This window comes from Coloeus monedula, assembly GCF_965178545.1.
Source record: "Coloeus monedula genome assembly, chromosome: 2".
Lineage (NCBI taxonomy): Eukaryota > Metazoa > Chordata > Aves > Passeriformes > Corvidae > Coloeus > Coloeus monedula.
Window position 1 is genome coordinate 70398837 of NC_138782.1, and position 288358 is coordinate 70687194.

The 288358-nt window shown below is 40.1% G+C and overlaps 11 protein-coding genes across 11 annotated transcripts in view; 4 read left to right on the forward strand and 7 right to left on the reverse strand.

The window, feature by feature from the left end:
- Positions 1-38214: 38214 nt before the first annotated feature.
- On the reverse strand, positions 38215-71858 carry RFX6 (regulatory factor X6; the record flags this gene model as incomplete). Its single annotated transcript, XM_082303430.1, has 19 exons — positions 38215-38381; positions 39728-39946; positions 40910-41419; positions 41942-42151; positions 43397-43519; positions 44622-44739; positions 47143-47252; positions 48468-48612; positions 50022-50181; positions 50605-50654; positions 52695-52808; positions 52902-52979; positions 55328-55435; positions 58923-58950; positions 61553-61630; positions 68314-68375; positions 69588-69711; positions 71311-71467; positions 71690-71858. The coding sequence occupies 19 exons, from the start codon at positions 71856-71858 to the stop codon at positions 38215-38217; spliced, it is 2730 nt and encodes a 909-aa protein (XP_082159556.1).
- Positions 71859-88069: 16211 nt separating this feature from the next.
- On the forward strand, positions 88070-101140 carry GPRC6A (G protein-coupled receptor class C group 6 member A; the record flags this gene model as incomplete). Its single annotated transcript, XM_082276804.1, has 7 exons — positions 88070-88263; positions 91587-91890; positions 92762-92800; positions 93706-94533; positions 96829-97041; positions 98454-98577; positions 100020-101140. 7 exons carry the CDS (start codon positions 88070-88072, stop codon positions 101138-101140), a joined length of 2823 nt encoding a protein of 940 aa, XP_082132930.1.
- Positions 101141-105712: 4572 nt separating this feature from the next.
- On the forward strand, positions 105713-109760 carry FAM162B (family with sequence similarity 162 member B; the record flags this gene model as incomplete). Its single annotated transcript, XM_082276754.1, has 4 exons — positions 105713-105830; positions 106265-106376; positions 109321-109429; positions 109644-109760. 4 exons carry the CDS (start codon positions 105713-105715, stop codon positions 109758-109760), a joined length of 456 nt encoding a protein of 151 aa, XP_082132880.1.
- Positions 109761-111391: 1631 nt separating this feature from the next.
- On the reverse strand, positions 111392-131131 carry KPNA5 (karyopherin subunit alpha 5). Its single transcript, XM_082302960.1, has 14 exons — positions 130997-131131; positions 128762-128895; positions 125846-125947; positions 125664-125763; positions 124801-124895; positions 123861-123992; positions 123504-123592; positions 122244-122343; positions 120492-120655; positions 119357-119435; positions 118253-118378; positions 117283-117410; positions 115464-115642; positions 111392-113880 (listed from the first exon to the last, which is right to left on the reverse strand). Exons 1-14 carry the CDS (start codon positions 130998-131000, stop codon positions 113693-113695), a joined length of 1620 nt encoding a protein of 539 aa, XP_082159086.1. The 5' UTR covers positions 131001-131131; the 3' UTR covers positions 111392-113692.
- Positions 131132-131256: 125 nt separating this feature from the next.
- ZUP1 (zinc finger containing ubiquitin peptidase 1) lies at positions 131257-140418 on the forward strand. Its single transcript, XM_082302662.1, has 9 exons — positions 131257-131587; positions 133101-133217; positions 134151-134260; positions 134996-135164; positions 136655-136843; positions 137153-137321; positions 137972-138123; positions 138457-138677; positions 139701-140418. The coding sequence occupies exons 1-9, from the start codon at positions 131290-131292 to the stop codon at positions 139746-139748; spliced, it is 1473 nt and encodes a 490-aa protein (XP_082158788.1). The 5' UTR covers positions 131257-131289; the 3' UTR covers positions 139749-140418.
- A 1199-nt stretch (positions 140419-141617) lies between these two features.
- On the reverse strand, positions 141618-152477 carry RWDD1 (RWD domain containing 1). Its single transcript, XM_082302704.1, has 7 exons — positions 152315-152477; positions 150574-150639; positions 149228-149358; positions 148067-148210; positions 146953-147085; positions 145760-145822; positions 141618-144020 (listed from the first exon to the last, which is right to left on the reverse strand). Exons 1-7 carry the CDS (start codon positions 152385-152387, stop codon positions 143908-143910), a joined length of 723 nt encoding a protein of 240 aa, XP_082158830.1. The 5' UTR covers positions 152388-152477; the 3' UTR covers positions 141618-143907.
- A 3939-nt stretch (positions 152478-156416) lies between these two features.
- Positions 156417-158164, reverse strand: CALHM4 (calcium homeostasis modulator family member 4; the record flags this gene model as incomplete). The annotated part of the gene is made up of 2 exons (XM_082276709.1): positions 156417-156821; positions 157607-158164. 2 exons carry the CDS (start codon positions 158162-158164, stop codon positions 156417-156419), a joined length of 963 nt encoding a protein of 320 aa, XP_082132835.1.
- Positions 158165-164415: 6251 nt separating this feature from the next.
- Positions 164416-179818, forward strand: TRAPPC3L (trafficking protein particle complex subunit 3L; the record flags this gene model as incomplete). Its single annotated transcript, XM_082276711.1, has 5 exons — positions 164416-164457; positions 166302-166399; positions 167843-167942; positions 178118-178303; positions 179360-179818. The coding sequence occupies 5 exons, from the start codon at positions 164416-164418 to the stop codon at positions 179477-179479; spliced, it is 546 nt and encodes a 181-aa protein (XP_082132837.1). The 3' UTR covers positions 179480-179818.
- CALHM5 (calcium homeostasis modulator family member 5) lies at positions 172571-177391 on the reverse strand. The gene is made up of 2 exons (XM_082276710.1): positions 176831-177391; positions 172571-174455 (listed from the first exon to the last, which is right to left on the reverse strand). Exons 1-2 carry the CDS (start codon positions 177368-177370, stop codon positions 174066-174068), a joined length of 930 nt encoding a protein of 309 aa, XP_082132836.1. The 5' UTR covers positions 177371-177391; the 3' UTR covers positions 172571-174065.
- Positions 179819-184000: 4182 nt separating the features above from the next.
- Positions 184001-186819, reverse strand: LOC309586128 (calcium homeostasis modulator protein 6-like; the record flags this gene model as incomplete). The annotated part of the gene is given in 3 exon segments (XM_082302698.1): positions 184001-184057; positions 184061-184417; positions 186292-186819. Coding segments are annotated over 3 exon segments (942 nt in total).
- An 11633-nt stretch (positions 186820-198452) lies between these two features.
- LOC309586292 (dermatan-sulfate epimerase-like) overlaps positions 198453-288358 on the reverse strand; it is a gene marked incomplete at both ends in the record, with an annotated part of 176223 nt that continues 86317 nt past the window's right edge. Inside the window, 10 exons of the mRNA XM_082303007.1 lie at positions 198453-200217; positions 201938-202145; positions 203120-203359; positions 207094-207347; positions 218824-219292; positions 244163-244258; positions 255496-255664; positions 261765-261923; positions 262747-262865; positions 285212-285309. Coding sequence (XP_082159133.1) covers positions 198453-200217; positions 201938-202145; positions 203120-203359; positions 207094-207347; positions 218824-219292; positions 244163-244258; positions 255496-255664; positions 261765-261923; positions 262747-262865; positions 285212-285309 — 3577 coding nt within the window. The remainder of the gene's footprint in view (positions 200218-201937; positions 202146-203119; positions 203360-207093; positions 207348-218823; positions 219293-244162; positions 244259-255495; positions 255665-261764; positions 261924-262746; positions 262866-285211; positions 285310-288358) is intronic.

Sequence of the window (288358 nt, forward strand, 5' to 3'; positions counted from 1 at the left end):
AATTATAAAATTCCTGTGGAGAGTAAGATCCCAAAGATTTTTTTCTGAGGAGAAGGTTCAGTGTTCTGGGTTTAAAAACAGAATCACAGTCACAGAAAACTGGGGGAAATGCCAGTCTGCTTCTTGTTGTCCCCTTTCTCCTGGCATCTGAGTCTCCCTGTGTCTGTTTTTCTCACAGAGGCTAAAGTGCCACCATGGAGCTTCTCCTGGGGTCCACAGAGATGTCAGGGTGGACACTAAGGCTCCCTGCACCAATAACCTGCATCCATGGGACCATCCGTCCCTCACAGAGCCTCTGTGTGGTAGGATGGATGTATCACCAGGGCATAAGAGTGGGGAAACACTTCCTAAAGCAAGATGGGCTGGGAGAAGGGCTGGTCTGCTGGGATGGAGAGGAACAGCAGCTGATCATTACCAGGGCCCATTCAAAGTCACTTTTTACCTCCCAGTATGGGGTACACTGAGGAGATGCAAGGTACATAGAATCATCATAGAATGGTTTGGGTTGGAAAGGACCTTAAATATCTTTTAATTCCAACCCCCTGCCATGGGCAGGGACACCTTGCACTAAACCAGGTCGTTCAAAGGCCTGTCTAACCCGGCCTTGAACACTGCCAGGGACGAGGAAGCCACAGCCTTTCTGGGCAATCTGGTGCCTCACCACTCTCACAAAGAAGAATTTCTTTCTAATACCTAGTCTAAATCTACCTCTTTCAGAATGAGGTCATTTGCCCTTGTCCTATCACTACACACCCTTGCAAAAAGATAATGATACATGGTTTTTAGAGAAGTATGCTTCTAAGAATTTTGCTCGAACCTCAGCAACCAATAATGTCATAAACCTGAAGACAGAGCTTCAAGAAGCTTTTTCCATATTAAAATACACTGCAGAAACTTTAGGTCAGCAGGGTTTAGGTATTTAATTGCCCAGTGGGGCCTACACACTGAACTCCTACTCACTGGGTGTGTTGGGTTCTCTGAAGTTCTGAATATAAGTGTTCCTGAGAGCTGACAAGAGCTGTATTCCTGAAAACTTTCAGAAAAAAGACTTTGGCACTTAAGCATAAAATTTTTCTCACTAAATTCAATATGATAATTGTTTAATTTGCTATTTTAAGTAAAGCATAACATGTTTTTAAAGTTATATCCATTCTTCTTGTATTTCAAAAGATCCATTTAATAAGTAAAAGTAAATTTCATTACTCTTTTCCTTCTATACCTTCTTTTAATTATCATTTTTTCTCTGTTGTCTTGTGACAGAGACCTGGTTTGCTCGTTCATTCTGTTCTCACAGTGCAATTTGAGCTGTGTTCAGTGTTATGTTACTTCCTTCCTGCATCAAGAAATCTCTATCATGCCCAATTTACACTCTTTGCTTTCACTACACATCGTCTCAGCATTCCAGGCTGCAGTTAATGGTGGTTAAATAAGACAGAAATGCCTGAAATCCACTAGTGATTCTGCCTGAAACACAGGAGCTGACAACTTCTCTGCTACTTCTCTTCTGTACAAGTTCAACTTGCTTTCACTCTTTGCTCAAATGCAAAGGTTATATTTTTTTTAAATAAAAGAAAAACCCCAAACAATTTATAATCTGGAAAATATCTCTTCATTTTGTTTAACAATTTGTAAAACTTCTTTGACATATCACCACAGCGTTTTCCCTTCCACTGACATAATATTACAATTAAGGTATACAATTGAGTTAAATTGCCTCGAGGTAAAAGCTCAATTAAAAAAAAAAAAAAAAGCTAAATCAATATGAAAATAAGTAGTGAAAATTTAGGGTTGAGTGAGACCTTTCCCCAAAGCTATATTCCAGCCTTTCATGAAACTTGATAGATTACAAGTGCGACCTGTTTTGCTAAAAAGCAGGATTTCTGTAAGCAAACTCTGCCTAGTCAGTATGTGTGGCTCTTTACATGCTACTGTTCATTTCAAAAACATCTGAATGAAGAATGGATGCTGCCATGATATAGGACTCCTGTCTTAAGATGGGTCCATTCTACAGTACTCCTAAATCTTGAGAAAGCTATCAGATAAATGTAGGAATCACACCAACATTAGTACTCTCCCCAAAGGCAAATGCTGTAATTTGAGCATAAAATCAACCAGATTACTAGGGAGCAGAAAATCCATGCAAGGCAGCCACAGAAAACCTCTCTGCATGGCTTCTGCTGTTCATGGCATTATCCACTTAAACTCCTGTTCCTCCTCTGCTCCTGATGGTGAGGTTGGGTTGGCCATCTCCTCCAGTCTCTACTCCCACTGCAGGTGTTGGTTTCTAACAAACTCTTTCCCTTCCTCTCCCCCCAGTCCCTCGGACTCACACAGAGGGGTTCCTCTGGCTGCAGTTATGAATGCAGCAGCTGATCAGAAAGCGAGGACTTGATAACCTATGGGCTGATGGTCCCCAACATGTCTGTTTGGACTACCTAGTCTATGGTACCATTCTAATTAATTTATTTCATCTTTATGAAAGCCCTCCTTTAACTTCTATTCCCCTGCCTTACTGAAGTGCATCACCCATTAGCCAGTGCAAGTGTAAGGTTCCTCCCCTTAAGAGTATGGCTTCAAACCCAGAAATTGTCCTATGCTGGCTGGGATAGCGTTTGGAACAAGGCTCTGCTGCAGCAAATCTGGATTTCAGCTTGTTTGCTGCAAGCTGACTACTCCCAAGGGAGCAAACATGGAGATCAAGCAGATAGATAATCAGTGCTTGCTTTAGCAGGGTCTTTGGATGCCACAGGGGTGTGGAGAGGAGGATGGGTGTTCTCCTGCAGAGCGTGATGCCGGTGCAAGGCTTCAAGGCAGGATCTCTGTAACAGGACTTCCTCCTCTGATCAGAAACAGAGATAAGAGTGAAACTCTAACTAGAGGACTTCTTCTCAGAAGTAAGATTTAATGGCTTCTAAATGACTGTGTATCCATCTAACGGATTTGGCCTGTGACAGGAAAAGAGGAAAAAGAAAAGGGTTAGGAAATCCAGGACTGATGTTAAAGCTACTATGAAGCAAATCTCAGCAAAATAACTGAGTACAGGTTCATTCTCTCAAAAAACATTCAGGGAAAACAATAGAATTGGAAAGCAATTAACGTTTAGCACATTAACAAAATAACTGGAAAACCCACCTATTTCAGGAAGAACTGAATAAAGATCAGGACTAGGGCTTTTATTTTTGCTTACCCTTCAGGTATTTTCTCAAGACAATACTAAATTACAGATAGGCACAGAGTATGTAATGCCTGATAACAGCACATAGTTTAGTCAAGTGAAATGTGTGTCTTGTCACAATATTGATGTGCTCTATTAAGGAATGTTTAGACACTGCCTTTGCAACAGTGTAAACATGACCATTAACCAGAGTGAAGAGGACAGGCATGAACAGACAGACCATCTGCATCACCTGACAAAAAATACACCCTTCCAGCATTGAAAAACATCAGTGGTGTAAACAGAGAAGTTAAGTGGACAGAAAACAAAGCAAATATGACCAGTGGTATTTTCTAGCTGTAAGTTTGTATCTCTGCACTTTGGGGTAGTTGGTGACATTGGCATGTGTCTTGTGAGGCGCTTCATTATCATCTGCCTGCAGTCTTCATGAAATGTATTTATTTTCATTGATTCTTAAATACGAATTCTGTCAGGCACCCAGGCTCTAAGAAAGAGAGATGTGAGGCATATGCTAAAGTGGGCTCATGTGTATTTGCCCTGTCTCAAGTGCAATCCCCTTTTTCTTTCCACTTCAATGACAACAGTCAGTGTCTGAACAATCAGTCCCAGACAGGACAGATCCTATACAAACCCTCTTCCTCAACTCAATCTTCTGACCAGCCCCCACTGAAAATGCTGTGAATGAGGGGCTCCTGTGCTGTCTTGTATAGGGTTGGAGCAAGGTGTTTGTTTACATGCCTCCCAAAACTGGGAGCAGGAAAGAGGGAAGTGCAGATAAATACATATGAACCTTAAAGACATGTGAGCACTTCTTTCCTCTCTCCTCTCCGAGACCTGCTCAGCAAACATGTGAGCACACTTTCAGAGACTGGCCTTCCAGATCCATTCTGAGCAAATGGAGAACAACTGGTACCACTTAGAACAATATTATTAGCTCAAGAGCTTGTACCACAAGATTGTAGCTCACATGCTGCAGAAAACTAAAGGCCAAACCTGCCAGGAGGTGCTGATCTCACACTGTCCCCTCAGTTCATCCCTCCCCCCTCTTTTCAGTTTCTCGGAGGCTTCAAATAATGATTCTGTCATTGCTGCAGTTTAGTGAGCACAGTTCCCCTTCTCCTCTTCCCATTAGGGTCTTTCATGTCTTATTATCGAGGTGTCTAATCTTCCTGCCCTTTGTTGAGCATTGCAAGCCTTGTTGCAGCTGTTCTGTATGAGTTTAATGTAACTCACTAGATAGAGGTGTGGATGAGACTCTCCAAATGCTTGTGTTCTGCTTAGACGTTATCATGAAAACATAGCAGCCTTGACCTTTCACATAACTCAGCAAGCCCTGTCCCCCAGCCACATAAATTTCATGCCTGTTCATCTGCTGCTGTTATGCAGAAGAGCATTTTATCTCCCTTACTTTTGACATCTTTATTTTGTTGCAGGGCTTACCTAGAAGCTATTCTTTGTATATTTTCACCCCCAGCTTTTGCCTGCTGGCAGGTATTAGACAGCAAAGTGCTGTCTGGACACTTTCATTTGTAGAACATGAGCTAATTAGCACTTTTAATGGGTTTAATGGATTGCACCAGAGTCTTATAGAAACAGTGCTTCTTATCTAACTAGCAATAATTGGGAACACAAATGAGTGGATCCCATTATTCCTTGTAATTGCATTAAATCAGCTGATGTCTGAGCTGGAGCAGTACCAATGTGAATCCATCTATGAAAGCTGCTACACCTTCCACTTTATTTTGTCTCTGTGTCCATATATGTTCATACTTGTTTCAGTGAAACTGCCTACATGTGCTGTTTCCACTAGTGTGCAGTTCCCATTACATTTTGGTACCATTTATTCTTCGTAATGAGATCCTAAGGGATGACACAGCTTTTTGATGAAGAGCTACCTTCTATTTCTTAATCCCTTGTTATGCAGTGTTACATGTATTAGATGGTTTACATATTAGATGTTAATTAAAGGGGAGCAGATGGAATCTGTCAGCATCAGAGAGGCTGTGTGTTCAAGTCTGTGAGCCAGCAGAAGCAATCTACTGGTTTGTTAGGAAGCAGCCCGCTGAATAAAACTGTCATGCGTGAATGGACAATCAGAACTGCAATTTCTTTGACATTTAACTGCAATGTGATTGATTAATAATCAAGCAATTATAAAGTGGTTAAGGAAAACAGACTTGCTGAGCAGCAGCTGCTGCTTATGTAAGTATATCCTTGATGGCAAAATAGCTTTGGTGCCGAACATGAGGTGTTGTGCAAAAACGCAGCACTTTTGCTTTTATTCACTACTCTCCTCCCACCTTCCTGCAAACAGATTTATTTCTGTGTAGTAAAAAACATCTGTGTGATTTTTTTCTACTGCTGGTGCTTCAAAATTTCTCTGTATCTCTCCCAGGCAAATGAACCTCTCAATTTTCCAAGTGTGGGGAGTAAATTGAAGGGTGGGCTCTGAAATTGCTAGTATACACAACAGCTTCTGGTGGGAAGACAGCGAGTGGCTATGCTTCCAAGCTCAGCCTTTTGGTCACTGAGCCCCATCTTTACTCAGAAACGTCCGCAAGCATGGAAGCAGAGAATCTGGTCCCTGTGATGGTGATTGTCACTGGCCAGTGAGCTGAAATATTATTTATTTTCTGTCTTTGAGTCTTTTCTCAGTGGTGCACATGATGATACAGCTGCAACAGGGATGCTCTGTGACAGTTGTGGTGGTACATATAGTGAAACAACATTTAGCCCCTTAAAAATTAGATTATGAATCAACTTTTTTTACAGAAAGCCTGAAGTAATCTTCAGAGAATTCTGTGTGGAGATGAGCTGAGGAAAGATCAGAAGCAAATGGAAATAATGACTGGGTAAAGTATGGGAGAGAAGGAAGCAGAAGTAGAGGCAACTGTAATTAATATTTTTGAATATTTTTGGGTATTTATCAAGCTCCCAGTTTTGACTTTCAACATGTCCTAGTGCTGTTTCTTCTCCCAGGTGTGGAACCTTGGTTCACCTAAACCATATTTTTATATCAGCTTAGGACCTGACAGAGGGACATGAAGTGAATCTGCAGTGTGAGCGAATGAAAGGAGGGAAAGGGAAAAGGAGGCTGTCAAATGGGGGATATGGCATGCTTGTGTACAGAGGCCTTTGGTGGTTTTGGCTTTTCACATCCTCATGCAAAGCAGCAGTCTTCTGATGGCGGGATGCCACTGTGGGATTGAGTGTGGGCATGTGTTTGGTGAATGCCTGCAGGGAACGAGGCAAACTCTCAGCTGCCACGACACTCGAGTGCATGACTAGGCTTCACCTCTCCAAAATCAAGAGGTGCAGAAACACCATCACAGCTGGTCAGAAGAGCCTGACAGGCATGCCCAGTAAATGTGTTTATGTTGGTAGGACTCATATCTGGAAAGCAATTGTCTCAGCTGAAGTAGAGATAATTAGTTATGAAATAAATGAAAATATATTTTCTGTGATCTCATGATGTCACAGAATTGCAATATTCTACACTGTGTGAAATGCCTTTTTGTGCTAAAAGGAAGGACCAGATCTTGATTCTTCTGGAAAATCCTTTTAAAAAAAGACGGTACCTTCTCAGGGGTGAGTGAGCAAGGTGGCATGTAAGCAGCTTCCAAGGCCACATGTTATATATTATATATAGGTATAATGCACCCATTTTGCATTATGGTGGTGGCCAGGCTTCCCAGCCCATTAAACCAGGCACTGGCAAACAGAGTATGTCCCTGGTTCTGAGTGAACTGGGAGGTAAAAATCAGTGTGGCATTTGGTGCTATATCAGATGCTTGGGAGAAATCTGAGTTATACTATCAGAAAAAAAGGTTGCATTTATTGACCAAGTTAGTGTAACATTAGTGCTTTTTATGCTCAAGAAAACCAACATTACAGAAAACAGGCTGATTACCTTTAACCATATTTTTGTAGCTTGTAGTGTCTTAGTCTCGGTCATGTTGAACATAATTATTTCTTGGTAGTCTTGAGTAGACTTTCATTATTTTTGCTCAGGATAGGCACCAGGTAACTGGCACAAATTTCCCTTTAGTCACTTCCCTTCCTTCAAAAAAAATAGAAAGTCAGTTTTCTACCCTTTGTTATCTTCTTAGTTTGTTAGTGTGTGGCTAAAAACAAACTCTCCTAAGGGCTCCTTAGCTTACTCTTCAGGACTTCGGATGCAAGTTTGAACCTGTTGGTTTTGAAAATAAGTAATTTTAACAACTGTTTTCATAGTGTTCTTTTTTCCCCAAAGAATTCACTTTCTCTTCCATTTATAACTACTATAAAATCATCTGTTTTAAAGGTGGCACAGCAGTTTCTCCTAAATCTCTTAATTTTTACTCAATTCCATTTGTAATTATAACATCCATTTCCATGTTAACCTGATGCCTGACATGGATTTATCTATTGTATATGGTTTTTTAATGCCTTATATTTAGCTTTAATTAAGTGGCTACTGATATTTTAGATATTCCTTTAACTTCTCTGAATGAAAATGGTATAGTTTTTTTAATAGCTGAAAGCTTTCCTTTTCTTCGCTCCTTATAATCATTGTAATTAAAAAAAATACATCAAATGTTCATATGTATTTTGTAACTAGGAAAACATTTTCTAACAATTATTTCTTTCATATCTGAGGACTTGTATCTATTGGTCACCCATTCCTCAAACAATTCATACTTAAAAGTGATTTTGACTTTTGTTAGGAACTGCTAAAAGCTTTTTGAAGATTCAAGTTTCAGGTATGCCAGTCTCTGCTGTAGTCTGTTCCCACCACACAGAACATTAGATCACAATATTCTCACTGTACCAAACGTGTTTTCTTTATTTTTGAGTCAGTGATTTTTATGCCATCAGACAGAGGCCAAATACTGTAAGATGTAAGGAATAGTGTGGCAAGAAAACCACTTCCATGTTTCATGTAATCACTTAAAACCTTTAATCATAAAGCGCCCTGCATTTACGATGTCATTGTAAGAGGCTGAAATGTCCTCTTGCGGTACACCCTTCCCCAGTTCTAACAGACAAAATTAGTTTTTTCTCTTAATTTCAACATTCAGGATGCAATCTGTGCTACCAGTATCCATTACTTTTCTTCTGTGAGCTTAGGCTTACCCAGTTCACAGAGGGATTTTATGTCAAGCGCCCTTTAAGTTTCAGTGTGGTGCGTGAGTGAGACACAGTAAAGCTGGATCCGATATTGGGCAGATGAAGAACAGGAGAAGCTTACTGAGCATGAGAGGGCTCACTGAAGAGGGTCTGTCCATCTACTGACTGCATGGTCACGGTTCTGAACCACATGGGCTGAAGTTGGAGGAGGTTGTTCCATTGACTTGATCTCAGAACATGCACCCAGAGCTGTTGCTGAGGATGTGACACTGGCTAGAATCTTCTCGTTGAAATATTTTACCTTAATTTCTTAGCAAGAGTTTCACATCAATTTTCATGTGCTGCACAGCTACATTAGAAAAATATATTTTCCTCCTGAGATTAAAGTATAATGACATCTATCCAAAGAATGCTTAAGTATTCACACTTCAGAGAAACTGACCTTTAAGCCACACTTAGTGAAAGTAAGCTAAAATCAGTATTGCGTTCTTGTTACCAAGGACACTTATAATAATCTTCTTAATTGTCCTTGACAATCTTATCATTAAAGATCTTGGCATTAATTAACTATATAATGTCTCTTGGTTGATAAAATCAGCCTTGCTGTCATAATAGGCATTGTACTTCCAGGCATTCTTTGCAGGACTGTATCTATAGCAGGGATCATTCATGCTACTAATGTTGCCTGGATGGCACACAAACATTTGGAGCACTTAATTGTCTGAGAAGTGAGCTGAACGAAGGCAGTGGTGTCGCTGTAAAATATGTTCCAACTCAGTGTTTCTTAAGGGAGCTTTTATGCCAAGATTAGTATCAGTGTTTAATTGACAGCCTCTTCACTTAGTTAATTACTTGGGCTATTGTAGCAGAAAAAGAGAAATGGACAAAGGCATTTGTGATATGAATCACTACCAATACAGAAACAAATATGTGAGTCCTGTGAAGGAAAAATACTGAGTCTCATCTTTCTCCTGCTGGAGTATGATCTTTTAGCATTTTCAAAGGAAATCCTGAATTACTACAATAGCATCGGTGGTTCAAAGGTGGCCAGGTTCAATGCTTTTATAATTTTCATATGACTATTAGGGAAGATTGCAAGTTGAAGGCTGAAAGTTCAACCTGTGGGCTCTATATCAAAACACAATCAGACAGAAATTGCATGTAATTCCATATTTGCTCACACACCACAAAAATTTTTACTTTTTTTTTTTTAGTGTAGGTTTTTCAAGAAATGAGCTGCCTAGAATTTCAAGTGTGGTCTGTAAATCTCTCACACATTAATGCACTGACTGTGGTTATGCTTAAAATGTGGGTGTGCACAAGGTCTTTCAACTGCAAACGTGGGAACACAGCAGTCTTGTTGAGAGTGCTTTCCAGACGGCACAGTCAGTCAGCTCAGTGCCTCAGCCTGGCCTCTCGGGTGTGCACGCAGTACCCACCTCCAGCTGTGCCACCAGCAGGCACCAGCCAAAAGCACACAGCTGCTGAACGAAAGCAGCTTCTATCGTGGTCCTGTGTTAATTTTGCTGGGAACAGCAAATTTTCCTTCTGTCCAAATTTATCCTCCTGCCCATAAACAGAGGGAGACAACATCTTCTCAGTTTTGGCAGTAGGATCTTGGAGGGCTGTGTAACTTCCTACCAATGGCCATGGCAGAAATCTTAGTAACTGCCAGTGAAAAAATCCCTGTCCTCCCCTCTAAGCAGAGCTATAGGAGGCAAGAGGCAAGACTAGAAATACTCCTTACGTAGCAGGATGACAGTATCCTTTCTTTTTTTGTTCTGTGGTGTTTCATAACCCATTTGCTGCCCAGTTGTTGTCTATCAGTACAAAACCCCATAGGACTTAAGCAGTGAAGCAGGAAGGACTATGAAACTTCTTCCGTTTGCTAGTGCTAGTCCCTCCACAGTGAACAGTCAGGGCATGATGAAACTGAGGGTGAACTCTAAAATCACTATGGACTATCCTCAAAAGACTGGGGATCCAGGGCAGGTCCTCCAAAGTAAAAAAGATTTTTAGCTAAGATATTTAGCACTAGCAATCCTCAAATTCAGACCAAAAACAATGATCAATTGCAATTTTAGAAGACCTTGGCATGACCACCACTGCTGTGAGCAACAGCTCAACCCCATTAAGTCTTCTGTTTCCAAACACAAACTCATCAGCTCACCATACCACTTTACAACAGGCTTTTCTGGGGTGCAACTTCACTACCAACTAACACTGTGAGCCACTCATAAAGAAAGAGTCCAGCTCTCCTCCTCTCTGGTCCAGGTTATGCGTCCTCTCCCAGGTTCCTTGTACCCAGCTGCTGCACAGCCAGGCTGAGCCACCTCTGCTGGCTGCTCTGGCTGAAAGCTGCCAGTGAAGAAGAGCAAAGCAGTCGATGGATGAAGTGTCCTTCTAGGGGAGAGCCAGAATCTAGACTGGCCTCAGTATATCATGAATCCATGTATTTATGATGTATGTGATGTGTCTGAAGGCAGCCAGAAGTCCACACAATGGTTCAATTACAAGAATTGTTAATTTTAGTGGAGGTCTTCTGACTCAATCTGCCAATCAGAGTGTATTTGTCTTTTAGCTCTTTTCCCATCAAGCCTCCTTTGACTCAGCTTTTAGTATAGAAATTATATTGCTTAGGAAAAGGAGCAGACCTCTATTGCATACTGTCTCTCTTGGTGATTCTTCCAGAAAGTCATTCTCCACTAAGGAAACTGGTAGCAGGTGCTAGGCAAAGGGAGACTAATGCCCATTACTACTGCCATTGGGTCTGAGCTGGATGCAGAAATCTGCAGGTATGTCCTGTGAATCTCTGCAATACTCATGCCCCAAAAACAATCAGGGCATAGAATTTTTCCATACAAAGCAGTCATTTTCTTTTTCCTTCTCTGATGGAATAAATCAGATTCCCAAGTTCAAGTAAATTTTTTTCTTATATCACTCTGCTTTTACTTCACACCTTTTTTTTTCCATGTGATTGTATTTCACCTTTTGCTAGCCATTTTGCGGAACAGATTTCACAAAACCTTGCATATTCTAAGGCAAAGATAAAAGAATTGCCAAAGTTTGGATTCTTGAGCACTTTCTTCCAGACTACCAGGAGAAGGCTAAAGTTAATGCAAGAGTTTACTCTCTCATTTACATTTTCCACAAGGGAAATATGAACACTAATGACTGTGTTGGGGAAAGCCCACAGCTGAACAGATGGGAAGACATAAGTGCCAGTGAAATTTAACAGTAGAGTAAAAAGATCACTCCAAAGCTTCTGCATTTGGATCTGAGCAAGGTCTGAACAGAGGTTCCGAAGGCCACTGATGCTTGAACTCTGACTTACTGTAAACTAAAATATGTCTTCCAGTTCATTCAGGGGCAGGGCTATATTTCATGGCTTTGGATACAGCTCACAAGCTTCCATCACCATCACCCTCAGCTCCTGCCAGATTTATAAGCGAGGCCAGCTTCCTGTTATTTCAGGTCGCTGTCATTTCATCTGCCATTAGACACTATGTTTTCATAGCTTTGAGGAATGAATGCTACATTCACTATCTCAACAGCTAGGTTTTCATCCTGACTGCTCGTTTTGGAAGTCATCATGTGTCATAAAAGTGTATCAAACAGATGGGGTTTGGTGCATGGGCTAAAATCAAAGACTGGGCCTGTAAAGATGTGCTTTTAAATGACCTGGAGGAGTAAGAACATCTTGTTCTGCATCAAGTTCATTCAGGTGGTTTGTGATATTGTAGTATAAAAACCAACCCTTTTCGTGACTTTCCTTGTACTATTGTTTTAGTCTTGTAAAATGACTCAAAAGTGAGCAAAGTATTTTGAAATTACATGCACCCAGGGAAGATACAAACCTTGAAAGAATGAGTTGGAGATGATAATAATCTGGTTTCTGGGGCTTGTGTTCAGACAAACAAGTCACAGCGAGGTCCAATTCTTGGCTACTTGTCCCTGTAGAGACAACCACTGGTAGGGCAGAGTGGTGATTTCTGTCCAAAAACTTGAGTTGGCAGCTAACTGCATCTGGGCGTTGATCTCCTTGATGCCCACTGACACAGGGAAACCCTTGCATGAAACCATCTCATTGCTCTGTGAGTCAAACTATCCTAGGCCTTCTGCTTGTTCTCACTGTTGAAGTAAATGAAGTGAAGCTCTAGAAAGAAAACAACTTGGGTCTCACAGAGAAAAGGTGACAGAATGATAAGAAGGGCACACTTGACTGCTGCTTTCACCAAAAAATCTTTCCTTTACTTAGTTCTGCTACAAGCAGTAGCTCTTCCTATGTCTTTTTCTCTAGTTCTCCATACTCCATCTTGCAGAACTTCTGCTGTTATTTTCTCTGGCAGCTTACTAGAACCTTGAAGCAACCAAAAAAATTAATACAGGGGAAAGCCTAGAATGGAAAAAATAAACTGTATGGAAAAGTGCATCTGTTAGTCTCTGGAACAGTCTTCACAGACAGACTCTGCAACTGGTGTATTTCAGACAGAACCAGTCACTGGTCAAGAACAAAAATGGCTGGAAGAAGATAGATCATTTTAAAACATTTTGTTTTCATCTTGTCTAGCCCTGCTTATAGGCTGTGCCACCTGAGGCAGTTGCAGTGGCAGTCACCATTGCACTGCTACCACTCGGATCTCAGAGTTAGTTTCCCATCAAAGTAGTCACTTGGAACTTGTAGTTTTGGCTTGCTGGCTGTCATTTTAAATAAAGCAAAACTGATACGTGCTTAGAAAATTTATTCTGAACCCATAAAACCTAGACTTTTTATGAATAAATTGTTTAATATGATCAAATCTCCAAAAGAGTACTGGGATTATCTTCTCTGTATTATTTAAATGCCCTTCCATAAAATGCTGAAGACATTAGCTTAAATTGTCTATCTTTACCAGGTAAAACATACATAACATCCTTATTTTAGTTTTGGATTTTGTGTGTCATAATATTGAACAGTTTGATGCATGACAGCTCTTTGGGTAGTGACTGCTACAAGATGAGGCCTGGCTACAATAATAAATGTTAAAAAATATTTTGGATTAAGAAGTTAAACAATAATTTATCATTAGTACATTGAAAGTCACAGCAGGTACCCACAAGGCCCTGTATGCTGTCTCATATGAAAAGCAGTATCAGTGTAAGCACCAACATAACATGGCACCAGCATAAAGTGGGACACAGATCAGGGAGCAGGAAGGGAGAAAGTGGTTAAAGCGCAGTTTTCATTCAATTGACTTCTGGTAGCTGAATGGTATGACTGCTCCTCTGTGTGAGAGATCTCCTGATGCCCAGTGCACACGCTCAGTCCAGTGTGAGTGCATCTGTGCAACAGCAACAGCCCATCTGCAGTACAAATAAATGGTCTGCTGTGCAGAGAGCCACAGCATAGGGTGTGCTAGTCAAGGGGGAGACTTTTGCAAAGTGCAAAGGACAGAGCTTTCAGGTCACCCTGATGCTTTAAAAAGTCTTCCACAAACCCAGAGTCCTGGAGTGTAGACGTGTCTGCCAGGTCTTTTGCCTGCTCCTTTGCCTTTGCAACGAGCTAAGCTGTTGCAGGCTGAAAGCTGGGACACCATCTAACTATGTCAACATGCTGTTGAGCATGGTCTAATAAGCTCTGTTGAGAGGTAGCATCTGTTGCCTCAGTCTCAGCTTAGCACTAACAGGGATATGTCTGCAGACTTTTATCTGGCTGGCTTGGTCTCTGAGATGAATTATTCTCAATGTCTGATTGTTCACACCTTGAAGGAGGATCTTTTCCAGCACAAATCAGCATTGTTAATTCTTTTCTAAGATATAAGGTTGTCTCTCTCATTTTTAGGAAAATAAAGAAGTAATTTAGAAAACTCTTATAATGGGAAAAAGGTTTCCATTCAATCCAGTGCTCTGCATAACCGATAGACATCCCCATTTTTCCCATGATACTCTCTGTAAAGATGGAAAGTGCTCAGGCCTCAAACCTAGCAGCTTCAAACAGGATCAATATAAATTAGCAGAGACCACTCACTACCTTCTGAAGGGTGGATATTTGCAAAGGATTGCTGTAAGTGAATGTCATCTACTCCAAGGCAAGCTGAAAGCTTGAACAATTGCCAAAGATGAGCCAAGCCAAGGGACATGACTTGGCTCTCCCTGCCAGAGTCTTGACAGGGCCAAGGGAACTTGCTGCATGCATATGGCAAAGCATATAAATTAAATGGTTTTTGACAGTGGCCACCAGAAAGCAGTGTCAGCATCCTGTCACTTGGCTCTGCTCTAGCCCTGTCTCACAGGCTGCAGAGAGCAGCTCAGGGTCAAGGGCACAAAGAGCCGGATTACGCCTGAATCCACCCGTGCATGCTGCAGGTCATGAGCTCCCTTTGGTATGGCAAGGAATAAGAACGGCAAAAGCCCTCAGTTCTCAGTCCAGGCTTTTATTTTGCCAGCTACTGGCATCTAACCATGGAAGAAAACTCCGTGGCTTTTTTTACTTGTTTTGTTTCCAGCACATTTTTTTTCAGTTTCCAGTGCAATGGGGAGTGTGCGAGGGCAAGAAAAATGAGGTACCAGCATTGGCCTTTGTGAAAAATTAGTCACCAGCAGCACTGTTTAGCATTTCACACCACAAATCTGTTTGAATCAGATACAAGCCTAAATCCCATGGAACAGGAGGCATGATCTTCCTGGGATTAGTGAGCACACTCTGTTAATATATATCGTAACTTTTGGAATCTGTAGCTTTAATGATATTTATACAAAAAGAAAAAAGAGAAATATAAATGGCACTGCTAATTCAAAATTAATGGCAGCTGAATGTACCATAATTTATCTCTAAGTTATGGCTAAGCATAAGATTTACAGTGCCAAAAATGCAGAAAGATTTTCCAGATATTTCCCACCAATGAGAGAAATGCCTGTAATGCCTGATGGTGGAGTTGGCTTACACCACTCCAGCAGCACCCACAGCCCTGCTCAGGTTGGGAGGCATGTGCTGGACACAAGGGTTTATGACACACCAGCCAACATATAGATAAGAATATACTTTCACTGCTGAATCACCTGCTGCTTCTCCACAGTTTTTAGCTCATGTTGCTTGATAAATAGATAGGTGAAGGATTAGTATGTGAAATAAAGTGATGCTATTTACTTCTGTGTGTAAAAGATAAATGAGTGAAATGGCAAAACATTGCACAAACATTTTAATGCCAGTACTAACAGACAATGTCGATAACTCTGTATAATGCAAAACCAACACATACTATAACACAGATGTATGAAGAACAGACCTGTTATACATGCAAAGAATAAATCTGACAGTAAGAGAAAGTCTTTGTAACTGTGAACTTCCAGGCTAACTGGAAGGCTAGGATCCATACTCATATTGGCACGTGGGCAGCTGAGTCATGCACAGTTTGAGAGGGGTATCCTAGAAAGGGCAGTCAGTCTGCTGCAGGCTGGGCTAAACCTTGGGGACCAGTCTGTTGGCTGAAAGAACTGAGCAGTTTTTACTGAAGAAGAAAGCTATGGCAAGTGATCCCGGTTTGAAAATGACAGCAAGAACAAATGTTCAGAAGACCTCACTGCATCATTTCATCAGCTCTCTTGTTAAAGCCTGATATCTTCTTTACACCCACCTACCTTTTTCGCCGAACCTAATGACTTCATAGGTTGCCCTAAAGTCTCACTAATTTTCTGGAGACTTTGTTTCTTAAGACAAGGAATTTGGAAAATTTTGAAAAAAAATATTTTATCATGTTAGTGTTTGATCTGAAGCTGAGGGTTCAACCATCTCACATGAAATACGACTGTCTAAATCAAGAGACACATCCCACCCTGAGTGGTTGTCTAAAGTAGGTCAGATGAATCACCCTCTGGAGAAAGGAGTACACAATGCCTACAGAGGCTAAATAATTAGGGCTTATGACTTTTAAAGTTAATGAGATGAATCCTGTGCTGGAGAACTGTATTTTGCAGTGTACTATGTAAAAGGACATGCATTGAAGGCTATGTACAAAACTGAGTATTTTAAATGCCCCTTCATCATCCCATCAGAATCAGCTGGAAACCCTGCTGGGGTGGGGTTGAAGCAGCACACGGGGATATACTTCAAGGCTATGCCACAATGTGTATGCACAATAAAGCAGAGTTAAGATTGTTCAGGCAATTTTATGGTTTAATTGATAACATGAAGTCATTGGCTTACCTTGGATTTCCCCCAGTACAGCTCAGACTGAAGAAGAACTTAAATTATCTTTTGATGAACTCCATCTTAGCTGGTGACCCATGGAATGGTTTGCAGGGTGTTACTAACAGGCTCAGCAAAGCTGCTATTTCCACCAGCTTTTCATGAAGGCACTGTAAAAGAAAAGGTCACCTCAGAGGAACAATTCACTTACAAAAAATTTCCTCAAACAATTAATCTACAAAATACATTTTTCTTTTTGCAAGATTTTGCACACTGAGTCATATAATTCAAAAAAACTGTCTCTGGTTTCCCTCTTCCCACCTTTCAGTTCCACTAGAAAGCTCTCCCTAAATTGCTGGTGAAGTTGTCCCAGATGTCCCATTTCCTTCACGGGTGATAATGTTCTTCTGGAAGTGACAAGTAGCCCCAGCTGCTGAAACATTATGAGGATTGGATGTACAGATGAAGAGTTACTTCACGTGATGAAACTCTGGTCAGTACTCCAAACACAGGATTACTTCTTCCCCATTTGTTTTGAGACCTGCTTCACATATTACCACATGGCCTTAAGAACTAGTGGGATTTTCCCCTCAGGGGCGTCAGTTTGGTAAATCATTTGCAGGATTGAGAGTTTTGTAAGCTCAAAGCAGTGGTGAAGCCTGAAGGGGTCAGTGGTAGTCTAGCTGCATGAAAAAGATCCAAAACATTAAAGCATTACGCAGAAAAAGTAGTCTGTAATTAAGTCTTCATTGGCAGATAAAAAGGAAAGGAGAAACCAAAATCTGGCATTTCCCTCTTGAAGGTTCCTGATGTGATCTTTGACTTCTCTGTCTTCTCTGACTTACAGCACAAAGAGGAAATTTTTTGGGGGGAGCTGCAAAATCCTTCATACAAGTAAAATTCTTAGAAACATTATAAATACTACATATGTCTATTGGTGATTTTTTTTTTTTTAATATGCAACACTATGTTATTCACCATATTTGTAATAAAATAATATTGGAGGATAGTGTGCTTAGAAACTTAATGTAAAGGTAGACTGCATAACGCATAAAGCAGACAATTTTTTTTCCTGTATTACCCCAATTCTTAACAAGACCTTAAGGCTCTATAGTCAAGCAAAATAGTGACCCAAGAGCATATTAACATTTCCTCTGCCTCTTATTTTCATGGAAAAAAATACATCCACTGAGGTCTCAGCCCTGGGAGCTTGTTGCTACCCAGAACTGAGCATTTTGCAATGGCCAATATATTTAAAATAAATTACAATTATATAGCATCAAAGTTTTGACACAGAAACATTTTTTTAGGTAAACCAGCACTTTGATAACAATTTCTGTGTGAAAGAAGGGCGCTCAAACATCACAGTATGCACATATGTATAGCCTCTCATAATATAAAGATTAATTCTCAGGCATTAGCCAGCATGGCCTGAGAGCAGCTTGATCTGTGGCCCCAGCTACCTGCTGCCATCCCTGGATTGTCCTCACAGGTAGCAGTCAATCCTTTGCAATCCAGCAGGCCTTGAGGGCAAAATGGGAATCTGGGCCATGGCAGAGGACGCAAGGGTGGAAGGGGAGGCCCTGCTGCTTCTCAGGGATGCTCAGTGCCAAGAGCCGTGTGGGATGTGCGTTAGAGGACAAGAGGAGTGTCCTTGTGCAGAGAGAGACGGAGCGAGCAGGGCAGCTGGGAGGTGGTAGGGCTCCGAGTGGGGGGAGATGAAAGGAGGAGACACTGAACACAAGTATGCACGCCTCCAGGTCTCCAAAGGCTAAAGCTGTTAAACTTTGGAACCACACTAGCTCCAGGAAATAGCTGAAGTTCACATCCTATCCTCACAGTCTGCATTTAGCTGCACATTTACTCTTAAGTTTATTTTTAATTTTATGGCTGGTTCACATGCCACTTGTTGGCCTATGCTCCTGGCCCTGCCATATTACTTGAGAGTTTCAAAGAACACTTCTCTTTTTCTTTCTGGTAGTACAATGCTAAATGATATTCATAAGCTTGCATGTTCTCCAACTTTCCTTAGTTGTTTATGGCACTTTTTTTCACATTTCTATAGTAACTTTTATTTCAGGAATACACAAGAAGACAAAGTAAGGAAGGTAGTTAAGAAGTTAATTAAAGTTATTAAATTATAATAACTCAGAATTTTTTTGCTTTATTAACAAGATTAAGTGCTTTAAATCATAATGAATCCAGGAATGGAGGAAATAAACCCTTGACTAAGTCCCAGCAGTTCCTAAAACTGGGAACCTCAATTGGCACATCTGAATCCTGCACAGAGTGGGACCTGGTCTGAGGAGGCTGGCACTGATTCTTTATTATCTGCCCCTGTAGGGGCAGAGGGAGGAAGAAGATGGGGAAGAATGTGTCCAAGATCTCCAACCTCTTAGCATTGCACTGCAGAAGAAGGACGAGAAGCAAAGGGAATCCCATCAGGGGGTGTTCCTTTAGGTTTTCCTGACCCATTATGGGACTAGAGGAGAAAATCCATCATCCAAGGGAACATCTGTAGCAGATGGATTTTCCCCACAAACACCAGAAGAATCTGAAAACCCACAGTAGCTGCAATGATGGCAGTTTTGACAATAATATTCATCTTGGCTGAGGTCAGGAACACACTTCTCTGAATGTGGAACATTCACAGGGAGTTACTCATAAAAACCCAGACAGCAAAGCCAGCCGCAGAATGGAAGATTTTACTGTGTATCAGGGCTGGAGCTATGGTGAACTCATAGCACAGTGAAAAGAAAATGTCCTTAGAGCATCTCAGATAGCACTGCTCAAAGCAGTACTCACATACTTCACACAGTTATCAGAGGCTTTTTTTAAAAAACTACGCTTTGTTTGCAGTAAGACTTTTAAATTGTTAAGTCCCATTGCCATTGTGCAGAAAATTTTATCATAGTGGGATGTGGTTTCAGAGGCAATTTTCAAAGAAATGTCCTAGTTCAACTCCTTAAAGAATCCTATATTATGTGTATAGGAAACTCATGCATTCACCTCTGCTGTTAGTGTTAACACCTCCCACCAAACTCCTGCAAACAGTGCCCTTGTTCGTGTGAAATCAGCAGTGACAATTTTTGCTGGATTTTTTTAAGTTCCTAAGTATGTGGTAGAAACCTGGCAGACACTGGGAAAAAATGAAGGTTTAACTGGCACCACAATGGTGTTAAAATGGGGATTAGTATTAGCATGTGCTTTGAATTCAGAGTAATAGAAGTAAAACCAGACGCGTTTTGTTTGGCATCTAATTCATGTCCCAGTGAAACTGGCATACCACCATTTGATCAGGCATGAAGCCATCCCAACAGATGGTCCCCAGCAGCAGCAGCCAAAAGACCATGTATGAACATCAAATGTGATTGAGAAGGGCAGGACTCCAGGCTGCCAATGTCAAAATTGTTTTCCATTCCCAGCTTCTGTGCCGATGGCTAGTGGTGCTACGCAGTCCCTCTGCTGTACTGGGGACAAAACCAGCATCCTGGGGAGGATTTGTGGTCAGGAGCGTTGTCAGACCTTTTGTGCCCACCTTCATCTGGCCTCTTGCAGCAAGCCTTCATCATGTCAGTTTAAAAATACTCCTGGACACACCATTTGTGTTCAAATAAAAAAATGGAGAAAGAGCAGGCTTCTGCTGCATGATATTCTCATGGCCTGTGTAGGCATAAGGGCACCAAGAGTGCTCATAGAATTTGTGCACCTGGGAGGCAGAGACACATTTCTTTCAGGGCCAAATGAAACGAGCACAGACAAGCACTTTCTGTGCCAGTGCCAGCCACTACACATTGTAAGGAGAGGTTTTGTTCAGTTCACAATTAGATGGCTCCTGAGCAAATCTGCTGCTCATGTTCCTGGGCTGTAGGTTGCGAGTTTGGTTTGCAGAGGTTTAATTAATCCAGTGTGGATCTGAATGAGCCCCAGCTCTTGACTGTCCCAGTCATCACATCTTTATGTACAGCAGTGCCATTCAGGCCCTGTTGAGCCCTCTGCTTTCCCATGTTGTACCTGTGCAGGGATGTGCCTTCATTACCAAAAAAGACTGGTGCACTGAGATTACAGCCCAAATCTCTGCTTTTCCCTCCCTTTTAAAATCTTACTCCAAAGCAGAAGGTGTTTATACTGCCAAACACTCCCCCTCTATCACATGACAGGAGAAAGGAGGAGGCGAGTCTAAAACCTGTGAAGAATGCCTGTAACACCAGTTGGGCATGATGCCCCCTGTGTCCACGAGCACCCAGCCCTGCCTGGGCACAGCCAGGGGCACGGAGCAAGAGTGGCAGCAGGAGCTGCCTCCATCCAGCTCCTTGTGGTCACATCTCTTGCTGGTGCTCTGTGCAAAGACAGGAGCACCCTAAGGCCACCGGGCTCCAAGGCTTGATCCCCACACCACACAGCACACAAGGAGTCACTGGCTGTGAAGAGGGTTTTTTACCTCTTCTGCTTCATCTTCTACATGATTTTCCACTCTACGGGAGATTTTAGCCTTTTGAATTACAAAAGTATCCTAAAGTTCCTTTGGAGTTCACAGTGCTGAGGATCAGCTTCTTTTTGCTCGGGTTCATGGCCTAATTGCCATCCATTGCATATTGTGGTGTTGTCCATCAGGGAGCTTCCTGCAGCTTAACAACCCAGACATGTAAGCTTCACAAGCATGCAAACATAGACATATGTATTCCAAATAACTTCTCTCATTGCTGAAGCGCAGCCATCCCGCCATGAATTGTGGCAATTTTTCAACAATGTGCAGCTGCATTACCAAACCGTGCAGGATAGGAAGCAAAGGATACCTCATTTCAAGGAAACCCAGGAGGAATCTGAGGTTGGCTCCATAGAATTAATCCCATGTGAATTTGTCTCCTGACCAGGTTAAATAGTTGGCAAGTAGAAAGGAAAGGAGAATATTTTTCGTTAATACTGGGGCTTTAATTTGCTTATATTTGAACCCTTTTGTGTGTATGAACCTTGAAAATAGCTTGTGATTCAACATTAAATGCTTTTGTGCAATTGTCCTGCCAAGTGAAACTTGTTTGAGCTTCACTGATGTTCCAATACCAACAGTTGATACAATCTGGCTAAACCTTAAATTTCCATTTGTTACGTTCCTTGAATGTTTCCAATACTAAATAAAGTGTCAAAAATGAAATGGATCTATGACTATGTTGGAGTGCAGAAAGAGGGGTTACATGCACTGATTTGTATATTCAGTGAATACCTGAAGGTCTTGAATCTGGCTAGGGTGCCAGAGATGGTGCCAAACTCCAAACAGCTTTTGCAATAGCATCTCCCCTCATAAGGCCTCAGGTAGACCAGCTCTAGAAAATGCTGACATGGTCAACATGATGGCGCTTCCAGCAAAGACTTTCAGCACCACCTAATGAATTACAATTTTTTTTCCTGGCAACACCTGCAGGTCTGTGGGAATTCCTCCATCACAGATGGAGCAACCCTAGAGTCTGGGGCAAGAGAGAAGCAAAATATTTTTGCCTTTGCCTGCACTTTTGGAATGAAAGCTCATCTAGGAATAAGTCAGAAACAGTTCACTTGCAGTGATTTTAGTTTTGCTCAGGTTTGTTTGACTTTACAGGTACTTTATATTTTCTACAGCTTTGGTTCTGGGTTTGCATCAAGCAGCAGATTCTTTGTGGGTCTGACATAAAGCCCTGCTTATCAAGCTAGCAAATTTTCAAATCATCTTTTTTACTCATTTAAAGCTTATGCTGGAAAACAGGAAAGAGGCATTTCACAGTTTTATCTTTCTGTTGGTGTTGGTGATATGTGGACACTTCCATATAAACTCTTAAAAGGATTGAAACAATGAAGTCTCCAGTGGTATCTTTGCCATTTCATCTCTTGAGGGATTTTTTTTTTCCTCTTGTGAAAGTTTGCAACATTTTGGAGTGAGATGTGTGCCGTCACCACGCTTAAGGACTGATGCACAGAAGCAATTTCAGTTTATATCTCTTTAACTGGGTTCTTAGCAGTTCAGTTCAAATACTTACTGGGCATATGCATGGGTTTTCCTTTTAAATTCTTCTTCCAGTGGGCAGAAGGGTGCTTTGCTTCCCCGAGCGTTCTCGTCCTGAGGTTTTGATAACCGGCTGAGAGGGTGGGAGAGTTATTCGAGCTTTCCAGAACTGTGCTGCCATCTCCCGATCAAACTTGAGGCTTCCCCTAATGAAAGCCTACTGGGACAAAGGCTAGCAACCTTTTCCCTTCTCTTTCCAGAAAGGACAGTAGAATTATAGAATCATTTAGGTTGGAAAAGACTTCTAAGATCTTTGAGTTCAGCTCTGAACGCAGCACCACCAGGTTCACCACTAAAGCACTAAACTTGTTCTGTTGCTTGCTACTTGGGAGAAGAGACCAACACCTACCTTGCTACAACCTCATTTCAGGGAGTTGTAGAGAGACATAAGGTCACCCCAGGTTTTCTTTTCTCCAGGGTAGAGAACCCCAGCTCCCTCAGTCGCTCTGTGTAGGACTTGTGCTCTGCAAGGAACTCCATCCCTTTCCTCACACCTGCTCTGTTTGCCATGGATGCTTGTGCAGAGGTCACCCATGGGCAGTGGCACTGAGGCTGGGTTCAGAGGAGGACCAGAGCTGCTGGGAGCTGCTTTTGCTAAGGGTTCTCCCCAGTCTGCCTGGCAGGCAGCGGAGAGGCTGGGCAAAGGCCTATTCTTTGAGTAGATGGTGAGTAGCATTTTCTAAATGTTAGTTTTTGGGAAATTCAACCTCGATTTTTAGGAAAGCTTTTTTTGTTTTTCTGAAATGTCCTATACCACCTTTTCTGATGCACTCACTATTTGCCCACGTCCATGACACAACTTTGAGACTTATATGTCTTTGTCTACTTTCTTTTCCTCTCCCCACCCCAGTACTGAGACTTGTATAGTTCTCTTTTCCCTGAGGCTGCGTGAGGCTGCACCAGCCTCCGTGCCACTCGTGCTCCTCTTTTCCTTCCTTGTGGGGTGACTGCCTCGCTGCGTCCCTTTTAACCATGAGGCAAAGGGCACTTTTGGGGTTTCCCCCGCAGCACAAACACAGGGTGGTCCCCTCGGGAAGACGGCAGGCACGGGCACCCGGGGGCAATTGACGCTCCCCGGCTTTGCGAGGCACTGTTCTTACCACGGGTTTAGAAGCAGTGCTGCCGGCCGTGAGCCGCACTCCGAACCTCCTCAAGAATGACGGCCTTGCGCGCTCCGCGGCCCTCCTGCACCGCGCCCACTCCGCACCGTGTCTGCCCCGTGCGCACGCCTCCCCCGCGCCCGCACCGCGCCCGCTCCGCGCCATCTCTCACTGAGCACCGCATCCCGCCCCGCATCCCGCCCCGCGCCATCTCTCACTGAGCACCGCATCCCGCCCCGCATCCCGCCCCGCGCTATCTCTCACTGAGCACCGCATCCCGCCCCGCATCCCGCCCCGCGCCATCTCTCACTGAGCACCGCATCCCGCCCCGCATCCCGCCCCGCGCCATCTCTCACTGAGCACCGCATCCCGCCCCGCATCCCGCCCCGCGCTATCTCTCACTGAGCACCGCATCCCGCCCCGCATCCCGCCCCGCGCTATCTCTCACTGAGCACCGCATCCCGCCCCGCGCCATCTCTCACTGAGCACCGCATCCCGCCCCGCGCCATCTCTCACTGAGCACCGCATCCCGCCCCGCGCCATCTCTCACTCCTCACCGCGTCCTGCACCACGCCCCGCGCTGTGCTCTGCGCCGCGCCCGCCCCGCCCCAGCCGCCGCCCCGCATCCCGCCCCAAGCAGGCGCCGCGCTCAGGACCGCGCCCGCACCGTGCGCACGCCGCACTCGCCGCACGCTCCGCTCCGCGCCCGCGCTGCCCCAGCCCGGCTCGGCAGCGCTGCCCCCGCGCCCCGCTCCGCGCCCGCTCCGCGCCCGCCAGGGGGCACGCCAGGGCCGAGGCGGTGCCGCCCGCGATGTCAGCGCCCATTTACCTTCACTTACTGTATTTCATTCATTGTACTTTATTTTATGGTATTTTTAATTATTTGGCTTGGGGGGGTTGGGGCGGGTTTTTTTCGTGTCTTTTTAATAACTTCCTTTTTCTGTTTTGCCCGAAGGCAATAAACCCTACCTATAACAGGTCCAAGAGTTCCCTTCGCAGTGATGCTCTTAAGGTCACCCTTGCTGGTTTAAAAGGAACAAGTAAAGCATTAAGTGCCCCGCGGAACATTTATAATGGCAAAGGGTTTCCCTCTCAGATATTCAGACTCTTTTGCATCCAAACCCAGAGTGATATTTATTCTTTAGCCCCTGCTCCACTCATTTATTCAGGTTTATTTATAAATAAAAGTATATGGCTCAATAAGTGAACCATTATTGGAAATGCCTTTCAGCAATAAGGCATGAATTTGCTGCTATGTTCCTTCTAACACAGGAGTAAAGATTTAATGGTAGCACACCACCTCTCTTACAGTATGATTTCTGTCACTAAAGTAATGGCAAGTGGAGTCAGAGACAGGTGGTGGTATCTATAAAGTCTGCTAATGGCCCCATCAACATATGTTTAATGTATTTTAAACTATACTTCACATCCTACTGTTACCAGTACATTTCCTCTGGCACCTCTTCTCAACAAAGAAATTTGGAGAGGAAAGGAAACATTAATAAATCCGAAGTGTTTAATTTGAAAGTAGATATAAAGCTTAACACTCTCATAAGAAGGCTTATTTGACAAGAGATCAGCTCATTACAGACCTCAATAATTTTGTTGCTAGCATTAGTGAAAAGCTTTGACAAAGCAAAGGCTTTTTAGATATAGTTATGGCCTTTCTGCTGTGTTTGGTGTTTGATCATGTCATGCAACAGCATCACCTTCTAATGGATTAGAAAAGTCGACCAGTCATGAGACAACCCTGGGTAAATGTTTGTTGGAAGGCAAAAAGGTCAGTCTACAACAACAGGATTCCTCCTGCTTAGTTTTTTAAAATGTATCTTCCTCTGTATACTGCACAGATAGATTTCAGGCTTCAGATCCCCTGCTTTTTGATGAGGGCTTGAGGAAGCCTGCACTGCCATTTCACCTCCAGACTTTCAGAGGGCGAGCTTTGGGTGGTGACAACTTGCCTTTCTCCTCCTCCTCCTCCCTGTGCCCGAGGTGCTGCCAGAGCAGCAGGGCCATAATCCCCAGCAGCATCACCAAGTGCTGTGAGAGCACTGATAGCAGCGATGACAGCACTGATAGTCCTTGTGCCAGCACTTTGCTGATGAATTTGGAGTGAAATCAGCTGTCTTCAGAGTGCAGAGATCCCATAAAGAATGGAAACCTGCAGGAGTAGTCTCCTGTGAGTGTGTGAAGTTAAGACTCCGTTCACTAGGACTGAATTCTGCCTGATCTGCTCATGAAATTCCTACTGAAACCAACACTTAATGTGGCATAGTAAGGAAGAATTTGAGTGCTGTGGTTTCTAGCCAGCCCATGGAGGTCATCCTCAATGTGCATTGTGTCAAACAGCTACTGTTGGACAGCTCGGTTTAGTAGCACTGTTTTAATCCATCACCAGGCACACTTTCTCCCAAAGGGTTGTATTTCTTGAAACACATCATAACTGTGATGTTGGCATGCTTTTCCTGGGACTGTGCTTGTCTAGCAATGATGACAGCCAAAATTCCCAGCTGAACTGCAGTATTCACAGCAGTACCTAAGCTGAAATCTCTCAAAATTACCTATTTACTTGTGCCCTCCTCAGGATACAAGGCCCCGTCCAAAAAGTGGATACTTGATGTGGTGTTGGGCAAAGAAAGAGTGTCTGCTGTAAAGTGCTGGTGCAGGAGACATGGGGAGCTCTTAGTACCAAACTCCAGCTGGACTTTTGGTATCCAAACTCCTATGTATTTTTATCTATGGAGTCTACATAATGTATACCTGTAGGAAGACAGTCTCCATCCTTAGCTCCTCTGGAGGTTCAGGAGGAGACAGAGCAGATGCTTTCACTTCACAGCTTTTCCGTCAAGGAAGCTGTTCAGGCAAGGGATGCCCAGGTTTACTTTATGTTCTGGCAGAGAAGAGTCCTGCTCTCAGAACTGGGCACTGAGCATCAGTCCCTCTGGTTGTGGGTGAGGGCAGTCACTAAAGAGCTACTGGATAAAAAAACAGAATTATCCTGAGAGCAGACATGGCAATTGTGTCCAACATGCACTATGGGGAGAGGCTGAGATCCGATATAAACTCATGAGTTCTGCCCCAAGCCAAGATTTTTTCAAATCTTTAAAATAAGGCTGTGGCCATGCCTTATTTATTTGGATTGATTTCCTAGTTACAAGTACCTGCTTAGGGTAAAAAAAGCAGGCAAGCCTGAGAATTAAATTACTAGACATTTGCAAGTCCTCTACAATATGCTTTAAAGGGCTATTTGCTATTATAGGTAGTAAAAAAACCATTTGTTATCATATTCTAGGAAAAAATACAAGTATTTTCTATTCACACATAAAAATAATTCAAACTGTTTTTGTGTTGTCAGTGTTATGCCAGTCATGCTGGAAACCAGTCTGGTTTCCTCCAGAACATTAGTTTATGGGGTTCTTTTCTGTTATTAAAGAGGATTGTTTCCACTCTAATGAAATGAAGCACTTCAACATGCACTCAGTCTTAATCGAAAGTCAATGAATCTACTCATATATGTAAAGTTAACTTACTAAGAGCTGGACTGGAATATATAGCAACCTGAAGGATCAAGCCCTAGGAATGTTTCCTCTTTCCTCTTAATCACTAAAGAGGATTTTCTCTTGGATACAGCAGAGTGTCCCTTCCCCTCATTTTAGCCAGTGCAGCTCTCTGCCCCAAATGCTGTTACTTATGAAGAACCCCAGAGAAACAAATCAACTACTAGAAACTCTTATTTGACTTTTCAATTATGATCTCAAACACCCAAAGTTAGTCTGCATCTCTCAAACCCTGCAGTAAAAATTATAAAGGTGAAACACAGTTATGAGATCTCCTCCATGTTGTAGTGTCACTTTTGGAGCCCATTTTCCCCCTTGCTTTACTTTTTGATTTTGCTCACGGGTCAATGGTAAGAAAAAGTGTTGAAGACGATCTCCCATTTTTCTGTTTTGGCTTTTACATTCCTGGGTCCGTATCTCTTGTCACCAGCTTGCCCAGTGCCTGATTTACCCACCCAGGCAGGAGAGTGAGCAGTGCCTCACAGTGCTTCATGTGCAGCAGGGATGGTGGACATCTCCTGCTGTGTCATGATGGAGGCAGATGAGACTGGATTTTAGCATATTGCTAGTAAAGTAGAGCCAGACTTGCTCTTCCAGCTCCATGTTTGCCCATGTGTTTATAAGGGACACAGCCCAACAGAGGGAGGGTTTGTCACTGTTAAAGAATATGCAGCATATGTACACACTCGGCTAAGACCTCTCAGCTGCAAGAGCACAGCTTAGTGGGATTTCCCTACTACTTGCTCTGTAGAGCTACTGCTTTCCCTGCATGTGAAAGATCAAGTCTGGGCTATTTGGCATCATCCCCACCTTTTTCTTTCCCCATGACTTTCCATGTTCTGTTATTTTTTTTTCTATAAAATCTAGCGTATGAAATAAAACATCACTTATTTCACTGAATTTTATTTTCATTTTATATGTAAGTACCTCAACCTGCTCATCTTTTTTACCTCTGTAGTCATTCCTGACAAGGTGCTAATAACTCCCTCAGGTGCCCTTGAAATCTTGGACTTTACATACAACCCTGCTGAGCCTGTGCGTGCAGTATAGTATTACAGTTTATTTCCTTCGGGTTGTTTGTGGCTCTCTCAGAGCTGCCCATTGATACTGAGGCAGAGATGGTTAACAAATACAGGCTGGGAAAATCAGTTGATCTTCCGTTTGCTGAAGGCCTGATGGAGAGCTGTACTGCAGTAGCTAATGCAAAGTTCTGGTTAAATATTGTCCTACCGTTTGCACTATACCGTCTGTTGTTTTTACACTAGGGGCTTAGCAGAGGTTGGAGGCAGTATTGACTTTGTAATTAAACTATTTTAACTTCAGGATTTTGTAATCACCGCACTTAAACCATCTGTTATGGTACATGGGCAATTTCCCCACCCCCCCGCTCCACCCCTCCTCTCTGGGAACAAAACGCCGTCATGTTTTTAATTGCAAAGCCCCCCTTAGGATGGGGATAGAAAGGGAAAATGAGGATAATTTCCTTTTTCTAAGACAATGTGCAAAAGTGCATGGAACTTGCACTCCTTGGAAGAGGAGAGGCACATAGGACTTGCACTCCTGGATCCTCCTGTCCCAGGAGCAAAGTAGAGGGCTTCAGAGTGGGCACCTCCCTTTTCTGACTGACTACTCAGCCCTCACCAGGAACTTCCACTGGGAGAAATAAGAAAAATGGATGGAGCTCCAGGTCTACCAGGGAAGAGCCTGGCAAGAAAGGTTGCTCCTGTGGAGAACCACTGAGCTCTTTGTGCTTAGGGAAAGAAAAAAGAAGATGGGTTAAGGCAGAAGTGAGAGAAGCAGCTTTAGTGAAGCCATTTGTGTCTGTTGACCTACCTGTGTATGTCCCCTGCAAGGTGTCCCACTCCAACACCTTGTAGCTGAAGTTCTCAATGCTGCTCAAACACTAGCACATCTGCCTGGATAATCTTGAACAAATCTCTCAGGATTTGTCTACTCCTGCAAGTTGCACTAAATCAGTATAGAGCAAGTCATAACAAATTGTTCCAGGGGTAAAAAGATCTGGCAATTCACATCAAAACGAGCATCAGCACTCGGCAACCCCAAATTCTGGGCCTTCACCAGTGTAACTAAGTCAACACAAAGAAGATTATCTTAGTTGAAACAGTTATGACACAAATATGTATGAATCTGTAATACTGACAGGTATTAAAACCTGGGCTATCTTTCTCTGCCTTGGTAAAACAATTTCTTTTCTCACAGCTGTGTGGGATTCTTTTGTTTTGTTTTGTTCCCATGAGTTGTTTTGGTTTGCAGTTTCAGCAGACCGAAATGCTTGCTGAATGTGTGTTGAGATGAAGTAGGGGTTTTGCTGGATTCCTGCTTCCTGATTTGCTGCTCTGGATTTAAATCAGTAGGTCAGGCATTTTTGTGCACCCCTTGGGTAAATAAGTCTTTTAGTTTTGATTCATCTTGCCTCAGTTTTGTGTATTCACCTGCATTCTGTTACTGGCAGTCAGATTGGCAAAGCTCCTTTGACAAACACGTGAGAGAGACAAATGCACTCTCACATCTTGTAACATAGACCTGAGTTATTGAAAAAAGGAGAGAGAGAGAATTGCCAGGGAATCTTCCTGGTTGTATTCATCAAAATTCACTTTTTTTTTTTTCATGTTCTAGTTTGCCAAAGAAGAATTTTCTTTCAGGGCAGAGCAAAGTGCTAAATCAGGCAGCAAATGTTCAATATACCTAAATCTCGGATCCAAATGTTCTCCCACATATCATGTCTGTCACACAGGTTGTGTAGACCTGTGCCTTGATCTCAGTCTGATTTTGTTTGGCATTACAGCTTTTGAAGCTCTTCTTGAGGGACAGTAAATAAAACAGAGCTTGAGAGGGGCAGATTTTTGCTCTTTAAGTAGTGTCAGCACTCCAGGACCCCTGAAGCTGATAAGGGCTGGCCACCCTTTGGTGTGTCTCAAACTGCCTGCCCCAGTGGCTCGCTTCATGAACCTCTCACAGGGAAATTACAAATCTTCAGAATTCCTGAAGGCTGACAGAAAACTGGTCAATGCAGTGTGATTGTAGGTTGCTGAAAAGTTCCATTTAATTCAATCCCATCTGACAACAATAACTATTGTTATTAGTTACACTGGCTTTCACTAATTTCAATCCCACTCTAGCTCTTTATTTCTTTTCCTAAACCAGGACCATTGTACCATGCTGTAGTTGTGGAAAAGTGTAGCATTTGACCCAGTGCTGCTGTAGGCCAGTGACGTGAAGTGAGAGCCATGCCCACACCCACCCACCCCCACTCTGTGAGTTTTCTTTTTATCTCCGTGGCTCTCCAGCATGCACTTTCCTGGTAAAGCCATTTCATTAATGCCAGCCAGCAGGAACTGCTGAGTGTGCAACACTTCAGAAGAACTGTTTGCTTACTTGAGAAACTAAATGCAGATGTGGAAGCCTTGCCTTACCTTTAGAATTGTCAATAAGATGAAAGAACAAAGGATAGCATTTTCAAATGTGGGAACAGCAGTCTCAGGGGGGCTTTACATGTTTCCATGTGTTGTTCTGCTCAGCACTGCAAGGATGAAGATCAGTTTCTTTAAAGATAGATAAGTTTTGCTACAGAAGCAAGATATCTATAAATTAGATGTCGGGATATTTTTACAAGATATTTTCTATTACTTACAGGATTAAGGGCTGGATTCCTCATATGTATCAACAGCTCTCTGCACCCATCAGTGTTAACAAAGCTGAACTCTAAATGCCACTCAAAAATGCCCAGGCACTTGTTAGCTTATCTCTCTGCTCACCTCTCAGCTTAGCCACAAGGACATACAGCACATAGCCAGGTGTTAACTAAACACATCTCTTCCACTGCACACTCTCTGGACATCATCCGGTTTTGTCTTAGAGTCAGTGTGATGTCCAGTTCAATCTGGTCTGCCATGTGGCCAGCATTTCTTGGAGGTCAGAGTTAGCTCTTATGATTAGCACTGTTGCAGGGCTGCAGCCAGCCTGGGCTGGGGCTCACAGAGTAGTCCAAGCAGGTGGAGAAACATCTCACCCTGACATTGCAGACTCCAACGAGACTTCCCAGGGTCGTGGAAAGCCAGCCATGAAGGGGCTTAAAGCTTGTCATGTACTAACTGCATGACTATTACATGACCTCTTGCCAACCAGACATCTCAGTCTGAGATGATCTCTGTCTTGTTTGCAACAGCTGAGGCATCTAGGATTCCCACATCTAGGATACATGGAGAGGCTCATGGAAATCATGTGAGACACAATTCTAAGAATCTCTAAGAGCAGCAAGGGCTAAGGAAAGGGATTTGCTGAGCTAACGCGTTTCTTAGGGACAGCCACCTGCCAAACTCTATCTTGTCTGGAGAAGGATGAGAAAGGGACAAAGTTCCAGGCCTATATAGTCCAGTTTTGCTTGTGAATGAGTTGTCCAGGACTCAGAGGCATATCACTTCTTGACTACTGACAGAAGTAGTGTGAACCTCATTCCCAGCTCTTTGGACACAGCAGGAGATTTGGGAGGCTCCTCTTGGAAGACTGTGAAGGAATGGAGATCACATTGATGATCTAGAGTAGATGTGGACCCTGCAGTGGACAAAATACTGATTTTATTTCACTCTTTTTTTGCACAGGAAATTGCTTGGCTACAGGCTGAAGCCTAAGTATACTCTATAGGGTTGAATGTCAGAAGATAAAGACCACTCTGCAAACAGAGTAACAAACCAAGCTGACTATATAGATATGTTTTTAGTTTCTTCTGATAGCACCATTCTACTACATGTAAATTTTGGAGCAGGATCAGAGATCTGACTTTCCTCCAAATGAGCAAACACCATGATTAGCTGGAATAGCTCAATATCAAATTTAGTCTACGGCTTAGTTAGTATTTATTTATTTAAGTGAAGTGTTACCTCCCCACTACAATGGACTGAGTCCATTTCAGCTTAATCCTCAATGTTTCACTCTTTAAAAAATTAATTTCCCTAGATTTTTCCACATACCTTTTATTCAGAGTGAAACTCACTTTTCAGTTCTAGAAGGAACTTAGTTGTGTAGGAAACCTTTTATATTCTTTTCTAAAATTCCTTAAACATTGCCCATCCTATCAATCATACAATGAGAAGTATTTTGGTAGTTTCAGAAGTGGAACTGAAAGAGAACTGTTACATCTAGGACACTGGAGGTGTTTCATCAGATCCTTCTCAGGAGCTGGAAGCTGGGTAACTGCTATCTTAAGCATGCCTGAAGATTGGCCATGTGACCTCTAAAATGCAAGTGCTCAGAAAAACTGAAAGTTGGGGACTGTAAGAAACTCACAGCTGTTGTGGATTGGGCGTAGAGGAGCACAGATCCAGTAGGTCAGTCATTGGATGGCACACCTACATGGGAAAACGCATTTAGAGTCAAGAGAATTATGCTGTTAGAGGATTCAGTACATCTAGCATAGTGTTTGAAGGCTGATCATACTTTGAAGATGAAGCTTGGTAAAAACCATAATAGAAAGAGAGGAAGGCCTGTTACTGTATTACACACAGTTGCTATTTTTACTGTGATGGAGATTATTTCTAAAAAATAATTGTAGTTGAATTTAGAGTGATCTCTCTGTATTTTGATGCAAAACAGGTGACTAATCAATAAAGTTTGAACAAAACTGAATTATATGGGAAAATTAAACTTGACAGAAATCAAAAAGGCATGTAGTACTCTAAATGTACAATTTCACTGTATGTCTCTTTTTACTGTAGCAACCAGGGCACAAGGGCAGTATGAACATGTGGTCCTTTATTTGATCAGGGATAATAATCAACTAAGCCAAAAGGAAGGGAAGTAGGTTTTCCTAGTTCAGCTGCTAATATAATCTTTTACGTGTTCCCAGTTGTGTAACCATTGCTCCATGCAGCATTGTAACATGCAGCCATTGTTGAATGGGAGAAAACTGTGCAAATAGCAAAGAACCCAAATGTAGAGAAATGGTATTTGATGTCACTCTCATTATGCAGTGGGCACAATATTTCAGATTGCAGCCCTACTTTTCTCCTGTTTTGCCTGCTTATGCCTTGTTTGGCATAAGGCCTCAGGTCCTTTTAAGAAGGGATTCTGCTGAGACTTGTAGTTGCTGCAAATGTCTGGTGACCATGGCAGCATAGTTTGTGGTAGGATCTCCTGCTTTCCTGATCTTTCACCATCCCCATGGTGTTGGTTACTTGAGGTCTAACTGTTAGTAATGTTGCAGCATCTCTCTTGAGGCTACAGGTCCTACAGTCCTTCCACTAAAGATATCATTCTCATCTGAGGCTGTGAAAGATGCATCTCCTTTCCACCAAAGAAGTTTCAGCTAACTACTTAGACATGCATTGATCCTGTATTACCCTGTATTACACAATTACTGACCTAGTCCTAACCTTTTACTTCAACTCTTATCTGAAGATAGTGATTCTTATTAATTTCAGTAATAAGCATAAATCCTTGAAGGTCTTAAACCCAGAACTAATTCAGGTTCATTGCTTCATGTTGGCCTGAACCCCAACCACAACTTCAGATTTCACAATGCCAGCCTCAGAAGTATGACCAGTAATGTGATCTCCGTCACCTAAAACTCCAAATTGTTGTTCCAAAAACAACTCGCTTGTTTCTTCTAGACCTGGCTTTATCCTAAATGGCTCATCGTCTTTTGTTTCCAAATGTAAATTTCAAACCAGTTCTAAGTCTAGTCTTAAGGCTAGACCTTGAAGGAATCATAACTAGATCATCTGGTCTGACAGTAAGCTTTGTGTAAGCTCAACAGGTTCACAGCTGCAGAAACATCCCGCTTTTACCTGTTCCTGCCCAAGTAAATAATAATTACAGTTCTGAGTACAACAGTAATCTATATCGTTCTGTCTACATTCTGTTTTTTCTAGAACTGAGAATAGTTCGTGGGTCCCTCTAAGTAGCAGCATTAAGTCATGCTTGATGGCCACTTCTAAATCAAACATTCTCTTGTGGTCTCAGCTTCATGTTGACCCAACCTCTGAAGTTAACCCTCATGTAAAAGATAACTCAGATTTAAGCTCCACCCTAAGTACATCGCTAGGAAGAGAGCATCAATTGTTCATGAATTAACTATATTGAGTTAAACACATCATGCAAACCTTTATGGCAAGAATCATAAGCCAAGCTCAGGTATTGTGCAGCCTGATCCAACATGGTAGCCTGAATCCAAGCCCATAAGCCCAGTCATAGCTATTCCCAAATCCTACAAACAGATTTCATCATAAAAACTAGACCTATGACCTGTTGCAGACAGGAAATTTAGCATAGCTTTACCAGCCCTTATTTGCAACAGTTCCTAGGCCCACACCAACCAGCCCATCCTTGCCCGGACTACATCCCTTGGCTAATATCAAATTTACTCCAAACTTTAAAGTTAGGTTAGTGATTCCAATTAAACCGTAGCCCAAAACTATTCATACAAAAGTCTGTTACTTACAACCTGGAGTGTATCAAACCTAAAACTAATTCTAATCCATCCTCCGTTTTCAAAAGCAGGTCAGGCCTCCTGAATTATGCTGATCTAATCACTAGCAGGCAGCCTCAACCCGTTTAAGTTTAGCTTGATGGCCAATTTTACTTTTAGCACAGTAACTGTTGCTGTGGGATGCCCAGTCTGTAGCAGTACACCTCTGTCCAGACACCTCCATTGTTTCTTTAGTCCAAATACCTGCTTTTCTAAGACTGAGAACATCTCTACAGGTTTTCTCCAAGTGCTCTAAGTGTGGGGGTTTTTTTGTTCCACTGTTTCTTACCCCATAAGCCTAAAGTCCACTCAGTCCTGACCCCATATCGAGGGAAAGAGTACTGTGCTGCATCATATGAGACATCTGTTCCTATTCCAGTGTACCTGTGACCTTCTAGTAGTCGGCACTAGGTATGAGATTCTGCTAAATGGCTCTGCACTGCAGACTTCCTTCCTCTCTGTCACCACCAATCACTTACATGAAGATGGAGAGAGGTGGCAGGATATTGATCTGACTATTTGGCATGTGGGATGACAGAACAATACACAGGTTTATGTTTTACAAGTTATTTCACTGTGTCTTCACTACATATTTAAAGGTAAAGGCCAACTTTCTTGCTAATTTTGAGTTTGGAGCAATATTCCCATGGTCCTAATTACCTTCAGGGTCAAAGAACTGCACCTCTTTTCCAGCACAGCTAGGCATGGGCTCATGGTGCACAGGACAAATGGTTCTTCTCCAATACTGCTTCATCTTGGTTGATATAATTTGTATTAGAATTCATTTTACTTTAGAAGTGGAAGCAAATTTGACCTGCTCACCCACCTCTTTTGCCTTTCCTAGCACTAGTTCAAAGTGATTGATACTGTCAAGTAGATCAAAAGGATTTAATTTTTCATCTTTCTTTCTCAGAAAAAGCAAAGCGCTTTTTTTTCTCCTTTAGGCAATATTCATTTGACACTGATTGTGCTCAATATGTGCAATTTTTAACACAGATTTTCAGGCATGCATATATTAAAACCAAAGTATTAATGCATCCACAAAAATGTAGCTGAACTAAGCAATACAAAACCACCAAATAGCTACTCCATTAATTCTTCATATAATTTACTGTAATGCTGGTACACAACAAAAGGTAAAAATCTTCCCATGGGCTATTCACAAAAGCTATGAGTTATTTCATTTCATACAGACAAAACCTACTGAATTCATCAAACCATATATTTGCATGAATTAATGGGTCCTAAAATGGAAATTTCTCATTTGGTTTTGCTAGTTACAGTTATGATAGGTTTGTTTTGTTCTGCAGGACTATGAGAAACTTCTCTCAACTGGCTATTTGAATATTAGAATATTTTTATTGTCCTTTGCTATTGACAAGGAACTGCAATTTACAACAGTGTGATACTTCATGCTACTTTGTGTTCTGCAGCCTTGTGGAGAATCTGCACATTTAATGACATATGATTGTATCTTATCTCAGATAATGAGCAGATACAGTAATTTATGGGAGAAAAAAACCACAAAAAACCCCCAACAAACCCCAGTGCAAAGTGGTTCACATGAAAACAAGAAAATTACTGGAAATGGTGCATATAAATCCTATATCCCATATGAGAAATTACATACACAAGGAGTTATTTTTATGTAGAGCCTAACAGACTAAGACCCTGTCTGCTAGTGATTGCCTACTTTCTCTAAATTCAACATATTGCCCTCACATACATTCAACAGTCTGGAAGTTTTGACCATAAATTAATTTTTTGTGCCATGCCATCTGTCAGCAGAGGGAGCCAAGGATTTCAGGATAGTGACATATCCCTTGCTCTGGTGGTATATCCCTTACCTTCATACTCCGCTTCCCCATCCTTGAAACAGGAGGTATCTCCTCTCCTGTCACTGACTACAGAGGTGACCAGCATACGTAGGAAGGGAGCATGACTTTTATAGGACTAATTTTAGGACAAAATTTATCCTGCTCTGAACAGTCATGAAGAAAGAACTCTTTTGCAGTACTTACTTCATTTGCTACAAAGCTTTGTTCAATAAATATTTGTTCGAACAATCTGTGTTACCACTACACATCCTTGTGAATTTTTATAGAAACCAAAGCTTTCTTGCACCATTTTGCTCACAGCATAAGTCCTCATCCTGAATTAGGAAGCAACTGGGCTGAAGTCTTCTTAACATCTCAATTACTGAATTATGGTGTCTTGTTCCTACATGAAGTGTTTCATATCCAGAATTATTCATGACCTAATCCAGTCAATGCCTTTGATTACTTTTCTGCAAGTCAGACTTCTCATGATAGAGAGATACTAAAGGAAGTTATGCAAAATTAGAAAGCTTCATCATGGTGTCACCCATTTTCTTCCACCAAAAATGCACTTTTCTTCAATTTCACAATATTCAGCATATATTCAATGGACTAAATGGGAATATGAAAATCAAATATCCTTAGAAGTCTGGATTTAAGTCCCAACTTGAATCTGATGTTGGGACAATCTGACTATCAAATAACACCTGCCATTTCGTGAAGAAGTTTGTTTCACAAGTGTGTTCCCTTTTCTGTCCTCTGTCATACCATTAGTGAATATTCTTGGCTTCTCCAGAAACATAAATAAATGTGTGTTTGTGCACAGATTATCACGGCACTTGTAAAACACTTTTTAAAATTAAAATAGCTATCTGAAGGGTTGCAATATTTTAAAATATTTTTTATTACTTTTGGTCTCAGTTTACACAGTTGCCCTAAACCAACGAAAACTGATGAACATATTTTTGTGGATTTCCATCAGAAGAAACTTTGGGCTCATACCACAGGTAATTCTGAAATCCCATGATATTTAGTGGCATAGTTTCATTTCCTTCAGTTATCCAGCTACAGTAGCAGGCTACTGCAGTTAGTTAGCTTATGGTATTTGCATGTTTTGTTGGTTTTATTTTAAGAGGAAAAGAAATAAAATCTCTACAATATGTTTTATTTATTCCTGAGGACTTTCACTTATACAAGTAGGCACTAAACATTTGAAATTGACTTTCCAGAGCACAACAGTAAAAAACTTAAGAATTTGACTTAGTTTCATTTAAAACAGTAAAAATTGACCCTGTAAACATTTCCATAGGAGGTAGGATACATACATTTGACAATCTGTCAAATATGAGAAAGTAAACAGTTACTCTGTAGTCCTAATAAATAATGAGCAACACAGGCATTAAATAAAAATTTTTATATATAAAAAAAAAGATATAAGTGAAAGACTAAAATAGCATTTTTAATAAATTAGGAATAGATGCAATAATTTCTTTACAACTTATTCTGGCGTGCAAGAATCACTGGCTCTTTCTGCTTACCCTGAATTTCTGACTGAAAAGCTGTAATGGTGAGAACAATCCTGAGAGATTCACAAGCTGGACCCAATCTAAATATGGCTATTTTTTTGTGTGTGGAGGGCTGATAACATCTCTAAAATGGCTCCTTTAACATGTCTATGTAATAATTTTATCTTCCACCAACTTGAAGGGGATTGTCATCATAGCCTTAATGTCTGGGGTTGGAAAGTAAGCTTAGGGCACAGACACGTCTCCCAGTTAGGTTCCTCCAGCAGCTGCTCCCATGAAGACAGTGTTGATTGGTGGTAAAGATGACACCATATCTCTGCTTGGTGGGGCATGGACCTCCAGATTTTCCTGAGAAGGGAACTGACCAGATGTTCCATACATACACTGTGAAGAAGATGTGGTTTGCAAGTTTGAAGCTGTGGGGAAAAAAGGTTACTATCATTGCAAGTTTCCAATTTATTGAATTTAACAGAAATCACAATCCAATTTCATTTGATGGAAACTCCTATCTACCAGGCACATCATCTGAAGGACAGAAATGTCTAATCTTCTGTGCAAGATTAACAGGTAAGCAGTAGGAAGATGTAATCTTAGGGAAAAATAAATGGTGCCCTAGTTTATATCTTCCATGCAACCCTTTTTGGAATGTGAGACCAAACTCAGTTGCCATTTGTTTAAGGCATATACCAAAATAAACCCTTTGGTGTTGAGTATTTGTGCCTAAAATTCACTGTCAGTGGGAGCTTTGCTAATACACACAGTTGTTGAAGCATAGGATGAGGGACCACACCACACCAAGTATATACTGAGACACCCCTGCCCCAGGGTTCGTTTGCTCTGTTTGACAGTGAGGATCTCTAAGAGACCCTAATAAAGCCCAGCCTTATATTAGTTTACTTAATAGTTAGAAAGTGCTTCCTAATGCATATTTTTATTCAACTCAGGCCAATCATTCCAGTCCTCACAGACAACGGATCACAGACCTCCTTGTGGAAGCCAATTTCTTAAATTCAATTTTAAGGAAAACACATCTTATGATACATCCTAAGTACTGAGCTGTCCTGGGGTGATGTTATAAGGGGTTTTTTTATTCCTTAACCATCTGCTTAATGCCCAAGGACACTGTGTCTTTAAGATGGACCCAGGGGTTGGAGCCACGGGACCTGGGTGCGGGACGGTTGAACGGCTGGGGCACAAAGGCTCGGGGCTCCAAGGGTCTCGGCAGGGCTCAGGAGGGAGTGCACCAGGAGCGCTGTGCTGCTCTTTGGGTTTTTTTGTTCCAGCTAGCTGCAAAAAAGTTGTGTTGGTCTTCCTTGGTTTTTTCTCCTCCCTCCCTCCCTCTTGCCTCACTGCCTTCCTTCCCTTCCCTCTGGTCTGGGGAGCCTGCGGGGTGGTCCTGGCTGGTCCAAGCCTCTGTGCCTGTTCCCTCTCTGGGCATTTGTTGTATTTTGAGGTTTGTTTTTTCCTGTTCTACCCTGTTTTGTTTTGTGTTAATAAACAGTCAGTTTTTTCTTCCCACTTTCACTTGCTGCTACCAATTTGTCTCATTGGCAAAGGAAAAGGGGAGGCCCTTTTTCCTTTGGAGGAGGCGCTCATTCCAGAGTGCTTCCGCCTAAAATTTTGTCCCCAAAGCCAAGACATGAGCTATTTCATCTCTATGTTGCATTTCATATATTGTATATGTGAGCTACAGTTTAATACTCAGCATTTGTTAGGATGCTAAAAAGTTCATAGCTGCTCCTCAGTTGTTGGCTATACTTACACATAGGGGTCCGGCAGACAATTGAAGGGGAGGACTCTGTGTAGTATGAGCCTGTTTGTTTTCTTCCACTGTCATCCAAGATATTCAGTGGATCATGTATATCACTGTATGATGGCAGGGACCGAATGCTGCTGACACTGCTGATTACAGAAACATGTTGGTCCACCATTGTTCCAAGTCGGTGAGATTCTGAATAATTTATGCTGTTTCCATAATATCCTAATTGAAGATTGAAAAAAAAAAGATGAATGAAACTCCTGGGCAGCGCATGAGCCTGTGATAAACTTCAGAAAAAAGTACTTGTTACCGGCTGAAGCCCTTGAGAATAAGACTCTTTACGTACACATACAGCCTAGGAACATAAGCAACATATGCAATGACTGACCCAAAAAAGAGGTGGTAACAAGGAATCCAAAAGATTGTAAGGGTTCAGTCACGCCTTTGGTACAGAAAATTGCTCTTTCCTTCTAAGTTCAGAATCAAACATAGCCTGCAATCAGTGGCCATAAGAGACACCATGGGGAGTCCTATCCATAGTTCAGTGCTTCCTTCTGAAGCTTACAACCAAGGAAAGCATTCATGGAAAGAAAATCTGCAAGATAGTAGGTACTCACTGCATAGACAATTCCATATAAAAGTAACATTTCCACTGTGTCTTTCCTCCAGAAGAGGGAGGTGTTATGCTGATTATACCTCTGAAGCAGTAATTTTACATTTGAAGTATAAGAAATGAGAGGGCCAAAGTCTCAAACTATTGGTAATGCACATTTTTATACTTCTTTTCACCCTGTGACTGGAATGGTCCATTATGCTGATCCCAGAGGCAAGCTATCTTGTGTCTCCTCTATTTCATAGCAAAGGTTTTGGGGGCTTTTCAAGAGATTGTTAAGCTCATCCTGGTTTTGCCTCCTTTGTGCAAGACAGGGTGATGATACCAAAGGAAGATTACCATAGGGCAGCAGATGCATTTGAGGTCAACTGAGGATTCGCCAGAGGAAAATAAACCCTTGAGTAGCTTATTAAACTGCTTTACAATCTCTGTGTTATCAGAGAAGTGGAAAACAAGAATGTATAAATAAAAGCTGAAATACATCTTCCAGAGGAAAAAAAAACCCAGAGAAAAAGAGTTTTACTTCAGCAATGAAAGAGAAACAAAAGGAAAAAGAAAGTATGTATTAATACCGTTGGAAGCATTAGCAGGATAAGCTGCTCCTGGACATGTAGATACTGAGTTGTTCACGAAATTGAAACTCCCGGTATTCAGAAACTGCATATTGTGTGTGTCCTGAGACATGCTGGAGGGACCATAGCTGGAAGGGGATCTGGCATTGTAGGGAGACACGGCACAACTGTTGCTGAAGTAGTCTCTGGAGAACTGCTGTTCACTCAAGGCATTGAATCGGCTGGGCTCTGCTCTGTGGTCATAAACTCCTGAAGTGGAATGGGCCTGTGTTCTGAACATAGCCTGGTAATTGGAATTGTTTCCATAATAATTCTGATTAGTCTGTGACAAAGTCTGATAAAGGGGTTCTGAGTAGGAAGAGCACTGTGAATGTGTCGATAACATGGGACCTACACTGGGAGGTCTCACAGCCATTGGCCCCTGGTTGATGACACTTCCTCGGCTGACCACTGCTGGTGAAATGGGTGGAGTCATGAGGTGACCAGTGCTTTGAGACAGCTCCATTTGATCTGGAATAAATAAACATTAGCCGTGATTAGTGTCCATACCTCAGTACTGCTGTTAAGACACAAAGGCTCTAGGGAAGTGGAGATTACCATGTGAAACCTTTACAAAAGATATGCACTCGCCCCCACCTATTTAATTCACAGCTTTTATTTCATGGCTTCAGGCTGTAAAGTTTCTCCTTTCATTCTCCGGCTTGGAGGTGCCACATTCAGTTGGAAACTTCCAGCAGTTACAACCCTCATGTGCTCCAGGTGTTACTGTTCCTTCTCTCCTCACAAGAAACTCACCAAGCCAAAAGTTATAAGATAGTTCTACCATTTTTCCAAGACAAACTATTACTGGCAAGGTAATTACAATTGCTGACTTCTGTAAATCATCACAGAAGGTGACCTCATGAAATGTTGTTTACTAGAGGTCTTCATAAATGCATGTGGTCATCGCCCCTCCTACAGCAACATGTTACCATGAACGGAAAGCCTAACAGGCAAATTAGGGAAGGAGACACTGGAAGAGTTGATACACACCTGTCAGCTGCATACTCTCCCTGTCTCCTGTGGTGAAGGGGTTCAGACCAGAAGGTGCACTGCTGGGCTGGCCAGCTGACAAGGACACGTAGGTTTGCTCTCCTAGGCATTCGTTTTTGACTGAAGTGTCACTGGGCAGAGGAGCGGCTTTGTTGCGATTTGCTAGGAAGCAAGAGCTTGGTGACGCAGTGAAGGTGGCTTTGCTTGCATCTGGAAGGGTAAATGAAAGCTCTTGTTGGCTGTTATGTATCCTCACTGCACATAAATTCTCTTTGTATCATTTCCCCTGACCACAGATCTACATCACACAGTATCAGCTCCTTACTCAAGCCATCACAGTGAAGGTATGAATCAGATTTATTCCCTTGAATAAAATGTCAACAATGAAGTCAAAGTAAAGTGCATTAAGAGTGAATCGGGATCGACACTTCACCCTAAAGAATTAACAATGGCAACTTTAGAATGCTTGGACTCTCTTTTCATATTAGTATCTAGAGAAAAGCATTTGTTATACTCAAGAGTTCTGCTTTTTGCAGACTATTGATAAAGTCAGTTTTGCTATTCTTCAATGGAAACCATGATTTTACTTTATGGTTTCAAGTTCTTTACCTAAACACACAAGGATAAGGCAACTGTCAAAAAGGCCAAGTTTTACTCCTGGAGGCTGAATTAAAAGAAGTGCTGCATCTACTGTCAGACAAATTCTATGCAAGTTTCTTGCAGCAAATTGCAGATTTAGAGTAACAACAACCAAAAAGTTAAGGACTGACTGCCAGTGCTAATGCTAATAAAAAATAATTCTGCAAGTTTCTGAAGTTCCACCGGATTTTTAAGGATTAACTTGGACCAGAACTTGATCCAAATCAATCTTCATTCTTTTGACAGAAAAGGACCTGGAACATATAACGTCAAACTGTCTAACTCTGAAGAAGCCTGGTAGATGGAAAATGTTAAGGGTACTGTTTTCAAATAATTTTATTTCTCTTCCACATAGTAATACTTCAGCCACATGCTACATAGGGCTCCAAACTTGTGTTCCAATGTTGAAGGGATATTTGCATTTTGGTAATATTTAATAAATTCCTAGTTCAAGTTGTAATTACATACTTAAGCTTTGGAGAAAAATGGGATTAGGAATTAAGTAGCCCTGTCTGCTAGCTATACCTCTTTTCACACTTCAGTTCATGGCCCTTCAGATGTACCTACAAGCCTTTGTTGAATCCAAGATAATTTCAGTGATCCTTAGTACTGACATTCCAACAGAACTGTTATGAACTGTGGTAGGTATGTGGGAATGAATTGCTGAGTGAATGGTCACAAACTTTTCAGGTGAATTTGATAATATTGTACATAACTACACCTTCAGGAGAACACAGTAAACTTGCTTCTGCTTAAACAAATACATGAATTTCTAAACATACCAGAGTACACGCAAAAGAACCAAGCTCTAGTTACCTAAATTCTTCATGTATTTGTCCAGTAGATTCTGGAGTTCTTGTTCTTTGTCATTGTTGAACTGTGTCTCCATGGCAAGCAGGATGTACTCATCCAGTAACATGCGGATCAAATGAAAAGAACCTTTTGGAGAAGGAAGAGAGAGAGTAGCTGAGTTATCTTTGTGACCATCTCTCACCACTCCACAAGAAGCCAGTGAAACAAACAAATAATTGTGGACTTTAAATGACCTGGCAAGACCAACAAGAAATAGTGCCTAACTTCTAGCTCTAATCTCTCTTTGCACTGGCCCACCTAGCTCAATTGTTTACTGTCCTGTAGGCTATTTGACCACTAATTACATCAAAGAAAAATACTGATGAAAGTGAGACATGCTTTATACTTGAGGAGAGCACACAGTGGAACTAGATAAGGCTGAAGTCTGCTAGAATGCCTCTGCTCTATTTCTGTTTGCCTTGTGCTAAATAACCGGACAATAACTGGTGAAGTCTTTGACCTTATTTCAAGTATATATCACATTAAAAAATGTATGTGTCCCTACAGTCTTTTCAATTATCCTCTGAATTTTAGGTAACAATGTACCTATGGCTAAACATATGAAATTACACACTAGAGTTTGTTTCGCTTGTTCTACCATCTTCTCTCTTATAAAAGGTTCTTTCTGAGTGTTCCCAAAAACATAAACACTCCTAAAGATGGATTTGTGAACTTTAATTTTTAAAAGCCACAAACACTGTTAAATTGATTATCTGCTGATTCCAGAATTAAGTATGTGGTGACTGCCAAATTCCTTTTGCTTTTATTGAAACATGCCATGCACAAGAACTTATATACAACAGTCATTTTATACCAAACTGATCCACAGGTAAAACTAGTAATTTAAATCTTCTGTCTCTTATACTGAGATAGTTACATATCTATGCAGTTACATTTCCACTGTCATATCAAAACAAAGTTTCTAGCACTTAAATGTCAAAGCAGTATCAAACCAGCCATTTAAAGGAACAATACCTTTTAAAAATAAGCCTGTGACACAGGTCACCAGCAAAATATCGCTAGCATTTACTGTGAAATGTTAGTTTGAAAAACACATTACACAGTATTTGTGGCTTTAATCAAATAATCTTTAAATTAGGATAGGTTCCTCAGCACAGGAAACGGTGGAAAGCTGCTAAGTGCTAACAAATATGTACAAAATATGAGTGTTTTTATAAAGCTCGGGTACCAAAACTTGATGCGTTGTTTAGAGTTAGGTTATGCATCACTCGAGCACCGAAAAAGCTCCATTTCAGAAGGAAGTCCTGAGCTCTCTTCTTTAAAGACCTCCCATTTTGCTTGCTTGCCTGAAAGAGAATAGTAAAATGCTGTTAAGTATGCTCACTTGCTTTCTGCAAATAGAAGACCTGAGTATCCTTGAGAGTTCAAGGAGTCCTTGACTCAGGCTGATGTGGCAGAGTGAATCAAGCTGCCTGATTCAAGCTATCTTCCTGCTGTGTGACCTAACTTGGTAAAACAGAGCAGCCTTCACTCTTTCCAGTGCAAACATAGAATGGCTGTCTGTCAATGCTGGATGAAGCAAACTGCTCACTGCTTGGGCCCTGGTGTACCCTGAAGGTACATAAATTACCTCCTATTCTAGTACTAAAGGTGCCAAGTTGTTCTATACAGGGACAGAAGGAAGGGCAGCAGGATGGACAGACAGATGGACAGATGGAAGGAAAGAAAAGAAAAGAAAAGAAAAGAAAAGAAAAGAGAAAAGAAAGAAAAGAAAAGAAAAGAAAAGAAAAGAAAAGAAAAGAAAAGAAAAGAAAAGAAAAGAAAAGAAAAGAAAAGAAAAGAAAAGAAAAGAAAAGAAAAGAAAAGAAAAGAAAAGAAAAGAAAAGAAAAGAAAAGAAAAGAAAAGAAAAGAAAAGAAAAGAGAAAGAAAGAAAGAAAAAGAAAGAAAGAAAGAAAGAAAGAAAGAAAGAAAGAAAGAAAGAAAGAAAGAAAGAAAGAAAGAAAGAAAGAAAGAAAGAAAGAAAGAAAAAGAAAGAAAGAGAAGGAGAGAGAGAAAGAGAGGAAGCTCCCACCCTCTGACACTATGTTATTCCACAAAAACACGGAGTAGAAATTAGTTTTTGTACTTTAATTTAATCTGTATAATACTGGTCAGAATTTCTCTAACAGAGTGGTATGTTACTATCGTGATGATCAAAGTGATGCTTTTTATACTGTTCATTTCATGCAGTCACTTTGCTCTGGAGTGATTTGTTAATGTGGTAACATATGCCTTGTTACTTTCTCAAACAGCAAGCAGAAAGAAGCTGTTGTGTTGAGTTTAGCTGTGTGCTAAAGTAGCCACACTTTAGCATGAACAGAAGGCAGACAGCAGTGGAAGGATTACATGTTCTGTAAATTATTAGCTTCTGCTCTAGTCAACCTAACTTCGTATCAGAACTTGTTGGTACTCTTCCCTTAACTACAGGAAAACAATGCCAGGAACCATACCTGTTAGCTTTAAAAATACAGTATCACATAGTAGATGATGAATGGAAAATTGCTTCATCTTTCCTGCCTGACTTGTTTATGAGGAATTGTCTTCTGAAATTGTGGAATGAATGGAATTAAATTTACATCATAATCATTCCAGCCTAAAATAAGTTGAGATTGCTCAGCTTCAATGGGGTTTTTTTTTGCCTAGGGAGTTTTCTGTGTATGTGAGGACTTGCTTTGGCTCTGCTGCCCTGAGTCATCCAAAGCTCTTCACTGTGCTGCTCACATATGTCAGCAATTTTTAGGAAACTCAGAGTACTTTAAAAAGAAAGAAATTATCACTGTCTCCATTGAAATTTGGGGAAACAGGCAAGTAAAGGAAAAAGGGCATGCCTCTGGTTTTCCTGTAAGTGGCAGTCTCTCTTCTGCCAGCCAGTTGATGCTAACTGTACTGTCTCATCCTTTTGTATCCATTCATATCAAGATCCTACCTAAAATGATGAGTAAGATATTGCATTTTCAGATAGAAAAAGCCTGATGAGAAGACCAGTGTTCAGCTATTAGCCAACAATATGTAACATCTTATTCTGATAGTTTACAGTAATTAGAGTCACAAATTGGGTACATATTTCTTACTTAGCTGTAAGCCAAAAATCCTTTCTTTTGTTCTGAGCTGTAGTTTATTAACCCCTACATAACTATATGCATATAAAATACTTGTGATGAAAATGCATCTTGTAAATTGGAGGCAGGCAGGAGAATCCCATCAAAACCATCAATTACTGTGTTAAGCACCTTACAAAGCTACAAAACTGTATCTTCCATCCTGGAAGGTAAAAATCCTTCAGGAGGCTAGCTTCTTTTGAATCCACCCGCTGCAGTAACTTATACCACATACAGTACCCCCTAAATGCCATGGAAAAGAGAATTGCTTCCCTTTTGCTCACCTTACTCAGAGCAATTCCCCTGTGATTCTGCAGGCACACATAAAGTGGGAGAGTTTCTTTCATGTAGTTTGCGAAAGTGCTGACTTTAGTGTTTTAGTTACAATGCTTCTTAGTTTGTCACACACATAAGATTGCTCAGCATGATTAATTAGAACTAATGTCACTGGAATCTTTGATACCAAATGACAAACTTCTGTGTTACAGTAAGGAGACAGGAACAGAGATAAAAATTCCTTGTGGAAAATCAGTGAGACTGCATAAGGATTTATGTAAGGAGTAAGGGGAGTAGGATTTGGTCTGGAGTCAGGCAGGACATTTGAAAGGTACCTTGATAACCCTTTGCTCAACCACAGTATCCAACCATTCAATAAATGATTCCACAGTGGCATTCTTCTTTAGAAGGTCCTTCAGTTCTTGGAACACTGTAATAGAGTCATCTACCATGTAAAAAGGAGAACATATCATCGCACACTATTCTGAACGTGAGAAAAAGCCACTCACCAGCCATATGACAATATTGTAGCATGGAAAGGAAAAGCAAAGAATTAGAGCAGTGAAGAAATACATAACTCCCCAGCAAAGCAAGCAGACACACATCCATCACACACATGTATTTTAATTACTTAAGCATTACAGTGACACAGGTTGTAAGACAATGAAGTTTTATAAGAAAAAAAAGCGAAAGGAGATTATTATATTTTCCATTCCTTTGTAGATTTAACCTTGAAAACCTTTTTAATACTAAGTTTAGTAGCAAAGCTTTCTCTGTAATATGGCAGATTTGCAGTATCTTATGTTTCCTTTATATTTTACAAGTTTCTCACAACAGGATATAAAGTTAACTTCCTCAATTCCCATTTTCAAAAAAGTGTCTGAATGAACAGTTATCTCTCTTCTCCTTTTCTTTTTTAACCAGTGTGAAAGAAGACAAAGAATAAAATAAAAAATAACTACACAAAAAAAGCAGGAAATGGGCAACTCAAATGAAAATGTGAATAGGATTTTGAACCATTAAAGAGAACAAACTTTCATAATTGAAGTAATAATATTTACAGGACAACACACTGCTATTCTTTTCAGCTCTTGAAACTCTGATCAACATGACTCCTATGACAAAGTTATCTTTTTAATACAGAAAATGGCTATATCTATTTTCCAACAATGTATATGAAAATTAACTACCTCAAAATTTATACTTTATTCTGTGTATGAAAAAAGCTGCTACACTAAATAGAAAATTACACATATTCTTAAAGCTCAACTTTCAGAAAAAAATCCGATTAATTAAAAAAAAGTAAACTAGTTCAAATACCCATTACATTAAGCCGTAATTTTTGACAAATCTTTCAAGAACTGATATGTGCCCATATAATTAGGACCAAGTTTCAAAAGAGGTTTGAAGCTGACATGTAAATTTTTCAGCAACCATTTAAAGTCATCTGGCTGGGATGACTTCCCAGCACAAGCTTCTGTTCTTGGACATGCTAGGGCAACCAATTGGTTTTCTTAACCTACTGAAGGTTATGGTGAACTAGATTAGAGAATGCAGAGTCTATGGGTGCCTTGTCTCAATCAGTCCAAGCAGACTGGTGTGGCATGGAATGAAAGAATGAATTATTTTTAATGGTACAAATATGTCACCATGGACTTACATTCACTGTAGACTTCCCCATCAGAGTCTGTGCTCCCTGAAGCTGCAAGGAGGGCCTGAGAGCCAATACTATTCAAATCAACTTTTTCAATATCCGACACCATGGAATTCACCACATGCTGATCAAAAAGAGCTGGCCGAGCAATCTGCAAGAGAAAGCAAGATAAAATGCTGAGACCCTGTTGTGGTTTAGCCCCAGCTGGCAGCTAAGCACCACACAGCCACTCCCTACCCTGCCATGGGATGGGGGAGAGAATTAAAAGAATGAAAGTAAGAAAACTTGTTGGTTGAGTTAAAACCAGTTTAATAAATTTTTAAAAGAAGTAATAAAAATAATAACAAAAATAATTTAAAAGTTTAAAAGAAACCCCAAAAACAACAGAGAAAAATACAGTCCAACAAAGACCAGTGAGGCTAATGAAAACAATTGCTCACCACCAACTGACCAATGCCCAACTGACCAAGGCCCTGAGCAGTGGTCCCCAGTTTTATTGCTGATCTGTGGTATGGAATATTCCTGTGATCATTTGGGATCAGCTGTCCCAGATATGCCCCCTGCCAAATTTTCATGCACCTCCAACCTATTTGCTGGCACATATGGGAAGCAGAAAAGACTTTAACTGTGTGTAAACACTGCTCAGCAGTAACTAAAATAGACCTGAATTATCAATAGTTTCCAGTACGAATCCAAAATATAGACCCATAATATGAGGAACAAAATTAACTCTACCCCAGCCAAAACCAGTACAGGCCCACAGCCGGGGATCGCCCAAAAAACTCCTCAGAGAAGAATCTTATTATGTTTAATTTTATTGTCATGGCTGGGTTTATCACAGATCAGATGAGAGAATGTTTCCCTTTCATTAGACTCCTGATGCTCTTCTAATGTGCCTTCCTATCAGATTATCTTCACAATTTCATGCATATGCTGCTTTTGTATTAATATTTATGAAAGAGAAAACCAAGTCAAGATGAATAGGTGCTGTGTCTACAGTTATTCATGAGGACTACCACCTCAAAACCCAAGATGCTAGCATGGAAGGAAGTTCCACAAAAGGCATTGTATCCTTTTGTATAAAACCATCACATGGAGGTGACTCCTAATTGCAGATACCTGTATCCTGACAGCACAGCCTCGGAGTCTCCAACTACCTGTCACTCCTGTTTTTTCTTTTCACTCAAAACTCAAAAAAGAAATAGAATATCATGGACAAAGCAGCGAATCTTTGCTAGGCAAGAAGGATCATCTGATATTTTCCCATTTGGTACTAAACAAAATACACATATATTCCACTTCATCATTTCATTGAAAAAAGTTCCTGTGATGGCAGTTCATTATAACCATGGCCTTTGCTCCCTTTTCTGGTACAAAAGTTTGAAGTCCTAATCAGATCTATCTATGGTCACTTTCTAATTTCACAGTTAAAACAACAAGATATATGTCTTTCATGGACAAAGGTCAATCTTGAAAAAATAATCCATTGTATTTCATAGACAGAAAGGTACACTGAATACAGCTGACAAAATTTTGAATGTATCATCTTACTCTGTTTACCTGTGCTAGGTGTAGGAATGACGTCTGTCGTTTCAGGGAGGAAACAAATCTTCGTGCAATAGGCAATTTCTTATCTATCAGGCTTTCTGGTAGATTTTCCAAAGAGGAAGCAACCCACTGCTCCCAGTTTTTTGCAAAGCTTCTTATATCTGCCAGTAAACTGTAAGGGAAACAAAAAGTGATTTAGAGAATCACCAATAAAAATTGTCTGGCATTAGTTTAAATAACTGGGTTTCAATCTATGGCTAACAGACTTCTGAAGATATCTGGAAATTACTCCTCAGGTGTTACCAGAAGAAACGGGAAATGACCAATCATTGTTCTATATATTGACTGCATATTGATATGTACCTCCTCTGGGAAAAAACTGTAAGCCAATTGGGACATTAAAATGCTATCTAATACTTTAAGGCTGTTCTATAGCTGCCCTCAGAGCTGACAACTATTTTGCCATACATACTCTACTGTTCTAAAAATGAGCATAAATGCTGTAAGTAAATTTCTCTAGAATATAGAATTACTGGTATTTATCTGGAATATGTCTAAAAATCGGAACACACCAAGATTAATGTCAAATACCTACCTTTCTGGCATTTCTTGCATTGTTGCAGGGATGAGTACATCTGTAAGAACCTTCAAAAAGTTAACAGAAAATGACATCATGCTTCCACTGGCCATTTATTCATTCATTCATGTCTGTCTTGTCTACTTAGATCGCAAAGTGATAAGTACAGAAAATTTACACAGAATAAAGCCATTCAACCTACTGTCCAGCTATTTATATGCCTGGATTTTTCCAATCACTATTAGATAGGAACAGATGAGATATTTATATACTTAGATAGCACCCATTCTTAATGTATAACTTCATACCAGTAAACTGAGAAAAAAAACAAACAAGACATGCTATCCCCCATGTCTTCGAGTAGGGAAATCAGTAGAAGCGAGATGGATAAGCACTTTGTCTTTTCTAGCATCACCAAGTCTCTGTAAAGCAGATACTCAAGCATCTCCCATGTCCTTGAGTGCTGTTGACTCTTCTTCCTGCCAAACTGGACACGGCACTGCAGGTATTCAGAGTTTAGCCATAGAGTTCCCTGTAGCTAAGCATGGCGTGGAACAGTTTTGGCAAAAAACTGTGCCATCTGGCATGCTCCCTAGGGAATGTTATTGTGGAGGACAAAGTTGTTAGACTATATTCCAGAAATCTCCTTTCACTTTTAATGTAAATAGTTTGATAACAATCCAATGTAATTCCTTCTTCCTTCTGTCAGCTGGGATCTCAGGAATATCTAACATGATTATAGGTAAGAAATAGTGAGAGACAAAGAAGAAGCACAATAGTAAATTTATGAACTTTTGAGAAATTCAGTCTTATTCAATTTATAATTTATAGCTCCTCTAGTATTTCTTCTTCTGTCACATTAAATCTATCATAAATAAAGTTAATATTAAATCTATTGAGACAGCACATTTAGAGCAGGAAAAACCTCATAAACTCAAGGTACATTATAACCTCTACAAGTAAATGAGGCTTAATGACCCATCTCCTGGGTAGTAATTATGATTCTTGATGCTAATTGCCTTTGCTTTGCTATGCTAACTAAAACACTTCTTACTTTACAGCTTTATATGCTTCTAAGAAAAAAACATTTTCATCTTCTCTGGATTTTTCCCCCATATTTTTGTACAGTAAAGAATAACAGATTACAATAAGGCATCAGAGCTAAAAAGCCTCAAGTCTTTTGCTTTGATTGGTTGGTGTTTACTGTTAAGCCAATAGTTATTTCTTCTCATCAATATGTGATGTGAAATCTGTTAGAGAGACACCTATATGACAATCCTTTTCTATTTCTATGGCACATCCTATCAGAGGAACTTTAAGTACTTTGCATCTACTAAATAATCATCTGATCTGACTTTCCAAGTGAAAAACTCAGGAAACTGTGGTGGCATTATTTTTTTTTCCCCCAATGCTCTATAACTTATTCCTGACCTTGCAACACTCCTAAGGGTCACTTTGTTTCAACTTTTTATGTGATCATGCCATGAGCTAGACCAAAGAACTCATATGGTACAAAAGCTCTGCAAAACAAGTATTGCTTAAATTTTTTTTAAACCCAGAGCAGTTTAGAGTGCAGCAGTTTTCCTGGTACCTCTAGCAGCACAGGAACAGAAATGAAAGGCAGCAGGCAGGAGACGAAAGACTATCTTAACCCAGTATTGTTCCAGCTTGGTAACATGAAACCATGGCCTGACATAACCTGTGAGTAGAAGATTGGCATGTGGAATCACCTTACCGATGTGCCACAGACTCTCTTCCCTGGCAGAAATTGCAATAATCTTTTCAGTGAAAAAAAGGCTTCAGTTTTCATCCAGGATTACCTTAGTCAGCCTTGTCAGTGAGCACATGAGCATTTCTTTTAGCTACATTCAAGCAAGTAGGTTGGGGTCTCACTGTTAGTGTGCTGGCTGTGGTCACATATCAGGTGTTCAGCAGAGCTGAGACTGGAGTTCAGCTCTTATAGGCACCCATTTTATTTCTTGATTTCAATGATTTCCTTGGTGATTTACATCAGAAAGCAGTCATGGCATCCTTTCACTCTATCTTTTTACAGATACAAAAGCTGTACTGCGGGCAAAATTATTCATGTAGTTAAATGCTTAACTTACCTTATACAGTATTGAGTCACAGACACAGAAAATGTCAATGATAATGGGATTTTCAAGCAGGGGAAGAAGATGGTCAGGCATTCCTTGCCAAAAATGTAATAGGAAATGCTGGATCTAAAGGAATAGGAACCAGATTCATAGACATAAATCATGCTGTCTTGGCTTCCCCTGCATATGTACCCAGAGTGCATGCTCAAACAACCTTACCTCTTCAAAGTTCCCATTAATTGCATTGTCAAGGACACACTGACAGTGTGTTTTGTACATCATGATAAGAGTATCTACCTGTTTTGGAAGAAAGAAATATTATACAGAGTTTCTTGACTCCTTCCTTTACTGCTATGGTGATATAAGTTTCTGCTTTCTGCAGCTAGTATGTAAACACATAATATAAACTGTATTGCAATGCATATTTACAAATAGGCAGCCTGTATATCCAGAAGTGATGAGGACGTCACTCATCGCCAGTTTTAGCAACAGCTTTATGTCATTATTATTCAAGCATTATTTAAGTCATTATTTAAGTCAAGCACTGATGCTGTTGTCAGAAATGTAGCATCTGAACCTGTATACACTGTGAAAATGTGGATAATAGAGTAAGGCAATAACTAGATTAGTCAGTCAGATGGCAAATTCGCCTCTCTGAAGCTAAGATTAATCCCAAAGAGCAGTGCAAGTTAATCATTAGGCTACTATAGGCGTCTATGAGTGTTCTGAAACATCATCTAGTTCGACAAATGAGAAAATAGCTGCCAGTCATTTGGTCAAAGTTTAATCACTGCCTCACATGAACTGAACTTTAGAAAGCAGAACTCCCTTTCATCTCATCAGGCTACTTTATCTGAGTGGAGTGTTCCCTTATTTAAAAAAAAAGAAAAAAAGAAAGTAAGTAGTAAGTTTTAAAAATTGTAGCAAATTATAACACAAGAAACATGCAAACTATTTTAAGGAAGGAAAAGTGCTAGCAAAACCATTCTTATGGTCCTGAATCACAGGTTTGCCACAGCTTGGGAACTTCTCCAGCAAACCAGTCTCAGATTTCGATTGAAACTGGTGCCATCTTATTGCAGTAGGTTCAGGATGCAGATTTCTTTGAAAACGGACCTTTCTGACTCTCAGAGCTGCTTCTCTAACTACGTATCTTTGAGAAGTACTAGCACGGTGTGAGACTCAAGAACACTTTAAAGAACTGTTTTTGAAAGGAGTCGATGGAAGTTTAAAGTTTGGGTAAATTCTGTCCAGAAACATTAAATGCAGGAATTACCCATCTATTTTAGTGCAGACTGCTGATTTATGGACTCTCCAGAGATTTGAATTGCAAGCAATTCCTTAAGAGTTTAATGCAGGAGTCAAACTTCACGTATGGGCTGTCTTCAACAGAGTACCTAAATATCTTAGGTTCAATAACCTTTAGTCAGATAAGCTGAAGGATGGAAAAGGCAGTATGAAAAGAAAACAGGAAATAAAAGAACAAGAAATGAGGAAAGAGCAGCAAGGAAATAGAATGCAGGAGACACACAGAAATTCATCTTTCCCACAGTCTCCTCATAACTCAGTAAGTCTGTCCCCAGACGGTCATGCACAATGCTGTTGCCCCAAAAATGAAGACAGAATTAATTGCAGGTTTTTCTCCATTGTTGGAGCAGTATAAATCAGTTTATACTGCTGTGTTGGATATTCAAGGAACCTCAAACATTTGCCAGATTTAAATTTAATGAGAATGCTGTCTATATGAGAGATGTCACTTCACTGATGGAGACTATAGCAGCAGGTGGTGCACACTGCTGAGTATACCAGTTCTTGGGCTTTCTTTACAAATGGTAAGATTTCCAGCTAAGATTTCCAGCTAAAATGGCTCCTTTTGTTTAGTTTCTCCCTACAGGAATCCTAGGCTTCACTACTTTCTCAGAACAAGCTTAGGAGGAGGAGGTCATAAAACAAAAAGTTTTAAAGCAATGTGTCTCAAACCAGTCACCATCACCACCTGCACTGGAGGTTAAATTGAAAAGTTCAAAATGTCTGTCAAAGGATTTCTAGCACAGTGCAGGGATGTAGCAGCCTGTAATGTGACCAGAAACAACACAGACGTAACACATAAGCAAAGAGACAAGGACATAAAACATGAGAGAGATACTTCCAACTGAAGAGCTATCCTTAGGATAAGCAATACCAAGTATTGATTTGAGGAATGATTTAAGTAATTTAAAAAAAACCCCAAACATGTTCAAATTTACAGTCTCTTTTCAAACAATTAATGAAGGAGAATAAAATTCATCCAACTATTTGTTGTGCATTATTTGTTCTGTTCTAATCAGAACAAAATTTACCTTAAATACAAAGGCATTTGTAAAGAACACAACTCTCAGTTATTTGTTTTGCTCTCCCCGTCTTACATACCATCAGTTTGTAAAATACTGGGTCAGTTAATAGGTAAATAATTCAACCACCTTTCCATTGGAAAGCCAGTTAATCGGTGTTAGTAAAGGTTTGCCCCCCTCTATAAATCAGTCACCTCTGTTTGATTATGGACATTTCTGGCTCTTTCATGTCAATACCTCAAAGGCTAAGATATGAAGAAACATTCTATGGCAAATTTTTGATCTCTTAAGACAGAAGAGGAGTTCACATTTTACCTTGTCTTTAGAAATGCACCCTTGAAGCAAAAGGTGTTGAGCACTTGGAAACTCTGGGAGGAGTGTTCCAGTTTTGGAACTCAGAGAATATTTACGAGTAAAACCACCCTGAAAGGGAAGGGAAAAAACAGGAACATTGAAATAGCTAATGTTGTTACATCTGAAACCAACAATTCATGCTAAACTTGTATTTTATCTCATGAGCCTCTCAGTGTTCCAGAATACTTGCATTCAGATAATCCTTCAAAAATATTGATGCTTATCCAGATCTGGACACCAGCTCAAGAAGGTTATTGAATATGTGTCTAGGTCTAAATTCCACCAAACACTCTTAAGGTCTCAAATGATACAATTAAGGTGAAACCCTCATCCTCAAGAAATACAATCTGTGTTATGGTTCTGTCCTTACTGGCTGAACTGTACTTATTCTCATAGGATTGCACTCAAACCTAAAGACCATTTGGCTGAAACCCTTCATTCTATTTTAGCCTAACCAGTCCTTATGTCAAGTCAGTCTGCAGAGCCACGAGCTGGCCTTCTGTGTATTCCTGTGGAAAATCGGTTACCTCTGTGCAGGTTCCCTCTGTACTAAGGGAAGAAATTTATGATCATGCACAAGGCATTTGAATGGAACTTGAAGTGACCTCTTCCTAGCCCTTTGCCTACAGGTAGATTTCACTGAAGTGGGAATGGTAGGTATATAGCGCAACTTACAGTGTAAAAGTGTGCAAATGAGACTATTTTTCTGTAAATGTTGACTCATTACTTGGACACCAGCTTCAAGTGAAATTCTCTCAAATACTGATTTCAGAAAACCACAGCTGTAACTGACTTATTCAACATATAGCCTTATTTTTATAAGGGGATATGTCTGACAAAACAGACAGCAAAACACCAAAAGCATACATCATGTAAACTAATTTTGCCAGTGCTATCTACTATTCAAACATGTATAAAGCTCTAAGTAAAAGAAATTGTAGAAATTTAGAAACATTAGTACTTCTTCATGTAAATACTTTTGTAGTGTTATAATGGCCTATCAGTACAAGGAGGGTATTTTTTTTAAACAGGAGTAATCTTAATGATTTTATTATGCAATTACCCATGAAATATATTAAAAGCTCTGATTAAAAGGGATTTGTTCATTTAAAAGAAGGCAGTGATGGTGGTGGGAGGTTTAAGAGAAGATAATCTGCAATGTTTTTTACCTTGCTAATGGACTTATATGACTGTGCCTCAGTTCTAGGCTTAATATTTTAACCTGCTGCCACTTGCCCTTTCAATTTAATGCCATCTGTTTCTAATGGCCATTTAACATTAAGATAATGACAGTAATATTATCTGCCTAATTAACCATGCAGACTCTAATGGTGCACTAACTGGTTTAGATAAAAGAATTTGCTGATATCTCCCCCTACAGAGAGAATACTAGAAAATGTGATAAAACATACCAGAAGTAAACAGTGTCCCTGGCACTCAATAAGTGTTCATTCAAATGCCATTTACTCAGTATATTTAGACAATCAGTGCTTTAACATCTTTTCAATGTCTTTATGTTCCTACTGAGAATTACACCTTATGCAATCATTGTAAATCTTTTTGGAATACCTAATTACATGTACTTTCAAGCAAATGAAAAAAATGTATCTATCACTCATTCACACTAATGAAAATATAATGCCAAATTTTCAGTACAATGAGATTATTCTAATTCAGTTCTTGACCATGAAAGTATTTTTTTTCTCTTAAAACCTGTCTGAATAATTTCAGACAATACAGAGCCAGACAAAAAACTCACAAGGATGTGCCCTTTCTCATTTATTTCCATTGACTTATCTGTGAACATTTTTTTCTGGGAGGACAAAGGAACTTTGGGGCAGAAACAAGACAGATTTGTGGAATTGTCAATTCCAAGGCAGACTGGGAATGCCACATCAGAGATATAAGAAAATATACCTCCATTTATGCCAAAGGAACCAGATATATTCAATCCCAAAACTCTGAACAAATGAATGCCACAGTAGTGCTCATGAGTAATGCTGGGGATATCCCATGGCATAGCACTATCTTTTTTTGATAAGATAGCTGATTATCTGAACAGGAAAAATGCAGCAGATGTAATCTATCTGAACCTCACTAAAATACTTGACATGGTGCCACCATGGGAAATGATCAGTTATGCTGGTGAGAGTGGGGATTAGTAAAAGAATGTAAAAATGTTTAAGAAACTGACTCCAGCTGAAATGCTAACAAGCTATGTTGACAGGGAAACTACTGGGTTGAAAAGGGATTGAAGTGAAGATTCCTGAAGATCAGACTTGGGGCTGAATAGATTAAACTGGTTGACATGAGCTAATGAACTCACCAACAGAGGAAGACCAAGAGGTCATGTAGAAAGACGTGGATGGCTTTGAGATAATGGTAATAAGGGGGATGAAAATCAATAGAGCAAAGCTACACTCTCAGGGACCAATAAAAATGCCTGCTATCAGCTAGGAGTTGCTTATCTGGAAATGAAAAAGGTGAAAGGCTTCCTGTGTATCAGTTGATCGCAGAAGGTGTATTTAGTCTAGTAAATTAAATGGTGTCAGGAAACATTCCCAGGCAATACTGGAACAGTATTACTCAGAACAGCCTCTGGCATTCTTTTGGCCCATGCCAATTAGCAGTATCCCAAACACCTTCTAGTCATATTTCAACAGGTACTGCACATTAGGGACATTTCTTCATGGCAATGTGGCAGAGATGTCCCTGTGTTGTCCTTTTGCAGGTTCAGGAGTTTAGTAATACGGATGCAAGATATTCCATGCTAGCTGAACTCAGTGTCAAATAAAAATACTGTGAGCAACCCTTAATCCTTAATGTACAATAAACCATAATTTTCTACTATAAATATGACCAGAATGACAATGACTATACTGTAGTATACAGTAGTAAAAATGTAGACTACTTGTGGGGGGCTGGAGAGCAAAAACCAACAAAACCAGATCCAGTTCTAGGGTTCATCAGAAGGGTATTTCCAATAGGAATTGGAAATATGTAATTTACAAGACTTTATGATTTATTTTACTCTAAAGATATCAGAACAAGTACAGTGGAAGGCTATAAGGCTGAAAAGACGTTACTAAAAGCTGCTTTTTCCCATCCAGCAAGCAAAAGCAGCAAAAAGGCATAGCACAACAAAATGTCATGAAGAGCAAAAAATAGAGAAAGGCAATCCTGACTAGGAGGCACCAATTTCAGTTTATTTTAAAAAAATTTCTTTTCAACTTCCAGTCAGACAAATGAGATTCTGAAAAAGCTCTCCTGCAAAAGTAACATGTAAAAAAGAATAAAGCTAGAGCTCGATCCTTTGCTTAAATATGGTGATGGGTAACTGGATTGCAATGGGAACCCTAGAAGGTGTTTTTGAATCTTATTTTTCTTTGAATATTTAGAGGAGCAAATACTCAGCTTTGTTAAAAAAGGTTATGCACTCAAACATATAATGAAAAATAATGTTCCAATTTTCAAAGAAATTAATGTGAAGGAAACCACAGGTCACATAATATTTGGACTGTAACAGAAGTAAAAGGAAACAGACTACAGCACTTACCTCATTCTTTAGCTTGCTTCCAGAGAACCTTTGAAAGTGAACACATTTGATTATTTTTTTCCTAAGCAGAGTATTTGTAGAGATTATATATCTATATACATGTCTGATCTATTAGAAAAATGATCACATTTTTCCAAATGCAATTACAGGTTTTAATAGGGTTTTAATGGTTTTTTTTCTTAACTTCCACTGATTTTCAGATACCTGGGGATAACAGAAAACCTACTGATGTCTTATAAAACATGAAGATAAAGACCACTGACTAAACAGTAAAGTATAAAATCCAGTTTCAGGTTTTTGGTTGGATCTTTGCCACTTCACATATAGCAAAAGGGTAGCATAGGTGCAAGTCCATAACATCTTTATAAGGAAACACCTAGTTTTTGATAGAGATAGTAAATTCAGAGTAGAAAAAGTATATATATATATATATATATATATATATATATATATATATAAAACTTACATTTCTAGGAAAAATTAAGAAATCATAGTGATTTCCCATTCTTTTTCACTACAGTACTAGTTTGATGCAATGAAATATATTTCTGAGATAAAAGATTCCTTAACTGGCAAAAATGTGTTGCAGTACAGTGAATGACCTATTAAGAGTTCAATTGAGAGATTCCCAGTGAAGCCATTGGACTATCAGACAACCTTCAGTGCAGAAATAAGAAAGAACATTTTAAATTGTAACTATTAACGTAGAGAATGTGTAATAATAGCGATTCTAATGGATCAGTATAATGATAAATGTTGTTTGACTATTGTTATTTCCTGTACCACTAGCTGCCAACTGATAAGATACTGTGTGCAATATGAAGTCTCATAATTATTAGTGGCAATATCATGGTTTCCTGCTGTTGAGATGCTCTCTGGCTGTTTCCTTCTCTCTGAGATGCTCTCAGAAGTCCAGAGGCTGAGCAGTTGTGGAATTCCTCCTGCCCAGGCCTGGCACAGGTGCCTGACAGTTCCCATCACATGATAACCCAGCATATGTTACCTAGCCAGTTCCCTTGCCTGTTGATAGATGAAGGCATCACTCAGCTGATTACAACGTGGATCTAATTAACTTCAAGGCTAGATGTATTTGTTTTGGACTCTGGATTTCCACATGTTCAGCAAAATGTACATGGAATGTACAGCAAGAATGTGAGGCAGCATCTGCTAGCACTGCTCTTCCAGAGCCTCACCTACTAGAAGAAACATAAGGACAGATTCCATGGATCACTATAAGCAGCAGCCAGGAACTGGGAGATTCATTTTTGAATCCCTACACTGCCTGATTCTTTCCTTATCCAGAAGCTTATTCTTAACCCCAGGCTACTGCATCATTCTCTTCACACAGAAAAATCTAATCACCATGACAGGCCAGGCTGTGCAAAATGAGTATCTGAGCTTCTGTTTTAATTCAGCTAGGGAGGCAATTGAACTGCTGGACCCTGAAAATTCAACATCTCATACAGGACAGCACAGGTCCTAACACAGAGAAAAGGTTCCTAATTAGTGAATCTAGTCAGTAGCCCTGAAAATCTTAGAGAGTATCTGTGCCATCTTTACGTGAGTGTATGCTGTCAGAAATCCAGCTGCAGGGAACTTTGCAGAACCTCCACTTTCTTTGCACTCATTGCTGCTACACTGTGACTGCCTGACATAAAGCTGAGGAGTAAGAATTATTATATTCCCTTATATGAAAACAACTGTCTTTTAGTCAACAAAATGAACAATTTGTTCAAGGTAGTTCTGTATTATGAAAGAAAAATACACTGGGTACCAGCAACACCTCCACAGCTCCGGATAAATACCAGACAAAGAAATAGAATATTCCAATCTATTACACCCTAAGTATTGCTGTGGAGAGAACTCTCTCTTTTTAAGCATCATTGGCAGCATTACCCTCAATTTTTACACTTGTCCTATTGTTTGGAAAAGGTCTCTTTGGATATAACCGAAATCTGTCACCAGTCAAATTTTCTATCTGTGATTATAAACTCATTTATTCCTTTCTTTTCTCAGAGTCCTACTTATCCAGGTATACTGCCACAGACAATGAAAGCCGTCATTCAAGCCATATGTGAACAGAGACATTTGCTTTACGAACTATTAATCTTCGGCAAACCAACAGGCAGCTATCGTAACATATTGATCCTGCTAGCTGTCCCTTAAATAAATATAATTAGAGCTTCCTGGGTTAGGTTTAAACTGATATTAGCCAGTCAAAGGACCTGTAAATATTAATCTACACTGACCGCTCCCTCCTGCCCCACAGGTGCCAGCTTCACACCATTCTCCAGACGTTTCATAATGGAAAGCTGTCCTGGGGAAAAAACTCACAGGGTGACACACAAGCAAACAAAATTAGACAAGTGTTCTGGAAATGGGATTTTGCTCCCTCATACAAACTTGAACAAATGGTCTGCTGTTAAAAGTTGATGCAGCTCTACACTGACTGTGATGAGGTCAAACTGGAAGACACTAGCAAAATATATAGATCAACCTCTTAAAACACTGAGATAAGCAACAATACTAGTTCTTGTAGAACCAAAAATTAGAGTCTTACAAATATCTTCCCAAAGGAAGGTTATAGTTAGACTTTCACTGCTAAAGTCTCAAAAGTTATGTTATTTTACCTGGTTAAGCCCTTTCCAGAATACACAGAGTGGTAATATGCACTGCTTTCTTTAATGCCAATTCCATAATAGTGATACCTGCGGAAAAAAAAAAAAGAGGAGTGTTTATGAGTGACACGTGAAGTAAACAAAGCTGTCAAATTGATTTTAAATGCTTTCTGAAAACTTTTCTATACAGTGTCTAATTATTCCTTTCACTGACACGGAACAAAATCTGGTGTCATAGAAAAGAGTATTGTCATGATTTGATCCAAAATTCAAGGGTTAAACTTAGAATACTTTCTCTCTTACAAGAATGTAGCTGGAAAAGAAAATCCAGAAACATATTACTTCTCTTTTCCCTAATATGCATTCTGTTTCATTTTACTTCATTTGTTTGAAAGGGTTTGATCCACCAGATTCATTTTATCTTGCTTGCCACTATTACATTTAGATGGTCCCTCAGAGCCATTCTCAGTTGAAAATAGCTTGCCAATGCACCTTATAACTTAGTGTTCTGTCTCCTATGACTAATAATGATAATATGTCATTCATTCATTCATTCTTCTGTCAGGTTGTAGGCTGACTAACGCTAAATTATTAAGCCATTTACACACATCTCATCCACATTTGTCTCCCCTGTTGCTCTCCTGGAGATTACTCCTCCCAAATAGAGCTTGAAAAAGGAAAGATTGCTTGGCCTTTGCAGTGCTCACACCCAACACTTTAACCAAAGACACCAAAGATGCTAAAGAGGATGGGTTGGTGCTAAGAAAACTGGCTGTGAAGTAGCTACTTACTGCTTTCCACTAATTTTGCTACAAAATAAGTGACCTCTGAGAGAAGGGCAGGAGAGCAAGCTGGGAGCAGCTCTTTCCTTACTGGTCATAGCAAAGTTTGCTTGAGTTCATCTATCAAAGGTAATAGGCCCTGTCTTATAAATTCCACTCAACAGATTTAAAAACTGATTGTGTTAAATAAAATTTGTCTAAGACTGTTATGGATAGAATACGAAGGTTAATCTGTTTTTTACTAAAATTAGTTTGAAAATACCATGGCAGCTGGTTTAACTGAGCTACTTCAAAGTAGCACTTTGCAACACACTATTGATTTCACTGATACTCCCCAAAAGCTTGAAGAAACGCATTCTTGAGACACAAAGCCCCAGCAAATAGTTCATAGAACACATCAACAAAAGTGTTAATCTCATCTCATCTCTGCTGATCCTGGTAATGACCATTAAAAAAAAAAATCACAATATTTTGTTTATTCTTGTATGGAACTGTCACAGGTAAGAACAAAACCCTCACGTGCTTTATATTTACAAAGCTGGTTAAAGGCATTAGATACAAATTATGCCTAAGAAAATGTTCATTTGGATGATATATTTGCCTAGCCTAGGTAGCTTTGACAATCTCAGCTGAAATGGTTTTTCTGTTTCTGGACAGTCTTTTGTGTGCCTTCAGGATTTTACAGCAAAAAAATGCGACAGAAAGTGGCACCATCACTTTTACTGCTTTCCTGAAACTGATGAGTCTACGTAACACTGCTAGGTCACTGTGGCACTTGCCAACCCCTAGGAAAGCCAAAATTTTCTCCCCTCTTTCCTTACTGTGATACAAGAGGTATTGAAAATATACATGTATGGATTCTTTGAAATAACAGCATTTACTTAGTCTTTACATTGCAAAGGGAGTCCACTGAACAGGATGTAAAACATAATAGAGCTGTGACTGCTTCTTTAACAATGTTATTGGCACATTTGTCATTGGCCATGTAAGCAAGCACTTGCCCACATCTCATTCCAACAATTTAAATCTCCCAGCTTCAATCGCATGCGATTTTTTAATTCTAAGAAAAATACTTTTACACTTTCACCATAAATTTGGCATCCCCTCTTGCTAAGGTTGGACTGGACCAGAGGCAAGAAAAAGCATTATTGCTTTACAAAGTTAGGATTCAATATCTAGATTATTCAACATCTAATTCAACATTCATACATTTGGGCTAGGAACAGGAACTGTTGTATGATTCAGATCCAGTGGTAGACAGTATACTTGCTCCTGCTGGAATGCCCCAAGATATCAGAATTTATCACTGAGACATCTTGTTATGTAGAGAATAGATATTTTTCAGTACATATTCTGTGTGTATTAAAGGCACAGCTGGTATCATTCTGTTTTTCTTCAGTAATGTATAGCTGAATTTTTAGTGCTAAAAAATACAGCTTTCCATTCACGACACAGAAACAATTAAAAATAATGTAATCTTACTTTTCAAGATCTGTCTAGTATATTCCATAGAGTAATAAGGTATGAAGATTATTATTCTCTTATTAGCCAAAGTCCTTAGTTGAATAGCTTATTTTAGGCTCCCTGTTGAAACCCATCCCAGACACATTGATAACGTCTTTAACCTACATCTTCAAATGCCTTCCTTGTGTCTCTTTACATGCATATTTTTATGTGTATGTACAGTATGTATTTTACTATCTATTATTCCTATTGTGCAATTAATAAAAGGTAATCAGTCACTACAAGGAATTTATTCTCAATTTTTGAAACAAACATTTTATAAAACAAGCTGAACTAATTTTCTCTTTTAATTTCAGTGGTTTCTTGTAACATATGTTCCTACACAACTTGTAGCTCTGATTTTAGCATACACTGACACAAATGATAGCTGATAAGGAAATGACAGGCTTAAGCTGTTCAGGGACTTGCAATAACTTCTTATCACAGGGCCAGCTGCCATATCAGTTTTATTAACCCACTAAATCACTCCTAATAAATAAGATAATAGTTTTCAGACATGATGGATAAAAGCTAAGATTCATCATTGATCAAAGTCTACAAAGAAATTAAATTGCAACTTGAGCTCAAACAGTCTTCCATGTGTATGGACTGAGCAGTTTGAATGTTTTCCCAAATAGCTGCTTCAGGTGGTTCGTGTACTGTGAAAGTTACACCTGAGTTCTAGTACTGACCACAGTATGTTCAACATTACCAATCAAAAAGGTGGATTCAGAACAGAGAACTGTTGCTTACGAAATGCTAATCTAAGACAGCAGTTTGCAGTATTTCTGGTGCTGCATCTTCTTTCACTCGCAGTAATATAGAAAATTTCCCTTACTTTCAGCTATGTAGAGTGATTAGCATGGGCATGAGAGATTAATGTATTTTGTTTACAAAATTGTGTCCAATGTGTTGGACCTTCTTGGTCAAATGTTTGCAGGAGTTTTAGTATTGACACTTTTGTATAAACGGGCTGTTGGATGTAAACACAGAGAAAGAAAGATTCTGACTTGAATTCTAGGAATCATTAGACTCAGTTTTAAGTTTGTCCTTTGCCCAGAACTAAAGATGACAGATGCTGTTTGGGAACAGAGGAGGAACTAACATTTGTGTATCACACACCTTCGAACAGCAACTGTATTCCATATGTTAGTGCAGGAGCTTTTCCTTAAATCCAATTTGTGCTCATGTGGATGTTAGAAAGAGCTTGAATCAGTGCGGGAGAAAAACAATTTCCATCACCTTGAAGATGATGGAAAAAGGAAATTATTTTCTTTGCTTTCTTCTGATCACGGCCAGGCTCTACCAATAGATTGCTGTGCATGCTTGCAGTGTCCAGGAAGGCACTTTTATCCCAGGGCATTAACTTTTCTCTACAATATAAGAACAATTATTCCATTGGAGAAGAATTGTCTTCTTCCTTTTCATGCTTTTGCAGCATCTGACTCAGTAAAGTCCTGGACAGTGATGAGAGCTCCTAGGCAATATTGCCATATAAAACATCACTGTCAGGAATAGTTAGTACTAATACTGCTCCTACTAGCACTATATTGTAATAATGATAGCAGCAATAAAAATAATACAATGTCACTACACTATCATGCTTTAAAAAATATGATTTAATTGCTAGTAAGAGCTCTCTTAGTAGTTCCAGTAACCCAGAAACAGCTTGTAACATTTAAGGTCCATGCTGACATAAAAAAAGCATAACTAGTAATTTACTGAAACTAATTACAGTCCTTGAACTTTCTTATTAATTTAATGGAAACAGTTCTGTAAATGACATTTGTGTGACTAACTGCTACCTGGTGAAATCAGAAATTCAACTGCTCCTCAGTGAGTCTGTAGTTCTGAGGGGCCCGCAACACCAGAGACAGAAGAATAGATTATCAGAGATCATTAAACTGAGAAAGGGTAGATTTAGATTAGATACTAGGAAAAAAATTCTTTACTGCGGGGGTGTTGAGGCACTGGCACAGATGGCTCAGAGCAGCTGTGGATGTCCCATCCCTGAAAATGTTCAAGGCCAGACTGGATGGGGCTTTGAGCAACCTGGCCTAGTTGAAAATGTCTCTGCCTGTGGCACAGGGGTTGAAACTAGATGATCTTTAAGGTCCCTTCCGACCCCAACCCTTCTATCATTCTATTCCTCTATGATTCCATGATTCTGTGATTTATACTGACACTTCTCTATGACTACTTGCTGCTAAATTTGGTCTCTGAACTGGAAATATTGTCATCTATGCCTTTTGTGAGGTCCTTTTTAGCACAGCAAGATCAAGGTATATGAATCTTAGCAGAAATGAGAATTGCAGAGAAAAAGCCTCTGAGGAAAACTGATGAAAAAATATGGAGAAACAAGTGCCAGATGTTCAAATAAAAGCTGCTGATACCTTATTCCTTTGAGGAAATTGTTCAAGAACAGTTAATCCATATGAAAATATGGCACATAATACCAACAAGGTCAGTAGGGATATAGAAACTGCCAAAGAAATGTTGGGCATGAGTTATTTCTATATTAATATTGTTTAATGTCGTTGAGAAAAGGGGAATATAGTCACACATGTTCCAACACAATTAATTTTGTAGATATATACATATTTGAAACATATTCATTTGCTTAATAAAGGTTGACTTACTGTGTTTAAATCATGCAGACACATGATATGTTTTGGAAGTTTGGATCCTCATTGGATCCTATTTATGAATCTGTTAGATATGTCAGAACAAATATATAATGAGCATGTGGGAGACTTCTCCCTTGTATTATCTTGTTCATTGTAACTAAATGGTTCACCAAATATGTTGGGTTATGAACCCAACTAGGAATTCACCAAGGCACTGATGAATTATGAGGTTGTCAAATATTCCTGCACAAATTGTGAATGCCAGATCTCTTAAAATATTAAACACAACACCAGCAGCAAAGCTATGTCTACATCATCTTATGCCTGTAATCACATCTTAAGTTCACCACAGCAGACAATACAAAAATTCCTTCTTTTCCCTAATAAATAACCTTTCCAATAATTGCTCTCCTCAAAAACCAGCATCTATAGGTCACCTACAAAAATAGAAATGAACTTCAGTTCCAGTTTTCCTCTATACATTGCACACTGAGTACTATCTCCTAAAAGGGATTAATGGATTACAAATTTGTAAGACTGTGATAGACACTATGGAAGAACTATCCTCTGTTGAAACCAACAAAAAACCCCCAAAAAAACAAAAAAAGGAATAACATTCCATAAAGACTATATTTCCTTTGGATTTTATTTTTATTAATGGTTATTTAAAATAAATGCTTGAGACATGCTTAAGAAACAGAATGTCTTGGCAAAAATTTGGAATTTAAATTCTTCCCCAACTTCATTTTTTCTGCAACAAAACCTAAAATTCACAAATAACATTCATTCTTCAACAAAACTAAGGTGGACTCAACTATCTATTTCTTGTATTTCTAAGGCAGGAAGAAAACCAAGTATAACAACATTTAACAACCTCCCAAAACTATGAGTGTAAAAGTTTATCTTTCAGACATTTCTAGTATTACTTAGGAAAACGAATCTTGTAGGGTTTTTTTTTCCTTTTCAGTCTCCTTTTGTTTTGAGTTTTGCTTATAAACTACTGAAAGACAGGAGTGACTTTGTCTTTCAAGGCTAAGTAGCTCAAAATTTAGAGTTTTCCAAAAAAAAGAGAATGTTTGAGTTTCTTCTGTTACTATCATTATTCCGGTTTTCTATCTTATTCATTAGCAAAATGGATGTGAGGGAATATGTGTGTTACCACTCTTCATATCAGTTTTACATTAAATTACTCATGGCCAAAAGCATAAGGCCAGAACCAGAACTAATAAAAATTTTACCACCAGGTGATATAGAATTGTCTATGATCTATTCCTACAACCTAATATTTCACAGATCAAATATACAAATTAATAGGACACACTATTTATTAAATGACTGCACTATAAATTGTGTACTTTTCAGAATTTTTTAAGATACCTACAACAATGAGCAGAAGTATACCTTATTCCCAATTTAAAACAATGCTTTTTTTGGTGGTGTATTTAAGTGAATCCATATTGTTATGTAGAGAACACAATGAAAGTTGTTAGGCTTGCAAAAGGGAAATAAAATCACTAATTATAGAAAGATGGGCAGCTATAAAAAGATGTAGGTATTATAAATGCTTTTTAGATCTAATATTTTGACACATAATTGCAACATATGCATAGGTCTATAACTGCAATGACAAAGATTTAGAAGCTTTATCGGTTTAATTTTAGAAATTATTCCTGCAGCAATGTTTTCAAACTTAAACTCTTGAATATGAGCATCAGTTTCATCATGTACATGAAAGTTATCACTTGTAGAGTATCATCCGAATAAAGCCCCCAGACAGGTAGCACATATTAAGGAGACATGGAAATACTCATCATTCCTAAAATTAGCTCTATAAGCAGATACACACGTAATTGTGCCTTACTTTGAATGGCCCCTTGTTCCAAGCCGCCTTGTGGTAAGGAGAGGGAACTTCTGGCGAATGGTCTAAAGAGAAAATAACTGCATTAATTTCTAACACCGGTAAAATTTCGTAGCAATCTGTTTATAGAAAAATTGTAGTGTAAATACATGGTCTAAGATAGGTCAGTAAAAAACCTTTTTGATACTTATGGCACAACATAAATGATTAGGTCATGTTTCACACTGCAGGCTTTCTTCCATCCTTGTCTATCCTGCTGTGTATCTCCAGCCTTCCCACCTATTCTCCCTTTCTGTTTCCACTTTTACACTTTAAAATCTAGTTTTCTTCACCAGAATTCTATTATTTTCAAGTTCCTAAAGTACAACTGTATCTCTTGCTTCAGAGATCTAAACAAAACCAGGGGAAACTCTGTCGTCTAGCTATTCGGTTTTCAAAAACAACAAGAGATAAATTTTTTTTTTTATTTGAAAGTGTGATCTAAAAAATTAATTCAGTAATAGAGATAGATCTAATAGATATGTCTAAAAGACAGATCACTGTAAAAACAATGTTTAAATGGAACCTATTGTCTTTTTCATTTATACTGAAACTGTATATGAAAATTAGATATCCACTTTTTTGGTGTATCCAATTTAATTAGAATAAAATAGGAAACAAACATTTTATGAACCAGATTTTAAATCCATTATTATTATTTAATTAATGCATTTTGCTATGTATGAACCATTACTAAATCAGCAGTGTTTAAAAATTTAAAGATGATCCTTGATGCATTTTTGGTTTCCTGTTTCACTAAATATTCAGGATTTAATTTGGTGAGTTCAATTCTTCCTTTCATTAAGTTGCTTCAGGATTAATTGTAGGGAAGGGCAGAAAAGAAAATGAATCGACAATTTTTCATTCGGGAGCTCTTTGTGTTATTAATTTCTTTTCCCTTCTAGTATTGTTTGTGTCACATCTCACTTTACATTGCCTTTAGTATAAGTGTCTTCCATGTCAGATCTGGTTTTGTGGAAAGAACCTATTAATGTCATCAACAAAAAGGAAAAGAAAAATAAAAACAACAATAAATCAAAGGGAATTTCAGCTTCAATCTCCTAAAGGTGATGTTAAGAAATTCCCCCATAGGAGACAGTGTAGTTATAGTTAGCCTGATTCCATGTACATTTGCAATAGAAAACGTGAATTTCAAAAGATTTTTTTACACAGGTGGACTAAACTGTGATTCTATCAAACAATCGATCTAAGAAATGATGAAGGCATTTACTTATTACCTTCCCAAAAGTTGCAGCACAGGCAGGTTCCAGCTTCTCTTTTCTGCAGAAGTCTAAATAATGTGCATAAAGGATGCATCTTGGTAAACAAACTCCTTCACATACAATGTAGTTTTCTTCCAGCCTGTGTAGAGAAAGAAACTGCCAGAGTAAGAAGCAATATGCCATTTCTCCTGATTGCATTTTCCAGTTTTTGGTACTGCTCTTTTTTTCAGTTCTTCTTCTTTTATTTATTTCACTGAAGAATTCCATCAGATCACACGGATGAGTTTCTCCTGAACATGACAGACACTACAGATTGACTCCACACTTGGTGCTTAGGCTAGCTGCAGAATATGGAAAAACTGGAGCCAGATTCCTTTTCTTAATGAGTCTTTTTCAATGTCTGGACTTTTTTGCTTTACTTAAATAACTAAATTATCATCACCTAAGAGCCAGCATTAGTCCAAAAATAAGCGCACTAACTAAACTATGAAAGACCTGGATTTAAGTCAGTCCTTTGGAAGGATTTAAGAACAGGGACTTGGACTTGCATCTTCTGTCCCACTGTATCCTCAACACCTGAGCTAATGTCTCTTTTCTTCCTCCTTCTGCTTTTTAATTTCCACTCTGGACCTGCAAATGCTTCAAACCACAGTGAAAAAACAAAGAAGAGCGATTTTTGAAGGAGGTGAATTTCTGTGTAGCTTCCCAATCAGTTTACAGAATACAAGTGCTGAGTGATGGTCATTAAAGTAAAATTTTTAACACCGAAGCAAAAACCTGACTGTCTTCACTTGAACAGAACCCTTGGTAACAGCTGAGTATTTCACTGCTGTCCTGTTGGTTTTTTTTCTTTATCATTTTACATTGTTCACTACTCCTGGGATGAAGTGCAATAAATTTGTTTCTCAAATTACACAAATCTGTAAGAAAATACTGTGTAGTAAGCGCTGCATATTGAATAATTTTGCACTGACTCACCAGACTTAAATCCTTAACTATTTACACTCAGATGTAAACTAGAAAAATAAACTGAATAATTTGGATTAGTCTAATTTTTCAGTTAGAAGGAAAACCAAAATCTCTATTGACAGTCTGCATTTGGTAGTTAAGTTCCCATTTAATTCAACAGCACTCCTTCCTAATTTCAAGTGTACTTTAATAGAAACATTTATCAATTAAGGTCTGCAGAATTTGACCTCTTAATTGGTTAACTTTTTTCCCCAGATAAAATAAACCAAAGTTAGGGCCTCAGCAGGTGGGAGAACACAATGTAAAAGAAATGTATTATAAGACTGTGAAAATCTGTCACAGCCTTAAAGAATAATAAAAGGAGCAGCCATTCACAGACGCAATTCTTAAATGTTTCATTTCTACATATTGATGATACATTTCATTAATAGCCACATAGTGTGAGAATCTGACCGAGACTTCTGTTAAGTGACAAACTTCTGATAATTTCAAAACGCAGAAATTTGGGGATGGGTGTCCTTATTTGTAGATAAGACTCATAAAACAAACAAAATAAAAAAAAAAACCCCAACCCTCGAAACAAAAACAAAAAACCAAAAAACAACTAACGAAAAACCCCAAAAATGACAAATTCTTTCTAAAACAACTGTGAGATGTCGTCCTCCTTGCCGGCTCAGCTATTAGAGAAAGGTCCCTTTGAGTGTGACGGACAAGCTGGCTCAGGCCTGGAGCCCACAGGGCGGGCAGCGGGGGCTCTCCGAAGCCCTACCATTGCAGGGTGAGCTGCGTCTGCTTCTTCTTGTCCTTCATGATCCGCGAGATGGTCTTCTTCGAAGACGGGCTTTGGTCGGCGGCTATCAGCGCGCCGTCGCCAGCATCCGCATCCTCTTCGTCCGAGGAGAGGGCTTCGCTGCCGAAGTGTGTTTCTGAGCGCCGCGGGGGACAAGAAGAGACACCCAAGGGCATCGTTATGGTCCTGCAACACGCCGCTTCTCCCGCCTGCCGCCCTGCCCGCCGCGGGTTGAGCGACGGGCCCGGCAGCCGCGTCCCCGCCGGACCCCGAGCAGCGGCTCCCGCTGCCTGCCCCGGCTGCCCGCACCTGCCCGCCGCGGGCTGAGCAGGGCACGCTGCCGGCTTCCCGCCTTTACCTGCCTTGATGCCGGCGGACAGCGGCGGCTCGGGCAGCGCCTCCCGGGAGCAGGGCAGCAAGCCTCTCCCCAGCAGCCCCGCGTAGCGTTCCTCTTGCGCCTCGGCGGGCACCGCCTGCGCGGCCGGGAGGTGCAGGAAGGCGTCCCCCTGCTCGGGTCCCCTGGCCATGCTCCTCAGCGGCGCCGGCTCTGCCCCGGCGCGGCGCGGGCGGCGCCCATGGGCGGCGGGAGGGGACGGGAGCGGGCGGACGGGGCGGGCGCGGCGGCGGCGGCCTGAGGGCGCGGGGGGCGCCGGCTGAGAAGTGGGCCGGGGCTCTGCCACAGCGGCCGGAGATGGTGTCGGCCAAGCGCCGCTGTGAAGGGGAGGAGAGGCGATGCGGGGGCGGCAGCGGGGGACAGGTGTGCCCTACGGCGCCGTCCAGGGCGGCTGCATGGCTCCCCTGCGGGCAGGGCTGTCCCCCCCGCCCAGGGGGCTCCGCCTCGCACGGCGGCCCGGAGGCGGCTGTCGGGCGGCGGCGGGGAGGTCTCTCCGTCCGTGCCTGCGCTTCCCCTGCCGCCGCGGTGCTCGGTCAGGCCAGAAGGGGACAGGGCACGGCTGAAGGCCGAGGAGGTTCAGGGGAGCCGGCCAGGAGCGGATCTGCCGGGGATTTAATGATTAACTCCCGCCGGCGGTAGCTCCGGCTGGTGTCAGGGAGCAGCTCCTGGCCCGCCGCGGCCAAGGCAAGGGGCGGCCGCGGGGTCCCCGCGTCCCTTCAGGGCAGAAGGCGGCCGCGGAGGCTCTCCTCGTTCCGCGCTCCGGGAAAGGCCGAGGGCTGACTGACGGGCGCCCTGCGCTTCGCAGCTGCCTCCTGACAGCCGCAGACGTGGGACCCTTCTGGGCACTGGCTGTCACTGGCCGTATTCCCTTAATTCCTAGTGTAATTTTGTGGGTGATGGAACAAAACATCTTCATTTTATACATTCGTCTGGCGGACGTGTCTTTGCTTTGCTCCTTTTCAGCATGCTAACTGAGAGATGGCAGGAAAGAATCACAGAAGATGGTCCCAGCTTTTTCCAGGGAACAAAATTGTCACTAGGATGAAAATTTAGTCTGATCACTGCAACATCCACTGTTTTAATATATTCTCATTAAAGCAAAATCTTAGGTGTTCTGCTCTTCCAGATAAGGACTGGGAAATTGTAGTATGACTTGTGGTAGCAAGCAGCCCTGAAATGTTATATTGAATTGTGAAGCATTTTTCCAGCCATCAAATAGTGCTGGACTGTCACAAACATAAAGTTTGTGAACAGCTAGCTGTTTTTCTTCTGCTCTTCTACTCTCTTCCAGTCTTCTGTTGCAGCTCAAGTCATTGATCCCACCAGTGCTACAAGGCAGCAGAATGTGACCCCTTCCACTCCTGCACAGATGCATTGTCAGACCAGCTATCATCTATCAAATCCATATTTAACAAAACCCCAGATGTGCCTATATCTGCCAAAAGGCCGAAAACCTCATCATAAGTATAAATGATGGACTTCAGACATGAGGCAGACAGACCTGTGAGAGGGTCCCAGAATCAAAAATGGCATTTAACCTGAACTTTCTGCTGTTTTGCTTACACCTCTTCCCTGCACTGTGTAAAATATATTTCTTTCCTTACCAGTTACTCCATTCAAACATTTCTTCACTGTTTCCATGTTCCCTTCTTAGTTCATTAAGTGATGCTATGTATGGCTTTGACCTCACATGCCCGTGTCAGTTCTTAGTGAAACTCACTGAGACAGTTTAGCTTCTGGGTCCAATTGGCTTTGTTTTGAAGTTGTGGTAGAATTGCATTTGACCCTCTGACTTTTGGCTGGCCTGAGCACTTCACAAGTTGGTCCACCACGACCAGTATTTCCATGGTATAGTGAAACCACACAGCTGCTAATTGTTGCGTTGAATCTTTTGTGAGCAAAATCCAATGTGACAGTGGACGTGGATCTTTTTGTTATTATGGAGCTAAATGTAGCTATTTGTTCTTAAAGGGCAGGCTTCTGGTTTGCTATGATGCCAGAATATCGTCAGTGACACTAATGAATTCTATCCATCATCAACACAGGGATTAATGGAGTAAGGGGTCCAGCCCAGGGACCGGTTAGTTTCCACCCTGGTGCAACAACCATTAGTAATTATGCTGAAGCAAAGGAGAGACGCCAAAAGCTTTGGTAGGTGGACAATCCTTCCCCCCATTTAAGCTCCCTCTTGCTGGAGTCAACAGTCCACCTGAATGTATGATTTCAGTCTTTGGGACACAGAGAGGATGGGGCAGGTATAGAATCGGGCTAGCTGGAACCACAAGTACCATGGACATTACAGCACCTCTAGAGCCTAGAAATTTTTATTATTGTTCTGTGGTGTGTCCATTGAGAATTGTGGTCCTAACCATATTGCTCATTACTGAACAAAATCTAATTATGAAGTAGAACTGTTAAAACATATATCCACGTGTACTTGGTTTTGTAGAATTTCCCTATTCAAAAATTGTGCACACACAAAGACCTATACATATATATATGTACACACACGTAGATAAATGCCAAGATGGGTGTATGCGTTGTCCCTGAAAACATTCAAAGTAAGGCTGGATGGGATGGGGCTCTGTGCAACCTGATGTAGTTGAAGATGTTCCTGCACATTGCAGGAGGATTGAAATACATGAACTTCAAAGGTCTCTTCCAACCCAAACTTACCTATGGTTCTATAATTTGTACTTGAAGCATGCGACACCTCTTGCCTGGCTTTGTCTCAGTTAGTTTTCTTAGTCTAATCTGTTCACCTCAGTCTCCCTTTAGAGTCAGTGGAGAAGAAAAGGTATCTCCCAGGGGTAATTCATACCAGGCAGATTACCCAGCAAAACAGATCATCTTCTCATAAATGTTTCCCTTCCTGGTCTGTACTGAGAGCCTAGGAAGCCTTGTTTTAGGTCAATTTTGTAATGATGTAATCCCACAAAAACTCAACAGAGTCTGTTATATAGCCTGGAGTAAATAATCCCACACATGTGCTCTGGAGGACAACAGAATTATTTGTTTCTATAACTTACATGTGAAATATCTTTTGTATCAGCACTCAGGTATTGCACCATTTCATCTTGGTGCAGTGTTCCTTTTTCTTGTTGCCAACACAGCACATGAAAACAAAATGTTTTTCAACTTTATTCATATCAGTGTGACTTGCCATTAACAACTGTCTACCTGAAGGGTTCTCTGTTTTGAACTGCAAAATGTTTGGAAGATAAATGCCTCAATAGAAATACAATTTGTTATTGATCTGTTCCTGTGTAATCCTGCATGATGTTTACTTAAGCGTTGGAAACTGTTTCACCTCATATCCTCCCCAGACAAATGAACTACACAGAAGCCCTGATACAATGTTGATGCCAGGACTATTTGGTAGACTCTAACACCTATTTTTTTCCAAATATGCTGATAGTACAATAACCATATGGTGTGGTACATACCAGTATTCCAGAAGGATATAATAAAGTTATTTGACATTACTGTCAGTGTTTGTCATTCTCTCTGCTTTGACATAGCATGAATCTATTTAGCTCTTCCTGAAACTCCATTTCTGTTTTTCTGTGATCCATTGCAAAACACAGTTCTAACCACCACCAATTCAAACAAGATAGCTTTCCCATTTATTTTGGTCCTTTCCACATCTCGGTGTTTACTTTTTGAGGGTATTTTTGTCTTGAAAATTAAAAAAAAAATCACTAATCGAATTCCTGCATTTGGCGCTGTCAGTGGCAACAACTTTTGAAAGCATTTATTGAGGAATAGATTTTTTATCACAAAAATTTCTTTAGATAAGCATCTCTCTATTAAAGAGCCAAAGCATTGAATCATCCTCCAGAATCTTAGCTTTATTGTTTTCAATAATTATTGAATCATTCCTTTTGATGAATTAACTGTAATGATGGCTTGAGGACATCATTCAGAACATCTTAGTTTTATTGTTTCTAATAATTATTGAACCATACCTTTTGATAAATTAACTGTAATGATGGATTGAGAACATCACTCAGTGATAAGGAAAAATTCTTTGCCCTCGCAGTTTTTTTCTGAGCTCTTCTCAAGGTTCTTATATTTCAGCAATTTTTGCTAACTAATTTCTCTAAAGAATTTGCTTATGTCTGGTGTCTTGAGTCACCAGTTCTGTGAATGCAACCAAGTGAAACCTTAGAGAAAGCAGAGGGAAAAAAAGAGTAGGGGCCTCAAATTTTAGCACTTTTCCATTGGATTTCTCTTCTACCGCAGAGGAGGATACTTGTATCATCCCCTGCTGCCACTTCATGCTGTGGCTTCTCTAGTGCTTGTAGAAGAAGGAGGTAGAGAAAGAGGTAAAAATGAAGGGAGGACACCAGGCAAGGAGAGTGGCATCCTTAAATGTGGGGCTGGGAACTTCTGCTCTCAGTGGGGAAGCTGAGGAGCATCTTTTATTGCCCAGCTAGTCCAGCTCAGCAGCTATAGCAGGGGAGTGCCTGCACTGGTGCCTTTCAACCTCAGCAAGCTCTGTGAAACCCACTGCCAGTCCTGATGCTGTAAAATCACACAAATATGGTTGAACCTTATCTCTGCAGCCAACAGAGTGAAAAGTTAATATTCAAAACTATGGAACTGCAGTCAGCACAAACTACCCAGGAGGACAGCCTTTCAACTGCATGGGGTACACGTGTGTGTATCTACACAAAAATACTACAAGAAAATAAATTGATTACCCGGAGGATGCTATTGCCCCCATGCCTGACTATTCCCACCTTCTTTTTGTAAGTTCTCATTCTGCCTTATTAGCAATATCATAGCTTTTATTATATCACCCTGTACTTTCTGAATTTTCATAATGCTGAAAGTCTTTTCCCAATTTGGAATGGAAAAGATCTACAAACCTCACCCTGCCAATAACTTTACAAGCAGCACCAGATCTGTGAAAGCAGTGGCTTGTCTGACAAGTTAATTCAGTGTAGAAGCTTGGTTTCCTTTGTAAGGAACAATTGCTGGCATCCAGTAGATGGTGATGTTTAATAATGTATTTCCTGCTCTGTCTCCAGCTGATAAAGCCAGACCTGTCTGTCTCTTTACATTTGGACATTTTACTCACTGCTTGTTCCTATGATATTTAAATGAAAACCCATTCTGTTTTGTATAGAAGTGGGCCCTTCTCTTTTTCTTCCCAAAGAACAAACTTCAAAATAAATAAACCATATATTACACTAAACCCTTCACAGTTCACATGTCTCTATCCTCTACAAACCCAGGGACACTCTACACTCTGTAGGTAGTCGAAGTAAACTGTATAGTTCTGACCTTATGTAGTACTTACATGTAAGTAAAAAATTTCAGTGCTTACCTCTCTCTTGAGTTGATGTTAAACTGTTATCTCGGGTTACTTATCTTGATTTTGAAATGCCATTTTTCAGTATGTATTCTTTTTTCGTGTGCCAAACTGGGAGAAAATGTTTGTATTCATATAAGTACATGTTCCTACAAGCTTACAGACTGAACAGCCACTTCACCCTTCATGTATTTGCACTGTGCTTTGGTGTGCAGCATTCAGGAAAAAAATAGTAAGGAGGCCAGCCAAGTTTTTACACTGGGCAGCTATACAAACATCTCGTTTTCCTCTATGAATGATCCAAGAATAGAGCTGAGCTTAGAGGATATGTTCACCCTTAAAGAAGTGATTTTGAGAGTTTCTGCAGATACTCCAAGCAGCTCTAGCAGCAGCACTTCTTCTTGTATAACTAGCCTATCTGCAAACAACTTCTAAATAGGTGTTAACAGAAGCAAACCACTAAAGTCAAGGGACTATTCTCTCTATGCAAAGCTTAGTCCTGAAGGTTCTACCACCAGCTGGGTACAGCTCACAAAACTGCTGCATTCACAGATTGCTCACCACTACTCAAAACAAGTTTTTTCCCCTTCTGTGTCTCTCTGTCCACCCTATTCCTGGCCACACACTGTCTCTGCTAACATTCAGCACTTGTAGACACTTCTGTGTCAGTTTAATTCACTGAAATAACAGAAAACAAGGCCAAGATAAAACAGTGAAGAGCATTCTGATATTTCAAATAGTTAAATCAGCCCAGAAGTGTGATCAGAGACAGAATATAGAGGGGATGGTGCCACTGGGACTGAGGGAAAGGGAAAGAGGATGGGCAGGATAGATGAGGGACAGGATATATAAGAATGGAGGGGAGCAAGATTTCCTCACTTTTGCAGTAATGAAATCTGCTGAACTGCCTGTGGAACCACAGACCTATTAATGGGTGATGTGCAAAAGGTGCTTTTTAGATTAATGCATCTACCTTTGAACAAATAATCTCACACAACAATTTTACAATTTTTGCACAACTTTACAATCCTGTCATGTAGAACAAACCTCTTCCTTTTTCCTTCCTTTTTGCTGATAACAGATTCTGGAATCTTCTCTGGAGGAAAATTAATTCAAATATCTGCATAAGAGCAGTTGCATTGCTTACTGTCAAAGATATAACTTCAACCACAAAGTGCTCATGCTGTTTTCAGCACTTCTGACCATGAATCTTGGCCAAGGAAAAGATCTTTGGGATAGCTGGGATAGTGGACAGAAACACAGGCATGCCCTGGGGAGGGCACAGCATGAAACCTTGCATGACACAGAGGATCTCAGTTGCTACGGGTTCCTTGGTAAAGAGATACTGGATGTGCTGAGTAACATTCAGGTTCCTGGTGGTCAGGGCACTTCCCAAACCACTGAAATTAAAAAAGCCACCTTGCCTATTTCCTGCTCTGTTTAACACACCAAGCCAAAGGAGGCTGAGTATCTCCTCAGCTCCAGCCAGCCTGAGCTAGTCCTTTCCTTCACCCGGAACACCTTCAACGCCACCTGTTCCACCTGCTACATGTTTTGAAAACACCAGAAAGGTCTTTGCTGTGTCTCTTATCAACAGATGGATTCTGTGATTAAGCACACAGAACATTTGTGCAGGATTTAGCAGTACATCCCACTGCAGTCCGAACTAACTCGAGTTAAGGACATCCTGAAGCGATGCCTGGGTTACTGTGATGGTAGTAAAGGGTGCTCCAAGAGACGGGTTTTATTCCGTGCTTTTAGCATGGTGGATTTGCCCTTCACCAGTTCTGTTGCCCTTGTTTGGACTATTTTCATAGAATTATAGAGTCATTAAAGTTAAAAAAGACCTCCAATATTATCAAGTCCGACCTTTGACTGAATACCACCATAGCACTAAACTACATCACATTGTGTCAACAGTCAGGGGAATTCCACAGGGAAACTTTATAGGTGTCATAATACATTCTGTTTTGTGGTGAAGAACAATAACACATGGCAACAAAGACCAGCCCTTGGTCTTTATCTAGCTACATTTTTAATTTTTCATATATTTGCATGCAGGCTTGCAGAAAATATGCATGGGTTTATCTGCTCGTTTATCTAAATTCCAATCAAATACTACTGCTACACTTCATTAAAAACAAGGCACTTGGAAATGCACTGTTTACAAATCGGAAATAACATAAATAAACCAAACTGAATAAGGGCTAGACCTTTAGACAAAGAGAAAGCTCTCATGGGAATTAAACTCCTGATGAGAAACTCTGGAGACTATGGGTTTTTTTCAAAGTATTTTTTTGGATCTCTGGGATTAAACTATTCTAACCTAAAATTCACTTTCCATTTCTTTCCTTTCATGTTTACACTTACATTTATTTCGTAGTAATGCAATGGATATGCTACATTGCCATGTATTAAAACTTCTGTCTTCAAAGACCTTGGTACTTAATAGATCGCACTGTGCTTTGAGTTGGAAGGCATATTGGGGCATTTCTAAACATGACAGTCTCACACTTAGTCTAGAGATCTGTCATGTTTCAATCCTGAATGGTACAGATGAGTATAGCCTAAACATCTCTGCAGAATTGGGCTGTAAATTACTCTGGTGTAAAGCAGAAAATAATTTAGTTTTCTGTTTCCTAATTTCTCATTAATGAGATAGAACTGGATGTGGCACCTGTGCAGAGACCTTTTTTACTGCCTCACTTCTTGTAATCATGATATTATGAATCACCTTTCCTTAACCTACAGATATATTCACAGACTCTAATGGGAACTATGCTATGTACCATCATCATCATCATTATTATTATTATCATCATCATCAGGTTTTTATTGTGCCTGGTTGATGATTTGGGAATGCTTTCATGTGGAAATAATGACGTTACCTTTTTTAACCAAGGTATTGTCTCAGGAACAATGAGAAAACATTTGCAGTCTTTCAGGACATAAAGGGAGCTTACAAGAAAGATGAAAAAAGACTTTTAAGCAAGTCTTGTAGTGCCGGGATAAGAGGCAATGACTTAAAAGTGAGAGAGTAGATTTACATTGTATATAAGGAAGACATTTTTTATGTTGAGGGCAGTGAGGTACTGAAAGAGGTTGCCCAGAGAAGCTGTGGATGCCCTATGCCTGAAAATGTTCAAGGCCAGGTTGAACAGAGCTTTGAGCTACCTGGTCTAGTGCAAAGTGTCCCTGCCCATGGCAGGAGGTTTGGAACTAGATGATCTTTAATGGTCCTTCTCAGCTCAAACCATTCTATATGTCTAAGAATCTGCTGCCCTTATTCAACTTCTTAGACAAATGAATGTGAAAGAATTCTGCAGCCAGATAAGTACACTCGTTCTACAGATTTAGAAGAAGCAACATCTGCATTTCAATGTATTAGAGGAAGGATTTTAACAATTTGGATATTAGATGCCAGGAAAAATATGATTTTTTGTGTCACTAGGAGTGACACTGAAACAGAGCTCTCCCAGTGGGTGAATGAAATTTACATAAAGGAATTGATGTGTGAAAAGAAGGAAACTATTCTAATTTAAAACCAAACCAAACAAAAAAACCCAAACCAAAGCAACAGACGAAAAAGCATTATATGCATTGGCCTCAAACTCCTTAAGTTCTTTTTTCTTGCTGCCCCTCTGGATTACTTATAAATTATATAAAACCTTTTTTTTTGCTGAAAGAAGGGGAATCCTTAGAACAACGTGTAGTACAAGGCTTTATACTTATTCCTTCAGACTTTAGAGTGGCCCCATGTAACAGAAACGACTGGTACATATCCCTATCTTTTAAACATGGAAATATTTAAGTATACTTCTAGGAAAATACTAACTTTTTTTTTCTTTTTTCAAATAAAATTTCCTTTCTTTTCTATGAAATCATTAAATTTCTGTCTGGCAGTGTGGCAACAACCATTTCATCTCTGTAGATCATGATGGAAGTACCAGAAAATTGCAGAAAATTGAATGTCTGAAGATCTACTGGAGAAAATATCTAAAAATCTCTGGCAACAAGTAAAAGAAAAAGCTGAAAAATTCACCTAGCTAATGTATTTTTTACTCTGTTCTCGGTTGATTCTAGTAAATTTTTGCTGTCTTTTGAATAGCTGCTGACATAACTTGTTTCTTCTTCCAGTTAGTGGAGGTCATGATAGTTGTTCTATCACCCTCAGCTTTAAAGACTTGGTAATTGCAAAGAGATTTAATACCAAACTTAACTGTGGGTTTATGTGCTGGCAGCTGTTTCATATTGTATTTCTAAAAAATGTGTGTAAGCAGAATGCTTGTGAGAGTTACTGCAGATTAGTGGGTTTATCCATCCTTGAGGTATGTCTTCAAAGACAATTTCTTGTCAGGGAACAGAAATTACTTACAACAAAATTTTCTTTCCTATTTTCTTGCTAGTCAAAGTCAGTAATGCAGTATTTTTATATATGTCAGCTGTCCTTAACCAACAGTGCACAATATTCTGTAGGAAGTGTGTAGACTGTTATGTTACTCTACAAAATTAGAACAGTGAACTTTTCAATAGTAAGAATTCCCAACAGTTTTAATGTGTGAAACTTTTTTTTTTCTTTTTTTTCTTTTTTTCCTCAGTCTTTGAATCTGAAGGTTGAAGTCAGCCTCCAGAGTGGCTCATGGATTTGCTGTTTTGAGTTATTTTCCTTATCTGAAAGGAATTTTTATGAGTGTCACCTGTTCTGCCTGTACTCTCTTTGCAGGTGTATGTTTACTTTAATAACACAATCAGTTAAATCTTGTAAGGTGAACTGAAATCATTTAAGATCTGAAGAGAAAACCGAAGTAAATTAAAAAGTCCAGAATAAGGGTGACAATGACAACCTTGAATCAATAAGCATCAAACCTGGACTGAGTTAGCTAAGGCGTAAAACCTATCTACCTCCTGGAATCTTGTTCCTTGCCTGCAGAGCTCCTCCTTCCTCCTACAGAGCTGGGTAAGGAGCTCCTAACAGCTTATCTCCTGTACAAACATAAGGAGATTTAGGTTCTCAGAAGCAGAGTTCCCCAAGACCTGCTGTCTGAGCTCAGGACTGCCTACAGTAGTTTGTCCTAAGAGGAGCCTCAAATCCTCCATAGATGCCAAACTTGTGTGTACAGTTTGGCATCTACAGATACCTATACTTCCCAGACACTACTGAGTGCGTCATTATCACAGAACTACGTGATAGATGATGTTGGAAGGGACATCTGGAAATCCTCCAGTCCAATCCCAAAGTAACTTTCTCTGTGTCAGATAACTGAGTATTCAGGGAGAAGCTTTGTACTTGCTCAGATATGTGGTTTCAAGACAGTGACAAGATGAAGATTTATGAAATCGGGGAAGTGAAGACCTGCTCTTTTCCTGGTGTGCCCTTCTAGGTCCTGTCAGCCAGCACATTTGGGAGACATGGACCTGATTTTCTTCTCTATCTGAAGAGTCTTAAATCCATGTTTTCCAAAAGTGTTCTCATTAAAGTATGCTGAGGGAGGAAAGCAAATTATTTCTCTCTTCTTTAAATGCTGATCTTTGCATAGAGTTGAACATTTGGGTGAGTATTTTCATGATACATTTAATTTCCCTTAATTTTCATTCCATTAAAATTTGGGTCCACCTGACTTTCAGTTCCTGCTTCCAAAACCTATTTTCATTTCTTTTATTCAAATTACTGTTTAATACTACCAGTTCTGTATTACCTCCAAAATTACTGAAGAGAAATTATTTTTAAGGGAATTTATGTGGGACGACCAGTGTAAGAGTTAAAAAATCACTAAGTGCTATTTGCAAAAGTGATTTAATGAGAATAAGCACAGGGTCACCAAGATGGCTATCTCAATTTATGTGGTTATCTGTCCCTTTAACAGCCTGTATTCAAAACCAACACTCTCAGATCCTCCACAATCAATACCCTTGGAAATGTCTAAAAACTGTAACCGCTAACATTTTAAAATTCTTATCAACCTAACTTCATTTTGAACTGTGTTCCTTATTAATAATGCTGAAATGCTTGGCACCAACTTCACACCTGCTTGCCACTGGCATTTTTGTGTGAGATGATCTCCAGCCCGACTTTCTTGCTGATAGGCATTTCCAAAACATGCCAAATATACTAGGCAATACAAGCCCAGGAATTTCTGAATATGCTGAGTCTCTTAGGAGGGTTCTTACTGCTCAGGCAAGAAGGGCTTTCTCAAACAAATTGTCAATGACATTCCCGTAAGTAGGGGACACTGGGAGAAGAAAGATTTGAGCCCCCTCCTTTATGTAGCAAAGATCTCACTCTAGTGTTGTGAGCAGTCACAGGCAGAAGGACCCCTGGCCTTCAGCCTCTCAGGAGAAAGCCCAAATACCTAAGCTAGAGGTTTTCTTTCCCTCTGGGTGACCCTTTCACTACAAGCTGGGACCAAATATTTGCATTGTCAACAGATGAATGACATTTTTGCTCTCTTGTTTTTCAATTAAGAGAGGAGGAGATGGAACAAAGGAGAGAAATAAAAGCTGGTGAAAAATTCTGAATATGTCATCTAAATAAGCTCATTCCTACCATGTTGGCTTTATGAAATTGTCCTGCATCCGGCATATGCAGCTGACTGTCTTGGCTGGGTGGGATAAGATCAGCATTGCTTTATTATTAAAAAAACCCCAAACAAACAGGTAATTTACAAGTAAATTCAATTTTGGAATGGCAAAAAACATTATATGTCTACATCAGAAAATTCAAATCCCCTTGATTTTTCACATCAAAATTGTATTGACTTGAAATTTCATCTAAATATATTCAAATACCAGAGAAAAACTAAGTGAAACAAACATATCTGATCTGAAGTAAAAAAAAATATAGGTATTAGTTCAAATGTAGGCCCTTTCACAACTATGTTTTAATTTCTTATATCCTTTTTCTAGGATAGACAGCAGAGGTGCACTGAACATGCACGACATGGACTATTGACTGAAACCCTTTTCGTAAAACAAATTGCTGTCAGACTGCCCAGGATGTCCTTGACAGTCCAGGGAGGAGGTTGAAGGCACTGCCATGCCCCAGCATCTCAATTTTCCACTAGAAGTGATCCAACAAGGTTATTTGCATCAGGGGAAATTCAGCTTTCAAGGAACATCAGGAGGCACATTACAACATTGTGACCTGATAAAGAAAAACAGGATTTGTCCTTCCCATCCTGCAGCTCAGCTGACACCCTCTAGAGGACAAACCCAATGAACTTGAAAATTGAGTTAGTTTGTTTCTCAGGAATTAATGTGAACTGTTGGCTTCTATCCAAATTCCATTTCACTGTTGATGTATTTTTAATTTTTATCTTTGTTTATTTTTTACAACATACCACGAATCAAACAAATGGATATCTGTCTTCCCATTCTTTAATTTTCATATTTAATATATAGGTCCCAATAAATAGAAGAATTTTTTAAAGATACTTGAAATTAAGTAATGAAATACCTGCTTCTTTTGGTTCTTTCCCCACTGTTTAAACTTCCTTAAAAGAAATTTAGTAAATCAGAATCACTGGGTTTAACGCTATGCTTCTATTGATCAAGAAAGGTGGCAATCTTAACCAATATTTAATCTTCTTAATGCAAATGATGGGATTTTATTTGATTGTTGCTGACTTCTTCAAAGAGGACAATTTCCATTGTGTCAGGGTAAGTCTTGTCTCAGTGGGGGGGGAGTTACCCTACTCCTTTGAATAATGGTGAGAATATCCAAATTTTTCCTTTCTTCCCTTAGCTATTGTGCATGCCTGGCAGAGGATTTTGCTATCTGTTCTACGCTGGTTTGGAAACAGCACACTTAAAACCAGTTTAAAATAGAAAGTAATGAAAAATGTCTTTCTCCTTTAACAGTATCTGACTGAATGGCCTTCAGAGAAAAGACATTCCTGTTGGAACCTAAGCTATTATCTTCTCCATGAGAAACAACAGCTAGCACAAAGAAGTTCAGCCAAAATGTTAGTCTTTGTTTCATGTACAGTGTAGTCTCTCTTTGCTGGACCAAGCAACTGAGAGCTGCAAAAATTCCTTCTGCACAAAAGCCATAACCTGTCCAGGTCTAGAGGCTGAAAAGACAGGAGGAGCAGGTGGTCCATTTACAGGTGTCCACTGCTGTGAGGGTACACTCTGTTGGTCTCATACTGAAGTCCCCCAGCTTCTCTTGTACATTTTGAATTGTGGGTCCTTTCAACACTTTGACAAAAATTTATTAGGCATAAATTTACAGGAAGCCACCTGAAGGATTAGTGCTGAGGTCTTGACAGGGCCATCCTTCAAACCCCACCAATTCTGGTGCTTCTCAAAGTCCAAGTGGAAGAAGTAACCATTTTGTCATGGCAACAGGTAACTTTGGGGCTCACAGCGATACTAAGAGGACCTCTTTGTCTCCCACAAGATCCTCCAGAGTCTCTCGCTGTTCCCCTGTGGGTCTCACAGTGGCTTTGGGATTGTTAGGTCCTGTTTACCGTCTTTGCACAGTCCACTAGAGGCAGCTTTCAGGAGATGATGGTACTTCAAGAAATTCCCCTGACTCTTATGCTTGAATCTACCTGCCAGGAAATACTCCTATGCTGACAAATGTGAAAGTCTAGCGTTATGTCCATGGTATGCCACTAAATTTGAAACAAGGAACACTTTGTACTATACAGTTATTTCTATTGCATTTAAATGCCAAAGAAAAAGGATATTTGCAAACAGTTGAAGTAAATTCTGCAATACTAGGTTAGGCTGAGGTATCTCAGTAAGACTGCTGTGTACTTCTCATCACTAGTAGTAATTATGAGATATAATTGAAAACAAACAAAACCAATAAACCCACTTTCTTTTGAAAATACGCTGTGACATAAAATCTGTTTAGTTGACTTGAAAGTACACCTCTTTTTATGGTGTTTTTATAAATAACATGAAATTATGCACCAATTATATGTGATGTTTATTTTGTCAACTTCCACTTTCCAAAGTGACCAAGTAAGGATTTTTTATTTGTAGGTAAAATCCTCTTCTATAGAAATCAATAGGTTTTAAAGACTGGCCAGAGTAAAGTTCCTTTTCTGCTTCTAATCATAAATTGAAGTTTCAAATGATCGGTACTGTATTTCAATTGAGTCCTTATCACAACACTTAGTGTTAAACCCTTAGAAGTTACATTTTATACTAATATTTCTCATGACTTGCTTAAGGAAATGTCTAGCTCCATGTCTTATGCTTTAGTTACATCTAAATATACACAAGTTTTATATACAGAATTACATACAAGGTAAAGGAAACACTAGAGTGTGTGGAACCAGGTTTCAGGGTGCATTGCATGGCTGACAAGGAATGAGTACATGAATATTTGCAGGCCAGCATCTGACTACAGCTAATGCTGTTATAAGTCAAGAGGAAAACCTTTGGAATAGTTGGAATTTTTGTGAGTCAGTGCAGAAGCTGAATAAACTGGTATCAACATCTTCCCATAAATATATGTGGTCAGATACATTAAAGAAAAGACAGGATGATGTTTACTTCTTGCACTGACCCAGCAGTGAGAATGTCACATGGAATGAAAGAAGGCAGATGAAAGAAACACAAGCTGTTATATTATAATAAAGAAGACAAATGTTTACTTAACTAGGGATTAACATTTGCACTTGCAAGTATTTTGTCTGTTGCATTTGCATTTACAAGAAATATCTTGGTTTAAATGGATACTCCTACTACAAAGAGACTATTGAGAAAACAAGCAAAATATAATAATTTGAATAATTCATATGGTATGCATTATGCTTATCAGAAAGAATACATAACAGACATCCCATTTCTTATTTTGTTTGCCAGTAAATAAACCTTGGTTCAAATTTTCTATGTAAAACCTAGATTTTATACAATCACAGACAATAAATATGATGACTGAACCTGTTCTTTTGGGAGTGTTTTGGCATACTGCCAAAAGAAGCAAAATCTGAAAAAGCCATTGTAAGAAAACAGAGAAATAAACCAATGTTGGAAACAGAGCAGTGTTATTGTCAGATCTGTGTCCCTGACACGAATTGGTATTGTTTACTAGTATAAGTTGTGTTTCTGTCCTAGGGATTTGATGTTTAAGGTTCGGGTTTACAAAAGCTGAGAGTCCAGCTTCTGCTTCTCTTTTCCCCCAGTTCCTTTCTGGCACAGTATCTGATTCCTGTGAATCTGATGGGAGCAGTGGCGGTGAGAACAGCCACTTCCCATTCCTCCCACAGCACTGGAGCTGCTGTTTGTCTGCTGGTGTCCTTAGCCAGAGGGGGAAGAAAGCAAAAACTAGGACTAATGTTATTGTTTCCCACTGTTCTGTGTTTATCTCATTAACCAGCAGCAGACTTGGCCTGGTTCATAAATACAGAACCTGATCCAAAGCCCATTGAAGTCCTGAGGACATGTGCCTCAGAACCTTGAATATTAACTTATCCAAACAATTTTTATACAAGGATTTTAAAACATATAGAAAAGGGTTGAGAAAAAAGCAGTCTTTTGGTAGTTTGGGGCTGGGATTTTTGAACCAGAGTCTGATATAAAGCACACTGTGACAGGGGGTCTTTTATATTTTAGCATTCTTCAGACCAGACTCTTAAAACATTGTCACAGCAGTATCACTACTACCATATTACATGATTGCTTCTTTGCACCCTGCACTCAGTTGGAAGGTATTCAAAACAAGCCAAAATTTATACCAAAATATTTGCCACGTTTCAGATAAGATATCATAAACTTTGAACACAGCATAAGAGATTTAATATCCAGCATTTCCTTTTAAACTCATTTATGTTTCTCCCTGCCTCTCCACTCTCACACCCCTGCACCTCACGTTTTATGTGACAGCACTGCTTTAGTACCTTCAATAAAATAGCCTTGGCCAGTGAGGCAAATACAAGCACCTTAGAGGTGTGACCAACTTTTGAGTGCAGCCTTTGTCCTTCGCTGTTCTTTACAGATGACACAGAAGCCCTTGTTGGTGCTGCAGCTTGATTGACTCAAAGCTGGGAGTGAGTGAGGAAAACAGAAACATGGCATTTGTTATCTTTTTGATCCCCTGCTTTGTGTTCAGCACCGACATCGCTTTCTCCTGCCAGAATGCTGACGATTTCGTGGGTGCCAGTGCTCCGGGGGACATCATTATTGGAGGTTTGTTTGCAGTTCATAGCGAAATGCTGCATCCAGAAGAAGATCCCATCAAGCCAGTGATTCAGAATTGTGCTGGGTGAGTAATCATACATATGGCAAAGGAGAGAGTGCTGACATTGGGCATGTAGCTCTTCTATTAAGGTCAACAAGTTCTGGTTCTCTTGCTTTGCTTACTCTTAAAAAATTCCTTGGACATCAGATACATTTCATGTAAATTAATACAAAGTATGGCAAAGTTACAATTAAAAATAGTGTGGCTGACTGAGGAAGGGAATGAGCATTTTATCCTATTTCAATCTTCACAGATAACCAAATAGCCTTGGAGGTTTCTGCTATCATCTGATTACCATGGAAATGCTAATTTGCTATAGGTCTGAAGGACTCTGCTGGGCAGCTATTCATTATTTGTTATGAAGCTGAACCTACATGATTTGAACACAGGCTGACTATTCCATTTTACCTAAGCCTGCTACAGTGCAGATACTGCATCACGCGTAACAAACAAGGAGTCCCGTGGAAAAGAAATATCTATGGACTGATTCTTGCTAGATGTTTCAGAGATGTTTATTTCCCCAGCCACATGGCTGGGATCTGCTGAGGAACTGAGGCAATCACGGGACCCGAGGGTCCTTGCCTGCACAGGGGAACACAAAACAACCAACGGGGAACGAGGCTGACCAGGGGCAGGGAAATCCTGTGCCTCCCCCCCAGGGCCCCTCTCCCAGGAACACATGGCAGGGGGGGAAGGGACCCTGACCTTTCACCCGTTTATTTTAACAAAAAGAGATTTAAAACTTAACATTGAAAACAATTGGATAAACATAAGATAACAAGGACAGTTTCAAAACAAAACAAGCCACCCTCCTGAGTCTTTAAATGTCCAAACAGATTTTCTGGAACATCTTAAGGCTGACAGAAGGGAGACAGGACTCTCCGAGAATGCTTTGTGGGGAAACTGAGGCAGGAGAGGGTTTCTTCCATTTGTACCTGTTGGAACTCTGAACAACAATAGTTAATTTCTTCCCTCCCCCTCTTCATCCCCCACTCAGCATTGGAAAGGGATTTTTGGGGAAACAACTGGCAAAGGCATGGTTTTGTGAGGGAAACCATGGGTGAAAAAACAGATTGGGAATACACTGGGGGTAATAGGATATAGGATAAAAGGGAAAGGTGGGATTAGGAAAGGGAGACTGTCGGGGGGCTTATAATGGAGATATTGTCTAGCATGACTATGATTTTTAGCATATATACTGCCTTTTACAGGAACACCATCAGGCCCTGTGACCTCTGCTGCTTGTAACCCTTTTCTACCTTGCACAATTTTGAATTCCACCACCTTTCCATCTCCCAAGCTTGGGATGCATTTTTCAGGGTTATTCTTTTTAATAGCAGTTCTATGAATGAATATGTCTTCTTGGTTGTCACATCTTGCTATAAAACCATAGGTTTGTTTAACATTATACCATTTTACTATTCCTAAAACCTTAGCTATGGTGATTTTTTCCTTTTTCCGAGTGGGTGCTGTTTTCTGTCTTGCTGTGTTTTTGCTTTCTCTTTGGCTCACTCCCATGTTGGAATTGCCAGAGTTGTCAGTGCTGCTGGGGCTGCCGGGGCTGCTGGTGCCTGCGTGCTCTTCCCGGGGTCACATTCGGGGCCATGTGGGCCGGGCCAGGCTGCACCGCACCGCTCAGCTCCCCGAGCGCTGCCGCCTCTGGTCGCAGCTTCGCTGCCGCTGCCAAGCGCTGCACCCGTGTCTCAGCCGGGCCCCCGAGCGACGACTCCCCCGTGCCCTGCTCCAGCGCGTGTTTCAGCTGGGCGTGGCTCCGCTCCACCGCCATTGCCGCCAGCCACCACCTGCCCGCCGCCCCTCTCCGTCGGGCGTTCCCGGGGCTCGCTCCACCACGCGCTGTGCTGGGCTGGGCGGGCACCGCCGGGTCCCGCCACGCCTCGCTCCGCTGCCGACACTGCAGCTCATGTCGCTTCGCCCGCACGCGGGAACTGCCTCGCTGCTGCTCGCAGAGGGCTCGATGCACGTGGCCTGGGTCACATGGTCCCTGAAGTAGTTTTAACTTCGCAAGGACACAGCTGACATTGTTCAACAGTCTTGGTAATTAAATAATATTACAAAAATATTCTTCCATCGGCATATATTATTACTCAGAAATTAACTGTGTCCAAACAGTCTTCCAAAAGCCGTTGGTAAGAATCAGATCCCAAGAAACGTAGAAAAAGTTCTTAACCATGAAAGGAAATGTTTCAGTTCCTTTTGAGCTTGAATTAAGCTAAAATTTACAAATCGTTGTTCAAGAATCTTTTCAAGTTTAAGATAAATGTCCATATGCGGCTCAGGGAGCCAAGAGTCTTTCCTCGGTTCCTCCATAGTTTAGAGATGGAACAGCAAAACAAAAACAAGAAGAGAAATCCAGAGTTTACTCACAAATCAGTTGCTGTCCTTAGGGAACGGGGATCGTTCTGCCCGCAATTCACCACCATTTGTTGCAGTGGGGAAACTGCAACTTAAGCCCATACTGAAGTCTGCCTCCCATCTCTCAGGCAGCTCAGCTATAGTCTATGATAGTACCATGCTGATGACATTGTAGTTCTTTTTCAAATTACTATTACACTTGGAATTATAATTGTGGCTTTATGTTATAGGATAGCCTACATATAAACACCTCGTCATGCATGCATTCTGTGCATCAGAATATTTATTCTGTTGGCTCCAAATCCTACTGTGCTTGAAACATCCATTTTTCTGGGATGCATAAAAAGGAAACCTGGTGAAGGTTTTTGAGCACATAATAAACCTTTCCTAAGACCAGGAATTCCAAACATGCATTTTTAAAAATTGAAATACTCGTCTGAATCCACAAATTTTATTTGAATTTTACAACTTGATCCCACATATGAATCTAATAATCAGCTAGGCATGCAGGTATCCATCTGGATTTATATCAAAATGTTAATTAAGTTGATAATTTTGTCTATCTCCCATTATTTTTCTATGGAGATATAAATTATCTTAGGTCCATCTGAAATTTAATTTAGTCCACCAGATTTTTTAATCTTTAGAGAAGCTTGCCTGAGAGGACAGTTGGTTATATTGCAGACATTTTGTGCTAGCATAGTTCTGATTAAGCATCTGTTATAACAATCACTGGAGATGAGGGGAAATAGCTGGGCTAACTTTATCAGGTCTGAAGAGTATTTTAGAAACACCAATGCAACCACTGGAGACCTTGAACTCTGAAATATTTTCTTCTATTCTGAAATACTTAGTACTTCCTTTTCTTTGCTTCATGCTTTTAGTGAAAGTAAATACATTTTTTTAAAAGATTTTGCTTCACCCTTGCTTCCAACAAAGTTTTTCTAAAAAATACCACCTATGTTTCCTGACAGCTTTGAAATTCAAGTTTTTCTTCAGACGCTTGCAATGATACACGCTATTGAAACCATCAACAACTCAACACTGTTATCCGGAGTTACTCTGGGCTATGAAATCTATGACACGTGTGCAGAAGTTACAAAGGCCATGGCATCTGCTCTGAGATTTCTGTCTAAATTCAATTCTTCTGAGGATGCTGTGGAGTTCAAGTGTAACTACTCAGACTACATCCCGAGAGTCAAGGCAGTCACTGGAGCCAGCTACTCGGAGGTGTCGATGGCAGTGTCAAGGCTGTTGGCTTTGCAATTAATCCCACAGGTAGGTCTGAGGGAATTATTTTATTTTGGACAGAGGTTCAGATTTACCATGCTTAGAATAAAGGTTCTGATCACAGGAATTGCAAAAGCCACCTATTTACTACAGGACAGGATTTGGTTTAACCTAAGGACAGCAGGACAGGTGGGCTTCAGCTCCAAGTGAAGGGCTTGATTCACTTGCCCAAACAAAGGCAGTAAGGGATATTTTATATACCTGAGGCACATTTATCCAAGTGCTCTTTCAGAGTGATGCTGGGCTCTTGTCAGCCTGGCAGTGCCTTTTGTCAGTCCTGGTTACTCCAGTGTACCTCAGATGACATTCAAGGACTTTATTCAGGCAGCGAAATTACAGCTGCTGTGTCCAGTCTGCCTGGTGGTGAATACGACAATACTCAAGCTAAAAAAAAAAAGAGACCAGGTCAGATCTGGCCAGAAATTCAGAAATTCTCTCCTGCCCAAGAGAAATTAAATGTTGGAGTCAGTTAAAACTATGGAGAGGGAAGTGAGGAAGATTGCTCTAAACCAAAGATTTACTCCTAATAGTCTTCAAACAATTGTAGACATGAAAGAATACAGCAGTTTAGATCCACATTGGTCCTTCCCAAAACATCCTTCTCTATTTCTGACCTCTCTAGGACTAGTACAGTCCCACACTTGTGCTTAGGCCCTTGCTTACGTTCCTACTTTCACCTTTGTAAAAGAGTTGGCGTCAAGGCAAGGACTGACAAGGAACAAGCAGATCCACTTCCACACACCATCTTGTCTTGCACTTTGGTTTTGGCAATAGATATAAATTAACCAAATACATGGAAAAGACATAAAATTTGAACTAAATATAACTGCTAACTGAATCTTCTCCTCTGCAATGGTAGGAAGTAATTCTGACCTCCAACGCCACCCCAGGAGCTGTAGTAAGTATGAAAACTAAAATGCCACACTTGAACATAATCAAAAGGCAAGTGACAAAAAAAATCTGCATTAGGTAATAGATGGAAAATGGGACCCAATAGATTTTTCTTACCAATAGCATCTGCAATGTTCTGACACAGTAAGATTTTGGTATCCCCTCCAGACAGGTGACTCTCATTTCGGAAAACTTAAATTTGTTTTTTAAGAAATGTCAACAATATAGGGGAAAAAAGTTCCAACAAAAAAAAAAAAAGTATTAAAACTGGAGAGATTTAAATATCAAAGTTCTACTAATTTTTTTTAGCTACATTCACAAGAAAAATATAATAAATCTTTTGTATGAAAGAATTATACCATTCTGTATTATTGTTTACTGTTTGTTTTTCTGTGAGGTTCTTCCAACAGATTTAATGATCCTTTTGAAATATAATAATTAAGTCTTGGACAGAATATATATATATATATATGGATGAACCATACTAACACACTCAGTGATAGGAAAATAGTGCAAAATATAAGAGCACTAGCAATTTGAATAGAGACTCAAAAAATAACCAATGTTTTAAATATTGCTTTGAAAAGCATCCTGATGGTATTTGCACAGACTAAACCAAAATCTTTATACTATCATTACTGTCATATCCATTTTGAAAAGTTTTGTTCTCGACCTTCACTGAATTATGCAGAAGAGAGTGAAAAAAAAGGTGTAACTGGTACTGGGCAGGAGTCTGCATCCCAAGAGCAGGGAGAAAGAACCTGCCCCCTTTGGCTGCAGCTTGTTGATGCTCACTCGCAGGAGGAGGGAGCCCAGGTCAGGTGGGAAGAAAGAGCAACCATGGCAGTTTTGGATCTCTTGGCATCCTTTGGAGGAGACCACATCTGTAATTGAATTGTTCGCTCTTCCTAGGTCAGTCCTGCATCATCAGCTGAAATCCTCAGTGACAAAATCAGGTTTCCTTCTTTCTTCAGGACTATCCCCAGTGATTTTCATCAGACAAGAGCAATGACCCGCTTGATCTGTGAATCTGGGTGGAACTGGATCGGAGTAATAGCCACTGATGATGACAATGGCCGGTTTGCTCTGGAGAGCTTTGGGGTCCAGGCCATGGCAAACAACGTTTGCATAGCTTTTAAAGAGATGCTGCCAGCCTACCTCTCTGACAGCACCTTTCACACCAAAGTTGATCATGCAATTGAAAAGATTGTCAAGGAAACAAGAGTAAATGTTGTTGTTGTCTTTATGAGACAGTTCCATGTGCTTAAACTATTCAAAAAGGCAATTGAGAGGAATGTTAAAAAAGTCTGGATTGCAAGTGATAACTGGTCAGCTGCAGTCAAGATCAGTACTATTCCCAATATCAGACAGCTGGGAACCGTTGTGGGATTTGGATTTAAAAGTGGAGACATCTCCTCATTCCAAGAGTTTCTGAGAAACCTTCATGAAAAGCCCACTGAAAACAACAAGTTTTTACATGAATATATTATGCTTTTGTCAGTTTGTGCATACCTGGAATATCATGATTTTCAAACGTGCATTGCAAACCAGTCCCAGGATGATCTACTGGAAAATGCTGGCAGTAAACCTCAGATCTGGAGAGATGATTTTTTGAATGCTAACATTGAACAGGGATTTATCCATAGTACTATACTTGCAGTATATGCTATAGCTCATGCCATTAAAGGGCAATGCAAAGACAGAGACTGCAAGGATCCCTCTGCCTTCGCTCCCTGGGAGGTATGATGCTAATTCCTTCAGGTCTCATTCTCTCTGCCTAACTTTCATCTTATTTTAGCTCCCATGTTCCTGGAGATAAAAGCTTGGTCCTTTTACTAAATGACTTTTTACCAGCTATTCGATTACTAGTGGTTGGTCCCATTGCTGTAAACCATACACATATGTGATACACATAATGAGTGCTCTTGAGAGATGGAGATACTGCAGGATAGGAGCATTCATCAAAGTTTCAGTTTTCCTCTCTCTTTCTCTCACCATTGTATATGTTTTGTCTTAATTCAAGTATTTTCCTCTATAATGAGTCTCTACTTGAAAATGAAAATGCAATACATTGTTCCTCTCTCTGATCTTGACTTATATGTAAAGACATAATCTTTAAGATGGGTGAGGTACTCATTATCACACTCTACTGGGTGGGAAGAGACGACGAAAAATCAGACAAGTAAACCTGACCTGACCTTTTACCCAAGAACCTGCTCAGGACTATTCACTTTTACACACTTTTACTCAGAGGATTAAACAAATGTTCATTTAAAAGTCAAACAACCTCTGAAGCACTCTGATTTGCTCTGACCTCTTATCGTAGGTCAGGGCAGGTCAAACCAAGATATGGGATTTGAAAAAAAACCCAACCAACCAATAACCCAGTAACAATCAGACACTTACATGAATTAGTAAACACTAATGGGACAAATTCAGGACTGCTTTATAGGAATGCAGCTTTGTGGAGCTACATTTACATCATTACTGAACTAAATCCCATACCATCCAAATTAAAACTCCTTTTAAGTTCTTAAGCACTCATGAAGAGAACTGAAAGAGATAATTAATTTCCCTGTGATGTTTTCATACCATGTTTCTTCTACATGAAAATTCAACCCTCTAGGAAGTGAGATATATATGTACAGAAAAACCTTAGGATCCAAATAATCTGTATCACACATGTCCGTATGAAGGGAAACAATAGAGTGATTGGTGTTACAGACTTCGCAAAAATAATAAACAGTTACACCAAAATGTTGCTAAATATTGGCCCCTTCTGTCTGAAGCTCAAGATGTATTCAAAAAGCTCTGGTGTTCTCATATTGTTAGAAGAATTGGAAAAGTGGAGAAGAGAAAAATTAAATGGTCTGAGTATATGCAATTAAAAAATCCTGTTCAGTTCCACACAACTATGCAGCATCCAAATCAAATTGGTTAGAAACACACTGGTTCTTCATAAGTTATATAAACACTGAAAAAATTACATTATCTATGAAAAAATGGCATATTATATACACCAGATGTGTTACATGAATTTGATAAAGCCTATTGAGGTAGTATACCTGTCATCACATTTGTTAAATGCTGTGAATATCACAAATGGACTCATGTAACAGCATGCTTTTCAAATGCAGTTGAACTCAGCCTTTCACCAAACATCAACTTTTTTTCTTGTCGGTTAACTATTGTTGCTAAAAATCACTAGGCCTACAAAATAATAAAGCTTTTGCTTCAATTAAGAGCCATGGTAGCTAATGGGCGTCCTCCTATCATCTCCCCATGAACTGGGAGTGGGTGATACGTGCCTTAACCCATCCTTTTCTAGATTCACACAGATCTTTTTGATCTGTCTGTTTGGAATGAGGGAAGCAGAAATTTTTCCCCTGTTGAACAGAAGGAATTGCAATATGAAGCTGGACAGTTGCCTTACCAAAGCATCCTTGGTTTGGTATTTCCTGTGACCTGTCGAATGCGGCCTCCCTGTTCAATGCTGTTGTGCCATTGATCTCCCCATCTGAGCAAATTGGCATATATTGTTCATTGATTATAAAAAGTTCTGAGTCTCACCTTGCCATACACAATTTCAGTCAGAGTCACAGTTGGGAACAGTGCTAGATACTCCGAGACGTGCTGGGGGAATTCACTCTGGAAGCAAATGTTGCCCAGATTGACTCTGCTGACAATAAAGTAACAACAGGAGCACCACCCAACCCTGTTCTTTACAAGAAGGGGTGTGCCAAAAGACTCTTAGATTTTGCAAGCAAAAATATTTTCTCTCCAAACATCATACCAAAATTTTCAAGGCTGGAAAAAAATACTGTGAATATGATTTTATGAAATTATAATTTTTTTAATAATAGATTTTTAAGGCCAACAGAATTGTCTGTATAATGTAATTCTGTAAACAAAATGAATTTGAATTTTAATATTTCTCTTAGTCCTAAAAGCATTTCTTTTAAATTCGGTATTATCATACATACGTTAAACTACTCAGTTTGCCACTCTGTTATCATTCCTTACGCTTATGTGCAGCTCCTAGAAGAACTTAAAAAAGTTGTAGTCATTGATGATGATAAGGAAGTCAAGTTTGACCCCAATGGAGATATGAGCACCAGTTATGATGTCCTTCTTTGGAAAGAAATTGACGGCCACATGGAAATCACCACTATGGCAGAATATGATGCAGAGAAAGGTGGCTTTATCTTTGAGGATGAAGAGAAAAAAAATGATTTTCTGGCTTTAAAGGTAACTTCTAATTTGTTGACATAGCACATGAAATTCGTTTCATATGATTTCTCCTTCCTGCAGGACTTGTGACTGAAGCATGTGTCAGCTAGAAATCTCTTGTGTGGTTTCATGTTCTCCTCTAAGAGCAAAAACTCCTGTCTGAGTTTATTCAACCCCTTTTATGCACCCCAAGATGCATGTTAGCCTGTGAGCAGGCTCAGTGATTTATTTATTTAGCCAGAATGCCCCTAGAAGGTTATGTCTGTCCTAAGGATGCTATTCCAGGATCTTACAAAGGGATTTTAAAATAAAAAATTATAGTGTATAAAAAGCCCTCACTTACATACCGCCTCTTTTTTTTTCTTTTTTTTTTACATGAAGATTCAAGTGTGTTCACTTTATTGTTTGAAAAAAAAAAAGAAAGTTTTGTTGCTTGTTTGCTCCTGTTAAAGCTGGAGTCAGCAACATGAGTAGATGGTGCGACCTGGAGCCCCAGCACAGGTGTAGACAGGACTAGTGGGTGGCCCTGGCCAGTTCCAGCTGGACAATCTGTCCTCTGTGCATGGGTGAAGGTCTGAGTTCATGGTGCAGCTCTGTGCTGCAAGGCATTCCCCACTAATGGGACAGGGAGAGGCTGCTTACTAGGTGGACATTAGGTGGACAGAATTCTAGTCTTCGCCTGTGAACTCAACTGAAGACAGAAGGAAATCTCAAACCTTGTCCCTCTGTGGCACAAGGAAATGTCTCCAACTCCTTGTTAGCACCATCTTGGAAAAAGAGGAGAATGCAGTGTGCTTCAGGACAGATCGTTTGACAAAAAATTGTCTTTGGAAGGAGGACCTGAGGTGAGACCTCAAGAGAAGGCCCTGATCACACAGACAGGAGTGGAGCTTCATGACTCAGGGATAAGCTGGCAAGGGTCAGGAATGTCAGAGCTGCAGTACAGAGCACCCTCCAAAGTGTCTCCCTCAGGCCAAGGCATCCTTCCTGGGCTCAGAGTGGCTGAGCAGGGTTTCAGGATCTCTTTTGTGAAGCAGTTCTCTCAAATTCCTCATCACATGCTTCTGTGAGTTCTTTGAAAATTATCCTCTGCAGTCTAAATACAGGTTCAAAGCTGAATGAAAGACTTTGATCTAGATTTTAAAGGTACCTACAAATCCAGTGACTGGCATTCAGGTCCCAAAAATAAAATTATCAGGTAAATAATGCCCCATTCTAATACTTCTCGACTGTGTGGAGGAAATACAAGAAATATGGACCTTAGAATGTCTTTTTTTCAACATCATTTTCGGATTTCCTTAAAATATGTATGATATAAAAAAAAAAATACAAATTGCAAAAATTCTGGAGGTTTATGTTAATGTTCCTTTGTAATTAGCTGTGCCTGAGATGATGATCCTTTTTTTTTTTTCTCCCTCTGCACACTGCAGAAGGTTCAGTCAACATGCTCCCAGCACTGCAGGCCAGGCCAGGTGAAAAAGGTTACAGAAAGTCCACACACATGCTGCTATGAGTGTATTTACTGCCCAGAAAACCATTACAGCAACCAAACAGGTAAAGAATTGTGATCCAAATAGAGGTTCATTTATACATCAATGCAATTGTTTTGCTTGGATATAATTTGCCTTGACAACCTTGGGTTAAATTTTGGAATAATTTAAATATTTAAATATGCTCAGTTTACCATAAAACTTGGTATAAATGCTTCTTAAAAGGCCAAGTTTAAAGCAATTAGATTGTCCAGCCAATCAGCATTACCCTTTGCCAGGATGGAAATTCTGGCTGATTTATCACTGAGATTGATTCTCATTTAATAGAGCCTTTCCTCCTTGTCTTTCCATAGTATACCCAGTCCAGTAAGGAGCAATTTCTTGACTTTGAGGGTGGCGAGGCACTGGGACAGGTTGCCCAGAGAAGTTGTTGTGGATGCCCTGTTCTTAGAAGTGTTCAAGGCCAGGTTGGATGGAGCTTTGAGCAACCTGGTGTAGTGGAACGTGTCTCTGCCCCTGGCAGGCGAGTTGGAACTAGATGATCTTTGAAAGCCCCTCCCAGCCCAAACCATTATACAAGCCTGTGAACCTATGAAGTTCAAGGGTTATGTATTTTTGCTTAGCAGCACGTTTTGTGTCTTACCACAGAGTACTGTGTATTTTGATATAACTGTACAGTAATATTTTCTAGTATCAAATCTGATGTATACTTTACCGCTGGTTCATTTATATATATTCATATATATATATTCATTCATATATATTCAATATATATTCATTTTATATTTAAGCAAGAATTTTTAAGGGGAAAATTATATATGGAGGAGAGAGATGGAATTGAGAATATTAAGGTAGCATGTACTTTTAATATCCTGAGAGCAGAAAGAAAGTAAATTTTATCTTCTCAATCAATTAGTTGTGATATTTCTCCATATCAGAGGATAAGAATTGCAAAGCAAAAGTACCTTTCAAATCATAATCTAAAGCAATGTCTGTTCTTGCTGTTGTATTTTAAAAGCTATGTGTAAAGAGAATGTTAGGATGTTTTCTTCTTAAAATAGACAAAAGAAAGAAAAGTAGTTCAAATTTTTGAAAGAGAATTGTTTACTCTCAAGTCATTGTGCAGGTTTCAATTAAAGTTTGTCTGTCCAGAGCTCCAGCCAGCTCACCTTTCACTGGTCAGTGATGAGCAAGACAGTTTTAGAACCCTGGTCATTTTGCCTCCTTGCCCCTGGCTGCAGGCAAGGCTCGCTCCCAGCTGGCAGGGAGCTCCAGGCACTTGTCCTTTGCTGGTTGTGCCACTGCCACCGCAGCCACCGCAGCCACCGCAGCCCTGCAGCTCCTCCGCCTGGACAGCGACAGCAGGAGTCAGAAGCAGTCAGACCCGTCTTTTCTCTTTAGCATCCCTTCCCACATTGCTCCTGTATCTCAGATCCCTACGATCCACTTTGCAGTTTCTTAACTTTGGGTTTCTAAGATAATCTTCCCTTTTTTTTCTGCTTCCAGATATGGATTACTGCTACCGATGTAACAACAAAACCTACTGGGCTCCCATCAACAGCACCACATGCTACAGAAAGACAATCTATTTCCTTGCCTGGACTGATTGGTTTGCCATCTTCCTCCTCCTCCTCTCTGCTTTTGGGGTTGTGGTGGTTTTGTCAATTTGTATAATATTTACCAAAAACTTAGACACACCAGTTGTAAAGGCATCTGGTGGTCTGATTGTCTGCTATATTATTCTCTTCAGCCACTTCTTAATTTTTTTAAGCACTGTCTTCTTCATAGATGTACCTACAGATTTCAAATGTAAAACTAGGCAAGCACTCTTTGGCATAAGTTTTACACTCTGCATTTCATGTATTTTAATAAAGTCACTAAAAATTTTACTAGCTTTCAGCTTTGATCCCAAGCTTCAAAATTTCCTGAAATGCATGTATAAACCTATTCCCGCTGTGGTCACCTGCACTGGAATTCAAGTTATCATTTGCACCTTCTGGCTAATATTTAGGACACCTTTTGTAAATCAAAATTTCTCAATCCCAAAAGCAATAATTCTGGAATGCAATGAAGGGTCTATTGTAGCTTTTGGGATTATGTTGGGCTACATTGCTGCCTTAGCCTTTATATGCTTCATATTTGCCTTTAAAGGTAGGAAGTTGCCAGAGAATTACAATGAAGCTAAATTCATCACTTTTGGCATGCTAATTTACTTTATAGCATGGATTGTATTTATCCCTGTCTATGCAACTACATTTGGCAAATACTTGCCAGCAGTGGAAATCATTGTTGTTTTAATATCTAATTATGGAATCCTCTGCTGCACTTTTCTTCCAAAATGCTATATCATCATTTACAAGCAAGAAACAAACACAAAATCTGCATTTCTCAAAATGGTTTACAGTTACTCTTCTAAGAGTGCAGGAAGTGTTGCTGTTAGTCAGGTTTCTTTAGATTCAAAATCTTCCAGCCTCCAAGCTACTGTCACAGACTCATGTAAAACTGAGAATGACTCTGTGAATGGAAACTGCCATTTCCAAGTGCCTGGGCAGCCACTAATAAAAGGCAAAGTTCTTCCTAAAAATGCTGCAAGGACTATGATCAGGAAAAGAGTCTCCACTATATGACTGGCCAGTGTTAAAGTACTGGAAGTTCAAAAGCCATTTTAGGGAGCCATTTCTCTTTCAGATCTCTTTCCTTCTGGTATTGTCAAGGAGGGCAGGCCATGTGAAACACCTTTTCCTGTACTTAGACAGTTATCCATTACCAGATCTGAAAGGCTTTCCTGACTCAGAGAGCCCATGCCTTGCTCCTGCAAGCTCCCTGATGTGCAGTCCCTTTCAACAGCTCCCTTCCTTCCCCATCTGGCCCACACAGGCTTTTGGGAACCTATTCTGCAACCTCCCTTCCTCAAGTGAAGCAGAAGCAACACAAAATTATTTCTCACAGTCATGTAAGTGGGACCACATGAGTTTACCCACTTCTTTCGCCTCTTTGATGCCCAGTTATTTACGGAGCTCTTCTTCTCATCTGGCCTCATTTTATGGATCAAAGAGAACCTTGTCCCAGCCTTTGTTTGCTAAGATAAACAAGTCCAGTCCTTTAGTCTCCACTTTTAAGATAGGCTTTCCATTCTCCTGAACTTCCAAAAGTAACTCTTTTCGTTTGGTATCAGCGAGTCTCTTTTTTTCCTCCCCCAAATTGCACACCTTATTCCAGATGAGTGCTGTAGTAACATTTAAGGTTCCTTGTGTTTATCAGCATGGTAATGAACTAGAGACAGATCTATAAAAAACTTAGAGAATTATTCTGGAGCTCTGTAGCTATACATATGTTCATCTGCCTCTTTTCCCCATACTCAGAAGAAACACACTGATTCCACTCATGCACCTTTTCTGATGCAAGAGGAGAGTGAGCCCCAGGTATCCTCTTATTTGAGAGTGTAAAGTCAATGTGTAATGTCAAAACTTAGAATCACTAACTGATTCCTCTCATTAGCATAAATGATGTAATGACCAGTATCAGCACGACTGCATCCTAGAAAATTCAAGGGGTTTGATATATGCTTAAAAATTCTGGTTTTCAATAAGAATATGACAATGCATCATTACAGTATACAGAAATAGCACAAGGATGACCTGGCATGATCTGCACTGGATGACTCTGCTCTGTAGAGAGTGTGTGCTCCATGAGCACAGTTGTGCTGTGCCTTCTGTATGAGAGGCAAAGGGCACATTCAGAGAAGGAGGAATGGTAGTGGTACTACGGAGCTTTCTCAGACAGACCTCAGGCAGCAGAGCTACATTGTCAATACAGGAACAGGAAAATACTTTTCCATATTCCTAAAGCCCAGAACATAGAAACTTTGCTATTTTAAATTCTGTGCGATATTACTGTAAAATAATACTAAAATCCTGGATATTGTGTATCTATGAAGATATTTTAAAGTCATTTGGAAGGCAAGAGTGCAATTCACATACAGATTTGTGTAATTACATATGTTCTGATGCTAATTGGAGGAATGAAGGGTTATGTGTATATGTTTATATGTTGAATGCTGTTTATACGTCCATTGTTGCAAATACTTTTTTGCATATGAGGTTATGTATTATAAGGGTAAAATGCCTGCAATTTGACTGCCAGTGCAGCAAGAAGTCTTCCCCTAAAAGAGAGAAGCAAAGCTTACATTGCATGACTGTCAGCAATCAGCTGGTTAGAAAAGTTAATTTGACTGGAATGTTGTACCTGTATTTGTTGTTTTCAAAAGTGTTGAGTGTAGCACACCTTGAAGCTACACAGAAGGGAATGATTAAAGCCATATTGTTATTTAAAATTGAGTTTGCTTACTTAATTTCCTTACCTCTCCCCATGAGCTTCTGTTAGGCCTTGAACAACAGCGATACGTGCACCTGTAAAGTGTTTCTACTGTAGAGCTCAGCCTGCTTCTTAGAAACATCCTTTAGATTGAAAGCTGTGTGTGCTAGGGGATTTATCCTGCAGGACACTGAGGAGAGTGTCTTGATGAACAGGGCCTGGTGACAGCAGTGAAGGTCTCTACCAAGGTATCTCTGAGGAAAGACATCACATATGGCAGAATTTCAAAGGAGTTCTAGATGCTACATCTAATTCTCCAGCTGCTCGGGTCTTCTGTGCAAAGCACAGTCAACAGTGGAGCAGAGGGGATGTAACAGGTTTGTGAGCCTGGCTTGGCAGCAAAAAAGAGACATTATACCAAGATGCATTACATGTTTTTCAATGCCTTGTCTGCAAGAAGCAAGTGATCATATGTGAGTAGAACACAAAGGGATTGTGCTACCCTATACAAAGGATATGAAAAACCTTAAAATAGGAGTTCATTATGCTAAAGGAGTATTTGTGCACATTCCCCTGCCCAGTGCAGTAAGTATTCCAGCAATGTAACTACTCCTCTTACTAGACACGGGGACATTAAATGAGCCTGAAACAGATTTTCATCCCCAGAGCACAGAAAAGGAATCACCTTCCAGAGCCATTGCAAAGTCTTTTCCTGGTTCTCCTAGAGCCATGGCCCATAGGTCAGGCTATGTGAGGCCAAAGGGACCAGCTCTTTTTTTCTGGCTCAGAGCACACTCTGCTTGCTTACTTTGGAAAGATCCTGAAACCACTTCCCAAAACACTAACATCCCACAGGCATGTTTTCCATCTCTGAGAGCAGTAGAGAGAACAAATGTCTCAAAATACAGTGCTGTTCACAGAGAAATCAAATGTGAAAATGCTGTTTGTTGAGGTCAGCAGGAGGCTGCTCTGGATGTAAACATTATTATCCTTGTTAGGGCTTATGTCATTCATTACTATTAATGCTAAATGATGCATTCTGAAGATACTATCCTACAATGTACAGTATCTTCAGAGACAATGAAGACTATGAAGGCCACCAAGTGTTTGAAGTCCTCCAGGGCATAATTCCCTCAAGATTTTAGTAGCTCTGGCTGTGTAGATGCCTTCCAGCTGCCCACAATCTTTAGAGCAGTTCTTTGGCAAGTGCTGGAAACTATGTGAGCTCCAAGCTACCTCCCAGCAGCTCTGCTGATGACCATTGGAACTACAGCGACTCTGAATGTGTGGGTGACCATCATGAGTGGCAACTAACAGCAGTGTCTGGGATGCTGCTCATAATGTATGATGCTGAGCCCAGCCCAGATGTGCTGACTCTGTCTTCAGGGACAAGGAGCCCTGCTTGACATGATGCCACTGTCTTGGAGCAAAGGGAAAGTATCATCCCCTAGGTCATTTCTATTGATATGTCTTCATCTCCTTGACAACATTCTGAAAGAGGGCACAGGTGCTTAAGGAGAGTGTGTGTGTGTGTGTGTGTGTGTGTGTGTGTGTGTGTGTGTGCAAAGAGATGCATCTCTTCCCTTTTGTTATATGCTCTGCTCCTGAAAAAGATAGCCAGTGGTTTTGGCTACAAACAGTTCCAAACTCCTCTTTAGTGCTGTCACACTGAGCACAGGACTTAAAGCTGTTGCCAGACAGTGATCCATCCCTGGGGAGCAGGACTTCCTCTGTTCATGTGCAGCCATTCTGGCTTTGACTGATGCATGTAAAATCTTCCACTACTTGGTGCATCAGACACAGTTCTGTTGAGACAGTCTTACAATGTCACGAACATCGTGCTGACACAGGCTGTTACTTAGTAAATGTCTACTCTGAGCAGACTTCTCTGAATATTTTTTAGGGGATTTTTTTGTTTTGTTTTGTTTTTTTAATAAAGTCTTACTCTATGCAGGATGTGAAAGGGAAAAAAAAAGTTGTTCAGTTGAAGTAGATGGAGAAGTGTACCATGAGAATCAATATGTTTGAGCCTTCTGAAAGCAGTAAAATGACAGAAACACAAATGTGGGCAGGTCTGTGTCACAGAACTTATACTCTACATAGATCCATAGAATGGTTTGGGTTGGAAGGGACCTTAAAGATCATCTAATTGCCATGGGCAGAAACACCTTCCACTAGACCAGGTTGCTCAAAGCCCCATTCAACCTTCCGGGGATCAGCCATCCACAGCTTCTCTGAGCAATCTGTGCCAGTGTCTCACCAACCTCGCAGGAAAGAATTTCTTCCTAATCTAAACCCACCCTGATTCAGTTAAAAGCCATTACTCCTTGTAATAGGGGTATAGGAATCACTACATGCCCTTATAAAAAGCCCTTCTCCATCCTTCTTGTGGGCCCCCGTTAGGCACTGGAAGGTGCTGTAAGGTCTCCCTGGAACCTTCTCTCCTTCAGGCTGAACAACCCCAGCTCTCTGTTCGTCTTCACGGAAGAGGTGCTCCTGGCCTCTGGTCGTTTTTGTGGCCCTCCTCAGGACTCACTTCAGCAGCTGCACGTCCTAACATGAAGCTGAACTACCGCGTCTGTTTCTTTAACCGAGTTTTGTCTTGGACGCTGACCTTTCCACACTAGAGTTGCAATCCGTGACCGCGGTAGGTGAGCAGGATGCCTCCTCCGGAGGACCGATCCCCGCCGGGTGTCGGCAGCCGTCCCGCCTCGTCTCGCCTCTCCTCCGGGCGCGGCTGGAAGGGTTCGCGGGCGGGATGGGGTGGGGTGGGGCGGGGCCGGGCCGGGCCGGGGCCGGGGCCGCTCCCGCTGCGGCAGAGGGTCCGGCCGAGGCAGAGAGGCCGGCCGGAGTAGACGGTCCTGCCGCTCCTCGCCATCCTCGCCATGCTGTCGACGCGCCTCCGCCCGGGGCGGCTGCTGTCCGCCACGCCGCTCCGCCCGCCCGCACCGCGGGGAGCCGCGGCCGGCGGGGATCCCGCCCGGAGCCCGGGCACCACCCGCGGTAAGGGGCTGCCCGCCGCGGCGCGGGGAAGCGGAGCGGCCGGGACCGGAGCCGCGGCAGCGTCCCGGGGCTGACGGGGAGATGCGCGAGCGGGCGGCTCGGGACCGGGCGGAACTGGGCTGGGCTGCCCGGTGGGGCGGCCCGCCGGTGGCACCGCAGCTCGGGTGGTCCCGAGCTTCTCCTGCTGGCTTGGGTACCCACACCCGCGGGCGGCGGGGAGGTCGAACCAGACCCGCAGGAACACTCGCTGCATGCGGGGATGTTCCAGAGATTGCGCGGAGGTGACTGCGTAGCCGAGACCTGAAGGTCTGATCCCTAAATTACTCTTCCAAATACCTGGATGGGCAGGGTTTTTCCCTTCCACCCGTTACTACCAGTTGTAGTTCTCTCTTAGTGCACGGTTTACAAAGTGGGTTTTTTTCCTACTCTTTAAGCTGAGCAGGCTCACAAGGTGGTTGCAAGTTACAAACCTTCGAAGTTTGACAAAAAAATCCTCCTCTGGACTGGACGTTTCAAGACAGAAGAAGAGATTCCTCTGAGGATCCCGTAAGTGCGCTGGCCTTGTCCAAGGGTAACATGGAGCTGAAGGGAAAGCAGTGGTGTGATCCCGATCCTGTGGAAAAATTAAAGCTTTTCCACAGAGTTTAAAACAGTCAGTTTTACAACACTGAGACTTGGAAAAAAATTAGAGGGCAAGAGAATTTCCTGTCCTGGTTAGAGGTTAAGATGAGAAAATGTTCCTTGCTGGAGTCCCTAGAGCCTGGGATTAAGAACTGGCTCCATTTGAATAGACAGCCTTGGTTACATTTATGTACTGGCTTGTTTGTTTTGCTTATTCCTAATGTGCAATCAGAGAAGGATGCTATTGGTAAACAGTATTTTCTGTTTATAGCTTGCATAACCTATTCTAAGGGAGCTGTCACTGAATGATTACATACAAAAATTATTTTTTATTATAGAATTTGAGGAAAAATAGGGAAGGAGGTAATGACAGGAGCATCTCTCATCAAGGAAAACTGAGTGCTTGACATAGCCTCAGTCTCCCATTCTTGCTGATGCACTGGTCTAGATGATCTTTGAAGGTCCATTCCCTCCAAAACCACACGGATTCTACAGTTCTCTGACTTGCTGAAAATTAGCAACCCCTAAGGGAGTCAGTCACTAAATACCTGAAACCCCTCTAATGCTTAAGGCTCCCTTTTCTTACGATGTTAGATAGCATGATAGACATCTCTCCAGGACACTACTTTTTATCATAACAGTATGTCCCTGCCTTGGGTGACACGTTGAGAATAAGCAGTGTGCAGAGCTGTGTAAAGCAACAGGTACATCCTCTGCCTGTTTTTGTTGGTTCCTGACAGTTTCACTGGAGTTTGCTGAGCTGGACAGTGACTTTCTGGACAGTCTAACCTCTCCTGCGCTTAGTTTCACCATCTTCCTCTAGATGAAGGTTCAGATGTCTCAGAAGCTGTAAATGCTATTCAAGTCGTTGGGAGTTGTTTATAAAGACACATTGCATTTGCCAGTCATATACATGCACAAAAATCACTCCTTTCTGGCCTGGCAAGTGCGTGTCACCACTTCGTGCTTTCTGGATGAGCAAAGTATTTTTAGAACTCTTAAGACCATAAATAGTAATATACTAGAAGTAGTTAATTGTGAGATATTGAAGCTGAACTGTGGCACTGTTTTAACTCATGTTAAAAAAAGAATTGCAAGGTGGTGTTACCTGTGAACACAATCTAACTGCTGAAAATCTACAGTCTTTATTCAAGGTTGTTGTGGTTTGTTTTTTAAAAAAACCTCAGCTGTTGCTGACTTCAGCAGAGGTTTACCTGGAGTCTTGATTAAGGATTGAATAGCAAAGGCCCTAATATGCAATTAGAGAAGAACACTGTGAGGTCTGTTTTCCTTAAAGCAGATGCAGAAAGCAGGGAGAAAGTGAAAATCTGCCTCAGAGGAGTTTCAATTAGTGTGCTGTGAAATATAATTAGGCTAATACATCAGACTAATAACATTTATGGTTTTGCTTTTGTTGCCACAAATGGATTATTGGATTAATGATCCTACGTGCCAGTCTGATGTACAGTTTGTTTTGAAGATGATTTTTATCACTGTACAAACCAGAAGCAGTTCCTTAGAACTGCAGGCATTGTTAGTCAGCTCAAGAAACACAGCGTGCACAACGTGCTCCAGTGTGTGCTGGCAAGGAAGGGATGGCACAGCACTGCCACTCATGGGACCTGTCCTCTTCCACCACACTGAACCTTACAGAGAAGCACTGCAGCCCTCAGCCTTGGTGCAGGCTTTCACGGGCACCGTAAAATCCCCAGCTCTGCCCCATCCCACCACGCTACTCTAAAGTAAAGCTAAATGTGCTTTGGAGGAAAGAGAGCATTACACCATCTTTACTTAGAACACAACATCAATTCCTTATGCAACTATTCTTTTTACACATATAGTTGTGGGTTTATACATATGTATAAAACAGGTACTTATATCTCACAAATATATATTTATCTATATATATATATATATATAAAGCATTCCCATGATGAATTATGAAAGGAAAATGGTGCACAGCCAATACTATTATGAACATCTTAAAAACTGTACTCCCAAGTATAATGTCTGACTTGGAAAAAGACTTAGCTGAACGTTTTGGGACAATCTGCACGATTACCTGTACTGCTGGTTCTCAGGGCCACGCTGCCAGCTCGGAAGAGAGGAGGGTGGAAGTGGGAGCTGTACCAAGGCAGATTGCAGGGCTGTAAAACGCCTCCTCTTTGCACCAACTACTGCCAAACAGAGGGCAGTTTGCACTACTTTCGCCTTTGATGACCAGCAAAAATAATCCTGTAGATTGTTCTTGTTTATTTGTGTGTTCCTGAAATAGTGAGGTGGCTGACATCAGCTGCCCACTTTCTGTCAGGCTGCTGCTTTAATAAAGAACTAAAACCTCTAACTCATAGCAGTACAAACTCTGCTTTAATCAAGAATCCAAGGATGTAAAGACCTTAGCCTACAGAACACCACCTGAACAGGTTAGATATAGCAGTAACTGATTTCTAAAGTTAACTTTGAATAAAGGAAACTTGCTTTTACTTCATCCATCTAACACCACATATACATCTCCATCTGTTTTAAATAGATAACCCCCCTTAATTTTCACTACATTTAGAGTTTAAAGTATGATTTCTGGTCTATTTACCCCAAGCACTGAAATGCAAACATTTATTGCCTGAACAATTTTTCTTTTTCCAGCTTAAAAAAAACCCCAAACAGTCTAAATCCATTAAATGTTGCTTTTCCAAGGGAAATGGATTAGCATCAGAAAATGGCTGATACATAACGAACCGCAGCAAGCTGAAGATGCTTGTTTCAGAAGCTAATTCTGTATTTATTTTTAAACTGTGATGTTATGTCTGCAGTGCTTTGAAGAGATACTTTGCCGTTTTGTAGTGACTCAATTCAACCACTTTAATTGCAGGCCAGAGATGCTAGACAAGGCAAGAAACAAAGCTCGAGTGAAAGCCTGTTACATCATGATTGGTCTCTCAATTGTTGCCTGTTTTGCGGTGATTGCTTCAGCTAAGAAGGTGAGTACGACCCTTTTAAAGTAGCACACTTTAAAATGACGGGCTTCTGTGAAAAGCACACAAACCTAAACCAAGAGCAGCAGCTCACAACTGCCTAAGTTTTAGCTAACCTAGTCTCTGCCACCCCCCCAGCAGATAAGTGGTTGTTGCCCATTCCCAAGGTTGGGTAGCTTTCCCCAGGCGCATCCTTACTCCTATGCTTTTACTTCCTCAGGCTGCTGCACGTCACGAGTCCTTAACAAGCCTGAACTTGGCAAAGAAGGCCAAGTGGCGGAAGGAGGCTGCACTGGCTGCGGAGGCTGCGCTGGCCGCGGAGGCGAAGACAAAGTAACTCCCTCTGAAATGCTGAATGTCCTCGGAAGAGCAAAATGAACAGCTGCTGAGAGCAATTAGTGAGTTTCACCCCTAAATGGACAACTGAAGTATGCACACTCTGGAGCCAATATGGGCATCACAAAAAAAAAGGGAGGGTCTCTTTCATTAGGGAGATATTTAGGGTACTTGTTGCATGTAATTAAAATTATTTAGAATGTTTTGCATATGATTAAAAGCATTTAGTTTTAAAGGAGATGAGGTAGTTTCCTAAGAATATCAGGTATCGTTGATTAGATAATCACAAAACATTTAAACCCAAGAAATTTTCTGTCTGGTGACAGTGCAGTTTTTCAGTGCACAAATCTGCCAGTTTGAATCCATTAGCATCAATGCTGTATTCAAAATGGCACTTGCATTTTTTAGTTTTAAGAAGCAACACTTATTGAATCACTAAATAAATACAATAAACATCTGTAAAATAGGTTTTATTGGTTTCTGTATGGTATTTGGAGATTTAACATTCCATAATATTGCATACTACTTATATGTGTTCTGTTACAGTAAAGGGCCTTTGGCCTGGATTTAAAGATGCACTATTACTGTCTGAAGTTAATACAGGTAATTTAGCTTCCACGCATTATATGAAGACATTGCGCCAGAAGTAACTGAAATTTCTCATTCCAGATTTCAGTGAAATCTTGAGGTCACAATTAAGTCCACATATCAATCTGCAGACCTATTACAAAAATTCTCAGTTGTACAATTTAATAAATTTAAACCAACTGAGAATTAACCACGGAAGAAAGACAATAGTGCATCTTTACTATTTTTTTTAAAGACAGGCCCAACAATAAATAGTTTCCAGTTGCAAACTTGTTCTACAGCTAACATTTCTGTGCCAACATTATTACTATTTTCTGATTGCTGCTAGCAACAGTGTGTAAAGCAAATACTAGAAAATTAAAAAGCTGTATTGAACCAGTCCTCAGACAAAAGTGCAATGACAAAAAAATTAGATATGATTCAGTGTAACAAGAGTAGGGAACTAATAAAAAAAATTTTATGCTCTGCATAGTTGCATAGATTAGCTAGTTAGTATTCACATTTAAGCAGAACAAATGGTACCCTTTTAATTAAACCCAAACCCCTGTATTTTTAAACAGACTTTGTAACTGATGGGACATTTCAGATTGCATATAAAATGCCAAACTTAAAAGAGAAATTAGTATCACAGTTTTATTTTGTTTTTCTCTCCATACTGGTTTCATCTGTTTCGGTAACATCATCATAATCATGCCCCTACTTGCAAATGAGTACACCAGAGCTGACCTTATGTCATAATCTCTTGTTTTATTTTGTTAATTAATGTGCTTTTAACAAAGTATGATATAAACCCAGTGATAAAATAGGAGAGGCCATCCTGTATGTATATCCTTTAAAGAATCTTCAATTTTTAACAACTTAAGGGTAAACCAAATGTTGAGTTTAAATAAGGATTTTCATTATCCCAAGTCCATCAATTTTAGTTCCCTTTCAAACTGTTCCATTCAAACGTATCAGAGGCATGAAATAGTTTGTCTAAATGCGTAAAGTGCAGTCACTAACCGTCCACACAGATAGAATAATATATCCACACAACTGAAGACATTCTTTCAAAACAAATATAATACTTTAATGTCCCCTCTTTTCTTCATTTTCAAGTCTTTCAATTAAGATTTTCATAGTTCAGATTTGGTTTAAATAAGAGAGGCTTATAAATGTAGTTTTACAGGGTTCTCCAAATAAAAAGCAGGCACAGCTGGTTGTTATCAAAACAAGGTTGTTAGAAACAAAGGAATACCCTGTTACCTGAATAATTTTCTTAACACTAGAACACTGAAATTCAGCATTTGCTAGTAATCTTGGTAGATTTCCTTGATTGTTACCCTGTTCTTTGATAGATGGGGAGTGGGGAGACCATGGGAAAGAATGAAGGTTGGTACAGGAAAACCTAAAACTATGAGAGTAAAAAGGGCATAAGTACAATCACCTAACATTATATGAAAATTTGGCAGCTGTACTCAATATTATCACACTATTCAAAACTGTTGTATGCTGTACAAATCTAGGTTTAAAGTGTCATTTGCTAAAATATCTCATTGTTCAGAGTTCTTAAAGTAACAGCACTCCTATATACACTTCTTACACTTCTATCTTCCACTAAAAAGACTTCAAAGGGAGGTTGCTTCCCTCCCAGTTACATCTTAGTCAAAACTGACCATTAATTTTAGAAAATCCACTTCAAGTCCCACATTCAATTACAATATAGAATATATTGCTGTAACATCAAAGTGAAACATCTTAGAATCTTAACTTGCATGTAAAAAAAATTCTAAATATAAAATGGTACTGTAAATGATACCACCTTTAACCTGTATTTTTCAGTGCATTAAAATATTTTTTAGTGACAAGCACAGTGCCGTGGGTAAGTGATTTGAAGTTTAAATTGCAGCTTTTTATGAAGCATGAAATGCTCTCATATGTCACAGATTTCACTTAACCCAGGAGTTTGATGTTAATACATTAATTACAGGTAATAAAAAATAGCAATACTTCAGAGTTAACCCAAAGTATTAATTTCTCCAAATGAGATATACTACTAATACACCAGAAACACTACTTATTTGCAAGTCAAAGCAGAGCATACATTTTTCCATACTCAAAATTGTTAACGTAAATATTAGAATTCTATTTCTTTTAGTGTTTAACAGCAAACACTGTATATTGTAGAGCCTAAATATTTAGATGACAATAACTTCTAGTTAGTTTTGGTGTCCACATACTTAATGCTATTTACAGTACAACAACCTTTTCCTTCAACTGGAGCGATTCACTATTCATTCTTCACTGCAGTATTTCTATTGTCTTACCAAAAGCAAACCGAATTCATTAACCTAAGGAACAATTCAAGTGGCAGTAGCATACTTGATCAAAAATACCTACTGTCTAAACTTTTAAGAAGCTATTGTACTAAAATGCAAACATTGCAACGTTTCTCAAACTAAAGTGGTGTTACCACATCTTGATAGAAGACAGCTGTAAAACATCAGCTTGGTGATTTGTGTGCATCACCCTTCTGTCATTCCTAATTGCAGCCTTCTTGTGGTAACTGCAGTGGCTGCTTCCACTGCAAAGTACTGCAGTTGTGGCTGACTTGTAATGCCATTTAGCAGCTTTCATTACAGAGCCAACATCAAATGACCAGCAAGGTCTCTGCTGATTCCAATTTGAAAACCTCTGAAATAGTCATCTTCCCACATAATTAAGAAAGAACTTTTTCATATATTCAATATCATATTAGGTAATTAGCATTATATATGTATATCTATTATGTCTTTAAATACATTTTATAAATAAATTCCAACAGTGTGTTGTAAAGTAAGTAATGCATAAAAGTTTCACAATTTAAATAAATATTTTTCACATTCCAATTCAGCTTCTTACAAGCTCATCTTTATTTCATGCCTTAGTTCTGAAGCAATGTTTCTGCTTCAATACAAGAGGTAGATTTGATAGAGACTGGGCAAGTCAAGCCTACTGCCAAAAATTCAACTGTCAGTAACTGTATTGCTGATATGAAGTTTGAGACTACATGAAAAATTCAGAACTACTACCTAAAATCCTACCAAGTCTTACCTAAACTCTTGTTAAATCACATTTAATGCTTTTAGACATGATTACTCACAGTAGTTTTCTGTACATAAGAGATAATGAAGAACACAAATACAAAACAGAGAACAGTTGTCTCTAACACAATATATAAAAGTGCATGAGCTGCTTCTTCATCTATTTCTGCAAAACATATTCAGCTTTTCCTCTAACTTTGGCCACAAAGAAAAGACCTCTGAGAAAAAAAACCCCAAACCGTGTTAAGTGTTTAAATTTTATGCTTATATTCACTTCAGTAGTTTAGAGCTGGAACCCCTCCATTGGAGCCTCCTGCTGTTGAAACACAAACTGCTGCTGACTTTCATCCACCTGAGGTGCAATACTAGAGTCCTCTTCTTCAACACCAAAATAATGTTCTATGAGTTCAAAAGCCTTTTGGTAGATCTCCTGGTTTTCATGCCTCTGAAGAAATTCAATTTTATCAAGTCCTAAATTAAAAATAGAACATTTTTAAAAATCTAGTTGCTTAAATGAATGATGAATTCAAATGGAAACAGCTTATAGTATAGCAGTACTTCTTAAGACAAAAAGATGCTATCCCAAGTCACCTCAATTAATTTCATATCACTGGTTCTTAACATCCTAACCCATGTATTTCTAGTCTTCATTTTTTGCTGTTCAAACTCATTTTAAAACTATGCTAGAAGCATTTCAATTAAACCAATATCCCAATTTCTTTTCTTCTACTCTTCAGTCTTCCCCAACTCTAAATTCTATCTTCACTCATGGAGTTGTCACTGGGCACAGTCTGGTATCTTTTTTCAAATTTAATTGTAATATTTAAAAATACTACCTTTTGGAAAGCTTACCATTTTGCAAGTAAAAGACATAACCTCTGCTCTGTTGGCTGAATTAAGTGCTAGGCAGTCAGTCAGGTTGATACAAAACTCCTGTTTAGCTTTTTAAGATAATGTAGTTTTCACTTAAGTTGGATTAGAAAGAGCTCAAATGAACCCTTTTGGTGACTGCAGAGGCCAAAGCAATGAGGGTGATATGATCAGCTGTTCTCCTTACTTGAACTTATATTCTACAACTTCAGCACCCTATGCTTAATGCTAAAGGAAAAAAGAGAAGCTAGAGAGTCAATACTTAAAATTATGAATGGACCAAAAATCTGCAACACAGTAAATTCCATTAAGGTCTTCAGTACTTATTTCTCTTATGCATTTAATTGCTCAGTTCTTCAAGCATGCATTTGATCAAAGAAATTGAGCTCTGTAACAAGGAATTTAGATGTAAAGAATGCTTTACAGAAAGTTAGTACCATCTAATCAGATATAATGTGGTCAATTAGAACTGTTACTAGCAGTTTCTGAAATACAAATGTCTGCCAATTTTGGTTTGTCAGAGCTACAAAAAAGCTAACTCTCCATAAAGATTGCCAGTTTCATTATAAGCCAATTGTAACACTAATTTTGTTAAATCAAAAGCATCCAGACATGATATTCCACAAATTAGTTTTTATAGTATGCTTTTACATAGTGCATTTTCAAGAACTTTTATAAAAAGCTAAACAAAATACTTGCAAAAGTAAAAACTTATTTAGTTTTATGATCTGAAGTTAATTTTGCTGTTACTGATATTTACTATATTAAAAAGTGATCCAACTTTGGGATCAATTTAAAAACCCCTGATCTTACATCCCTGTTGGTAATGAAACTGTACCAGACAGGACTATGTATTAAAGTATTAAAAATTTATTTAGGAATGGCTGATAAACTTATGCAAAGCATGGTCCCAGTAGACTGGGACACCTGTGTTAAACCCTTCTGAGAATGTTTCTCTAGAGGGACATTTCATAAACTGACTGCAGACAAACACCCAGACATTTTCTGTACTTAACCACTTTTCCCTACGTGTTACCTTACTTGTGATACTTTATGTCTACTTATGCTTGGAGTAATTCTTGTATTAAAACTTACCTGCAAATTTCAAAATGACTCACAATGGTTTTGTTTTTACAGCCTAGAATAAGGAAGTTCAGGTAGTTTTACAAGAAGTGTTTCCTTACCATACGCTTCCTCTATGAGGGCACAATAAGGATTAATGCCGATTCCATTTTGCTTTGACTCTTGTTCTCCAAGACGTAGAATATTTTCAAGTCCATTTAAAGCCACCTGGACTATTTTTGAATCCATCACAGTCAGGAGGTCACAAAGAGGCTTGGTACAACCTAGTGCTACCAAATACCTTTATAACATAAAAAAAAAAAAAAACAGAGGAAAGGGAAAAGAACTGATAATCCAGCACATTTATTCTGACATATCCGTCTACTGCTATTGATACTTATTTTTGCTAAAAAAAGTGGCTGAAACAACAAAAATTTCTAAAACATGCAACAATACAAAGAGAAACTTAGCCCAAAATGAAAAAAATATTAAACTTATCCTAATAAAAAAAGTTAATATGTATATTCCTAATTAGAGTGTGAAATCTGTAGTCTTTTTAACTTCTTTCACCTACGATCTTCAGGTGGGTTTAACTGAATATAAGAGAAAAAAATTTTAGCAGGAAGTTCTTTTCTCAGGCAGTCGAAATTTTCTAGTGATAAAAATATCAATAAGCACATTAGATACTTGTAAGAACACTGGGCACTGCTCTGTGCTAACACAATCCACACTAGCAGTCCATGCTAAGTATTAGCATCACCCACTATAAAGAGAAGGATGTAACTGTAAATACAAAGACAAAAATACTGGGATTCTGAGTATCCCATTCCTTTTCCCAATTTTGAAAAAAATTGTGTATGAACTTTTTCAAGTCATAACCTGTGTCCTTGCTTCTAGTATGTAAGTAAAATGAAGACAACAATGTTTGCCTAAATATAGTTTAATTCAGTAGTTTAAAACTATCCCTGCAGTTAGGCATTGAGGACATTAGGAGGACTAAAACTTCATGACACCAATAATATAACTCTATTTTTGATGAGAAGCCATTGTTGTGGTATAATATGCACATCTACTATTTGAAGATCCTGAATTAAAATTTTCTTTTACAATTCTAGATTTTAAAATGTTACATTATATAAGCAATTAAAATAGAATTTAAATTTAAAAAACCAAGACACTTTCCTTTATTATCCCTGTTATCTCTCTGATAACTTAGTAGTTGTAAGAAAACCAGGATTAGTTACATTATAAATAAGAACGTACTTCTTGCAACAGATCTCCCAAATTTGCTGGGAAAGTTATCACATCTCTTTCAGTTCTGGCTTCCAAATAATACAGTAATTTATCAATCAAATTATCAGCTACTGATTCAAAGTGATCATTATTCTGACAGTATTCAGAGAAACCAGAGAGTATTTTATTCTAGAAATTCAGGTAGTCCTATCTTTGCAGCATATAAACAGCTACTGACAGTAAAAGTTTAATCAAACTCAGTTCTGAGCAAGGAGTTTAGATATCTGCTTTAAAATAATACTTATAGTGAGTTTAAAATACATGAAGAAACCACTAAAGTCCCTGAAGTCTGTCCACAAATATACAACTACACTGCACAAGTTATCTAAACAACCCCCCCCCAAAGTTTTCCATTCTCAAACACTGAAACTGTTCATCAACTGTTCCAATTGTATTTGACTATGTAATATCAGCTCTGGAAGATAAGCTTGTGAAAGCTTTAGGTGCAACACCACTGAAACAAAGCAGTATTGATTAATTTATTAAGATTTTTCTGAATTTCTACATCTAGTCTCTGTACAGAGTTTCAAGGAATTGAGGCTATGTTTAGGATTTTGTTGCTATGACTGTCAAGATTCAAATGCAGAAATCCAAATGCCCTATATAAGATCCTTAGGCAGAGAAAATAGTAACTATACACAAGCTTACCTAATCTGTTCAGGGGTTCCTCCTGATGTTGCATTAGTGATGGCCCATGCTGCCTCTTTTCTGGTGCGAAATTCAGCTTTTTGAAGAATTTCAATCAATATTGGAAAAATATTTGCATCTATAACAGCCTAAGAGATGAAATTGTAACATTTTACAACAATTAATAAAGATTTCAGAGCACTAGTAGCCTTAACCACAAGAATTAGTGATGCCTGCTTATATCAAAGCAAAGAATATTTTGTTTAGATGGTGCCATACAAACTAGAAATGCTAAACTAAAATTCAGACCTATTCCAACATTGCAGTGCAGCAGCCACCAGAATACCTGGGGGTTTTTACTTCTCTGTTTCTAGTGGGCAGAGCACAGCTTACTGGACTGGCCCATTTAAAAATCATACAATACATCAGGAGTGTTTGAACTGAAGATCAAGCCATTTTGTTGAGGTCTGAAGTCTCCATCAAGAGACTATGTAATTAGAGACTATGACATGTTTTAAATCACATCAGGAAGTAACATTTTCATCTCTGATTGAAGTAGAAGGGGGAAAAAAATAATTTTGGAGTATGTATTCTGATTCAGAATTCTCATTTTTATTGATCAGAACCTTTTTTCAGGTAGCTCCAGACATCTGGAACAATAGTCAGGATGCAGTAATTTCCAGAAGAATACAACTCAGGGTTGATGACATCATGCCGGTTTTTTATCCAAGCGAATGTTCAGCATTTCCAAACTGGTTCACTTTTCACTGGACAAATTTGTAGTACAAATTGTGACAGCTATTTCTATTCAAAATAGTATCTCAAAGTTTAGAAGAAAACATTTAGGTTAAATAAAATTACAGACAGTCAGGACTAAAACAAATAATACAGTGTCAGTACAGTATCTATCTACATCTCCTTGTGAAGGAAAATCAAGTGAAGTAGCAAAATGAAAACAAAACCAACCAAGTAACAAATTCCCAGGCTTTACCTGAATTTGAGCTCTGTTTCCTGCAGTTATATTAGAAACAGTCCAGCATGCTTCTTTTCTGATAGATTCCTTGGGACTACTAAGCAAGTGCAAGAGACACGGTAATGCAGAGCAGTTTAGAATCACCTAAAATAATTTAAAAATTGAAAACTGGGTTGTACTATATATATATATATATATCCTTGTGCGATATACATATATATAAAAAAATATAAAAGCATTTTACAGAGGACTTCAAAACATTTTGCAACACAATTATACAAAATGTCATATCCTGCAAAATTCAAGTGTCCAATGCTGTAGTGTGTGACCAGACAATCCAGCAATTTGAAAGAATCTGCCTTCAATTAAGTTCAGACCAAAAGACTGAAAACAGCGGAACTAAGTAAGGCTGCTTAAGGCCAAAATATGAGTAAGTCAAAATAACTGACAAGTGGACATCTAATTTGTACAGTTATTTGTTAACTTTTTAAGAGAAAAGGTTTTCCATTTACTTCCTTAGCAAAATCCTCTCTTCTAGAGCTCATAAATTATGCAATTAACATTTTTCCTTATGTTCTTTTTACACTAGTGCTGTCAGCCTTTTAGACAGAATTCTTTTTAAAGTAGGACCTGTCCTGCTGTTTCCTGCATTGCTTCAAAATCAATTCCATTGCCTGAAATTAATAAAATAGATCTTTAGAATAAATTACATCAGTAAGACTATCACATACAAATTCACAGTAAAATCAAGTATAAGTTTAGCTTAGAAGTGAGAACCTTGACTGCCTTTAAGACTGAAAAAAGGGGAACCATAATAAATAATTGAATTTTTTTCCCCTGTAAGGAGGGGGAAAAAAAACCAAACAAAAAGACAAGCAACAGTCAAAGTACCATACAGAAATGAAGCAATCCACTACACACAATGCTGTAAAAAACCAAAAGTTCATTCTTGCATTAACTTAATGCTTAAAATAGAAGCCTAAACTATCAAATCAACAACAGAGATTTCTAGAAAGCCTCTTTCAGCAATGTACACAGATACCTGTACTGGCCATGCATTTTGTCAAAGTTTTTACAAAATTCTGTCTTGCCAAATAATTTTCTTAAATCAACTAGTCTTACCTGTGTTTGGACATCATCCCCAGTAACAATATTTCCAACTGCTCTTAATGCAGGGGATACCACCTTGTAATCATTATGCCTGGAGACAAATATTATATTGCTTGATATTATCAAGTGTTAAAAGATTAATTTTGCATTTTCAGCAAACGGTTTACTTCCAGTGCTAAATATTTAGTTACCAAAACCACTGTATTACTTACTGCACTCTCCCCCTGTTTAGCCAAATTTGACTACTGCAACCCTACAACAGAACTGCTGATTCAAAGACTGAGCACCTCTATGGGAAAACACAACTTAGAGCAATCTGTCCAGCAGATCCATTTCGCCCAGCTCAAGTATTATTAAATATGATACTAGAATGTGTGTCATTCAACAGTCACAAAAACAGAGGGGGTGTTATGAGGTGTATACTAAAGCTTAGTAGTTTTAGTAAGTAAAATTCCCCCTTTTTTGAGTCTGTAATCCTAGAAGCCAGCACATGAAATCCATATTAAGCTGCCTGATGTGCCAGGGAAGGAAATTACTCAGTTGTCCTAGAGCTTCTATGGAAAAGAAAGCAATCTTACCCTCTCCTGACAGCTATAAAAATGAGCTTTTCACAGGGAAGTGTGCCGAGCTGTCCATGCTGGGAAGTACTGTCCCTGACCTACTCTGCAGTTCCATGTGAACACAGGCATTTAGTCTCCCTTTCCAGGAAAATAATGAGCCATAACCCAAATATATTGCAACAGTTCAAAAGTGGCTCTAGCCTGCCTCTGCACTTTGCTGAGTCCAAGAACTGCCTGTATAGCAATTATATGTCCTACAAAGGAAAGTACAACAGTGAAATTAAAAAAAAAAAAATTAATTTACAATTCAAGATTGGTCTTCGCCCTTCTGTTCCTTTATGTATATGAAATCCTGCATTAAATTTTAAAGAATAAAAAGGAATACTTTGGAGAAAACTTTTTTCACTGTCAATGTCAGGAATAATTCCAGGAGCTGAGCAACCTAGCAAGCAGCTTAAAAGATTTCAGACTGAATTCACATTCATCAGTTTTCACAAAAATAAATTAAGACTTCACATGAGAAAACACAGCTCAATTTTAACATTAACAGTACTATAAGACACTTATTTGGTGAAAAGAAGACTTACATAAGCAGCTCTACCAATCTTCGACACACTCCAGAATCAATAACAGCTTGAATTTTATCATTGGGACCATCTGAAAGGTAAGAGAGGGCCCAGCAAGCATCTGCTAATACATCCGGGTCACTGCTAAACAACAGTCTTGATAAAACATTTAAGCAAGGAGCAACCTAGGTTAAAGAAAAATATTGCATAAAATTAGGTGTACTTTCCAAGTTTCAGAGAACACTCTGCAATGGCTTAAATGTGCAAAACTATTTACTGCTCAAGTACACGAGGTCATTAATGAATGAGGACCCAGGTGGAAAACTTTCTGATTAAACCAGATATCCAATTCAAACCAGCAAATTGGATAAATTCTTATTCACAGCATATTTATTGAGAGATACTCTACTAAGTAGGTAATTGTTCAGCTTAAATAAAAAACATCTGCTTTTACAGGTAACCAGATGATCAGGAATTACTGATGCTTTTCTTAATCATTCAGGGAACAGAATCTCTTAAGTATTAAAGGGGATTTTTTATTGCTGGCTTTGTAGGAGTACTGGCAGTTATTTGTAATAACCAACTCAGAGTAACTCACAGAGCACCCAACATTCACTGAACCGGTGAAACAAGCAACGTCTCATTTCAGGTCTCACTGCTGCTGTACCCTCTGGCCTTAATCTCCATAACTTCCACACAGAGCCAAATGAACTAGACCATCTTGACACAATTTGGAACCTGACAGGTTTCTGCTGTATAGCCTGGGAATGTCATATTCTTTGTAGAACTTAATTCTTTACCTTACATGGGTTATGCAAATTCAGCCTCTGTTATGTGTCCAACTGCTGCTGTTGCAAAGGGCAAAAAGCAGAGGACCTATTCTTATTAGCAGCTGCCTATAGGGCATCCTTTTCCTGTGAGGTTTTGTATTCAAGCAGCAACAAATCTTGTTTTCTCACTACCAGAACAAAACACTAGTAAAGGATATAGCTTAGGCAGAGTCATTGTGAGGTGATCAATTAACTGACATCAGAAATCCCCCCTTTTTGTTAATATTTCTTCAATAAGTAGCAGTAACAGTAATTACTAACTTATGCAGTAAACTCTCTCCAGACTAACTTTAGTTAGTTTAACTTTAGTTAAACTTTAGTCATTTAACCTCAGTCTCTTCTACCAGAATATCCAATGTCCAGCTCTCTTAGTCATTGACCGTACCAGAAATTAATTTCATACTGAAAACAAGAAGCTAAAACTCCTACTAGTCTCTAGTCTTTATAGCCACATACTAGAGAGAAGAAGAAAAAAAAGGGGAGAGCATATAGGCTTTCTCTGCCATCATAGTCTGATCTAACTGCATCTGACAGAGCAGGAAACTCAGAATTTTATTCATGCAGCATGCACTCACAATAATAGAACAAAAAAAAATTGAGGAAGCTTCAACTATAACTCACATTCTCTACTACAGTTCTGGAGAAAATACAGCCCCACATAATTTAGTGCTGAATGTATAATTTGTCCATCACTTCACACCAGTGTATGTCTATTTGCATCAGACTACAGTCTCAAGTTTTTAAGTGAGGTGATTTTACTACTGATAGGTGCCAAAGTAGATGATTTTTCACAGATACAACAGATGGGCAAGACTGTGTGATGACATTAAAAACATAAAATCTATGTCTATATCCAGATTCAAAGAATCTGTTTGTTATAAAATATTACAAACATACGTATGCTTTAGCTTTCTGATTTCTCAAAATTACTACTTTACTATACCTTACTGAAGTCTGGAGGTGGGTTCTTTCCTCTACAAAGATTGGAGAGAGCCCAAACTGCATTTCTAGTTGTTGTAAGACGATTCGAATTTGTTAACAATCTGTGAGAGACAACAATAACAAAAAGAAAGTAATTTCTTATTAAAATTAAGTAACTTTATGTCTGTTGTTACCAACAGAACATCAAATCAAGAAGAGAAATTCTATTATTGGTCACTACTTTAAATTTATTTCTCTTCATAGCTTATATGCTGCAACTATTTTCTTAAAATCAACTGAATCTAAGCAGATTATTTTGCATGGATGTCTCATTCCCAAATAATGTACATGCATAAAAGTAAGCAATTGCTTATTTGAAAAATCATTCAACTAAACTTTTCTGATGATCTTTAGAAGGGGCTAGGAGATGCAACCCTCCTTTGAATGAACTTTGATGTTTTCATTCAGAGAATGCAATTAATAATAATAAAAATAGTTCCATAAAAAAGTTAGAACTTTGAAGTCCTTACAAAAAAATGCATTACTTCTGCTTTTGCTGAACAGAACGTAAAAGATTCAACACCTGACAAATCAGGTTCACTTTCAGATACATACCAAAATGTCTAAAATGTTAATTCTTTAAACCCTCGGTGAAGGTAATCTGCTATTCTAAGCTATTTTAAAAATGTTTTAAGTCATTTTATTACTTCAAGAGGTAATAAACTGAACAACATTTGTGTTGCGCAGATTTTTCCCTGTGGGTGAAGATACTATGGGAAGCACATAGTAAATGCTGGAACGATATTCCTAGTGAAATCTTCTAGTGGAACACAGCTCATGTGACAACTACTCTGTCAACTCATGTCAACAAGCAAATGGATAAACAGAAGACTAGAGCTTGGAGCTACTGGACAAAGGTGGAGAAAACAGCCTGTTGTGCAGGCAGATGGAATCATATAAATACAAGTGGGAATTAAACCATTTCTCCTACCCTATACATTCAGAAATCTGGCAACACAGAATTTGCACAATACAGAAATCTCATACCTGTGAAATAACACTTCTCTCCTTTTGCAAACATGGAAAAGCTTCCATCATGGACTAATTAATTAAAGATATGCATGAAGCTTGTGTAATCCAAAATATTAAATTGCTTCTTCTTATATCGTTATGATTCTCAATTTAGAAAAAAACTTATATTCTTCTCAAGTAAATTCTAAGTTGAAGTTTTCATTTATCTATACATGTGCAATATATTATAGTATTAGTTTACTATACTTACTCCAAGAGAGGTGGCAATATTCCACAGTTCAAAACAAAGTCTCTGCATTCTGCATTATCACCAGCAATGTTCCCAAGAGCCCACACTGCCTTAAAAAGAAAATCATCCAAGTGAATTTATACATGCTTGCAAATCAACTTTCACAGATAATCTATACTTTTTACAGCAAATGTTACAGAATAGAAAAAGAAATCCATGATAGAAAAAATACCGCGACAGTAAATTTTTATCTTCCTGAAGGCAGATCAACTAGCTAGTAGGCAAATGGGGCTCAAAGCCTCTCTAAACCAACAGCCCCCAAAAGACATTCATTACCGAATTTTAAGTAGTTATAAAGCCCCTCAAGAAGATAGTTACCTGCTCCTGTACATCTTCATGTTCTGAACTAAGCAACTTAATAAAAATGGGAACAGCTCCAGTTTCAATTACAACTTTGGTGTGTAAGAAAGTTCCAGACGCTATGTTTGTCAAAGCCCAAGCTGCTTCAAACTGTTGAGAAACACAAAGACAACCATGTTAAACAACTCAGCAGTAAAACTTAAAATCGTGACATGAAATTTGACATAAGAGTTTCAGAGATTAATTTTCCAACTTTTTTTCCTTTCCACTGAAATGCAATTACTACTGTAGTACTCTATATAATAAAATACCTGGTGTTGACAAAATCTCTATTTAGTAAGAACCTTCAGTAACTACATTATTTTTAGGTTTTGGCTTACAGGACTAAGAAGGATTTCAAATCACTATTAACTAGTACAAATACCCTTTGTTTACCCAATATTAAGTTAATTCTTCTAGTACAAATGTCCACGAGGACTAACTGATATTCCCATGGGGGAGTAGACAGAACTAGTTACTCCTACCATTAATTAGATATTTCTCAAAAATATTCTAAAGTGGTTTCAAACAAGCCTTTCAGTTTCCCACAATTTTTTTTCCTAAGATTTCAGCTGAAAAGTACTACAATATATTCAACATTAACGACACAGATTCTGCTCACACATCATTGCTGATGATCTTAATATACCATTCTGTACATCCTCTTGGAACACCTTCTGCTTTCAACACCCAAGTTTTTGTCCAGATGAACACATGACCCTAAAGACTACTATGAAATTCACAAAGCCAAGCCACATTTTTAGCAGCAATAATGAAAACATATGGCTTCAGTGGTGACAAATAATTATATTTGGTTACTAAAAACCCCCACCAAACAAAACAACATGTGCCTTCCAAAGCTCTTTTGGAAGGTTTCTAATCCCATTCCAAACCCCCAACCAGTACCAGCCAAACTCACTTGCAGAGTGTAATTTTCACTCCTCTCTAGAAATTTCACAAATCTCTGTACTACTCCTGGTTTTTGAATGACTTCATCTATAGGTGGATTAGGCTCTAGGGAATAAAAACAAACATATCCATGTAAAAAGACCAAATAAATTACTTTTTCAGTATGACAAAAACCATGAATATGATTTGTAGGTCTTATCATAATTTCATTCAATCATTTCCAAAAGAAGGCGTTACAAATTTTCACTTGAGAAGACTGCAGGATCTTTATGACGAGATACAATTTAGTAAATACCCTATTACATATAACAACAGTAAAACAATAATCCATTGGCACGTTAGTAGCACATCACAAAACACTGTTCCTTCAACCAATAACTCAGGTTGGTGGAAGAGCAGTTATGACTGGATATTATTTTAAAAGACCAAGCACACCTTTACCTATCATGCTATACACATACCAGCACCAACTTAAGATTGCATGTTTTACAGCTCCAACAGAAACAAGTTACAACTCTTCTTTGCCAGCCATGTAATTTTTTCCCCTTGAGAACAGAATGGGAATGAGAAGCTGAATCACTGCAATAATTACTCTAAGTATGTTAACGTGCAGTTAGTTACTGCCCTGGACACCTCAATCAAAACATCCTTGTTTTTTACTTTGTCTGAAAGGCTTAACATTGAAATAATGAAGATTTCTGTATTTAGCCATTAGGTCAGAAGAGATTTGGCACAGTTTCTTTATAAACAGAACTACAAGTTTCTGCAAGCTCTATTTTAAAATAAAACGTAACTAAAGGTTAACTGACTCTAAGTAAAATTCATAATAACATAGAAGGAAGCAAATAGAAAAACCAGGCAATGTTTACCTACCTTTAGAGAGCAATTTTCTGAATTTCTGAGTTGCTGTGAGTTGTTGATCAGGATCATCCGAAAAAATCATCTGTACCATATCTACCGTAATAACTTCTTCCTAAAAATGAAAGGAGGATTTCTTATGTGTAGTACTATGCACACTAATAGGTAACATTCTAAACACACTCTAAAGTACTTACCTCTGGAATAGGTACAGTAGAGCTGACGTCAGGATCCTGAATTGGGCTTTCTACCATAGATTCTTCATTTCCCGGAAGAGAAACATTTCGGCGTTTAAACAGCTGAACAAAGGGGAAATGTTTGGGAGACGTTAGAATTTACCAAAGCATGGGTACTGATGACATACACTTGAAGAAATGCTTTCACCAATACCAGTCAAAGAACTTTAACTACTCACCTTCCTATTCACCCATGCAAGGTGAATTCTACGCAAAAGTTTAGAAAACAGAAAGGAGAACAACACTATCACGTATATTGATAAACTGTAAAGCAACACTTCAGACAGACATTTAGAACTAAATTCTTACTAGTTATAAAGATCCATAATTTCTTCCACATGAAAAAGAAGCTACAGATCTTTTTGCTTTTAGTCTTTTATCCCTTATAATTAGCATTCATTTTAAGCAAGGAATGGTATTCTACAAGCTACTTTCCCCTTTCTTAGTTTATAGGCTAAAGTCAACAACACATAGGCAGTGTTTGTGTTTCAGCACATTGCATTCCTCCCTTCTACAGAAGACTACTAAGCAGCACCTGTATTTTATACCCAGCTGAAAAAAAGATTAAACCAGAAACATAATTTTCATATAGAAGAGACAGAAATTGTGTAGCTTCAAGGTGAACTTTCAAACTATGTAATATTAAACATTCTCTATGTCCAAAAATTGCTTTACAATTGGCTGCACACACTGTCTATGCTCAGAATACATACCAGCACTCTAGTATTTAATAAACTATGTTCAGTGAGTGCCTCTTTATTTTCTGGCGTACAAGCCAAACATTCACATTGCCCTGTTTCCTTCTAGAAACCTGTGGGGTATGCCCAGCCTCTGCCCTGGAGGGAGGCCTGCTGAGATAAGGAGAGTGCCTAACCTCCCAGCAGAACTCCCCTGGAAAGGTAACCACTTTTCAGTTATGGTAAGAAGAAGACAGACCCAGAATCCTCTTGGAGACCCTATGCAGATCCTTTGTAACCCACTGGCCTTTACCCTCTGACACCCACTCCCTGTATCCCTATAAGATCTGGCCCTCTGCCTCTGTGAGAGCAGAGAGAGCTCATCCCTGGCCTCCCCTTCGCGGGGTGCAGACTAATAAAGCTGCCCCATGTGGAACTGCTATACGAGTCTCCGCGTCTCTCTCCTCCTGGTCTGGCCTGGAGATTGCCCCGCAGAGCAAGAGCTGAAATCATGAGCTGAGAAGCACTAAAGAGCTGACAGCCTCTCTGCACAGGCACTCTGGCTATGGCTGAGGGAAGACACCGGGCCTCGGGAAGACGGTTCCTCACAGGACCATCTCTCTGGACTGGTCACAGCTTCCTGGGTCTGAGCTACAGACCCCACACCAGCCACCTCAGAAACCAAATCTAAATTTTTATTCCAGTTCTACACTTACAACTACTGTAACCAACAATTCTAAGAATATTACATTTGTACCTTTGGAAAGAAATTATAGACTCTTGGTCCATTGACTAAGATTTCACCTGTAAGCATAATAATGAAACCACCTACTAAATCCTGGCTATTTTGCCCCTCTAGATCTCTACAGACCTACGTCTCTGCTGTTGTACATGTCCAAAACTGCAGAACAACTCCATGTTTACATCCAGCTCTATTTCAACAGGAACCTAAACCAAGGCATTCTCTCCCTTGTTCTTATGGATTGGGCATAATTCTGGACACAAAAATCCTACAGAATCCTGAATGCAGATGAAGCTTAATTCCATTTAAATCCACAAAAGAAGAAGAAATAACATTCCACTTTTGGAAGACCAGCCATTCTTTCTAGCACTCAACAAGGACCCAGAAGCTCTTGGTTGAAAAGAATAAAGTTGTTTGGTCTATCTACCAGTTACAGTTTCTTCTGGAGCACAAGCAGTCTCATCTCCCTGCATAAACTCCTCCTCCCCAGTTCAGGAAGAGCTGAAAAACACCAGTCCAACAAATTAAGATCAAGCAGAGCGTAACATTGTTACAACAGCCAGCATGGGAGAGGAAATACCCATTATTTTCATAATTTATCTAGGGAGCATTTACTACAAATTATGTAAACAAAACTTTCAGCAGGAACTGCAATGCACTTACCCATTTACAGATAAGTGCTCCAGTACCATACCACTTCTGACTCTTACCCCTCTGGCCCAAATAATTGAAATTCTTTTTCCGTGCACCACTTTCCCAGTAGCAGGGTAAGCATTCCCACCTCAGAGCAGACTGTAGATCAGAGCCTGGGACACTCTAGGTTGTGGGAGACAAACTCATCCACTTTAGACCAACCACAAAACCAAACTACATGCCTTACCTTCCTGGCAAGAAACTACTAAACATTTTGCCAACTGGAACTATGACAAACAAATTATACAATATTCCATGTATTCTGATCACTAAAAATTCAATGAGAACAACTGCAAATGTTTATGTAATAGTTCAGGGACACTAACTGGTAGCTACTTTATTAAGTTAGTGTAGAAAAGCTCTTGGGCAATTTGAAGCATGGTATCAAAGATGAAAATAATCCTCTCCCTTCATACAGAAAAACTCTGACCCCAGCTCTAGCAGAGAATGCAAGGTTTCAAATTCTTACTGGAAATGTGAGTGTTCTTTCAGTCTAGTCTCACATGTTTAAACCTAGACTATGAATTGAAGTTAAAAGTCATGGCTCTCTCCTCTGTAGGCCCTAGAAACTTAAAAGGGCTTCTGTTTATTCTTTTATGATCCTATTGAGACATGCCTGATGCTTCCCACACTTGCAAAGAAAACAGACATTCAACCTGGCACTCCTGGACTCTACTCCAGAAGGTAAGTCTGCTCAGGTCCTTTCAGGCCCCTGAATATAGCTCCACAAGCACTGAGCAGTGAACAGCTCACCAAGATGCTTACCTGCTCCTCTCTTTTCTGTTTCCGAAGCTGGATTCCTTCCTCCTCTCTTCTCCTGCGCATTTCTTGGGGATTAAGCGCATTATTCTTGTAGCTTTTCATTCTGAAGTTATCTTTACCCGGGCTTGCCATGTTGTCTATTGAAAAAATACAAAATTACTCCAAAAGACCAAACCTGCCATCTCTTGTATTATGAAAATATCTACAGCAGCCGCTATATATTCCTGCATCTATTTGCAACACCCAGTTCACCAACAAAAATCTTTAACGCAGAAATCACAGAAAACCTGTGCCTAGATAGGCATTTCCAAACTGCAGACTGAACTACAGTTCATCTCAAGGATCAGATACATCATTAAAGCACATAAGCTACTGTGAAAGGAAACCATGCATCTTACAAGCAAACTGAAAAACAAAAAGCAAAGATATTACATTGCTAAATTTTGATTCTGTCAGCAAGCAAACAAAGAAATTTTCTTCCTCCTCTCATAAAGATGACATTAAATGTATTATAAATAAGGACAAACCCGAGAAGAAAACCTGTCGCAGTGACACACCACATCACCACAAAAACCTGCAGTAATTACTGCTTCATTTAATACCTTATGGCATTGTTTATTTACTTTCACTATCTCACAAACATAACAGAATCTAAGAGCTATGCTTTTCCTTCTAAACTGTGTGCAGGAAAATAATTTAAGGGTCAGTAGCACCCAGACAGGCATACTCTTTTTCATTTTAAACTAACAAAATTATTGTCTCGCTCCAATTACCAGTTCTTTTAATGGACTTAGAAGTTTAGAATCTGACTGTCACTTCAGGTATTTCAGTTGTGGGAAGATAAAAGTGATAGCTCATGATTCTGTCACCAGAATGATCAAACTGAGTGGAAAAGGTTGTTAATAGCATGGTGCCTTTTTTTAAGGCTAAAACTGAAGCCTTCATCTGAGAAGCAACTGTCAAAAACACGATTCAAAACTCTACATAAACTAGCACTTGTCTGGAATTCTTCTGCAACGAGAAAACATGTAAACTACAGCTCCGGAGCTGTAGATTCGGGGTTTTTGTTTGTTTTGTTGTTTTTTTTTTTTTTTTTAATCAGCAGTACCAAGGACCACTAAGCAATAAACACAAGCTATGAGAGGAAAACAGACTGCAGACTTAGGCTGGCACCAAGATGACTCCCCAAGGGCTCAGCAGCCTGCTTCACAAGAACCTGAGTAAACTACTGACATCTCTGCATAACAATGCTAAGTGTGCCACTGTCTGAGGCAAATTTATAACAACAGTCATGTAACTTTATTTTCCCAACAATGCTACTGGCTTACCTAGTCCTAGAACACCATCCCTTTCTTAATCGTTCATGCCTTGCTAATTTAGTTGTGCCAATGAAACTGTCAGGCCAAGAAATGAACAAGAGAAATGCACATTTAAAGTAACCCAGCCACCAGCTCTGTGAAGAATTACAGAAGATCACCTGGAAGGAAGGTCTAAAACCGTTTTTAAAAAGAAAAGCTTAGAAATTTATAGCTTCATTCTCTCCGCAAGGCTTTTGATATAGACACCGTAAGGGCAAGAAGACTGGAAGTCCCTGGTTTCACACCTTCTGCATCTAGATCCAAGCAAGCCTGCACTTCTGTCCTACAAAACTACACCCGTTTTAACATCAAAGCCCTCCACCCATCACATCCTGCACTGCGCCCACTTGTTGTGCATAGTCTAAGACCTATTACACTAGTTTGGTTTTTTTTTTCCTCCTTGTCTACACGAGGCTCCCTAAACACGGCGCCTCGCGGTATCTCCGCCCCCTCCCCGCCCGGCCGGACACTGCCCACAGGCTTCGCACCGGCCCAGCCCGCAAGGACTGACCAGTCCGAGACCGCCAGGACTGACTGACCTCTCAGCCCGAGAGGCCGGACACCCACCCACCCACCCACCTTGCCCGGCTACACACAGCGAGGAGCGACGCTCTTCACACACGTCCCCAGCAGAAGGGGTGGAAAGCTCCCTCCATCAGCAGCAGGGCAGGGAAGGCGGAGGAGGGCAGAGCCCTCTTGCCGGAGGAAGCGAACACTCCGCCCCAGCCCCCACCGAGCTGCCGTGCGGGCAATGCCCCGCCGGAGCCAGGGGCAGACCGGCCTGCGCCGGGGAGCCCGACTGCACCGGGCACCCCTCCCCACAAGCGGTGCAGCCTCTGCTGCCCCAACCCGCCGGCTCTCATCGCTTTTCCCTCCTTACCCATCGCGGCGGACACGCCCGGCGCCCGGCGCCGTCCAAGCCCGAGATCCCCGCTCCGAAGCGCTCCGCACCGGCGGCAGACACCGATGCAAGATGGCGGACGCCGCCCCGCCGCGCGCCGCACTGGCCGGGGGGCGGGGCCCGCCGTTCCCAGCAGGCTCTGCGCGGCACGCACCCGCCGCGGCCCGGGGAACGGCGCTTCCCAGCGGGAAGTGCGCGCGGGGGGCGGGGCGCGAGGCGCGCTGGGCGGGAAGGGAGCTCCGGGGAGGGAGCTCGGTGCCCGCGGCGCCCCGATGGTGCTGTGCGACGTGTGCGGGCAGGCGCTGCCCTCCGAGGCGGCGGCCAGGCGGCACCTGCGTCGCCCGTCCCTGTGCCGCCGCCAGCCCCGCTGCCCGCTCTGCCCCGCCACCGCCGCGGGCTGCGACGAGCTGCGCCGGCACATCGAGATGGCCCACCCGGAGCCGGGCCCGCCGGGCTCCCGCCGGCCCGAGGCACCGCCCGAGTGCCCGTTCTGCGGGGAGGCGGCGGGACGGGAGCTGGAGGAGCACGTCAGGGCGCGGCACGGGCACCTGCTGGGCGCCCCGGGCGGAGGTGAGCGGCGGCGGCGGGAGGCGGGGGGGATGCCCCCGCGGGCATCGGGGGTGGCTACGGAGAACCGGCCGGCGATAAAGTTGGAGCAAAGGAAGTAGTTATGTATTTAGATACTGTATTTTATTTTAGGCGTGAATCAGAATTTTATTTTGACTAACTGGCCGAAGTTACTGGTAGTTATTTCAGGAACTTAAATGTGGCATCTCTGCTAGTGAGTAAGTAATACGCCTGGAAGACTAGCGTTTGTGATGTAGCAAGCTATGCATACGGACTAAAACGATAATTAGGATGCAAAATGTGCCAGTGCAATCAACCGCACCGCATAATCTGTGATTAAAATGTTCTTATTAGCAAACCCACAATGCACCCATCCCATCCCGAGGACGTTGCATTGAACACTTTACTTCCATGGGTGCAAATAATACAGCGGTTGAATAATTTACTTGCCTGCATGCCAGTTTCTACTTTAAAAGCAGTTGTTTTAAGAGTGTTTTGATTTTTTATGTATTTAGCATATTTCAGAAAACTAGCATGTGTGCAGCGTTACCTTAAATGCCGCTGGTGAATTTAGATGATTATACCACGAAATTTTCTTCCAACCAGCCATAAACATTTAGCTGGGACAAATGCCTTCCAGAAACTGCTAACACAGGATATCAATTCTTGTGTTTTGTGAACCGAGGAAGATGCAGATAAAATCTAGGGACTCAAGAGGAGAGCAGTAAAGATGGAGTCGGGTATTTGTCTGTGGTTCCCAGTGACAGGACAACAAGCAGCAGGCACAAATCAAAACTCGAGGAGTGCCATTTAAATGCAAGAACACTTCTTTTTCCTGTGAGAATGGTCAAACACTAGAATATGTTCTCTGGGGAGTTTGTGGTGAGTCTATACTTGGAACTGTAAAAAAAAAAAAGACTGGGAAAAGTTGCGTGTAACTTACTCTATTTAATTTGGCCATTCTACCAGGGACTGGATGATCTCTAAAAATCCTTTTGAACTTTACCTATACTATGTGGTACCCTCAATAATAATACTAAAACTGCAGAAAGAGTGTTATTTGAGGAAATGCAGGAAGACCAGCAAAATAAGAATGGCAGCACTTTTTTTTCTTTCAGCCCACCAACTGCTCTGTTATTACGTGAATGTTAAATTTTTGTAAGCAAATGTTCTTCTGTTAGCAGAACTGTCTTTTTATTTATGGTTTGGTATTTCAGTCTAAGCATTTCTTGATACATACTTTACCATAGCAAATTGTGATCTGTAAGCTAAATGGGGAAAAACTTAATTGAAAGAAGGAAAATATGTCTTAAAATTTTTGCATATTTAGATACAAATTCTTAAGCGGTTAGGAGAGTAACAGCTGTGTAGAATTTGCTGCCTTTAACTGGGGAATTTCAATGGCAACACAAACTTCATTACTGTGTATATGTCTTAGGGTGTATATCAATCAGGGGATGATTCTCACAAAAACCACAGGAATTGCATTAATCAAGAAACTGCATTTCTTTTTCAGACACAGGAAATGGTGAACAGCTATATGAATGTCCTATGTGTAGTCTTACCTGTACAAACATTAAGATTCTTGAAGAGCACGTGGATTTACACTTAGAGGAACATAGCTTTTTAGAAGGTACGTGAAAGGATACAGGCTTGATAATAATACTTGAAAGCATTTGCAAATATTTGCAGGTTGTAGTATAGAATCTCACACAAAATTTAAAATAGATATTTCTGTATTTAAAAGGAACTGGACCCGTGTATAGTGAGATTAACACAGTTAGGTCGTATCACTTGCCCAAGTGCTCAACTTAATTACCGTGCTAAAAGAAATCTTTGTCTATGTGTGGTTGTTAAGTAAATGAACTGCATGTTAGCCAAAAGAAAAACTTAGAGCAAAAAATGTTTAAAAGACAGCAACATTACATATTTGTTTTTCTAGCTCTATAGAAGGTTTGCATAGATGGAGTTTACAATGGCATGTTCCACTGTGATGAGTTGACAATTGATAGCTTATGAAAACTTAATTTTTTTTTCAATCCTTTTCTGCAAATAATTTGCTGATTCGTTAGTCATAGCGTAAAAGTAAAAAATCAAAATTGATTTTATTTTATAATATAGCTAACAGAATCCTAGCAATTCCCTATTCAGTTTTCTGATTGTGAATTTTTGTCACTTCCTTTTGAGACTGCTGGCAATGGTCCTAGAAGCTAACAAGTGTGGTAGTAAAGGAACTGTGACTTCTTGCTAACAGTGAAGTGAAACACTGTAAACAAAAGCTGTCTTCTCAGTGCTAGAGGTACATGCAGTATTTGCTCCAGTAGCTGCATAAACTTTGTCCAAGTCAAGAGTCTGAGTCTTGGTAGACTGAATGCAGTCAGTCCTGTTCAGTGTTCGTTGCTAATAGCTCAAAATAACATGGGGTGCATCTCCTGAAATTAATGCCCAGTCGTGTTTACGTATGTCTGCTTAGAAAAGAATCTTGAAAAATTAAACAAATGATCCCTCAAAGCATTACTAAGCTCCTGACCAAGTCCTCTCACTTTGGAATGTTACTCTGGGGTAGGCGGAAACATTAGAGATCTAGAACTGGCTCAGCGACTCCAAACTGAAGAAGATGAACGGCAGAGATCAGAAGAAGAGAAGCGAGAGAGGGAAGAATTTAAAAAGCTGCAGGTACGCTATTGTTTCTAAATGGTAAACTTGCAAACAGTTGTGCCTTTAGAAGCTGAGTATCTTGGAATTGTAATGTCCTGGAATGGCCTTACCAAATCAGACCTGTGCAAGTCACATAGTCTGTGTTGAGGTAATGGTGCAGGGGTGGGTTGGAAGCAAATTCAGTCTCATGGCAATGCTGATCCTGGCAGAGGTACTGGACATGACAGCCTTGAGCTACTTGGCTTTACTGTTTTGAGTGGTGCTGGTTCGGGATGGGGCTGGCTGCTCCCTGTGCTTGGTGTTCTGCTCTCCCAGCGCACCTGCTGCCTGTGCACCACCCAGCTCTAGAGCTCTGCCTTGCAATGCAGCCTGGGGCATATTCCCTGCCAGAATGGCTGTCCTCTACCGGAATACCATCACCTGCTCCCAGTCCTGCTTCCCTCTGTCTCCCATCTCACAGCCCTGGTAACTCACTTCCCACTCTCACTACCTCCTTGCCAGACTGCCTCTGTGCCAGTGGCTCTGCCAAAGAGGGAGGAGAGAGATGTACCTGCTCTTCCAGGTGTGGCTTTCCTAGTCCCACATTCGTATTCAGGAATGAAGCTTGGTCTTCAGCTCTAAAATAATTGTAATTCTGAAGTTTTTATGTCTCACCATCTTTAAAAGGTACTGATAGTGATTTTGAGAAACTGCATGCACAAAAGACGAATTTTAAAAATGTGATTTAAATCATGCACATTCCATCCCTAACAGAGACAGTATGGTTTGGATAATTCTGGTGGCTTCAAGCAGCAATTTCTGAGGAATATGGAAAGAGAAGTTGATAGAGGAAGGATGCAGCCCTTTGAATATCATAAGAGAAAAGCTGACATGATGGAAAGTTTGGCTTCTGGTATAGATGATGGGAAAACAAAGACCTCAGGTAAAGATGGTGAAATTATACAACTAAAACTGTACTTTCTAGACCTAGATTGTAGTGACCAAACCAGTCTTTAACAAAACATATAAATCATTGTTTAGTATTGGTTGTGTCCTAGCTCTAAACCTTATTTTCTGGCTCAATCTATATTGTTGTAGTCCTAAACTAATAAGGAAATTAAGGCTTGGTATATTTTGATCTGTATTCTAACCTGAAGGCTGGTTTTTTGTTGGTATTTTTTTTAATGTAACCTTGGAACCAAGTTGTCTGGTTAAGGGCACAAGTGCAGTATGTATCAGAAGATGCAATGTCTTATTACAAGCTGGTTGCCCTCGACTCTATGCTTGTTTACTGATTAGCACTCATTGGTTCCTAATCCAGTGTAGCTGTTCAAATTTACAGCAGCTTTTTGTCTTGTGTTTCTGTTAATTGTTAAATTGTGTAAGCTGGTTGCAGGTAAGCACAATGTTCATCTGATTACAAAGTCCAAGAGAGGACTTCAAGGAGTAGACATCTACTTGATGCATCTTCTTTTAAATGTTTTATGGTTGGTGCAAAAACACAGGGCAGGTAGATTTCTGTGTTCCTTTCAAAAAGCTCCCTTGTCTTTACTTTCCAAGACCACAGTTCAAAGGTCTTTTAGCCTACTGCTAGTGGTTCTGGCTTACAAAATATCCACTTGGTTCTTGGCAGGTAAAATAAAATTTCTTCTGTCAAATGGATTGCATGGAAATAACTCAAAGTTTTCATTCTTGGTAATGATTTAGATTTCAGAAAGGTTCTTAGAAAATAATTTGTGGTGACTATGGAATAATTCTCTTCACAACAGCATGGCAATAAAGGGGCTTTAAGGATTTACATGTATGAATTGGAGAGAGCATTCCCAAGCATATTCTTTCATGTAAAGGAGAGCTTGGAATATCCTGCAGGAGGATTATTTTAAAATATTTACAGTAATTCTCAAATTCAATTTTCAGTAATTTACAGTTCAATTCTCAAGAAGTGCAATTCTTTCCCCAACCCCCCCCCCCCCTTAGTTTCTCCAAGAAAAATAATATGGGGGGAAATAAAAAATTTACATAGTATGCATAAGTATTGCCATGTTTTTAAGGGGTTGTTGTACTGGAGGTTGCAGGGGCGTAGGAATGCTTTATTGGTGACGTACTTTTTCTGTATCATTATAATAGTTCCTGTGACTATCACAGTTCATAATTTAGTCCAAGCTGTTTAATTTAAAATAATCATTGTATAGCAATAGTTAAAAAATAGATTTAGTTTTGAAAGCTTCATAGTACATAAATTCATCAAAGTAAAGACCACTGAAATGAAATAGGTTCAGTTCTGTGACTTGGGTTCTAAATGTAGCATAGGGTCACATAGAAGTTTTAAAATAAATTGTATTAATCTATATCTGTTCCAAGTTGGGGAGGGACTCTTCTGGTGGATTCTATAGTTCATTTTACAGATAAACCTTTTATATTATCTTCCTTTAGGAGTAATTGAAGCATTGTGCAAGTACTATCAGAATGAGAGCAAAGATGTGAGACACGTGTGGCTGTCAGCAGGAGTAGATCACTTCCACTCATCTTTGGGTGACAGAGGCTGGGGTTGTGGTTATAGGAATTTCCAAATGCTCCTTTCCTCACTGTTGCAAAACAGCTTCTACAACGACTGCCTGAGAGGTATTAAACAAAATGTTTGTTCCACGTACCTTGGGTGACAACCTGCTGACTGATGTTTTGCCTTTTCATTTACACAGCAAGTCTTACAAGGTCAATGGTACCTATTAAATGGTTGTTACACCACTGGAACTTAATGTGAAAGAGTCAGAGGTGAATACTGGCAAGACATGATATGGTTAAAGTTTTACCTTTGGTCTTTTTGGTGCATCTTTGTAACATCAACTGCCTCTTATAAAAGAAACTGAATATTTTTAGTTAATACACTATTTCAATCCCTGTAACAACAATTCAAAAGCTTTTCTGTTCCAGGTACTACGCTAATTCCTAGTATACCAAAGATTCAGTCCATGATTGAAGATGCCTGGAGAGAAGGTTTTGATCCTCATGGGGCATCTCACTTCAACAACAGATTACATGGTTCCAAAGCATGGATAGGAGCATGTGAAATTTATTCACTGTTAACCAGTCTCAGGATAAAGTAAATATTGCTTGTTGTTGTTGTTGTTATTCTCAACAGCTGATTTAAGTGCTGTACCTTTAAAGTTTAGAATTCCCAACTGTGTGATGACAAAGCCACCTTAGTGACTAAATTTAACTAATATATAAACACATCTGATTTAATGCAGCATGAAGCTGTGTAACTACTTGTAGGTACATACAACTACTTACAGGACATACGTAAACTGAGTAACTGCTTAGATCATTGAGACTTGATGCAGAATTATGCCACATGTGTGTAAATTAAAGCATTGATTAAAAACTTCATTTCTCTAAAAGTTTCTTCTCAAGAAGAATCTGAATTTCAGCTGTTTTCTATGGCTTTTAACTGGACTCTCTAGTGTACATGTATCACATACAAAAACACGTGACATTAATTTTTGCAAGTTTCACAAGTTCTTGTTAGACTGAATAGAGTAGTATTTACTTTGTTATGTAATAAATTTTCCAATTGGGGACAGTACACGTTATGTTGCTTTGTAATTATGTGTCCCCTCCTCCTGTATTAAAAAGTAAAAAAGTAGTAGGGACCACTTGGTGCAGGAGGAGGGGACCCAGAGGTGAAAAAATTGGTTTAACAAGCGACCTGCTTGAAATTATATTGTTGTTTTCATTCTCAATGTTTTTCAGGTGCCAAATCATTGACTTTCACAAACCCACTGGCCCTATGGGTACACACCCTCGTTTGTTCGAGTGGATTTTGCATTACTATTCTACAGATAATGAAGGTGGTGCAAAGGTGGTGTGTACTTCCAAACCACCTATCTACTTGCAACATCAAGGTCAGTGTCACAATGTGCTGGTTTCTTAGTATTCTCTATGCCTCTTTATACGTACTGCAGTTCAGAGCACCATTTTTTAGTTCTTCATTGAATTGAAGGCATGACTTTATTTCCTGTAATTTTCCTCTTTAGTAAGAGCAACATTAAAGTTTGTTTTTGTTGGATGGAAGAGCTGAATGTGATTGGGATCTCAGCTTTTTGACATGTACTCTTATAACTATCTTCTTAAAATTTGAGTAATGCCTTCCTTGATCTGAAAATCAGTCGTATGTTATAAGGAAGTAAATGGGATTTATGTGTTTTTAAAGTACTGAAACTTTGTTTTGGTATTAGGTCATAGTCGTACTGTTGTTGGAATAGAAGAGAAGAAGAACAAAAGCTTATGTTTGCTACTGTTTGACCCGGGATGTTCTTCCCAAGAAATGCAGAAACTGCTGAAACAAAACAGTGATGGAACTGGTCTCAAACTACTTCGGAAATTTGTGGGTAGCCTAAAAGAAAAGCAATACCAGATAGTGGCTGTAGATGGGGTGCTCTCTTCGGAAGAGAAAGCTGTAAGTATCTCAGAGAAACAGTGTTTGTGAAAATTTAAGACCATCTGCATCTCTTCTTTGAATGCATATGCATATATGGTTACATGGTGGATTTTTTGCATCTCTTCACTTTCCTTGTTCTCTTTCTCTCCTGCTTTCTGCTTATATAATCCCAGGATATCAAAACCAAAAACATTTTGCATATAAATGGATGCCACCTTGATACAACAGACAAAGATTCTAAGTCTTGTATGCAGCTTTCAGCTGTTTGCAGGTGTAAATTAGGCTTTTTTAAACTTTCCATTTTTTTACAATGTATTCTCCTAAATAACTGACTGTGAGCATGTATGTTATTTACAAACACTCATAGTGCAAAATTACATTCAGAGGTTTGAGCTGTTGAAATTTTTATAAACCTTATCCATGTGTTTGACTTGGGCATTTTACCTTTTTTAAGACCTTAGAAGTTTTCAGCTGAGTGCCAGATATGGTTTTTGTTTCTGAAGCTTTTTTCTTTCCTACACTAACAAATTGATTCTGAGGACCCACGTTCCAATTCTGTGGTGTCTTATCAGCACTGTTCAGCATGTTCAAGCTTCAGGACACACTTTGATTTAGACTACGAAATAACTGGCAACTGAATCACTAGCTCAGCTATATTTAATGTGTATGTTGAAATGAGGTATTGTATGAAGTGTTTTCTGGTCCTGAACATGTCAGAAATATCAGTGAAACATGGGCATCCTCTCCTCCTACTGGAAAAAGCCTTAAAATTCAGGAGTCAGTGTTGTTTGGGATTTCATGGGGGTGGGTGGTGGTCAATTTTTTTTGGTTTGCCACTTTATTTTTCTTCTTTTCAAAGATTTGATTTATATTTAAAAATACCAGTTGTTTAGTGTTGTCTTGGAAGCTCCCATTTAATTAAGATGAAATGTAACCCCTTTTACTTGTTAAGATTGCTAAACTACTAATTTGGAAGAAGCTCTTTTAAAGTGCCGGTTTCGTTAATTAAAGTACTTTTCCTCTCTCCCCACCTATTTTTAGGCTCGCTGCTGTGCTTCTCAGGTCTTAACATCAGAGAAGATACCTTAAAGGATACCTTTGTAACCTGCTTTTGGAACTTGCTGGGTGCAAAACATTAAACTGCTGGACTGTGGACCCTAACTCAACAATTTTTAGACTTAAACTATGTCCCCAAAAATGCTTGGGAGCTCTGAGGAAGGACAACACTGGAGTAAACCTGTAGTTTTTGTGTTCAGTCAAAACTCTGGCATCCTGATACAACTGTAACTCTGAAGTATTGCGTTCCTTGTCTTACTAGAAAATGTGTTATTTTCTTAGTTGCTTAAATTAGCAACACCTACTATCTTGTAGCAAGTTATGCACTGTTGTCAGTGAGCAGTGGATAAAGATACTATGGAGCTACTTAATTGGAGTTCCTGGTCATGGTTTACCTCTGTGTGTTTGTGCTGCCACTGTGACCAGTCTTCTGTTTCTTCCCAATTCAGTGTGTTCCACCAGGGATTAGTTTACTAGTGAACTTCTTGTCAGTTAGCTGGCTTCTCTAGATGTATCACTTTTAAACATGAACACGTGTGCTTAGGAGGTGGATCAGTGTTGGCATTGACTGAGAGCTCTAAGAGAGTGGTGTCCAGACTAGAGTGTGTGTGCTTTAGGTGGTGTGCAAGACAATCCTTTGGGGTAGAGGAAGAAAATATTCCTTTTGTACCATGAATGAATAAAATTAATATATTTTTTAAAAGTGTTTATTCCATCTTCACTTCATCCTTCTTTAAAAATTTGTACTTATTGTATGTTTTATTATGTATATCCCGAAAGGACATTTGGACTGCCTTTTGACTAGTGGCTCTGTTGTGCAGGGTTAATGCCATTTAAGAGACTGGAGCTGTCTGCTGAAACAAGTATCTTGGGCGTTTGAGGCACTTTACGTAGAACGTGCTGCTGTAGTTGAATATAAGAGCCCTGCCCCACCAGGAGGGTAGCTGGAGGCTGGGAGGGATGGTGGAGAGTGTTGCAGATAGCACAGGCTATCTTTGCTTTAGCAGCTGTATCATGCCAGAGCATCCAGTTATTGTAACTGGAGCTTAGATACATCCCTTTCATTTAGACTCTTCTATGCTGACACCTAAATACAAGTGTAAGAGCCTTATCAGTAACCTGTTTCTCTCATGTTTAATGTGCTCTGGCAATAAGAACTTGTCGTTTCTGGAAGTAGTGAAGCACATGGACATGTAAAGATATTACAACCCATAAATCACTGATTTTTTTTTTTTGAAGTATGCATGAAATTAAATAGTTATGCAAATACATTCAGCAGGTATGTAGAAGCCTTTGAGCTGTGAAAGGTTTAAATACTTTAGGACACTAGAGGGGCTCAGACTGGGGCCAGAGTTCCTGGGAATTGGGGGGCTGTCAGCTCCCTTATTAGCCCTGGTCTGTAATGCATGTGAAATAGATGGAAGGAAAGAAAAGATGATATGCCAATAATGGAATCATAATTTGGATGTAAAATTCTAGGCTTTGCAGCATGCTTGAAATTTTACCCACAGCATCTTCATGTGGTAGGCACCATCCTCTGAATTTTAACAGAGCTCAGGCACCAACTATTCAAAACAGCCAGCATGTTCAAAACTAAATTCACTCTGGTCATGGTGCAGCGTTGCAACTCACTCTTGCCTCCCTCCGTGCCTTACAGTGCATGCATTGGACTGAGGCAATTAAGAACAATATACCAGGAAGATTGTCAGCACCAGGATTTTAAATTACTGTAATTCTGTAAAAGTTTATGAATGGGATTTTATTCAATTATTAAGAATTAGTTTTCAGTCTAATCCAAAGTACATATGCAAATTTAAATACCCCACCTAAATTTTTTCCACCAAAAAAACCCTTCTCTCTGTTCACTTCAGCAAAGTAACACACACATAGAGCCAAGCTTACTCTCAGTCAAATTCCCTTTTATTTCACAGATGTTAATTGCTAACAAAGCTAAAACAAATCTGCAGTTCAGATTGAATCATTAAAACTTCTTCCAAATACCTGGAGGAACAGACTTTATGCAATTTTTTGTCACTTCAACCCTTATTATTTCCTCTGCTTTGAACTATAACAGCAAAAACACATTTTCATGTTTTAACTTGTTTTACATAATTTCAACATTTTTTAAGCTTTCTCTGCATGAAAACCAATAAATATGTTAGTGTGAAAACAGACTAGAAAATTTCATTATTCTAGCAATAAAATTCATGAGAAACTTTCTTTTGTATGTAGATGACTTATCAGTGATCCGCTTGGAAAATTTTCTGCCCTACCACATTTGCACAAACTACACAGCATTCTTGGATTCAGTCCAAATTTAAAGAGATCCAATTCACTCCTTTTATGAAAAAGCGCCAGTTTTAAACATAGCTAGAAATGGAAAGCAGCCTTAGGAATTAAATGGGGTTTTATGCAGCTGATTAAGACATACCAGAAATAAATAAAGTTCAGTGCTGAAGAGCATTTTAAAGTATCCTGGCAATTACACAGGCAGCTGGATGTAGTAACTATGAAGCTTTCAATCCAACTCTATCTTTGGAAAAGACACTATTTAATATCACATTAGCTCGTTACGTTTTTAATGTATTTGGTAACTGCTGGAGCACAGATCCTGCTTATTGCTTTGAAACATACAACATTATCATTGAGACCTCGATGCTTATCTAGAGTTCTTAGCCAAAATTAAAAAGATCAAAGGGAGGACAGTAGGAACAAAGGCACATGGTTAATTTATAAAAGTATTTACAGGGTACTTGAACGCTTATTTCTATCTACTAGAAATTCATTCATCTTGAATTAAAAAAAAAGAAAAAAAACAGGTTAAAGGAGTTCATCCTAAACAGATATTCTTGAGCAGTATGAGCAGAGAAACTTACACACCATTCACTTATTTCAGTAATTAAACTTCTCATTTTGAATATGGAATTTTCAAATACTAAAATTAATAAATGTATTATTCCTCTAAGCAATGTGACACTTTAGTGCAACCCTCTTCAAAGACTGAAGCTGGCAGTTAAGGCAGTCTACTAACAGTGTTTAAAATTCAGCACACAGTGTTTAATCATTGAGGTGCCTGTCTCTATTTGGAAAGCTGTCTCTTCCAGCGCTGCAGTTTCAAACACAGCATGTTTAAACATCGCAGTTCTTGCAGTGTTTGGGCTTTTTGGAGGTGGTAAGGGAGGAGTCTAACATCTGTTAACTCCAGAAGCAACTCTGCAGGATGGGTAACATCCCCAAGTTGATGTGTAGCTTTACTGCATTCTGTGCTAACCTTCACAGGCTGCCAACAAGATGCTTCCAAAACTACACCAGTTACATTCAAACCTGTAAAGCACTCTATAAACCCTGGTGCTGTAATGTGCACTCCACTCATAGTGTTTCCACACAGTCTGCTGCCAAAAGCAAACTGATCTTCCTAGGATGGGTTTTGATTTTTCATAGAAGTTCATTGATGCAGACATTCAAAAAAACCCAAACCCTCGCTGAACAAATCAACCGAACTTCAAGAGGACTTAACACTGATATTTTTCCCCTACTGACTTGAACTTGCCATTTTGAAAATATTATTCACGACTATGGCAAAAAATTTTACTCTAACTGTAAAGAAATGGTTTCCATTAAACTTTAATAAGGCTATACAACAAAGCTGACTAGTGCTGTCTATCTACAGCTGATAAATTGGGGCACCAGAACTGACCTGAATTATTAAAAAATTCCACAGGAGGAAGAAACAAAAAATAAGTAACTGCATAGTATGTGATCCCTTTTATTCACCAAAGCTGCCCATGTTTATCCCAGGTGGAAGACAGCAGAACAGCTGCTCAGCATTCAGATGCAGGTGTGTTTAGTGCTTGCTGTAACATCTTTCCATCTTGCGTGTTGCCGCATCTCTTCAAAGGACAATTACAGAAGTGGGAAGGAAAAAAATGAGAGAAAATAGAAAAGTGTTTGCAGACAGATCAACATTTCTCAAATTTTTCATTTGAAATATTAAAGTAAATTTATTTATAGTGAAAGTCATCAGAAGACCATTCTCCTGGATTTAAAATATTTTGGTTTTTTCTTTGGAAAAAAAAATTAAGAAAAAAGAAAAACAATACACATTACTAAAACCACAGATGCTGTGGCTTTCCTGCCTGCCCCTCACTCCTTATGTATGTCCATACTGATGACAGAATCAGTTCAAGTAAGTCTAATCACTATCTAAATTAACAGGGTTGTAGTCAGGGTCATCCTCTTCATCCTCCAATTCTAAATCATCCATTTCTTGGAATAAAGATTCATCAACCTCCACATTGTTTCCAGCTGTAAGGAACAGAAAGATACTTTATTTTCATGCAACAAGGAAAACAGTAACAACAACAAAACACACAAGACTTTTTCATACTAGCTCTTCAATGTAGGTGGTTGCTAACCTACTTGTTTTTTTATACATCAGATATGGAAAAGTAAATGCCACATTTTATCTTTTCACAGCTAAAGTGAAGTTTTTTTTCCCTTGCATCAAAACCTAATCAAGAGAAATGTCGTGCAGGAATTCACTGGGAACACAAAATTAACATTTACATTTACCAGAAGCAGAGATCCTTTCTCCCCAGGACAGTCAAAGTAGGAGCTCAGGACCTCATAGCTGGAATAATTACTGCTATCCCAGTGAGATAAATGCACAGGGTTCATAAAAAATCCCTTACACGCCATATGCTGACATACATACATTTGATTTCAGATTTTAATTTTACAAGCAAGATGAAGCTTTGCCTTCTTTCTCATTTTCTTCTGAAAGATGCTGCCGACCTAAGGATAAAACTTGAGGACTCCTACCATTTTATTTTTATGTATCAACAGTGACATCTTCTGGCCACCAAATAAAGGTTCTACAATTTCACTGGATTTCAAAGCACCTTTACAAGATAATGCCATTATCCTCTGAAAAACAGTAGTACATGCTACTGTAATATCAAAATAATGTTAGTAACCTGCTGCATCTATGATAGAATGCAGCCAGCAATAAGAATGGGAGTTTTTGTTCACCAGTAGCAACAGGATTACAAATTCATGTATTAATCCTGAATCATTTGGGCACAGAGCCCAGGTAGACGTCTGTTCCTCCCTTGAGGCAGGCAAATGTACCATCAACAAATCATCTTCACTTAAGGTATTTTGGAGGAAGACAAGATTAAATTATTCCCTGTAAAAGAAACTAAACTTCCCCATTACTACCATTTCAAGTTCATACTCACTGACATTCATAAACTTTTTTAAAAATTGTTACTTGCAGAGAAGAATCTTGACTCTCTTTCACCTGTATTTTGTGCTACCATCATGCGGCTGCATTGAAGAACTCTCTTATCTCAAAACTCAGATATTTTAAACTAGGGTACTAAAAAGCAGTACAGCAAATTAAATAGGTATATTACTGTAAGTAGTTTTATATGCTTTATCTACAACTGGTTTTCCAAGTTTAACATTTTTCTGGCACAGGCTTACAAAATTTCCATCTGGCACCAGGTCAGTATTTTAGGTAAGGTAACAGGAACATATGCACAAACCGGGAAGAAGAACTGGGTTGCACAGAAGCAAATAGCATTTATTTTGACCTGCAAGATGTTTACTATTGGTGTTGAGGTTCAGAGAGAAGGTGACAGAACTTTAAGACCTGTGCTTGAAATCTGGGGTGAGAAGGCTGGCTATTAGAAAAAAAAAGAAAAAAACAAAAATCAGGGTTGAGTTGGGGTTTTTTGTTTTGTTTTTGCTTTTCTTTTTTTGGTTTTGCTCCCAGTCCATTCATTTGAATAGAAGCAATGGAAATAAGATCAACTCAACCACAAGGCTGCTAATAAATACACTTTATCATCTTGAAAAGGTTTTGTTTTTGAGAAAAGTTAAAATCACTTCTGGTCACTCTGCAAAACAGTACTTCTCAGAAAGTTCTTCCAATGTAAAAGTGATTCAGATGTAAGATGTTACGTCAGAAAATTTTGCTTAGGAATTTTGACCTATTTTAAGCCCCTGCCTTTCAGTTGTGGAATAAAATAAAAATTTACCTTCCTCCAAGAACTGGATGTCAGAGGTGTCAAGGTTGTGATCCATTTCAAACAGCTGTTTACCTAGAAATAAAATAAAAAATAATACATAAGCAAGTACAGTTCTGAAACAATGATCAACCTAAGGCAACAAGAGTCAGCACATGTATTTTAGTCTTCTCAAATTAACCAATTCTAGCAGTCATTTTTTTTTTAACTGCTCATTTCTGTAAGCTCCCCATTCTGGTTTGGTTTTTTTTTAAATTCAGCCAGGATTCATCCAAGCCAACAAGTTTCCTCCTCTTACATGTGAAATGGGTCACTGTAATGTTATTAAGACTTTAACAATGGGGGGTCAGAAAAATTTACACCCCACAGCCTGTGTTCAGTCCTTATTGTTTTAGTCTTCATCTTGCATTCCACAAGAAATCCTCTGTGGGAACTGGGAAGGGAATTAGCTCCTTCACCTTTTTCCATATATTCTCCCATTCAAAAAGCAACTTGGATCTACACTCAAATCACCAGCTCCTACACACACAGAGAGCTGTGAAGGCAACATCACGGAAGACAAAGTGAAGCCTTTCTGACTGGGAGGGACAGGAAGAAAAGCTCAAGACTCTTTCCACATAAATCACCTGTCTTCCATCTACATTTGCATTGCTTATGTAAGTGTCCACAAACAAGACTGGTTGGTGTCCAAGGTAATCCTGGAATTACACTAATAACATCCAAGAATAAGCCTGGTTTTGGTTTTGGAAAGGGAAGCTTCTATAGACTACATCTGTATAGAGGAAAACAGACACCACATACTAACAATACTTTAAAGAACAGAAAAACCAGAAGCCTGATTTCTGTTACCTTATCATTGCAGATTCCCAAATGCATGCCCTTCAGAGAGGAATGAAGCATGTCCCCTGTCCTGTACAGCTTTTTATGAAACTTAATGCCATTAAAATTTCCATCTCTGCCAAATTTCATCAAAACTAGCCAGAAGTGAGGAGAAAACAGAACAGTGATGCACCATGACCACACTGGTTATGTTTTTTCCAGGTAATCAAGTTAAAAAGTAGATCCAGCATCACAGGAGAACCAATTCAAAGCTAAGCCATGCAGACTATGGAGCAGGATGCCAAGACCTATCATCTGTGTAAAAACTACTCGTCATTATCGTCTGGTACCACTGCAGACACTTCATGACCAGTGTTAAAACATACCACTCAGCTTATTTTTGCCTGCCTGTTCTTCTTCTTTCATCTTTTTCCGTTTTATTTCTAGGAGCTCTGCATCAAACTTGGCTTTCCAATTAAGGAAATTCTCAATGGTAACAGGAGTGCCGTGAAAACGTTGCTGAAAGAACAGAAAACAAGGCTGCAAACACAACTTGCAAAGCTACAGGTGAAGATGAGCATTCTCTTAATTATTTAAATTACAACAGTCCAGAAGCACTGCTTGCTGTGAAGTATTCTGAGAAATTAATCCTAATCCTGAGAATATACAAAGAACACATTCTTAAGGTTTTTGCCATGGGACTCTCCCTTCAGGGAACTATTCTGAGGTGTAAACTCTCATGGAAGAACCCTGCGTACTCCTTTTGGACCCAAGGTGCAATAGTTCACAGCTCCCCACTAATACAGGTTTTATCAATAAGTAGGCAGCACTTCTTATCAACCCTTAAGCGCAATCTACGCTGAAATATTGCCCATTAAAATACATTAACCCTTTTACCCTGTTGAAACATGAAAAAAAGGGTTATTTTTTCTCAGATTTTTTTTTGCCATTATCAGAAATACAGAACCTTCCAAGTCCCATCACCCTCCAGCTATTTCTCAGGAAGTGAGTGAAGACTCATTAGTTGGCCTTATCACAGCACAATCCACAAATGGTAAAACTATTCTACAGGAGGGCAGACCAGTCTTGAAGACTGGTCCCACTGCTTCCACCCTATCCACTCAGTCTACCAAGGAACACAGTCTTCCTCAAACCATGGAGGCCGTGTGCAGCATGACATATTCTAGCCTTTTTTGCTCCCCATTCCTTTCTGCCAACAAAAAACTGTCTACAGCAAATCTGATTTCGTGTGGGAAAAATCCCTGCCTTAGGATGCAATGGTAGAGGGGACTGTGAACATGCAGTTAGACTCTAAAAAGACTGCTTTAGAAAAGGAAAAAAATAACTTAAATGCATTAAACAATCTTCTTAAGTTTCAATTATATAATCTTTGGCATAGCTGTTCCTTTCCCACTGCAGCTACGAACTGCTCCTTCATCAAGCCAACGCATTTTAACGAAGCGGAGAGTCTTTTTTAGTTGAAAACATTATTTTACATACTTTCTCTTCTTCTTCTGCCTCTCTTTCTTTCTGTTTCTTCTCCTCTTCTCTTCGTGTTTTTATTTGATCCACTATTTCATTTAATTTCTCCTGTACTGCTGAGACTAGAGTGAAGATCATTACCATTCCTAAATTTTCTTCTGCCTACAACACAAAGAAGGCAACTTTAAACACAAGAACTTCAAACCTTCAGCAACCAAATGCATAAATATGTTTAGAAAGCAGGATATTGTGCAAATGCAGAGGCACAGCTAACACACTCTGCACCAGTCACAAAAGCTCACTGTAAAATTCAAATTCAGCTGGCCAGTTAATCCAGTTAGTTATTCCCAAGTGGGCGTGCAGCAAAACACAAAGATGAACGTCTGTGTACAGGTTATCAGCACATTACAGACATCTTCTGAAAGGTTTTCTCATGAATAAAACAAAACCTACAGTAGAAACACAACTCTAAAATTTGAATATCATAAATCCTAAGAGACAAGTCACTCAGAACCTTTCTTCTTCTGAAGTAGTTTATTCCTTAATAATATTACATGCTCCTTTTAAGTGAGTTTCCCAGGAAAACCAAAAAAACATCAGCTGATGGAAGGAAGGTTATATGAAGTAAACTGAAAATGAAAAAATGCCCACTGAACATATTATGGCAATTTCAAGGCAGTGAGGACTTGTCAGGAATTCTTGAAACCAAAGAAGTGCTTCCTTCTTTCCTTCACAATGCACTCTCATCGATGCCAAAGGCTGATGAGATCCACCCCACCCCCCAAACAGTTATGTTATTAAAAAGAATCAATGTGACATTTTTTAATATTTCCAAACAAAACTGACGTGGCTTATTTTCATAAATAAATATGAAATATATATACAGTGAAACAAATTCACCTTAAGCTAGAAGTGGAAAAGAGGAGAAGCCCTAGTACACTTTCATTTCATTATTCTATGTTACTGCATACACTGAATTAGCCCTGTATCTTACCTCATTAACGTAATTTACCACAATAATGTCATTCACCAAACTCAAACCTCAAAGTCAGTACCTATGGTACGGAACAGGTTTCAGGTCAGTAGCAGACACCTCAGAGAACAACTGATTTGAGAGAGAAATTCCAGCCAAAGTGCGAAGTGGTATCAAGCTGTACGAAGATATTCCATTTTCCTTACCTGCTGCTCTAGCAGTTTTATTATGTCCATGACATCATTATCGTCAAGATTCTCCTGTGAGACAATTTCATACAGTGGAGTTTCATCAGGGTATTTTTCTCTATAGGTAAATTTAAGGGTTGTTTGGACAGCTACAAGATAAAAAACCATATATTCTTATGGTGATAACTTTAATTGTGTATTTTTCTACTGCATCAACAGCCTAAAGATTATAGAATATAAAATATTCTTGCCTTTAAGGAACAGTCTTCTTACACAGATGTTAAAACAATATGAACAGATTTAAACATAACCCAAGAGTTCAAAGAAATTAAGACGATGAAGTTTACACTTGCACAAGCTATTAAAACCCACTCATGTCTGAAAGGTCTTTAGTAAGACTGAAAAACCTTCTGCTGTATGACGGGTACTACAGCAGTAATCTCTCTCCCTCATATTCTACTCAAAGCTGGAAAACAGGGAAGAGTCCTAACAACAGAACTGGAGAAAATCTCAGCATATTAACACTTCAAATTCTGTGTGCCTCGTTGGAATATCAACCTCCGTGTTAGGTTCCAGGGCTCCACACTGTGGTGGACACAGACACTATGTCCAGTAGAAGTTATTAAGGAGAGAACTGCCTAAGAAAAATGCATTCAATCTGAAGCTGCCCAGAGCCAGGGTAACATGGAAACAGGGCAAAAAAGAATCAAGTTCCTTTTACACATCCTCCCAGAACACCAGGGAGAAGCTTTCCTTTAGTTCCAGACTCACTGTTCTCAGCAGCACAGCAGTCTCTTCAACACAGACACCTGCTCTAAGCAGGACTTACTCCTTTAAAACAAAACAAGACAGTGCCAGTTTATTCCTTCTGTTATAGTATCCAGAATAGCAGCTTTTGAACTTGCTTGGAGCAAGGCTTGCTTACAACGTGCCCACGCAATTGTTGGTACTTAACAAATACACAGGGACTTGGGACCCACAGCCTTCTGCTCTGGAACTGTTCCTTAAGAGCTGCACAATCACAGCACACAGACTCAACTCTCCCACGTGGCTGGCACAGTTGCCAGAAAAAAAATTCCCCCACAACATGTCTGTAAGCCACTACAAGGACGATGACAACCCATACTTTTTGAAGCTATGCTACAAAGCCTTTGAGATTCAGCAGAAAGCAGTCCTATAATGAGAGAGCATAACATTTCTGCAAACTGAACAAGGATCACCCAAATCCTTGAACTGTATTTGCTAAGAAATGTTTGATGTATCAGGCCCCTACAAGGGTTTAAGTGGAGGCATACATAGCTGTTGCTGTTAGAATTAGGTTTGAACATACACAGAAGTTTCTGAGTAAGACCTAACCAACTTACTTTCATCATTTTCTCCAGCTTCAGATGTCACAGTGATTGTGAAAGTTGTTGGCTTTTCCGACAATACTGTTCAAAGGAAAACAGCAAAAGTTAGGGAGCGAGTCCTTAAATCACACAATTCTTCACATCACTAAAACTGCACTTCTCAAGGACTGATGAAGAAAATAAGCTCTTGATACAGTATTTAGGGCCTTTTTAACCTATTAATATAACACTTTTCAATTAACAGCTATTTTCCATATGATGTGATGCCTGGAGTGCTCGTTGAATGAGACCACCTATCATCAAACAATACCAAAAAGTTTCACTTTTGGAAAAATTTTTGGAACTTTCACTGCTCCAGAAAGTGCAAATCAAATCAAACTACTTCTGGTAGCACAGTGACTGTGTGCAGGAAACTACCAAAGCTAATTTGCTTTACTGCGCTAGATGTGTCTGATGAGCATCCAGTGCACTCTTGACTCTGGACTATTTTTACAGTATGCCTGCACCTATATTTAAGATAGCTTAATGTAAGAAATGCTACTAACCAAGCAATGTACTAGAAAGAAAGTGTGTGATTAGGCAGCTAGAAGACAGACACCACGCAGCTGTTACAGACAACACAACATAGCAAGAGCAATCACCTGTGTTTCACAGGCTAAAAACCCCACTGCACAATTGTGAGCTGCAGACCATATCCCCATCTAAGGACTAGTCCGCATTATTGTTATAACCTATGCCCAAATTAGTGTACATGCTCTCCAAATATCAACTGAATTCTGCCTAATTACTAATGTACTACTACTTCATTCCTCCCTCTTCTCTTGGACATAAAAACCTTAAATGAGTGAACAATAACTCTGAGTAAGCATCAGAGTATGAAAGAATATTACTTCCATATCAGTATCAGCTATCCAGCATCCCCAGCTACCAGAGACCATCAATTCATATACCTTTAAGTAATCTTTAACATAAAACTGGAAACCTGAAAAGATTTTCAGGTAGAAGCAATGGTCAATGGTACTTGGCAAATGTCTGTGTGGTGAAGTTACTGCCAAGTAAGATACTGTGGAACTCTAGGCAGGGTAGATACTGTGCAGGGAGGAAATAGAAAATGCCCCGATTTTTCCACTGTTAAAATTCTTTGGATACCGAATGCCAAAAATCATGTTGGATTCACCGGCATGGTAGATAATCTTGATTATTTGATGGTAAATTAAAAAGCCTGAAAAACTGATGAACCAATGTATCCACAACACCAAAGTTTCAGCAATATAACATGCTGCACCAGGGAATTAAAGCTTGCCTTTTTCCCACCTGCAAAGGAATAAGGCAGGCAGTGACAATACATTTACGGAGGAAACAGCACCTTTAAGCACCCCAAAACGTCCCGTGCCTTATGGTCGCGACAGGCTTGCTCCCAGAAAGGAAAACCGGTCGGCACACAAGCCAGTTCCGCAATTCCCATCTAGGGCCGCATCTTCTGAAAGGTTTCTCCGAAGAGCATCCTTCCAGCACACGGGACCGGCTGCCCACGCCGGGCTGGCTGCCGTGCCACGACGCTAAACGCGGCAGCGCCCTCGCACCGGGCCACAAGCGCCATCAAGCGCTCTGCTTTTCCCGGCCAGGGAAAGCGAACCAGCATCCCGAGCACCCACCCAAGCCGCGCGGCTCCGAACCCCGCGGGGCCGGCGGCAGCCCCGGCGCGGCCTCCCGCTCCCCCCTCCCCCGCAGGCCGGCTGCGAGCGCGGCCCCGCACCCGTGAACGAGTCCGGGTAGATGGACTCCAGCGCCTCCAGCTCGTTGCGCTGCTCCTCGCTGTAGTCGGTCATCGTGGCCCGCCGCCCACGGCCATGGGCCGACCGCACCGCGACGCCGCCGCCCCCTCCTCCCGTCACCGCCCGCGCCTGCGTTCTCCCGGCGCCGTCCCGGCCCTTCCTAGCATGCCTCGCGCTCGCGATAGGCGGGGATACCGCCGCTGGGCTGGGCTGCGCTGGGCTGCGCTGGGCTGGGCTGGGCTGCGCTGGGTTGGGCTGCGCTGCGCTGCGCTGGGCTGGGCTGGGCTGCGCTGCGCTGCGCTGGGCTGCGCTGGGCTGGGCTGGGCTGGGCTGCGCTGCGCTGGGCTGCGCTGCGCTGCACCGGCGGACGGAGGGAGAGAGGCAGGCGGTGCAGCTGCCGGCGCGGGAGGGCGGGCGGGCGTGCGGAGCTGGCTTGGCTCGTCCCCGGTCGTTTTCACAATCGCGGTGCCCGCTGCTCAGTTAATTCCAGCACTCGCTGCCTGGCGCTAAGCTCCGGGCAAGACGGACCGTAGCGATCCTGCTGCCATCCCCTACGCTGCTTCCGCGCTCCTCCCGGGAGCGGCGGCCTTGGCAGAGCTGAGGTTGGCAGTCCCTGTGTTACACAGACTAGTGATGGTATGGTTCACCCTTGGACGTTCTTCCCAAGAAAATTTACAGGCATCAGCAAACGGAAGAGGATTCAAACCCGGTGCTGTAGGTATTGCGTACGGGTGCCGTGAAGGCATCTGAATGCCATTTCTGCCAGAAATTGGAGATTTATTTGATGCAGCTGGTGATTTGCAGCTTGAGGTTAAACAGCACCTGCAAACTCCCCCGGAAGCCTTCACCGTGATTCCAGAAGTCCCGTCACATCGGCGGCATCACCATGATGGATGTGCAGAACAGGAGTCGTCAAGGCTGACAATATTGGGAGCTACCTTGCTTTGGGGGTTACCTGCAAGGGTGAATTTAAGACTGTCGAGGGTTAAACAACAGCAGACCCTAATGGGTACTTGGTACACAGAGTAGTTTTAAGGTGCATCAGGTTCCTGGCTCCATGGCTGGCATTTTTCCCACAGATACGTATTATAAGCCCAGGGTTTCTAGAAAACTTTTACCATGGACATAAAAAGAATAATTTTCAAGTGAGCAAACTGGAATTCTAAGTTGATTCTTAGGTAAGATGACTCATTTTAGCAAGCACGGTTTGACTCTTCAACTGTACCGACTCATAGATTTGTCTGTAATCACGAATTCATTTGAAAGCTGCGCCTTCACTACCAATCCATTACATGCTTCAAAGAGCAGAGGAGTAAAGGGAAATACACCAAATCACTTAAAATACTACAGCTGTAGTACTATGGATTAATTTATGCTAACAGCGTGATAGTCTATTAGTCTATTGGCAGGCTGACTTCACAGTGACAGATACAGTTAGTATTTCCACTCAGTATTTTGAATTATATACTATTAAGAAAAATACAGGGCAAATAATAACCAGGACAAAATCAGAAACCATGAAGCTTAATTTAAAAATTAGGTGTACATGAAATTAAAATAATTTTACAGCTCACTCTTAAGTACAAATATTGCATCATTTTATAATAGTACTGTAAAACAATAGAAGAAATTGAAAGAATTCACATAGACTAAAGACAGCAGTTTTTTGTCATTTGGATCCAGAAATCAGCATAGGGGTTTTTTATCAAAGCTTTCAGATACACAAATCAGTTGCATGTGTTCCAGATTACAGTGTTCCATCTTAAATAAAAAAATACAAATATTTTTTTAAATTAAATCAGAAGTTGTGTTACTACTAGAGGTACTTTTTTTCCTAAGGACTTCACATAAACAGTGCAGTTCCATTACCCTTTATTAGGTTTGCATGGCCAGATTTTGGTAGCAGGGGCACCACAAGGGTACCTTCTGTAAGAAGCTGCTAGAAGCTTCCCCTGTGTCCTGCAGAGCCAATGCCAGCCAGCTCCAAGACAGACCCACCAGTGGCCAAGACTGAGCACCATCAGCAATGGTGGCAGCACATCTGGGATAATAGATTTAAGAAGAGAGCAATAGAAACTGCAGTCAGAGTGAGAATGTGTGAGAGCAACAGCTCTGCAGACACCAAGTTTGGTGAAGGAGGTGCTGCAGGCTCTGGAGCAGAGATTCCCCTGCACCCCGTGGTGCGAGCCATGGAGGTACCTGGTGGAACAGATCCACCTGGAGCCCATGGAGGAGCCCATGCTGAAGCAGGTGGATGGCTGTAGGAGACTGTGACCCCACTGGTGGGGGCCTGTGCTGGAGCAGACTCTTGGCAAGACCTGTGGGGCAGAGGAGCCCACACAGAAACAGGTTTGCTGGCAGGACTTGTGACCCTGCAGGGGACCTACTCTTGAACAAGTGGGTCCTGAAGGGCTGCACCCCATGGAAGGGGCCCACACTGGAGCAGTTCATAAAGAACTACAGCTTCTGGAAAGGACCCACACTGGAGAAGTCGGTGGAGGGCTGTCTCCTGGAAGGAGGTACCCCATGCTGGAACAGGGGGAGAGTGTGAGGAGCCCTCCCTCCAAGGAGGAAGGGGCAGTAAAGACAATGTGTGATGAACTGACTGCAACCCCCATTCACTCACACAGCCCCTTGTGTCACTGGAGGAGAAGAGAGAAAATTTGTGAGTGGAACTAAACCCAGGAAGGAGAAAGGTGGTGGGGAAAGATACTTTAAGATTTGGGTTTGGTTCTCATTATCCCACTCTGATTTCATTGGTAATAAAGTAATTTCTCCAAGTGGAGTCTGTTTTGCCCTTGACAGTAATTGCTGAGGGATCTCTCCTTATCCTTCTATTCTCTCTCCCCTATCCAGATGAAGAGAGGAATGACAGAGCAGCTCTGGCTCCTGCATTTTCTAGTGAAATGTACTAAATAATTATATTTTTCCATTTCAAGCACCTGGGGTAATTTATTAGTAGCAGATAGCATCCTATCATGTAGCATATGGCTTTGGAGTCCACATGTATACATGTACATAGCAAGGCAACACAGGAAAGATTAAAAAAATTATGGTATGCATTTCCCTCCACCTTAGAGTTAGAAACATCTGTGTATTAGGAGATGAGTATATCCCATCATACCAAACTGATTTAACAGAAAAACATCATTAAGCCTTCTTTCACAAAATTCAGTCGTTTTTAGTCACAGTAATATTCATGGACCCAGTATATGTATAAATTACAAGTTTACAGAGGCAAAGCAAACCCTTCTGCACAGACTGAGATTTTTCCCACCCTCATTTGCTATTTGTACAGAAGGCACACAAACACCTTAGAGATTTTGAAATATTTCCATAAAGGAAACTGACCTTGCTATTGCTTTCAGCCAGAATACATTTCAACTCAGCTTGCCATATGTCAAGTGTTTGTTCATGCAGCTGCTATATGTTATACACCTCCACCATGTGCCTCAGTGGGGATTTTAATCTCTATCAGAATTGAAAGTTCTCTCATCATTGTATCTAAATTCAGCCTTTGAAGATAAAAATTCCCCACGTGTTTCCTATGTGCTACTGTAGCCCCAGACTTAACCAGTAGTTAGCTCAGTGTAGTTTACTTATATGATACAAAAAAAAGTGGAAGAGGAGAAATAAGTCATTTCTGCTAGCTGTCACTAAGGAAAAGCTGGATAGCTGCCCTTGCTCTATACAGAATGGACCAATTCATAGAATCCAATCAAGGTCTACCTATTAAAGATCCTTTTAATGGAAAGAAAAAAAACCATAAAAAAGCATCTGCAAATAACTAACTTTCTCAGTACATACTTATCCTTTAGCAAAACTATTAGAAAGCAGAGAGCTGAAGCTTGAAATAGCCCACCCTAATCTAGGCGTAGATCACAATATCCCACAGGAGTCAAAATGCCACCAGTAAAGGCATCTCTAAGCATATGCTAAAGGGCTACATTAACAAGATGCACTTGCTCACATACTTTCTGTATCAATGTAAGACTGTGTTGGAAAGCTCCAGACCAGCTCAGGTCTGATACAGAGCTAGACAGGTTCCTGCTTTCCTGCAAAGTATTGTGGGGGCTTGGATCTTCAGAGCTGTGTTATGATCCCAGCACCTTCATCAATCCTTAGATATTTTCCATTTGCACGCTCCTTGAGTGCCCAGTCATGGAGGAGGCTGTAATCGTAGTGCTCCTCATCCACTCGTTTTAGAAAGGCCAGTCCAGAAATGGCTTGCCACTCCCTGAGAGATGGGATACGAATTTCCTTTACATTCTCACTTCCTGGGACAAAGCCAAAGAACTTCTTCACATGCTGCATGGCATAGAGCCTGGAGTGCTGCTCTGTCGCCTCATCAAAGAGCTCCTGCTCATTGTGGACATAGCTGCTCCAGTATCTGAAATGTAGAAAGCTGAGTGGGGAGAAACAGCTTGCCAGGCAGTAGGAAAGGAACACAGTGATGACTACCACAGCAATCAGAAGCCAGCCAGCCACCTTACAGAAAGAAAAAAAAGGAAAGTAACTGTTAGAGCTGAAAATACTCAGAGTGGTAACTTCTGAGCACCAAAAAATCCATAATATGATCTTTACTTGCTTTTCCTAAATAATAGGATTAACAAGGTATAAGCCTGGAAAGTGTCTCTTATCACCAAACCCAGTCCATAGTGGAGGCAGCTGTGTGGTATAAAATCACCTGTTCCTGCCAAGTTGAAGGAAGTTCTGGGTTTTGGGTATATTGCTTTCCCAGCTATTATTGTAAGAAGATAAGCCATCTAATTCCTAGACTGTATAAGCTTATAGCCTGTTTAAAACCAATTTTCTCTAAGTGACAACTTAATGCTCCCCCTATTATTTATCCAGTATGCAAAACTTTAGAATTGAGTCTGATCTAAAACCCAAGATTTTACACGGGTTCACATAAAACTCTCACAGCCTGGCCTCTTAGTCACATGTTTCTTCTGCTTTAATGAAGAAACTTTATACCCTCCCTGGCTCTAGAGCTTCTATTTATCTTACTTAATAATACTTTTTAGGATACTACACAAGGAAGAGTACATCTTCTGGTAGCAGGTAACAAATGGGACAAGCAGAAGTAGTGGTTTATATACACCTAAAGTTCAGTTCCACTTGAAATAAAAAGTGGGCTTCAAAACACAGAGAGATTTAGCACTCAAGACAGAGGACACTGATCTTGTTTTATCCTAAGGCTTTGCCTGCTGAATTAGCTCCCTCTCTCATCATCAGGTTCACAGGCAGCAGAAGCAACACGAGTTACTCACTTGTGACTGGTATCGGAGGAGGAGAATCACTTCATCTCTCACCCGGGTCAGCTCTGGAGGAACCAGCTGACTGCAGGGAAATGTAGCCAGTATCCTTCTGCGTTCACTAGCAGTAACATTGGGAGCAGCTCCATAGTAATACACAGGGACATACTCACTCACAGCACAGATATAATATGAGCCATTTATCAGGGTGACAGCAAGCCACGTGACTGGAGCAACCAGTGCCCTCCCAGTGATGCTGCACAAGACAAAGCACACCAGTTTGCATTTCAGCAACCGGTTTGATGAAGTCACCTTCTCAAAATGAGACCTTTTGCCCATAACCAGCCTCCAAGTCTGGTTGTTCAGGGCATAGCCAACAATCAGAAGGATCAGTGCAGGCACTCCTAGGAAAGCTAGCCCATAGATAAGGTTCTGTCCAACATGACAGGGACAGCTGAACGTGAAGAAAGAGAAGAGTTGCTGCCCACCAATTGTCAAGATTGCAATTATTGCATTGGCGATAACAACCTCCTTACCCTTTAGAAAAGCTAACCACTTTGGAAGGAAAGTCATTTTAGACCCTATACTTTACCAGACTCTTTTGCTTTAAGTCGACACTAGCTTTTAGTTATATCTAACTAGTGTTAATGGCAGAGCAGAATAAGCACCAACAGCTTGAAAAGCATACCACCAGACACAACCCCAAAAACCCCCCCTTGCTAGTCTTTCTCCTCCCACTACTTTTCAGTGGCTTCTATGCTAGCTTTAAGTATGCTTGCAGACATCCACTGATGTGTTTTAATTGATTCAGTAATTTATCTCAGCTGTCCTGGAAAATCGAGCTTTTAGGCTGTTGTGAGCTCTGCCAGCTCCTTGCTAATTGTCTGAAATAAACAATAAATTCCCCCTACCTTTTGGATGACATGCAGTGCTATCAAACTGATGGCTAACCTGCCAAGGTTAATTACCAAACTGCTGTTTGCTAATCAACAGTAATTAGCAGAAACATGGCATGAGACTAGGAAAAAAAAAAGAGCCTTCCAGCTATTCTTCATAAAAGATCATCCAAACAAATCCTTGGCAAATTGACTGATTTTTTTAAAAAATGAAGTATTTTAAATGCTTGTGCTCTAAAATAAACTTAGAAAATATTCCGTAAGTTGCACAATGTTTGGAATCCCAGTGCTGTTTGCATTTGATGTCAGTTCTGGGGCAATTCATTCTCCAAACACTGGAGTCTGAGATGCAGTTAGCTGCTGGATCATGAGGATTTTAGCGTTTCACCTCTAGGTGGCAAGAAGCTGGCATGTCTCTTATCCTGACGGTGCTGAACGTTTCCTTTGGAAAGTTGGGTGGGGTCTTTTGTTTGAGGTTTTTTGTTTGGTTTTTTTTTTTGGTTTGGTTTTTGTTTGGTTTTTTTTGTTAATACACATATATATATAATCTGCTAATCACTTCACAAAATGTCAAGGCAGCTGGTATTTATTTATATAGCGTGCTTGTGATTACAAGTTTTAAGATTTTCTGCAAGATTTTCTGCCCATTCCATGGACAGAGATAGACAGAAAATTTTCAATTAAGCGTTTCCAAAGCTAGCTTCTGGTTATTGGGATATGTGACCTGGACTCTGAGCATCTCTCACAAATCAAGCTTTAAGCAGGGGCCTGAAAAGCTGAAAACATTTCACTCCTGTTGAATTTCTCTGGACCACACTTTTTCTATGATCACACTATCCAGTAGTTCTGTGCATTGCATAACCTAGGCTGATCTGAATATGCAAATACTTGTCTTTAAGTACTGAAAAGTCTGACTGTCTGTCATATAAACATTCTTACCAGGAACAGAAAAAAAAAGTTACCAGAAAGTTTTTGGGGAAAATTGTCTTCCCATTACAGATGTCTATCTCCAGCATGTGTGAATTTGGTTGTGTGATATAATAGTGTCTGTCTGCGTAGCCTCTTCTCTCCCCTTGCTGAGAGGGTTGCTAATAATAAGTTTCATCTCAAACAGTGGTTTTAGCACCCATGGTGTCTGCTTGGATGGCAGAGACACTCTCTCAGCTGTTGTACACAGGGGTAGCATGTTATGCATGTCTTGCTGTTCACTAGGCAGGACCCTGTTTCTCCAGTGCACTTTTAGGGTGGACATCTGCATATCTCGTCCCCAGCCACCATCTGAGAAAGAGGTCTTTGCTGGTAACTGGCCCTCAAACAATGTGACACTGTTCCACAAAATTAAAAGCAGTAGAGAAACATGAAACATCCAGCAGCACTTTGTCACAGCTTTTCTGGAACTTGTTGTTAAGTTCTTAGTTGTTTGGACAGAGTAATAGCACAATGAAATCCCAGATCTGTCTGAATATTGCCATTTTATACCTTCATTTTATTTCAGTATTACAGGATTTTCAATAATTTTTTTCAGTACTAGTGACATTATATTTTGAAAAAAAAAGTGAAATAGACCTATCAGGCTATTACAAAATTATTTTATAAGAGTCTTCCATTATGCCTCAGTTCATTTTAAAATCTGTGATTGATTCCTTCTGACATTTCTTTGGGAACCTGTGTCTTATTTTGTTTATAAGGGAGGAAGGGTTTCCCAAGCATCACTTGTTTACTCAAGAAACACATTAGATGTGAAACTGGTGTCCAACACTGAAATATTAATAGTCAGCCTGAGGCTGTTGAATGAGGCAATTTTTACAATCAATACAACAACTTTGTACTTATGCATTTTCACTTCTTTGGCATTTGCTTTCATGCTCTGCCGTAAATGATCCTGCTGGGTCATCCTATTATGGGACAAATTACAGGGATGGATCAAATTAAGAGCTTGGGTGGCACATCAAACCTTTAAGTACTTGCCTTTGCAGAGGAACCCGGGTCCTGAGATAGACATTTAGGCTCTTTATTGAATTCCCAGGAAGAGTGAGGACTGGATGCAATCCAAAATACCACTACCTGAGGTGGCAGCCGGCTGGCCTGTGAGGCAAAAAGATGCTTATAGCTGACATCTGAGGCAAATAGGATGCATGAACAAACCTTAGTCATGGTTTTGCTTTTCATATTGCAGAGCTCTGTAAGCTTGAACTCACTGCCAGTAACCTCACTTATGAGAAAAAGAGATTTTATTTTTTTTAAGGAATGCAAATCATTTGTCATTTCTTTTGAAACATGGTTATTGGAAGACATATTTCGCCTTCCCATACACAGCAAACAGTTTTATTCTCCTGTTTGCTTTTTATTGAAATAAAGCAACCATGGCAGAATGGAGAGATTGGTTTCAGCTCTCTTCTCCACCTGATCTAGTAAAAACTCACTCACTCATCTCTTTCTTCCAAAAGCTCAGTTATTATTAGTGATGTGATGTGACTATGCTGCAAAGAAGCTGTGTTCTCCAGCTTTCCTGCCATAGTTCTACCAGTTGTGCTTAGTTTCCCCACTGAGAGGATTTTGATATTTTTTGGATCAGAAAAAGACCAGGATTTTGTTATTTAATGCCCAGGGAAAGGTAAGGACAAAGAGGGAATTGATCTTCTGTTTTCCATCTGAAGTTTGGAGGATGAGACTGAATCCTGGTCTCTCTGGTCCTGCACACGTGTTTTCATCACTCAACAGTCAAAAGGCCAATATTCTGTGGCTCTTCTAGCTGCATTTTGAGTTCTAGTTTGCATGGATGTCAAGCCTACCTGTGCATGTTAGAAAGCATGCTATGAAAGGACCTTCATGCCAGATTTCCTGTGGGAGCAGAGGGGAGCACTGCCTGTGTCCTGTGATCTGCCAGGTCACCAGTTGCATTCAGGTTGCAAAGTCATTCTCATGGTCACTTTGGCCTGGTTAGGGGAGAAGTTCCTCTCCCTGTAATCAGAACAAGCACTGATGAAAAACATAATAAGCTTTGTGTTAATGGATGAACAGAAACCTGTTAATGATTTTTTTCTAAACTTACATATTTCACTTCAGAATTCAGCTGTGCTTTATAGGCAAATTTATGAGATTTCAGGTCGCTGCAGAGAGCAGAAAGGAGGCACTCAAATCTCAAAAAACCCTCTTGAGAAACATAACCTAACCAAGGAAGTTTCAGCAGGTCAAACTGAGAGTGCTTCCCAGGCAGGGCACTACAGCAAAGTGACAGCAATTGCATTGCTTTATTTGGAAGCATGGTCAAAGAGCAGCCACCCTATGAGAAACCTGTGTTCCAGTTCTCTTTTGAGCTTGAAGCCCTCAACACCTACCTTCTTGTGATCTGAAAGAATTCAATTTTCTGTTAGAGAAAATTTAATACAAGGCCTATCCATCTGGAAAAAGGAGAGCAAACAAAAGCTTGACCCTGTATTTTACTAATTTGGGACACCCACCTTTTGTGGTTAATGCATTCTTGTTTTGGCTCAAAGAACTTTTTCACTTTTTTTTGGCTTTCTAATTAGTCAATATCTAATTTATTATTTACTTCTATATTGCACTCTGCTCTGGGATATTCATGTTTGTGAGAATCGTTAGGCTACCAAAGAAATCATGTACTTACCTCTACAGGTATCAGTTTTCCCATAATAGCCAGTCCACTGCAAGAGACAGGGTGTTGGTGCACACTTTTGTTTGTGCTTTTGAGCTTTGGGATATATTTTGTGGAGTTTTTATTAGTGTTATGGGAATGAAGAGAACTGGTGTAGTCTAATGCTCAAGCAGTGTGTAAGACTGACCTTCTTGGGGCTAAAGACTAAATTTCTCTCCTGAAAAACATGACAGAAAGGGAGGTGTGGGGTGATGCTAACTTTCTCACTATTCCAATTGCCTTGGATTACTTCTAAGAAGTGTATGTTCAGGATTAAAACAGGTGCCAGATATGTGCCCACCTCTATTCTTTTTGCAGGGCTTCAAGACAGCCCACCAAGGACTTGTTTCCTTCACTGGAATTGAACTCCCAGTTTATTTGGACACACCATGTCAGCTTAATTTTCTCAATCATGTTCAAGCCTTTCAAAATGTAGTCCATTCTACTCAATGCATAGCAATATATGTATGAATTTACTCGTGTACACGTGGGCACATATGTATTTTTCAAAGGATGTTGATGTGTCCTTACCATGCATTGCTCTGTCTGGTGTGCAGGGTTCCTTCATGATTATGGTATTAATAATGCAGGCTGAAGTAATTCATCCATGTATTCTGAACCGGATAAATAAAATTGTGCTCATTTATGGGTAGCCTTAAGTGCTTTGCGATGGGTTCACTGGAGTTAAATTACACTAATGATAATCTTTTACAGTTTGGTTTTTTTTAAAATGTAATGCAGTACACTTTCTTGTGGAATATGGGATTACTCTTGCAATGTGAGGCATGTTTGGTGCTTGTCTCCAGTTGGAGACAATCAGAGAAACAAACCTATCTCAGACTCAATTTAGAAATGCAAGTAACTATCTAGAGAATTGTCATGCCTGGCTTTTAAAATTTGTTTAAATTTAGATATGGAAAGTACCTACAAGAGTTTAACTTACAAAATGGAACAAGACTTTACAGGGCCAGAAGAGCACCTGCAAAAAAAAAAAAAAAAAAAAAAAAAAGGAAGAGGTATTGCATTGTAAAATTGTCAATACCAGTTCATTCTGTGTAAAATAAAAGCTGTTAGGATGACTAAGCTTTGCACAGAAAAAGCTTAAAATCTTTTTATCTGTCCCATTTTTCCTTGTTGAATTGTGTCATAACTTTACCATTTTTTAAAGTAAATTAATCTTCCTAATCCTAAATTAATCACATCTGAATGCTTTCTGGGTATCTGCAGTAGTAAATATCTGTAATTTTACTCTAGCACTGGATCTATTAGTTAAAGGAAATTTAATAACAGCATGTCATTCAGAGGAGGCCATATATTTTTACTTGCTTTCCTGAGAGGACTCAGTGGGAATGTATATGAAGGTAAGTCCTATAAGGACTGATAACAACCTAATTAATTTCTAAATTCATCAGTGACCATAGTCAAAACTCATTGCAAATCTAAGCTACCACACAGGCCAAATTTACCACAGGGGAAAACAGACGAACTAAGCCTGGATGTTCATAGAGGATATTAAGAAATAGGGGCTATAACAGGTTAAGAATGATAGAATACCCCCAGGAACATTGTTAATGAAAGTGCCATTTGCACAAGCTGGCAGCTGTAGCAGGTACAGAGTTTATTCCTCTGGAAGGCTGAGTTCTCTAGATCTGTCCTGGCAGCTTTACACAAACGTGGTGGTAGCAGTGCCTTAAAAGCCACACTTACCCTGCTCGGGCAGATGTTAACTCACCAGACTACAGCAGTCGGACTGGCAGAAGACTATAGCTTTCTTAGATTGAAAACAATCAATTTTTAATTACCTTGTGCAGCAGTATCTTGCAATTATGTTGTTATTCTTCAGAGAGGATGTTTTTGTTAGCTCTCCAAACACCAAAGTCTGATACAAACAACAGAATAATTTTGCTATCCCTAAAAACTTAATACCTGTGAATCTCTTGGGGCTGTTCTATTTGACTTCCCACGTCTGTTAGCTGTGTATTTGATTACAAAACATTCCTATGGACAGAGTGGTTATTTATGTTGTGGACAGTGGCAGATCTGTTGCCAGTCAAATTCCTCCCAAAGGGTTTGGTGCACGCAGAGAATAGGAGGAGCATCAGCAGCATTACAGACTGCAGCAAACACATCTCATGCAAAAGACAGAAGAGCAGAGAGGAGAAAACTTAAGAGAAGAGAAAGAGGAAATACAGTGATTACGAGAAAACTGTGCTGCTTGAGGAAGAAAAGATATAAACTGACAATCAAAATACGTCAGGAGTTACACAAGCAACATGTCTCGGTCACCAGGAAGAAAGCAGGAGAACCACAAAATAGTAAGATATTTTTGTAATGTGTTATTAAAATTGTGCATGGAGTAAGAATAACCTATTATTTAATTGATGCATTTTATACACTCCTATTTCTGAACAATCTGAAAGTATTGAAAAGATGGGATAAGATTGGTGGTACAAGAACAGAGCTGCTGGCAGCATTTATAGCTGCTGTTCCTAATGCTGGGATTCTGTACAGGCTTGGGAAAGAGGGGCACAAAGTTTCTGAGGCTGAAATCTGTTCAGAAGCAGAGGTCTAAGTGCTTCAAGTGTTTATGGTCTAAGATATAAATGCATGGTAAGTTTATGGACCTCTGTGGTTAGATAGTTATTCAATGAAACACAGGAACAAGGAGATCTCTGTTCTATGCTTGAATGGTTCGATTCCACACAAACTTTTCTTCAGGAATTTAGACCCCTAGGTCTTTCTGTATGGTGAATGGTGATTTTTGACAGGAACTGGGCAGTGGAAAAATTCCAGAAGGCTTTAAGACAATGTTGTATCAATTTCTGAAAAGAGGAGAGAAGTCTCCACTGAAAAAGAAATGGAAGAGTGTAATATAGTTACAGTTAATGTACCTAAGTTTATGGTCGAAAAGTGTTCCAGTGGATTGCAAGTGTGGCTGATAAATATGATTATATTGATATTACGCTTAAGTTTTTCTAAGGTAATTTTCTTACTACAACAGAGACTTTTTGCTGAACAATAATAATAATACAGGACCTGTATGACATCAATTTACTCCATTGAAAACTTGTTAATGAGAATTTGGCCAAGAGTACCATGTTACTTTAAGCTCGAGTTACCACCAAAATGAGTTTGTAAAATGGTTCTGCTTAAGATTTTGAACAGTGACTTGTTAAAACAGCAACACTGATCAAACTTCTGTTGCAAAGGAACAGGAAGAAATCTTTCCACCAAGCTGTTCTTACTTTGCTAGTGTGATTAGTTCTATTGTTTTCATTAGTATTCACTACTATTTTTCTACAGGCTAGAGACAAAAAGCAGCTCTGATCTGACCACATGCCACAGGGCTGTAGCACTTCCTTTAATTAATTCGTGTCCAAGAAGTTTAGTAAGAGTCAACCTAATCTCTTGCCTAAAAGCCAGCTGCTACTCCTGCTAAATACATAGTTCTGCAGTGCATGGACGTGATCTGGCAGGGCAGAGAGAGAAGGAAACTTCCCTCCAGACTGTTGCAGAGCTGAAGACCTCACACTACTGCCTGTGATGGGATCAGTGCAGAGATATACCTTTGGCATCTTCAGTTGCTCTCCATGTTCCTTGGGCAAGGGGTTGTAATCCTCACCCATCCCCTTCATCTTGTTGTTCTTGTTTACACTTGTGCTGAATTATAGTATTTTTTCATTATTCTGAGCTGAATTTTTGTCTACTTTTTACTTTTTTGGAGGAAGCAGCTAATGATTTGAATCAGATCAACCCTACCTTTGTGAACTGTTGTTCCTACTGCAAAAGGATTAATAGCTCATTGCCTCTATTACTCTTCCTGCCGCTGTGTGTCATTATTCTTGGATGGCACTAGACAGCATTTGTCAATCCAGCCAACATACACTCATAAGATGCAAGAATGCACCTGATGATGGTAACTCTGAGTATACCAAGAAATGGTATTTTTGGTAAGCAAATCCCTTACATACTCAAGTGAGGATCAATATAGAGCCTGTCCCACTAGAAATCTCTATTTCAGTGATTATGCATCCATGGACAAAAGTTTCTTTATTAGTGTAAATGTTATTTTGCTTGCTTTTAATACAGCAGCAGCTCAAAAACATGGAAAAGTTTGATTCTAGTTTGCTTCGTTTTCAATTTTTGTATTTTCTGACAGAGCAGAGAACTTTTTGTACTCACATATGGGGCTTTGGTAGCCCAGCTGTGCAAGGACTATGAAAAAGATGAAGATGTCAACGCCTGTTTAGATAGAATGTAAGTACTGCTTCAAATGTTTGGGTTTATCCATAGTGCTATTTGTTTACATATATATATTACCTTTCAGCTTTTTTTTTTGTTATCTTACAAGTTCCAGCATTTTGTCTATGGTTACAGAGAAGACAGGGGAAAGTTTCAATGTTCGGTCAACAGAAATAGCACTAATTTGTGAATTAAGATCAACAATTAGCTTTTAATTCTCTGAGGAAAAGTGTCAGGATTGTTTCTATGGCTTACATTTGTTCCTTGCTGATTCTTTACTTATGCTAATTATTAATATAATCTTCTGAATTTCATATCCTGTATCCCTCAGTGGGTTAGGGGCAAATGGGCCTCTCACATTTAAAAGATCATACAGCAGGGGGTGAGATAGCACAAAAGGTCAACAAGGATGGATTTTCACATGGATAATGTCTTTGGAAAATGAAGATCCCATGTTTACAAACCCTGTCATCCTGATATTCACTACCATAAAAATAATTACATCATGGAAAATCAGCAAGAAACAGCTTTTGAGCTGGTTAAAAAGAAGATATAGTAAGGTCTTTGGCAGAACAGTAAGGCTTATGCTTGTGGGCAAAGTGGACATATAAAGTGGATTTACAACCACAGTGGACAGAATACCTGACCACTTTACTAGTAACCTGAAAGTTTGCAAACTGGCTGTAGTCCAATAACTATCCGTCAGAGTAAATGAAAAAAAAAAAATCATTGTTGGAAAAAAGAAAAGTAATTTATTCACAAACTTATAAGGGATAACATCCCTCAGATTTTTTTTTTAATATTCATTTCTCATTCAGCCCTGGTGGAAATCATATATTTAAAAAATGCACAAAGTTTTTTAATGATGCCGTGGTAGAAATTACTAGAGAGCAGTTTTGGAATATGTGGAGGCAGATTTTGCTCCTTATGTTTTCATTATTGCAGTTGTTTCTATAAAATCTTCTTTTTTGAGGAAGACTTGATAATATAATGACAGGTTTCATTAAAACAATATGTTCTTTACTTCTGTGATTAAAAAAACAGCCCAGCTTCAGAAAAAAACCTCACAGCTCAGCAGCTGTGTGACAGCTGGGGACAGTGTACTTCTCTCTCTCTGTGTACGTGATTAGTCTGTAGTGAGAAGGGTGTTCTTCACTGTACAGTTGCCAAGTAGCTGCTTACCCATCTGTTATTAATTTGACTTTGCAAATCTAAGGCATAAAAGTTGAAAAGTATCTTAAGTAGTCTTGTATGTCACTAGTGCGTACCTTGCTCAATGCTGGTTACACCTTTGCCAATGTTATTGCTATTGATACTTAGGCAATAGATAAATACCTAATTGTTTCTAGGCACGTGACATACTGCAGTTTTAGTCTTCACGCTGCCAAACCCACTTTTTGGTTTTGTCATCACATTAGACATCAGGTCTAATGTTGCCTTTCCTTGTTTCCTCCTTAGGGGATACAGCATTGGCATAAGGCTGATTGATGACTTTTTGGCTCGTTCAGCTGTGAAAAAGTGCCGCAGTTACTCTGAAACCGCAGACATGATTGCACAGGTAAATGAGGTTTGCATTTTCTAAAGTGTCATCAGATTCAGTGGTTTTAGCTTAGAATCATATATTCCCTTCCTTTTTCTCTTCCTAGGAGCATAAGTCTTGACCATCTCATACAGATCTTAAAATTTGATATTTTTACTTCTGCCATTTGTCTCCTCTCATAATCTCCATAATTATCTTAGAGATCTTTTAACTTTAAAATCATAATATTAAGAATAAGCTGCAGGATTTTCTGCAAAAAGAAAAACCTCAGTGATAGTAAAGAAGAACTGTAAGAAAAGAAATTGAGAGGAACATTTTCCCGACTACCCACAAACCTAATAATAAAATCAAAAAGATAAAATCAGAGCATATACTTTCATCTGCTTTAATGGAAATTTCCCTTTAATTCAGTAGCTGTTCACACTTCTGTCAGACAAGAAAAACACAGGTTTCTAAAGATGTACTTTTGCCCCCATTGGCAAGTTAGAATTCCAGGGAATTTCAAAGAGAAATTTAAATAAGAATGATATATAATAAAGTTCATCCTGGTAAGCAGCTGAGCTGGGGTAGAGGATCCATCGGAGACAGTGAGGACAACTGAATGAAACTGGTGAGACAAGCAGCATTTCAATCACTGTTTTAAAATACACTGCCTCATTAAAAAATTAAAACAGGCTGAAAAATCACATTTTTGTTCACTTTTACATTCTTCTTCCAGTGGTATTGGTACTTTATTTTCACATATATGTCAGATATCTGGTTTTCTGGATCTTATTCCTCATAGTTCCCTTCCTTACAAGTGCATTATTAGAGTTGAACCATCATTCTTAAGTACAGGGTATTCAAGAGCAAAGTACAGTGAGAAATTAACAATGGAAAAAGACACCATTTCTCTGCAGGTTGTACTTCAAAAGACACTTATTAAGAGAAGTAAAAAATTGCTTGGAAAGATTGGAACAAACTTGAAAGCACACAGTGTCCCTTCAAAAGACTATTTTTAGCAAACTGAAAGAGGAGTTCTGTAGTAGGAGTATAGCATTTCTGAGGCAAAACGCGATATGGACAGCATTTTCACTTTTCTTTGGCAAAACAATTATAAATTAATCTTTGAGCACATTTGTCTGAGACACATACCAACAAAACATGGAAAGTGACCCAGTAAGTAACTGCAAATACTCTACAAAAGTTTTTCGTTCAGAATCATGAAGCTGTTTACATCATCTCCTTAACACTTCAGCATGATTGCTCCCAGCCAGGAGAAAGTGCTTAAATACTTAACTGCACTAAGTCTTCACAGGTATAAATCTGTTTGAGGATGAGTAAAACCAGTTCAAAGTTAAAGTAATTAAGACAGTTAAGCAATTCATGTAGTTAGAGCCAAACCTGCTGTTAACGTAGCTGTTATCCTGCAGTCCTTTGGAAAACAAAGTGTGTAAGGCTGTGGGTGTTCCCTGTGGAAATGGAAAGAGATGAAGCAAAATAAAAAAACATAATATGAGGACTACAAAGCCAGCTTCCCAGATCAAGAAATAAATTCTGGAGAAAAGGTGCACCTAAGGCAGTGACTTGGAGCTTAAAACTTCCACCACTGGTTCAGACTGCAAAGCCTGGGCTTACTGCTACCTTATCCAGGACTGGAGAAGGGCCAACAAGTTTTGATGCGGAGCCAAAGAGAGCCCTTCTACACTGAGTTCCCATGGTGTTCACTGACTTCTCGTGTTGGTCCTGTGACTTGGCATGGTTATAGTTGGGATTGAATTAAAAAAGAGATTAAACAGGACATGTAAAAGTAGGCTTTCTGGCAAATCAAGGAATGATACTAAGAACAAAGCCCAGCTGAAGAAGTAATGTCCAGGATGGGATTCGGAATTTAGATCTGAGTATAACTGAGAATTACTTTTGAAATGAGGGTGATAATTTTTCTCTCTAATACTGCAAAATCAAAAGTTTAATTCAATTCCTCCTCATAGGACCTTGATATAATTGATCTGATCAAATGAGTTGCAAAAAACAGCTTCTGGTTTTAGATCTAATCTGTACACTACCTTCTCTAGCACCAGGAGGTGTCTGTGTGTGCCAGAGCTGGAAGCAGCCAGACCACACCCTCTGGTCCACAGCAAGCTGGTGCTGGCTGGCAGGCTCCACTGCTGGATTAAACAGTGCTGTGCCTAAGGGTAGATCTGTTCCTGAAAAGCAATGGCTGCAGAGATGGGCTTTCTTTTAGACCCTCGGTACCCTGTGAATGCAGGAAATGAACATCTCTGGAGCTTTTTGAAGAGACCTCCCCGGGGATAACAAGGGATGGGGTAATCCAACCATGTCACCCCCTAGTCCAGAGCTGTAGGAAGAGAAGTGATGCCCCTTGTCATGGAAGGTACTGCCACACAAGGTCCCTGTATATTGACATATGGCCAGTTTGAAGGTCTGACAGAAGCTGGCAGAATTTATGAAGCTGGTAAATGCTGGTTTTCAGATCTCAGCAGGGAGAGGGAAATGCATAAGCAGGTGGCTGTGCTGAGTAATATAGTCTACAGTGGTAGACAGTAAACAGAACATTGAAGTGCTGCACTGTGAAGAGTAAAGAAAAGTTCAGAAGAGAAGTTTGGAATTGGCAACAGATGGCAAGACCTTTAATGCATCTTCCTCTTTCCAAACACTGACTGGAAAAATACTAAGAATGAAAAGTATGCTAGCAGAAATATTATTTTGGCTGCCTTTCTCCTTTTAAGGAGATTAATCCTGGTCCTTCATTAATCTTGCTATTATGCCATCTGAAATCATGGTTTTACTTTTTTTAACAGTTTGTATTTACTTTCTTGGCATCATGACTTATACAATAAAATGCTTGGTAGTGAAAAGTCCCAAGTAGTATGGAGAGGGACTGATAAGTGAGTGGCTTCCCAAATATTTCAGTAATTCTAGACTGTGTTTAAGCACCATCAAAATGTTAATAATTTTTATTCTTGCTGCTTGAGAGAGATTGAATGCTGGTTGAGACTTTGAAAAAGGGCCATGATACATTTTTAATTCTGACTGCATAGATCTCATTTTCTCATTAAGCAATACAGAATGTCATAGAGCTGCAAGTAACATTTTCAAAAGTGAGATTTTGCTTTATATGGGCATCATTTTGGTGGCAAGCCTCTGTATGTGTCTAAACAGATATTCTTTTTTCTTCCATAGCTTCATAGAAATATGAGACAGATTTATGGGATGCAGCTTCTAAACCACCTCATTCATTTTACTTTCCAGTCTTTTGGAGTCACAAAGACTGAAAAGACCTTTGTTTTATCCTCTGAGAAGATATAATTGGTATTTTTAAAGTAGTTGCTGTCCAGTTATAGCCTGGTTTAAAAAAATTTATGTTTTTATATTCATTGAATTGCTTATCTATGCACTTAAATTATTGTTCCTGCCAAGACATTTTCACAATTTTCACTTTACAGCCTTGCAATTTGGCCTTAATTTGGTGCTGCATTGTAAACCAGCTACTTCTTTTGCATAGTTTCCGTGCAAGTTCTCTTTTACACAGGAAATTTTAACAATAGAATTTGGACAGATTCGTCATACCATAATGCAAAGTACAGCTGAAACTAAATTTAAAGCATATGAGGGCTTAGCATGGTTACAAAGCCTTTATTGTTGTAACAAAGACTTTGAGTTTGATGGAGCAGCAGATGTGTAGTGGAAGAAGAGTTAAGAGAATTTTAATGAGTAAACTGAGGGGCAGAGCACAGAGCATTAAACAGACATTTCCTGTTTTCCTGTGTTCTCATATTTTGATGGGTATCAGAATTAATGCAAAATGTAATTTTCCAGTAGAAAGTGTTGATCTTGCTGTTTGGTTTTATTTGTTTGGTTTTTTTCCTCTCTCTCTCCAGTTTGTTTTGGACAGTGTTGACAACAGTCTGTCTCTTTCTGAGCTGCCACAGTAGCTGCTGAATTTGGGGACAATGTTGATAGAAAGCAGCTTTTTCAATAGCCCCTTGATTTAATTTGCCAAACCCACATTCCACTTGAAAACATAGGGTCAAACTGGCTGTTACCGCAGTCTGTTTTTATAGAAGTATTCTAGGATCCACATGGAAATTCCATTAAGTCACAGGTGTTTTGGTGAGATAAATGAGTCACACAGCCCTGGGAATGAGGATCAGTGAAAGATGGGCTCCTACCAGGCACACATTGCAGCACAAAGCATTCAGCAGCTGCTCTTGGGTGTGGAGACACTCTCAACATGAGTTACCCGCAAACATGAAGCAGGGAAGGAGGAGGAGAGGGGAATTCACCTTGGATTTGCCCCTGCACAATAAAGCAGAAGATAGGGCTGGGAAGTGCTGCCATTTCAGATGGCCTGGGCTACTCAGGTGCAGAGCCCTAAGCTTTCTTCTGAGGGAAAAGAGGATGCCAGAAGCTCTAAGTGGGATCACTCTGTCCTCCCACCCTTTCCTCTACTAGCTATGCTTTTGCCTCTATGTCCCAGCTATTATATTGCACTGGAGGCCTTATCTTTACATCTACCTGCTTGTTTTCCGTATTTCTTTGATCAACTCATTAACCTACTTGCTGTCGTCCCCAATGCATCCCTACTTGCTTTGATTTTCCGAGCAAGGAGGCGGAAACACAGTTTTGGAAAGGGAAGTTTGGCCCAGGGAGGAGGTGAAATGGGGCTGGACAGAAAATGTTGGGGCAGCTCTCACAAGAAAAGATAAAACCAGACAAATGGGAAGGGTCATATAGCCTGGAAGTAGGTAGATGCTATAGCAGGAGAGGATCCTGGGGGGAAAATGGTTGGTGTATGTGCCAGGCACAGTGTCAGACTCATCTGCTGTTGTGACTTTCATTTTGGCAGTGTTGCATCTGTGCTTTCAGCTGCAGCAGGTGCATTTAGGCGTATAACGTTATAAGTGTGCTGCTAAGTGGGTCATCTGGGATGAAAGAACTTTGAAACATTGTCTCAAAGGTCTTGAAAACGTAGAGGGTTCTAAGCAGAGAGTTGAATTAGCGCTTGGATTTTATTTCATCAAGAGTAATGGCCTGCATATGCATATAGATGCTTTAACCTGCTGAAGAAGCACAATGAGTATGAGAAGACCTGGGTAGAATACCCTGATTTGTTGAGAAGAGCATGATTCAAGCACAGCAGAAGTATGATTCTTTGCAGACTCGGTGAGACTGGCAGTAAAATGCTGCACAAAAGCCTGCCCTGCCACCCCAGGGAAAGTAACTTTGTTCTCCTTTAATACAGTGTTTTCAAATACTCTGAACACCCTGAGAGCCACGTGATGAATTCCAAGTGCGTGAGGTAAAGCATACAGCTCTGGGGTGAAATGCATTTGTCAGAGGCACTGACTGTGCAGTTGCCTCACCTGCTGGTTCTTCTAGCTCTAGACACTAAGTTTTCCTAGGATATTCAAAAAAACGAAAGTCAGTCTTCTGCAAAAATATTTTCTTGTCTTAAAAAGTGGAATTTCCTTCCAGGCCCTCTGTTGTATTCTGGCTGCAGGCCCAGTAAAAACATATTACATAGCACTACAGGCTGCACCCAGAGCCTGAAAGCCGCTCAAAACTAGAACTTTATAGCCATACAAAGAGAACATCTAGAGTGGGAGAAGATAATAGGGAGAGGTTCTACAGAGGCAAAACATCCAAAGACAGAGAACCCTTGAGGGATCACTGGTGCCTCAATACAAGGCTGTACCTGCAATTGCCCTGGAAATGACCTGGACAGAAAACCTTTACTTTTTGTGGGCTGTCAGAAAGCCACACACATCTTCTGTTATTATATTCACAAACTTTGAATGACTTCACGTATTGATAGTCTCTTGATTTACATATGACGAGCACACTATAGCACATTTTACATAGCATATTGTTAAAACCCTCTTGTAGAAGTCATTAATCATTTCTTTGTGCTGTCAGCTCTTGATGCAGAGCCAGTGACCTGAACCCTGGGTTCCATGAAGTACTGAGCCTTTTCACTCATGTAGGGAAATAATTTCATTCCATCCTTTTGGAGCAAGTATCTAACTGGGAGGGAACATGATGAAGAAGAAAGAGGCCACTGTGAAAAAATATAGAGATGGGACCATCTAGAAGTATGCCATATTAACAAGATGTAAAAAAGCTGAAAATATACTTGATTTATGGTATTTCCCTTCTGTCAGCAAGGTCCAGCATTGTCTCTCTTTCCTCATTGATTCCTTTCTGGCCTTCTTCAACTAGCCTGTGAATCATGCTGTAATGCTGTTTGCTGCTGCTGAAAGAGTAGAGCTGGGAAGCATCTTCCCATGCCTGGAAAGCTGGCAGGGAAATGGGTTCTGGTTCCTTGTTTTCAAAAAAGCACTTCAGGTTTCTCTCACTCAGCTTCGTGGCATACAGCTGGAAAATCTGCTCCAGTTGCTCCTTCTCCGTCCCCTCATACACTCTCCAGAACATCAGCTGAAGGTGGCTGACTTTTGACTGGCAGCTGGCACAACAAGTAGTTAGCAGGGAGAGGAGAGCTGTGGTAACTATCACACACCAGCCTAAAATCTGGGAAGGCAAAAGAAATCAGTTTCAGGTTAAAAAGACCCAAGTGAAAATGCTACTTAAATCACAAATGTCTGACAGAGTGACCACACTTCTTTTGCATTCGGTGCTGGCATTGACGTTAATGGGACATCCATATGGGGACTGAAGGGAAGAAAAAGTCCATCAGCATAGAGGCTTCCCGGTAGTGCTCCTTTTGGTGTCTCTTTGGTAAAGGGTAAAATGTTTTATATTGCCTGAAAGCATTACATAAAACTACCCAACAAGAATTACTTATTTTGAATCATGAGGAACTATAAAACCAAAAAGGGCAAATAACTTTTGTCCTAGATCAACCAATTTTTTAAACTGTGACCACTATTAGATGTGTTGTTTTCTGACTTCTTTTTAACCTAAAAAAACCTCCAGCACAACAACTACATTAATTAACTAAGAGGAATATAGAAGATGGTCTTAAATTTAAAGTGTTCCCCAATTCTTTTGCCCGATGATTCACCAAAATCTGTGCTATTCTTCTGAACCTTTGTTTACTTTGATGAATCAATCCTTTGCTGTGGAAAGCAATCTTTATGTCAAAACTGGCTTAAAATTTGCTTTTTTGTCCAATCTTGTTAGAGTGCTAGGAAGGGAGGGCGTGACAAGGAAGAAATAGCTTGTGCATTAGTAGGTCTTGGTAGCACTGGAATAGAACCCGATTCATCTACACACTGATTACAAATAGTTGCTGTATCTTCAGAGAATTTTCGTTTTGCTGAAATACACTTTTCCAGCATCACTCAACTTCTTTCTGTAGCAGCTTCAGATTTTGACAAAATTCTGTCAAGAACATTTTAAAATAAAGACCTGCTTCCAGAATATCTTCCTCAGCAAGGGGAGAGGGTGGAAAAATGTGCTTGAAATTGTTATTGCAGGATGTTCTCCCCTAAGGAGAGCAGAAGTGGGAATGTATTTTTTTCCTGCCTGTGCCACTGGCCTAGCCAATAGTTTTACTCCTCTACTTCATTGCAATGTGTAAAAAAAAAAAAAAAAAAAAAAAAAAAAAAAAAAAAAAAAGGTAATATTTATTCTCAACAGTGGAAAAAGTTCCAGTGTGGGACAAATATTCTAGGATTCAGAGGCTTGTATGAACTGGAACTGATTTCCCATGCTCTAATGGAGATGATATGGAGAGCTCCAGCCTTTCTTGTGTGAACTCTTGCACTGATGTTAAAAAAAATAACCACCAGTAAAAATCTGTATTTAGCTGATGGAATATAGAAACTTTCCTCAGGAAAGTCTATGAAAGAGAGAAGCTTGACGAACAACTATTCTTAGGAACTATTTTTCTTTTGGAAGAATAGTTAGAGCTTTCTTCTATTTTTCCCAATCACTTTGTACTGACTGATGATTTATATGGGTATTTGAGAAATTGCTCTTTTTAGCAATTTTTCACTTTCTTGCAGTTTGGAAAATGAACTCATATGTTCTCATGTTGAAACTAAATCACTGGTTTTTTACTATTTCTTATACATACAACTCAAAGTCTGAAGCACTGTTTGTTGTTTCCTTCTAAAACTAAAAAATAAATTGCTTTGTCTGCAGTGCAGGCTTTGTCCTATTTGCATGAGGACTTGAAAATAAAACCAGCTCTTGGAGAGGAAATTGTTCCAGATGGAAACAATTCCTGAAAAAACTTGCTGGCTCCACAAAGTGTTTTCCCTTTTCTGTAGCCTTTTAAAATTTTATTCTCTCCAGCGTTTTGATTTTTTGTCCCTGAATATATTTGCATTACAATGCAGAGAGCAAAACTGTATTGCACAAATGTTGTAAAATGTAATAAGATCTCAGCTTTGCATGATCTGCTTGCTTTATTGTTTCTCACTTCCTCCAAGCAGGACAAAAACATGCTCACATTTGGCATCATGAAAATGAGGAACACAAACAGAAACACATTATGTAAGCAGTCAAAAATATTTCACAAATCTTATTTTCCAGTATTTTTCTGCTGTTAGTGACCTAAGATTTCTGTACAGTTATCACAATGGTTTAAAATAGGAGAGTGTAGCATGAATTTTTTAATAGGACAGACCCCTTTAATGGGGTGACATCTGTTAATTCAGCCTCCTAAACAATCTAGTTGGGCTTTTTGTTCCTCTTCAGAGCAATCTCCATTCAGGAAGAAAGCTTTGGGTTTTCTGGTCTTATTGACCCTGCCCTGGAAATATGGAACAGCTCAAACTGAACCAAAAGATGGATTGATTGTATTTTGCAAGGCTGCCAAAACATTGTTTACATGAAGCCAACAGTTTTAACATAACATCTGTCACCAGGATCTTCCACAGATGAATCACAGCAGCAGTACAATCTGGATAGTGCTCTTTGTTTATAAGATTTCTTACCTGGGACTGTGCTTGAAGTGTTCGTTTCAGTTCGTCACTCTCTGAAAAGGGCATGGAGCTTTTGTCACAGGCTACCTTGTGTAGCTCTTCAAAGCACTTTTCCGATTTGCTCTGGCAGACTGCGTGTAAATAGGCAGGATTTTTCAAGCCACTCATGGCACATTCGTAGAAAGTCCCGTTGAGCAAAGCCACAGAAAGCCACATCACTGGAGCTACCAGAGCATTTAAAGTGATTTGTCCAAAGACGTAAAAGAAATGGCAGACATTTCCTCTGGGGAATATTTTCCTGGGATTCACCCAGCAGCCTGTAAAGAGCTTCCAGGTCTTGGTGTTCAAGAAGTATCCAATAACTAGCAAAACAAGAGCTGGCGAGAAGAGAAATACCAAACCGTACCTGAAGTTTTCATTGCTGCAAGGGCATCTGAAAGCAACAAGAGAAAACACACGTTCACCTCCCATTGTCAGCAGCGCCATAAAACTGTACCCTATAGCGGTTTTCCTGTTCATAAAGAACTTCAGGATTGTTTGGAAAGCATCCATGTCTGATACTCACTGAAGAGGTGAAAATCAAGACAGTTTCCGCTCGTTCGCAGCGGTGCGCAGCAGGGCAGAGCTCTGCCGAGGAGCGCAGCCCGCAGCTCCCCGCTGCCCACGCCCTGCCGAGATAACGCCGTGATGTCACCGCCGGGAAGGGCGCTCGCAGGGACCCCGCCGCCGGCAGCGCACACGCTGCACATTTACGGTGGCATTCACCGGCAGTGGAAAGAGAGCAAGCAGTGCTCTCTGAAACCAGTTTGCAGTCTTGGCGTTCTTGTTCTTGGTGGGCTGTTTGTTTTTTTTAGTGACTGCAGATGGAGATCAGAGGGAAAAAAAAAACCACGCACTTGGCCAGTTGCAGGAGATCTTGAGCTGTGATTATAAAAGTTGCTGGCGAGGTAGTGGATGACCTGATACAGATGCTAATGATCCCAAGGGAGTATGACATGACTGAAAGCAGTCTGAAAGCAGACGAGTGATAGCAGTAAAACCACTTTGTGTGGGGGTTGTAAATGTAGGAACATCAAAGAAGAACAGCTCTCTGCTGTGTTTTCCTGGGGCATCACATAGTTTTAGATTTGCATAGCTGGCTCAAGCTGATCACAGAAGAGACAAATGTACCTTGATTTCTAACCTGTCTGGCTCTCCCCCCTTTTTTGCCAAAATTGGTCTAAGGGATGCTGCTTCCTAAAGTGTCACCTCTGGTTTGCACACAGCACATTCAAGCAGCAGAGTTTCGTTCTTTTGCAGGTTGCTTTCAAGATGTACCTTGGGGTCACCCCTAGTGTGAGCTGCAGTAGTGCCACAGGGAATGAATTCTCCTTAATTCTGGACAAAAACCCACTAGTGGACTTTGTGGAGGAGCTGCCAGCAGAACGAGCATCACTTTGCTATTGTAACCTCCTCTGTGGGGTGATTCGAGGTGCCTTGGAAATGGTGAGGAAGTGCACATCTCTTTTCTCCATTCTTTGTTAATTCCCAGAAGCACATGAAAACAAAATCACTTGTTGAGATAAATGTAGAAATACAGTATTGTTTAACCTCTCAGGTTAGATGTCTGTATCTAGACAAAAGAGGACAAGGCTGATCCTGGATCCTGAGGTAGAGAAGCACATAGATTAGCTCACTTCCACACTGTCGCTGCCTGGCTATTCAGTCTGTTCAGTGGCTGATTTGGGTGCAAAAGCCAGATGGGATCCAGAAGCCAGGTAACACTTAAAGTGGAAGGACAGAGGGACATGTTGGGTTCCTCCTCTGCTCCTGGAGCCTGTCACACTTCCCTGCACAGCTGTAGCCAGTCATAGTCATCCCTGATTCTTTCCACATCCGTCAAGATAAATAATATTCTCAAGTTACTGTGGTACCTGCTGAAAGAGAGAACAAAGTGTGGATAAGTATAATGTTAAAACCAAAGGAGTATAATGTTAAAACCAAAGCATCAGAAGTGTATCAGATGGCAATCCAAATTTTGTTCTTAAATTTAAGGTTTTTACAAACAAATAAATAAAGGGCATAATTTCAAAATTTCTGACCTGTAGAGCTTCTTTGGGGACATTACTTTTGGCCTGCTTTATGTTTCTGTCAATATCCAATTTGACATATATCTTATATTTCAAATAAAAAAAACTCAACCAGTGTTATGTATATACACCAGTCTCAGAATTATAGTATCTGATACAAGACTAATTTTAAAAAGTATTTTGTCATAAATCTTAGTACATGACTAGGAAATTCTGTGATCACTAAATTATCAAGTATGCAATTTAAGGTCTCAGAAGAAAGCAAAGCACTGGGATGAAGGGTAATGTATTATACAAATTCCAGTGTCTATAAACTTTGTATTAGCTTAGTTGGAAAAGCTATCTGTTTCCTATGAAACCTGAGAAAGGGGGTCCTCTTGTGGTAAGTGAGAGAGAAAAAGCTCATTTAACTGGAGGAGGGTGGAAAACTGGGCATTTCTTTGCTTAACTGATCAGTCCTGATTCTTTCTAGGTTCACTTAGCAGCAGAAGTTACCTTCCTCCAGGACAGGCTGAAGGGAGATGCTGTGACAGAAATAGGAATTACATTTTTAAGGAAGCCTGAAGACAGAAAGCACAGAAGGAACAAATGAAAGAAGTATTGGGAGAAAGCCTTGCTGAGGAGTACTTTGTGCCTTTTGTTTCAGAAGAAGACATGAAGGGTAAAAATGGCTTTGCTGAGCCAGCTGCACCAGTCACCTGGTTGAAAGGTGAAGAGAGCTGGGCAGCAAAGAGGAGGGGCAAGGCAGGGGAGAGCAATGTTAATTGTCATGACACAGATACCAGTAAAAAAGATCTAAATGATCTGCCCTTCCTTCTCACATACCCATGCTCTTGAGCTTAATGGCAGTTTTATCTCAGTATTTAGTGTGTGCTAAATATTCATTTGTATATCAACTGTTTTCAGATAAAGATGACGACTTTTCCCCATTTTGTTTGTCAGTAATGTTTCAAAGCATGGCTGCTAGAGGCACTTTATTTCCCTGGCTGTGTGTGGTTAGCTATGAAAAATTCATCTGCTGTGGTTGCTGTATGCAGTGTCTTGCTGACAGGTGCATGTTTTGATGTGTAATGCTTTGCCATTCATTGTCCTCCACACCAGACCTCCTGCTGTCTTTGAAACCAGAGAGGGATGGGTCTTCACTGGTGGCAGGAACTGGTTGTGTTCCTTCCAGTTCTTCAGGTGCCACATGCAGTTTTGCTGGCACTCCTGCTCAGTCCTGTGCAGGCACCAGGCTGCAGCACTCAGACAACTGCTGCAACGCTTGTGTCACTCCAAGCTATGGAGCCATATCGGTCTTCTCTCCAAGAGCACTGATCTTGTGACCAAACTGAACAAAGCATGATGCATGTTATGTGTAGCCACTGTGGATCTGTACCTGCCCAAGGAAACCTGAATAAAAATTCTGAGATTGCCACACAATTGATTTGGTGGTCATGTTGTCTGCTCTTACCTGGACTTCACCACCAGCTGTTGAACATCTTCTTCTTGGCAGTGGACTTGTTACCACAACATGACTGGGAAGTAGAGGAGGAGCAGCCTCACAGAGACCCAAGTTATAGGATAGGTTTAAAGTTCTTAGGTGTAATGCAAGATGTCTGGATATTTTGTCTGTTGGACAAAACCCCAGGTCCTAGCACAGCACCTTACCCACAAAGCCAGCTTACCCTCTTCTCACCAAAATGCTTGTTTTAAACTGAAATACCAAAGCTAAGTTCAGTGTAGCCCCGAGTTAACTCTGATTATATCACTGTGATTTGTATCTTCTTCTCCTATTTTTCCCTCAGTCTGTTTACATCTTAATCATGCCAAGTGGGGGCATCTCTTACCCTGGTGACACCAGGGTTCATTCTCACCAGATCTGTACAGCCCTCATGATAATCTCTCTCCCTTTGTTTGTCTTAATAGTGTGGTACAGTGGTGGCATAGTGTAATGGAGCTTTAAGTGAACAATTTTGTAGGGAACAAAACCTAATGTATTTGTTACCCAGCCTTGGTCTCAGCCCAACTGCTGTTACCTGCTACCAGTAAGATGTGGCAACATGTACACCAGTAACAAGTTTCCCTGCCTTTCTAATTTAAAAAAAAAAAAAAAAAATTAGAGATGAAAGGTATTGTGGAATTTGTCTGATTTCACTGCCTGTGCCAGAGCCCTCAGTGGGGTTTTTGCTGGTTATGACCAGCTGGTTGAGATGGACATGTGGCTGACCACAATAAAGGTTCTTTATTGGCAATGGCCATTTTTACTTTTTCCAGCAACACTAGCCAAATATTCTCTTTTAAAATTATTATTATCTTGAAAGTGAATAACCTATACTGCCCTTGTTTGCTTACAGAATTACAGAACTGCTAGGGTTGGAAGGGACCTCTGAAGGTCATCTAGTCCAACCCACCTGCCAAGGCAGGATCACCTAGAGGATTTGGATTGTCTCCAGGGAGGGAGACTCCATGACCTCCCTGGGCAGCCTGTGCCAGTGCTCTGCCACCCTCAGCATAAAGCACTTCTTCTCATGTTGAGGTGAAACTTCTTAGATTGTGGCCATTGCTCCTCCTCCTGTGGCTGGTCACCACTGAAAAGAGTCTGGCACCCTCCTCTTGGCACCCACCTTCGAGATGTATTAATGAGATCCTCTCTCAGTCCTCTCTTCTCTAGACTAAAAGGCCCAGCTCCCACAGTCTCCCCTCATAAGAGAGATGCTCCAGACCCATAATCATCTCTGTGGCCCTTCTGCTGGGCCCTCTCCAGTAGCTCTTTGTCTTTCTTGTACTGAGGAGCCCAGAACTGGACATGGCACTCCAGATACGGCCTCACCAGGGCTGAGTAGAGGGGGAGGGTCACCTCCCTCGACCTGCTGGCCACACTCTTCCCAATGCACCACAGGACACCACTGGCTCTCCTGGCTGCAAGAGCACTGCTGGCTCAGAGTCAGCTTGTCACCCACCAAGACACCCAGGTCCTTATCTACAGAGATGCTCTCTAAGAGGTCAGCCCCCAGCCTGCACTGTTACCACATAATCATCAAGTTTCTTGGAAGGAAAAGAGCACTGAGCAAGTCACTATGATAAAAATTTTTAAAAATTCTTTTCTACATGCAGAATTAAATCTTGTTTTGCCTTTATGTGTGTGTTGTTTTTGCATGGCCTGGTTTTTAGTAGTGGGGGGGCACAGAGGTTGCTTCTGTGAGGAGGTGCTGGAAGCTTCTACCATGTCCAGTAGAGCCAATGGCTGATGGCTCTGAAGATAGACATGCTGCTGGCCAAAACTGGGCCAATTAGAGAGTATGGTAATGCCTCTGTGATAACATATTTAAGAAGAAAATCAAAACAAAGTGGGGCATGCACAGTTTTTTCTAGCCAGAGAAGAGGAGGAGGTGAGAACACGTGAGGGAAAACAACAAGGCGACACCAAGGGCAGTGGAGAAGGAGGGGGAGGAGGTGCTCCAGGCGCCGGAGCCGAGGTTCCTCTGCAGGCCGTGGTGCAGACCATGGTGCAGCAGGTTGTCCCCCTACAGCCCATGGGGATCCACGGGGGATGCAGAGATCCACCCACAGCCCATGGAGGAGGTGCCCATGCTGGAGAGGGTGGATACTTGGAGGAGGCTGTGATCCAGTGGGAGAGCCGCTGGAGAGAGAGGGCCCTTGCTCCCAGGCGGGAGCAGCCTGTCCTTGGAGGGCTGCACCCCTTGGAAAGAGAGAGCCCCGGCGCAGCAGTTTTGGGAGGGCTGTGTGCCCATAGGAGGGACTCACGCTGCAGCAGATTTGGGTGGACTCCTGCTCGTGAGAGTGGAGCCATGTCGGAAAATTCACGGAGAACTGTCTTCTGTGGGAGGGTCCCAGGGTCTCATGGGGGAAGGACTCCTCTCCCTGAGCAGCGAAAGGAGAACTCGGGTGACAAACTCACCAAACTCCCATGCCCTGTCTCCCTGTGCTGTTGGTGGGAAGGAGGGAGGGGCTGGAGGAAGAAAAGGTGTTTTAAGGGGGTATTTTACTTCTCATTATCCTCCTCTGATTTTGTTGGTTATAAATTAATTTTCACCATGTAAGTCAAGCCTGTTTTGCCCTTGGAGTGTTTTCTCCCAGTCCTTATCATAACTTATGAACCCTTCATTTAAATATTTATGTCCTCTGCCCAGCTGTGGCAGGGGAGGGTGAGTGAGCAGTTGTCATTGGTGCCTGGTGTTTGGCCAGTGTCAAACCATGACCATGTGTTATATTTTCAGTTTATAGTGAGAAAGGAGCTTCCAAGTTTGTTATAGTCATCCAGTTAAAACAGGATCTTCCCTTCTTCCTTCCTTGCAAAATGAATGTAATAAATAACTTCTTGGGATTCCTCTCTGTCTGTCTGAATATTTTCCAAATTTATTGTGTAGAAAGAGAGGATTTCTGCAAGGAGTAAAAGGACAGCCTGGACCAAACAATCTGACTCATGTCTCTAAAATGCTCTCCTAAACAAAAGCTTTTCAGAAGAAAAGTGAACTTAATTAAATATTTTTCACTCAAAACTTGTATCTTTATTTCTTATAATTAGATGTTCTTTGATAAGAATATTACTACTTGCTAATATGGATTGCAGATTTTTAGTGTCCTTAAATATATGAATGTGCTTTTAATGTTTGTTAATATATAAGCTTCACCGACACTGCCATATTATGCATAAGCCTAACTCCTCAAGAAAAGCTAAACACTTTGATCTACAGCTTGCTCTAGGCTTCACTGAAAACTTCATTGTAAAGAGAAAGCTAATAAACTAAGCTAAATTTCTGTTCAAGTCTTCCATTCCTTTTTGTCTCTTTGATAAGGTTTGGTATTGTCACTCCATCTGCCAAGCACTTTTAAGGTGTTTGGTAATAATTTGACACAGTACGTGCTGACATTTTTGTGGATGCTGATTATTTTATACATGACACCTCTTAATGGACAACAACATAAGAAAACTCCCATTTAAATGTACTTAAGCAAAAGCATTAAAATGCATTTAAAAGCAAATCTACTGAGGGTTACAGCTATCAGCTTTCACCTTCAATTTGCATAGATTTCAGCAAGAGCAGAGAATAAGCCTCTTCTTATATCAGCAAGGTTAAAAGACTGCCAGCATTGCAAAAGATTTGTTTCATTACAACCCTGAATCGCCTGCCTGGGCTTCATCCACAAGGGGTAAAACAGTGCGATCCTAATCTTCCTCCATGGATTTGGCACTCTGGCCCCCCTTTTTGCTCGCGTACGTGTGTATCGTGTCGTAATACACCTCTTGTGAGTCAAATGTACACAGCAATGAAATCTTCCACCATTCTTCCTTGCTGGGAGTTGGAAATGGTGCTGGGTCAGTGGTTGTAAAAAAGCAATTTGTATTTCTTTCTGCCAGCTTGGTTGCATGCTCTTTGGCTTTGATCTCAAAGACTTCCCGTTCTTCTTTTGAGTAAATTTTCTGGAACTTGGGCTGAAGATAGCTGACCGAGGAGCAACAGCGGCTGACACATTTTGAGATCAGTGCCACAGTCATGATGCTGGCTATCAGGAACCATCCTATCAGCTTGGAATAAAGATGGATATGTTAATGGTGGTTTTGTATGGTCCTGTGTGGGAACATAACATTGAAGAAATAAGAAAACTGTAAGCAAAGACACCCTGGAGTGCCTGTAACTGTCTGCTTGCTGCCAAAGAGGGGATCCCATGCACACAATTCAGCCAGACACACAGAGCTTCTGCACCCCTGAGCTGATCTTGTCAGATTAAGGATGAATACCCAAAAAAGAGAAGATGGACAGAAGTCACTTACTCATTTGTATCCAGCTTTCTTAACTTTTAAGGCAAGATACTGACCATCAGTTTCTGTGACTGTAGTCACATTTATGGTACAGAGGGTGCAGAATCATCCTGTCTGCCTCATGCTGTGAATCAGAGCTCCTGCTGGCTGTGTTCCTTTGGAACGTAACTACTCCCCCTGATGTCTGAGCCTGCTAAAACAGCCAGTTTCGACAAGAGAGAGGAAAAGTTTTATCCTGTATATTTTGTAGGCAGGACACAGATTTGGCTATTGAATATGGGAATTAATTCTTGTTTTGCACCTGATTTTAACATCCTTAGACAAGTCTCAGAGGTCCCATCAAAACCAAGTGTCCTAGTAGATGCTGGTCCCTCCTCTACCCAGGGGTATTTAGCTGGAAGCTCCAGGCAGAGATCCTGCAACATGCTCTTTTACCTCAGAATTACTTTTTCTTTAAATGAAAAAGTATTGAGTGCTAAAAGAAAAGGACTTTGTGTTCTTTTTGATTCTTAATTTTGTTGAAAGTAGATTGGATATTAAAAATAATGGTCAGTAATAAAGCCCTCTGACACATTTTCTATTTTAGTTTGACTGAATGTTTCTTTTAGATTCCACTGCAGTGTCAGTAACAGTCAGTCTTCCTTGATTTTACTCCTTTCTTCCCCTGTCCGAATTCAATGGTATAGAGTTTGCCCCTTTCCAGCCTTTTTCTTGGAGAAGCAGCATGCTAAGTATTTAACAAATATAAACACTTTTTTGGGAACTTACAAAAATCCAAGTAATTATAAACTCTTATAAAACTTAACTCCCTTAACCAGCCCATAGTATTTTCCTTAGAAAAAGTTGCAAAACCTGATTTTCCTACTGGAGTTGATTCACACAAATGTAGAAACAAAACTGAAGTGCTGCCAAAATTTGGAGGTCTCGTTTTACTCCAAACAAGAAAAAATCCACACAAGTGTTACTGTTTTGATCATGCAGTGCAGTTTGCCTTCAGCACAAGAAACTTTAAGACGACAGATATATATTTTAACTATTCTGCTGGAATACAAGTGTGAAATTATTAAGAGGTTCAAGCATTGAGATTTACAGTCAAACAGGTTGTTCTAACTTGTTTCTCTTTCCAGATGTCTCCTTGCAGTTGCAGTTGCAAGGAGACATCTGGAAAGAGAAACAAGTTAGAACTTGCAACAACTCTGTTGCAAGGAGACATCAGCTTCCTCTCTGTTAGTGATCTCAGCTTCCCCTCAACTAATGCTTATTTACAGAAGTTTGGGGTATTTAGAGGCATAAAAGTGGAGAAGAACTCACACCATGTCTAAGTTAATGGAGAAGAAAACTTGCTGTGGAAAGTCCCGTTCTCTAGGCTGGTTGTCTGCCCAGCTTGGAATGAGGTTTTGTAAATGACAGTGCCAAGCCATTACCATGCAAACATGCAAAACCAGAAAGTAGCATAAAAATACACCTATTGCTTCTCTGTTACTGCTTTTTTGCCAATGAATTTTTGCTAGCTGTGTGCTTTTGGCACATGATATTATATAACATGAGAGAAGGACTGGTTACAACCCCTGGCAGGCACCACTACACATTGAGCAGCCAGGGTTGAAGCCCATATTGTGAGAAGAGCAGCGAGGCTTTACCTGGGACTGTGCCTGAAGGCTGAGCTCATCACCTGATATCTGTGCTGATAATTCCGCATCACAGGGTATTTTGAACAGCTTCTCTTGGCAGTCAGGGCCTTTATCTTTACAGAAGAGACGCTGTGTCAGGCTGCTCCCGCTGGCCGCACACTCGTAGAAGCTGGCTCTGAGCAGGGCGACCACTATCCACGTGAGAGGGGCCACCAAGGCTCTGGCTGTCACCGGCACCAGCACCTGGCAGAAATGGCCACAGGACTCTGAGGCGCTGCTTTCCTTCTCCTGAGAGCAGCTGCCTGTCAACTGGTGCCATATCCTGGTGTTCACCATGTAACCGAGCAGCAAGAGGATGAAGGCAGGCACTAAGAGGAAGAAAGAGCCGTACACCATGTTCCCAGAGTTGCAGGGACACTTGAACACCACAGATGAAAAGATGTGCTCGGTGGCAGCCGTCAGCAGGGACACAGCACTGTAGCCCAGAATGGTCTGGTGGTGGATGCAGAAATCCAGTGTTTCACGTAACCTATCCATTTTCTGCCTCCCCTTACTTTGAGAAGAGCAAAATCTCCGTCAGAAAAGGATAAAAAGAGAGACAAGTGTCCTGCAGTTCCAATGGCTTAGAGAGGCTTGCAGAGCTCTCAGCTTTTGTTTGTGGTGGTGATGCAATGAGGCATAGAAATAGCCCTTCGTAGAGGAAGAAAAAGAGCCTTGGACCACTGCACAGTCAAGCAGAGATCACACCAGGAAAGCACTCCAGTTATCAACAGGAAAACAACGAGGAGAGTTGTTTCTATAAAAATAGTCTGTGTTTGTCCACACATGCACTGTAACTAGAAATGGCTTAAATCTCATCATCTTTTTAGTGAGGCTTTTTGGTGAGGCAGATTCAAAGTGTGACTAAAATGTGATAAAACCACCCAGAACTGTATACAGATTTTTATCCTGCCTTATTTTTAGCAATACAATATGGCTTCTCCTCTTATGGAGGAAAATTCAACTATAATCATGTCAATTTTCCAAGATAATCAATCAATCTGTCTTTTTTAAGTAGTTATATTGGAAATTATATGTCTTAAATTTTTTTAGTTTAAAGTAACATTTAGTCATGGATTTGTTTGCCAAGGGGAAGGGCAGCTAGACTTTGTTGTTTGTTTAATCTTTAAACCACTGAGGCTTTGGGTCTTGCAGGGCAAGGCCTGTGTCTTGGTTTAAAGACAGGTGTCTGCTAAGGAAGGCAGGAGTCTCCCTTGGAATGGCAGATGCAACCCCCCTCCCTCCGAGTTATTATAATTTTGAAATCAATGGGTTTTTAGGCAAAGATGTGGGAAACAGGAATAACAGTTCTTTACTATTATATATCTATATGTGTATAACCAGTCAAACAAACACCAATAACTATGGCAGTAGCAGCAAACAATCCCAAACCCAGTGCCAGCCTTCTCGGCTGTCGGGCCCTTTCCCCTCGGGTGCAGTTCCGCTCGCAGCCGGCAGGGGCGCTGGCGGCTCCCGGTGAGCAGGGCAGGTGCGATGGTTCCCCCGCGGCTGCAGGGGGCGCTCCGGAGCGAGCTCGGGGAGCACGCGGCACTGGCGGCCTGGGATCCCGGGAAGGGATGGAACAAAGGCTTCACAAACCCCTGGGCAGCCGATCCTGGTGTCCGGCCAGACCCTCGGGAACAGCAGGCTGGAACAGCAGGGACGAGCACAAATCCCGGGTGGCAGATGCGATGTATCCAAACGGGCAACCCCCCCGGAGGTCTGGGCAGGCAGATCGAGCACGGCTACAACGCAGCGAAGGCTCGAAGCAGCAGCGGGGCAGGGCAGCCACAGCCCGGCTCCAACCGGGGCAGGGAAGGCGGGCTTGGGGTCCCAGGGTTTCTCCAGCAGAAGGAAAAAGTAGCCGAAGAAAGCAGACTCCTTTCTGTCCGAACGCCAGAGACCAAACTGCCCCCACACACTCAGGTGAAAACAAAAGAGTAGCCAGCTCTTTTGTTTTCCTTAAGCACCCAGTAATTTGTCCCCCTGGCAACATGTATGGGCAAAAATTCCTTTAACAGAAGAAAAACCAGGAGAGCTCCTAAAATCCCAACAGCCTGATAAGCTCTAATTAAAAAAAAAAAAAAAAAGGTGTTTTGGAGGTCTGGGATTTTAAAATTCACAGTTCCTAGTTCAGCTTTTGGGCAGCTGAGAGGATGGCATAGAGGCTCCAGAGCAGGCAGCACTGGTTCAGGTGGCTGCCAGGCTTGCACCAGTTGTGCTGTGCTCAGTACTGAGCTGCTGCTGCTGCAGAGGAAAAGGTGCTGCTAAATGAAATGCTTGCCTTGGCCTGGAGGAGACTTTGTTATTATGCAGCAGTGTAATACAATGACATAGCAAGCAAAAAAAGGATGTAAAACCAGAAAGAATGGATCAGGCTGGAGGTTAGTCTGGCCACATCTCAGCTACAGCCAATAGCTGAGTGGGAAGAACAGGGACAAGGAAAGGAAGCTTGGCAATGCACTCACACCCTGTGTGATTTCAGGGATTTCCTTGTATCTAACACCTGTTGTTTTAACCCATGCAGACTTACTGACACCCGAAATATTGTATAGCAATTCTGCTTAACCTTCATTCGAACCTGACACCATCCCATTTGATGCCCCCAAGATCTGGAAGGGAAAGAGAAAAAAAGAATAGATCCTTGGTGTCTCCATCAGCTCATGGTCTTGTACACCTTCACCATAGCCCCCTCTTTCCCAGGCTGGGGAGCCCCTAATATAGTCATTCCTCATCTGATGTTGCATACTTTTGTTATCCATGTTGCCACCTGAACTGTTCTTTAGGATTCAGGTATCCTTTTTCACATGAGAGGAAATAGGAAGTATACCAGATTTCCAGTGCCTTGAAGATGCAACTGAATCACAGTTCGCTACAAAGGCACACTGACATTTGGTTTCTATTTCCTTGAAATAATTTCCAGAATTTTAATTTTGTTTTGATCATCCATGAATCAATATTTTAGCAAGATATGCTTTATAATAAAAAAACCCCTTCAGTCCTTGAGGGATAACCTCAGCAAGCTCAGAGTCCATCAGTGTATAATGAAGGTAGGATTTGGTTTCACTTTGAACACCACTTCTTCTATACTGAATTAGACATGCCATTTTGCTTTTTGGTTGGCAGCCTAAGAAAGTATCTCTCCAGTTCTTTAAAGCAGTGGTTCATTTTTAAATATTAAGAATAACTTTGCATTATTGGCAAATACTGTTACCTTGATTTTTACTTAGAGGCAACTAGAGACAGAAGTTAGCAAACCTTGAAACCAGAATTCACCATACTGGAAAAAGTCCTAGCAGATGCCTCATCCCTGGAAGTGTTCCAGGACAGGTTGGATGAGGTTTTAAGCAACTTTGTCTCGTGGAAATTGTCCCTGCCTATAGGAGGGGGGATGGAACTGGATGATCTTTAAGGACCCTTCCAGCCAAACTTTTTGATGATTCTATGATTCTTTGTCAGCATGGCAGAAAAAACAGATGCAAGGTAAAATTGCTGCAAGGGCACCTCCTTACAAAGACCGGGACATGGGCTGCCTCCAGCAACCACTGGTTTCACAAGAGAGCCAAAGGACCAGAGGCAGCTCTCTGGAACAGATTACGACCACACAGGGAAAGCATAGAGCCAAGAAACCCTGCTGCTTCTGCTTCTGAGCCTAATTTTACCAGTGCTTTATTTATCTGTAATAAAATACGATTTCAGGAACAAGCTTCCTGCAAAAAAAGGAGGGGAGCTCTGCATGAAAAAGGATTAACCCTCCTCCAAGAAAACACGTTTCCAGTAAACATTCACAGAGAGCTGTGGGTGAGGGAAGAGAGACCACCCTAGTTGAGCAGTGGGGAGCAGCTGTGCTGAGAGCTAAGTGGGGTGCAGGAGTGTCCAGGGTGAGCCCAGCCAGTGGCAGCTTTGGGAGCTGGGGAGCGGCCCAAGGGGGCTCCTGGGTGCAAGGAGCTGTGGGGCTGGGGAGATACAGAGCCCCCATTCACTCAGAGCTCTCTTCTCCCAGGGCAGCTCTTTTTTGCCCTCTAAATTAACACTTGTCTGGCCACAACAGCTGCAAAGCATTATATGGAAAGTATTCAGAAAAAGAGTTTTCTGTTAAAGGACCCAGAATTCCAATTAAATGGTTGTTTTTACACTGATTTGCATTAAATTTCATGTCTTCCAAGGGGGATGGGAACAATGCGAGAATTTAAAAGATGGACATTTTTAGAACAAAATGTTATTTTTTTCATTTGAAACATCTTTCTGTTTTGAAATATTCTTTGTTAAAATGAAGGGCTCAGCTGAAAACAAGTGGACGTGTTTAATATTTTATTTTCTCCTTGCCATTTTAACTTCTATCCTTTCATTTGCAGATGAACAATTCTCAAACATTTTCTAGGTTGAAAAAGCTGTACCCTGAACTAATTCTGTGGTTCAATGAAGTGCATAAGACTGGTTATAAATACAGCATGTACAAGTGTGTGTATGGGCACTGAAGGGCTTTACCAGTACATATTGTGCAGATATTGTTTTAGTATTTTAGTAAGTCCTTACAGTAGGTTCTTTTAAAATTTTTTTTCTTGTTGGAACATTTTCTACTGGTTCAGAATAGCAAATGACTGGTTTTGGTTTCCTACAAGTCATTCTCCTTCTAGCTGTTACATCCAAGGCCCATCCTGTCCTAAATTCCTCCCATTAGTCTTATCAAGCTCAACTCCCTCTTCATGGTTGCAATGGAAAAGAGCACCTCTGCACTGGTTTTCCGCTTATAAGAACTGGACTTGCTTCTTCAACTGAAAGAGGTGTAAGCTGCATTTCTCCAGTTCAGAAAGAAACATGGATAATAGTCTTTTTTATTCTAGGAAAATTCTTGTAATGCCTTTTGTCTCATTGTGGGTGAAATTAATGCTTAACATGTTGGAGGTCGTGTCCACTAGCAGATCTGCACCTACCCTCCAGGTGGACTCACCTCCCCTGGAGGCTCATTGCCTCACTTTGTGAAACTGAGGAAGTTATTCTGACTTTATGGTTGAACCGGCCTTCTTACAAGTTTGTGAAGCGTCACACAGCTCAGTGGCACCACATAAATCATTAATAGTACTAATACTTAGTAGAACAGCAGCCTGAGAAGTAGCACTGTGCCTGGGCCTGCACAGCTTACAAGCATTTGTGTACATTATACTGCTATTTTAAGGCATTACATTTATTAGCAATTTTTGGCTGAAAATGAATTTTAGCGGGTAGGAAGGAAACAGGTCTGGAAAACCAAGTGTGGCTCTGAAGGAGGCTCTGACGGGTGAGCTCTGGTACAGAGTCACATAAGCCATGGCACTAATTTTTCTTTGCCGTTATTTACTGCTGCTCTTTTAACACTATGGGTCCACTACAGGTCTCATTTCTGTATGGGGAAGGTCCTGTGACCCAGTCCAAATGTCCTGCAGCAACCAGCTGTATGAGGGTTTTACTGTTCAATCTACAGTTATATGAGACATTAATAAACCTGTGTGATTCTGTCTGTGGATTAAGTGACAAATATTTGCTGATCTTGTAAGAAAATATGGATAGAAACATAGGATTTGAAAGGTAGAAGTTGTCATGTTTTATGATGAAATTAAGTAGCCTTGGTGAGGCAGATTATAGTTAAGAGTAATCAGGTAAATCACCCTGGGTAGTTAACTAGTCAGTTCTAAGAAAGAAAAGCTCAGTCTTTTTCATTTACTATGGAAAATGAAATACCATAAAATGACTTTGCAAATTTAAGCACATTAAACCCAAATTATTTGTATACTCTTATTACAGATGTTTTGTATTCCATGTGTCCTTGCTTTCTTCAGGTTTTACCATGGCAACTTGCTGCCTTGGAGTTGCTGCACAGCTGAGAGGTCATAGAGTCATAGGATGGTCTTGGTTGGAAGGGACTTGAAAGATCACACAGTTTCAACCCTCCTGCCATGTGCTGGGAATCTTCCACTAGACCAGGGTACTCAGGGCCCCATCCTGTCTGGTCTTGAACACTTCCAGGGATGGGGCAGAACCTCTCTGGGCAACCTGTTCCAGAGCCTCACCACCGTCACAGTAAAGAGTTTCTTCCTGATATCTAATCTAAATCTGCTTTCATCTTAAAGCCATTGCCCCTTGCCCTATCAAACAGATTTGATTTGCTCCACTCTGTGTGTGCATATGTGTGTGTCCTAATGGTGGCTGATCATGTGCTACAAAACATGCTTTGTACTTCTCCATTCAATTCATCCTTCTTTCTCTTTTTAAACTTGAACAAATTAACTAGTTCTTTAGTTTGTGGTAGTACATCACTGTCTCCAGTTTCCCATCTTGGGTTCCTTTGCTGCCAAAATTTTTTCACTTATAGAATATTTTCTAACAGTAATGGAGCCCAAGAATTAAGACCCTATCCATTTCAAAGTTGTCAAAGAATTGAAAAGTTTCTGGCTTCTGATCCTCAACTTCCTTTGCTCATATATTTTTTCTAATCAATCTAATCCTTAGCTACAAAATACCCAACCTGTTTCAGCTCACCACAACTGTACAAGCTGTGTCAGACTCTGTGGTAACTATATCTGGCTTGTATTAAAGGCTGAACTCTATTACACTCAACAGCACTTGTATGTGCACTTTCCATTTTTTTTAATGGGAAGATATGATTCAAAAGGAAAGAATGATATATGGGGCATAAGGAGAAAGTATTCCCAGTTGCCTATGTTTTATGTCAGCAGTAACTTTCCGAGTCTCTCTGTCCGCCCTCATTTATTCTGTAATGTTCAAATACTCCATCATCATTGTCATTTTATTTGCACGGCATTTGCAGCTGTATTTTATAGCATTATTGAACATCTTCTATATTCCTCTAGCTTCCATAAAGGCAGAGTTCTTTGACTGCCCTCCCAGGGACTCTGGTCATCTGCCCATTTTCCCATTGCACCAACCTGCAGTTGGGACCACCAGAGGAAACTCCATGACAAATTTAATAAGTGAAAGAATACAATTACTTTAGTTGATCAAAATAAGAGGCCATATAAAAAAGGACAAGCATGAGAGAAGTGAATATAGTTCTAGACTACAATTAATAGCAAAAATCTACTATAACTGCTTTAACATCTTTACTAGGTCATGGAGAAACTTGGCCTTCCTTAGCATGTCCCAAAGAGTTCAGCTTCTCATCCCAAGGATAGTCCTGTTCTTTAGGGATAAAAAGAAATGCATATGCTGATCACTTTTTCCCTCTTGCCACAGGGCAAATTCATCTAGCTCGCTCTCACAGCAGTGTGACAGTGTAGGGAAGTTTCCATGCCCCAGTCCTCCTCAGGTTTTCTTCACTGGCATTTCCTGTAGGCATATCCAATGGGCCCACCTTTCCTGGCATTCCTCGCTTCGTGTGCTACAGTTTTAATGAAGACAAAGTGGGAAACCAGGGGTTTTATGCTCGTGATTTTAGAATAATTCCACCTCCTTGAAGAATGGCTTCAAACTGGTGACAGGTACGAAGCTAGGCTGAGTATGGAATGTTTGGTGAAAAAATGTATGTCAATATTTTAAGGACAGTCATAAACTCATATATACTTGTTATGGATTATTGTTCATGGTAACACAGCCCCGGGGGTTGGAGTGGGACAGTTTTCCTCTTGATTGTTCCAGGGTCAGTTAGGAATGAAACCAGTAAAATCATTGATGGTTTTGGGCACAAGTCAAAGGGGGAAAAGGCCACAACATCATGCTAAATGTCTTATACAATAATGCATTTCAGCTAGAAATTTTTCTCTGCATCCTGAACTTCTGGAAAATCATCATAAATGCTATGAATGCTGTTTTTCTTTATGAGCCTGAAGAAGCTGGCAGGAAAGGTAGCATCTGGGGAAAATGCTATGCATGCATTTTGCTGAAGAAGTGCACTCATGTATTGTGTCATTTGGTCCAGCTCCCCTGCCTGAAGCAGGTAATCATTTTGTTCCTTTCTTAAGAGGGTCCAGGGCTCTTTTTTAGAAGTGCTTTGACATTATTTGTTTCAAGGTTGAACTTATTTGTAAAACAGTCTCTATACTGGTGACAGTACAGACATATCCAGCACAGGATTTCTGCTGCCGAGAGCTCCTGGAGTCAGCTGCCAAGAAAGGACAGAAAATGACATCTTGGCTTCATTAGCTCAGTCTGACTTACCAGCCTGAAGTTACCCTACTGATTTTAACAGACTAGCCAGAGCAAAGGGATTAAAGTTAGACAAAAGTGTGTTTGATCCCAATTCAGCCTTTTGCAGACCAAATAAATGTGAATGTAATGTCCCGGTGCAGAAACATGGCTATTTTCCAAACTCCATACTTTCAAACACTAAGAAAATGCTTTTCATCAGTGGAAAATACATAGGCCAACAGAAGAATGTGATGTATTTCAGACATATAATTCTACAGAATAAGCTTTGATCTTACAAGTTTTAAGAAATGAAGTAATAAAGCTCCTTTCCCTTTGCTTCCTTGAGTCACAATGATATATATAACATGGACATTTTTTGGCTGGACTCAAAAAAATCATTAAAAAAATCTAAGAACAAGCTTCCACTTCCACCCTCAAACATATATACCACTACCTGTGGTCTGAATTGCCATTCACTTTGTTCAGAATACAGTGAATGAACTTTAGACTAAATTAGACTGCAGCCCTGAAATGAAGCATACATGACTGAACAGCAGCTATTGAAGAGAAATTGAGTGAAGTCAGCAGGGTCTCAGATGAGTGTAGGAACCCATCCATATATACCCATTTCTTGGATAGCCACTTTTTCCTGTGGCCAGAGATGCAGAAAATGAACATTTTCAGAAATGAAAAAGAAGTGGAATAAGAATGGGAGCAGAGGCATGTGCCAGAAACACCTCAGTCCTGTTACTCCATTTAAAATGGGGAGCAAAAAATAGCTTTGCTGCTGGGTGCCATACAGTGACATTTCAAAAGTTTGTCAGTATACCCAATCTAGAAGAGCCCAGTGCTAAATGCCTCTACCATGGACACAAAGCTCACCGAGGCTGCTTCTCTCTGGCAGTTCAGATGAAGGATGCAAAGATAAGGAGAGCTTCCTCTCCTGCATAAGCAAGTGTTGAGGAACACCATTTTTCTCCAGCCCTCCCACAAGCCAAGAGGGCTGTTGGGCTGATCCCATTTACCTGCTCTTCCTCACTGCACCTCCTAGCGAAGAAAGGGCAGCTTGAATTTTTCAGTGTACGCTGCCACCTGAGGCCTTGAACTGTTTCTGTTCTGTGACACAGACACTTCTACCCAACACCCCACTGCCCATGCCACATTACTGATGGCACAGAACCATCTGTTCTTCCATTTGTTTCAAAATCCATTAAAAAGTTACAGTCCTTGGTAAGGAATGAGAGAGACAAGAATGGAAGAAAAGAGTGGAAACAAAACTTAAGTAACCACTGGAGAGGGACTTTTTAAAGGCTCTGGCCTGGAAAAGAATAAGTAAGGATTCTTTTCGTATCTAAAAGACAGTCAGCACAATTAAGGCTTAATTTGCTTCTTTAGTTCCCAAACTGAATCAAAGTTACATCTGTGCAAGTGGAGTTCAGAGCAGCAAGTAAAGACAGTCATACACATAAATCCTTAACAGATGCAAACCAAGCACAGGCTGGAAAACCCCTGGATGCACACTTTATGCTTAAATGGGTCTGGTCTCTCATTCAGGAGGTCAGGCTGCTGCATTTCATTTCCCTTTACAGTATCAATGTACACACCATTCATTTGAATGCTGGTCTGCTTTAAAAGCTGCTTTAAGACCTGGATGTGAGCATGAGCAGCTCTTGCAATCACCTCTTTCCCTTGGCACTGCTGGAAGAGTGCAGAGAAGTGTAGTGTAAATAAGAGCTAACATGCAAAACCATACCTTAATTTCTAATCTCTGCAGTTTCATTTGACAGCTACACAAAATCCCACCCTAGAAATTACATGCCACACTACAAAGCAGACAAAGTACTGCAGGCACTTCTCAAGTCTTCTGGACTACAAGGTGGCTTTCTGGTTGTTCAAAGCAATAGCAAATCGACATAGGGGAAATGTGCATGGACATGAAATAAACCCTTGACTTTTTGGTGTTTCGTGCCAATAATAGTATCACCTAATACTGAAAAACTAACAGTGTCTTTAAAATTGAACATAAGCCAACAGCTATTTTTGCTTGTCTTTATGTCATCGCAGTGCAAAGGCAGAAATAAAGAGTTTTCAAGTTATCCACAGCCTGTCACAATTTAGTTTCTTTCAGTAGGCGCCACTACCCACATGGACCTATATGGGTGATACTCCCCAGGCTCAGCTCCCTTTGCCTTAAGAAATAAAGTGAGTTGGAATAGACAATTAATCATCTCATATGCCTTTAGCAATTAGGGAAAAGGGGAAGGTATGTTTTGAAGGTGTTCCAAGGTCTTAGGTGGGCTGAGTTACTGTCTGAATGCTCTCATAATCCAGTGATGATGCATGGATCAGAAATTAACTGGGTACCTAAATCTTTGCTCAGATAAAATGTAGCCAATTTCATTGAATAAATCCAGGCATTGGAGACTGCAGTAGAGCTTATTTATGTGAATACAGTGCTCTGAACTGACTCAGTAGCTGGAAGCTAGTGAAAATATTCTGACCTATTCACTGAAGATATTTAGACAAGGAAAGCTTATCACATTTCAACACATAGACTTGCAGAAGGCTTAACAGGAGTAATGTAGAACATACATCTAAATGGTGTAAAGAAGGGGAAACAAAGGTTTGTGGTTTGAACCAAGTGCTGATGAACATAATTACTGTCATTATCAGTAAAAATATTTAAATAAAATAAAAACAACTTTTCCATAGAGATAATTATAATGCTTTTATTTAGCAAATGTACTGAAGAATTGTTTTTTTGTAAAGACATACAGGTATGCCCCAATTCCATAGAGCTTCCATTCTCTCAAATAGCTATGAATTTTTGAAATTAGTTTAATGAACAGAGGGAATATATGTGGAGATGTCAAACTTATTTTTGTCATAGACCACATGATTCCATTAACCACTAATCCCCAAATAATTGACCTGGGGCCACCAAGAGCTTGCAGAACCCTTGCTGGTACTTTATAGAGAACAGGCTGTTCACAAAATTTTAACTGTCCTCTTTCTAGCCATGTGAAAAGAAAAAAGGCATTAAATACTTCCTTAATACATATTTTTCCATACTGGCAGTTGCTGAGGTTACCGCAGGATTGCTTTGGTTCTTTGTATTTTTAAAATTACATATGGAAGGACATTGATTTAGGATATTATTTCCCTACTAAGACGTGCTTCAAACTATAGAAAACTTTCTTGAAACCCTGCCTTGTAAAATGGAGAACAGACCCTGCAGAATTCAGCATTCTACAGCCTACACTTGGCTAAAACAGAAATGTGGCTTTTTTTCCTGAGAATTGCATTCTGTTCTACTTTGAGTTAATCCCATATTTGCTTTCTACTGCTTACTAGTGATGTGCCTCTCACTTGGCAAGCACTGACATGATTGCCATTTCCCCACTGAGCCAGACTGTAAAGCATGGTAGAGATGACACAATATAAGGGTATGCAATAATGATACAGGGGTGTCCCATACTGAGCCATTCTTTGGTTTGGCAGAGAGAAATGAAGTCTACTGCTAAGATCTGCCTCGTATACATATGTTTGAATGTCCTTGTCTTCGGAGAATGTCCAGAGACATCCCTAGCAGCCTGAAATGAAAACTCACTACATGGAAATCAAATTCTGTATAAAAAAAGACCTTAGAAACAAACCTACTAAGAGGGCTCTTCTCACCAAAAAATTAATTACAACTTTACATTACTGAACTCTGATGGACAAAGCATAACATTCCCTCAGATGTGAGGCCCAACTCAAAACACGAAGGAGGAGTACTTATTAAGTACTGAGTTTTCGGAGATATTCATTGCTTGCCCTATTCTTTAATCCCTTCTGGTCTGAAAACAATCTTTCCCCAGCTGTTTTTGGAATGTTTCAGAAAAAAAAAAAAAAAAAAAAAAAAAAAAAAAAAAAAAAAAAAAGACTATATAAACTTTGGCCCTATTAGGGTTAATGCTTTTGCATAGACATATATGACCATAAACTGGTCAACTAGTAGAGGTCTTCTGCTAACATTGTGACTGAGAACAGGAAGAATACAGCCACAATAATATACAGCTGTCTACTAAAAGTATTGCATACAGACATCTTTGGCCATGCAGTCTCTTGGCCTTCTGGAAATATGTGAGCTGCATTGCTAACATGACAAAAAAAATAGCAATGTTGAGAATCAGGAAGAGGCGAGTATAAGAAGCTGATATTGATGGGGCACTACTTCGAGCAGTCGTCACCATCTGTGCCAGCCCTGATCGGCCTTTGATTGACAACCCAGTTTTGTGCTTCACGTAAGTGATATCTGCAAAATCCAGAAGATCTTTCATTTCCTCATCTTCATCTACAGGCAACTCTTTTTGTGCTTGAGTCTGTGCCTTTTGTCGCACTTTTCTTTCATTTACCTCAATTTGTGCAAAAATGTCAGGAACAGCATCAACAAATTTGTAGCCTTTGGCTACCTTTCTGTTTTTCTTTGCTCTGCCACGCTGCTGCTGCTGCTGCCTTTGTGAGATTGCAAATATCCTGTCAATGGCCTCCTCTGTCTGTCTCTTATCTGAAAACCTCAGCAGGCGCTCAGCAGTCTTCCTAAAGCTGGCCGTGTTGCGTACACGAGACAGGATCTGCTTCTCAAGCTGCTGGAAAACAGGCTTAAAATGTTGCAGGTTCCTCTCCACGATCCCTATGTAGTCCTTCACTTCTGGCACTGTGGAGGTCCTAATGGCAGAGGCTCGGTCAAAGACAATTTTCTGGCGGTCTGCAATAACCTGTGCAAAGGCGGAGTGGGAGCCGTCCTCGATGGGCCACAGGTACACGGCATAGGCATGCTCACCAGTGGTCACAAAAACCTCCAGCTGCGGGGAATCTCCACGGACAGTGAAGCTCTGCACGTCCACAGAGGGCCCAATGAAAAGGTAAATGGCCCTCGTGACGGGGTGCCGCAGCAGGGTCGTTACATTCACGTAGTTCGTTCCATTGTAGGGGTAGCCCCGGGGATACATCCGTGAGGCAATGGTGGCTTTCTCACTGTGGCCAGTGTCGTCCATCCAGTACATCTTATATATCCCATCACGGTGCCTAATAAAGGCCCCATGGACATCATCAACAACTGTTTCTTCAAAAGGCACATCCACATTGTGGAAGAAACTGGTTGCTGCCTCCAGAGGACTGTCATCTTCTAGGTGGATTTGGTCCACTAGCAAGAGAAGCTGGGGATGGAGAAGTATGAGGTTTCGCTGTAATTTTCTCAGCTTCAGTTTAGGATTGTATGCACCCACTCCTTCTCCCCTGATAAAAACCACTCCGCTTCTCTCTGTGGCGGCAACCACTCGTCCCTGACAGTCGCCAGCCAAGTCATGTTTATATTTAAGCCACTTTGAGGAACAGTCTTCTGTAATCTGCCCTTCCCATGGGGAGAAGCAGCTCTTAGACACAGCAGGGGAAAACATCAACACATTATTAAAAAAAGTATATTTTGGCCCATACAGAGCTTCTGTTATGAAAGGTACGCCATTGGGAGCAAAAGTAAAGGAGTTCTGGTCTGGGTGCTCATGGCCAGCATTGAAGTTCCTCCACCCCTTGATCCACTCTTTGTACTTGTTCTTATGAACAATATCATATATTGCACGTCCTCCCAGCTTTCCTGACTTGAAGGAAAGGAAAGGCCTGTTGATTTCAGCTGGCAAAGCACTTCCATAAGTTACCACTCCCCAGTCCTCAAAATAATGCAGCTTAGGAACCCCGTAGTCTGGTGGAGGTACAGAGCGCAAACTTGCATCATACCTGTGAAAAAAGATGACAAAAATGCAGTTAAAAATCACTTGGCTGATTCCATTGTCAGCACTTGTACACAACTCAAAATCCATTCAATATTTACATCAAGGAGCAAGCCAAAAATATAAAGCCCACAGTTATGCTTCCTAATCATATAGATGTAATTAGTATTCATCACATTAATTCCTACACAAATTTGTTGTGTGTTTTTTACAGAATAACAGCTGAAAGCATCTGCTCTTCATTTGGAGCAAGCAGTCTTTCTGCAGTTCAAAAAGAAGAGTACCACTAATTTCAAACGACCCATGTTTTGTCTTATATAGTCATAAAACTACTCTGTAACACAGATGTTTAAAAAAGGCAGATTAGATCAAGCTGCAGACACTGCCTATTCTGCACTAGACATCAGCATTTGTGCCTATTTACTGACTACTTAACAAAGAGAAGCAGAGTATCAGTTTCCCCAAAAGGATGATTACAGAAGTCTGTAGTCTTCAAACAGAATAGGCAATAAATTAAAAATTAATGAAAAGGCACTCTAAAGGATAAATGTTTATTATTTATATCAGTTAATGTATGTTAGAGTCTTTCTCGAAACTAGGCTGAAGAAAAATTTTCATGGTTTTTCTTTTATAAATTGTAAGATATAAGACATTTTGTTTAAAAAGAAGCCTTAATTCCAGAAAAGGTTACAATGACTACAATTTTATCTATGGGAGTTAAAACAACAAAAGTCCAAAACAAAACTTAACCTTCTGGCATTGTTTTTAAGCAACCAAAATACACAAAAACATATTAAGCCCAGTAATATTTCTGTTAGACGGTTCCAGAATCAGATTTATTCTTACAGCTAACCAGGAGCTTCTGGCAGGCCCTAGAAAGTCCCAGAATTTCCATGAAGAGACAGGAGAAAACAGTGATGGGATGAAGTTGTAGAGGAGAGATTCTGTATTTTGAGAGTAACAAGATGAAGGCTGCCTGGAGCCTAACAAACATGCACTCTAATGTGCACATCATAAATGCAAACTAACAGATATTCAATAAGATTTTTCTTGCAAGAGAGAGAGAGAGAGCTACACTGACTCCTCAAAAATATTCTTGTTATCTCCCCAGACCAAGGGAATTCATATGTGGATCTAAAGCTTCTTAAGTCTTTCAATTTCTTACTTTTAGAAGAGTGACGTAGAAGTTAGCATAGCTGGAAATTGCATGGAAAAATATCCATCTAGCATGGCATTTTTTCCAAGCATATCTTGCAAATTAGTGTGCAAATCCAGTTAACAGTAGCCTTACTGCTTGGATTATTCAGCTTTTAAAAGAAAATATACTATTTCACAGAACTTTTGAAAGAAAACTATGCTTTAAATATTTGCCTAATTAATTATAAAAGAACACAACAGGATTAAACCCCATTAGAATAGACCAAATTAAACAAAGACTACATACAGGAAAATTTTCAGTTCCTTTGGAATAGTCTGTATTCTATGAAAGCAATAGACAGTGGAAAGAAACCATAAAAGCAGACGTAGGACAAGACCAGGGTGCTCCCTGTGGCAACCTGTATGGTGTATCTGTGCTAAGTGAAGAAGTTCTTCTGTGCCTCATGACCCTGGGTGGCACATGGACAGCCTGATCCTGGCTTCTACGGTGCACATCTAAAGATAATGAACTATCACTAACAGCAAACAGCTGCCAGGTTCCTTTTGAGCCCACTCATTCCCTTTCATACCAGAGAAATTCAGTGTGGAGAGTGCACCACCTCTGCCCTTTGGATGGTGTGCCCGGGCCCTCCACCACTCGGTTCCTTCTGATCTGCTCTGCCAACCAGTTCCCACTGCCATTGCGCATGACAAATTTGTCGAGAAACACCAGCTGACTCTCTGGCCCGTAGAACCAGTTATAGTTGGAATCTGCGATGGCCACAGTTCTCTGGAACCCTTGGGAAAAAGTGAAAAGGAATGTAAGAAAGAACAAATAAGCACACAAAGATGCTTTTGAAGAGCATGACGGTGAAGCCAAGCAGTGCAAACAGAAGCAGCTTTTTCAGATGTTTATAGACCTGCTTGTAAATGAGCCGTAAATAGGTTACACAGGAGCACCTTCCTTCTGCTGCAGCTAACTTGAATATTCACCTTTCTTCTTTGGCTTTGGGCTACAGACAGCCAAAGTACTACACAAAATGTAAGATGCAATCCACTTCCTCTCCTCATTTAAATCTGGCAAAGGTAACTTTCCCTTTACAGCTTTTATTTTTTTAATGCGAATCTATACTCTCCAAAGGAATAAACCAGAGGTGTCCCCAAAGAACAAAATAATCAGCTTCACCTTGAAACCTCAGTGTGAGTTCATTTTGCTCTTAGGAAGGAACCTCCTCCCAAAGGATGCCTGAGGTCTCACATGGAGTCAGCACAATTCCTTATGCGCCTTTGCTGGCACACCAAAGCTGCATTCAGCCCCCCTTACATACATGGATAGGTCTGGGTTTCCAAGAGAGTAACCAAAGATTTTTTAACTAGGAATTTGAGCAATATCAGTTCCTAATGAAGTGTCCTGCAAATAAGCAACACAAGGGGTAACAGCTTTAGACTGAAAGAGGGTAGACCTAGTTTACGTATAAGGAAGAGGTTCTTTCAGGTTGTGAAGCTGTGGATGCTCCATTCCTGGCAGTGTTCAAGGCCAGGTTGGATAGGGCTTTGAGCAACCTGGGCTAGTGGAAGGTGTCCCTCATTAGTAGGCAGTGATAAACAAGGATGTTACTGTTTTGATGACTGATGAAGGTAAAATCCAAGGAAATGGTTATTTTGAAAAAAATCCAAGCAGAGTGTTGTTTTAAAATGGCCTGTTTCAAGTATAAAATTTATTGCTGCTTCAAAAATAAAGAGATTCCTCTTCATTCACTCAAAGGACCTACCTGGCAGGACAGTCCTGTACATAAATGCAAAGTGCTGCTTGAGCCAGGGGTGGCTGAAGTGATTGATGTCAAAATGCCTTTGGACAAGAAACATGTACTGAAACAGTGATCTGGTTGTGTAGCTGCCATATGCCACCCCTTCGTAGAGGGAGCCATCTGTGACCTCCTGCAGCAGGACTACTGACTTCTCCATGATTGCCAACACTTGCTTGGTCCACAAGTAAGCTTCCTGAAGGTAGCCTGAAAGAAAAAGTCATTGGCAAAACTAATTACAACACAACAGTTCACAGATGGTGCCATCTGTACCCCCACAGTGGGATACTTCACAGCAAGGAACCTGCAACCCTAAAGGGGTTAAATACAACCTACTGCTAACCCCTTGGTTAACGGGGTCTATAATACAACCTACTGCTGCAGCATTCCTGTACTTCTAGGGTGAAAAATAAAATACCGTATTTAAACACAGCAAAGCAAGGTCACATGAGCATGGGATAATCTATCAAACACCTTTCCCAATAATGTGGGACTGTGCTGTTTTACAACTTAAAAGGAAATTTCCTTAATGTGGTCAGGACATGCAAAAAGGGAAGAGGCAAACCAAGACTATTGCATTTCAAATTAAAGCTCTATGAAAACAAACCAATGGCCCCACTAGAGGGCTCCAACAATGCAACAATTCTGATCAGTCATTTTTCACTGGGAGGATCACCAGCATGATAAGGAGATCCTCAGAGACTAAAAAAGTAAAAAAGTTCACATCTGAGCTGCAGTTAACTGATATTCTACTAACTCATGCTCTATTTTAAGACCTGCTCTGTTCTACTTATATTTTCAGTTTGTTGTACAACCTAAAGGGTTATCCAAATAAAAGCTATTTTGGAAGAGCTTTGCATGAGTCATTGCAAAAGTAGATTCCTCAATTCCAGAATAAAATTAATCTTCCAAGTAGATAAATTCTCAGCCTCCACATATAGAAGCCCTAAGCAGTTTTAGTTTTTCTAAAGAAAAGCATTTCAGAGATTTTACTATTTTGGTCTGCTCTACACAAATCAAGACCCTGGAAGAGGTCACAAGAAACCTCCTCAGTGCCAGTCTGCTTTCACTAAGCACAAGCATGAGGGCCTCAGCACAGCATTTATGTATTGCAGAAGTCAGCACATGGAACCCAGCAGAGGAAAGGCTTCGTGCCTTCTCTTATTTTCTTTTGGATTGAGTAGCAAGAGAGGTACGACTAAACAGAGATCAACTGCCTCATGCTTCTACATGGCAACTTCGTGTTCTCCCAGCTCAAGGTGTCTGGGCACAGATTTAACCACACTTAATTCCACCCTGTAGCAAAGCCCAGCTGGCACATTACACCCCACTATGTGGTGAAGTAGTGCAGGCTGAATGAAGCACATGTGCCAGGCTAAGGGAGTAGGAGCTACATTCAATCCTGTTACTCAAGAGTGTTTAATCTCATTGCCACCAACACTGTATTTATGCTCAGCGGCGCGATGAGTAATTCAGGCATCCTACTAGTCAAGGCTGCCAAATCCTGCTCAGTTAACAGAGAGAAAAAAAATAGCAGTGTCTAAGCAAAACAGATAACGTGAGTCTAACATGGTATTTTGAACACCTGGCTGAAGAGAAAACTGTGATGGGGAAGGCCTGAGCAACAGGGGCAGTGGACTACTTACTTCCACTTCACTCACAGCTATTAACACACTCTTTCATTACTCTTGATGGAGTTGGCAGCACGGTGGTCTGTCAGAATAAAATCCTGAAGGTTTCCACTCCTGTTTTCCCTTGTGACATAAAAGGGAAGCTAGTTTTTGACTGCAGCAAGAATGTTATTTGCCATGGTTCAGTACAGTGCCTTTACCACTGTCATGCATTAAGTTCTGTTTACTTAGTGTATATCGATGCTGTAACTCTATACTTGTAGCACACTAGAAGAATAATATATTGAAATGAAAAAAGACTCAACACTCTGTCAGGCTACATGACAAACCAGAACAAATCTCACCTAAATTTAGCAGTATATAAACCATGTATCTATATCAATATCAAGGCATTACTCAAGTTTCTATTTTGAATACCTGCATGTGTCTAAGTGCAAAGACTTCACCATATGCATGTGCCTAGAATCAATTTCAATTAGTTTCATTTTTCATTCCTATAGCAACATTTACATTCTTTTAAATTGGCTATTTAGTCTCTACAAGCTTCAATAGCTGAATTGTGTTTAAACTTACTAGCTGGAATTTAAACCTTCTGTGAGAAAGGTCTACACTGGGATACATTATTTGCAATTGTTAGGTATCTGATAGAGAAGCATAATATGTTCACCCCTTTTTTTCCTCCCTTTTTTTTTCTCCTTCAGATTATTTTCTTTCATATTGGAATTAGAGGGTTTTTTTTATTTTATACCAACAGAAAAACCACATTTAAGTTGCTATTTTTTAAAAAATAAAGTTGTTCTATATCAAAACCTAAAATTTTAATTTAGAAATGTACAGTCTGTTTTGACCTATTTTCATTTGAAATATTACTACTATTTTCAAATTGCTCAAGAATTCATGAATTTCCTGCTTTTCTCCTTCCTCCTCCCCCCAAACACCATCACTTTAGTGAAAAAAATATTGCCCAGCTTTGTGATGTTTTCACTGTCACAAGGCATACTTATGGTCTATATCTTAATGAAAAGCAGAATCATCTTGCAACTGCCAGCTTTCTGCACCAACAAAGGCTTAGGGAAGGATGGAATTATATGAAATTTAGCAAACCCACTGGATAAACATTCAATTTGTGGAAGGCAAGACAGGAGGATAGGGAATAACTTCCACACATGCTCTTGATGCTTTTCAACATATACACATCAGTCAGTGTGTTTGTTTTGACAGGCACTTAGCAAAAAATGACCCTCCAAACACAGTAGGTGCCACAGTTTTTTGTCACACTTCTTTCAGCATTTGAAAGCTCCAGTGATGTGCAGATGTGCCTGTGCTTGGCAGGGCTGAGCAGCTTGGCAACACCATCAGCATCTAGAAACTAGATTTTCCTGGACTGGCAGCATGTAAGTAGTTCCATTGGGAACAATGTTTTCAAAATACTTCCAGCACATATAAAATAATCACCTGATGAAATACTGATTCATTCTTATAAAAGCAGAAGCTGGCTCCACGACTTTCATCTCTCAGCTGAAGTACCTCTGGGGTTTAAAGTCAGGATTGCTTACCTGATCTCTCTCTCTGACTCTGACTTGCATTCTCCAGGAGGACAGGGATACCCCCCTGATAGATCAGGCAAAAGCTACTGGCCAGGGTATTCACTTTGGAAATGGGAAGGATGGTTTTATGTCCCCAAAGCAAAGAAGAGGAGGACAGCAGGCACAAAAGTTGTGCGGTGCAATGGCAGAGTTCAGAGGGAAGAAAGTACAGCCCTGCTTATCTCCACAGAAAAGGCTTTTGGGAAGACGGGTCCTAAGCTGTGGCATTTGGGTGGATAAAGTTACACTTTTGCAGCTCTCCCAGGTGACAGGACAGAAGTCTTGGATGAAACTCCAGGTTATCCTGTTGTCTGGCTCCCAGGTCAGAGCACTGGGTGTTTCTGACTGCTGACTTTCACAATGCTTTGTGTAAGGAGACCAAGTGCATCGTTCTACATTGACAATCTACACTGAAAGACACTGCCTGTGAATCAGGACTGGACACGTTGTACACAAGAGGATTTTTAACTCCTACAAACTGTGAGGTGAGAAGTTCAGAATCACTTAGAAAACTGAATTTATATACACACACATCATGCCTTGTACATCTGCCCACAGACTTTTGTTCTATTCAGTAAATTAAATTTTACTAAGCAGCAAAAGAGCAAATCCAATACTGGAGTACACTCAGAGGCATTTCTATCAAATCCTGAACTTTGCTGCATAAGTGGCTGATTTGAGTTGACACACTTCAGAAAAAACATTCCTATGGCTTAGCACATACCTTGATTCATCAGAACCAGGCTTCCAGCCAGCAGGGCCACACAGTTGGTAGGCTGGTGGTTGTGAAGGTACTGGAAGCCCCATCCACGTCTGTATGATGTTTCGTACATATATCCTGAGGCATTGGCAATCACTTCAAGAAATCTCTCCTGTTGAATCTTGCTAAGGTAGCTGTACAAGAAGTCATATGCAGTGGCAAAACCAACCAAGGAGTGAGCAAGAGGGACCTCATCCCAGGGGGCATCCTTCACTAGCCTGTCAATAAAGAAAGATGGCAATTAATTGAGTTTCACCTACTTAGTTTCCCTCCTTACTGTACTGTGATACGTATATGACCTAAAGTCTCCAAAGTTAGACAAATCCTGTTGAATTTTAACACAGCTACTTACCAAGTCTTGAGACCTTTCTTTCCTATCCTAAGTATGGACAATATTAGCATTCAAAGCTCATGATCTTTATTAGAAAGATTAAGTTGCTAAATATGAGAAAAATGTTTGAAATATTCTGGGTTTTGCTAGGAGAGAGATAGGCTGAATACTGATTGTACGGAAATGGAATCTATTCATCTGAAGAAAGATTCATATAATTTTTGTGATAAAGTAATATGCCATGGTTTATACTCCTCCAACATCCTGTAACAAATCTTTTTTCCTTTCCAAAGGAGTCAGTTGATGATAAATGGTGCCTGTGGGACTAAAGCTGTCTTTAAAGTAAGTATAATAAAATAACTCACTATACTGTTTCTTCATGTTCCAAATGCATTCAAGGACAGAAGTAGGGAAGATGAAACTTTGACTGCAGTTCAAACTAACATACTTAATAAACACTGGGGTTTTTTAAATGCTAAAATAGAAAAGAGGTAAAATGCTGTCAATACTCAAAATTATTTTCTAGGAACTACTGGCTTGTATCCAATGGTTACACTGAACTTAGCAAAATAGTAAATTTATACCAAGAAAACTCATAATATAGGTAGTATGGAAGAATTATTCCTCTTAAATCAAGCATCCATTGTGTATCAAAGACTTTAGTTTTGCAGTACTTACAGTACTTCCAGGCCATGGTCCTACAGAAAAGAAAATGTGTAGGAATACATAGTGAAAATAAGCTTTTATAACCTGAAAAAACATCAGTTGCTTTCATGCTTGTTCTCCTCTTTCACTTTTTTTTCAATATATTTTTTATTACAGAAATGAATTTAAATTGTTGAGTTGAGTGTTCTACTACAATCAGCAGAAATGGTGCTGTGCTCCTGAAGGCACACACATTCCAGCTTCAACTATTCTATGACTCTAAAAATATGATTTCATCTTCGTTTGTGTAAGCAGCACTGTGAACAGATGAGGAAAAATACCCAAAGAGTAAGATGAAACCAAAAAAAATCTGCTACAGAAGCATTTATTGGCATTCCAAATGCATTAATAAACCATGTAGAAATTATGACCATCAGCCTAAGGCACTGCAATGATGGTAAAAGACATCATGTGCAAGTGAGAAAAAAAGTACTTTTAATTTTTATTTCAGCATATTTTTAACATCATTGGAAGGACTCAAATTTGGCACATTCATATTTCCATGTAAGGAAACTCTCTGTATGCTTTTTGATTAGCTGAATTTCCAACAGTTTTAACTGTTCACCTTCTCTCAGCTTTGATCCCATCTTCCGCTTCCAGTGAAGTTAAACATTCTTTTTTCCTTCTTTTAAATGAAATATTTGTCTCACAGATTTAAATTAAATACATCAATCTGAGTTATATGGTTATTTGTCAATCCAATTAATTCTCTATTTCTGCTTTTCCATCTTTCCTTATTATTGAAAAAGCTCTTAAAATGTTGTGGGTCCTATACATAAAACTAAAGTTCCATTCTATGCCAATTATATGCAACACTCTGGCACCACAATTCCTGTCAGGAATCCTTTGACACAGAAACATTCCTTTGATCAGCTATATAATGAATTCTAATTTCCAAAGTATTTTTAGTTTCACTAAACCTTTGCATATTCAGAAATCAGAGTTCAAATGGGTACAGGAAACTTCACTTTAAAGGCATCTGCTTGGAACAATTACAAAGAGTTTGAGGGTAAGCTATACATTTGGGTGGAAGAAAAGTACAATGAAAGAATTTGAGCTAATTTAAAATATTTAATTCAAAGTTCAGTATCCTTTTAACAACACACAAGCTCCTAACTAGATTCTGCTTAAACCTATTCTGCTTAAACCTGATCTTCACCTGACTTAACTAAAAATGGGATTTGCCAGTGGAACTGATTTATTGTAACTTTCACTGTTAAGGTGTATGCTAACTTTATGTTTAGTTTCTAACAGAATACTGCATCAAATGCTACAGTGTAAGAGCATATATAAGTCTCCGTGGCACTGCTTCTGGCAAAATAGAAAGCAGTCTTCTACATGGGAGGTGCTAAATTGAGAAGTTATAACTGCATTTAGGCTCTTGATCTCTTAAAAAAAAGCAACCAACCAACCAACCAAAAAAAAAAAACCAAAAAAAAACCCAAAAAAAACCCCAAAAAACCAAACCCCACAGCCTTTCAGTGTAAAAACCCTTATGTTAGGCACCCTAATCACACATACTGACATAGTTACCCGGCTTGGGTTAGACAAGAAACTTTGTCACAACTTCCCTCAAATTGCACTTCTGTTCAGTAAAGTCTTGTATAAAATTTCACAGAGGAGATTCATACAAGTAATAGAGAAAAATTAAAGATGACAATTTAAAGATCTCAATTTCTAAACACACAAACTCACAGTCAACATCTGTTCTTAAGGTGAAGCTCTTTTGAGGAAACAACTCTTTAGTTGCTATAAATCACTGCACCCCCCCCTCAACTTAGTTTCAAGGGAACCAAGCAATGTACACCAAACATGTAGAAAATGATTCACAAGAAGAATGGTCAAGTAGCAAGCATTACATGGTTTTTGTATCTAAATCATGTTCTCATTTTTCAAATGCATCTCCCAGTGTCAGACTTGGTAAATAGCCTGGCTGATAAACTGTGGGAAAGCACAGACCCACAGGCATGCACTGAATGTACATGAAAAAAGTGTTTTCAGGGCTAACAATTAACTATTAAGAAAAAGTGGTATGTATTTATACAAAGATAGGTAAAAACAAGCCAACACTTTGCCCTGTACAACAAGCTATTTTCTAAGCCACTCAAGACTAAAACTTAACATCAGAGAGTATGAACTTCAGCTTCACAATTAACTGTGTCTGATGACAGCAAGTAACCTCTACCTCAAGGCAGCATTAGCCTTGTCAGCCTTTAAAGGCATCAGATGATACAAAAACAAATAAAAAAAATCCAAAGCAATAAAAGTATCTATAATGCATTCTTTAATATAGAACAACTACTTAGTTGCAGACACATGCACTTTGAGCAAGGCAAGTGTTCCAAAAATTCTAAAACATATTTTAAGTTCTAAAACATAAAGGCACCCCTCTACAACACCTTTTTACACTTATATACCTGTATCTGTAGGTATATGTATATTTGGAAGAGGTGCCCATCTGGAAACTTGAGAAGATTTATGAAAGAGCAAAAAGTGCTGAACAGGTCTGCTACCTCATGATCAAACTGCATGAACATCCAAAGCCATATGCATTGTTCTGCACAAAAAACTGCTGTCTGAACAAACCCTGTGAATGGCACAGGATAAATACATGCCTGGGGTGTTCTTTCAAGTTTTGTTCATCTGTGTCATATAAAATATCTTTGTTACATTATTTTAAACATTTACAGTTTGATATAAATCCTCCATGAAGAAACTGGAGAAATAAAGAGGTCATGGATAAGACTGGAATTATGGATAAGTAGTATGGTTTTCCTACACGTGTTAAGAATTTTAGCATGGTGCAACGTGGTTTATCTGTTTTAGATTTGCCACCTTCTACAATGAACAATGAATCTGAAGGGGGGGGATTAAGACCCTGTTTTCCAGTGATCAATACATGACACCAAGAACCATAATGCATGCACTGCATTTGTTCTGTGTATACACAGCACCCTCATTAAATGCAATTCCAATCTCTAAATAAGCATACCATTTGCATAAAGTTTTGGATGGAAAGTAAAAACCACTATCACCAACAAAGCCAAGATCATTACAACCCCTCAATTTCTTGACAACATTCCTGATGCTACTACTGTCTCTTCTCTAAGTAGAAACGTTTCTGTAATTTCTCTCTACTCACTACTAAATAATCACTTCCTCACTGAAAGCAGGGTCACCTGGGTTTGGGCAATCCAAGACATGAGTACAGACTGGGAGAAGAATTCACAGCCCTACAGAGGTGGATTTTGGGGTTCAGGTGGATGAAAAGCTGGACGTGACCCAGTGATGTGCACCTGCAGCCCAGAAAGCCAATTGTCCTGGGCTCATCAAAAGCAGTGTGGCCAGCAGGGTAAGGGAGTGGATTCTGCTCCTCCACTCCACCCTGGTAAGACCCCACCTGGAGTGCTGTGAACTGCTCCAGGTCCTCAGCATAAGAAGGACATGGACCTATTGGAGCGAGTTCAGGGGAGGCCATAAAGATGCTCAGAGGGCTGGAGCACCTCTCCTGTGCAGACAGGTTGAGAGAGATGGGGTTGCTCAGCCTGGAAAGGAGAAGCCTCCAGGGAGACCTTAGAGAAACCTTCTAGTACCTAAAGGGGGGCATATAAAAAAGAGGGTTTTTGCATGGGCAGATAATTATAAGATATGAGGTAATGGTTTTAAACTTAAAAAGGAGAGATTTAGATAAGTGCTAGGAAGAAACTCTTAACTCTGAGAGTAGTGAGGCACTGGTGCAGGTTGGCCAGAGAAGTTGTGGATGCCCCAAACCTGGAAGTGTTCAAGGCTGGGCTGGATGGGGATTTCAGCAACCTTGTCTAGTCCAAGGTGTCCCTGGCCAGTGCAGGGGTTTTGGAACTGGATAATCTTTAAGGTCCCTTCCAACCCAAACAATTCTACGTTTCTACAATTCTATTAGCATTTCTCTCAGAAATACAAGCCAGGAGGGAAAAAATCACCGTCTGACCAGTTCAAGGCAGGATTTAAATCAAACTCTACTGCTCAAGTGAGTTCCTTGATCTGGGATGTTTAGAGTCATCTTTCCTTCACTGTGTATCTAGTTCTTAAAAACAAATTGAAGTAAATAGGAAAATAACCCTCTTTAATCTGAGATACAGAATACCCTTCCAAGCAGTGTGAGATCTGACTTTTTGCCTCTATGTCAACAACTAACATGGTATCAGTGCATGCAAAATGAAGAATTAAGCACATCCTGACACGTGAATTACACAAGTAACCCACATCCTGAATTTTATGCTCCAAACTTTCCCATGACAAAATACTGCAGAAAAACTCCTGGAGGTGGAGACTGAAGGAAGGATGCCAGTACTCCCTCCTCAGTACTAAAATTCACAATCTCACTAGGTGTATGCAAAGGAAATGAGCGAGAACTCTCTTCTAATGGCTTACAGGTGAAAATTAATTCTAAGACAGCCCTGCAGTGCATTTCAATGCCATCTACCTCAAACATGGTAGCCAGCTGAGAGCATAGCTGCATTTCATGCACCCTAAATGTCAAGTGTGGATGCAAATGAGGCACATAATGGGGCCAACTGACCTCTTGGTCACTTGTGTAATTGTACAGCCTTCCCAATGCCAAGGGCAATGCCTTGGAACTCTTGCTGTTGTCCTGACCCAATTCTGAGGGAAGCAGATACAGCTTTAAACCTCCCATCAGGCAAGAAAGAAATATTCTTCCATGGCCACACAAAGCATACATACCAAGAGGGAGCACACCTGCCAAGGGGAATGAGACCACCAACATTTATTTTATAAACCAGACCAAATCTTAAATATTTTTCTTACAAAGTCTCCAAAACAAAGTATTTTCTTGTGCTCAAATGGAATATTTTCTTAGTAAATGGAGCAATATTCTACAATTGTCATTTTGGGAAGAAAAAAGAAGACTCTTTGAAAGAAAACCAACCTCTCAGCTTTCACCCTTTCCACATTTTACTGGTTGGCTGCCAAAACAAAAACCCCATTATCTGCCCAACCTTAGTGCTCTGTCCTTTGCAACAAAAATGTTAAGAATAAAAAACATACTTGAAAAACTGATGATTTATGTTCCTGGTGTCTAAGGTAAAACAGGTTTGCCCCTCTCTCATTACCAGTCATGTTTCAGCAGCAGCCAAAATCACATGCTTGTGTTCATTGCAGCTCAGTTGACAGGAAGAAAGGCAAAGGAATGGTTAAATCTAAAAGACTACATTCATGTCAGAATGGAAAAAAAAAAGGCAACATATAGACAGAAGTTTTAAGAGCTTACAATAAAAATAGAGTTGTACTGCTTAGGTGCTTAGGGAAGGAAAGTAAAACTTTAGTTCCTTAAAAGTCTTAATCTCCTTTTTAACCTCTTTGCCTCTGTTTCTTCATAGGTCTATGATCATCATTCTGATGCTTCTGAAGCTTCTTTCAGATCTTTCATTTTTGGCTTTGATCACAAGAGAGTCCTTCTCACACAGGGCTTGCTTTTAGCATCCCTCATGTTGCTTCTGCACTGACACGTTAACAAACTAGAACTGACTCTGTTTTAGTTGTTCTCAGTGTCATATTAAGCAGACACAGAAATTTAATTCTGTTTTATTATTTCAAGAGATTACCTCTGGCTCTTGTTTTAGCAAATTTTTATACCAGTCATGCCACAAAGTGAGCTCCCTGTAGCTACCACAGAACTTCAGCATCAATTTATCTCCTATTTCAATTTAAAACCAAGGTATTAAAGAAGCTCTCCAAAATCCAGCTAGCCATTTAATTTCATAGACATGCACAATTTCTATTTTTAAACACTACATATGTAGAAGATAAAAACAGCATAATGGTTTGATATTTCACTTACTAACATAATATATATTCCAGATACCAAATTAATCCTCCTACCCTTCCTTTACTTTTTCTTCCTCTCTGTAGGAGACAGCATATCAGCATCCCCCAAGCTTCTTTTATACCAACTTTTATTCCACAGTCTTATAAAGCCCCCCTAAGTTTTCTTTGAGTATGACTGCTGCTTGATTATTGGGAGTCAAACAGATGTTACGAATTTCTAGTGTCAGCACAGAGACTTGCTTTATTTCAACTGGCATATATAAATTTATTTTAGTTAAATGGTTATCCACACATTTAATTATTTACATGTATTTATTTTTACTTTGTAATCTGTATTGTTCAACACCTATCACTATCTGGATACTAACAGCAAGGGTCCTACAGGATGCTCCAACACTTTTTAATAAACAGTGACTACAGAAGGCTACGTGATTGCTAGTTTATAAGAAAGCAGCAGAAAGGTCACAGATTTGTTGTTCCGAAGTCCCCTATTAGCTTCTCTTTAGTTGCTGCGATTTCCCTGGAATGTCTGCATGTGCTTGCCAGTAATTATCTGCCCCGTGAAACCCACAGAGCCGCCTTACTGTTAAATCCCACACCTTACTGCACATTGGTAGCATACTTGTCTTTAAAAATGGGGCATCAACTATGTGCAAAAAAAACCCCAAAACCAAACCCACAGAAATCTGTTTCTGGCCATTGCAAATCAGGACGTCTCTCCTGCTGCAAGAAGAGTGTGGCATTTGTGAACTCCCAAGGCACTTGTTTGCAAGGTGGGCTTAGCAAAGAAGAGAGTTTTTCGCTGCTTGGTCCGAAACAGAGAATCTGACTGAACTCTTATTTCTGCACAATGTGTGACTCTGATTACATCATTCCACTCAGTGCGGGAACGGGACGAGCCAGCGGCATATGGAAAGAATCACGAGTACAGATCTCCTCAGCCAAAACGCCCTTCTGGTGGGGAGTGCTCTAGGGGCCAGTCAGAGATAAAATGCCAGAAAACACATCAATATCCTCTGTTCCCTCTAAAAAAAGATAATATGGTTCAAATATAAGGACAAACTTTCCGTAAGATTTTAGACATCCAATCCATGGAAAACCAAGGGGTTTATTTAATACCAGCTTTTAATTTTTACAGGAAAAATCATTAACACTCATCTATTTTAACTAAAATATTAATGCACATTTGTTTGCTGTTGCTAGTCCCTAAAACAGTGTCGTACCCATATTATTTTAGGTGATTGTTACAGTTAGCTATTACCCAGTGCCCCTCTGTTTATTTTAAAATGTAAACCTACTCCAGGATGTAGCCATTAGGGATGCTCTGCTAATGAGCAGCACGCCTATCAACATGGGTTGTTATGACAAATGGTTCAACCTCTTAGCTGACACAAATGGGAACTCAGTTAAGGGTGTACTTTATTATGTGACATAAAATGACTATTTTAATAGATGAGAAAGGACAAGAGTTCTTAATTACATGCCCCTTCCATGTATATATCAATTACCAGTAGACTTTCTCATAATTGTATCCTGGGATACTGAACGATATTTAGACTATTGAGGATTCCACTAATGCAAAGAAGAAATTTAAAACGTCAGTCTCCTTAATCTCCTAGCGTTCTGAAAACAAATAACCAGTGATATTTTAAAGCATATTTCTTTTATTTAACTACTGCACATGCTAAAAACATACACTTTTGTTTTCTGGTAAGGCTTAAATTTTACTTAACATTGCCATAAAATTTAGAGGGAACTCACTAAGTTGAATTTTTTTTTTTTTTAAATTCTAAAGCTGTTTTAGAATCAATGCCATGACAGCAGAAGTCAAAAGAAATCCAGATTACACTGCTGAAAGAATCAAGCTGCCAATGCCAGATTTAACTTTCCAACATGTTGATGAATCTGCCAGTGATAAAAAAGTCATTTTTCCATTTACATGGCAGTCGTGGCACCTACATTATTGAGAAGGCTTAAGGAGAGTCCTGTTTTACTTACCTTACTGATACCTCTTTGGAAAAGCCCTCTTTACTGATGAAATAAGGAGTTATGGCAGATGACCCTCCTAACATCCAAGGCTCCAAAGTCAGGCAACATCACAACTGTTCCTTCTTTCCACCCTCTGGATCAGAACACACGTGCCCTCAAATTATTTAATAAGGGCAACACTCATATCACCCAGAATGGTACTTTCCCAAAGTCTGAGGAAAACCAAACATGCCTAGATAGACTGGACAAAAAATTTCACCACTGTGACACTGCCAGAACAGCTCATAGAACAGCCACAACTCCTATTTATTATGTTTATTCTCCTAGTCTTATCCTAAGTGGGGAAGTGCGTGCAGTAACATTTTCTGGTACTTTTGAGTTTCTTAGGAAAAACAGATTTACATAATCTGCCTGCCCACTCCTGCAGCCTCTGAACCTGCTAGCCTGTTTGAGCAAAGCCAGACAGTGCAGTATATACCTCAGAGATGTCACATTCCTACTTTTCTGAAAACCACTGTTGGACAAGGGAGAGAGATCTATATTACTGCCATCACCGATGGGGCTATAGTGTCAACTCCATGCTGACAGCATTCAGAGATAAGTTCTCAGGGGGAAAACAAAAATGGAAACCAGATCCATGTTTCTGTCACAGCATTTGAAGAGCTGGCCAGCTGGAGGTTATACAAAGGGCAGCTTAGCCCAGCTATATCGCCTATGTTTATGGTTTCCTCCTTCCGCACTTCCACTACTACATTGCAGCCACTTCTCTTGCAAAGCTGAGAACCCTGATTAAACCTTGATTGATTGCTGAATGGGATGTCTACATCAGAAGGGAAAGATGGGAAAAGCATAGCTGCTCTTTCACCAAGGTAATGCAAGATACTTGCTTGAGAAAAAACAGTAGTTTGAGGCAGGTAAATAACATGAAAGCCAAGTGGAAATGGGATATCTGCTTGGTTCTGATTAGTATCTGGTCAGCTGGAACAAAGGAGAGCATTATAACAAGGGACAGAACAACCACAATTAATCCAGGGCAGGAATCACAGGACACAAGGAACTCAAATCAGGTTGGGACAGAGAGTGAGATGTAGGAAACTGAAAAAAAGAGACACAAACAAGTTCTCCTACTTGAAATAATGATTCCTCCTCTTTCTTATTTCATTAAAACAGATGGCCATGTAACTATACACTACCCAAAACAAGTTAAGAAAGAGTGTGAACAGTGAAACTAAGGAGGAAGGTGTTGACTTTGGAGAGGTCTGTCTCCTACTGGAGATGGTCACACATCCTTGGATTCACCAGTGTAAGCTATATCCCTTTGTCAGCGTGCCAGGAGAAACACACACTGTCTCCAGAGCTAAGACTGAAGCTTTGTATTGCTATGCTTCAGTGGAAGATTTCAGAAATTACTACCACTGTTGAGACAATACTTTTCTTCCCAAATCCCACATGTCCTCTCTTCTGTGGCATGCTGACAATACATGGCCAATGTGTCCCTTCTCTCTCCCATCACTTCTTTTGCTCTAGATCATGTATTTCTGTGGCATTCACCATTTTAGTACTCAGTGTGGGGGAACCCAAACACTATCATGCCTTTTTAATCACGCCCATCAGGAGGATATAGATCCCAAGTTATGCTAGCTCAAATCCAGCATAATTCCAGTGATGGTCCATGGAAGGATAACATTTACAGGACACTAGCTGGTTACTAGAAGTTAAGGAATAGTAGCTTGAGCAATGAATACTGCTTGAACAGCTAATGCTTCTCTTCCTGTGCTAACTTGAATCTTGACTCACACTTTTACTGAGCTGCTGTCTCCACAGAGCTGTAGAACAGCATCTATGACAGAAGGGAGCAGTGCCCCATCCAACTCCATCTCACTGCCCTGGGCAGAAGCCACTGTCCTGGCAAAGCCCACATTCCCATCCTCTGACCTATTCACAGTGACAGCAATCCTGGACCGCAGTCTGCAAGGTGCACCAAGTGGCAGCTGCTGCAGGGAGGTAAGGGAAATACATGTGCCTGAGCAGAAAATGGAGATAAATTGAAGGAGGGTATGAAAAGGACGAGAGCTTGGGGTCTCAATTCTAGAATCACTCCTACAGTGAGAACATTAGCTTCTGTCCCCATCGAAAGAGTGTGGTGCAGAGAGGACAGAGTAACTTGTAGGATGACAACTCACAACCAGGGGAAGTTAATCCAGGAGGTGGTCATCAAAACGCCAGTTACTCAGGCAGTTCCAGTAATCACATGGACAACTATCAAGTCCTAGTATGTCTTAAGGAGAGGCCCAAGAACCATGCAGCCAAGTGAAGCTGTAAGTCTGAACTAAAGCTCAGACAGATGTTAGAGCAGACTGCAAAAACCCAAGAGTGTAACTTTTACTTACACCTAATTATACCTTTTTCATAAGTCCCCCTTTCCTAAATTCTTCCTAAGGAAGAATTACCCAAAAGGTATGTATGAATCTGGGGAAAAAAAAAATTTAAAAGTAACACTTTTAGCACTGCTTGCCACAAACCAGATGTGAGACGACTCCTTCTGACTGAGAGTGGGTTTAGATTACTTTTTTTTTTTTTTTTACAGCAAATAGGGTGGTGCACAAAGAGTCATGCTCCTTTCAGCATCAACTTTCAAGAAGGTAAGTCCACTGAAGGTGAAAAGCTGTGTGTCTCTGCTGGTCCAGATGAGGGTATATGCATTCAGCAAGTTAGTCACTGTTAAAATTAATATTAGTACAACTGACATAATTTAAGCAATTCACTCATCCACTCACTCCTCCAGCTGTAAGCAGTTTATACAGTAAGAACAACTTAAAAAAAAAAAAAAGACAAAAATCTACCAACTAGGCTGAGCCGCCATCCTCTCCATGTAATCCTTGGCCATATTGATGGCCTCGATGTTTTCAGGGTAGAGCACACAGAACATTGCCAGGGCCCCAAGGTTGTTGCCATAAATTTCATTCCAGCGAGCGCTGAACTCCTTTGGGTCCCAGGGAGGAAGGTACTCCAGGGGATTCGACAGCATGGTTTGCACTGCTTCAATCAGACGAGCTGCAATGTGCTGGTGCGTGGTGCTGGCCTGCAGCCGCAGAGACTCCACATCCCCCTTGGAGAAGTAGAGCATGGGGTAGCTGTCATAGTTGGCGTTGACAAAAGGAACCATTGCGTCTCGGTCCTCCCTGGCGCCGCAGGCAAAGGCAAAGCAAACTGCGTTTATGAAAAACACACTTGGGGCTCCCCGTGTGTGAGTCCTCATTGTGGCATCAGATCTCCAGGTCTCAGTGGCAGCCAAACCATCTTTGAAATGTCCTGTGGTAGATGGACATGAGAGAATGGGTTAGAACGTGAATCTGTGAGACTATAATTCAGGAGCTTCTCTAGGAAATATGATTCCGTATAAAGAACCTGATGTATTGTCCAGGTGACTTTCAAATCATTTCTATATGAATACTTCAGTCGAAACATCTACTGAGCAATTAATCCAGAAGAAAAAGCTGTACACTTTGAAGAAAGCCCCTTCCTTCCTTCCCGCATCTTTCCCTCTAGTTGCTGATACCAGGTGAAGGGAGACAACAACAGCTCTTGTACTTGAGATTTCAGATAATTGCAATGGTGCCTAATATGATGCAGCGCTGACGGTACTGGCAAGAGAAGAAGGGTGGGAAGGGAGGAGGAAGGGGGAGAGCCAGGGAGCTGGCAGCAGCCAAGCCTGCGTGCTGTCTTGGCTGATGTTAGCAGCTGGAGAGGGAAAGATGAGGAATGCTGGAGGTTTGCGCTGGGGTCACTTTATACAGTGCTTATGGCCTCTGGTTCTGACACGTCCTCATTTTAAAGAAAGAAAAAAAAGAGCAAGTCAGGAGTCAAAAAGGGAAAGAGAAAGTGGCAGGGTCTCAGAAAAACAGCTGAAATGCTTTGCCTTCCAGGCATTTAGGGGTTTGCATTACTAGTATTTTTTCCAAGGGGCTTTCCATTTTACATGTGGAGATTTACTGCCAGTTACCAAGAAGGCTGAACACTGAATTAAAATGCATATTCTTCTACCTACATGACTTTTTGAAATGTGCTCAAATGGGAAATCTATGCAGAGGTAAATGCACCTATTTAAACATAGTAAGTTACTTTACAGAAATTACCAACTATGTGGCCTAAAGTCACAGATAAAACATGGCCAAGATCCCCCTGAGGAAAGCCAGCAAATTCCTAGAATTCTTGTGAGGGAAAAGGTTACGGAAAGCAGGCTCAAGTGAGACAGTTTTATGTAAATAATGAACAGTAGTTTTCAATTATTAAAAGGAGAAATAGAAGGAAAGAAAACCTAAAAACAGATACAGTTTTTTGTCCCATGGAAAACCTGTTTCATAGGATTTGGTCATAAAACTTGTAGGAAGTTAAAATACAAAGCAACCTTTTACTTCTCCCCACAGGTCTCTACTACATAGCCAAAATTTTCAATAGAAACTGAGGCTGCTAAAACTTTACTTATAGACCCACATCCTGTTTCAACAAAGTCATTAATATGAGAAAACTTTGACAGAGAAGAGCCCTTCATGACTACTGGGTGCTCAGACCCTCTAAATTTTTGTGCTCAGCTCCTAAAATTAATTTGGGAGCAAACATCTTTGACCAAGAAATACATTAATTTTTGTGCAGTTCTACCCAGGGAACAAATAATATTATACTCTGTAACTGCTTAAATTTGTCTATCACAGCAAGTAGCATAATTGCTTAAACAGAACGTAATGGAAGATGACATTTTCATAGTATTTTAATGCATTTTGCAAGTATATTTTGCCCTCTTTTGGACATGAACCAGTTGTTACAGGACACATTATCACAGGCTGGTTTATTTGGTAACACTCTTACTGCATCTACATAGTGCCTCACCACATACACACACACAAAAAGATACATGCACCACAGTTTATCCAGATATATTCAAATCTTCTTGTATTCTTCTCTATGGTGAAGGAAACTATACAACAGTGTATTTTGACAGGAAGGAGGTAGAAACCAGCCAAACCAGTATATTATGGTTGAAACATGATGTCATTTTTTTAATTGATGAAAAAACTGCTTTGTCATAAAAAACTCCACTTTAAGTTTTTTTTAATGCCTCTGTGATCCTTCAGAACTGTGGGCAGAGGAAAGAACCTAAAAAATACACAAAATAAAGGTAAAAATGCTTGTAGCTTCTTCTGTGTTAACCATATATTGAAAAAGTTTCCTGGCTTACAGAAGCAGAAAAAAATCCCAGCTAGCAGTTAGGACTTCATACATTCTTTCCTTTGGTTTGATTTCTCTAAGTACTTCTGCACATCAGTGAGAATTAAGAACATGCATAAATTTTGGGATGGTTTTAAGAGATCCCTAAATTAAGGTATTTCTGACCAACAACTAGGGAATATACAGTAAGGTTTCCCAGAACTTCTCCTTTTCAAATCTGAACACACATTTCTCAGCATTACACTGTCATCAAACATATCCAGTGTTGTGAAAAAGTCATAGTCTGTATTCTCAAGTATTTAATAGCCTCCGTCATTTTCACCCTTCATTCATGTGCACATCTCACAGAGAAGGTAAACCCTTTTTTTACCCTTACATGAGTAGGTAAACCCTTTCTTTTTACCTTTACACTGCACCACATTGTTTAGGCTAACAACAGAATAACTGGAAAACCAACCTATTGTATATTCATAAGCAGCTTATTCACAGTCAAGATCTGGAAAAAAGTAAACAGGCAGTGACAAAAGCAGGAGTACAAAATAATTTATTCTCGGTTAAATTCTACTGACACCCTTCCTATGATATGAAGACCATAACTCACAGCAGCCATGACTCAGTAATGACAGTGAGCCCTGTCCCGTAACTTTGCAGGGCTCAGCCTGGTGTCACTGATGGATGGGAGGAGGCAGCTGGAAAGGAGTACACCTTCCTTTCCAAGCAAATCTCTGAACCTTGATTATCAGCATAGCTTAGGTGAAGCTGGATCTGTGCAAGTAAGTGTCCTCCAGCTTACCAACTGTGAGTGAACCTACTACAAGTTTGCTTGATACACAGGGCTTGGAAGAATAGGAGTCTGGGCCTTCTGATCACTTAATGTGCGCTCACAATACCATTTTTTAAAGCTAAAGGAATTTCTTACTCTCATATTACACTGCATCTTTACCAGTCACATCTTCCAAGAAAAACTTTACCAAGCAATTCAACCTTCTCTGAAAATGAGGGGGTTTTATTCAGTTGGGAAACCATGACCTGATAAAGTATTAAAAATTAAAAGCAGAATGAAGGATGCTTGCCCATGGAAGAAAATGCTCATATACAATGTGCTTTGAAAATGTTGTCATTTAGTCCTAGACTGAAAGAGCATTTTGCATGATTTCCACTCCACTGCCTGCAGAAACAAAATAGTAAAAAACATCAATTATTCCAAAAAACCCACCCAAAACAGATTAAATCTTAACTACTTTGGTTTTCCCCATCTTCATCAACTGTTAGATGTTCAGCTGTAGTAAAAAAAAAAAGAAGTATTGTAAAACTGAAACCACTAACTAAACTAAACATTGGTTTATACAGATAAGTTTACCAAATAAACTATTTAAAAGAAAAGAGAGGCCCATTTACTCCTGCCACGTGCACAGAAACATCACTTCATCAGTGAGAACAGAGGAGGGAGAGAGGGACAGAGGACGAGGGACAGGAAATGATGGCACGGTTAGAATCACCAGCTTGCACAGCTGTGTGTCCTTGAAGCAATCTGACCTTCTTGTGGGTGATTAAAAATTAAAAACAGGTAAAGAACTGTGGCTTTCTGTAGTATCAGTTCTGAAGCGCCACTCTGCTTTGTAGCTGCTTTTTACTGGGACCACACTTCTATCACTTCTTAAAAAAGCAGAAATTGCAGGTGTCTCTCATGCTAGCCACGATCCACCTCTGACATGGGCATCTTGTCAACATTTACAATCAGGAACAAAAAAGGTGGGATTTCAGGTGACTAAAACTACCACAAACTGGAGGCATTACACCACCACAGATTACTCAGGTTTCTGAATAAAAGATCTTCCCAGAGCCCAGGGCTGGGACACGGACACGTCAGACTCTTTGTCTTCTTTTGGGAAGCTACTATGTTCCACAAAGGCTACAGTTCTCATTATCGTTAACTGAGACACCTGAGAAACAAATGTTTGTGTAAGAAATGTGTTCAAATATTTAAAGGAAAATCTGTTCCACCATACTGACAAAAATCAAATCTTCAGGTACAGTGTGCAAATTTTGACTTTAGACAATGATCTCTGAGTCAGGACTTAAATTTCATAATTTCTTTGCACTTCATAAATTATTGACAGTGAAAATGAACTTTTTTACTCAATTTGTTTCAATGCTTGTAATATTATAACATGCAGTTTCATTTTGAACAACAGTGTCACTACAATTTTGTCCCAAATTACATTACAAGAACTGGTATTAAAACCAAAATAAGCAATTTTAGCACCCAGTGCTAAAACAGGTAAGAAAGTCATAGATATTTTACCAATAAATGCTCAAACACCAGAAACAGCTGCTGTCCTACCAAAACTGTGAAATTAATAGGTAACATTGCAATGAGATGTGTGTGGAATCTATTAAATGGAGAGGGATGTGCAACTTTTTGTCCCAATGCTGACCACTGCCAAAATACAACATGAGGAGCAGTAGGTTAGATCACAGCAGAGAGAATGAAACTTCTGTAGGAACTCCTTTTTTTGCACTTTGTCCAGATATCTGAAATATCTTTTCACACACATTGCAGCTGACTTTGCTGCTGATGAGAGGAGCAAAATCTGTAACATGGAACCTCTCAGTTGGAAACTTCGGCAACATTATATAATGGTAACGTTCTAAAATCGAGACAGTTACATCAACTGAAGAGCTGTTTTGTTCAACAAAGTCAGTTTTACCACCAATCTAAATATTTTGCAAACATATTTAAAAATGGGAGAGCAATTAAGTCTTCTAACTGAATCCAACGGCATTTTAGTACTAAAAAATGCAGAGTAGCTCCGTGAAAACAGAGTTGAAAGGGTCAGTAGAGACTAATTCCCATATATACATTGCCATTTTGTTCCAGAGAAACGTATCTGATACAGCATAATTAGGTAGCAGATGGAGCAGAACCAATAAAACTATAAGCTTATCTTTGTGCTGTAATAATCACGATGAATCTATTGACCAAAGTCCCAAGCTGTACAGCTTCTGCATCAACAAGCGGTACCGCTGAAACCCTTTCAAAGCTGTGGGGCAGGACACCAAGGTGGGAAACTCCCATGTCCCAAGAGTTAGGAGCAGTCAGGAGTCCTTCACCCACCTTTTGGTTGATGAGCTAAAACCAGTGACTATCTGGCTGTCCAAAAAAAATACTAGAAAGGTATAAAAATTGCTGCTTAAAACTTGAAAAATACCTATTAAGACCTTAGCCACCAGGGGATATTACTTCATTTCTTCCTCTGATTTTTTCACTATGAAAAACATGCTACATCACAATTATATAATTCCAAAGGTATTTCAAAACTTAAATACCGAAATCCCAAATATAATTCAGAAGTACATCTGCCATAAATAAAGTACAGCTCAGGTATCCAGGTGTTAGTATTGCACTTGTTCTGAAACGATCTGAAATACCTTGAAAGAAGCTTTGTATCAACTTTTACGTCTAACAGCTGTGCTATGAAAATCCTAATGGCAACCAGAAACAGCCAGTTCCTATAGAGATTATCAGCATATGACATCAAGTCAGCAGTCAAGATTTAAACTTGTGTCTGTCCTTTGATCTAACACAAAATCAAATGGATCTGTGTAGAGCAGTACACAGCTGTGTCAGGCCATAATTCTGGGAGAATGGAGGGTTGCATTCATTCTCCACCACGCTACAGGTAAGACAGCAACTGCAAAATATTTTTATAAGTTCACAGCAGGATGTGTAAGACAGTTGTGATGGAAGTTTCATCTGTTAATTTCTTTCAGTTAAAAGCTTATTTGTCTATTTTATCAGTGTATATATAAATTAACAGGGCATACACACACACTCTGAATGCATAACCTTCTCTCTGCCTCAAGCAAAAACATGATTGAAATTGTCTGCATGTCCAAACCATAATCTGGGAATTTAGAACTTCCCTCTATTTTACAGTTTATCCTCCTGTAAAAATGCTTTCTCAGTAATTTTTTGGTTGCACTAACACTAGTATTCCTAACCCTTACTGGGATCTTTGATTCCATACTTCACTCCACAGAATGAGTAAGGAAGTAATTTCGATATCTGGAATCCTGCAGGGCATCATTCCCAACCAGTACAGACATGCCTGTTAAGGCATCCACGTTCAGTGAATGAAAGCCCAGTCACTTTTACCATCAAAGGCATACACCCATAAGCTACCACAGAAAGACCTCCTCTAGAACACCAGCACTGGATCCCGTGCTGACATAATTTCAAAAGGCTATTTCAATAATTAAAATTAGGTTTTGTTTTTTACTTCAGAAATGTTTTCACAGATGTTAACACTAGAGGAAGGCAGCTTGAGACTTTTCATCTAGGCCAAGAGGATATACTCCCTACGTTTAATATCCCAGAAGTCAATCAAACCACTCATCCATGTGTTACACTGTTACAGCATGTAGGGCACCTCTGGGGCTTAGGACTATGACAGTAACAGGCACTTCAGAAACACAGAACAAAGGCTCCTGCACAATCTGGGTGGTGAAACAATATTCCTTTGGCAGCTACCGGGAAGTAACTTGTCTTCCTGGCCCTCGCACAGAGACCCACGCGGGCTCGGTAAGGCTGTGAACCCTTTGGTGTGGGGTATTAGGAACAATGTGTAGGGCTTCCTCTGACAGCAGCTCACAGCCCTAAGGCACAACCACCCGTCACAAGAAGGGAGCAAGGGAACAGAACGCCTAGGGCAGACTAGAACCTCTGTGTGGATCCAGTAGTACAATCATGGAGCACAGGAAGAACTGGAAATACTTCACAGGGTGATGGCAATGCCCAGGAGGTGCAAATAAAGGACAGGAAAAAATAATCATACGTGCAAAAGGGGAAAGCCAATTACTGCTGTCTGAATTCCTCCTTGTGCCTAATCCGCCCCAGGGAGTTGCATGCTATCCATCTTCCCTCACTTCTGAGGAGGCTGATTACAACACCAGAAACTTCTGATACCAAAACAAGTGTTTTCATTTCAGACTTTAACTTTTATCCTCTTTCCAACTAACTCTTCTTTGCTGGCCTTGACCTTTACTCTTCCAAATACTTGTAAATATTTTAAATCCTCTCGTTTGTTGTTCTTGACTATGTATAATTAACAGTTTTAATATTCCCTGCTTATTGTTTTAATTGTCCTTCATTCAATTGTCTTCAAGAAATTGTAAACAAATGATGTGATTCTGGTGGAGTTTTACAAGGCCAGTTCTCACTCTGTATATCTATATCTATCTACAAACTTGAGTAGCTGAAGATATCAAATATTTTTATTTGTAAAGCATTTCCAGAGAACTTCATATTAATATACAGGAATTCTAAAATGCATCATATCCTTCAGTTGCTATAGGATCAAAACTCATTTTAACTGTTTCCATATCCCATTTCTGACTCTGTGTTGCATACAAAACTATATTAATATTTTATTGTTATTTTTATTGTGATGATTTTGGCTAGGGTAGATTTAATTTTCTTTGTAGTAGCTAGTACCAGGCTATGTTTTGGATTTGTGCTGGAAACAGTGTTGATAATTTAGGGATGTTTTAGTTACTGCTGAGCAACATTTATACAGTCAAGGACTCTTCTCCCTCTCCCCCCACCCCAACAACAAAGGGGCCAAGGATGCACAAGGAGTTGGGAGGGGACAGTCAGGCCAGCTGATCCCAACTGACCACAGGGATATTCCATAACACATGATGTCATACTTAGCCTGTAACATTGGGAAAGAAGAAAGAGAGGCACATTCAGAGTCGCAGCATGTCTTCTCAAGTAACCACCATATGTGATGGAGCCCTGCTTTCCTGGGGATGGCTGAACACCTGCCTGCCCATGGGAAGTGGTCAATGAATTCTCTGTTTTGTGTGGCTTTTATCTATTAAACTGATGGTATCTCAACTCACAAGTGTTCTCACTTTTATTCTTCCAGTTCTCTTCCTCATCCCACTGAGGGGAATGAACAAGTAGCTGTGTGGGGCTGAGCTGCCAGCTGGGATTAAACCATGGCAACCATATATGTTAAATTATTGTGACAGCATACAGGAGCACCAGCAAAGTCCAGAGAAGCTGATGCAAGTCAATTTATGAACCTAAGGTGTTTGCAATCTAAGCAATTTAAACCAACACTTGCTTTTATATTATCTACAGATAATCTTAAGAGTGTGAGTATGTAGAGCCCAAATGTGTACTCACACAGAACTACTGGTTGATTTGTTACAGGATAAATGTCACTGTGTTTGTAGACCTAAATTGCTACCTGGTAGTAGCAGAGATAACAACAGAATTATATCAATAATAATGAACAACCTACTCATCAGTAGAGAAATGCAGCTATCTCATTATCTAGGGTTTCTCCACAGAGAGAGAGAGCATACAGCTCCTCTCTCTCCCCATAGATACAATATACACTCAGATGCAACTGGTTTTTTCAGGGTACAAACTTGGAGAGAAAATAGAATGTATTGTCCTGTAGTTCCTTCAGGGCTATTGTTGTCCTCAGTGCACCCCAGAATACCCTTTAACAAAAGCCCTGATAAAAGTGATGATTACATTTTCAAGGACAGACGCCTCAACTGCAGATGGAGTTAAACTGCTACATTATTCCTGCAAAATGTAGGTACTCACAGTGTACATGAGCAATCTGTGAGCAGCATCAACACAACCATTAAATTATGGGTTAATTTTGAGATTTACAATCTAATGATCTAATTTCTGACTAAGTTGCACAGGCATGGCTCTCATAGAACTGAAACCAGACAGATCATTTTGGTAAAAAGTGTGATGAGCCATGATTACAAGGATATGATTAAAAGGCTTTAAAGGAACATAATATCCACAGAAATGCCTGTGAATAACTTTTCAAAATACTTTAACAACTCTAGGCAGCCACTTGACTAGAAAGCTGAAAGCAGCCTACCAGGTTTATAGAAAATGTTCAGCATTTTTAATATTTCTGATAAAAACCCCCACAAAATAAAGGCATAAACCAGACCAACTGTGGTGAAAGAACTTGTATGTTAAAATTACATTTCTCTTGTACTGAGATACAACACCTACCAGAGTCAAGTGACCAGGGTCCCTACAATCTTTGCCTACTCTAAACAATGCTACTGCTGATTCCTCCTGTATACTTTGAGTCTAAGCAAGGAGAAAAACAGAAAGAAAGACCAAACAAAGGTAATTTCAGACTGTGTACATAATAGTCACATTGTGACTGTGCTTTCACACCTGATGATGTCCCAAGAGCTGATGAAAGTGCCATGCCAGTACCTGATGTGATAATTATTTCCAGTGCTCTGTCCTTCACGTGATTCCCAAAATAACCAAACCCCTTTGGTCAGCTCTCTGTTACCAACAATTTACTTCTGCTAAGCTTTTATTGGCAAAGCATTAATGAGAGATCTCTGGTGGCATTTGCTAAATTTCCTTTTTCCTAGCAGGCTTCCCTGCCCAGTTCTCATCCTGTGCATGTAAGCAAATCTGCACAAAGTGCAGTGCACAAGTGTTTAGGGTTTTACTAATGCAACACTGTCTCACCTCACCATATCCCAGCTGGGCTTAGCTGGGTGAAGAGACACCAGTATGAAGTTTACCCATATAAACAGAATACTGGCTCAAAGGGAGTCAAATGCAGAATCTATTAAATTATTTATATTAAGTATGTGGCTACAGTCTTGAACACAAACTGGCACCATGGTTTAGCAGCTTTAGGAGACTCCACCGCTGTAACTATGCTCTTTAATCTACCTCAGCTGAAAGGAGAGAGCAAAGAAGGTGAGAACAGCCAGGACAAACTTGCTGCTGAGGTACCATATTTACCAATTAAATACATCTTGCTAAGAAAAAGTCAATCTCTTTCACTCACCAGACACTTGCATTACCAAGCCTGAGCAAGAAAACAATAGTTACAGAAAGTTTTTTTTTCTTTATATTTTAATTTCTTTAATTTTCTTCTTTAATTTCTTCAGCATCTCTCTCCCCCCTCCCCCCCCCCCCCCAACCAAAAGGCTTTATTTCTTGCAAAATATCCAGGAACAATAGCAATAGGAACTAGCTTTATTTATGCTCATTGCTGTAGTATGCTGTGGGTGCCAGATGTGCAAATTTCCCTACCCAAGCCTAAGAATGTGACTGAATTTTAGTTAAATGCAATCACTTCTGAGAAAAGGGACACTCCAATTTTATGGACAACTACCTCCTCATTTAACTCTAGTTTTCACTGCTCAGACTGCTGGGTACTGAGGGATGTGTCTATTTCTCTACTAGGATATAAACTTCCTATGTTCATTCACAACCCGACAGCTGCCTGGTGATATGAATGACTTCTTACTACCACTGATCTCGGTTTTATTTGAATTCAGTTTTAAAAAAGCTTGTGTACTTGGTGTCATTGTCCTTGAGGAAAAGAAATGGTACACACAGACCTCATGAACCTTTAAAAAGTACCAAACCCAAGCTGTCACTCTAAAACCAGCTTTCAGCTACTCCTTTTTACTTACAACTCTATGTAACCTATAAAAATCACATCTAACATTTGGCTAGGTAATTAAATACATTTTCCTCTCCATTGTAGTGCAGATACTTACTCAATATCTAGTTATGATAACTAATATATACTGCGATAAAAACTGAGCTTGCCTAGGCAACCAAAATCTATCGACTCTTACCATAGGCAATCAGTGGTTCAGTTCATGCATTTCTTTCTTACAACATTCTCTATAACCAAAGGACAGGTTGTAAAGAAGACTGTATATCAATGTGTAGTGGAAAATTAGCACCAAGTGTCTTCTGAGGTCAGTGTCCACAGTAAAGAACACAGACATGTTTAGAAACTATTCTCATATCTTTCTCTTTTATTATCTAAAGAGCACTCAGGTGTTTCTCATGGCAATTCACATCACAATAGCTCAAACAAGACAACAAAGGCAAACTCTTACTTTGAATAAGAAGAAAATGACTTTTTTTAAAGGACCTGAGTAGCGCTTCTCCATTAAAATACATTGTGGTTGCACATCTCAGTGAAGTTTACAGAGAGTCAAGACAATCCCAATCCAGAACTGCTACTTTGTTAACTTCCCCATAATACTTAACTAATTCAGGTCACTGAAAAAAAACACATATAAGCAATGAAACACAGTAAGGAAACTCTTAGCTGAAATAATACTTAGCACTTCTGTAGAAAGATGCACCCAAGGATCTACAAGTAGTTATGAAACTAATTAATTAATTAAACTTGTCAACACCCCTGTGAAGCAAGCAAACACATTTATCTCTTTTACAAGGAAGAAAAGACAGCCATAGAGAGGTGGAGTGACTTGCCCAAGGCTACCCAGCCAGAGTTTTTCAGAGTAATAAACAGCATCTGAATTACTGACTCCCACTGCTGCCCTTCAGCTGAATTGTTCCTTTTTTGAAATACTACAATGAGTTATAATAATAGTTGGCATGATAAACATAATGTGGCAATATTTAGGCTGAGATTTTCTTTGTCTTTGTTTAGACTATATTAAAATTTTAGTGTTATTTAAATTGAAGTTGATCTTCTTAGTGTGACTGAAAAATCTCCAAGTTGAGCAATATTTCTTGTATTTCATTCACAGCTGTGTCTACTTTTTATGTTGCCATTCGTCATGGCTAAAAACCAAGCCGAAAATGCAGGAAAATTTCATAGTTTTATATTGCTTCAAGAGAGAACAACAGAAGATCAGAGAGGGTGGTTACTTTCATTCATACCAAGTTGAATTTTAAGAGTTGGCATGAGACACACCAAGTGATGATGCACTGCTTTCATGCAATACTAGGTACAGCAATTGCAACTCGCTGCCTGGGGCTGAGAAGACTAAGCTCCCCGAGTTGACAGCTCTGGTCCCAGGTCACTAAAAACTTTTCAAATAAAAAAAAAATAAAAATAAAAAAAAGGAGTGGCAGGAAGTTGCATCGGGCAAGTCGCTCTGTTCCTGTCTCTCAGCGTGCCTAGGTGCAAGACAAGGATGCTACTACCGCTTACCTTTCACACACGCATGTTTGGGAGGCTGAACTCAGCAGCAAAAGGCTCGGAGGCTGTCGCGGTGCTGCGGAGAAGCAGAGTTGTTACCCACGGCGCCCACAGGTGAAGCTCCGCACAGAAAGCGCCACGTCCCCCCGCACGCACCCACCTCCGTCGGACACGCGGGGCCCGTCCTGCGGGTGCCCCAGCGGGGCAGAGCCGGGAAAAGCTGTGCCTGCCGGGGGCTGCTCCCCGCGGGACGCCCCGGCCCCGCCCGCGCCCACCCCGCTGCCGCTGCCCGGCCCCGCGGGCACCTGGAGCCGCTCCCCGGGCGCCGCACGGCCTGGGCACCGTGTGCCGGCGGCAGCGCTGGGACCGACCGCCCCTTCCCGAACCCGCCGGCCAGCGGCACCCCCGCCCCGCTCCGCGCCCGCCCCGCCGCCAGGCGCCCCGGGAGCCGCGGCGGAGCGCAGGGGCGGGATGGAGGCGCGGGAGCGCTGCCCGCTCCGCACGGGCACTCACCGCCGGCGGCCCCTGCGCGGCGCCGGCCGCTCCTCGCCGGCCAGAAAGTTTCTCCTCCGCAGCCCCGGGCGACGGAGCGGGGAGGGGGGTGAGGGGTACGTTTTTCAACGCAGGAAGAAAGTGACTCCCCCCTCCCGCTCCACCTCCCGCTTCCCCGCCCTCCTTCCGTACCTCTCCCCGTCCTCCTCCTCCTCTCCTCCCCCCGCGGCTCCGCCAGCCCCTCACGCCATGGCGGCCCGGCGCGGTGGAGCCCGCCCCGCAGCTCCCCGGCCCGGCCCGGGCGCTCCTCTCGCTCCGTGTGTGCCCTTGTGTTTGTTTATCCCTGGCGCGCACACCGCTTTTCTTCCCCCGCCCGTTCCTCCGCGGCTCGAACTTCGCGGAAATGCCCTAATTCTCCCTTTCAGCGGGAGGACTCGTTTCTCCGCTGGGAATGTTTTGGTTCCAATCCCGGCGTGTTGGCACAGGATTCCCTGGAGCTGCAGAGTACGGCAGCGGTACCAGGGACCGGGCAGGGTGGCTGTGGAGGTGACAGCATCCCGGCTGTCCATTCACATTCATTGCCCATCCCTAGTGCTGTCACCATACTGCGTGACAGGAATAGGACCTCCCACCCAAAAGTCCCCTCAAACCGGCAAAGAAACAAAAAGCCGATTTGTCAATCTGCTGTTTTAAGTATGGTGTGGCTACTTACATAAACGTTTCCCATGTAAAAGAGGAAAAAAATAAAAGTGAAACGCCGTGACTGTTCAAGTCAGTCATCCCAACATTTTTTGCAGCCAGACAATTGCAGATATTTCAGAAAGTAACATAAAAGAGGATAAAATAAATGATCCTTTGGAACATTCTCTTTTCTTTCTCAGTCTCTATAGCCTATACAAAGTTTGAAGTGAAGAATTCTAAGTGTTTGTTGGGTTTTGAAAGCTGAGCTTGTTTTATCGACTATGTAATGAAAATAAAAATATTTACATGGGATAGATAAGGATGGTCTCCAACTACCTGAAGTTTACATCTTACAAAGCGTATTCCTCATTTTAGTAATGCGTTTACTGATATTACTGAGTCAGTCAGCAGGCTCATAAGTGCTCGGTTCCCTGTTTTAAAATGCAAACTGTTTTTTTCTGAGGATGGTTTTGAACAGGTTCATTGTGGTTTAAAGTGTGATTTCCCGCTGTTCTATCAGGACTAATAAACTTGTGGAAGCTAGACAAAACTAGAAACTATAAATTTCCCTTCACCCTTTCATTCCTGTTGTATTTCTCAGCAACATCTAGTGACAATCTCAGCCCTAAAGACTAGGGATCCATACATTGCTGCTGCAAACTCCAAGAGCAATGCCAGAACCTGGAATGAAGCCTTGCTTTTTTACCAGTAATGACATGCCTAAAAGCACTAAGTGCTTCAGTTTCAGTCATGCAAACACTAGATTAATCATTAGAACATATCTTTCTGAACGCCTATTTGAATGGTATTAGGCTCTACGGCATTGATAGTAGAGTTGTAAAATATTGCTGTTGTGATACAAATGAACATGTGAAGAGCTGCAGACCTCACAGTCAGACCAGATGTGGCAGGTAGACTGATTCTACTGGAATTTCTAAAATTACAACAGTGCCTAAAGTGATCATGAGGAAGGTGTTTAAGTACTTGTCATATGTCTGCATCATTAGGAATGTAAATATATTAAGTACCTGACTCTAAGTTAAATGGAATTAACCCTTAAAATTCTGAAAAGCATAATGTCTGAATGGCTTTTGAAATCCTGCTCTTGATCTGTGCATGGATCTCTCTGTATTGTAGAAAAACTGCCCTGTTCTGCCCTGTGATGACGAATACCCAGGCAAAGCACACCATGGCTCCTTTATAGCATGGCCTCTTGGCTTTCTGCCTCAGAAGGGATGAGATTGGATGTGCTGCTTGGATTTTGCTCTGGTGCGCAGTTAGGATGTGCCGGAGATACCAACAGGGTGGAGAGCCACAAATCCTCTCTGCCTCGTGTCCTCTTGTGCAAAATGGGGCTCATTTTACTTCCTGGTAACTCAGAGTGCTTGTCAGGATAAATAGATAAATTAAAATTTATAGGATGATTCAGCGATATCTAAGAGAGGCAAGATCTGTCCACACTAGGTTAATTTCAGCATTGCCACTAGCTATTTTGAAATAAAAATGGCCCCAGCTTTAGCAAGCATCATGTCCAGTGAAAGACTGAAAAAATTAGCCTCAGGAATAGAAGCTGGAGCAAAATTGCCTTCAGCTATGTAAAAGCTGCTAAAAAGAAGATAATAATCTCTTATCCTCATCCTCTGAAAACACCATGTAAATTGCAGTAAGAGAAATTTAGGCTAGCTAGGATAAAAAAAGTATTTGTAAGAGTAAGTAAAGAAGGAGTGAGCAGCACCTCTCTACTTGGAGGCTTTTTAAGTGCAAGTTGGACATATATTTGTCAAGAATGGTTCAGATCTAGAAAGTCTGATGAATATTGCCTTAGAGCAAGGGGTGGACCAGATGACCTGTCAAGGTCCTGTTTGTGTGATTATGTTTAAAATGCTACTTGCACAGGCAAGGTTATGGATCGTCTTTGATCTCCTTCTGCCCTTCACTTCTTTAGCCTCTTCCTGAGGTTGAGTTTCTCTCAGTGGTTTGCTAGCCTTGCTGCATGCCAGTGAATTCAGTGCTGACAGCAAGAAGAAAACAATTAAACAATGAAACAATGTCAACTTGGAGCAGCAACGTTGGGCGGGATCCATCTAACCTCTGAACATGCCATGCAGTTTTGTTCTATACTTGATGGGTAACTACCTCTGATCTAGTTATGTTAGACTCTTGTTTATAACACTGCAGAGAAAAGTAAATTCTTTTACAGCAGAATTCATCTGACCTGTTTTAGATGTCTTCATTAGGATGTGATGAATCATTTCCCCAGGCTATCTATTCTTGCCACTGACCATAAAGTTGTTTTAAATGACTGACTCAGTAACATACCATCATATATGTTCCATTCCCCTGGTGCTTCTGTCCCTGAAATCACTCATTCCCTCTCTCCTTTCAGGTATCAAGTCCCTAGTTTATTTGTTCCTTTCTTTTTAAAAAATTTTTAATTTTAAATTTAATTTAATTTTATTGGAAAAGTCCCACTGAGGTAAATAGTTTTTGTAGCTGTCATTTCCTTAAATTGCATCATGTGACACTGAAACATACAGCAACCTGACCTTTTGGGTGGCATTGCTCCAGAATGGATTTAGGAAATGAGCTAAATTTACCTGTTGGAGCTAAGACCATTGACTTGGCCAGTTGTTCAGAGTATGTTTCATGGAAATTGTTTGAAAACTTCAGGTCAGACACTGTTCTACTCCTACGTCACATGCTCAGTATTTTTCCTTGGTCTTTATGGCAAGCCACATTACATGCAGTGGCTGGTGTCTGTGTGACTGAGCCAAGCATATGTGGGAAATGCTGCTCTTTTCCAACAATGGCAAGTTTTTTAGGTCACATTCATAGAAATCACTGTACACCTAAGTACAGTGCATGACTTGAAAACATCTGTGGCATCAGAGACACCGTGAGCAGCCACCTCTTGGTAGCATCTATCCTTTCTTCTTGGGGAAGGAAAAACTTCCAAGAAAGCCTGGTAGTTATCTGTCTTGCAGGGAAGGGAAACACACTTTATTTTCCTCCTGCACTGCCAAGCTGGATTACGAGGATGTGAAGAGGGAACAAACCCCAGTTGCCTCAGTAGGACAGGGAGAAGGAAGGCAGCAGGGCCACATGGAGCAAGTGATGTAGGGCTCATTCTGGGGGAGACACCAAGTGTCTTTTGATGCTTCATACATTTAAAAGCCTTTGGTTCTCAATTATTAGAGTTTGTATATTTGGAGGTGGTTTCTCTTTCTTCCTAACTGAAGATACTAGCCTAAAGAGGGAAGCTGTATATCATTCTGCCTGTTCCACATATGCAGCCTTGGCCATCCTTTTCTTCTTTTCTTTCTTCCTGCCCAGTCTATGCAACAGCATTTTTTTCTTCTTTGAATTTTCCTCTGTGTGCGTGGGGTTTTTTTTTGTCTTTTTTGTTTGCTTGATTGATTTTGTTTGGTTTTTTATTTTATTTATTTTTTTTAAGTACCTGCCTCTCACTAAAGACTCCTGTGTTCTCTATGTGATCTGTTTGGTCTCTAATTCCCAAGTAAGAAACACTTCTACATTTGTCATTAAGTGACAAAACAAATGAAAAGAGAGAGAAACAAAAAATTCTCCAGATTCTTTCACTAATTCTTCAAAACAATTGATTTGGTTATGACCATAACCCTTGTGTTTTCTTTGCCTTTTGTGTCCAGCTGTGAGGATTTCCGATCTTAGTGCTGTGAGCTGAAACCCTGTAGGAGAAGAGCACTAGGCCAGTCTCTTCTTGTAGCTGAACTGCAGAACTGCAAATCTGGATACTTGCATCTGAGATGCTCTGCCCAACTCTTCTCCTTGGACTTACTAGTGCCACATGAAGGCAGCTTTAATTTTCCAATCTTATCCCAGTTCCAGACACATATGGGAGAATGTTGGCTATCTCCTATTTTCCAACCAGGGTGTGGACCAGACAGTGTCCTACTGTTGTTTCTGCTACATCCTTAAAGTTTATGAGGCTGTTGCATGATTCATTCCATTTAATACTTGGGCATTGGGGCTTCTGGCTCAGTGCAGGCAATGGACAGAAACAGTCACAGCTCCAAAACTAGGATGAAAAGGAGTTGCCTGCAATCAGACCTAAAAATTAGAAAAAGTCTGATTCTTAGGGCTGATTTCCATCAAATTTCAGGAATTTGGAAACTTTGTCTAAGCTCATCAGGATACCTGTCTGGTTGGGGCACATTCAGTGTGGCACAAAGCAATTTCTCTCACAGGAAAATCCTTTGACTGCTTCTACATCTACAGACTGGAAATGCTTCTCTCTTTCCCACAGATGCAGCCTTTTACTCTTCTACTTTGTGGTAGCCAAAGTATCAGTAGGGTAGCTGGAAGGGGAAAACACTAGATGTTTCCTAAACAGCTCTTCTTTGTATGTAAATGGGACATCTTTCTCTGCTTTACATTTCCTTTCTTTCCCTCTTTCTTGCTCTCACCATGTGTTCAGCCTGATTTAGCCTGAGGCCAACAGACAGAAAGTCAGATGAAAAAAAATTCCTGCAGATTTCTTAAGGGATGGGAAGCTGCAGCATCAGTAATCAGAGGTAAAACATTTGTGAGTGGAGATAGATTCATGGTCCTGAGATGTGTCAGGAAGACAGTAATCATAAAGCAGGTACATAGGCACTTAAATGGGAAATGCCAAGAAATACCTTGATCCAATGAAAAAATTACTTCCATCATCTGCTCTGTGCCTTTTAACAGCAGAATCCATGTTACTGCTTTTAGATTGCTGTAGATGTCAACAGGGTTTAGGTTTATCTTCTTCTAGCAACTGTTCCTCTGCCTAACTGGCCTCCTCATTCTTTAGCACATATCCCTTCTTTTCTCTGCTGATGATCAAAACAGGTTGGAGAGGGGCAACTCTCCAGAAGCATGTGGCTTTTTATTTATTTGAATTGGTTGTTACTTTATGTTTTCAAATGTGTGACCTTTCTCAACATGTATGATGAGAGTCAACTTCTCTCCTTCCAAATTTCTTTGATGCTATAAGCCAAGCACCATCCCCTGGGAGCACAAGCTGTTAATGCTCATACCAAGAGGAACCTTCCAAAGCCAGACTTCATCAGTACTCTCTTAGAGCTGACTGCCACAACCTCCCTTTCTGGATGCCAGATATGTCACAATAATGTTTTCCATTTGTAGAATGCTGTTTTCAGTGAAAGGCATTTTTAAGGCTGGAATCCACCTATTTTATGGAGTCACTTGGTATGTGGAAAGCCAAGCAGACAAAAAAACAACTGCTGGAATTCATGAAAATCTTTACAAGTTGCTTACTTATCCCCACCCCAGTTGTAGAGTTTCATAGTCCCATGTCTCTCTCCTCTTCCTCAGAGACATGAACATGAAAAAGGTTTGTCTCAGAGACTGTATTTGAACTTGTCGCTGATTCTCCATTTCTCTTTGTAAACTTCTCCCTCTGATTTACTCCATTCTATTTACTGCAGCCAAGACTCAAGGGTGAAGTATTAGATCAAACACAAAGCAAGGCATGAAAAATTAATTTCTGCTTAAGCATAATACTTACCTATACCTACCTATCACTGGAGTGTACCGTAGTGATCAATTCTTCACACTTGACTCTAAAGCAATGGTGCTCAACAACTGATGGCTCTTGTTGCAGTCATACCTTCTCCTTAAAGGCAGCTCCACCACTGCTCTTAGTTTTAGAGCCTTCATGAAGTTGTTGCACTAGTCTGCATCAATAATTGGTTATTTTGTCTGTTGTTCTGGGGCTTTTGGGGCGCTGCTGCTGAGTATTTCAGGGGACCCTGTAACCACCTCGTGATGGGTCACTCATACGCACAATCCATATTTACTGAGTTCCTGGCAGTGTGCTCTGCACAGCAGGGGCTTTTAAATGTGCACACAAGTATCTATTACATACATACGAATACTTTTGCAGAATATCTATCTAACAATGGTCACATTAGTGGTTATTAAGTCTATTTTCTTAAATTCATTTAATTGTCTTCAGGTTACTTTTTCCCCCCTCATTTTGTGTATGGATTAATATCAGTAATGTACCAGCTATCTCCAAATCCTGCACAATAACAGGAGGAAGATTAGATGAAAGAGGAAAATCCCACACAGTAGGATATATTTTGGTAATTATTATTTTCTGACATATACGTGAACTCCTTTCCCTGATACCCTCTGGCCATCTATTGCCCTGTTGATCTATTATGGTCAGCTCATGCTGACCCTCAGCCTTTTTGTCCTTGAGCTCCATCTATACTCCATTTTCCATCACCTGTCCAATACTGATCTAGAGATTTCTCTGGTTACTGCCTAAGAGTGCTTAGTTTATTTAATTGACCTAAAACTCCAGATCTCCTATGAAATGCAGATAATTCCCTCATGTCTGGGTTCCCATGTCATGGTATCCTACCCTTTAATTGCTGACTGTTCATGTGTATACATTTTCGGGGCAGCTTTGAGGGAAAAAACAGGGATAGAAGTTCATTGCTGCTGTCTCCAACACTGATGTCTCCAACATTGCTGCAGCTGCTTCAACAGCAGCCCTCCAATAGGTATTTTTGAGGCTTCTGTCAGAACAAGATAAAGAATTTTTTCTCTTAATTTCATAACATATTGTTTCTTTTCACAAAATTTATAGTAGCATCTTCTTTCTCTGGATTAATATAATTTACAGGCTGCTTAGCACCCGAGAGTGCACATTTGATTTCTCATTGAGGTCTGAGGTTACAGGGGATGATAGAGAAAGAAAACTGAAACTCTCAGGTATTATTTTGAGATAAGGCAAGAAAAGAATTGCTATATTCACCTGTACTTTTATTCCTCAGAGATGGTGGAGGCTTTAGAAAGTAATCTTTTAATGTAAATTTATTAGGCACATGGAGTCCCAATTTTTAGAGGTCCTTTAGTGCTGTAACAGAACAAGGTCTACTGAAAGTTAATGGACTTATTTCCTAAAATATACCCAGAAAATACCACTCTCATAAATTTTCAACAAGAACACCTATTTTTTTCCCCTCCTGTATACAGGGTAAGATGGTTTATGATTTTCTTCACTTTTAAAAGGAATCTAAGTTCCCAGCCTTGTAAGAGAGAATCAAATGGAGTGTTTAAGTGCTTTTACTCAACATTTAGTAGCCAGTGGAAAGCAGAAATACCTTTCTGGCTAGAGAATCTGCTCCAGCTGGGTTATTGGAGCTGCTGTGCACACTGCTGCTCCATTTGTGCTGCTGCCATTTTGCATCTTGCAACCTCTAATTTTCAGAAGGGGCTGGAAGCCATCACATCATTTTGAAGTGGCTGCGATGGTTTCTCACCCCTGTGCAAGTACTTAAAAGTCGTCATGGCCATGTGTGAGAGAGCCACGTGTGCCCTGCGGCAGCGGGAGTGGGAGGCATGAGGGATTTTTAGCACAGTTCTGATTAAATCAGTTTCGCTGCAGCGGGGCAGAAGTTAAATGCGCTGCTTCAGATGTTTGCCCTTCTGTGAACTGTGACATCTGGCCAGCTGTAAAACCTATGTGGTCTTGCCATGGCTGCCAGAGATCGGCCGTGGGTACCCACTTCATCCTGGAAAGATTTGCCTTACACCTTTGTCCCATATTCAGCAAAATGATCGGTCATGCTGGCCACAGCACTAGTCCTGTAGACAGAAATCCCCAGCTTGCCCTGTAAAGATGCTAGCACGCTTTTAGGGCTGGAAATCTCTGAGTCTGTTTCACTTCCTGGATTCCATCTTATTTTGGCCCTAATCCAGGCTCCGTTTTCCAGTTAAACATTTCTATTTATAATGCTTACTGAAAAACAGGATTTGTTTCTTGCACCAAAAACATTCAGAAGAAAACCTCTTTTAAAATTTTTTTTCTCTCCTGTGACTCACCAAGGGGGATTGATGTTCCACTTACTTAGAATTGCAGAAAACAAAATTACAGGCAACTGGATTTATAATGGGATTGAACCTTTCCCCTGGGGGTTCTGGATCAGCTTGCTGGAAGGGCTGGGTTGTGGCCAATTGTTAGCAATAGATGTCTGTGGCTACACCATTTTAGCCATTATACCATTACAGGGGGCACTCTCCACAGAGGTAAGGTTCCTGTAGCTTAGCCATGTGCTTTGCCTCCTAAGTCTGATGCCATGAGGCAGCTGAAATGCTATTTGCCTCCAGGCATGTGTACAGAAAGAGGCATATTTTGTTTTAAAAGTCAGTCCCTTAAATGTACTGTAAAACTTGTCCTGCTCCTTCCATGCTGCTGAGGAGCAGCAGGCTGCCCCACGCCATACTCTCTTCCCAGGGAAGTCAGAAGCAACATCTTCCCGTCAGATCCCCCTGGTGAAGCGTGTGAGACTTCTACCTTCTTGCACAGAGGTGACTTTATTTCTAAACCTGACTTTCTGAGAAACTGTGCTGTGAAACATCAAGTTTGTGTACAAAAGCCTCTTTTACACTTACTGTGGTTTTGTTCCCTGTGGTGGCAAAAGGGAAGCTCAGATGTCGCCTTCCCCGCTGGTGGCATCTCTGCTAATTAACATATTCTTACACTCTGCTGTTGTTTACCTTGGTATGGTTTAATGCATACTTGGCCTCAGAAGGAAAAACTTAAACTAGTTTTGGGAATGCTGGTTCCTGGTGCCTGTAATCAGACAAATTTTCCTGGGAATTCCCTTAAGAATCGCTACTGCACTACCACAGACCTGGGACTCAGGCGAGCTGGAGAGCCCCATCAGCCTGGGGAAGGAGCAGTCTCAGAAAATCCTGTGTCCAGCAGTGCCCCGTGTCTGCCACGGATAATCTGCCCGTGTTTGTTTATTTAACTTCTCACAGGGGATGAAGAAACTTTCAGTTCCCAGGAAGAAGCCCTAGTCAGGAAACCTGCACTGAGCTCTGCTGTGCATCAAAGGTGACTTCCCTATCAGTATTAAAGGTATTAATTTATTGAAGTATTTATATGTCTTATGCTGAGCAGGTCAAGTTTTGTTTTGTTCGAGACTGTAGCAAAACCTCTCCTTGCACTGCTTTGAGACAAGCTTATCTCCCCTTTCTCATTTTGCTACTTAGCTAAAAAGTAAATTCAGAGAACATTTGGTTTTTTTCCAGAAATAAATTCTCTTTATTCTAAAATCTGGACACATGTGCTTTATACCAAAACAGACACCAAAGGAGACTTGGTATTCATCTCTGGTTTGAAGCAAAACTGTGGCTTTCAGGGCTGTCTAACCAGACACAGTGATTTTAATGAAACTTTACAACTTTATGTCTCCCTGCCGATGCTCAAGATATTTTTGCAGGCACTTCAGAAATCTTTTTTCAGTGGCCACTCACAAGAGAATCCAAGAAATTTCAAAGATTTCCAGGGGTTAAAAAAACCAAAGAAGAGAGACAGAAATAAGGAAGCAGCAAAGATGGTGTCTTTACAGTGTCATATTAAACATGGCCAGCTCTCTACCAGTTTCCTGCTACGTGCATTTCTTCTCCCTGGTTCTTCATGTTATTTCCAACAGCTCTCCTCTTGCCACAGCACCAACTGCATCCTCATTCCTCCATTGACAATCTCTACTTTGTAATAAGACCTCTATAATTTTCACAGATTGTTGAACAGAAGAGTCTTTAGAAAGAGGAACTCTGCTTTTTGGGTAACTACTTCAGTTATTTTTCCCAAGTTTTCCTGCAGCCACAGACTATGGTGGCACATGGACTTGTGCTTACAGTATCTTTGTTATTCTGTTCTTTCTCTGCTACTGTGAGGTCCTTCTGGCAGCAAATGCAAATGGCTGGTGACAGCCTTTGCCAAAGATGGGCATATGTATTTCTTCTGGTGGGTTTTGTATTCAGGCTGTCCTTAGAATCTGCCACCTTCCCATTAAAAAAAATAATGCTTCTCCACTGAGACACCAGGACCCAAGGACTTAGATTTTCAGTCTGATTTTCTGTTACAATTCGATTAGTTTTCTTTAGAAAATCAAGAAAAAAAATCCCCAACCTAAAAAAATCAGTTCCAAATTTGTAACAAAAGAAGTGTGAGGGTACACAATATGGGTTTGCAGCACAGATTATTTAGAAATTATTTGCAGAAGATTACTTGATTCAGGCTAGAATTTCAATGATGCTGTAATCAGGAATCTGGGATTTTAATCTGGTTATCTCTCTCCTTAATACAAATCATAGTGCTGTAGTGAGCCAGATTTGCTGCTGAAGACATTGATGCTAATTAAAAAATTTCCAAATTCAACTATTACTAACTGTTACCATCTTAAGTCAAGTATTTTCAGCCTATAGTGTATGAGGAGGAGAATGGCACTTTCATTTTCATTCCTCATCCACCCTGACTTAAAGGAAGTTTTTCTCAGTTTTGTCCCCATTTATTTTATGTTTCCCTTTCAACAAACCAATGCTTAATGCTAATTTGGAAATGTTTATTACTTGCAAGTATACTGGTCCACAAGAATGTAAAAATAACATTCTATGTAAAGGCAGGAAAAAGATATGCAGACTGAGGCTGGTATCTCTAAAATGAGGCGGAATGGTGTTTGTGTCTGATTCTGACACAAAATATTTTAACTGGTGAAGCCACAAAGATAGAGTGAGCTGTGGTGACACAAGTTAAGTGTTAATATAACCTAAATCCATTCTAGTAATTGTCTAGGCCTAGCAAAAGGAGTTCTTTTCCTTGGAAACAAGAACATTTAGTTTCTGTTTATTGTTCTTTAAAGTTTGAGGGGAATTTAGCCAAAATTATGCCATCCTAGTGTGACAAAACTGCTGACTAAACAAATATTTGACATGTTTTTGCATCTGCTCACCTGTGTTAGTTACTGGGAGCTCCCTGTCCTAAGTGCTGGAGAACAGGTCTTTGGACCTAAATCCACAGAAAACAGGAGCCCTGCTGCTTAAATAAGCAGGTAAAAAAGCACGTATTTTCAGTTCATGCCTTCAGTCCTGGCTGAAGCTGTACTTTGCAAAGATGGCTGGTTGCCATATCTTTCCTACTCTTGGGAGGTTTTCCCAGGGAGGTGAAGAATGTGGGTTTGAATCCACTCCAGAGAAGGGAACTGTATGCAGGTTTCCTTCCTTCTGCAGAAGAGCTCTGATGCTTGAGGTACTGAAGACTAAAAGAGGAAAAGGCATGTAGGGAACCTTATGGCTGAAGAATGGTCTGGCATTTTCAGGAATACAGAGTATGATAAAGGCTTTAAGAATTATCAGTCTGCACTTAGTCGCCTAAATCTCATTCAAATCCCTCTTTGAGTATGATGATCTTTCTCTTTAGGACTCAGTCTTTCTCCATCTCCAAGAACAGTTAAAGTGGAAGAATAAATTCCTCAGAGCCTGCAAAACATGGGTCTATGATGATAACCTGGGCTGTCCAAGGTAACTGTTAAATGAGATATGGCTGAGGGTCTGGTTCGTGTCATTCCTGGGGCTTATGGTAGCAACAGCATCACCTTACATAGGAATAGCAGCTAAAATGTCCTCAAAAATGTAGAATGTAACTTGGGATGAGCTATTACTATTACATTTCTCCTGAAGGCTGTGGGCAGTGCATGGAAAAAGCCAACTGCACTTTGTGAAAGGTAATGGTGGTCAGAAGACAGAGAGAAAGATGCATTGCTCACCTGTTCTGGCTGGACTAGAGAAACAAGTGAAACACAAGCCTACACAGGAGTCTGCTTTAATCCATCACTCTATTTTATGAAGCATCACACAGCATTTTCACCAATTAGCATTTGATAGCAGTTTAAGTAAGGGCCACAGGGTTATTTAAGGAAAAAGCTGACAACCTATTTCATCGTCACGGAGTCCTCATTTGGCAGCAGTGCTCTTGGAGGGCTTGGGTAGTACCCAGCAGTTGCTGAACTATTTGAGGAAAATCGTGTAAATCTGTAATCCAGCGGTAAATCTGCAAGACAGAAACATACCACATCTGATTAGCAACACAGTCTGCATTACATAAAAAATAAGCCCATGGTGAATAGCAGTACTTCTTAAAACCTTGAGCTGTTTGCTCACCAGCATCAGAGTTCAATCAGATTGCATGATTACGCATTTATTTGACATCTTCAGCTGTTCAAGGGATTGACTTTCAGAGTTTATTCAACTGCAGTAAAGGATATTCAGTTCCTTGATTGCCGAAATGATGCTAGTCAGAGAAATTGTTTAACTAATGCTTAAATGTTAATAAAAAATCTTCATTGAGCCTAGATGCAGTTTTTCTCCCAGTGCACCTTTGAGTTCTTCAATTTGTTACCCCTCTCTTTTACCTCAGCAATCTACTCATAAGAGGGCTATGTTTAAAACAAAGAATCAGTTCCTTTTTTTGTTTTCATGGCTGTTGAAGCAAGATTCCCCAAAGGCACCCGCTCTTAGACTTTCTTGCAGTCCAGTGTTAACAACATCATTTTGTATCAAGCATTCTTAGAAATCTGCACTTGTAACTTGATGTACTCATCACTTCCATTCTGTAAAGAACACTGAATACATTAAAATAGCTCTGAACAGTCAAAGCTTTCTTTTCTGTAACTTTTTTTAAAAAGTCTTTGCTGCCAACAGTGACCCACCCACCCTCACAGCCAGAAAACTGATACTTCCCGTGCTCACCTCATACTCAAAGTTCAAGAAACCAAATTAAAAAAACATATAAATAAAACTTAAGTTCAAGAAACAATTCCCTTTCCAATAAATGAAAAGACAAACAAACCAACCTCCCCCCAAACAGGGTTAGCTCCTTTCCAGGTTGTCTGTTTAGAACCGAAGTAAAGCATAAAAGCTATTACTCATAATAATCTGTACTTATCTGTACAATAAGTTATTAATTGCAAGTTTTATTTTTAATTTGGACTAAATTTGAGGATGAGAAATCCTGTCACTACGTGCTGCAATTTTTTTTTTTTCCCACTCAGCAGCTTTTATGAAACAGAAACCCACAATTTTAATAGTTTCGGCACAAACAACAGGAAGTCCAGTTCTATCTCACAAGCGATTCTCAGGCAGGCACCAGGACAGCATCCAGCTTTAAACCCGTATTAAACATAATACAGCAAGCAAATGAGTACTTAGATCAAGCTGAAAAAGCAGATAGAGGCTGGAATAAAGTAGGAATAGGAAGAAAGTTAATTGTAAGAGAATTATTTAAGTGGGTGATTTTAGCTTGTCAAAGAAGTTAATTTTCTCATTTTGTCTGAGTCAGGGAAATCTCTGGAGCTTGTTGTGAGCACGGCAGAACAGGCAGATGTTTTCCTAGTATGCAGAAGGCCCAATGGATTTACTGGCTGCTGAGTCTATTTATGACGCTCAGTTTAACACAAAGGTTTCAAAAATTACAAAATAAATTGAAAAAGAAAGCAAATAGTTCCAAATATCTTTACAAGCTATAAAAACTAAATGTGATACAGTTACTTTCACAAAAAAGCTTTTACTAGCTTAATAGTCTGGCAGTCTGGAATCTCCCAAGAGCAGTTTAATCAAAGAGCACCACAAATAGGGCAGACTTGCCACTGAGTTGCTTATTGCTGAGGAGAAGAACCAGCTGGATCAAAATGGTAATTTCATTGATATTTCCTGGTAAACTAGCTTTACATAATCAGCTTAGACACCCAAACCATTCTATATACAATGCAAAAGGCTCCAAAAAAGAATAATCACATTTTTATTTATTCACACCCCAGTCTATCAATTTAAATATTGCTTTTGTCTCAGCAAGCTGACTTTGGGCGATGATTAGAAAATATCCATATCCATTTTGCAAAAGCATGAAAGAAAAAAAAGAGAGTATTTGATAATAAAGCAATCTCGGGAAAAAAACCAGTTGCTTATTTCCAAATTGTTGTTTTCCTAGTGTTTTTTTCCCAGTAAATTCTTCAGGGTTTGCTACTGTGCATGCTCACAGCTGCTGCTGTGGTGGTAGACCTTTACATCTTGGCACCCACTTCTCATCTAACCCTGATGGAGAGTCATAAATTAGGCAGGGGGCAGATCTGTAGTCCTCTCTGAGTTACGATTTGACAGCAAGGCTGTACTGAGTCCTAACCTGTGCTGATAATGAATCCAGCACAAAACTCAGCCAATATTGCCACTATTCTAAAAGAATGAACTAGCTGACTCTACCCAACTGCTTGAGAATCACAGTCCCAGAACTTTTCTATCATTCTTAGGTAACTCCACCCAGACTAATTTTATTTTTTTTTTACCCAAGACAAGTAAGATATTCACTTTAAGAGCCAAAGACTCCTAGAAATCAGACATAGAGGGCCCCAAGTGGTCCAAGAGGAGTATAGAGGGTCCTAGATCCACAGAAATGCCAGTTATTACATGTATTGTCCCGAATTCCTGTCCTGTTCTTTTCTGTGCTCCCACACCAACCTGAGTGCAAGTGAGTGATGAAAACTGGTTTCCTTTAGGGTGACCATTCAGTGTTATTAGCATTTACCATGAGGCTTGGGCAACCATCACAGGTTATATGCCTTAGCCTGAGCTCAGAAGAATTCCTGCCCTGCCCTATCTCCCTTACAGGACCTCCAGCAGCCCTGGTGTGAACAAAATAATGATGATATTTGAACAGTAACTATTGTCAGTTACTGTGTTCCAGTTATCCAGATCCAGGATATAAGTGACATTAATTACAACATTGTGTTCTGATGCTTATGTATACCCATATCCATGCATGTACTTAGGAGTTATGGGTGGATTTATATCATAGTTACAAAGCTAACAACATCTCACTGTCTCGTGTGCTGTGCTCTTAGTGTGGGCAAGCTAAATGAATGCCACAAGCTTTTATCAGAGGAAGACTTGGAGTTCCACCCACAAGCAAGAAAGAGAAACCACAAGAAGAAGGGAAAATGTAATATTCTCAGTGAGTGATCAGGAAAGTATTTGAGTCACTGAAGGGAAGACAATTTTAATTTAATCCAGACACAGGCCTGCTTGATAAACTTACTAGTCTAATTTTTAAAAATTTCCTTGTACAAACCAATACATTAAACAAATAAAACCTTAACTAAGCTCTTTAGCTGGATGGCATTGTTTTTCTATTAAAAGTACAGTCCACGACTGAAACAGATTTCTCCCAAAATACACAGGAGAAATGTCAGGAATCATTTTCCAGTATTGACCAACAAAAGCAAAGCCAACATTTTTTCATCATGACACCACAGCAGCATCTCCTCATGACGAGTGAGAAGCTCTACAGAAAGCAGAACTCCCTCTCCCACTCCGAGGTCTGCTCCCTGCCAGTGAGCAGGGCTGGCGCCAGATGCTGCAGAAGCCTCCTAGTAAACAGCAGGGTTGTGTTCTTAAGTGAATCCAACTATATCCTTCTGATTATCACCAAGGAAAAGGCACAAGGAAGAGAACTAAAACCTTGTTAGTGATACCCAAGTTTGAAAAAAATCTTTAAACTGCTTAATTGTGGCACATTTCAGAAAACACAGGCAGAGCTCTATCTTACATCTCATCCAGGTGAGGCAATTATAGGGGCAGAGGGCAAACCATCAGCTAGTATAAATTCTTTTGCTTTTACAGGATTTTCCATAATTAATGCTGGCTTAGAAGCTTTATAATAAATCTTTCTTTGTATTTCAAAGTCGCCGTTGAAAGAAAATATTGATTTCTTAATGATAACAACTCCTAATAATTATTTCTGAGCAGTGGAGTAAGCACAATTGCTGCAGGGGAACTCACCAGTTTGGCTGTGCCTTCGAGTGACCTGACTTGCCAGTCTGTTGGTAACCTGTAATAGGTGTTGCTTTTTCTTAAACACTAAATGTTTTTATCTCCTGACCCATCTCTATTTTGTAACAGTCAAAGCAGCACTTGCACTAGAAGCTCAGGATGTGAGAGAGCATACTAGAGGCAGAAAGAAAAAAACCCAAGGTCACAAGTGGATTTATCTGATAGTAGTTATTTTTAGAAAAACTTCTAAGGCTGATTTTCCTAAACAGGAGGTCAGATGTTTGCTGTACTAAAGCAAAGTTCCCAAAAGAGTGAAGTCAGCACGAGGAAAGCATTCCTTCTGTCAGTTACATGAAAGTCATTGCTGCTGTCTGCATACTCCGTAACTCAAAAGTTGGAGAGGAGGAGAGTATCTGTGCGGTGTCATATGGGAAAGGGGGGACTCCTCAGTATCGGTATGCTCCACAGGAGAAAGCTTCTGAGTTTGGATATAGTTGGTGACATGAGCCAGTGCAGTTTACCCCTGGGCAGGCAGGAATAAAGACTAAAATTAGTCTCAGTAAAAGTGCAGGTTTCCTGGTTTAATTGCACTTACAAAAGAGCTTTTGCCAACACAGGTGTATTGGTTGGAGATCATGCCTGTGGCACTGCCAGCAGACATTTGTGGCCTGAGCTTGGCCTGAGCAGGAGCTTCGGTGCCACTGAGGTTTGCCACTGGTTACTTTTCTGTGGTATCTAAAACAGAAGACAGTGCCACTGGAAAAAGCCCAAGTGGCAAACTGCAGGGATATGTGCAGCAGCAGCTCCATTACCAGGGTTTTGCAGATGGATGAGTGCCTGGGGAAATGGAATGACTGTCCCATCGTGGCTGCTGCGATTGCTCGTGGCGTGCAGTTTTACTGCAATTATCTTGGGAATAACAAGTCACATTACCTTGGGTCTACCCTATGGCCAAGAGACCACTGACGCCTTCCTGAACAAAACAGCTGTGCACAAGGCGTGCACTAACTCGCAGCTGAGCCTGGTAAGAGCCTGCAGTGAAGGAAAGCCTTAGAAATTCCTTTGCTGTTTTGGGTTTTTATGAGAAAACTCATTATTTCTGCGTGAGGGAAATGTCTCTCATTTTTGTTTTAGTTTAACAGTGGTTTTTGAAGATCTTGTAAGAAAATAGGTCTGTGTGGTTCTTTGCTTGATCTGGAACTGACCAAAAGAAAATAGTGGACTATAATATTTTTAAATTTCTAGATGAAGACTTAATCTAAAAAAAATCTTGAGAGAATGCCAAGATACTACTAGGAGGTGTTAGTCTTTCAGGGATCTGTTAATTAATTTCTGTGTGAATGACTCATTCTGGATCTTAGGGCAGGAGGAAGGGCTTCTGAAAGAGGTTGAAGAAGTTAGCCTAGAAACAAGCAATTGTTTGAGCTGACAGGCATTTCTGACTGATAACAAAAGGAGTTGCATTTTGAGACTGCAAAGGAGCTATATTAAGACAAATGCAGAGATGATACACCCCTTTACTTTCATTTTGAGGTAAACTCACCAAGATCAACCTTCCTCTCCAAACTCATGAGACAGGTTAATCTCATCATGTTCCCCTCTCTTGTAAAATGAATGTTTTCTTCTCCTTTCCCTGATTTTTTCTCTGGATGGGTGACAAACATTGTTTACCTTAAAATAAAAATCCACACAGACACACATGAAGACAAGGCCTACACAGATTTTTGTGCATGTGTGTCCATCTTAATCCAGAGGGAATATGTTAGGCACCAATCCAGAGTACATAAATGCTTCCAGCAATGTGTTTTGTACATGTGAGGTTGCAGGTTATGTAAAATTTCAACCTGGTCAGAAAAGTATTTTCAATACTTGGTGATTTACCTATTTCCACTATTTTTCACACTCAAAAATTCTCAACACTGCATTACAACCAGGGTTTTTAAAGTGTCAATCTAAACCCACCCCATAAGTCTGCGATCCAGTCAAAACCCAATTATAGCTTTAATTACAGACTGCAAATGAAATTATGCTGCCTGAGTTGAAGGATAACTTTAAAGTAGAAATGACTGAGTGGTTCCCCCTTTTCTAATGAGTTGCTCATGAGTTCTCCCTTTAATCTTTTCGAGGTGGCTGTATTTTGACATCTCATAGAGCAGAATAACGATGGCAGGAACATTTCTGTCAGCTATTGGCTAGGAAGTAATCTTTTGGGTTCTGCATGATTTGACACGGTCTTCAGGGGCACAAGTCAATACACCTTTCTGTAGGAATAAGGAAAGCCTGAACAAACTGTAATACAGTGAACACTGTCCTTTCTACACTGAAAATTATTATCAAGTAGTCAAATCCTGTGGTAAAGATGAGGTCCCAGACCATTTGGAAAGTAACTAGGTCCTGAAGACTTTTCATAAACTAGTCCTGAGTTATTGGACAATAATTTGTTATGGTTAAAATGCTGTTTATGGTTGGTTTCAGCTGTATTTTTTAGCTGAAAAAATAAATGGATTATATCTGTTGGTTGTGTTAGACATGTTTTTCTTTTTCTTCCTTAAAAAAAGAATATTGAAACTAGTTTCCTGGAACAGATGAATCAGATTTACATTATCTGATGCTTTTCAACTGACACATAGATCAAGATGCTGCTTATACATACAGAACACATATCTTCTCTCTAGTCAGTTATTTTTGTTATTTGTTTTTTTCCTTACATGAAACCTCAGGACCAGAAAACCTCGAAAATGTTGCTGTTGTGTATTTAAACCAATTTTTCACCAGGCATAAGAATACTTTTTTTGCCTGAAAGGTTTAACTACAAAAATGACCTCTTTGGCCTTGTAGTAGCAACTATTGTTTGTAACAGCAAATTCCCAAAGCAGTTGAAATCCTCAAAGAATTTTGATAAACTTAGTCTTTAGATGTTATTGTATAGAATCAGTCTTACACTGAATGTGGCAAGTAAAAGCACAGTTGTGAGATAAGGCATTAAATATAAAAGGTTACTGATAACTAGCAATGCATTATATAGATAGTTCTATGTGTTTAAGGGAATTATATATTATTGTATTTTTTGAATAAGACCGCAATTATCAGTCTGGTTACAGCAAGGACTAATTTAATTTTAAAAGGAGTTGGATTTGATTTGAAGTGATGTAATGTCAATGAAGAAACATAGAACTAATGTGCTAAAACATGAGGGTTTTTTTTGTTTCACTTCAGCAACCATTACAAATGATGCTGGTCAGGATATAGAAATCAGTATATGGCTACACGCTTACTGAAATTCATGTCTTCCATGATAACAGTTGATTCCTCCAGGGCATTCACCTTTAAAATACATGTGGAAGATGGTGTGTGAAGTTTGTGATTTGTAGCTGATCTTTGCTGGGCAGACCTGTGTATCTGCGACCTGCACATTGCTGGTTCTGGAGCCCCAGTCACGGCTGCCTTGAGCTTTCCATTGTGCAGATAATTTGCAGCTCTAAGCAGAAACATGAACTTCTTTGTCATGGTTCACTGGCAATTTTATCATTATATTTATACAGCAAGCAGGCTGGCGACTCAAACTCCCGCAGAAAGTGGCAGGGTACAGATCTGTAAGCATCTTTAAAGAGACAGCTTTGGTAAACTATAATGGAGATTTTTCTCTTGTTCTAGCTAATTGAAATAATAATCAGGCATGAAGAAAAACTTATGCAGCCATATGGGCAAACCTTGATACGATTTCATATTGTATGCAAGATTTAAAAAAATGCATTATCATCATGCATGACACAAGCTTGGTTATCAAATCTCCAAAGTGTGAAATGAACTCTGTCTCCATAAAACATTTACATTTGCACTAATTCTTCTCTGAAATGAAATTCTCTTGAGCTGCAACATCACTCAATCTCCTATTCTTGCTTGCAGTAGTTTTTAATCCTATGAAAAACTTCACTATTCAGAGGTTATGAGACAAGTTTAGAACATTAGGTTAAAAATAATGAAATTAGAAAAAAAGTTTTTTATGTTCTCCTTATTACGATTTAGAGCCCACTTTCTTAACCTTTTCTTTGCAATGAAGAAAAAAAAGAACAACTTACCAAACTTCCCCCCATAGCTCTAGAACTCGTGGAATTTTTTGAAGTGCGACTTTTATAAAAATACCAAACAGAGTGAGATTGAAAGGTGAAGCATTAGCTTGAAATATGTGCACTGTATTTTGGGATCAAAGAACTTTTAATCAAAAAACCTGTCTGAAATAGTATTTTTGAAATTGTTGAAATTATTGTTGGAATACCTATATGATGCAGGAAATGCAATTATTAACATGGGGATCTGGAAATGTGATCACATGGTCACAGGGTAGTGGTCACTATCTTTGAAGGTAAAGTTCAGATTATTCAGGTAGGAAAGAGTAATCCTCCTCTACTTGGCTTATACCTAACCTTCTGAAGGGGAGAAGGATGTACTAGAAACTGTGGTTTATGCAAAACTTCATTTTTCAGAGACACCCCTCCACCTTTTAATTTCCATATGGGAGCTCTAAAGTAACATTCCCACGGCAATGGATCCCAGTTTGGAAAATCTATTTTATGATATCATTGTGCTTTAAAATGGTCAAAATCTGTAAGGGAGTTGTAAATGAGGAGAGACTCAATAGCAGAAAAGTGGAGAAACAGATGGATTTGCGAATGAGGCATGTAGAACAGGAGAATTAACCATGTAGTGTCAGTATAACCTTTATCTGATTTCCACTCCAAACTGAGGGAAGTACACAGAAAGTATTGCAGAAGGTCTCCTTTGGGCAATTTTAACAATAAATGAAATATACTTTTTCATGCACAAGGAAAATGCCACATTCTCTTCAGGTACTCTCAGGGGAGTTTAGATGATGAGCTGTGGTGCAATAGTCTGCAATTCCAGTAACACCCTCCTTGCCAGAGGTGAGATTAAAGTTCAGAACTTCTAATGCATCTTTGAACTCTTTGGACAAAAACTCCAACAGCAGCGCTCCCTATGAAACCCTTTTCCTACAATGCTCTTTGGTAACTCTCAGATCATTCCCTTTAGTTTAATGCATAAATTCTTCAGGTGAAACTATCAGAAGGCACCTGCACCAAACTTACAACAGGTCGGTGAAAAAAGAGAACTGTCAGAGTTGTTTCTATGCCAACTTCTCAATTCAGTTGTACAGCTCATTTTAATTTTTTTTACATATTTCCTTGATTAAAAAAAATATAAAGGAAGCAAACAGGCTTGAAGGGTTTTATTACCAAGGTAATTTCTGATAATGCTCTGAAAAGAACTCTCTTAAGAATTTTGATGAAAACTGAGTTATTTTTGTAAAACATTGCTAGTACTGACTAACATTGAATAGTTTTTGGAATAATCTTTTTCAATGTGTCTTGAGAAGTACACTAAGCTGTTCTTTATGCACAGATACTTGTTGCAGCCAAATGACAAGAATCAATCTCAAATAAGCAGTGCAGCAATCCTCTGCATTTCACCAAATATTTTTGCAGATCACAAGCTGTTGGGATCCTGACTTGTACGTGGCACTTACTACTGCTCACATAGGCGTACAAAAGCCAGGTCAGACATTGTTGGAAGAGAAGCCACTGTCAACCCCCAGCTCACAGGATGCTGCAGCACACCTCCAGTGAAGTGGCAGCTTGTTTGGCTGGGTCAGGCTGAGCCAGGTGCTGCCAAGGCTGAGCCAGCCGGAGTTGAGCTCACACTGCTGGCTGGGAGCTGGTTTCATGTGGTCAGCATGGTGGCAGTCTGGCTGCACACTTGGGCTCAGGGGATCTTGAGGAAAGGCCTGTGTTTTTGCAGCTTGGCAGTGGAAAGTCCTCTGCTGGTAATTAAAGCAGATGAATACAAAAGGAAAAGCTGGAGCGCATCAAACTCGCATAACCCGTTTCAATCTCTTCTAGCTAGTTATTCCCAAATAGCTGCAGCTAAGATATGACTTACAACTGCAGCCAGATCTTCAGGGCTTGGCAAAGCAGGGGTTCTCACAGCTTGCTGTGACAGGAGTCAGACAAGGTATTCAAGAGGAGTCAGGAATTCCTCAACATCCATAATAATGAACATCTGCTCTTCCACACAAGCAAACAAGAAATACCTCTCTCTGTAAGAAAGCAGAGATGTTCTCATACCTCCACCTTTGAGTCTGCTGCCTGGTGCACAGCTGCACATTTAAAACATTATCCCTCCCCTGTCCTTTAGCGCTGGGGTTTAACTTTCACAGACATGACCCCCTGCCCTAGCGCTGGTTCAGTGCAGCAAGGGACAGCACACCGTGTCCCTCCTAATGGAGAAACAGGCTTTGCAAGAGTTCCACTGCTGATGACAGGCATCTATCCTACTCACTAACTGCTCAGATATGCCTTTCTGGTTCTCACCCTTTCATCTGTAGCTGGAAAGCTGGTGGTACATTTGTGGTTGAGAGCCCTTGCTTGTCCTTTAAACTGAGCTGTGGTTGGGGGGAAGCTGGCTGGGAGGCAGACTTTCAGACTGTGGCTGACTGATGTGTTCTCTCTTGGCCAACACTTCCAAAGCAAGCCACAGTATAACCCTTGAAAAAGTATTATTAGATGGGAGTTTTACAAAAGTTATCTTTCCTGTTGGCATTTTCCCTTGGTATATTTGGGCTTTGTCCCTTTAGACTGACATAGATTGCAAAATGGCAAACACCAGAAGCATAAATAAATTGTGGCACTCTATGATTGTTCTGTTTTGAGATATCCATACAGTGTAAGTACATGTGTAAAATAGGGTTGCAAAGAAAATGTCTACCACATGTCCTGCTGTAGAAGTCATTGCAGGGCAAGCCTGAAATGCTCTCTTGCAACAAACCTTTTATTCCCCTGTCTTATGCATGAAGCAGGCAACAGACATTGAACAGAGTGGTTAGTAAAGTAAATGCTTCCTGTGTTCTTCACTCATTTAATGATTTGTTTGTTCCTTTAGGTATGGGTATCGACAAAGTTCAGTGATGCAAAATGGTAAATTGAGCGCATGGAGGTCTTCACCACCACTTGGTAATCCACTGGTATGTACTGCAGTTGCAAAGTCACAGTGAGGTGATAGGGGAAGTGTAACAAGCTTTGCACATTGTTTTTTTCAAATGCAACTCACCACTGAAAGTAGAAACAGCAAAACACAGTGGGGAAGTCCAGACCAAGCTCAGGAACTAATCTACAGTCTGGTAAATGTTGCACCCTATCTCTAACAGAGACTCAATTAAACACCTAGTATTTGCAGACACAAACCAAAACCCTGGTGCATCAGGCAACAATTAAAAGCACAAACATCAAAGTAATCAGTCACTTAGGCCACTAGTGCTAAGTGTTGCATCATATGAACAGAGTATTTTGAACGCATTTTAGATACATGTAATCTCAAAACCAGATCTACAGCACTACACATTTACTATGAATACTACATGTTCATTAGAAAATAAAACCAACCAAACATCTTTACCTGCTATTGCTTCCAGACTAGGGATTGCAATAGTGCTGTAAGTGCTAATACATTTACAGGACCACGTGTGAACTAAGGTTTCCTCTGCATTTTCCAGGCCTGGCAATCTGTCCGTGAAGAAAGAGCCCCACTGTTTAGACACAAAGTAAGGAACTTTGAGCTGATCTTCCTGAAAGAAAAATAAATAAATATATAAGCTTAAAAAAACCCCAAAAAACTTCTTTATTCATCCACAAGCATTAGTTTAAGGAACTCTAGTGTTTATCCGATTTTCTGGGAAACCTATATTGTATGTCAGGAGCAATGTGGCTTTAAAATATAAAGACAATAGCAATCTTCTGCCCATAAGTCCCCAAGTTCCTGTTTATACAATTTATGGATTCCCTAGGACATAAAAAATTAACTTTAAACATTTTTTTAAACCTTGTAAGAAAACCCCTTCTATTTTCCCTGTTTTTCTTTTTTGATAGTGTGAATTGCTTGCTGCCCTTCGCTGCTGGAGAGGCTGTGATACAGCTGGGACCTCCTCCTGGGGGAAAAGGAGCTTCCTGGTGCTAGGTGGAGTAACTGCAAAGAATGCATCATGCCACCTGTGTTATCTGTTTCTGAGCTGAGGAACGAGTGAAAACAGAGCCACAGAATCCATGGAGAGACAGTCTATTGCCTAGAAAATTGTAGAATATTAATTTTTTTAATGTATATTTTCAGACAACATCTAGATTAATTATGCTTTAAAGAAAGCATTGAAGCAGCATTGGGAAAACTGATTTTTTACCAGTTCATCTTGAAGCCTGCTATATACTGCCATGAGCAATCAGAAAAAAAATGCTAGGACACATCTACAGAGAGAGGAAAAAATGGGAAACAAAACTACGCTACAGAAAATCTGTTAAAGTCATTTGTGTCCAAAGTAATTTCTCAGCCCTGCAGAGCACAGAACAGATACCATAGCGTGTGCCTCCAGGTTTGTGAACTTTTGTACTTTATTCTTCATTTAACCCCTCTCCTAACAGTTTTGAGAATCTGCTGATGTTTATGACAGAGGCCTGTATCTTTTCATCAAAAGGAAGTGGTGGATGCAGCCAGACAGATGACACCAGTAAACACAGAGCTACTCTTTCCCTGAGTCTGAGTTACAGTTTTTCCTCTGAGCATGGCTGGGGGTGGGGAGGAAGTACTGATTTCAACAAATGGAGATATTAATTTCTGTCTTCTGATGTAAATAAATTGGAAAAAACCTCCTATCTTTTGTTTCAAAATAAGCATTTACCTGAAGTCCTGGGCTTTTTTTGCGGGGTTTTTGGGGCTTTTCTTTGTACCTTACACAAAGGGACAGCATGTTAATTTTTTTTTTTTTTTTACACCATATCTTATCTTTCTATGTAAATCCCAAGACTTTACATCAGTTATAATTAAGTGTAGATGCTCTGATGAATTAAAATCTGTTTGCCAGCTGGATGACAGATGCAGAAAACTCTTAACGCTGTTACAGCTGTTCAGGTGATTAATCAGAACAACAACCCCAGTAGTGGCCCACATAAGCATTTGCACAAAAGACAGGGCCCTGTTTATTGAAAAGAGAAAAAATGTGAGGGTTCTGCTTTCTGAAATGGATGGTTAGTTCAGTAGACAACTAAAAACGCAACCTGAGGAAATGAACTGATTTTTCCAGAAGTTTGATTCTACGGTGGGAATTTCTTCCTTATTAAGGAGGAGGGAGTTACATTTTGGATTTACAGTCCCAGCCCTTGGTAAAACCAAACCCAGTTAGATATGAGACTTGTCATCAAGTCATCTGATAGAGAACTCACATCATTTTTTTACTGGCTTATCTCCACATGACAGGGCAGGCCTGGCAAGCTAAATCTTGACTTCAAATCTGGAAAGAGCAGTTGAAACTTTAACCACATCCCTAGGAAATATCAGACATAGGTCCTCCTTCCATCCCTAACCGATGCCCTGAAGATGTCCTTATCTCATCTGCATGCAGCACACGTCATAGCCTGCAGTGAAGGACAGACCACATACCATGAATCTGTACATCTGTGAACTGAGGCAAAAGTCTCCTCTTACTGTGGCTACTCGCATGTCTGGAGGCACATGCCCAGCAGTGGGGCTGAGGAGCTCTGGAAGATGCATCAGCCACTCCTGCAGTCCTCAGACACAGAATTTGCTCTCACAGCAGGACAGTAGATCCTGGAAAGCGCCCAGCAATCCCTCTTTCTCATGCAAATCCCCCAAGCATATGGGTTTGCTCTCAGGCATATTGGTCAGACAGCAGCAGGTCAGATGTTGATTGTGTCAGATGAGGGTACAAAGCCTCATAGAAAACATCTGTACTTCAGGGAAATAGGGATGGTACCAGAAATCCCCAAGTTCCAGGGCCTTCCACAAAGTCAAAACACCTGCAATACTTACTATCACCTTTGCTCTGCTAACTGCAGACAAATAGGGCCTGTTAACAGAATAGACAGAATCTGTTAAAAGGACCCTTGGGTAACACTGATTTGTCAGCTTACAAATGACCTTTCTAAAATAGAAATTAGCAGGGAGCCGAGCTCTGAAGTTTTTCTACATTTGGTAAAGAGATGAAAGAAAGAAAGACATAAAGGAGACAGGAGTGAAAGATCAAGCTGTTAGTATTTTTAAGGGCTTTATTTAGATGCAGATTTGCCATCTATGCCATCACCTTTGTACCAAGCAGGAGCATGAGGAATACTTTACTGCATCCAGTATGAGTGATGGTACTGATGACTGTATGCTTTGTGCTGAGGTAGTAACACCACCACCACTGACTCTTGATGCCAGAAAAAAAAATCAATGCTCAAAATACAGTTTTGCTGGTGTAACAGTAAGTATTTGAGATGTTTCTGTCAGCACAGCTGTGCTGGCCACAACAATGGCTGTCCCTGTATAACACACCCATGCTGGGTGTGCAAATGGACAACTGACCCATTGGTCTGAATTTTGTTGCACAGAACCTGCCCTCCTACACATCATGCAAATATAAAACATTTCACCCATGATCATTGTACCTAAACTACAACAGGGATAAGCAGACGTAAAATAAAATGTGCTGCACTTCAGGGTGCTTTAACTCACCAGGCTTCACACAGCCCATCAGGTTTTTCCTAAAAGTACTGTTAGATTTGTGTCAGATAATCAGGAATAAAGAGACAAACAGAGCCAAAAGGCATAAAGTAAACAGCTTTGTCTATTGTCACACCAAGGGAGTTAATGGAAGTTCGGGGGGATAACAGCCCTGGCCTCTACAAAGAACCAGTCACTAGGCAATAATGTAAAAATTAAGTTCTCCCTTCTAACTACAAAATTATTGTCTATATCCACCAATTAATTCTTTGATTTCTGCTCCATTCATTCATATAGCCCAAGTTTTTTTACACACTGACAGCTCCTCTGTAATAATTTTCCTCGAAATTCTGGGACAAATTCCAGCTTTCCTTTGAGTGTTCATTGATGGAACTGATCACTCATTTAAAGAACAGAATGCAAAACCAAAGCCTCCAGCCAAACAAACCGACCCCCAATTCTGAGGGGGGGGGGGGGGAGTGGAAATCTTGTTTCAACACAATGCTTCATATTTTTATTCATCCTGCATGCTGCAATTTACTTAGAAGCCAAGTAACTACATAAATAGTGTTTAGTTTGCTATTCTCTTGCTTATTTGGTTATGACTCATGCACTTGAAAGAACTGCAGTTGTTACCATAATTTCACAGTTATGTCTATCTGGCTTATATAATTCATTTAATTGAAGGGAAAAGACAAAAACTGCAAATGAAAATGGAAATTACAAGTCTCCAACTTTGTGTGTGAGGAGGTTGTTTTCTTCCCCTCTCCCTGTTAGTGATGAAACACCAGTCAAACAACTAAAACCAGATTTTTGTAATTTCTTTGTGAAACATGCAATTGCCAATTAAAGCAATACTTTATTACTTTAATAGTATTTTGTAAAGAGTGATAGAATTGAGAGTTACATCGTGTATTAAGCTTTCAGTCCCTTTCTGCACACACAGCATGGCACAGAAAATCTACAGTAGTAGTGTATTTTTTATTGCCAATGAATGCTAAGGCTGATTAACCAGATGAAATCTAATCTATTTGTGACTAATTTTCCAAAACCACCTGTCTTTGTACAATCCTTTCAGTTGGCTTTTCTCCCTTCTTAACCAAAGGATTAATGGGAGAAGTTGCTTGGGGGAATGAAAATAAAACTCTCATAGGCTTATAAAGGGAGTCCCTTTGAACTAGTCCTGTTAAGTTAGTGGTGTCCAGTCAACTGCAGAGATATGGATGTGACCTGTTGTTCAGACTCCAGTGAGCAGCATGGTAATGAAATAACACCACTGACCTGCCACGGCCCCCCTGGTTCAGGTTCCTTTAATCAGTGCGATTCATTTCTCCCTTGCTTGCTCGCTGTCACTGGTAGCGGATGTAAACGAACAGGGGTTGTGTGTGGTAGGGGTGGTGTCTCCCTGAGATACTGCAATCTCTTATCAAGACTGCTACAGTGTCAGTGAACTGTCAAGCACCTGTCTAAAAGTCTCAATTTGCTGCTTGACAGCTGCTGCGATAGAGAAGATGGATCTTGCAGGCGCTCGAGCAGAGGTGTTGCAACAAGGGAAAACCACATCATCATCGTGGGCTTGGAAACGCATCAATCCATTACTCTTTGTACTCCCAGGAAAAGAACAACTTCCTCTATGTCTGTTTAAAAATGTGTGCTTCAAAAGCATATACTGAACATGCTTAAGAAACCATGTTGAACAAAATCCCCCAAACCTCATAGAGATGTAAGTTTTATGCAGCAATGCAGCAGAATCTCCAGTCAGAGAATGAACAAATTTATGGATGAAAATGAGTTATTTTTAAAGCACTAATTACATAAATTAGATTGTATTAACCTATGAAGTGCTACTAGCTCTTCCTCCCCCACGTCCCCTTCCTACTGAGAAACACATTCTTTTGATAGTATATTAAATTTTTTTGTCTTCATTTTTATTTTTCTACAACCCAGGAAAAATCCTGAACATTAATGAATACATTTCCTTATTGAAATGTATCAGACTGAAAATATCTTTGTCTGACCTTAGTTTAGAAATCAGGATAGTGGGGGGAAATATGAGATACGTCTATTAAAAATATAAAGATATAAATAGCACTTCCATATTGTTTTAGTCCCATTGAAGATACCCTTTCCTCCTTTAAAATCAGGATCTTTTACAACACTTGGATTAAAAACATACCTAGTATAAAAGCACCCCCCAAATCTTTTCTATTGGTAAGTTAACTTTTAACCACAAAGAGTAATTATTTTAAAAGAAAAATAAAGTTTAGTGCTTTACAAAGCAAAGTGTGAGAAGCAAATTTATCTTGCTGCAACTAGAAGAAAATGACCTACTTATTTAGTAGCATATGAAATGAAGAGACACTCCAAATGGAGAGTGAAGCTTCGCTGTAGTTCCTACCCACATGGGACATGCTGGAGGTAGAATGCTGCCTCATCATCCATCTCAGTGCTGTTTCCTATTTACTTTGCTCTTTGGCAGCAGAGGAAAGCATAAACCATAGTAACTTTCCACTTTCTGTGGGAGAATTAAAAGGTGACAGTAGTGCTAAGGCCCTGCTTCCCAACTGTGATCAACCTGAAAATCACATTATTTATCTGAGATAACTATCAGTAAGTCTGCACTGGACCAGATTTTGAAGCAGTCCCTCTTACCTGAGCACAGCTGTCACCAAAATAACCTGTGAGGGAAGCAGCAAATTAAAAGTTCTGTGTATAGAAGGAAAGCACAAATAAACAATGTTTCACAGAGAGAAAGCAACCTTTAAAACAATGTAATAAAAATTTGTCCGTGTTTACAGTTGGCCTCAACACACGGGGAAACGTCATGAACTTAGCAGAGTTCAGGTGCTGGACTTGTGGTAAGTGGGCATGAAATTTCTCCTTGTGGGATGGAGGGCAGGATCTTGTTACTACAAAGGTTCTTGCTAAAGAAGTGCACGTACAGCTCTTTTTCTGAGATCCATGGCTTAGCTCCAGGGAGAGGTGCTGTGCTACCCATGCATTGCTGAGCTGGGACAGAATGGCATCCTCCTGGTAAGACAAGGAGGATACATCTGTGGGGCATGCTGATGCTGCCAGCACCCTGGCAGGATAAGAAGGTTCATTCTTAGCGCAGGTGACATGAGGCTTTTTGTAATTTATTTTATTCTGTTCCAGGAAACATCTGCAGGAACCCTTACCTCATATTTTCCTTTCTTCTCCAAGGGCTCAGATTCAGCCTTCATAGGCACTGTACCTCTGTCCCCTAGAAGCTCCTCTAGGATGAAGACAGTTTCCCAGTTGCTATAGTGACGAGCTGGGAAAATATCTGAGTGCATACTGTCACCGAAATAAACAACCTATGAGGGAAGAAGCAAACTAGAAGTTCATTGTATTCAAGGAAAACACAAGCAAACTGTATTTCACAGAGAGAGAAAAAGAGCCTTAGAACGACCTAATAAAAATTTCTCCATGTTTACACTTGGTCATGACATGCAGAGATCGTATTAATATCAAGTTTGAGGTTTTATCTTCAACCAGTTCCATAAGGGAAAGGCTGGCCCTGCATACGCTCCCTGCTCTTGCCTTCCAGAAGCATTGGAAAGGGATGCCTAACTGGGACCAGTAAAAGGAAGTGTAAGTTTTTTGACTGACAGAAATAGCTTGATGGGAAGCAGTGGAAAGAGTACCAAGAAAATACACTAAACTGGAACAAGTTTTAGACTACATTGGAAACAAAAGAGAACATAAAGCACTCCTCCTCGGTGACTCAGAAATCTTCTGTGTCCAGGGAAGAGTTTATTCACTATGAAAAATGTTGTCACACCATCTTCAGTGGCATTTTCACCTATCCAGACCTGTACTTAAAATAACCAAGCTCTAGTCTTCACTGATGCCATCTTTTAATCTATATGATCTGTTTCCTCAGGGAGATTCTTCCCAAAGCTGCTGAAATGCTTAACGACGCATACAGAAAGTTTAAATCTAGAAAGTTTACATATTTTACCGGTAAGAAGACAAATACACTACTTCCAGTTCTGGGCTGCAGGCTGTTAGCAGCAAGCACAACCAGAACAGATGTTTGTGACCAATCACATCAAGAACTTTAATGAAAGGTTGTCTGGTGAATTCTTGACTGAAACAGGGTATTTTCAGAAAGATTTACTCTCACTTATAACATACCTTGGGATCCAACTTGCCAGTCATCTTCTTCAGTAGATCATAAAGCTGGATAGCATTACCTTGGGAATACCAACCAGGCTTGTCCAGTGACAGCAGAGCCTCCTGCTCCTCGTCATTCTCTGAAATCACCACGCAAAATTGCATGCTGTTAGTGAAACCAGCCCATCCTCCTGTACTCGTGACTTGTGTGAGAAGCTGCCTGTGCACAGCTGGTCTATTTTGACATTAAACCAGCCCCAGTGTCTGGCTCAAGTTCCAGTACTGACTGTGGATTTAGTCAAGGTGTTTGGTAGCTGGGGGTAGACAGATATTTGTGAGAAAAGAAGCAGTTGAGTTTCATCAGTACTGGCTACAGAAGACCTAAAGAATTAAATTCATGGGCTTTGCCACCCAAACACTGCAGCAGTGAAGGCAGGAGGCCACACAGACCAGGCTGATGGAGCTGCTACAGATGAAGGTCAAACTGTGAAATAAAACAGACTTTAGGAGGCAGCAGGTACCTTGCCATGCATAAAAATGACCCACAGTTTTTAAACACTGACATAAACCCAACAAAGACTGAAGCAGCTCTTAAGGGCGTTCACCGGCCTTAGATCAGCACAAACAATGAGGAGTTCCAGTTATCATCCAGTTTTGAAGAGACGACGAGTGGACAACAACCACAATGTTGCTGGTGGTGGTATAAATCACAGTGACATGTACCCACTCTGGCAGTGTCAGCAAATGAGAAAAATCAGTAGAAACTGAAACTCCCTGGTCATCACCCAACTCTGCCATAGGCTTTGTCTCTAGCTGGTTCCAAAGCATGGATCTGACCCAGTGTCCATGTAACCTTGTTGCTTTTTCAAATCCATGTGCTATTGCCAGATGAACTCCTTTTAGCTTCTTGCTGGAGCCAAAATAGTAGTCTCAGTGAACCGATAAAGTAGAGTTTCATCAGAAATATTAATATTAATGTCTTTTGTCTATTGAACTGATGAAACAAAAGGTTGATTTTGTTATTTAGTCTCAAACGTGTCTTATTTCATGCTAGAGACGGAAGAGTTAGAAACCAACCCAGTACTTAGATCTGACTTAGGTGTAACATCAGAACTTCAGTTTTTCTCTTGCTTTATAGAATTTTTCAAAGTACTTAAAATGTATTAGGAATAAGAGGAAAAGAGCAACATCTACTTGGTTAGAGACTGCTGAAAGCTGAAGTGCAAATTTTGGAGAATGATGAAATGCTAAGACAGTTTTAAGAGCACTGAAGATGTATATGGTGCAATACGTTGGTCTTTGAAAGAAATTAAAAAAGAAGCAAGAAGATGGAAATGGGTGCGTGGAGAGAGGAATGACACCATTCTTTAATATTATGATTCCACGAAATTGAAGAAATGGAGACAAAACAATTCTATATTTAGGGTGTTTTATAAACTAGGAAAAAACAAGGAAATTCAAAGTTGACGTTAACAATTCATGTGGAACTTGTGTGGAAATGTCTTTTCCTTTGTTCTTCTTCAGGAATGTAACAATAATTACAATAATAAAAAATATGATAGCATCCATTAAAAAAAATCTTAATTTCCTGACTATTAAAACCTTTGATCAAACCACTTTTGAACAAACAGAAGTTTGTTCAACAGAAGTCAAAACAGGAAATTTATTTTATTTTTCTTGTATTTTTAGACACATTTTTGGATGGCTCACTGAACAAGTAGCCACAATCTTCAAATGACATGGACATAGAAAAAGAAACATATGAAAACAACTCTTTTGAGATGTGATGAAGTTTTTTTAAATTTGTGAAGATTTGTATAGCTATCATTGTCTCTCCATTCAGTCAATCAGGAAAATACTGGAGAAAAATGGAGCTTTTATGAGAGGTATTTTCAGAAAAATGACATTGCATTTGCAAACAGGAGCCCTATGTATTACAGCAGCTTCAGAAGGCTCCAGCAAAGAGCAAAACCCTGCTTGCTACCTCTGTGGAATGGCACGAGGGGAAGTCCTGACTGAAACAATTCACTCTAATTACAAGGTAGAAGACCTCGCTCTCTGTGAGAGCTATTACTGTCACTGCTAGCAATGGGATTAATCTCACTTAACTCAAGGCATCCGGAATTTAGGTTTCTAATTCACAGTTACAATCTGAACTAGTTGGCCCTGTGGTAGGCAAACGACAGTGCAACAAGCATTTTTTAGGGGTGCCAAGTCTGGAGAAGGAAAGGATTTAATTAAGTTAGAAAATTTGCTTTTAGACAATGAAATAAAGAGAAATTAATTTCCCCTTTAGAAGGAGGCAGCAAACAGCACTGAGATGTCTAGTTCATTATGGGAACACTTTGATTTTGGAAGGAGCTTCCTAAATTTGAGGAATTAGGAAGGATGCTTTAAAATATTTGAGTTGTAGGGTCATACGGATAACAACTCTGAATGGACAAACCATGCCTTGAACCATCTCACATAGCTGCTTGTGCTCACACATCGAGGGGTGCCTGTGTCAATTTTATTACTGTAATCTGAAGTGGAAGGAAATGGATGGTGTTGCAGTTGCAATAAGTCATTAACGAGGACGGTTTCTAATTCGCTTAAATGCTGCATAAATATGATTATGATAGTTCCTAATATATGTTCGATATCCCAAGCCTAATACTAGCTACACTCAGTCAAGAGGAAAACTGCTGCTGACCTTCTTTCCACTTTGCTGTTATTGATTCTTATAAGTTCATTCAAAGGTCAGAAATGCTATAAATATTCTTCCAGCAGGAAGCAACATACATAGGCGGGGATGCTTTAGGTCTTATAAGCTAGGAGGAAAAGAGATGTCCTGACAATTTCAAACAGACTGGATAACCAACAAGAATTTCTCTGATGATTTAGATGAAGTGATTCTTCTGAAGTCTCACATAACACTGAAACCCAGATTCCTGGCTGTAGACTGAAAACCTGCCACATCAAGAAATGTAAAGGTACCAAGCAAGTAAAATTAAAATAATTAAACCCAGAAAATCATTCTGTTAAAACACTTGCCCAAACCTAACTGTGATTCAGAGCTGTCTTCCTGAGGGGAAGTTACTGTTCCTTTTTAAAAACAACAAGGAAAGCTTGACTCATGCTGGGGCAATACTATCATTGCTGGGATGGTAATTTCCATACAGCTTTGTCTAACAGCTTGGGAAATGGTTTCTGATTCATAAATATACTTGCATCACCAATAAAATGTAAGTTTTTTCAGAGAAACCAGTTCACTAACAAGACTCAATATCCTTTTTCTTGTGAGAATGTTCTTGCCTATGTTTAAACATGCATTGCAGCTTTAAAACATGGCTCGAGGAACATCTGGTTTCATTCTGAATGATTATGCAAAATGTAATCAGTGAAGCTTATTATCATTTAAATGACAACTGATGGTAATTTACTTTGGCAGAGTCATTTTTTGGGAAAGACTTTGCACAGCTTGCTTACTGCCATCTGCTCTGTGTCCTCTTATGAGTTATACCTGCTGAGATGGGAAGGGTCTGAACCTGGGGTCTATCCCCAGCTTGGCTGGTGTTTACACTGTTAGGCCCCAGCCTGTGGGATAGGGCTCTCAGCTGGGAAGCCCAAGGTTAAGAGAGAAGCTGAGGCAAGGGTGAATTTATGCTTCAACAGTTCTTTGCCTACAGTGAGCCATACCTACACCCAGGTTAATTTTCATCAGTTCACCACTCCTGAGGCACCACCCTGTGCTGCTCCTCTGGCTGGGTGCCCTGCAGTGAGTGCTGGCTATACACTGGGGCCAGGACCTGCCAGTGACTCACCAAAGAGCCTGAGGATACCTCACATCTACTTGACTGGGCAGAGACCTGGGGAAGAAAGCAATTCCAAGTGCCCAGAGGCCCTGTCAGCTGAAAGTGTGCTGGGTTTAACTACAATGTGCATACAGCTCTCCTACAGCCCCTCCTTCTGCCTTTCTCTAGAGAGCCTTTAACCCATTTCCACACAGACCCAGTTAGACTGGCTATTACAGTTACTGGTATTTTTTTTCCCTTTGAGCTGTGCAGTAGAATGAAAAATGTGTCTACTCTGTCGCTGCTTGTGCCTGTACCTGCTCCTGCCTCTTCTTGCCCATGGGCAGCTCCAGTGGGCTCCCTCTGCCTGCAGGCACCTCATGCAGATGGGCTCACGTGTTCAGCAACTGAAGCTCTGGTTACCAACACGGGGGTTATTGTAAAACAAGTCCATTCTATGGTCCACAACTATCACACTGATATGCCTCTCTGCAATTTAAAATAATGCCATTTCAGACCATGAGGGATTAATATAAAAACTGGGTTATGTTCCAGTCTCACTTGCAAACACAGTCTGGTTCTGGATAGCATTTTGAGCTCACTTAAGAAAGACAAACTCTCCTTTCCAAAAGGGAAATCAGGGCAGGAGAGTGCATCATTGTACAAGGAGAAGGGGACCTGCACAGGTGGATTCTTCCAGTTGTAAAGGTGTAACAAGATGAGATGACTAAAGCTGCAGTTTCCCTGTGGGCATGTTCTCCATGAAGAAAGCAAGTACTTACAAGATTCCTGGAGGTAAAGCTTCATACCTTATGGGCACCCTTTTTAGGCTATCACCAAAAATATCCTGTGTATAGACCAACCAACTTTGCTGTGTGGTTTTCAGGATTCACTCAGGTATTAGTGTGTGTTTTGCCATCCCTGAATTACTTCTGGGCCCTGGAAGCAGCTGTGAAATCCATCTGCTCATGCATCAGCACTTGTCAGTCCCTTGTCTGACTGGATGACTGGAGGGAAATGATAAAGAACAAATTATTTCCTTAACATGATATGCTGAAATGAAAGGTTAAGGCTTCCCAAAGTGACTGGTGATTTTGGCCATCTCCATTTTTGGCTATCCGAGCTGTTATTATTATTTTTTTTTTCCCAGGAAAAGCCTGAAGATCACCTCCCCTTCCTGCCTTTTCATCATTCTGTGTTTTTTTGGGGTGGCTTATGGTTGGTGAGACAGAGGCTGAACTAATCAAAGTAAAAATTCAGTTTTGAAAACTGGAACATGATTTTAAAGTTTACATAGGGAGTGATACATATTTCTTATGCTTAGCAATCCCAACATATATGTGTTCGATCCTACAGAGGACTAAATAACAGTACTACTAAAAGCTGGCAATGCTCTGGAAGAGCACCACAGATAAAGCTGAGGAAAAAATACAGATACCACCCTGTGGAAAAAAACCCCCTATTTCTTAATAATTCCTAAGTACTGTTTATCCCATTATTAACAATTACTTTTCTCAGGAAGGACTTCTGTCCTTCCACTGTTTTGTAAGACCTGGTAAGACCAAAGTACAAAATAGTGTATTTTCAAATTGCTCTGGGCATATGTAAAAACCACAGAATCCTCTGAGCAGAAATGAAAAAAAAAAAAAAAAAAGAGTTTTTACATTTTTAGTTTTATCAAAACCTTTTAGGCTTTTATTAAAATCTGCCTTACTGCTTAAACTGTGCCAAGCAACAGGCTAGGTAGAGACTAAACTGAAGCTTTACTTGTTTGTAAGAAAATCAGTAGTTCCTTTAGAGACGTCAGCAATTAAGTTTCTCTAGAAGGTTTTGATTGTTGTGTTACAGGAACTGAAAATAACATCTCCCTACAGATTAAGTAATTTGTTTTCAAATCTGTCAAAGCATTAACTTTTTGCCACCCCAGGAACAGTCTGGCTAACAAAGCATTTCTGTTTAAAACACTGATATGATGAAATACAAGCAAAGACATTTTTTTCTCAGAAAAGAAAAATCACTTTTAGGGAAATGATTCTCCTACAAGTTCATTTTTAATTGTAGTTCATGTGCAAATTTGGTGAGGGTTTTGCCATAATTTTATTTAATTGCATTTATAAATCAGAAAACTTCTACTTTGCAAGGATAAGTGGGACATAAATACATAATTTCACTTCTTCATTGCACATATTTTGTAAGGGTTTTTTGTCTGTTTTGTGTTTTTGAATTGGGATCTTGGAAAGGTACAAAATGGCAAGAAAAGAAATAAATTTCCTCTCTAGAGCAGTTTTATTCTGGATCTCAGTTTTGTAAGAAGATCCAGAGCCTTAAAAATGAGGAGCTTCCAACACTCAGAAAAATAACCATGTTAAAATTAGTACCATAGTCTTCCTAGAGATCCCTATATAATTATGGAGAGAGACAGGCTTTTCCAGAAAGCATTTCCAATTAAAATAAGTTAAAAAAGGTAGGTAATTGAGGAAAAAAGCCCTGACATAAACATTCCAGGAATATACAGTTCAGTTCAAGCACCTGTCCATAGCTGTTCTTACCAGGGGGTACATGAGATGGAAGCAGAACACGGAGGGAAGCAGAGAAGATGAGATGAGAGCCATCAGACAGTTCTGACCTAACCTGTCACTTCAGAAAAATTTCTCAATTTCTCAATTAAAATCAAAGTGAGACACACAAAGCATTTTCTTTGCACTGTGTAGCCTGTAATCTTTTAGTTTACCCAAACCCTAGTAATACCTACTGAAAAAAGACATATTGAAATTTGCTCTTGGACCATAGTCTTCCCCACTGAAAATTGACACTGAAGTGTAATGTGGAAAAACTCCATGCCATCATTTACCTTGGCCTTAGACTTAAAAAAAAATAACCCCAAGGACCAAAAAAAGAATAAAAGTTCTTTAATCCACAGTTACAGAGAGACTAAGAATTCTTTCCCTGTATCTTATTACTTCAGGTATAAAATATACATGAAAACTGGAATAGACAGTTTGATTCTGAACAAATGTATCCCCACAAAGCAATATAAGGACCCGGCTGCAAGGGGCCTTTGCTTTTCATTTTTTCAAGTCCCTAAAAGATGTTATTTCAAAGGGAATAATGATTGCATAGGAGACATTAGCATGCATAGTTATCACACATACTCATTTGCCTGGAATATACAATAGACATTTTCATTAACTTTTATACGACACTATTTATACAACAGGTTGATTTACGATTTATGAGTAGTTCCATTCTTTCTTCCTAACTTATTACACTGTCTCAAATCCCTGTTTTAATTTTATTGATTTATTCTGTCTGAAGTTCCAGCTCCAAATATTGGCTGCCTCTGAAGGGGAGCAGTTTTATGTCAACCTTTGAAGACTAACTTAAGATTCCAAATGCAAAAAAATAAATTTGGGAATTATAAATAAACAAATAAGCAAACCCACACAGCTTTCTGCTTGTTAGTCATTTTACAAGTAGAGCTGCAGATAGTGGTTATTAGAGCCTTGCTCAGCTTCAGTAATTAAAAAGAAGAACCCAACCCAAACACAGTATTTCTAAGGAAAACTGGATGCCTTAGAATGATCCGTCGTTTTCTCCGGAAATGAAAGCTAACATCTGAGACTACTGAGAGAGAAGTTCTGGCTCCTGTTGATCCAAGACTTCTTTTTATCACATGGTAGCAGAGAAACATTACGTTACACATGTAAAAATCATACTGATATTAAACCCATTTGAATACAGCTGTCAGGGAAGAGACTACCTTGGCATTGCTTCACATATGTACTAAATAGTGAGTATTTTTATAGATTATTCATAATACTTGGCACTTCAAGTAACAATCAAAGAAAAAATATTTAATTAGAATATAATGCCATTAAATAATTAAAGACCATTTTCTCTTAGAAAATATAAAAACTGCCACTAATAATTTAACATCATAGATATAAAAGAATATGAAACATACCCACAATCACACTGGGTGGTTTTGTTCAGTAGCAAACACACTTTATTCCTGATATATTTTCTGCCTTATATTTTGTTTCCCTTTGCTCAAGAATATATTCAAGAAATACCAAAAGAGATTGGGATCTAACACGTATTTTAGACTCTCCCCTTGGAGTCTGTTCATTTATCATCAATGAATCCTAATGGTGATTCTGCAATTTTTTTTGCAATAAGGATGATTTTATTACAGTCTCTACTGCATTTTATATTATTACTATTCCTTTTAGATAAAAACATTACAAAAGAAGGGAAAGAGAAGTGTGAGCATGTGATGGAAGACAGAGACATGACATGTTCAGTCTTGAGGTCTGGGGACAATTTCATGGCCCTGTGGATCACAGTCATGGATGAATTCAAAGGAGGGACAAAGAGTATGACAGGGTTAGAACAACTGGCATAGATTTCAGAAGCTGTTTAAGGTCTGCTTACAGGTAACACCAGAGTGAAAATCAACATGAAACCTTGTTCCTGTAGGATCTGTTGAGATACAGAACAACTTTTAATAAACAAAATAAAAAATGATAGGGAATTAATGTTCTAACAAACAGGAAGAGTTCCTACGTGTGAAACAGTCACTGTAAAACTCAGAACAATGCAACTTGCTGGAGACAGCAAGTAAAAATGGAAATTATTCCTTTCTGGCAAAGTATGTTTAGTTTCCCTTTGAAGGGAAGACTCACATGAAAGATTTGTAGTAATGAGTCTTCTGAAGAAGTAAAAGAAGTGATTCCTCTGACACTTCCTAAGGCACAGGGAGGTGATTCCAGACAGCCAGCATGGCTCCACCAAGGGAAAATCCTGTCTGATCAACCTAGTGGCTTTCTATGATGGAGTAACTACAACAGTGGATAAGGGAAAAACTACAAATGTCATTTATTTGAACTCCTGTAAGGCCTTTGACATGGTCCCCCTAATATCCTTCTCCCCTGAGATCCCACCTGGAGTACTGCATCCAGCTCTGGAATCTTCAGCACAGGAAGGACAGGGACTTATTGGAGTGAGTCCAGAGGAAGGCCACAAAGTTGATCAGGGGGATGGAGCACCTCTTCTATAAGGAAAGGCTGAGAGAACGGTGATTATTCAGACTGGAGAAGAGAAGGCTTTGAGGTGACCTAATTGTGGCCTTGAAGGGAACTTACAGGAAAGATGGGGCAAGAATATTTACAAGGACATGTAGCAAGAGGATAATGGGAAATGGGTTTAAATTGAGAGTTGCTTTAGATTAGATACTAGATACTGTGAGTATGGTGATGCACTGGCACAGGTTGTCCAGGGAAGTTGTGAATGCCCCTTCCCTGGAGGTGTTCAAGGCCATGTTGGATGGAGCTTGGAGCAACCTGGTCCACCTGAAAGTGTCCATGTCCACAGCAGGGGGTTGGAACTAATGATCTTCAAGATTCCCTTCCAACCCAAACCATTCTGTGATTACCTTTCCAGTCCCTTATCTGTGCATGTTGTGTGGTTTGCAAAACCACTTGGGTATCTATATGAAAATGTGCTTTACCTTGTTTCTCAGAACCAAGAGCATTGTGCCAGCTCTCTCTATGCAGGAATTTCACCGATAAAATCTCTTGCTACTATTATTCCAGAAAAAAAAAAGAAAAATAATCTTGGAGCATTCAGTCTTATTCTGGCAGTATCACAGAAGCACCTGTAATCTGTGGACAGTAATAATATATGAAGTGGTTTTACAGCAGATAAGACTCAAGTTAGAATGAACATGTTTGCTAATGAAGAGAAGTCATGGGGTCACTAACTCTACCTAGAAAAACATGCAACATACATATTGAAGTTTAAGACATCTGGAGCTCAATGTGAATAATAAAGACAGGCTGAAGAACAAAGAGAGTGAGGAAGAAGATGGTACATCACTTTTGTTTTTGAGCTTTCAGGTTGCAAGAACTAATTCCCTTTGGAACATTAGCTACAGAGGACTTGCTAGTCACCTAAAGGACGCAGTGTCCCATGATTGCTTACCAGCCAAGAAATGTCCATTTTTAAAATTCTCTGACCTATTATTTCCTATTAGATGCTCCTAAACAATGTGACTCTCTACACACTTGATATTTACCTCTTGCAATAAGTCCGCATCTGCTGTTTGTTGTAGATCTCATCTGCCACTTACCACTTTGCAGTTCTCCTGGGTGCTTCATAAACATTGGATAAGCTGCAGTATTTAGAAACTGTGAAACTGAGGCAGAGATCACCTGTCATATCAAACTGCAGGAGATCTCAGCCTAGGCTTTGGTCACGACTCCTCCACATGCTCTCAGCTCATTTCTAGGGCTTCCTAACCACCTCCTTTCGCTACTTGCTTCCAATAGCAGATCTGCAGCACGAAAATCAAAATGTGCTTTCTGCAAAAAAACAATTCTACAGACTAACCTTAATAAAAGCTTGACATTTTGGAGAACACACAAGAGAACTCTAAAGCTCCTTAATCAAAACCAGCACATACAGATTCATGGAAACTATGCTGAAGGGAAGCTTTCTGCGTCAGTTACCGGCTATCGCTCTGCCAGGAATGTACCATACACAACTTTATCTTTGCTTTACTACAAACTGCCTCAATTCCAATTTCCAAATTAGTTATGAAGCAAATCACAAGGTTCTCTGTCTAATCATCTACTTCTTTTGAATTCTACAGATGAAAACAATTACGTGGAGAATAAAGATGAATAAAACTCCCAACTTCTATCACATATTGTTTATGTGCATGTGATACATGTCAAAGAAGGTTTTCCCCCCTCAAAGTCATACTGGTAAGTCCCCTGTGTCACAGGTAATTTTTCTTTCTTCCAGGAATTCCATTTGGATTTTGACACCATTTTAAGAACTGCAATGTGAAGTTATTTCTCCCAGGTTTGAACTAAATCTCAGCAGACCAGTAAAATTTACAAACTTATATTGACCCATCCCTCAGGCATCCCATCTTCCATAGGTCCTGTCCCACTTCTGCAAGACCTTTGGGTTCCTTGGGGCTCTTGATTAGCACTGCAGGTCTGTAATTAAGCAGTGAGAACACCTCAGCTGGGATTCAGACCCAGGCATAGAAACACAGTGTGAAGGCTCTACAACAGGAAGCGCAGCACTGGGTCAATGGGCCGATGTCCTCTGTGCAGTGGAGGCACTGCTGTTTGGGCACTGCAAAGCCCTCCATGGACCAGGCCTGCTGGCCCTTCATTGCCTACAGTGGGAGGTGGCTGAGGAGAGATGATAGATAGCCAGAGCAGTTTCTACACACAGTGGTTTCTGTATCTATTACTGGCACTTAATTGTTTCAAAATAGACCTCTGATTTTTGACATATGGCAGTACCCTTACAATGTACTTCTGAGTCAATTTTTGTTTGAGGGAGTGTGCTGGTTTTGGCTGGGGAAGGGTTAATTTTCTTCAGAGTGGCTGGGAGGGGTCTGTGTTTTGGATTTGTGCTGAGCACAGTGATGAAAATAGAAATGTTTTTGTTATTGCTGAGCTTACACAGAGTTAAGGACTTTTCTGCTTTTAGTACTTCCAAGCTGGCTAGAAAGTTGGAGGTGCCATAGGAGTTTGGGAGGAGACACAGCTGGGACAGCGACCCAAACTGACCAAAGGGATATTCCAGACCATATGACATCATGCTCAGTACATAAAGTGAGGGGAGGAAGAAGGAAGGGAGACACATTTAGAGCGATGGAGTTTGCCTTCTCAAGTCACTGTTATGTGTGACGGAGCCCTGCTGTCCTGGGGTTGGCCTGCCTGGAAGCTGTGAATTTTTTTGTTTTGCTTGAGGGCGCAGCTTTTGCTTTCACTAAGAAACTGTCTTTATCTCCACTCATGAGTTTTCTACCTTTTACACTCTGATTCTCTCTCCAATCCTGCTGCTGGGAGAGTGAGTGAGCACCTTGGCTGCTGGCTGGGGTGAAACCATGACAGTGAGAGGCTTGCAACTCCATATAAAAAAATAGCTTCTGAAAATGATCCACATTTCTCTGATACAGATTTGGCAAGAAGAAAAGCCAGGTTTTGAATAAGCTACCAAGGGTGTAACATCCTACTTAGAAAGAGCAGTAGAGTCTGGTAATAATCTACATAAATTTATAAGCTTTCCAGTGGGATATTTCTTGTTCCATGGACAAAATAAAATGTATCTGTAAATACAAATAAAATGTATTTAACCATCTAATAATAAAAATGCACAAAACAAATCAAAAGGAAGTATGTATTCTCTTAATGCCAGAACAGCTGTGGAGTTGTGCATGGTTTGTCTCCCTAGTGTTCCTTTAAGTCTTTTGAAATTTTCAATTTAGTTCTTTGCCCCAGTCATGGACACTCTTGATGGACAGTCTTGTATGTGCTTGGAAACAGAATGCAGGTGAAAAGACATTCATAAACATAATTCCCCGCTTCTAGTCTAGAATTGTTGGTATTGAATTGAATTATCTGTGTAAAAAATTGCTAGATGTTCTTAAGCATTTCTGTGGAAGCATAAACATGAGAACTCAAGGTATTATTCCAGAATGGCTGCTACTAATGTTATCACAAGCCTGTGACCTTGGTGTTGTTAGCAGCATGCTCTAACCAGCTGAGCTAATCTCAGGGCTAATAGGAGTCAGCTTGGCAAGCATTGCTCATGTATGGAAATGTGCATTTGCTTTTGTCTTCCATACAGAACTGGGTCTCCACATTCAGTGCAAAATCTTCCATAAATCCCAATCATTTTTATGCACCACCTATTATTATTGCACTATAAATGTAGTCTAGGTGGAGTACTGACTGCTTTGCTTCTAAATCTTGTCTGTCTCTTCTTAGAGAATATGGAGGAAAAGATCATCTCCCCTTAAAAACATTTTCATGTCTTAGAGAAGAATTCCCTTATGCCAGATAATTTTTTTGCTGAACACAGTTTTGTCTGGAATACAAAGTGGTCATTTAGGCATTTTGGTTTTGGTTTTGAAAACACAGACTTAGGCTATGGCAATTTATGTTCTATGGGCACCCACTGGAGAGAGAAGATTGGGTTGACAGGCTCTTAGCTCATTCTGCTGTGAAAAGAAGCTGCATTTTTTTGATTAATTTGGCTTCCGAAGTGTGGGAGTTTTCCTGCCTTGTCTCTCTGGTACAATCCAGATCAGACTGTATCATGGTTCTACTCTCTGCTAGAGTCCTGAAATAAAGAAACAACACCAGAAAGTGATCACAAAACTATGACTGAGGATTTTCTATAGATCTCGACTTTTAATGACCTCCCAATCATATAGCATATGTGTTTAAAGGCATTTGATGTGATTCTCTATGAAGGAAGTTTCTTCCATTAAAATGAAACATAAACATGGCCTGAACCACTGGTATGCAACTGTCTTCCAAAATAAACAACTAGTCGAGCTTATCACTTTCAATATTTTGAAGTAATTACTGGATAACTATTGAATAATTTGATTAATTTCAGTATAGAACACATGAAGTTCATGGGTCCAATTCCTTGAAATTATAAAGGATATATTAATGAACCATAAAAATTAAATCTAGCAGAATTAATTGAAATAATATTAATTTTCCCATTATGCTAAATCTTTAAAAAGGGCTAAAAGGATTTTCACAGTCAAGACTTATGAGTCCTTATTCAAACCCGGTTTACAGTTCTTCACTGCTTCTGGATTAGGACATTAGATATCTTAGGTGAATATGCAGATCTGCTGGAGATACAATTCAGGGGAGGTCATTCAATATCTTGGTTCCTTGGCTCAAGCAGAAAAGCCAGTGCTTTTATTTTCTACCATTTGTTTATCTGGTCTGCCTGTGGGTTTCTTGAAGACAGAAACTGACTCTTATCACATCCTTGCACAATACCATAAAGAAAAGAGGTTTAAGTTTTATCCTTCAAGACCTTGAATATAACATGATATAATCAATAGCTGGGATTTTGTAGTAGTGTTACTGTAGTAGTTACTGTAACTCCTTTTGAAAATGAAGACATACTCTCCATACACAAAGAATTCTGTTTTGGAGTACTTGGCAATTATGCTAAACATGTTTTCCAGTTTTAACAAAAGGAATATTGTTGATACCATGCTTTTGAAAGCAGCAGTTTTAACTTTCTTTGAACTAGTTTTCTGTAATATTCTTATCAGCTCTGTGCCAAACACGCTATTTAATATCAAAGGTAATCAGCTGAAGCAACCCCTGCTGTCTTTATGCAGAAGCAAGTTGCAGTTTTTCACTGTTTTGATTTTTGGATGAATAACTTCTTATTCCTTTTATCCTCTGAGGTACTTTGAACACTATGCAAACATATAAAGACTTTGGCCTGACACATTTACTATAATTTTTTTCTTTTAAAGAAGGATGGGCATTGGAGAATGCATCCACAGCTCAGCCTTCATCTCAATGACAAAGCAACAAAGAGATGCCTTATTTCAAAGACCGTTTCATTTTTTTTCTTTTAAAAATTTTTTTAAATAGACAAGGAGTTGTTTGTGAACAACAATGGAAATAATGGGGCCTATCTTCCTATGAAGTTGTTTCTGCTGTTGCATTCACTGAATGTCTAATAGCGTGCAGAGTCTCACGGGTGCTTTTCCAGTAGCTGGGTCATTTGTAGCTAGGCTCTCATGGATGGATACTCAGATATCTAATCAAGGGGAAGTTTATACTGCAGCCTTTCTCCGTGTTGGCAGTGATAGACCCATCTTTTCCTCTCCAGCCTCTTGAGGCTGTCATATCTCTGAGAATGCTAGGCCAGACTCAAATGTGGTTGAAATTGCAGTATTGATAGAGGTTCGCAGTAGGGGATGGGCGGAAATTCCTACCCGCACATACCATGAGATTGCATAAGCCTCAATGCTTAGGCAAACAGAGTAAATGTTAAAGAATTAGCCTGTGTCCTGGCAGCTCTTCTGGCTAATATGGTTGAGCCAAAGGAGCTCAAGAAGAAGCACCAAACCCAATTTCCATTGGGCGGTTCAGTTGATAACAAGGTACCTCCTATGGCCAGATTCAGGCTGAAATTCTAGCCCTTGGCCCAGGCTCCAGGTTTACAGTGAATTGGGGTAGTCGGGCAATTCAACACAGTGCTCTCCCAGTAGAAACAGAAACAGAGCTTTGCTGCTTCCTATGTGCTCTAAAATGCCTGAGTGAAACCCATCATTAGTATAACAAATTCGTATAAATGATGTGATGACAATCTGGCCTCACAGCACTTCTGAAGCAAGTACCAGTAAAGCCCATTCAAAAAACAACCCCAAATAAACACAAAAAACCACACTCGCTCTATTCCTCCTCCTAGGAAAAGGGATGGCTTCTCAGCTCAGATTTCCACTGTAAGGGAAAAGTCATTCTTTGGCTACCACGTGGTCTACCTACTACAGAGTCACCACTTGAAGAACTTACACCAGTTTAACCATGTCACTGTAGTAGTGGATGCACACACCATCAGTGCAAACTGCAGAGTGTCTCTTGCTTTTCACGAAAGGTTTAAAAATGATACACTGCCAGTTAGTAATCAACTATGCATTGTCAACTTCTAATTCATTATCTCTGTAGTGGAACAAAATTGTACAAAACATTTGCTTTTATGAGGCAATGACCATCAGATACAGTAGCCAAGGACTTTGGAAACTATCAGAAAAAATGAAGCCTGTGACTTTAACAACCCACTCTGCAAAAGGATGTGAGTCTGTGCTGGCCCAGCTTTATTCTGCTTTTTGCACCTGTTTTAAATGCTTTCACACAGAACTTTGTACTGAACACATAAAATCCAAAATCAAAATGGTCACAGTCAACTAAGGCTATGTTTATAAAAAATGAAATAAAATAAAATTTAACTGTTGGAAAGAGTTTGTTAACCCATCAGGACAGTTAAAAGACTCCCATCTAACCTATCCCGTAGATAATTACAAACATTGATGACACGATAGGAAATAATCGCCTCTATTCTCAAACGATTCCCAAAGTATTGATTTCAAACTACACACAGGTACTATCTAGCAAACCTTATAAAGATTAATTGGTAAATCCCTTTGATTACAAGGTAACATCTGTTGATTTTCTAAATGTTTGTCTACAGCACATAAATAATATCAGGAAACCAGAAGTCTTTGAGACAGCTGTTTACACTATCAGAAAAATAATCTGTGGAGTGGCTGATATCTTGCAAAGGCAGTACACAAAGTGGAATAGTTTTAGACTAAGATCATTTAAACAAAGGGTAGGAGGTAAAACAGTCATCCAAGAGGCCTGACATTGTGGATTTTTTTAAACACTCTCTGAGCTTCTCGAGTGGATTACGAATATTTGTATGAAAGCAAACCCTGGTTTATGAGATGAAATTTGTATGTGTCTTCCACTGTCAGCTCTATTGGCCTCCCCTAGCCTGCTTTTCAGCAAGTAGAGTCAGGCATTGATTATGTTGCTAAAGAGGGTGTCAACTGAAGGAAGCATCTTTATAAGGTGCCTCCATAATCCTTCCAGTTTTTCATAATAAAAATTAAAAACGGCCAGGTTATACCACTGAATATGAATTATTTCTATATAATCATCCATACCAACCAGTTGCTTGATAAAATGAAAATCCCTGGCTGAGATAAGAGTAGGGAATTATTTCTCAGTGGTGGCTTGGGTATAGAACAAGATACTTTATCCCTTTCAACAGTGGACCTCCTACTGCCAGCTTATTACAGAACCTGTTTCTGATATTAGAGCAGTAAGAGACTTTTCATCTTAATATCCTCATCCTGCGACATACAAAAAGATCTAGTTTTGAAAACTAGAGTACAAAATATCATTACTTGTTAGTTATAATACTTCTTTTTCTTTCCTAAATAGCTGGAAAATAAATGAAAATCAGTGCCAATACACTTTAAAGAATTGCTAAACAGCATTTCCCTAAAAAGAGCAGCATTGCTTTTAAGGGCCATAAGGCACTGTGGGATGTTACAACAATATAAAGGCAGTCATTTTAGAAGAGATTTGGGAAATGGTTACAGACTTTACACCTCTTGAATAATGCAGTGTGCAGCTAGCACAACCTGTCCATGCCACTCTGTCACAAGCTCCCAGCGAAAATGCATTATGTTGTCTCATGTTACAGAATATACCCAGACAGACTGATGGGAAGAAGCACCATCTCCAGAAGAATGGATACAAGCACAGCTGCATTACATAAAGGAACACCCTGAGCCACCGGAGGAAAAGATTACACAGGTGACCTTTGCTGGTGCTGTTGTTATTCTGCTTGTGCCTCCTGAGAGGTGCAAGAAGAGGCCCTTCATGGCCTTCCCTGCAAAAGGCTTCTGAGACCCACAGGAGGATGGTGCTGCATCCCTGCTGTGGCTGGAGGGCCAGCTGGGAGCACCAGTCTGCCCAGTACCTGGGTACACCATTTTAAGCTATCTGACATATTAGTCTTATTGCAAAAGTTCTCCTTGAGACAATGGTAGAAGTCAAAAGCAAAGACCTGAAATTCAAAAAGCCCCACCAGTGTGAAATCCCTTTCCTATGTATGTTTCCATGCACCACTCTGCTCTTACACAGCCTCTTCCCAGGCTCTCCCTTCCCACCACCTGGCTCCCCCAGCCCCTCTCCAATTCATCTTTGCCTCACACAAACGTCCTTGTGCCCCCTGCATTCAGGTCAGCAGATTTTCCTTCCCCCCTTGCTCATGGAAGGAGCAATGGGCAGCCGAGCTCCGGTGATAAAGATGTGCAGGGAATCCACATCAAACAGAAGAAAAAGTCTAATTTAATCCCAGCACTGGCCTGGGTCTAGAGGCATAGACCAAAGATGTGGGAAATACGACAGTCTTTGCAGACTGAGGGCCACAACCCATGTATTTGAGTAAGGATTCACAGGTGCAACAGAAGAATAGGTTCCTATTGGGAGAGTGAATTCTTCATTAAATATCAAGTTTCTGCATAAAAATACCAACAAATGTGCTGTCATATCTGTGATCAGCTAAGGCCGAAATCCAAAACTATTTTAAAAATTGAATCTACACTTAAATATGAAGATCTGATGATATAATGCAAGATAAGATTGGTAAGAAACATAATTGGAACAACTAAAATAGCAAAAAAGACTAGCTATGCTTTCATGCTTTAACCTCACAGGCTGATGCACAAAAAAAGAAATATCTTTTTCTTATCAAGGTAGCCTTCACTGCGAGAGGTAGTAACTGAGATACCTATTATACCACAATCATAGCTATTGAGCTATATTGTAGATTCAATTCAATGCATTTTCGTTGAAAATTTTAACAGAATTTTCTAGAGGTGGCATTTATATTCTTCAAATGAGTGAATAATGCAAGACTATTTAAATGAGATATATAATAGTGCTATATAATGTTTTAAAAATTCCACATTTTAATATATATTCTATAGTTTTACTAAGGTCTTATAAAATTTACAGGGTAGTATTTTGATATTCTTCTGGTGGTAAAGACAGAAATCGCAAATAAAAAGAATAACCTAAAAAGAAGTTAAATTCCTTACACATGAAGAAAGGCACCTCCTTCCTCATCCTGGTCCTCAGGCCTAAATATCCTTAGAAAATAAATGCAAAACCTAGTTATCAGGAGAATCAGCCCTGATTCTCCACCCAGTTCTGTAGCCCATCTCCAGCATAATCAAGCCCAGATGTCACAAAAGATGGCAAAAGAAAACTCAAGTAGCAGACATGGGATCACCCCTCCTGAAGTCTTGCAGTCCCTAATAACCAAAGATGGTCTTCAGACCAGAGGTATCGTGTTTTATATCCTGTCCCCTTATTTACTTTTCTAATTGGTCCTTTCAGCTTATAGAATTTTCTTGTATTTTTAGAGGGCTAGAGAAGAAGACTGAAGGAGGAAAAAAGATTCTGCACAGAATTGTTAAAATGGCATCATAAAAATTAGAGAACCAAAAGTTTCTTAAATGGGAATGCTACATTCTGCAGCAGAGGCATCTTGAGATGGACAGAAATTCCAATTCAGGAATAAGGCACATAGCCTGGAAGTGTAACTGAAAGCAGGCTTCGAAATGTGGCATCCACTGGCACTCCATCAATAGGATTGTTTTCAGCCTGTACAGATATATACACACATATATGAGGCTATACATAAGTTTTTAAGTATGTGTTTCAAATTCAGACACTGAACAGCCAGCAATACATTTTCAATTTATCAAAAAACCCCCAGATCAGAAAAGACAGCTGTGCATGAGCTGAAAATAAAAGATATATAAGCCTTCTTTAAGACCAAGCAGAATTCCCTGTGAATACAGACTTAGAGAAGGCTTTCAGGGAATTAAGGTTTATCTTTAGCATTTCAATTATAATTTTGGATTGTAAAACATATATTTGGCAATGATCAGAGCTGGCAGTCAGGCTAGTAATTTGATATGCATTTAAAAGTGATGCGATAATGGGAAAGCTCTGCTGTCAAATGTTACAGAAATCTTCGTGTATTGCAGTATCATATAATTCACAACTGTATTTTCTATTTATATTCCTTCATACCCTTAGTAGAATGATAAATTATTTTAAGCTGAATGTAGCTGTTGAAAACAAAGAAAATCCTTCATTGTCAACACAGGATTTACACAAACATTTTCAACCTGATCCTTAGATCCTGTAGCTCAAGATAATATTAGTACTTTCAAGAACCATGAGAAGTATTTCCCTATGTAAAAGAAAATATAACCTCATGAATAACAAGTAAATTATGGATTATTCATATTATGGTAGCAAAGTCTGGGGGTTTTTTATGTACAGCAGTGTTCTCACAAAATATATCCTTTGCTACATAACTTACCCCTAATTATAAAAACTGCTTTGCCAGGTTAAAATAAATGTAGCTGTCCTAAAATCTGTAAAGATTCACATAAACTGTTCCTCCACTTAACAGAATGGTACTTTGAAAGACAATTATGCAAAATTAAATAATTAATTATTGTGCTTTTCAGTGTCCCAGTCACACAAATCTTTTAGGCTTTCAAACAGTGTTTTGGTTGCTTTAGATGATGCACATCTTGAAACTCAAATGAAATACTGATGCAATTTTAATTGACCAATTAAAATAATGTTTCATGGTTTCTAAATGGACTGGCTCTAAAATTACTTGTCTACTGAAAAAAAAACCATTTTCAGAGCTGTTACCCAGTATCACATTTCCAGACAATGCCTCCTTTGTCATCTCGTCCTGTTTCTCATTCTCCTTCAAATGCCTACTGAACACAATTGCCTTTTGAACTTATTCACTGAAAAGAATTTATCCTTCTCTTTAGTAAACTTCAAAACCTTTCCTTTAGTAAATCTGCAGCAGAAGTCCTGTTATAGACAAATAACATTTAGCACCAGCACACAATGCAACACTTGGGATGTTTGAAATTAAGAACACATTCCATATTTTGTGCCCTATCCTTAAGTCCATTTATAAGCCAATAAAAGATGGTATCATTAGGAATTTATTGCAGCTCAGACCTACTGATGGTTGGAAGAACATGGCTGAGATTCAAATCTGGAGAAATGGATAGCAATGAGAAGCAATTACTTCAGTTCATTTTCTACAACACATTTCTTCCTAGAACAAGCTTTTTTTCCCTAAATTACATTAGCAAAAGTTTAGTCTCTGTGCTTTAAGAAAATATTTATTATGATGTCCACCTATAGTTTTTTTTACTTTTTCAAAGGAAAAATAAGTAAATTTTGTCTCCTTTATTTGCAGCACAATGGCCAAACTCTTCTGCCTGAAGTCTGTAGTGCCAACAGGAAGAAACAAAGTGGAAACTGAAATTTTGAATTTTCAGTCGTTCTGATATGAAAGAAAGCCTTAAAAAAAATTCTGAAAACTGGAAAACTGCTCCCTGTCGACATATCAGAAGCTCCACCGTATACTGTTTCAGCTGCTGTGAGGAACACAGAGGGAGGGCATCAAAATAAACATTATAGAAATGTATTATTATTTCAGGCACTTTCTCATATAAATGCCCCTACTTTTACAGTTTAAACTTCATGTACTCTTAAACAAGCTCTATGGTACTTTTAAACATACCTCTAAAAACCTGTCCTATGTGTATCATTCTTTGCTTTGAATGTTGTGGCTGGTCTTTCAGAAGAAACCAGTTACTTTCATTCAAATACAAATATAAGAACAAAAAAAACCCCACTCCCAGGTTAGTAGTTACAATAAATTATTTATCTGATGATTGCTTTAGTTACGTTTGTGTCCCTTATCTACTTAGATAGTGAGGTGTCCAGAACAGAAACTACATTTTATTTAGCATTAATAAGGTATTGATGTAATGAGTGATTGACTGACATTTGAGCCCCGTTGCATTGTCAAGATATAAACGGAATGAAAACCACTAAGTCAATAAGAGGACTCCAGATAACGCTGTTCCTGTTTGAAAGCAGAAAAAGAAAGAGCTTCATGAAAATTGGTCCTTACAGTGTAATGTAGTGATTAAGCCAGTGCTACACAGTATCAATGGAGAGAGTAACTTGGTCTTCTCCCTCTAGTCTGCCCTTGTTTGCACAAAAACCCCCACCTTGTCAAAGTATCTTGGAGCTTTTTGGCTGTCTATTAAATTTATTGAAACTGTCCAACAGGCTCGAAAGTTGCTGGCTGGATTACTGACAGAGGGACACAGCAGGATTTCCTTAGGAAGTCAGGCTAATCAGATTGTTTAAAAGAAATCCAAAGTGAATTACATTTTATTTTCAGTTTGCCTTATACAAAAGTAAATCAAATGGCTGCAGAATTGAGCCTTTTTCACCCTTTAAGATTTTAGTCCCCTCCCTCCTTTCACACAAATAGTTTCAATTTCCCTTCTGAGATATGTTTTTCTCAAATTGTCAACTTGGCAACTATTTGAACTAATCCTTTAAAATCACACCTAAGATACTTCTTACTTATTTTTCTATATAAATATGTGAAACATTAAAATGTAGTTTCAGTATATATTTCTTCTACTTGTTTCAGTTTTACTGTAAACGTTCCACAAGCAAAATTTCTTTTGAGCTGCAATGCTGACTTTCCTGTCATAAAATGATAAAATATGGTTCAGTGTATGCTGACTTAAGTTATTTTGCCTATAAAATTAATTTTCAGGTAACATTCAACCATAAAGGTATTTACCAAAATATGGAAGAATTAACTGTCTTCAGCAATGTTACATTGTCATTTGTACTTCAATGAACACTGCTCTTATAAACCTCTTGTGTTAAAACCTTAATTACCTTATGGACAACATTGCCAAGTGTTTCAGATTGTTTTAATTATATTAACTGAGTACAAGGGCACTTCCTTTTCACCTACTCCATCATTTAGCCAAAGTAAACACATTTAATGCTGTCAGATTTCCATCACAAAACATTTCCTTCAGTTTTGCAATTTTATTTGTACAGTTCTCTGAATTTCCTTTAAATTCTTTAAATATTTCTGCTGGTTTTTTTCCAGAACTAAATATTGTTTTGTGTGCATGACCCTGTCAGCACAATAAAGAAAAAGATTCTTTTTCATTAATGATGCAATATTTGAGACCCCATGTAATTTTAATTACTATCATAGCTCTGCCTTTCAATTGTCCTCAATACTGTAATTTTTAATTTCTCAGTGCTTCTCAGTCTTAACAGAATTTTAGGAGTCCACTTCCCACCCCATTGCCAGTGTTCAGTCGCCTTTATTTAATTTCTCCTTTTTTTTTTTAACCATAGAGTTAAGCAGATGAGAAGAGACTGACAGCTGCAACTTACCAAGAGTTCGGAAAGGTCTTTGGTTTGGTGTATGGGAGAAGAAACCAGGTTTCAAAGCATTTGTGATCAAAATATCAAAATACTCTTCGAAATCATTCCTAGAAAGTAAAGTAAATGTGATTAGCTGAACTAACAAATTAGTTAAATGCCATACAATACTCTTTAAGACTTAAGAAAATAACAAAGTACTTCTTTAAGGCACTTGCTTCTGTCACTTTTTTTTTTTCAGTGCTTGTTCAGTGTCACTATTATCCATATTTTCCTGAGGTAGTCAAAAGGGAGTCACACTTTGATCTTTGGGAACACTCATTATTTGTAAGAAGATGTTCCTTGATCTCAGGAGAACATGTAACAGATCATATATTTTTAATCTGAGATGGCAACGTATGCATAGACACGCACAGAAAGTTGTAAATGAGGGATATTCTTTTCAAGGAAGAACATATGAAGTGAAGTGATGGGCTAGGAAGTAACTGAAGACACTTAAACACAGGTGCTTATATTGTTGGTATCTGTAGGGATGCACAGGCCTAAGATGCCACTAGCAGACAACAGAGATCTAATTTACAGCCAAGGAAAATTAGAGTGTGATTTCACATAATCCAAAATTGAAGCACCATTTTGAAAGCCAAACTCCCTCTTCAGATTCCACTGGCTGCTCTCACTACATCCCTGCTGGTTACAGGGAAGTTGGACATGTGACTACAAATAAACACCCATCAGCTTTGACTCTTCATCTACCAGCTGATTCCCACACTAAATTCAGATTTTTCAAAGATCTTTAGGTCCATATATACAGATTGTTATCTGAACTCTGGAAATCCCATCAGTTTAAATGGGTTTGAATGTCTCAGCATAATATATAAGAAAACATTCCTCATCTATGATGTACTTTATTTTATTAGAAGTGTTTCATTGCTTAGGTGACTTCATTGCCTACAATATCCAAAAAAAGATGGATACTCTTGCATGGAAAAAAGAAATCACAGATGGCAAGTCCAAGATGGACACAGGCACTGAAATGCTATCAGCAGTAGAGGAAGTTTGCTGGAAGTAAACTAGCTAAGTGTATCACTTTCAAATAATTCATGATCTTCCATAGAACTGAGATATCTTATCAAAAACGGAACGCTCTCCCTATGAGAGACAGCTTTTGGGTTGTGCTCAAAATTACATTTCAGCCTTAAAATAAAAGTGCCATTCTAATGAAATTTTAGATTTGTCTAATTTTTCTCCACTTGTGACCATATGTAAACCTTTACCTTTTAAAAAGAACCGTTATCAAATATTACAATGGTATGTTTTTAAAATTTGCTTCCATGTGGAAGATTCCAGACACTGAGCAAACAGGCCAGACTCTTCTGTCCTCAGGTGAAAAGAATCGACTGAGACAAACTTTTCAAATTAGGGTCTGGTGCAAATAATGCATCCATGGGTAAGTTAAGCTTGAATTTGCATAACAAAGCAAACGTTTCAGGAACACAACAAAGAACAATTAACAAGTGAGAGGATGAGAGGATATGGCCTCAAGTTGCACCACAGCAGGTTTAGATTGGATTTTACAAAAAATTTCTTCACATAAAGGGTGGTGAGACATTGAAACAGTCTGCCTAGTGTAGTGGTGGAGTCACCATCCCTGGATGTGTTCAAATAATGTGTGGATGTGGCACTTGGTGATATGGCTTAGTGGTGAACATAGAGGTGCTTGGTTAATGCTTGGACTTGATGATCTTGAAGGTCTTTTCCAGCCTAAATGACTCTATGATTCTATGATTTGTGGAAAAAGTGGCAAGTGCTTTGTTTAAAAAAATTGAAACAGACAGAGTTTTCAGAAGATAAAAGAGTTTTTCAGAAGATTTGGTAACTTTTTATTGATCTGTTGAAAAATTATGCTTTCTGTGAGGAGATGCTGTGGCCTTTTTTGAAACAACATATTCAATCTCATGTTTTTATGAGAGACCTTGTGTTATGTTACTATGTAACACTATATACAAATCAAATCTGTTCCAGTTACTGCCTGTGTTTGGTAGAGTGGCCAGTGGTTCCAGTAAATAGCTAACACAAAGGGTAGGATGTATCTCATACATGTATCATAACTTCGACCTCCTAAAAATTGCACACTGAATTCAGACACCACAGACAGAGCCAGTGGAGAAACATCCACATTCTTGAAAGGTAATTCATCCCACTTATTTCAGACAAAATTCTACAATGCAGAATGAATTGCCGAGGATAATGCCCAGTGGTTTATTTCCACTAACCACAGAGGGAAACAAAATGACCAGCTTCAAAAAATTCCTCACTTTTGGGTGGCTAATGTTCCTGAAAAAGTGAAATACACTTGGCTTCAGTGACTATGTGATGACTGAGTCATATTTAGGTGTGCTCCTGGCAACACTTAAACATTCAGTTAACTGGACACATGAGGACAGCATCCTTGTGTTAGGTAAGACTGAAAATTCACACCACGATGCTGCTGTGTGGATGAACTGGCACTTGCTTTCTTAGTTTTAAATGTTTTATATACTGGTCCCAGCAGTATGTCTGTGCTCTGGCTGGGAAACAGTTCTCATTTGATTTCAAAATGAAGTTTTTTCTTACACTTCCTCTCCCTACCAAAATGTCTTCTAGTTAAGGACAATTTGGTCAGATGAACACAACTGGGATATTTTGCTCATGAAATAGTAAATGATACACTTAAGCATAAACTTCCAAGCACAGATTTTATGAAGACAATACTTTCTTAGTCAAAAAGGTGCTTCTTTAATAAAGTTCGAAAAACTAAACAGTTACAAGGTAAGGATATTAGGAGTAAGAGGCTAAAATTTCACATGCATCTCTGTTTTCCATATTTATCATAAAGGTTTTTTATTTCATACTATACATTTTTGGACTTCTCAGTATCATACTGATTACCTGAAAGAAGTAGGAATAGAAATTAATAAAGGACTGTGTAGGTGCAATTCATAAGTGTTGATATCAGGAATAAAATGCAGTGTTGATGTCAAGAATAAAAAGCAGTTAGCCTGGTCAAATTAAAGTTAATGTCAGAGGTAGTAGGAGTGCATCTAAACTATATTCCAGTACAGCAAAAAGCAGCACAGGTATGTAGAGTCTTTCAGTCTGAAATGAGAAGCCTGGAACAAA

Excerpts from the sequence above, each read along its gene's own strand:
- KPNA5 (XM_082302960.1), bottom strand. Across the intron at positions 117,411-118,252 it reads GAAACAGAGCTCAAATTCAG|GCTGTTATAGATGCAAATAT; the intron begins GTAAAGCCTGGG and ends TTCATCTCTTAG. Across the intron at positions 113,881-115,463 it reads CCTCATAGAGGAAGCGTATG|GACTTGATAAAATTGAATTT; the intron begins GTAAGGAAACAC and ends TTTTTAATTTAG.
- ZUP1 (XM_082302662.1), top strand. The coding sequence starts at position 131,290 with ATGGTGCTGTGCGACGTGTGCGGGCAGGCGCTGCCCTCCGAGGCGGCG. Across the intron at positions 138,124-138,456 it reads TATCTACTTGCAACATCAAG|GTCATAGTCGTACTGTTGTT; the intron begins GTCAGTGTCACA and ends TTTTGGTATTAG. Across the intron at positions 138,678-139,700 it reads TCTCTTCGGAAGAGAAAGCT|GCTCGCTGCTGTGCTTCTCA; the intron begins GTAAGTATCTCA and ends ACCTATTTTTAG.
- RWDD1 (XM_082302704.1), bottom strand. The coding sequence starts at position 152,387 with ATGACCGACTACAGCGAGGAGCAGCGCAACGAGCTGGAGGCGCTGGAG. Across the intron at positions 149,359-150,573 it reads AGCTGGAGAAAATGATGAAA|CTGTCCAAACAACCCTTAAA; the intron begins GTAAGTTGGTTA and ends TTTATCTTGTAG. Across the intron at positions 147,086-148,066 it reads AGGCAGAAGAAGAAGAGAAA|CAACGTTTTCACGGCACTCC; the intron begins GTATGTAAAATA and ends CTGTTCTTTCAG.
- CALHM5 (XM_082276710.1), bottom strand. The coding sequence starts at position 177,370 with ATGGATGCTTTCCAAACAATCCTGAAGTTCTTTATGAACAGGAAAACC. Across the intron at positions 174,456-176,830 it reads CACTTCAAGCACAGTCCCAG|ATTTTAGGCTGGTGTGTGAT; the intron begins GTAAGAAATCTT and ends TTGCCTTCCCAG.